This window comes from Siniperca chuatsi, linkage group LG3 (assembly GCF_020085105.1).
Source record: "Siniperca chuatsi isolate FFG_IHB_CAS linkage group LG3, ASM2008510v1, whole genome shotgun sequence".
Taxonomy (NCBI): Eukaryota; Metazoa; Chordata; class Actinopteri; order Centrarchiformes; family Sinipercidae; genus Siniperca; species Siniperca chuatsi.
Window position 1 is genome coordinate 6,651,723 of NC_058044.1, and position 211,583 is coordinate 6,863,305.

The following is a 211,583-nucleotide window of genomic DNA, read 5'->3' on the forward strand; positions in this document are numbered from 1 at the left end:
GTCGATAAATTCCTTTTAGTATCTTGAAGTGCCACTTCTCACTGGTAATGTATAGAAAGGTCATATTCATGTAGTTTTGCCATAATATTCCAGTATGCTACTACCTCATCACAACATACAAACTAACCTTGGGCATCAATTATTCACCCACCACTGTCAAAATCATATAAACCCGCCTGAATAACGTCGCTGCTCGCACTGTCACTAGCACTCTTCAGCGCCACTGTCATTGGCTGTTCTTCCTCTCGTCAGCCGACAGGGGGGCGGATACCAAGCGCTCAGGTTGGCAGAAGCAGCATACCAAAGAGCTCCAGCCGCTCCTTTGTGAAACGGAGCAGCAGCACAGCAGCAGCGGAGGGTCGTGCCGCACCCTTACTTGACTGCTCTTCCTGGGCCTCACAGCGCGGATCACTGCGCACAGGTAACAACCGCTCAAACTACCGGAAGCAAGGGAAAAGTCCCAACACAGGTGACGGAGACTGGCTTCCAAGTTTGAGTTTGTGGGACGAAAAAGAAAAGGCTGGAATGGAGCCTTGATAGAAACATAGACAAAAAAACCCCCCAACAATTGCTTTTTTATTGCATTTATTTTCACCTTGTGCTCAGATGGTGTTGTACGTGCGCACGACGTGACCTCAGGTACGACAGCACATTGTTTCTCAACTCGACGAGGACTCTGATCTGGATTTACTTGATAAACGAGTTCATAGACACAAGAAAAGGTGAGTTCAGATTATTTTTTTCTTCCCTGAACTTTTTTTTTTTTAAATCTTTGTGCGTAAAATGCCTCTGCTGTGAGTTTCGAATATGTGCTGTTGAAGAAGTGTTTGTGTGCTTTATTGTTCCTCTGCCGGGTGGTTGGGGCTCTCAACATGCTGAGGCATCTGCATTGTCTCAAAGCGTGTGGAAGGAGTCTGGAATTCATTACAGCCTGAACATCCTCAACACCGTCAGTTTGGCCAGGCCGTTTATGAGAGATGATCCCATCTTGTAAGGCAGGACTTTTGTCCCATCTTCTGCAAAAGCAGTGTTATCTCTTCCTTCCATGCAAGATATGACATGTTTTGTTTTGTTTGTTTTTTTTTTTTTGTATCTCCCATTTGAATCTGGCTGGGTGTAACCACAGCACACATCTTAGGTGGCACACAGAAAGTTAAAGTAAAATGGTTCACCTATGCGTCCTGGTTTCGAGCAAGATAGAGAATAACATGATGAGCTTCTGTGGTTCACATTTTACAGTGCAGGTGATACCAGTTTTTTTTTATTACCTGCACAATCTAATGGAATCCACTGCAACAGCCCTGCTATAAATCCTTTCATTGTGAAGGTTGTAGAGTTCAGGTTCTGTTGACACTGTGTCACAGAGTGTTGACTCAACACCGTTTTTGAGGCTGTAAATGGTGGTAGTGTTGTGTTGGACTGCAATACGTTCAACTGTGTTTCTATTTTTCCCCACATTGCATTTACATTCGTGAGGGGCTTTCTCGTTGCAACTATAAAATGGTGAAACATAGCTCACCACAATTTCCTAGAGTCCAAATAAATTTCTTCAAAAGGATTTTTTTTTTGTCAGACCAACAGTCTAAAATACAAAGAGATTTAATTTACTGTCAAACAGTGAATAGTTGCAAATCCTCACATTTGAGAATCTGAAACCAGCAAATTCTTGGCATTTGTGCGTAATAAATTAAACAATTAATTGATTATTAGAATGCTGGCAAATCATTTTTTTTTGTCGATTGATTAGTCGACATTGTTTCAGCCCTACGTCTTTTTATATTTCTTATATAATACTTTCCAATACGACCTCACCACTAGAGCTGACTATCAAACCTCAATACTTTTTGCTTCTGACCCAAATGTGTCTGTAGCACCTTTATTAAAAACTACACAAAGTTGGCATTGACTGTTTGGTCATTTTTTAAGATTTGTAATCTTGCTGACTTATTCTTTGATCATATAGTTTCTGATTTTTAAATCACAATTTGTCCAATTGTAGCCTTTTTTTTCAGGCATAGTTCTGGTATGAATGCTTGTATTTAGAAAACATTCAACATTGAGAGCTTTTGCTTCTTTTGTTTAATGGAAGAGGTTTTTTGTAGAAAATGTTCATATTCCTCAAAGTTGGTATAGAAACAGTATTGTTTTGGTGTTGTACTGAATCTCAGGTATTTTATTGGCACTCATCGGCAACCTAATCACTGCTACCTATGGCCTCAAAGAAAACCATAGAATGCCTATCACAAGTTCCCAGAGCCCCAGGTGACGTCTTTTAAAATCCTTGTTTTGTTCAACCAACACTCCAAAACCCAAAGATATTCAATTTACAGTGATATAAAATGAAAGTAAAGCAGTAAATCTTCACATTTGAGAGGCTGGAACTGGAGAATGTTTTGGATTTTTCCTCGATAAAAGACTTCAACGACGATCTGATTGTTGAAGTTGAAGTTGTTGTCGATTTTAATTTTCTGTTGATTGGCTTATATGCATGTAGAGGATCTGGAACACTTGTCTGTGAGTCAAGGGGAATTACAGACGTTATTAACATAGTGAAACCTGTTCGTAATCCTGTCTTATTTAAAACACTTCCGTTAAACCATCTGCAGTAAATGAAGATGTCTCATTCTGACAAATAGGATTGTCACTGTAATATAGTTTACTCCAAAGTTGCAGTTAGACTACTGTAGCCTAGTAAGATTGTGAGTCTTTCATACACAACCTTGAAATTCACACGGCAGCTTCAGGGCTCCTTTTTAGGTGATATTTGGCTCTCTTTTTCATTCGTGACAGCGTCTCCAAAGGATTTGAAGCGGTCCATAGTTCAGTAGTTCAGATGCATAGCAACAAAACACATGTGTATACATGTGTAGTTTGCTCTGCAGCTGTTGGTGCAATCAGGTCTCTCGTTAAGAGAAAAGACCTCTCCGGTAGATCGACCACATTGCCGAAGTTGATGTGCTAAGGCTCTGCTTTCAGAGAGGGGGGGGTGAAGGAGGGAAGAAGGGAGAAGAAGAGATTCGGGTGTGGCTCCTCTGGTAATGACCGGGTTGAATTCAAACTGGTGTTTACTGATTCAGCCCCGTCCATTCACACACAAACACAGACATATAATGCATGAAAACACACAGTCATGCAAATTCAGTCCCATAGAGCCACACAGAGTGAAAGCACCAACAGTGAACTTGGTGTCCAGAGTCATTGAAGTAAATACTTTCAGTTTCTTTGGGAAAGGATACACTGTTCAGACACAATGAAGTCTAGTTTAGTGATGCACCCAAAGTTTTAATGAGCTACGCTGAAAATGCTATAATTAGACATTAATTTCCATACCACTGTCATGTGTGTAAGCTAAATTTAAGGCTAAACAGCCAGCAGCCAGATATCTTAGCTTAGCACAAAGACTTGGAACAGGGGAAACAACTAACCTGGCTGTGTCAGATGTGAGCAAACTTGTGTATGGTTTCGGGTATACAGTATGTGCTGGGCATGTTCTTGGCCACAACCAGTAACTTCCTGGAGTCTCCACTGGTTATCAGGCAGTGGCTCAGAGCCAATGTCGTTTTTACACTTTGGTTTTTGTACGGGTTAAACAACTTAGATATAACATGTTAAATAGTGAGCTTTAGAGTTGCTGGTAGGCAGAGAGTTCTTATTGCACCTAACCAAATATCAAAAATAGGTTACACACAGTATATTCAGCCTCATTGACATGAAGTTGGTGTTTGTCCCCCTATGCATCTGTCCACGTTTTGAGCAGCATAAACTCGGAAAAATGGCTTCAGTCCTGATCGTTACGCTCTAAAGTGGGGCAATTAGAAGTTTGTTGCACTTGCACGAGCTTTGTTGTTTTGTGACCTTGGTTACAGTTACACAGCCTCAGTTCCACTTGACTGCTTTGCAGCTGCTTTTTGTAAAGTGCACCGGAAAAGACGATCAAAGGCTGCGTTTCAGCCTTCAGGTTCCTACTGACAGTCAACATTTGACTGGTGGCTGAACACCCACCTATGATGTAAGAAAATATGTGGGATGTTTTCTGAGTACTGATGAACTAACAAACCTGTTCCTACACAAAGAGCTTTCAAATGTCAAATGTTGTCTAAAGACAAGCAGCTGTACAATAACTTTAATGACTTTTTAAAAAATTGTATAAATGTTTTTATTTAAAGGGACAGTTCACCCCCAAATCAAAAATACATATTTTTCCTCTTACCTGTAGTGCTATTTATCTAGCTTGTTTTGGTTGACCTAGAGCCAGTTTCTGTGTCCGGAGATCTGGTCGCCGAAGCCCCTGCCTTCGACTGCCGCCCAGATCTCTCTGCACCGGCCCCTTACGGATCCTCCTGCGGGTGGTGGGTCCACGGGAGGACGGCCCCACGTCGCTCCTTCGGGCTGTGCCCGGCCGGGCCCCGTGGGGAAAGGCCCGGCCACCAGGCGCTCGCCGTCGGGCACCCACCCCAGGCCTGGCTCCAGGGTGGGGCCCCGGTAGCGCCAATCCGGGCGACGTAACTGGCCTTGATTTTAAATAATCCATAAGGGTCTTCTGAACCGCTCTTGGTCTGACCCGTCACCCTGGACCTGTTTGCCATGGGTGACCCTACCAGGGGCATACAGCCCCAGGCAACATAGCTCCCAGGGTCATTCGGGTACTCAAACCCCTCCACCACGTTAAGGTGGACGCTGGACGCTCCATTTCTCTGGCGTTGCCGGCGGGGAGAGGCGGCGGGCTGGTGTGGGCCTGCTCATAGCCCCACAGCTCAGCCGTCACGTGTTGGAGTTTACCCCAGTGAACGAGAGGGTCGCGTCCCTCCGCCTCCGGGTGGGGACAGGTCTCTCACTGTTGTGGCGGCCTACGGGCCGAACAGCAGTGCAGAGTACCAGGCCTTCTTGGAGTCCCTGGGAGGGTACTAGACAGTGCACCACCCGGGGACTCCGTTGTTCTACTGGGGACTTCAACGCCCACGTGGGCAGCGACAGTGACACCTGGAGAGGGGTAATCGGAAGGAACGGCCCCTGATCTGAACCCGAGCGGTGTTCAGTTGTTGGACTTCTGTGCTAGTTACAGTTTGTCCATAACTAACACCATGTTCAAGCACAAGGGTGTCCATCAGTGCGCACGTGGCACCAGGACACCCTAGGCCGGAGGTCGATGATCGACTTTGTTGTCGTATCATCTGACCTCCTCCGCCGCGCGGTCTTGGACACTCGGGTGAAGAGAGGGGCGGAGCTGTCAACCGATCACCACCTGGTGGTGAGTTGGATCCGCTGGCGGGGAGGAAGCCGGACAGACTTGGCAGGCCCAAGCGTATCGTGAGGGTCTGCTGGGAGCGTCTGGCGGAGCCCTCTGTCAGCAGGGTCTACAACTCACACTTCCGGGAGAGCTTCTCCCAGATCCCGGGAGGTTGGGGACATTGAGTCCGAGTGGACCATGTTTTCCACCTCCATTGTCGATGCGGCGGCTCGTAGCTGTGGTCGCAAGGTTTCTGGTGCCTGTCGCGCGGCAATCCCGAACACGGTGGTGGACGCCGGAAGTAAGGGATGCCGTCAGGCTGAAGAAGGAGTCCTATCGGGCCTTGTTGGCTCGTGGGACTCCCGAGGCAGCTGACAGGTACCGGCAGGCTAAGCGTGCTGCAGCCCCGTGCGGTCACAGAGGCAAAAACTCAGGACTGGGAGAGGTTCGGAGAGGCCATGGAGGAGGACTATCGGTCGGCCTCAAAGAAATTCTGGCAAACCGTCCGACGGCTCAGGAGGGGGAAGCAGTTCTTCACCAACACCTTATACGGTGCGGGTGGAGAGCTGTTGACCTCGACTGGGGATGTTGTCGGACGGTGGAAGGAATACTTTGAGGATCTCCTCAATCCCGCTGTCACGTCTTCCGAAGAGGAAGCGGAGGCTGGGGACCGGAGGCGGACTCATCCATCACCCTGGCCGAAGTCACTGAGGTTGTTGGCAAGCTCCTTGGTGGCAAGGCTTGGGGGTGGATGAGATCCGTCCTGAGTATCTTAAGTCTCTGGATGTTGTGGGACTGTCTTGGCTGACACGTCTCTGCAACATCGCGTGGCGGTCTGGGACAGTGCCTCTGGACTGGCAGACCGGGGTGGTGGTCCTCTGTATAAGAAGGGGACCGGAGGGTGTGTTCCAATCACAGAGGGATCACACTTCTCAGCCTCCCCGGTAAGGTCTATTCCAGGGTACTGGAGAGGAGAATTCGTCCGATAGTCGAACCTTGGATTCAGGAGGAGCAGAGTGGTTTTCGTCCCGGTCGTGGAACACTGGACCAGCTCTATACTCTCCATCGGGTGCTCGAGGGTTCATGGGAGTTTGCCCAACCAGTCCACATGTGCTTTGTGGATCTGGAGAAGGCATTCGACCGTGTGCCCCGGGGCGCTTTGTGGGGAGTGCTCTGGGAGTATGGGGTCCGGGGCCCTTTGCTAAGGGCTGTCCGGTCCCTGTATAACCGGAGCAGGAGCTGTGTTCGCATTGCCGGCAGTAAGTCAGACCTGTTCCCGGTGCATGTTGGACTCCGCCAGGGCTGCCCTTTGTCACCGGTTCTGTTCATAATTTATATGGACAGAATTTCTAGGCGCAGTCAGGGGCCGGTGGGTGTCCGGTTTGGGAACCACAGGATCTCATCTCTGCTGTTTGCAGATGATGTCGTTCTGATGGCTTCTTCAAACCAGGACCTGCAGCATGCACTGGGACGGTTTGCAGCCGAGTGTGAAGCAGCTGGGATGAGAATCAGCTCTTCCAAATCTGAGGCCATGGTTCTTGACCGGAAAAAGGTGGTTTGCTCTCTTCGCGTGGGTGGGGAGTCCTTGCCCCAAGTGGAGGAGTTTAAGTATCTCGGGGTCTTGTTCACGAGTGAGGGACGGATGGAGCGTGAGATTGACAGGCGGATCGGTGCAGCGTCTGCAGTGATGCGGGCGCTGTATCGGACCGTTGTGGTAAAGAAGGAGCTGAGTCGAAAGACAAAGCTCTCGATTTACGGTCAATCCACGCTCCTGCCCTCACCTATGGTCATGAGCTTTGGGTAGTGACCGAAAGGACAAGATCGCGGATACAAGCGGCCGAAATGGGCTTCCTCCGCCGAGTGGCTGGGCGCTCCCTTAGAGATAGGGTGAGGAGCTCAGTCACACGGGGGGAGCTCGGAGTAGAGCCGCTGCTCCTCCACGTCGAGAGGAGCCAGCTGAGGTGGCTAGGGCATCTGATCCGGATGCCTCCTGGACGCCTCCCTCGGGAGGTGTTCTGGGCATGTCCCACCGGGAGGCGGCCCCGGGGAAGACCCAGGACACGCTGGAGGGACTATGTCTCTCGGCTGGCCTGGGAACGCCTCGGGATCCCCCCGGAGGAGCTGGAGGAAGTGTCTGGGGCGAAGGAAGTCTGGGAGTCCCTGCTTAGACTGCTGCCCCCGCGACCCGGCCCCGGATAAGCGGAAGAAGATGGATGGATGGATGGATGGATGGATGGATGGATGGATGTTTTGGTTGAGTTGCTGAGTTTTGGAGATAACGGCTGTAGAAATGTCTGCATCTTTTTTTTATTTTTATCAGAATCAGAAAGAAAGAGAGAAAAAAAACTCTTTCGATACAGCTGCTCACTATCACGTCAATGCACACTTGAGAATAGAAGGAATAGAAGTACTAGGCAAATCAAAATATAATACAGGTAAGATAAATTAAGTACAAGTGGATATAAGTATAAAAGCTAAAATAAGTGTAAGTACCAAAGTGGATTTAGAGGTTAAGTATGTACGGTATAATACAATGTAAGTAATAGTGCAATAATGCGTACTGTCAAATTAAGTATAGCTTATTAAGATGGTTATGAGACGGTGGATATTGCACAGCGGTAATAGAAGTATGAATAAATATCAATAAATTAAACTGAAAACAGAGTATATTGCACAGGAGTATTAAATTATATAATGGAACTATACGGCACTCAGCTTGTGGTGCTCAAAGTGCCAAAAAAAACATTTGAAAAACTCAGTCTTGGGCTTGTCTCGGTCTCGATACACTCCAGCCACCAGGGGGTGATCGAGATGTTTTGGCTTCACTTTTGGGGAGCTGTCATGTCGTCCATCTTTTTATACAGTCTATGGTCAAGATACAGTAGCTGAGGTGAATGTGATTAGCTCACTTCTTCCTAACCCCACACCCCCAGATTTATTTTCATTTTCAAACTTGTAGTCTTCAGACCCAACTGACACCGACTCAAGTGACATTATACATTGAAAACATCATACACTTCCTGTGTGCGTACTCCTTGAGATGATCCTGCATGTTTGCCGCATGAAAAAAATGCAATGCTGAGGCACAAGACAGTGAAAGTAACAGCGATACGAAGACAATTGGAAAGGTAAACTAAACTGTAAAGCAGCGAGAAGAGTTCATGGGTTTGTCCTGATATAGGCAGGAAATGGAGCGACTGTGTGCACATGACTTTGACCTGAAGGGTCTGGAGTCAAAGATCAACTGTAGTACTAGTAGTTGATTGACAGCTCGTGTCTACAACAGGGACAGAGGCGTGCAAGAGAAATGGGAAAAAACCTTTCAGTACTTTCTGTCTGCACATGACACAGATGAGAGCTTGTGGGTATTGTTCAAACAGTCACAAACACACATTTGCTTGCACTCAGCCTATAGTCCTTTCACAGTCTCTCACTACACTTTTCCTCAACTGTTTTACATTGTTTCCTTGATCAAACCCTTTTCTTGCAGTTGTGTCTCATCCATCATTTCACTCTCAAGCCTCTAAAGTTCTCACTCCACATTTTTCTGTTTTTGATTTGGCATCTCTCTCCACACACCATTGGTAGAGTGGAGAGTGGGTCACTCAGGCTCCCTCCCTGTGTGTGTGTGTGTGTTGTGCATGTTTGGATTGAGATTGAGTTACATAGCTGGATTGTGTAATTGTGAGGTGTGTCTCTGCTGTAGGGAGCTGCTCTGCTGTTTCCATTGTTGAGAGAGAGTTGAACTCGGAGTTGACGGTACAGTGCTTGTTGTCGTGCTGCGCTGGCTTTCACAGGACAATGGCGTGTTGTTGACTTAAAATGCACCATGCAGCCCCTGCAAGTTTACCGTAAATAGAGGATTAAAGCACATTGTTGTTAACCACACTTTGAATGTGTGTCTTGAACTGGAGGCTGAGTTCTTCCATGAGCTGTAATTACAGCATCACAGTCATAAAGCCTCCCATGTTCCTGTCGTGACTTGTCAGCCTGCATTGAGCTCAGTAGTAATGTGATAGTAACTGCTGTTGCTGCTTATCAAGAATTTCTGGTTCATGGAGATAAAAATTCTTTAACACATCAGCTCTTTGAGTAAGATGTTTTTTTTTTTTGTTTGTTTTTTTTGGCAGGCTACATTTATTATATTTATTTATAGAAGCCTAGTTGGTCCTTGTGTGTATCTAGGCGCATGATATACTGTAGTGGGATTAGCAAAATTCACAATTTAATCTTGAAACAGATGATGCATCTTTTTCAGCAACTTATTTTAAAATTCTCTACAGATGCAAGTCAGCATAGCACATTGAAGGCCTCAGTGATTTAACCTAAAATCTATTTCATGATATGTTGTCACATTTACTACGATGTTTCCACATCACACTTATGTAATGTTGCATATACGAGAGAGAAACTTGCCCTCCTCATGTGAAAACAACTTCTTGTGTCAAACTGTACTTAGGTTATTCTGCACAGTGAAGGTCAAACACCCAAGTGAAGTGACAATAAGCAAAACACATTTTTGAGTGGAGAGGGACTTTGCAAAAAGCATCAGTGCTTTTGATATTTTCTATATTGTGTTGGCTCACTAACACTGGGTGATAATCCTCTATTATTGTTATCAACCTCAGGGCGGCAACTAACAATTATCATTATCAGTTCATCTGCCAGTTATTTTCTGGATTAATCGTTTCATCTAGGCTATAGTACATAAGAAAACAATGAAAACTGCCGGTCACAATTTCCTAGAGTCCAAGATTATGTCATTAAATGTCTTGTATTGTCTGACCATTGAGTCTAAAACCCAAAGACATTCAATTTGCTGTAGTGTGAGACAATGAAAAGCTGCAAGTTCTACCATCATAAAAAGTGACAGCTCTAATCATTAATAATATTGTAATAATGATTTCAGGCATATGGTCCATGTATGGTATGTTTGTCCTGGTTAATTAACTTGTATGATTGATGTGCTGGACCTCTGAACTTGAGGGCTGGTTAGTCTTCTGGTTAGATATTGCTGAATGTTTTTAGCTATTATCAATTTAAATAATTAAGATTCACACAATTTATTTATTGAACATTTTTTATATGCATAGATTTAGGTTGGTAAGACAATGTTGGTAGTACAATAAATGTGTTTAATTGTTCAGTACTAGTGGTTTGGTTGTATTTGTTGTCTTAACTAATATACAATTTTTCCACAGATTGAAGACCAGTGAATCCAGAGTCCCAAACCTCCATACAGTGAAGGCCTCCGACTTCAAACTGGATCCCTCCAGTCCTCACCTGTCCAGCTGATGGCATGCCGATCTCCAGCTCACCAGAGAGGGCGAGTCTGAATGGCGCCCTAGACCTTCCCCTCTGCTTCCTGTCTGCAACGCCGCTCTCCTCCCCATCCTCTTCAGCTCATCTCTGATCCCACATCCACCGGATAGCTCAACATGGATATACAGACCGATGACAAAGACGGATGCTACTACAACCGTACTGTCAAATTTTTCTATGAGATGAGTGGCAAGAACATCAGCGACCACTGGCGCACACGTGACTATGTGATTGTCACTCTGGGCATGGGGGTCTGCTTCATTGTCATCTTTTCCAACCTTTTGGTCATATGCGCCATTTTAAAAAACCGACGCTTTCACTTTCCCATCTACTACCTGTTGGGTAACTTGGCTCTGGCAGACCTCTTCTCAGGTAACACTGTTTTACTTCATGTGCTTCTCTTATTGTAACTACTAGTACTACGCATTATGTTAATAACAAATGCTGCTCTCTTCACCGCTATAAACTATGTTCACATTAGGATGTTTAATAATGTTAAAAAGATGGTTTTGTTTTGAGGGAATTGGTCGATTTTGGCCATTTAACCACAGTAATGCAAAAATGGATGTTTTTATGTCCCTTCGTGGACCTTGGGAGTTTAACCCTATCTTAGCTTAGATATTTGATGTCTGAAGTGCAACACACGCAAGCATGTAGTCTCACATCTGGTGAACAAATGTAACAAAATGGTTGCTTTTGTGCGAGTTGATGAGCGTAGATGCTGGGAAATAGCACAGTGGTGTATCCGGACATATTGATGCTAGTAAATCTGCAACGACGCATGTCAAAATGCGTCATTGTCCGGGCTTATATAGAAAACAGTGATGTTTTGACTCATCATATGGTTGTGGTCAGGACCTGCTTCTTGTCTCATAAGTAGGGTAATGCACCTTTTAATGCTGTAATTGAACTGTCACTTTCCTCTTCCCAGGTGTCTCCTACCTCCACTTGATGTTTCATACTGGTCCCTGGACCATTAAGCTGTCTAAGCACCAGTGGTTTGTGCGACAGGGACTGATCGACACCAGCCTGACAGCTTCTGTCCTCAACCTCCTGGCTGTGGCCGTGGAGCGTCACCAAACCATCTTCACAATGCAGCTGCACAGTAAGATGAGCAACCGACGTGTTTTCATCATCATGCTGTTCATCTGGCTGGTGGCCTTAGTCATGGGCCTGGTTCCCACCATGGGCTGGCACTGTCTGTGCGACCTGAGCAACTGCTCCACCATGGCACCGATGTACAGCCGCAGCTACTTGGTGTTCTGGGCCGTTCTCAATCTGCTGACCTTCTCCATCATGTTGGCCGTCTACACCCGGATCTTTGTCTACGTGAGGCACAAGAGCAAGCAAATGTCTCAGCACACCAACCAGATGAGACACAGAGAGACGGTGTTCAACCTGATGAAGACCGTCTCCATGATTCTGGGTGAGGAAGCACACACACTAGTTATACACATTTACTGACTTACTGAATCTCTCACCAACCTAATTTAGGTCATGTTGGTATGTTTGGTAAAGTAATTTCTTCTCTGTCGTTTGGAGCCTGACACTGTAATCTACAACAAGTGCAAACATCTGAGCATGTGCTTGTGTCCTTTTATGTGGATTCTTTCACAACAGAGAAAATCGAGTCAGCGTCGCTCCACTTTGCAGTTCTAAGCAGTCATTGACTGTGAGTGCCCAGTGTAACTTGGAGAAGGAAAATGACTCAAAGGTTGGATAGTCTGTGGGAATAGCTGGTTTCTGGGCATCAGAAAACTCACACAGAACAAAATAGTTAAAGCTTTAAGAGAAAACAGGAGCAATGACAGAAAAGTGCACACTTGACAAGGGTTAAGATGCAGCCATCTAATTCAAAAGTGTTTGCTAATATCACAATACATACACAAAAATGTCATGCAGATGGGATGAAAAGTACATGTATTTACATTATTGAGCATTAGATTTCATAATTGACTTTGGAAACAGTAGTTTGACTGAAGTAACTCAGTGCCAGCTTTTTCTGGAGCTTTCAACCGCATCTCACAGTCATCATCAGTGGATGGATATACTGTATCATATCACTTATTTTGATTTGACTTGATTTGACTTGTTGAAAAAACTGCCTGAAAAGAAATGCCGAATATGTAACATTTTATTTAGTCATAATTTATGATTTCTTGTTTAGTACTCACTACAAATAATTAATAAATATTAGAAATGTTCTGGTCTTTAAGTGGGAATTTATTTGTGTTTAGTTTAGCATTTCCTTACTAACTTTGAGGAAATCTGTCGTGTCGTTCTTACTATATATTATGTAGGACCTCGTTGCTTATAGTAAGTAGCTGATTGATTGATTTTTAGGACCTTTAATTGTACAGACCTTATACCAGGTGTACATATTACTCATTGTGCTCATTGTACCAGAGATACATGCACTTTTCAGGGAAATGCTCGCCTGAATCTTTACAGAAGAAGCACCAACAGCCTCTTAAACGTATGACTGCTCACACAGGCTGGCATGCAGGCTCCAATCTTAGCTTGTCTGTACTTGTTAAACCAGACTTTATTCCCCCCACACATTCACTCCTTCCCTCCTTCTCCCGCCGATTCCTCTTGTTTTCTGCTGACCTGGCCGTGCTCTCTCGCTCCTCTGCTCTCTTTCCCAGCCTCCCCTGCGCCTGCTCTCGCATTTTGAACTTGCGATTAAATTCCTCTAAGTTTTAAAAATGTAACACGTCTTTCTCCCGTCACTCAGCAGCCAGGATTCAGCACCTCTGGCATGTGAGGAGGGCGAGGAAAACTCTGAGCATGCCCTAACAGGGAGCTGCATAGTTATGTTACTGTGACAGAAAACGGCTTACCTCTTGCCCATATGACACCACTGAGTGTGTGTGTGTGTGTGTGTGTGTGTGTGTGTGTCTGAGTGGGGTGTATAATCTTGTACTTCTATGTTTGTGAGGACTAGGAAAGTTTGACCTTGAGAGTGATGACATTTTTGTAAAGTGGGGACATTTTGGCTCTGCCTCATGTCTTTTTAAATGACTATTTGAGGGTTAACACTTGATTTTAATCACATTTGAGGTTAAGCATGTAGTTGTGACAGTTAAGGTTATGGGTAGGGGCTGTGGAATGCATTGCACATTGTGGATGTGAGCGCGTATTATCACTTTCACATTTCCGCCTGTACGTGTGCATATATTAATGCGCTGTGAATGTGCTGTGAATGTGTGCACATAATGAATTCCTGAGCTGCCTAATCGAGTATTATGATAATGAAATCTGATCATACAGACTAAACCCAGTCCACATGCTGACATGTTATGTATCTGTGTGTGTGTGTATGTGCATTGTCGACAGAGGAATTTACAGTACATTCCCTTTCTCCCTTAGCTAGCCCCCTACTTCTTCACATTCTTTATAATGCTGTCTGTTCATTTTCTTTCCTCTGAGTAACTCCTTTTTTTTTATCTGTGACTTCTTGTTGATTTTCAATGTTATTACAAGTTTTCTAATGACCTTGTGTACTCTTTATCTCCCTCTCCCTCCCCCCACTGCCCTCTCGATCCTCCCCCGACAGGCTGTTTTGTGATCTGCTGGACGCCCGGCCTGGTGGTGCTGCTGCTCGACGGTCTGGGCTGTGAAAAGTGTATGGTGCTGCGCTATGAGAAGTACTGCCTGGTGCTGGCCGAGTGCAACTCCTTCGTCAATCCCATCATCTACTCCTTCAGGGACAAAGACATGAGGAGGACCTTCAAGGACATATTGTGCTGCCTGTGCCGGCGGGGCGGCAAAGACAAGAGCATCTCTGGAGTTCAGTTTAACACCCTGGAGCACGAGGTACTGTCCGAGAGCAATGGAGCCGACGACAACAAACAAAACAACCACTCGCGCAAAGGACTGTTAAAAATAAACCACTGAGACCTATCACACACAGTACGACCATGACCACCACCACTAAAACAGTTTCACAGCTATGCAATGAGAAACTGACAGCTTGGCCGACTTGATAACTTAAGGTTACATTTAAATGTGGCTCGTTATATTCATGGTTGTATGATAAAAAATTAAGCGTGAAATCCAAAAAACTAAAGTAAAAACACCCGGGTTCCAAACAGATATTTTTTTTTTTTAATTTAACAAAACCACTCTGTATCTTTAACAGGTCTTTTTTCTTTTAAACTCAGTTACAGCGGCTATAACTGATATTTATACAACAACAACGTATCAGATGAAAGTGTAAAAAAATAATGTGACATGTAAAAGGGGGTTGCGCATGTTGATGAACCTACAGAGAATTATCACCTGAATCTGCAGCTCCCCTCAGCTTAACGGGGCTTCATAGTGAGTTTCAGCTCATTGTTTAGCTGTCCGGACTTTACTGTTTTGTTTCACTCTCACCGCTCTCATAGAGTCGTTTTTGGCAGCATCAGGCAGCTGTATTTAGCGAAAAAACGCAATGTACACTACCTGCTCAGCACCAAACAGCAGACAGACACAGTTAGCAACTAACTGGTGAACATACTGGAGCATTTAGCAGCTAAAGAGACCAAACAGGGCTAAAAGAGAGTGAATACTGGACTTACATTCATCAGGTGGCCAGAAACACAACTCCAAATGAATGATAATGTTACCCCGTAACTGCTGAATGTGTAAATAAGCAACTGTGTGCTATCAAGTTCGCCATAAGGTGATGATATGTCAATGGTGGGTTCACAACTTGTTTCAGCTGAAAGTAGCCAAAAGAATCTGTTATTGCAGGTTTAAAGATAGTACATAATCAGAAGCTCATTTCCATTTTCTCTCTGTATTTCTTTATTTAGATATTGAGCTGAAGTTTTCATGCTCAGAGGAGTTCCTCATTTATTGTAAATTGCAGTGGTCAGCGTCTTTTTTGCAGCAGGAAACGCAAAAAATGTTGGATGCATGGGGACATAAAATCCAATTAAAGGTCCAGTGTGTAACATTTAGGAGGAGCTATTGGCAGAAATTGAATATAATATTTACAAGTATGTTTTCATTAGTGTATAATCACCTGAAAATAAGAGTGGTTGTGTTTTCATTACCTTTTTAAAAAAGCCCAGAACGGACAAACCAAACACTGGCCCTAGATTGGTCCGTTTGCGTTTTTCGGGAGTTTCGCTGTCACCGTAGGTTCTGTTACACGCTTGGAACGGGAGGGTGAGTCGAGCGGTATTCAAGTGGTACACACTGGACCTTTTTTAAAAATAGGTTTAGATTGCACGCTTTTTCCCCCCCTGAAAATCGTTAAAAAACAAAAATGATGAGACTTTCAGATCAAAACGGATTGCACCTGATAGTTATTACTGTAATCTATTGCATGGAGAGCCACTGATGGCAGCCTTGACAAAACAGTAAATGTGATGATTTATTGTTTGAAAGTGACTGGTTTGTGTACTATAGTCATATGTAGCAAAACTGTAAAGTCATTACAGTTAAACCTTTTGTCTGTTCTACTTTAATTTGCTGCTTTGACCAAATAGAAACAGACGCGCTTCTGCTTTTAAGATGCTCTGTGGGTGTAACACTTTGTTGAATATAAAACTTCCAACTATTAACTCTATTGTCCTGCAGTATCACTGTGTTGAGTGGTGGAAGAGCATATGTAACTGTTAATTAATGTTGCATGCTTTTTGACTTATTTGGGCAGCACTGCGTAGTTTATGAACACACATTGTTGAGCTTTGTGCTGCCTAAGAAGTGCCAAATAGAATTTCTGCAAGCACTGTCCGTTGCAAAAAGCGACATACTGTACGTGAATTAGTGTACAGACAACAAACAAAAGCTGAGAACATAGAGTTCTTACAGAGTGCACAGTGACAGCAGATCTTGTTATCGCTGCTCTGTTGCATCACATGCATCACATATATCATCTGATACAGTATACTAGAATTTCTTATCTGTGTTTTCTTCTTTAAGTTCTTGTTTCACACTAAACCAAGCAAAAATATATTTAAATAAATCTCGTGAGGACAGTGTCATTTGATCAATAGGAACGACTGCTTAGTATCACAGTTGCACATGAACTTTTTCATATGAAAAGGCATCATTTGTATGTACATTCGTCCAGCAAGAAGAAAAGGTGTCTGCACAGGCAAATGAACCAGAATGCTCTTTCAGTTTCAATGTTCAGTGAAGAGTCACCTACATAGCTCCAGACCTGTCACCTTTTGGCAAAATTTGCCGTTTTTAAATGGAAAAATATGGCTCACTTGTGATTGAAGTATATCCAGAGGGTTTTTTTTTTTTTTTAATTTAGTTGCGGTTGGTGGAGTTTGGCTGCCAGCAGTTCTCAAGTGTGGAAGAGAAGAGGAGAGAAGTGGCCAAGGAAGACAAAGTGGCAAGAGTCTAAACCCCAAAGATATTTAATTTACAAAAATATAATATAAAGAAAAGAAGCAAATCCTCACTTGACATTTTTACTGAATAAATAACTGTAAAGATTAGCAGATTATCAAAATTGTAAGCGATTAATTTTTTTGTCATTAACTATTGGATTAATTGGGGTGTGGATTGGGGGAGGGGGCAGTTTCAGAACTATCACCCTTTTTCCTCCAACTCGAGGCTTGAACTTTGCTCCAGGGTTTCATCTTTTTAACCTGTCACTGACAACATCAGTCAGTGTATTAACAGCAGATGTATCAAGTGGCTACGTCTGGTAAAATAGGTGTCCTTCCACACTGTAGAACGCACAGCCAAAACATCTGTGCCTTTTACTCCCCTGAGCTGAACATAGAAACTGAAGGAATGGAAGTAAAAATTAGTATTCTGATTAATTTTGGTGTGAAAACTCTTTTTGTGTTTGCTGGACCTTGACTTTAGTTACAGGCACCCTGACAAACTCTGTTTTTGGACGACCGTCATATTTGTGTCTCGATTCTGGGCACAGAATGGGACATTTTGAGAACATTCGCACACACAAAAGTTAGATTTTTGTAGTGAAATTATTATAGCAAAAGAGTCATTTATTATGAGCAAACTAAAATCACTTTTATGCTCAATACATTTTTTATTGTGTGTTTGCTGTCATCCACATAGGTGCACAATAATAACCTCTCTCACACAGTTTTGCTTATTTGCCTTCTCTCACTTCCTTGCTCACAGTGTCTCTCCTGCTCTTAGCATCTCGAGTTTGGCTGCACGCTTGCTCAACCCGACGGCGGGTCAGCTCCGTTTCAGTGCGCCGGTGCAACACTTAACACATAATGCTGAGGGCTGGGAAAACTGTTGGTTGTAAAATGGAGTGTAATCTGTCAGCCAGCAGCAGCAAACATGTAATTGTCAGCTGACAAAACAAACAACAATGTCGGCCTACAGGGTAAAGGCCATGGTAGCTTTCCTAGTTGACAAATAATTGCCAAAATGGGCAGTAATGTTCACAATAAGATTTTATGCAAGCCTGAATAACATTCATCAGTTCTGTCTTATCAATCTCCCTTGACCTGTTTATGTTTGTATGGGCCATGTGGTCTAGGTAGGCGTACACGCCGCTTGAATTGAGCGGGGCATCTGGCGTATGCGCCGGCTGAGACGCCTTTTTAAATGGTGCGTAGACTCCGCCTACTCGGCGAACCACAGGCGTACGCCGGCGTAGTAATGGTGCAGACCCAGTGTTGCAGTGTGCCAATGTCAGCCAATCGGAGAATTGGAGTAGGTCATTTCTGTTTAGTCTCCAAGCCGATCCCTAGTATGAGTATCAATCACTATTGGTCTTTGTTTGATAATAATTTCTTTACAAAATATAATTTGTGTGCGTGCAAATAATCTTGGTGCTCAATATGTGTCCCATCATGCACTGAGAATTGAGACACACATAATTCTATACATATGTACATTCATCCAGGCAAGATGTCAAACTTTCCATGAGGCAGACTTTAGCCTCATACATCAAGGAGGCACCTTTTTATCAAACTCCTCAAATCTCATAAAACCAGGTCTTAATGGTCACACTGCCTCGTACTATAAATAGGTTTCTTTTTTGGAATTACCCAAATCCCGGGAATAACCCTGTCGCTTTATGCAATCGTTACTTACTAGTTTATAGGGAGCACAGCATTTCTATGTTCTCTGTGCTGTTTGCTAATGTGTGTGTGTTGGATTGTGTGCACATGTTGTACAGTCTTAAACCAGTCCAGATGTGTGCTTGTGGTTGGAGTGGGTCATGCTTCTTGCCACATTTCCTCTGACTTGTTGCTCTGGCATGTGTGTATGTCAGAGGCATGCACTCTCACACACACACATGCAGCCTGTTTGCTGCTGGCAGGAAGTGCAGTTGTGTGTGTGTGTGTGTGTGTCACAGAAACATTGTTTTACATATGTTTTACATATTTTTTGTGAGTGACATTAAGATTAGAAAGTTGGAGGAGGGGAGGCAGGAGCGAGCTGGTTAGAACAAATTTGCCTTTGCCCTCTGTGTGTTGATAGTAGACTCATGCAATTAAAAGGAAGTTGTACATTTATGGGTGATAGTAAATCATTAACTATAAGTATTCTTAAAGGGAATACCATTACAAGAAGCTATTAAAGGGATTACAGTATATGCAAACTATATTCTTTGTCTTCAGATTTCAGATAAATCATCTTGTTGATACTTTTTCATATTATTACAGGCTAACTGTTGGTATTGTTTTGACAGTTCAGAAACATTTTCATATTATTTAGGGTCTATTTTTGTACAAACATTGTCACACCTAATATGAATAAATGCGTAAATCTGTCTACATCTGTGATCTGTTTGGTCATGTCTGTCTGCCTGCTTTGCAGCATGATTGGTTCTCTGTGACAACCAGTGAAATTTGCATTTGGAATCAGGTCAAAACGTGTGGAAACACTGTCTCAGGGATAAAAACATGTTTTTCGTATGCTTTTCTCTCAGCTTGTTTAGCTCTTTTTGCTAGTTTGGATATGACTAACCCGTTTTCTCTTCTTTTCTTTCACTTTCTGTTACTCTGCTGCACCTAATTCTTTACCCCCAAAATCTCCTGATTCCTTACCTCATTTCAACTCTCGCCTCATATTCTTATCTGTCTCTCCACCTCTGTAGCACTATAAGTCTCGTACTGCTGAGCCGATGGAGAGGAGCAACGGGATGCCTCTCATCCGTGAAGGCTCGTAAGACACGCCTGTTTCTTCAGAAAAGTGGAATTAACCAAAACAACGATAAACTTGCAGACACACACTTGAGACTGAAATCTGCCGATCTGTCTATGCTCATAAAAAAAGCCTTAAGGCCTGTTTTTCCTCAGCCAGCAGACTGTTTTGTCTTTTTTTTATTTTTACCTTTGCTGCCAGCAGACAGTGGTTATTATGTTTGTGTCTGTTAAAGCTAAGTTGGTCATGGGGCAAAGAAGAACTGATTAACTTCTAATATCATTTGGCCAACATGGCGGTGGACTGCTAATTTAAACGGGAGCAAGTGGCTCATTTGCGCTCCATCACTGACCTTCAGCAGACATGAGGAGGCAAACCCTCCATTTCTGTGAGTTTATTAGGTACACTGAGCTAAAAGTAATGCAGCCTAATACAACAGTCCTGCAATAAATCCAACTTTTATGAAGGTTATAATGTTCAGTTTTTGTTTAAGCTGTTTTAGAGAGGTGTTGATTCTTAACTTAATGATCATTTTGGAAGATAAGGTTTGTGGTGCTGTTGAACTGTTTTGCATTATACAGAGCAGGGTGTCAGTAATTTTGACTACCCTGGGGATGGGGTGGACAAAAACTGTATAAACACCTGTCAGTATAACACAATACAACAACAACAACAACAACTACAGCTGCCAAAATGATCATCTAAAGCAGTTTCAACAAAAACTGAACATTATAACCTTCATGAATAGGGTTTATTGTGGGATTGTTGTATTAGACGGCATTAGTTTTAGCTCGGTGTACCTAATAATAAACTGTCAACTGAGTGCATATGGTATCACTGGAAATCTGATGTTACCAGGATTAATTTACGCCTAAGACACTGAAGCTCATGGAGGAAACCAGTATCACTCTACACTGGACTTAATAAAGGGTTATACGTTGTAACTAATGATTTGTTTGTTAATAAACAACTTACCAGGGTTTTATTGACCAGTCACATGCTATCATTAACAACAACATTTGGGTTGCCAGGTTGTGAAAAAAGTGTAATTTGCTGTGTGTTTTAACAAGCTCTTTAATTCATGCAGGAATACCCCTCGTGTGGACGGCTTGGCCACTCGCAAAGCATCCAGACCAAAGTTAATTTCTTAAAAACTTAATATTTACTACTGCTGCTTTTTACTCAAAGGTATGATCCAACCACCTGTTTAAGCCATTTTTTAGTTATAAACTTGTGACCCTTTATTGGCTCACTTTTTAAATAACCGTCAAGATGAATTAAAGAGCTGACTAAACGCCAACCAAATGATTTTTCCCAACGTGGCAGCTCGGTTATTCTTATTAATGGCTTGTTACTGATCTAACCGCATAATTAAATGATTTATTAGCATTAATAAAGCCTTATTTAGAATGTATAACCCTGTTTTAAAGTATTCCTGTAGAAGGTGGTACCCAAAATCCTCATTCCATTTGTTCAATAACAAATCAGAATCATCGTCTTCGGTTTATGATTCTGGTTAGATTGTTACAAAATGTTAGACATAGGATATTTATAGATTTTACCCAAATATTTTAAGTGTCAGATGACCCTTGAAGTGGAAGAGACACAAATCTCCTGATGTGCGTGTTACGATGCACATTTTTTCTATTTTTAATTGTACTATTTCTCATGAATGTCCAAGTGAACACGCTGACTTGTTTTGTGCCTTAATGCAGTTAGGAACCTCTGCTGTGGTTATAACTCAGCATAAACAGTTTATATACAGTTCATAAACAGTGTGCTATAAGCTGTTCCTTCCTCAAGGTTTTATTTTTTATTCAGAAGTATTTTTTTGGGCACTGTATGCTGCTAACACTGTGCTTTTTGCATCATGTAAATTGTCTTGTCATTGTTGGAATGACACAATACTCCTTTGTAAATTGTTGTGATATAAAACTTACTTATGATCATGTTATAATTGCAGCTATTATGTACGGTATTTAGTGTACTTAAGCAGATTTACCATCAGAGGCAACTCAAAAAAAACAAAGGGAAAGCAAGCTTGTCATTTTTTATTAGGATAATATCCAGAAATGTTTTAATTTTTAAATGAACCTTTTTGTCAAGCAGGACAAGTGTGAGATGAGAGATATGAATCTTTTGGGTACATATGTTGCAGCTGATTTATGGTAATGAGTGAAACTGACTGCATGATATTAATAGGAAAGAACCTTTATGACTGTAACTTTGTGTTTTGGTTTGCTGTGTCTTGGTTTCTGCCCTCAGTAACTGACCGTGAGGCCATTAAAAACTTTGAATACATGTTATCTCTCTGACGACTCTCCTGTGGCCTGTTTACTGACATCCTTTCTTTTGTCTTCCTGCCATATTCAAGGTTCTTTCTCTCTAAATAGTCCATTTGCTTTGGATCCTGTTGGAGAGTCATGGACAAACTGATCTCATTGAGTCTCTTTTTAGATGCTCCATTTTTTCAGTCCATTTGTCGCTTTCTTCCTTTCTGTCCTTCAGGTTCACAGAGGGAGGGACAACCTCTTGTTAAGTCCCAAGCCTGTCCTTAGGGTCTTGAGAAAATTTCCTCTTTATCTGCTCTCCTACTTTTCCCAGCCCTCCTCTGTCCTTCTCCTTCATTCCCGGTGAAGCAGTCTGTACCGAATCCTTCCTTGTGTTACCAAGAGAGAATCTTTTCAGCAATATCGGCTCTTTCTTGTCTGTCGACAGTGAGAATCTCTTCTGAGAATGCTTCTCCCTCTTTGGGTTAACCAGGTTTAGTTTATTCAGTGACAGGACACTCTTCTTCTTGTGTTTCTTATTGGGTAGCGCCCCCCTCAGCTGACTCCAGGCTTTGTCCAGAGGTGACTTCTTCTTCTTTTGCCAGACAAAGCTTCTTTTGGAGGAGGAGCCACCCATCGCCAGTTGACCTGCAGGAGGAAGAAAAAAAAAGTGACCAACGTGAACACAAAGATTTTTCACAACAGAGGTTTGGAAGCATGGACAGACCGCAAGGATTTCTAATCTATTTTATCATTTATGTGGTTTGAATTTCCACATTTATCACTGGTAATTTCAAAAGCTTTTTAAGGGTTCACAAATTCACATTTTTGTCCAATATTGAAAATAAAATGTATTCAAGTTTTTGAAAAAGCAAAACTGTAAATAACCCACTAAAAATGCCAAAGGGAAATTCAAACTACATTAAATCACTATGATGGTTTTCAAAGTAAATTATTTCAGTGCTATAAATAAATTCAGTGTAATTTAAATTTCAATATTAAGTGTTCAGTAGTGGTTACATTTGAAATTAGGGATTCAACTGCTTATAACATTTAAATTATTGTGGCTTTTCTTTGCTCCCAAACAAATGCTGATTTCTAGATTCTGTTCTAAATGAATATGTAAACAAAACAAGTAGGATTTCACTTACACTGCTGCTAGCAAAGGTGTGCTTTAAGCTATTTAATCTTAACTGATGAAAACGTTTTACCACAAAACTGCATAGCAATGGTGCCAAAGTTCATGTCCATTTTATAATAGCTAACAGGAGACATTAGCATCAGGATAAAACATTGTTCATTATATACAAACAGATGCAGTGCAATTACACAAAAGATTATAAGCAAGAAAGTAAGAGACTTAGGTTTGTGTAAGTTCCAAAGTTCTTATTTAATCCAATATTAAACCTCAGATGGAAATGGTAGTTTGAGTTAAGTTCTAAAGTCTACATCTGCACTAGTTTACACATCAAGTGCACACACAAACCTACATACACACCAAATTTCTTCTCGGCAGTCAGTCAGAACAGAAGGTAGTGTTGCTCGTGTGTTCTCCTTCCTGAGCTTAAAACTAAGTCTAAAAATAAGGTGCCTATTCTTACCTTCATCATCAGATGACACCGCTGTCTACACCTACACTAACTCTGATAGAAAGATCAACTAGGAGTGTTTCCTTGTTTTTTTTTTTTAATATGCAGCCACCAAACAGGAAAAGAACAAACTGGTTCTGTGTCATTTTTAGTGCCTGACGTTGCTTCTATTTCTGCTGTTTCAGACACACCAGAAATGTTCTCTTAAAATGTCCATGGTCACATGTCATGTATGTGTCATGTATATGGCAATTTATTTTTCAGACTCTTTCAGACCCTTGTTGACCTGATAAAAGCTTCATTTGTGTGTTTAACACTTTAATGTAACAAATTTAATGGACCTCTTACACAGCCAGTTGACTTGTCATAGTAGGAAAAGCACAGGCGTTTCTAATAATGTTAGCAATTGTGACAGTGAAGGCAGCATGCATGATACCAGGAACCTGAAACTGAAGCAGCTAAATGGAATTCAGCCATCATTAATTTGTATTATTCACACCTGTGTTTTTCCTGCTGTGACATGTCAAAATGTCTCTGTACAGTCTCATAGCTGTACCACTAGAGAGCTCCAAAAGTAATTTGATATGTGCACCGGCATTGTTTAGAAGATCTGCCAAAAAAAAAAAAGGAATATTATAATAGAAACAAATGCAAGGGGCTGGTTGTCCAAGTGCTGATTTCAGCCAAACTAGAGGGCACTGTTGGCACTCGTCCACTGTGAGTGCTGAAAACACCCTAGTTATTATACAGGACTATCACATAGTTGACAAAGTTACACATTAACATATATGGACAATTTATATTCTTGGATTCCACTTGTCTTGCACGTCTTTAAACAAGAGGAGCAGTTTAATCTCTATTTTCTTCTGTTGTTTTGTTTGTTTTTTGCACTTTGGCAGATTTGACTCTGTGTTATCTTCTCTCACAGCGACTGGGCCCATTATCAAGTATCTCACTAGAAGTTCACTTTAACTGTCCGTTAAAGGCTGAATGAATGTGGACCTCATTGATCCAGAAGTAAACTCCCTCACACATTCGCTCACTCACGCTTGGTAAGACTATCTGCCCACTGCACCTCTTCTCTCCATCTTATTTAATCTGTGGTAATATTATTCAGAGATACAAGCACTTTCTTTAGATACTGCACAGCAACCAAAACCGCTTTATGGACACAAAAACCACCCTGCTCAGTCTTTCAGATTTTGTTTTTGCTCAAATGAGAATTTCTTCTTGATTGCAAGTTGTGATTTTCTTGCATGAGAGTTGCACTCACCACCGGCAGTTTCCTGTTTCGTGCGTGCCACAAAACCTCGAAAAAAGAATATAGGTTAAAATGTTTCTTTTAGGTCAAAGGTTGGTTTTCTCTTGTTAGGGTTGCAAATGACTCTTTAATAAAAGGAGGAGACGGTTAGGATTCCTTCTGAGTTGATGAGTTTTGCATCTGGTCATTAGATTCAATTAAATAGATAGATCTGGGTTTGTTTGCTGAACTTTGACTCTCAGTAGCATCTGTAGAATCTTCGATGTGATTGTCATGGTTTTCCTGTTTCAGAGATGTTTGTGGCATGCACACACAGAACATGCAGACACAAACTAGATGTTATATCTGTTTGTGTGTCCCTTTAAAAATGCAACAAGTGGAATTTAAATGTGTTAACTCCTGTGTTGCTGTCTACAAGTATTTATTGCTCCACTTAAATTATTGCATAATTTAAGACTGATTTGAGTAATAGGCTTTGTCAGCCCCTTTGAAAATGTTTGTCAGAATATAAACAGTTAAACTTCAGATATTAAATTCTGTTTGGTGACCTGCTCTGACAGAAAAACACACATGCATGAAAAAAAATAGCTTAAACAATCAAACATCCCACCATGTGTTGGGTGTAGTTTGCTTTTATGGTCAACAATATTATCAGTTTTGAAGAGGTCACTGTAAATGTGATTAATCCTGTCCTGCTGGGAACACTTTGTAGTGGATCAAATACACTGAAATGAACCAGGATTTAGACAGACAAGAACACTTCACCTGGCGTGTGTTAGTTAATGTAGGCTTTGAGCTTTAGCTGCACTTCGCAATACAACCACAGCCCTGCTTTGTTTCCGCTGACTGGGTCACCGGTCGGTATCTGGGTGCAAGTCGGTGCCTTGCTCGAGGGCACCTCCATGTGGCAGAAGGGGACACTGTTACTGACATGTATGCACCCAGTGCCGTATGGAAACTCTAATCTGCTCTCACAGGCGGAAACGGTGAGGTTGTTATTGTCCAGAACATTTATCCGGCCTGTTTCTGCTGCTGCTGCTTTCACGTGTGTCGAAAATCTGAAACATCAGAAGAGTAGGCTTTTCCCCCCGGTTTCATCCCCATTGGCCGACATGTGACGTTGTCGGGGGCGTGGAGCCGGGTCGACAGCTTAATTTGAGGTATTTTATTCTCCATATAATAGATTTTTGATTCAGCTACAGGCTGATATTAAGCCCCATATTTATATTTTCACCCTGTCTGTTTAGTTTTTCATCGTCTTGTTATCATTCATCATTTCGTTTCAAACTGCATCACAGGGTCCTCCTCCTTCTCTCCTCCTACGTCTCTCCTCTTCCTCCTCCATCCCTCCTCCTCACATTTTCCCGGTGCGGTGCTGCTGCCTCCTCCGTGTCCTCCGTGCGGCGCAGCGCGGCCATGGTGGACTCTCCCAGCGCGATGAAGAAGACCTTCTCGGTGCCGGAGATCAAACCGCTGGACCAGTACGACTTCAACCGGGCCAAGATCTGCGCCAGCGTCCGGTGGCTGCTGTCGAAATCGTACGGCTCTGCAGGTAGACTCCAGTCCAGTCTGTCCACATCACTGAGGCGCTGCTTGGGTGGGGCGCTTAATAATTAATCCTGCAATATATGGAGCTCTGAGTTATCCGTTTTTTTTCAAGGGAATCTCCAGCATCCTTCTGCCCAGCATCCGTCCTTATCAGCCGCTGCACTGATGCTTATAGTTAACCAGCTCGTCCTTCCCAGGCTGTGCAGCTTTAACTCTGCATGCAGGTTACATGTTAGTGCAGAGGAGGGCAATTATTGACATGAATAGGATGCTTGTCAGAAGGAATCTCCTCAGTGGTCCGTGATGCATGAAGGCACTGGAGGCTGTCATCGCTGCAGTGCAACAAAGCCTTTTGTCAGAGCCCAGCATCAGGCCTGTAACATATAATAATCAGCCGTAATATAACCTGGAGAGAAAAACGCCTTAATAGCCTTTAATTGAATAAAACCACTGCAAAAAGATGTATAGATATGTGTGGGCCCGCTGTAAATGGGTCAGGACCGCATAATATTTGTGTCAGTGTTACGCACGCACGCTGAGCTATAGCGCGTGGCAGTATAGTGAAGGTGACATAGTAGGTCTTATAAGACAATGGAGTGTTTTTGGTGTTAACTGCTGCAAACATATCTACCGATTTAAGCATTTAAGTTTACAAATATATTTAGAGAAAAATGCTAGAAATGTGAAAGCATGGTGCACTAACGTATAGAGGGACACAAGAGCAGAAACACCTGCACTAATGCAGGTGCATGTCTAATGCAATCCAATGTAATGCCATTACTATAAATAACACCTTTTATAAGTCTTATAATGTTTAGATTTTGTTTACGCTGTGTCAGTGATGTTGTCTTTCATTTGGGGGTTGTATTGGATCACATCATACTGTAGGGTGCTCCTTTTAAGAGGTGCAACTAATGACTATTTTCACTAGTTATCATGACCTTCTTTAATCTATAGCATGTTAAAAAAAAAGATTTAAATACATATTGAAAGTGCCCATCATCACTTCAGTCCGACCAACCCTCCAAAAGATATATTGAATTTACAATGATATAAAACAGGAAAGCAGTAAACTCTCACATAAGAGATTCTGCAAACAGAGAATATTTGGCAATTTTGTTTGATGATTGACCTAAACGATTATCAGAAGTGTTGCCGATAAATTGCAATAGATCAACTAATTGTTTCAGCGCTGTTTCTGTTATTTCACACCAGTGTGGGTACTTCAGTCATAGATCAGCCCCGTCTGTGGATTCAGGCTCTGCTCACTAACAGTGATGTCACACCATAGGCTAATACTGCAGTAGTAAAGTTGCATAGTTACTCTTAATGTAATAATCCATGTTTTCTCTTGTTGCTGTAGTAAGCCTTAGACAGAATTTCATGTTGTATTTGTATCCGGTGTGCCAGTCAGTGTGAGAGGAGGAGAGATGAGCTGAAAACCTCTCAGCAGGGAGGCTTCATTGTTGTCTGTCAACTGGAAAATGCCCAATGGGTGCCTCATTGAATTTTAATGGCAGCCCAGAAGAAAATAGCACTAATAAAGCCACACATTGGATTCAACACACACTTCTGATTCAGCTGAGATTTATTCTACCTGACATGACCAGAGGATGACTTCTCTTAAAAAAAAAAGAGAGATAGAAAAAAGCTTTGTCAGAGACATTTTTTCCTGGTTTCTTGCTGTTATTTTTGGGAACATGTTGGATTTTAATAAGTCACTTAGAAACATACAGAGAATGAATGAAGCCTGTGTCTTTTTATGGTATCAATAATAGGCATTTACACAGTCAAGCAGAGTATGATTGATGATCACTGAGATTAAAAATCTCTCCTACAGGAGTGTCCTGGTCAAGATACTGTAGAAGAACAGATATAACATAAGATAAAACATATAAAAAAGACTTAAAATTAATTGAAATAAAATATGAAGAGAATAATCAAAGATCACACAAGCGATGTGATCAGAAGGTTAATGTACGACTGACAATAACATACTGCATTTGTTATTTTTGTTAAGAGTTTTCATAGTGTATTTCTTTTGTAGAAAGTAATTCCTATGACACCTGCTCACAGTGATATCTGGGGATTATCCAGAGTAAAGGGGACACTGTTTCTAGAAAGTTACTGTTGAATTTTATTTTAGTGTAGAATTTTCAATGCTGTGAGCACTACAAATTAAATTCACCTCAATTATGTTGGGGCGAAGGCAAAATCTGGGGAAATAAAACTAAAACTATCTGCATGGCTGGAAACCACTTGAAGTAAGTGAGAAAATATGTTTATTGTAATTTGGGTGAAAGGACTCTTTAAAGCAGCTATAATCAATATTTTAATATTAACAAAAGATCACATGACTACTTTTATTTGAAAATGGTAGCTCGTAGTGACAAACTCACATAGAATTATCACTCAATTCTACAGTTCCCTCCAACTAAAGGGCACTATAACGACTTGTAGCTCATGTTCATGTTTTCTAGCCCAAAACTTTATTGTTTTCTTCACTTGCACTGCTCTCATATTAAACATTGTTTTCGGCCGCAGCAGGCAGATGTTTTCAGCGATGAAACTAAAATCTCACTGTTCGCTGCCTGCTCAGAAACAAACAGCAGACAGACAAAATTAGCACCTAGCTGGTGAACGTAGTGGAGCATTTAGCAGCTAAAGAGCCAGATATTTCCCTCAGTAGTTGGCAGAGACCAAAAACAGAGCTAAAGAGAGTGACTTGCATTTGTCAGGTGGCCAGAAACACGACTCCAAATAAATGCTAATGTTGCTCTGTATCTGCTGGATGTGTAAATAGTCGACTGTTTGCTAACATGTTCACCATAATAACTTAAAAGGTGAAGATACTGTAACAATGACGTGTTCATACCTTGTTTCTGCTGCCCTCAAGTGGCTAAAAACATCAGTTATTGCAGGTTTAAGTTGCCAAAAACTGTTTTCAATATGTGTATAGCTTAAACGATTACAAAACTAGAAAACTAATCAGCAACTATTTTGATAATCGATTAATTGATACATTTTTTTCAAGCAAAACTACAAAACTTTTCCTGATTTCAGCTTCTCAAATGTTATGATTTGCTGCTTTTCTTCACTATATATGAGAGTAAATTCAATATCTTTGAATTTTGGTCTGATAAAACAAGGACTCTGAAGACTCCAACTTGGGCTTTGTTATAGTTATAATGGGCATTTTATAGACGAAACAATCAATTAATTTATAAAATTATTGGCAGATTAATCAATGATAAAAGTAGTTAGTTGCAGCCCCAAATGTGTTTGTATATGTGTGAGGACATTGTGGAAGGGAGATTTGAATGATATTATCTTGTAAGTAACGTATTGTATATGTAATGTATATTTTTGGTGATTTCTAGGACCTGATCATCTCAAATCCATAAAATGTGACACTGTTGTGCTGTTTTAGCTGCATAAGACCTGTTTCTGTTTTTCCCCTGACTGAATTAGTATTATGTTAAATGGGTTAGCTGGGTCCTACTCTGCAGTCCAGTCTCATTGCCTCTGCTGTGATCGGGACATAATGGCTGCTTTCCATTTCCACCATTCCCATGGCGACGTCAGTCCTATTTCCTCCCAGCACTGCAGAGTGTGAAAGGCGAGGGTTTAACCCCAAACAGTGTGTGTCACACTGCAGTGGAGTGTGTGCTTATATAGTGACACAGATTTTATATTTAAATTCATTGTGGTTATGCAGTAATTTCTCTTCTCCTCTCTCATTTGAGCAGTACAGAGAAAGGGAGGAGAGGATGGGAAGGAGTTACAGTTACATAAACAACAGTAGGTTACAGAGAGAACGAAAAGAAGAGGAGCTGTAGCCCTTATTATGAGTCATAGTTAGATGTGTAAGGACAGATGAAGGAGTAAAGGAGTAGAAAAGATTTGGCAAAGGCTTAGAGGGAATGAGGATTGACTGTAGTAGTAAATGGAAGAGATGTAGACTCTGATATTCCCTTTAAGAAGTCCACTCCAATCTTCAGGATTATCCCGACTCCTTGTACAGCCTTCCAGAGGCTGCAGAGTTGGAATATGGGTCAGTCAGGAAAGTGTGTGTTTTTGTGTCCACAGTGTGTATGTGTCTATGAAATGGCCCACTCATAGTGGTCTGAGCTTCTTGCACATCATAGATTTCTTGACACGCACATACACCCACACTTGTCTGGGGAACATAGCTGATCTGTTCATGCAGATAATATTATCTTCTTCTGCAGGCTCCCTGCAATCAGACAATGTCACTTACTGTCACCTAATTTCCATAGTGGGAAAACTTCTTCACTTTTATCCAGTAGTTATTCCATTTTCTCTTCCAGAACAGGTAATATAGTGGAGCTGCATTCGTTTGGCAGCAAGCCTGTGGGACCTTTGTAATGTTTTCCACATGGGACAATGTGTTGACAAAGCAATTCTCTGCATTCAGTAGGCGTCCCTCTCTTTCTCAGAGAACAAAGCAGGGAAGCTGACTCATTTTCCCCATCTCTGAAATCTGCAGGAAGGCAGCACATATCTTACATCTGCACCATAAACTTCATGGTTCTGATTCTCCTCACATGTAGCTCAGAGAACGTCCTTTAGTAGATCAATGAGTATCACCATTCAGTAATTATCTCCGCTTGTAGCGAATGATTGAGTGGACTCTTTCAGCTTACGTCATCCACTGAAATATTAATTCTGAGCTTGTCTGAATTCATAAGCACGGTTGTTTCTTTCCTTCCATACGTTAACAAGACTAAGAGTCTACAGCCATGCTAGCAGCTCTGTGAGGCTGCACAGCGGTGCTTTGAGCTAAATGTTAACTGCAGCATGTAAATCCATGAGGCTAACATGCTGATGATAGGCAGGTATAATGTTCCCCATGCTCGCCATCTTAGTTGAGCATCTTAGCATGCTAACATTTGCTAATTAGCACTAAACACAAAGTACAGCTGAGGCTGATGGAAATGTCATTAGTTTAGCAGGTATTTGGTCATAAACTAAAGTGTTGGACAAAGTCAGTAGGATTCATCCTCTGGGAAGCATGAATGTCTGGACAAAATTCTGTGCAAATCCATCAAGAAGATGTTGAGCTATTTCACAAAATAAGGGAAAACCTTGCCCTGCAGATGGCACTAGAGGAAAAGTCAGACGATCACAAAAGTTATTAAGATTCATCCTCTTCTCCTTCCAGCCATGCATATCTGTCTAATATTTCATGGCAATCAACCCACAAGTTGTCATGGTTTCACTAAAATCCAAAAATGTCAACCTGTTGGTGGCGCTAGAAGAAAAGTCAAGGGATCAGCAAAGTCAGTACGAGTCATCCTTCACCATGAATGTCTGTTCAGTTTTCATGGCAATCCAGCTAATAGTTGTTTAAATATTTCAGTCTGGACCAAAGTGGTGAACCAACCATCCTTAGAGCCATGCAACTAGCGTGGCTAAAAAACTCAACGAGACTGTCCTCTTTCCTGATTCAGAAAATGTTCCTGTGGAGTTGCGGGAGCCACTTTACAAGGACCAGTATGAACAAGAGCACCTCAAGCCGTCCGTCTCCAAGCTACTTCTCTCCCCGGAGATCTACTGCCGAGCCCAGGCCCTGCTGGCCCAGGCACACGGGGTCTCTCTGCCAGCGTCGCAGGGGTCCCCGGCCGACAACTCCGCCCTGCTGCAGTTCCTCATTAAGAAAGGTTTCGCTCCAAAGGTCCAGGATGCAGACGTCAGAGAGGAGGACCTCAGCTACGTCCCCATCAAGACGGTGGGTGTAGTCCTTAATTTTTTATTTTTGCTGTTCATTTTGTCCTATTTGATTTCCAATTGTTATGGTTCCTTTATTTAGGTATATAAGTAAGTAAATGCAAATACAAAATGTTATATAGTGAGTAGGTAAACAAGAATTAGCAGTAAAATGAACTCCAAAGCAAAGTGAAGAAAAGTTTGTCGGTGAAAACATTTAGTCTCTTAATGCTTTTCTGTCAGTTTAAGTAGAGGAGGAGGAGCAGTAAGGACAGGAAGAACAGATAGAAGGAAGGAAGAAAAGTAGGAAGGGAACAAAGGCAGAAGAAAAGACAGAAGGATAAAGAAAGGGAGAAAAAGTAGTAGGAAAGAAGGAGAGACAGACCGAAATAATGTTATACTTGATTAAATATGTCATTGTGTGTTTAGAGACAGTCAGGTGAGCTCAGATGGTTAAATTGTCCCTCTTGTGATTGGTGCAGAAAGCCCACCTCGCCCTGATTGACTCTCTGATGACTCTGGCTGCTAAAGAGGTGGTGGGCAGGGTGAAGATCGCGATGGAGGCGGAGCAGATGGGTGTCGGGGCTCCGTGGGAGAACGCTCTGCTCTTCTGGGTCAACAGGGTGAGACCACAATATCACGGCAACAGTGCTGATGCCATTTTCAACCATTGCCACCATCTTTATACAGCTATTTGAGTGAAGGACAGGTTCACTGTTTTTCACTCAGGACCTAATTAAAATGTGGTTTTCCATCTTGTATACTCATGCAAAACACAACATCACTGGCAGCTGCAGCCTTGAGAACCTTACAGCTCTGTTGCAGCTTCTCGCTTGGATTGTTTGGGCCTTCAAAAACCAGGATGAATCTTATTTTAGCAAACCGGAAATCCTCAGTAAACCCAGAGATGTATTTAAATTCTACCAAAAAAATGTCAGAAAACAGTTTTTTTTCTGACTATATTATGCAAAGCTTTCTGTTTCTGGTGTGGAAGTAGCCAAGAGAAATAGTCATTTAAACCTGATAGAAAACTCTGTTTGTGACCTCCCTTTTTATCATTAGACCATACAGACAGTACAGGTGTCTGACTCTACTGTTAGCTTTTTTTAAAGGCCACATTGGACTGTTAAAAAAGCCTAATGAAGAAATGCCGAAGTATAGTGAGTTTCACAAAAAATATTGGTTCTATTCATGATTATTAAAGATGAAAAACATTTTAACAAGAAAAACAATGGGGTATTGACCTGAACATAATGAAACACAATTATCTATAATTAATTTTAGTTTTTGTATTATTTCTTCTGCCCATTGTGGCCCTTTACTTGCCATATTGCTTATACGTTTTAATATATATTCATATTTACTGTATATACTGTGTGTGCTCATCAGTTTTATCTTTGATACTGTTAATTTATTTAGTTGTTTCAGGTGCAACAAGAGTGGAGCCAGACCTTGTCGAACAAGTTCTTATGTTTTTGATTATTGATAGAATTCACTTGCCTGTGTATTATTATTTGACTCTGATGGTTTCTTAAGTCGATACGCGTTGGTCTTGTTTTTCATGAAGCTTATCATCTCTGTAAAGGCTGCTTAATATTTTTTTATACTTTAACAAAGCAGTGTGCCTTAGATAGTTGGGTTGAAAAACAGCGAACTCATCCTTTTAACTTCCTGTAGCTGAACCAGAAGTTAAGAGAAAGCACAGAAGAAGAAGAGCCCCCCAAGTCGCAGACATGTACAGACCTGCAGCCTGCTCAGGATGCGGTAAAAATACCCCCGACACACTTACATACACACATGCATGATGTTTTGCTATTAAGCAGCTGTATATCATACTGTAGCTTTTATGCTGAAGCTTCTAACACCGACCTTGCTCTGCTTTTCTGTTTTCTCCCCCTGGTTTGTCCCTGTCATGCCTTGCTCTCTGGCAGTGTCAATCCACCCGTTGGTACTGGAAACTAGTCCCTGTAAGTGTACTCTTCTCCTGCCTTTCTTTCTCTCTGAGTCTGTCCATCTGCTATGGCTGACATTATTGTGCCTGCTGGAAATGCCACATGTAATTTATCTGTCCTGGTATGAAAAGTGCCTTTTTAAATGAAGGTTATGTCATTTAAATATCTGCTGACCTTTTCAATTGACCAATTAGATGCCACTGAAAATGTCCTGGAACTGATTATTATTATTAGCTGATGATGTTGTGGACACTGGGGTGTTTATGACTTTGTTACATTCAGTCATCAGTTTCATCTCAAACTGGCCAGATTATCAAAGCCGGGGGGGGGGGTGAAATTACTTCCCTGCTGATTATTAAACTACCTTTGCGCCCACCTTTGTCTGTCCCCTTCCTCTCCTCCTCCTCCCCTGTCGCTCTCCTCTCCCTGAGCAGTGCCATGTGACTTTGTGGTGTGGCGGTTCCCATGATGACCGGCCCCCTTGTCATTTATGCTTGTTTCCCTCTCTCTGCCATCCCCCATCCAGCATGCTATCGCTTTTTGTTTGAAGGAGTCGGGGAATAAGCCGCCAGTGGTAACGTATAACACCTCGCTCTTTTCTCACCCTCATCCTCCACGTCTCCCGTAGCAACGCACTCAACTGACTGACAGACTGACCAATCGCCACACCTCTCCCACACTGTCGACTAATGACTGACTGACTGACTGACAGACTACAAACTAATCACTATTCCAACCCCGAGGTTGGATGGATCAATTAAAACTCATTTGCTTTTAACAGTATTTATCCATATTTATTTATGTTTTACTGGTTTTCTTCAAATTGTGTGTTACAAAGCCATGTTATAGGAAGCATAATAAGACTGTATGTTACTCTTTGATGTTGATCTTTTCATCTTTGTCCTCCTCCAACAAGGCTACGTAACATCATTCAGCACAAGTTACAGTTGATGCACATGCAGCGTTTGTTTTGTTTTGGATTCTTTTGGGTATATTTTATCTCTTGTGCACATTAAAAGAGTGATACAGTGCTTTTCATTTTGATAAAATTCACTTTTTCTTATCTGATTATGTATTTTTTACCTGATCAGAATTGAAGACTCACAGTGTCGTCAGTGCCTGTTTCTGCTGCATGGACACCAGAGGACAACCGTCCTCATTTTCACTTATAGTCACTGACTACCCATAATTTTCTTTTCATTGTATATTTTTTCTTTTTTCAATGTCTTTTTTAACCTTTGCACTGCACCTTCTGGTGTGTGTGTGTGTGTGTGTGTATGTGTGCAAAAGTTTTTTTGTTTTTTATTGAGGCATCACTGGTCTTGCGCTTTGTGTCTGTGGGTTTTCTTCTCTGCAATTTTCCTGGAGTTTGGCTGGCTTCATAGTTTGAGTCAATGGTTTTATTTATTTTCTGAAAGAAGGACAATCCTGGCTGGTTTTATATTTATTTTCTCACTGTTCTAACTCCCTTAAACACAACTAAATCTTTATCTGTAATTTTCTCTGTATCTGCCTTATGATCCCGCCTCTCTTCCTCTCACTTGCCCATTTGCTGTTTCTGTTTCCTACATGTCTTTGCACAACTCTTCCTCTTTTCTTACCCTCTTCTCTCTCATTATTCTTTTCCTTCCCTCTCTTTTCTTAGATTCGCTATAGGAAGGACAAAGTGCAGTCTAAGCTGACTCCTACTTTCCCTTTGGTTTCTGCGGTCAAAGATTTGTCTAATGGCTGCGCTATAGCTGCTGTGTTGCACTACTACTGCTCCAGCTTGCTGCCTCTAGAGGGTACACACATGTACACGGATGCAAACACACATACATACACGTACACATTTGATGATTAAATATTTATATTTGGCTGACGTATGTTTCCAGAAAATAAACAGCTTAAATGGTCCCATCATTTTAAAAAAAGGTTTCCAATAAATGTGGTATCTTGAATAGAAGTTATGTTCACTGAGAGAGAATTTCTCAGAACTTTTCTTATTACTATATTCAATAATTTATACTCTAAGTAGTGATACATAGTATTATACATGATATTTTGGAATATACATGTTTCATATTTATATTTTGCAGCTGAAATTCAGTGAACTTTATTTGTCAAAGCATTCAAATGTTTAAATAGCATGTTATAAATGATCTACAATGAATCAAAAAGTATTTGACAGCTACCTCCGACACATACGTACAGTACATACACAAACATTACATACTACATATTAATATGTTTATAATTTCTCTGCTCCTTCCAGATGTGTGTCTCAAGGACACCATGTCAGTGGCTGACAGTCTCTACAACCTGCAGCTGATCAAAGAGTTTTGTGAGAGCAGTTTACAGAGCTGCTGCCCCCTCGCTGTGGAGGACCTGCTCTACGCACCACCGGTTCTGCATGTAAACATTATGATCTTTCACATTTATGTTGTAATTAACATTCAGTAATATACTGTTGTCTACAGTTAAAGAGAGGAGCAAGAGAGGTGTATGGATGGAAAAGAAGGCATGCACACAAGTGGCAACTCCACACTATGGAGGAAATGTATTGCTGCACTGGCTTCAAAGGCTCGAGTTTATGGCTGCAACCAGGGTGGAAAGAGTGTGCAGCAATCGCTAGATGGCAGTGCAAGCAGGATTTTCAGCCTGGGTGTAGTTACTCTTTAAGATGTGGACAGTCCACTTTCCATGCAGCATCCCTTTGCTTTTGGGATAATGTCATTCTGCCATATTTTTATCTTTACTGAAATTCTGAGTTGTTGCTGTCTCTGTGAAACGAAAGTCAACAAGACTTTGCTTCTTCTGCCCTATATAATCTCTCCACATGTGAGTCACCTCCATGGTAAACTAATATGCTCTTTTCTTCAGCTGAACATCATGAGCTTCATAGCTGAGCTGCTGGAGTGGTTTGAGGTTAAGAAGCCTGATTTTGTCCAGCCCATACAACCCATCGACCTCACAGGTCTGTGACTTCCAGTATGTTAATGAGAACATCTCTGTAACATTGTTATATTGGCCATTGGCTGTTTGATGAATAAATATCACACTGATCAGCCTCTGAAACTGCAGTTTTTCTATGTCTTTTAGATGTCTCGGGGTTACTAGACTGTACAAGTCCTGTCAGCGGGAACAGCAACAGGTACCAGAATCCCACTAATACCACCCGCATGAAAATGGTCAGGGTACAAAAATTAGGCGTGATCCTTCTCAGTCTAATGTGGAATCTGTCCTAAACCAATCTGAACTGCTACAGCATTTATTGAGCCAAAACCTGATTAAATAGGACCTGGCTGAGCCAAGGAGACATTTTAGAGAAAATTTGGAACTAGACCCCAGCCAAATGGTCCAGGCTTAGAATCAAAGCTGTAACACACACACTATTGTGTTTTACATTTGCTTTGATAAAAGAGTTGTGAATGTATTTACTGTATTTTTATATTTCAGTGGTTCTCCTTCCTTCATCTTCAAACAACCCTTTGTGCCCATCTCCTCCCCAGTGTCACCAGGTAAGAAACAGAGAAATACACAGAATGTTTTATTTGAATGGATATAACCAAAATAGACTTTAATAGACTTGTTTATCTATCTTTCCAGAAAACAAAAGTTGGACAAAGAAACAAATCAGGTAGTTATAAGCTTCATGTGATTTCTAGAGTAAATGTTGTGTTGCATTCATATTTTATCATAATTTTTTTAATCTTCTTACTTTGGCTTCTGTGGTCTCTGCTTTTCCATTCTTGTCCGGCACAACCCATCCATTTGTCCATCCTTCCACTGTCATCCACCTATCTGCAGTCGTCCTCTGTCAGCAGTGACTTTCAGCATCCCATTTGGGCTGGACAGTGATGTTGACATTGTCATGGGAAACCCAATAGATTCTGTCTTTCGCTCTGTCAGCACTGACAGCCTCACCACCGGCATCCCTGCAATGACATCACCAGTGACATCAGCGGGGATGACTCATGTCCCGTACAGCCCTCCAGAGGACTTCAGCCACCTTGTCAGCGCTTCTGCACCATCACAGCGCTCGTCCTGGGGCCCTCACGCACACACAACGCCACTGGGAGAGCTGCCGACCATCGAGGAGGCGCTACAGGTGGTTCATACTCCTGGCAGCAAAGATTGGAGGAAGGGAAGGACAGCAGAGAAAAGTGGAAAAGGAGTACTGGGAGGAAGGCCAGAACCCAGGTTACGCCCCGAAGGAGCCCCTGCTGGTTTCTTCCTACACTCCCCTAAGGAGGATAATCCACAGCTCAGTAGCTCTGCTCCCTGTCGCTCTGGAGTCCTCTACCGGCCTGTTGGAGGAGAAGTGGGGGATACTAAAAGGCAAAGAAGGGGAGAGGGGAGTGAGAGATCAGGGCACACCTCTGATATGTCACGTGATGATGACTCTGTTCTACGAGATGGCAGCATTGACTCCTCTGAAGCATCGGATGATACCTCTAGAAACGCCCCTGGTAATATTCGACCCAGCAACGGTCGCCAGGGAAACCACAGCACCAGCAACAGTCCACGCATGACAAGCTTTGCTGAGCGACGTGACACCAGACGAAGACATCCTGCTGCTCCCGGGGAGGAATCAGCCTCTGCTACGACCCCAACAACCACAGGCACTCCACATACACCTTCCACCCCAGCAGGGGCACCTGGCTGCCAGGACAGCCCAGGTCCCGGAGGCCCTGAACCAGGCTCTGAGGCCTGGGAGTTGGGGGCTCGTCTGGAGGAAAAACGCAAAAGCATTGAAGCCCAAAAAAGACGAATTGAAGCCATCTTTGCCAAGCACAGACAGAGGCTTGGAAAAACTGCTTTCCTTCAACTGAAACGAGAGCAAGGAGAGGGAGGAGGGGAGGGCGCAGAGCAGGATAATCTCACCCTGGAGGAGCACCTCACTCACGTGGAGGAGCAACTGAAACAGGAGGAGGAGAAGGAAGAAAAGGAAAAGAAGCAGAAAGAAAAAGATGGAGAAAAGGAGAAAGAGAAGCCATCTGTTTCCAATCTTCCTCGGTTAGAGAAGCAGGTCACATTCTCTATTGAAAGTAAGAAAGGGGCAGAGAAAGAGAAAGGAGGTGAAGCTGCCCTGGTGGAGTGCAATGAAGTGGTGCAGAAACTGAGTGAAGCTCTGCAGTCATTACAGAAGGACATGCAGAAACTTACAGAACAGCAACAGCAGCTCATGAGCAACCAAAGACCCAGAAATACGCCCAAAACCACTCCAAAATCAACACCCAGAAGTAACACCAAAACACAACCCCAAACTCCTCCTCACACCCCAACAAAGACACCACCAAGAACCCCGACAAAGACTCCTACAAGGAGTACCAGTAAAGCTTGGGTGATTCCTGCTGGTCCCAGTCCCCCCTCTGCCTCCTCCCCGTCACGGCGTTCTCACGTTCTTACCTCCCCAATCATCTCTTCCTCCTGTCCAGCTCCTCGCACTAAGATCCATTCCTCCTCCACTCCCCGCAGTCCCAAGCACCACCCACGTCCCCAACATCAGCCTCACACACGGCCTTCTGAACTCAAGTTTCCCCCGCTAAGTCGTGTCTTGACACCAGCCCAGAATGTGGACACCCTCCCCCACTTGCGCCGTGTGTCCCCCAGCAAGTGTCAGGTTCAGACCTCCTCTTCCTTCCGTATCGGTGGGCCTCAGACTCCTCAAGAGTCTCCTCAGCCTACCCAGCATCCACAGCCTGACGAAAGCACCTCAGACACAGGCTCTAGTGAGACACCAACTCAGTTCAGCCTGGAGCTGGAGCAGGAGGAGGTGGAGGCTGTAGCAGGGCTGCCGGTCTTGCCACAGCCCAGACAAGATCGTCCAAGGGCTGCTGGTGGAAGCAGCTCTGGCGCTCCTTCTGAGTGCTCATTTGAGAGCGAGACTTTCTCCCTTTCTGCTGCGTACAGCACAGGAGGTGAAGGTGGGAGAGGTGGAGGTGCAGGGAAGCGCTGCAGCCTGATTGAGGTCTCGCTGTCATCTCTGGGAGGGCCAGAGGGGGGCAGTGATGAACCAACTGATGAAGGGCAGGAGTTTTTCTCTGATTCTATGAGTGACCACACAGAATCTGCTGTGGAACTTGCTAGAGGACTTGCTGCAGAACCCCTAGACCCCATAGAGCAGCTGGATCTGGCCACAGGAGCTTGCAATATACCAGAGCAACAAACTGAATCCAAAGAAGAACAGACAAGACAGACTGAAATTTTGGAACCAAGTGGAGAACAGAATGAGCTGGGGACAAGAGGAGGAATTCAATTCTTCTTTAAGGTGAGTGCTTGCAAAACAGGATGGAAGGGAAAGAAGAGGTGTCATGATAGTTGGGTATATGATCTTGTGCTTGTGTGGTTGTAGGAGGAAGTACATAGTGAGGGGGAGATGGCTCAGCGTAGAGCTTTGCTGTTGGAAAAACAGCAGAAGAGAACTGAGGAGCTGAGGAAGAGGAGACAGTGGCATGAGCAAGAAACGGAAAACAGGTAACACACAAAAACACATTTATGAATGCACCTGCACAAAGTGGATGCTTACAGAGTTCTCTGCATTTACTTGAATTCGTACATTTGTCAACTAATAAGCCCAAAGCTAAGTAATCTAATTCCTCTTGGTTTCAGACCAGCATCGTTAGACAAAAGAGGGGCATCTCCCTCCAATACGCCTCCTGCAGGCACAACCTCACCTTCCCCAACACCTCCTGCCACACCAGTCCGCCGGGGAGATTTTACGCGAGGGGAGTATGCACGACGGCAGCAACTCAGGATCATGGATGACTTGGACAAAGTGCTTCGGCAGAAATCAACCAGTCAAGGACGATCTTCTGCTAAGAAAACCCGCTCCCGGCCTCGCAGCATGACCAGGGAGGAAACACAGCTATCTCTGAGTCCAGCCAAGGGAACAACTGGTAAAGTCAAAAGTGGGGGAAAAAAAGTTTGCAGATGATTTCAATGACTAAACTGTTTTAATATCTTAATATTTATGTTTCTCCAGGTTCTAAGTTGACCAGAGTCTACTCTCACTCCTCCCTCAACCTGGCAGCCACGGATGAGCCAGGAAACAAATGTGGTGACCCTGCTAAGAAACCCCACAGGTACACTGCTGCATATGTCATATATATGCCTCTTTACTCTCATTTATACAGTTTTTAGCCACAGTGGTAGCATGGCTTGAGAGATGACAGTGCTGGTTGGTCAGATTTGGTTGGTCTTTTTAGCCCAATCTTTTCATCCAGAGTCATATATCTCGCCAACTATTGGATGAATTGCCATGAAATTTGGTACCGAAATTCATGGTCCCCCAAGGAAGCATCAAAATGCCTTGAGCGATCCCTAGACTTTTTGTTAGTGTAACATGTCAAAATGTCCACTTATGCAGCTGTGGAGTAGAAATTTCATGGCAGGGTACCTCTAAAATGTATGACCAAATTACTCTGAAATAAATGCTAACATGCTAAATGTTATCATGTTACAACAACATCCTAAATGTTAGTATGATGTGTAGTATAGATTTTAGCAATACTAAATGTAAGCATGTTACCAGTAAATCTACACATGTTAACATGCTAACATTAGCTGAACTTTGAGGAATAAATAAAGGTAATGTGCTAATACAGTAATGTGCTAAAATGAACATGATAGTATTACAGGTTAAACTTTAGATTGTTAACACCCAAAGTTGTAAACATGCATGTTAATATGCTAATTAGTTCTACTGCTAGTTCTGGAAGATACTTTGTGTCACAACAATGGGTGTTAAGAGAACTAGAATATCCCAGTCATGTGTAAGTACTGTTCCTTGACTTATTACTCAAGTAGAAGTAAATTACTTGTGGTGACAGCCAAACAACTTGATTTGTGATGGCATGTTGAATACATTTTTTTCAGGACTGAGAGTTGTATTATACACCCAAATTTGTTTAGACTGACAGGTTCTTCTAGTTTTTGTAACTACACAACTCACTACACCTTTTTTGCTTCAGCGTCACAAACATTTGCAGACAACACTGCCCTGCTTGCTACACTATAACCATAACCTGTCTTCCTGGATGGATGTCAGATCATTATCCATCCAGCTTGATGCTTGTCATGTGACAACAGCTCAAGTTCTCCTTATTAACATGGGCACTTGTACAGTGCTTAGGTGCTTTAAACCCCTAATCACTACTAAACCTCTCCAAGTTGGGCAGAAAAGAGTAGTGGAGGGTGGGTTGAGAGATTCTAGTTACTCGCTGCTCTCTTATTGATGATCCAGCTGTAAATCCAGTCTGTTCTCAAGTATAATACAGATATGAGGTGATGGCCTATTGGTTCATTGTTTGACATTTCTCCAAAAGCCGTCCTGATTCACCTGCAGGATGTGTGACACCAAGTAGACTGGCAAATCAGAACGGCGATAAAGACTGGGAGACTGGTTCCAGTGGAACCTCGCCTGCTCCAGAATACACAGGTACAGTACTACACAGTACAGTATCTCTCAATTCTTGAGTACTCATATGCATTGCCAAAATGCTTACAATTGTACACATGGGTTAGCATAAACAACTGTGCCTGTGTTTGTATTTGCAGGTCCAAAGCTCTTCAAAGAACCAAGTTTCAAGTCCAACAAATTCATCATTCACAACGCTCTGTCTCGCTGCTGCCTTGCTGGAAAGGTCAACGAGACACAAAAAAACAAGATAGTTGAGGTAGACGATTCATTTTACTTTACTATGAGCCACTTTGCTACCTCTTCAGTAAAATTCATGACATTAATCATTTAAATCTTGTTGTGAATTCTGTTACTTGTGCATTTTTAGGCACCAAACTAGGTTACTTGCATGTTTAAAGACAAGCAGATGAAGACTAAAACACACAGCCAGTATGATTTTTTTGCACTCTTCTTTCTCTTACTTCCACCTCAGGAGATGGAGAAGAGTCCTGCCAACCACTTCCTTATCCTCTTTCGTGATTCCAGCTGCCAGTTCAGGGGCGTTTACACCATGAACCCCGACTCCCAAGAGCTTGTTCGATTGGCTGGCGTAGGCCCTCGGACAATTGGCTCCACTCAGGTGGAGTCCATCTACAAATACAGTTCAGACAGGAAGCAGTTTAGTGCCATCCCCTCTAAAACCATGGGCATGAGTGTGGACGCCTTCACCATCTCCAGCCATCTTTGGCAAGGAGGAGCAGGAGGAGGAGGAAGCAGGAGAGCAAGCATTACTAAGAAGGCAGTAATTTCCAAGTGAGGATTATAACACATCACAGTGACAGATCATTAAAGAAAACACTGTAATCACACTGTAATTATAGTGAAAACTGTTGTCAAATATGAAAAACAGTAGGAGCAGGAGAGCAAGCATTACTGAAAAGGCAGTCATTTCAAGTGCGGATTATAATACAGTGACAGATCATTAAAGAAAACACTATAATTATAGTGAAAACTGTAGAAAAACAGTTGTATGCACACAGATGAGCCTTTAGCCATGTGTGTGCATACATACACCTTACATCTCTTGCCCCTGGATTTTACTACAAATACAAAATATAAAAAAATGATTTGTACGCCCCCTTAACGTGAATGAAAATGTTAACAGCACAACTTTCTTTTCCTAAACAGAGACACACTCATATCCAGAGTGTACAGAGGAAGGTTTTGTAAAATGTTAGGTTAATTGCACAAGGGAAGAGTTACTTTTAAAAAGTCTCATAACTTATACTTTCATTGTTTGAAGTACAAACTCAAAAATGACTTTTTTCTTCAGAGGAAAAGGAAACTTTATTAAGTTGTTTTTTGAAAAACATTGACTTTCATAAGACACACGATTGCCGTCTGTTCCCGCTCTGGTTCTGTGGACTGAAGTCAAGTAGAACACCAGTTTTATATATTAAGCCAAAAAAAAATGCCTTCTTGTGTCAGAGTGACTGGCAGGACTTTTATCTTGTACGACTTTCAAGTTTAATTCTACCAACAACTGTCAGTAGGTGGATCAATGCACATTTGTTTTGCAAAATGAAAGATAGCCATAACCATGTGATGCAGAGAGCAGAAGTGAATGTCAAAGATCTGTTAATGTGTCAGTGGTTTTCAGAGATGATTACCACAGCATGAATGGTTATTTACTGTATGTGTTATAAGCTTATTTCAGAATAATATCACAGTGAAAACTTGTGGTTTGATGAAACTATGTTGATAATGGGTATATGTATGAGCAACAACACCGAACTAATAGTATATTGAGGATGACTTTTCATGCCAAGCTTACATTTATAAGTAACTGGATTGTTGCGCTCTCGGTCAGGGATGGGTTCCAATAGCTAGTTACATTTTGGATCCGGTTCCAAGTTGGTAAAATACCCGGATTTGTTGAGCTCTAACAAATCCCTTATTGAGTATTTCATTCACAATCTCTCCCAGACGGCCGACACTACAGGCATTTGCAAAGAAAAAAAAACTGGTGACGTATACAAACATGCACTGACACAGTTGTAAACAAGACTGACTGACTGAACATGGTGGACCGTCTTAACTTAAACATTTCGAAGTCAACGAAACAGCTGCGAAATGTGTATTTGCAGAGGGTATTTACGACAAAGAGGGGAACAAATAATCCCTTAAATGTTTATCTACCATCCATCATGTTAAAATAAGAACTTGGCATTTTTGATAACTTGAAAAGGACGAGTGCACCACCTATAAGTCTACTGCAGAAGTTACACTGTATTCTGTGACCTGTAGCAGAGCAACAATGAATAATTAAATAATTAAGATTAATTTCCCACCAAACAAACAACCTAACAAGATTCGATAAGTGGATTCAGAATTGATAAAATGCTATTGAACCCCATCACTACCCTTGGTAGAGTGCACACAATTAAATTGTTGTGTTTCAGACCAGCATTCATGTATGAAATAACAGACTGGATTAAACTCCACTGATCAAGTTGTTTCTCTTTCATTCTTTCTTTGATATCCTGCTTCAACCACATGGCCTGTTGTTTCTCTCACATTGACAAATGAGATTTTGTTGAGCAGTCAGTGTAACCAACCCTGAATGTGTGTCTTGAAATGATGTGGCACTTAAAAACAGCATTCAGACACTTGTGGTAAAATGGAAGTTCTCAGCCAGCTTCTTTTTGCATTTTTGGCCGCCACATGTCTGCTACTGCTGAGGTCCATTAAGCAGCTTCTGGAGCTCAGTTTCAGCAGTGGAATCATGGTTGGAGGTGGGAGAGGTGGTATTTTGAGTTCAGGGAATATCACTGCAGAGGTTTGAGCACCAAAACTGGCAGTGATGCATCTCTTTGATTGTAGAAAGCAATTAAACTTTAAATTCTTATTAATACATTTTTGGCTACTCAGCGCAACAATTTTAGTGCAAAGACGTACTCAACGAGCAGGTGAAGGTGTGTGCTGCTGTCTACCACAGTGTGGTCCTGATACTACCACCTGATGGCAACAAAGTAAGACATTTTCAAATCCTAAACATAAGGGCAAAACATTTAAGGACCTGCTCAAACAATCAGAATTATTAGTAAATGATTCTCTTGGTTAATCAGGTCCAAAGATGCCAATAATATGAGTCCAACAAGAGTTTATGGGGTTTTTTTTTATTGCACCTTCCTCAGAACATACAGTATGTAGCTCAGATGCACATAGATAGAGAATGTCATTTATTAATTGATGTAACTTGTATTGCATTGGTTGATCAGGCGTGACTCTTTGGGATCTTTGGGGCAGTCCTACCACTTTTAAGTTAGATTCTGGGTAGCTTTTACATGATCATTTACCAAGGCTAAGAATTAAGATATGGGCTTGTTGTTGGCTGATTTTCTAGGTACAGATACACAGAAAAGTGTCCAGGATTTAACATCCGGGCAGAACAGAACAGAAATCTAATCACAGTACTCAAGGGGACCAGAGCTGCGCTTATGTGTATGAATCTCGCCGTTTTGTATCATTAGGTCATCTTATCTCCTGAAACATTTTGGTCTAAGTTAGCGTAAAGAAAAATCAATTTTGGAAATAATTAATTTTTACACTTATATCTGGAATTGCTTTTGTGGATTCAAAGATGCTAAAATATTTATTGCTGTTTTTTTGCTGAGCTTTTAACAGGGAAAGTAAGGGAAAATCAAACAAGTCATTTTCGAGTACACAGCATACTGTATGTTATAATATCAAATTGTAAGTGTAACTGAAAATTGATTTAAAATGCTGAGACAATAGGTTTTGCAAAACATAAGGCCAATGTTTTTACAGGCACTTTATAATACTGGGAAAAAAGGTTTGATCCAAATTTTGGAAATTTCATCAACTATTATATAGAGCCATACAGTATTAGTAATCAGGTTTAAGGCTGCATCAAAGATCCCAATGAATGTGCCCACTTAATTTATAATGATTCACCACGTATCATTAAATTAACTAACTAAAGCTAAACGGAGAGTAGAAGCTTATAGGATGTTATGGCTGGAAACTATAGACAGAAACTTTGAAGAATCACTAATTACAGCATCAAACTCCATTTACAACAGTGGATAGAACACATTATGACTGTTAAGCTTCCTCTGATATATTGGCCTACTGTGGTTAGTCCCAGCATACACTTTACTTACCAATTACAGAGAGATTTCCATTGAAGTTCTATTAGTTGATAAGTTAGTTTTAGGGTTAAACTGATGTTATAAACAGCATCTATCCCTGCCTTCAGCTTTAGCTGGTGAATAAACACAATAACCTCGAATTCTAACTTTCTTACTAATACATACATCTTACTTCATTCTATAAACGCAGCTGTATGATAACCTCAGAACGACAAAGTGGACACGCATGTATTTGATGATACAGGAAGCTGCAGGTGCAAAGCTGTGATAGAACATATAGTTAAACACTAAGTGCCATAAGGAAGAGTTGGTGTAATATGTAGCAATAGAGAGATAAGGACAAAGAGAACAGCTTCTACAGCTAACACACACAATCACTCATTTTTCTGCAACATCTCCACTGCTTCTTTTCTATTTAGATTCCATCTTAATGTACCTAGAATTGCTGCTTAAATCAAATTTGACTGTTGCTAATGAGCGTCATTTGGTTCGATCACAGGGCTACTGTCAGCTTGTTTATCCAAAGAGCTGTGGACTGTGCTGTTCCACAGGGCAGCGTCAGACTGGGGCTCCAGGGATGGGCTCACAGAGATGGGATCGGAAGAGTTGGTCGTTGGGTCCAGCAGAATCTGGGCAGAGGTAGGGGTATGGCTGAACGCGGCATCAGCGGGCAGGTTGGATGAAGCACTAGGTGGAGCATTAGATGGGGGGAGAGCGGGTGTGTCAGAGGAGTTAGATGTTGTATTTGAGGATAGGTTTGAGGGAGTGAGTGAGGGCGAATCAGAGAGTGTGTGTGGGAGAGGGTCAGAAGCAGAGTCTGTGGGTGAGTTGGTCAGAGTCGGCCTGGGTGTGTGTGCAGGGGTCGGTTCCTGTGGATCTGTGCAAACTAGCTCCCCCTCGGCCACATACCACACCTCATTGTGCCTGTTCAACAGCTTCAAGGGACTACATGCACGCACGCACGCACGCACGCACGCACGCACGCACGCACGCACGCACGCACGCACACACGCACACACGCACACACGCACACACACACACAGGGAAAGAGCAAGAGAGATGAACACAACAGTTAGAAGTGAGTGTGTGTACATGCAATCTGTCAAGAGAGATTTTCTCAGGCTACACAATCTTCTAAATTGGTTACTTTAATTATAGAAATTTGCTTTTAATCTGCATATGGATCCAGATTTGCATCAAAATACACAATAGTACAAGTCATGCTGTTTGGCTGTTGGCAACTGTTAAAATAAATACACCCTGCCCTGAAATATGTACAAGAATGACATGCAAAATTACAAGTAAGTCAGAATCATGACCACTCAGTTGTGGCTATTTAAGTTTATGAAACTTAAGTTTATGTGAAATGCTGTTAAATTTTACAGAAACTCTCAGAGTTTGTTTATACACCTGTCATCTAAATTTGATTGCAACTCTGCAATGCGTTTAAGAGTTTTGGCTATTCAACGTCAGCCAGGCAACATCTAAAAGAATTTGGCAGCTAATTATAGGAAAATGATACAGAATATAAAAAAATATCCAATTCCAATATATGTGCAAAACATGGAGGACAATACTAAAGAACAACAACATGAAATAGTCCGAAGTGATTCCAGAGAAACAAGAAGAAAGTTAGAAATTATTAAGAAAGTATTTGTGGACGTGTGTAATACCTATCATAGCCGACTCCATAGTGGTAACTGTGGTTGTAGGAAGCTCGAACTCTCGCCAGTTCTTTAGTCAGCAGGTGAGCGTGAAGCCTGGAGGTGACTGACAGCATCCAGCCTCCGTAACTCCTCACATAGACGTCCATTTCAGGCATCTCAGTGAAATACAGCTGTGCAGGAGACACAGACGCAACATTAGCAGTCATACATTAACACATCATACATCACATTAGATAGATACGGCAGAGAGTAGGCAAGGCAGCACAAAATACTATTCCAAATAGATGAAAAGAACACATATGCAGAGTTTAAAGTAAAGACATGTCAAAAAAAGTGAAATTGATTATTACCTTAGTTAGAACTTCATTTCTGGATATGATCAATCTGTCTTTATTAACAGGCTATGTACCACAATCCTTTAAACTAGCTGTGATTAAACGGCTTCTTAAAAAGCCCTCTCTTGATCCAGGGGTTTTAGCCAACTATAGACCTATATCTAACCTTCCCTTTCTCTCTAAGATCCTTGAGAAAGCAGTTGCCAATCAGTTGTGTGACTTAATAACAATAGTTTATTTATTTATTTAGTTTTAGTTCTGTGCTTAGACCGATTCTATTCACCTTATATATGCTACCTCTAGGCAATATTATTAGGAAACACTCCATAAACTTTCATTGTTATGCGGATGATACCCAATTATTGATCAAACCAGATGAAACTAACCAGTTAGCTAAACTTGCCTTAAAGACATTAAAACCTGGATGACCTGCAATTTTCTGATGTTAAACTCTGACAAAACTGAAGTTATTGTACTTGGCCCCAAACACCTCCGAGACACATTCCCTGGCCTCCAGCACCACCATAAGGAACCTCGGAGTTATCTTTAATTAGGATTTATCTTTTAACTCCTACATGATACAAACTTCAAGGACTGCCTTCTTTCACCTACACAACATTGCTAAAATCAGGCACATCCTGTCTCAAAATGATGCTGAAAAACTAGTGCATGCATTTGTTATATCTAGGTTGGACTATTGCAATTCCTTATTATCAGGCTGTCCAAATAAGTTCCTTAAGACTCTCCAGTTGATCCAAAATACTGCAACACGTGTACTGACAAGAACAGGGAAAAGAGATCATATTTCTCCAATATTAGCTTCTCCGCACTGGCTCCCTGTAAAATCCAGAATAGTATTTAAAATCCTTCTCACCTACAAAGCTCTTAATGGTAAGGCACTATTATATCTTAAAGATCTCATAATACCTTATTACCCGACTAGAACACTGCGCTCCCAGAATGCAGGGTTATTTGTGGTTCCTAGAGTCTCCAAAAGTATATTGGGAGCCAGAGCCTTCAGTTATCAAGCTCCTCGCCTGTGGAATCAGATCCCAATTTGGGTTCGGGAGGCAGACACCATCTCCACATTTAAGAGTAGGCTTTAGACTTTCCTCTTTGATAAAGCTTATAGTTAGGGCTGGCTTGGGTGAGCCCTTAGTTATGCTGCTATAGGCCTAGACTGCCGGGAGACTTTGCATGATGCACCTCTTTCCTCTCTCCTCCTCTCCCTCTCCTTCTGTATGCATTTTTATCCTATTACTGCATGTTACTTAGTCGACATCTTCTCTCTCCCGTAGTTCTGTCCTTTCTCGTTTCTCTCCTCTCTCCTTCTGTCGCTTTCAGCAGGTATTTCTGCCTCCAGAGCTGCAGAGACTGGATCTGTGGTTGTGGACCACTTGCCGCCCCGTGTTCCTGCACAACAACTGCTACTACAGTTGTTGTTATTGGCTCTGTTACTAATACTGTCATTATTATTCCTATAGCGGTCATTCCTATTATTGTTATTAATTTATTAATATTAATGTTACCACTACCATTACATTATTACTATTTTAAAAATTCTAGGTGGTATTTGCATTGTGTCGCAGAATGCTTGCTCAGGGTGAGATTTGCTGGGTCTCTGTAAATAATATTCTAAAGAGTACGGTCTAGACCTGCTCTATAGGAAAAGTGCAATGAGATAACTTCTGTTTTGAATTGGCGCTATGTAAATAAAATTCAAATGAATTACTGAGATCCTGAATTCTGAAGTTATTGTCTTTGTAATTCAAAGGCGGAGTTGACACTTTTTAAACACATCAATAGTGTGAGAATTGCAGCTTAAGACACTTTTCTACAATACATTAACACATAACTGACAACCATTGAATAACCTGAATTCTAAATGGGCTGAATGAAGAAATGGATTTTTAATGTTGTTTGTGATAATTGTATAGAGAAAAGGGGATAAGAGTCTTTTATCATGAGTTTTGTAAATTTTTCAGGTGGAAAAATAAATCTGTAAAGATTAATGTGAAACCAAAGTATTATACATTTATAGATGTTTTCAATAAGGTATAATTTCTTTTTACATTGTTATTGATTTATTTATTTCTCAGTTTATTTGAGCATTTTATTTACTCATTTATTTATTTCCTAATTCAGAGTTGATCCTCCATATTGTAAGACCACCAAATTGAATGACCATGAACGTAAGCAAATATACTGAACAAAACCTTTGGATGAGAAAACAATTTCCTTAAACCTTGTAAAAGTATATGATGACAAATTATGATTAATGATTATTTGAAAAAATTAAATATGATATGATCAATTAAATTAATGTCAGTCGTTGAGCTGAAAGATAATATATAATGTGCTATATACTATTAGCTTAATTATTAGGTATAGTCTATAGTTATGGCTAATCAAGACAATGGATACGTTCTGTTCTGTAAAGGTTAGTCAGTCACAGCCAGTGAAGGAGCAACAAAACAGAAACATGACTAGAAAGGAAGTAAGAATGAACTGAAAATAAAAATATAAGTTACAGAGTGCATACTTTGATGGATGTGGGTGACTATAAATGTGTAATAAATTGGTAGAAATCATTAAACCATTAAAACTCCAATCTACCTACCGCTAACACTGGACTAGTATATTTAGGTTATTAATTATTTTAATATTTGTGGATATCTACAGCCCATTTCAGATGAATCAAACAGATCAAGAATGTACATATGCACAGACATAAAACAGATACAGAACAGCAGCACTGATACCATCACACCAGCACCATCTATTTCTATTCTGCTGAGTGGGTGAAAGCAGCACTGTACATGCATCAATGCACTATTGATCTTGGAGTAAAAGTCAACGACCACATTACACACAGACACTGGGAGGACAAAAAGCATTTGACCTCATGACTGGCAAGGGAAAGCTCTGGAAAAACTGCCTCACCCTGCACCTAAAGGTTCTTTCTCCCACATCCCTCACCACCTGTCAGCTCACCTTGTCATTTGTGGGTGCGGGCGGCTTCTCCTGATAGGCTGCCGGCAGCGGGAAGTTGAGTGTGTAGACAGCTGGCTCCCACATCTTGGTCTCCTCTGGGATCTTGACCAGGACAGGGGCAGTCATCTCCATCTGGATGCCTGCCCACGACACACACACACAAAATGAACACACTCTTGAGTGGTGATTTTCTGCTTCTGTACTGTCCTGTCCTGTCCTTACCTCCTTCATTGGTTCCAGTGATGTACTGGAAAAGTCTCCGGAAGGCCATGGCAGCACCCACGCCCATGAAATAGGCTTCGGCATCTGTCGACACCCAGCGAGTGGGGCTGTAGTGTCGCACCTGAACACACACACACACACACACAAACACACATGGGGAAATTAAAGAACAAAACTGTCTGAGACGTAACAGCTTGATGGGAAGGTATATGTGCTGTTTGTCCACCCACCTCATATTCATCTGTTATGCAGACCAGCTCATATTCCAGACATTCCTTTGACTCTGTGCAAAAGCTAGTGTTGGTACTCGGCCTATAACAGAGTGACAATAGAATTAATATGATTATCTATCCACGCTATATGGCCAAAAGTATATGGACAGGGTTGTTTACGTTCATGTTTACTTTGGTCTAGGGCTGTTTTTAATGGTTTGGGGAAGGCCCTTCCCTGTTTCATCCATCCATCGACTTTGGGATGAACTGGAGCCAGGCCTTATCACACAACATCAATGGTGAACAAGCAAGCAAACTTTATTCACATTACACTTCTCAACAACAGCAACAACAACACTTTGTAACAGAAGTTACAAAGTGCTTTATGTGAAGAAGAAATGGGACAGAGGGAGACAGAAAAGACACTATATTAAAACAAGGAAAATTAATTGTCTAACCCATAAAGCTATAAAATCAAGAAAACCCAAAGAAAATTAATTGGGTTTTAAGATGCTTTTTAAGAATGAGCACTGATTTGGCTTCTCTGAGACTTTGCTGGAGGCTGTTCCATAGTCACAGAGCAAAAATAAAAGCAAAAGTGCGATCACCTGCTGTGGAAATCCCTGCTCCTCCCAGTGGTCAGAAGGCACAACCACTCATTTAAGTAGAGAGGGGCATGACAATGCAATGCCTTGTTTGTTGAAAGTAACATTTGGCTGCTGTATTAGTGCCAGACACCATTAATGTACTTGTTGCTAAATGAGAACAAATAAAAGCCTTCCTAGAAGAGTGCAGGCGTTATAGCAGGAGATTAATGCCCAATGTTTTGGAATGAGGTGTCACATGAGGTGGCTGTAACAGTCATGGATTGAATCACCAATCCTACGATTAATGGCCAACCCACTCTGTCTACATGTCCAACTGTTCTTAAGCAAGACACTGAACTACAAATTCCTCCTAATGTGACAAGGGTACAAAACTGTAGGTCACGTTGGACTAAAGTGTGATAATAGTAGTAACAGTAGATAGTAATAGTTGAATTTACATATGGGTGAAATGTTCAGGTGTCCACACACTTTTGGTAATGTAGTACATCTATCCATCTATCTGAAGCGAGCGACTTACCCAACACTTCCTTCAGCAGAGACCACTAGGGCCAACATCGCCAAGACTGAGATGAAAGCCCTGAGGAAGGACGCAAATACAAATCATACATCTTTAAAATTCTTTTCAGATGCACTTGGGCTGTAGTATAAAAGCGCAGGGACCAATAACAGAACAGTAGGCTGATACTGTACGATGAAAACAAGAATACAAATCTTTTAAAAATTCTAGTCTAAAACATTTTTAAGATGTCAGAGATTTCGATTAACAGATTTTAAAAAGCTTTGACAGTGTGTCGTCACTCTGCTGCATTCCGGAGTTTGCACTGCAGAGATGAAATGGGACACGCGAAGAGGGGGGGGAAGAGAGATGTGCTGCATCATCAGGCTCTGCCTTTCCAAAATCAAAGGCGTTTTGAGGTCATGGAAGAACAGCGTTCATTAGCTCATTACATCCTCTTTATCAAAACCTTTTTGACAGTTTAATTTAACCAAACATGTGATTTGATAACCGTTTTATAAAAATGAAGGTTTGCCTATTTAAGGACGGGACGGGATTGATTCTCTCAAAATACAATCACCAGTTCAGCTTCATTTCTATCTGCTGCTGTATTTATGTTTTTTCACAAGTGTAGCAGCAACCTGTAAAATATTGAATAAAAATATTGCACGCACAACCGATCAACAATGACGCAAAAAAAAAAAAAAATCTACTTTACCTGTCCGTGACGCTGCAGAAAAGTCAGAGCGGTCAAACATTTCTAAAATAATCTACCTGTGAGGTTTATTTAAACTATAATATATAAGAGCTGATACTCACATTTTTCCGGCCCCGTGTGTGTCCTTTCCACCTGCCAGGGGAGCGCAGGGAGGCAGAGTGTGATGGAGACTGCAGTCTGCTGCACTCTGACGGGCGCCGGTGGATTTACTGCGGACTGCAGTGAGGACCGTACCGGCGTCCGCCTGAAGCTCGCAGGAGGGAGGGGCTGAGCTGGCACCAGGCTGCAAACTACTGGACCGACGCTGGACAGATGACATGTGGCTGTTGTTACCGCGAGTTCACCTCCAGCGCTGCAGTAGTGAGATTAGGACGTCAGGTCAAGAATCCGCTGTCTGTTCAGACCTGAGAGGATGGAGACGAGGTAGTCCCAAATGCATACTGCTCTTCTGATGTGGGCTGTTTATGGTCTACAGTATGTTTGCATATCAATATAGTAAAATAGAGCTGTATTTAGAGTTATTTAGATATGCTATGAAAATTAATTAGTAGACACTGGAGTAGGGCTGAAACTAATGTTATTTTCGTTATTAAATAATTATTTTCTCGATAAGTGGATTCACTGTTAGGTCTATAAAATATCAGCCAAACTGACGTCATCAAGTGTTTTGTTTTGGCCAGGCAACAAATCACAACCCAAAGATGTTCAGTTAGAAAATATTCGCTATGAGAAGCTGGAACTATTGAATTTCTGCCATTTTTTGCTTAAAAAAATTGACTGAAACAGTTAACCAATTATAAACATTGTTGCCTCCTTGATCGACTAATCAATTAATTGACTAATCCAGCACTACTCTTGAAACTTGCTTAAATTGTGTAATCCAGCACTGTGCACATAAAGTCGGAATTAATTCTTGCCCATGTTACATTATTAAGGGGTACTGCAGTTTAAAGCCCCTGAAAACTTAATTTCAAATCTTAAGTATTTATCTATAATATTAAATATGACTAAATCAGCAACAAATCAATGTTATTAGTTTAAAGCACAAAACATCTGGCATCACTTTTTTTTTTCCAACTGAGCCCTGCTAACTTCAAATCAGTGAGAAAGACACAGACAAAATACAAATACAGAAATCTCTCATGTGAAATAATCACAACCGTTTTTGCTTTGGCAGAAAAAAAAAACCTAGGACCTCTCCCTCATATGAAGAAGCTGACTGAGAAAAGATGTTTTCAGGGTCTTGAAGTGCAGATTGATTTGAAGAGTCTGCCCTGCATCAGTCATGATGGAAATGCAACTTTTACGCAAACTTGATATTTGCTGTGCTGGTTTAATAGATTTCCATACTGTTTGAAAATAAATGGCTGCCTGGAACAGCAGGGACAATATTTTCGACTCAGCAGCATGGTTTACAAAATGGTTAGTTGTTGCTGTTTAGTGCATCATCACATGAAATGCATAGCAGTACAGTGACTGCTAAAGGGCCAAATAGATTTAAAGAATTCTTTGTGTCTTGAATGACTAATGACACAAGGTGTCAGGTGAGCTCTGAGCAAAAAATGTAAGTATAGCTGTGGAATAGGATAGGAGACTAGAGGGGAAGGGGAGGTTTGGTAACCGTGGGTTACTCAGTAATCAACATGATATAAATATATAAATGAACACATTTCAACTATGGGGCAGCTGTGAAATTAGACGTACTGCCTCTTAAAGGGGTACACATCAAAATCAGTTGACTCTTTATGGACGGGACTCTGCCTGTGAAGACAGATGTATAAAGTCTTTGTGGCTCTGAGGTCTGAGAAAATAATTGGTATTAGACTTTGAGAGTGATTTTTTTAATGGAAGGCCTGTTACAAAGTGAGGGTGTTGAGTTTGACAGACAAGGGCATTTACCAGGCAGGGAGGGTCAAACAAAAAGATGCTATTGAGTTGCATTATGAGATGTGTATGATTCTGCATTTTTGGAGTTTGAGCTGTATTAGTGACTAAAAGCCAGGAGATATTGGCCTCTATTGCATCGATTTTGACCGCTCTTCCGTTCCCCTTCTTTATGGAAATGCAATATTAAATTCCTACAGTTTTCTGTAAACACTGCTTAAAAAACAAAAATTGCTTCAAGGCTTTTCCAGAACACCAGCTTTATTGTGACAGTTCACAGACATCAAACAGCCCTCTGTAACAAGCACAAAACCTTTTCTGCTCAACTGGGTGCATGAAACCAGCAGAGAATGGAGAAACATTAACAGTCTGAAAACAATGTGTAGCTCTGTCAGACACTCCTGTCCAGGTCTGTGGTTAAATCTCAGTAGTCTTTCCTTGATTCCTCACATTTACTCTTCCCCTCTATTAAAAGGAATCAAAAAATCTCATTGAAACGGAACCTATGTCATTACTGTCTGAAGCACTGTCTATAAAGCCTCTATGCAATTCTTATGAAAGTGTTATGTGCCTCGTTTTGTATCAGCTGTCTTCCTCTGTAAATTATTTACAAATGGCCACCTACCACGCCCGGCTGCACATGTTTCTGATCTTTCACCAATAAGTCATCAATAATTAATAAAATAAGCTTCACATCAAGAACAAGAAGGTAAAACCAAAAGCAGAAAAATTCAATAATGATCAGTTAGGCCACTTCTCTGCCCAGATTGGCACAGCATGGCCAAAAAGGAAAAAAAAAAAAAAAAACAAGGCCATCGTTGAACACATGTAGGGCCACTGCTCCGGTTATTTCAGAGACTGATCAAAAAACCTCTTTATTCATTAAGAGGTCCACATGTCACCATCTGGGCTGAATTCGCAGACGTGAGCTGACCTCAACCACTAAAGCACTAAATTACAGTAGCAGCCCATGTGACGGACTGGGAGGAGCTCTTACCTCTCCAACACAAACAATAATACTGAAATATAACATTTCAATATGCAATAGGTAAATATATTGAAATATACAGCCTCTTACATCCATATATTTCAATATACAAACCAAATATATGAGAAAAAGTAACATATACTGTACTTTGTGGTGATGAAGTTGTATCATGAGCGATGGGACATTACTGACCCCTGAATAGTGGGACAGAGAAATAACACGTTAAGATTGTTTCCTAAATTTTAAATATATACTGATTAGCCTTTTACCTGAGTATGGGCCATTGTCTCCAAAGGGAAGGGGAAAAAACTGTTTTGTCCAAATCTTGTGTTGTCTCATCACATTCACACACACGTGTACACACATCACACCAAAAAGTACAGCTAAGAGGCTCGCAGAAGTACCATATTAAATAGCCGATATAAACACAACAGAAAGCAAGTCTTTCTCTAAAATGGTAATTATCTTTGGGGAGAGAGACAGAGAGAGAGAGAGAGAGAGAGAGAGAGAGAGAGAGAGAGAGAGAGAGAAATTAAAACTAGAGAACATCAGAGCTCCTTTCTGTATCTCCACCCAACTATGTGGCAGTAGCCAATCTCCTTCTGAAACCATTCCGAGTTTCTGGGTGGAGGTGTTCTGAGGAAATGGAGTGCGTCCAACAAAGTTAGTCTTTTTTTTTGCATAGCCAGACAGTGGGCACGACCACTGCAACCACTTAAAGAGTTTCAAAAGGAAAGCTGTAACTGGGGGGTTGGGAGCCTTGGTCCATGTGCATCCCTTTCTACCAGCTGGCCTGGGGATGATTAGTGCCCCCCCCACCAAAAGATGCAGCTTCCTGCTCACAAGGTGGACTCTTTCTGGCGCTCGCGTCCGTTACACGTTTTCTTGACTTTGGAAATACCCTCCAGTGCACCTGACTCAGTCACTCTGGACAATGGGAGAAACACAGAGGAGCACTTTATTTAAACACAGTCTTTTTATCAAACCCTTGTATTTTGTTTGTATTGATGCAAAAAAAAAAGCCTGCCTTATTCTCAGAATGATAACTCTGGTGGAACACATGGGCATCAAATCCATGTTTTTTACACTATCAATACATTTTGATATAATTAAGACTAATCTATGGCTATCTATTTCAGCCTTGTTTTTCAGTCGTCAGTCTCACGCACGTCTGCCACCCGTGACCCGAAGTGTATTTTTACGCTTCAAGTCATTTTTCTTCTGTTTTACCCACGTAACAACACTGATTGTCTGTGTTGGTTTCTGAGTGCTGCCAAAATGTGGGTGACCTACACTCAATACTGTGCCTGAAGGCATCCTATGTAGACACTGACGGAGGACTGAAGCTGCTGCTGCACTGCTAACGTGCTGCTTCCATAACTCTGAAAGCAGTTAGCTGCTGTGGCTCAGGAGGCAGAGTGGGTCATACACAAATAATCGGTTTTGTGGTTCGATTCCCAGTTCCTCCTACATGTTGAAGTGTCCTCTGTCTATATAAATGAAGCCATTTACCGTTTTACTTTCACTATGCAGCCAGTGTAGACAATGAAAAAGACATGTAGTGCCATAAGACTGTAAATAAAGGGAATAAAAGCACAAGGTTCAAAGGGTTAAATGGAAGTTATGACAGTATATGCTTACACTTCATCCATCTCTACGTCCTCCTCGTCCTGGGGAAGCTGAAGGTAGGGGTTATTGGACGCTGGTCGGAACTTGTAGCCCGTCAACACAAAAAAGATCAGAGTAGACACCTCGACCAGAAACTGAAGAAACATGAGAATGTGTGTGTTTAATGACAGAAGCTACAAAATAAAAAAAAGCTAATAAATTATGATGTGTCCGCCAATAATATAGATGAATATTGCTCACAGTTGACCTGTAGCTCAACAGCTGCCAATAGCTTCTAGCTAACAGCTTCTAGCTGTTGTATGATTTAAATCAGTGCAGCCTGACACATTTCCTCCTTCCAAAAATGGTAATATCCTATCAAACCTCTGACGGGAAGAATGGTCACTATTTGCTAAATAAAAAAGGGCTTTAAATATGTAATGTGTTTGCCAACATCATACTGGCATACATCCAAGTAAAACTTCCAGCCATTATGCCCAGTCACTGTTAAGTCAGAGTAAGTAACAGGATGTCTTTGACCTTTTACAAACAAGTGCTCTTCAAAGTAATAAAGTCAGATTGTTATTGTACATCGCTGTCTTACCTCATAGCACCACTGCCACTGGAAAGGCATAGTGACCTTGAGCAGAATGGCTATGATCCTTGTAAAGTAGATGTAACACACAATCTAAAAAGAAGAAAAGAGAATTTCAAAAATTACACAAAGTTGGCAGTTTTATGCTTGAACTAATTTTCAAACTTTAAACTTCAAATATAATGAATTAGAAATAATATTCCTATATCAAATAGGTCAAACAGTGCGTGGGATTGTTTGCAAAGCTTTTGTTCTGGCTCTGCAGCAGTGACTGCTGAATGAGAAGCCTGGAGTGGCCTTGCCAAATGCTGTGACTCAGTATAATTAAGAATAAAGCTTGATACCAGATAATAAAAAAACATGTCCAATTAAAAAAACATTCAAGCAATATTATCAACAACTTCAGCATTAAATGTTTGCAATCTGAGGGGATTATGTTATAAAGCTATCAACACTGTGGCTGGCAATTTCAATCTCATTGGCAAATCTAATAATGGTCAGATCTTGCGAATGGATGGACGGAGGGTCGAGGACACAGGAAACAAACTGCTCCTTCTTACCATCACATAATAATGCCGGAAGAGCTTGAGCTTCTCCAAATTCATGGCCGCTGAAAGAGACATGGACCAAATTTAATTTAAAGAACTATAATCTCTACAACTCATAAAACCTTTTGGCTGTAACTGATCTGGATTTTCACCTTTGCCATCGGTGCTAGAAGCCTCTTGTAGATGACGGATAGACCTATAAAGACAGGTATGTTTGAGAACTACAAATACATGTGCACACAGACTGAAAATGTTATTTACCATAATGGGTTAACCTGCATGCATGGTCCATGTAAGACTTATTAGGTTAATTTTTCATTACAAAAAAATAAAAATCCATCACTGACTTGTTTTGTCATTTTATACCTGGAGAAATAGAAAATGTGAGTAGTTTTCATTACTGTCCATAATGTGGGTTGGCTGAGAAGAGGGGAGCCTATGCCATGGCTCGACTTACCTCTGATTGGCTTGTGGTGCCGCTCATCTAGCTCATTCTCACGCCTGCTTTTGAGCATTACTTTTGGTCCCCTGGCAATATCAACTCTTTCCTTATTTTTGTTTGTACAAAAGAGAAAATGGGGCGCTGGATGCTGTACGGTACCCAAAGTGCCCCATTTTGCCATAAAGATCCTTTTATGTCAGCTAGCCTCTGTGGAAACGGCCAACTGCTTATAGTCTCAAAACTAGTCTTAACTCAATTTTCTATGGATTTTTTAAAATGGAAAATGTAAATGATACACATTAGACAGCCCACACACACACACACACACTGACCAGACAACAGGGAAAAGGATGGCTCCGCAGCAGATGAGGTCGACCAGAAAGAGGATCTCCTTCCACAGATAGTATTCACTGGAACCTTCCTCTGTAGACTCAATGATGATGTAGGCGACATTAGCCAGGACCTGGAGGATGAGAGGTGAGTGGATCACTACAACAAATTCACTGGGTGTAAATAATCACACACACCTACTGTTTCTCATGCACACACACCTGCAGAGGGATGACAATCATGAAGATCTTCTTTTCCTTGTCAGACAGGATGTATTTAACGAAAGCCCAGCCGGTGCCAATCAGTGCCAGTGTGATGAACAGAAGAGCCCCCTTGAGCCTGAAAAGTACATTACAAACTGTAAAAATTAAGAAACGCTAAATAGAGTCTTGAATAACTTTAAACTTCATATCCTGGAGAAATTGTACTTACAGGTGTGTGATATAATACATGACAGCCCAGCCTTCTATAGGATGCCCCTCCGTGCTGATGAAGTGATAGTTAATCTGAGAGAGACAGAGAGAGAGGTTCCATTAAAAGAGAAAGAATCCAGGTGTACTGTGAGCACAGTACAAACACGAGATATACATATACATACAGATAGGGCGGTACCGAATGTCATTTTATTTTTACATTCGAAGCTTCTATTGAGGTTTTCGAATGAGGCATTGAATGTCGTCACATTTTATGATGTCATCACTCCAAAAAAAAAAGAAAAAAAAGAAGTATATTCTCAAACAGAATCCTTAATTTGAATAAAGTGATATGATCATTTTTTGGTAACAAGGCAGAATCAGTAGGATTTGTAGGTTGCTGTTTGTGGACACGCCATTCGAAGTTGCCCTGAGGGCAGCGGTGGTTGAGCGAGCTTGAGATGAAATAGAGTGGCATTGGCGGGAGCAAAGCAGTTAATCAGAGAAATAGAGCGTTGTTTTCTGATTGTTTCACGACGGTTGTGTTCTGGGGCGAAACTGAACTGTCACACCTGCAGGAGGGATTTTGTGTCGGCTGTCAAACAGACACCCTGACCTGCCGCTATGGAACATGACACAGACGAAAAGTAGAGGAGAGAGATGGAGGAAGCATAACCTAGTGCGTTTTTATAGTATGTGCAGCATACGAATGTTGATTTAGAATTTGAATGTCAATGTTATGAACGAAGCTTCGAACTATTCGGTTCAGCCCTAATTACAGAAGAGACAATAGTCTGCTCTGTGGTGATGTTGTACTTACACTATGGAAAACCAATGACGTGGACTTGGTGAAGGCCAGTGCTGCCATCAGCCAGTGGATCTTGAACACGCTGTACCTGTAAACAAGCACACAGGGGAAGATGTTTGAATATCTTATATAGTACTGAATTGGTACCACTGTGATGACTGATGTAATCATTCACACTGCTCAAGTTTCAGTATGGTCCTTGGTTTTGAGGTCCATGTATGTTGTGTTTCACACTCACAGCAGAGACAGAGTAGAGAGTTTTTTCCCCCTGTGGCATTTTTGGCACGCTACAGTAATTTCTGAGAGCATTTTTAGATTTTTTTTTTTTTATTTTGATGATGGAAAACAAAAACATTAACTGAAAAAAAAGTCACAAAAAGAGTCACTTTGTTCTAAAAGCTCTGTTGATGTACAGCACATGTTTTGGTCCAACAAGCGTTTAAAAAGCCTTTGACAATCCTTAATTCAAAGAGGAATTTCAATACACGACATTCAGGAAATGATCAGTCATACAGACAAATGTTAGTCGTGTAACTTAAATAATTTGGCAAATGTTTTGGGCTTACACCTAAAATTGTCCACTTGTTTATACTTATTTAAATGCAAAACATAGATAGCAGAAACACTGTTAGATTAGCTTTAAAGTGGTTACTAATTTGTTGCTTAGTGGAAAGTTACTAAACACAAAATTGAGTCAAAAATTGTTCTAAATAATTTTTATTTGTTGCTTCCCCACCAGTGGCATACAGTTCTCTCTCTCTCTGGGTAGCCCTACACAGGATTTCTTCCATTGTTTCTCCTAATGAGTTTTTTTTTTTTTAAACCAGATTTTTCTCTTACCTCCAGTTAAGACTAAGTTTGGGGAAAGTGTCATTTCATTTGTTATTAGCCACACTAGTGGTGTGGCTCTAAGGATGGAAATTCTGGTCTGCTGGTCTGTTTGTTCATCACTTTGGTCCAGACTGAAATATCTCAGCAACAATAGATATTTTTCACAGCAGAAATTTTGGCATGTCACAGCAGGAAAAACACAGGTGTAATTGATAACATTAAAAACAACAGCATTCCATTTAGGTGAGCCAGTTCCAGGATTCTGGTGTTGTGCATGCTGGCTCACTGGCATGGCCTACTGGGACACTTAATGTAACTGAGCCATTGTTAACTACATTTTTTTGACAAATCAAAATGTCGGTTGCGAAAAAGGTCTGTTGGATGGAAATGGATGGAATGGAAATTTTTATACAGACATTTATGTTCCTGTCAGGGTGAATTGTAATAATTTTGGTGATCCCTTAACTTTTCATCTAGGTGAAAATTAATTTAGTCTGATGCTTTGATTTATGACAAAATATGTGAAAAACTAATGACATTCCCATCAGCTTCAGCTAGACAAATGAACAAATATTAGCATGCCAATATACTAAACTGAGATGGTGAACATAAACATTTGTTAGTATGCTGCCTTTAGCATTTAGCTCAAAGCAACATTGTGCCTAAGTTCAGCTTCACACAGCTGCTAGAATGGCTATAGATTCTTAATCTTGTTATAATGTGGATATTGTAACAACTTCACAGGATATGCAAAAAACATGACTCTGCAAATAGTCCTACCACGCACTCTTCAAAGTGATTTGTCATCTTTAAATAAGGAAGCTGAAAGATTCTGCTACACAATACTGTCCTGTCAGTGTGTGTGTGTGTGTGTGTATGCATGTGTACCTGTGCTTCATGAGTGTGTACACCCAGATCATGGCAGCAGTGAAGAAGACTCCAGCCATACCAATGTAAAGGCGAGAGAGAGGAATTTCTGCTGCAGACAGGTAGCTGTCTGGATTCCTCTCCGTCACTTCCACCTGCAGAGGATACATTCAGGTTAACACATGCACACTCCTGGGCATGCATGCAGTAACACAAACACACTCAACTTACAGTGAATGAATAGGGCAATTTGATTCCAGGCAACCTGTTTTGACAGTAGTGGAACTTGAGGCTGTACAGGCCCTCTGCCAGCAAGCCGACCACCACGTGGAACTGTGGAAGAGGAACAAAGAAAAAATTTCATGCAACAGTAAACCACATCAAAGATATTTCATGTCACATATAATGATTAAGAAAGGTGTACTTACACTGAAGTTGTAGGAGCCATTAACTTTGTCCAAAGCTAAAGTCAGTTGATTGTTCTTCCCCAGCTAGAAGCAAATACAGATTAGAAATTGGTTTTATGAATAGATCACACAAACACTAACAGACATACAAACACCGCTTACATGGAATTCATTTTTCTCCACTTCCCCAGCTTCTACTGCAGGCAGTGACTTTTCTTCTGTCTGATCTTCTTTCTTCTGATCCACAGACTTATTGTCCTTTTCCTTCTTATTCGATTTATCATCTGTGGCGTTAGCATTTTTGTTCCCATTGTCTGATGTTGTTTTCCCATTTGGTTCAACGTTAGGATTAGCAGGACTCTCCCTGGTTTTCCTCTGACCTACAGGAAACAAATACAGGTACAGGACACACCAATGTCATATTCCTTTGTTTTCACAAAATGGTGGACCTGAGCTATTTTTAAATTATCACAGGATATTTCAAAGTTGTTTAAAGTGATTCCATCATTCATTCTGGTGCTTAAATCTGACTACACAGGAAAATTAAATGCTGAATGATTTTGTGACAGTTGTAAAGTGTGAGCAACACTGACCTTTAGGCGCTTCAGGCTTTGGCTTTGCTATCAAGAGGTTGTCTTGGTCACCCATAACTCTCACATTGACACTACACAAACACACATTATACAGTCAACCTTCACATTAGTCTGTCAGGGCACAGTAATACACACTTAAAATCCAAAAGGACGCAGTAAACTCACTATCGATGCATCCAGGGGACACACCCTATTTTTTCCCTGACAATGCTACATTGTTAACAACAAATACATGTTGAAATCATATAAATAAACTAAAGAAACCTCGCTGTCAAAAAAATTGGTGTCATTTATTATCAAGCTGCAGCCTCTCACCTGCTCTGTGTCGGGGCTGAGCACACAAACACATACAAGGAACGCAGTCAGAACAGCAGATGAGATTACCCAAGTTGACGACAACTACGCTTGTTACTGTAAGTGCGTGCTATAAAACCTTCGTTATAAAGCCAATACTTTATCAATACACCTGTTTACCAAGCATAAACATATTTTAATTTAATCTGCTGTGTCCGCAGTCTGATCCACCGGCGCTATGTTTCACGCAAGAACAGTGCGCTAGCTTGGCTAATGGTGAATTGTTAAAGCTAAAACGAAAGCTGTCTTTACGTATTCTAACTGTTTAGCTTAGTTTGTCACGCATCTTACAATTTGGCAAATTCTTGTAAACTTACTGCTGGCTGAGACAAACCAGCCCCTCCCCTCTCTACCAGCGGTAACTTACCTGCAGGTGAATCACAGCAGCAGCAGAGGGAGGAGGACAGAGGACAGACAGGAGGAGGGACTGATACTGACCGATGTCTGAGTTCTTCATTCTTTCTAAACTTCACTCAGTATTTTGATGTCAGGAATATGTTTTATTTTATTGACATTTTAGATTTCTTTTCTGAATTTATTATTTTTTTAAAGAATATATTAGCAATTATTTAGTAATGAAAAAGAACTGATAAAAGTATAGATAAGAGTAATAGTATCGATAAAATCCTAATGATACCCATCCCTAAACACAAGTTAAACACTACAATTCGTCAAAAAAAACAAAAAAACAACACATTTTATTGGGACCCACTCAATTTTCCTGGGACCCACTCAAATAACCACCTGTGGGTCCCAGGACTCACTACATTGAAAACCTATCAACATCACTGCTTCTGAACACTGGTGCTGAAACATACACACCTGAGAGTGTTGATATCAATAAGAAAAAGAATGAGAGGCTCATTGTTGGTCAACTTTGTGAGAGTAAGCGGGCATATCTCTGTCTCCTCTGCCTGGAAAACAATCACAACAAAACAGTCAAATAATAACATTTGAACAGTCCACCGCACATCTCATCACTATACCTACCCTGTAATATCAATAATCTGATGTATCAGTATCTTAAAATAGTTCCATTCATAACATAGGACATAACACAAACGTTTTCTTTGAAACCATAATAGCGTGACTAATTAAAACAAGTCTGAAAATAATGTAAAAATGTGTAATGTTATACATAAATATTTATGATTGGATGTACTCACTGTGTAGGACAAGACTCCATTCACACGAGATCTGGAGAGGCTGAAACCAACCTGAAGAGAGTGATATAAATCTGGTCAGTCAATGGGTCAAAAGCACATGATTTCCACTATAAATACAATATTTCACTCTTCGTGGCCCATTTATAATTTAGTGTCCTCATTCAACACTCCATATATTTTAACTCCGGCTCCATTTAAGAGCTCCCAATGTTTCCCACCAGCTTCCAATGGCCAAAGTAAAATAAGCAGTCAAAACACTACAGGTGAAACCACTCATCCCACAAGCTAGAATGCAATTTAATTAATAAATAGTTTGTTTTGTGATTCTTGCGTTTAGTTGGCCATATATATATATATATTTTTTTTTTTTTTTTTTTTTTTACTGCTGCTGGAAACACTTACTCACTCCACTAAATGCCTCAGGGGTACTTTGAATACTTGAGACAAAAACTGTCTAAATATAAAATGGAGGTTATCGCAATTCTCCATCTTACAAACGGCTCATTTAAGTGGTTTGCTTTTATTATATAGCCCATTATCACTGCCATCGTACAGTAAGTCTTAGCTCCATATTTAGGCAAAAATAAAAATAAAAATTTAATTATATGAAGTATTTTTTTTATTAATTTGACTGATAAAGATTAATCCATTGATTCATATCTAATAGTCATTAATATCTTTACTCGATAAAAAAAACACTGTGTTCCAATGTTGCTACATTGTTCTAATACTTTGTCAACAATTCAGATCTCTCCATTCACGCCATACTCCACCATGTTGGGAGAAACCATCCATAAATGATGTGATGAGGCTGAACATTGAGCTCTTGACATCTGAAGACATAATGTACGTATCAAACTGCAGACTACTTTACTGTCACATTTTACCTATTTATCTATTTATGATCTACATGTGACAATGATAAAGTTGTTGCAAAATGTTTTCCTATTTTTTAAAAAAAACAACAAAAAAAATCAAAACATTTGGCTTGATTGCAGAAAGATGAAATCTGCCCAAACTATTATTTCAATCTATTAAACAACATGTGCACTGTATAAAACAAAGTACCAAAGATAATCAGGTGAAACTATGGGATTACTTAAAAGGATATATCTGGCCTTATTGTATATTTTTCACAAATACCATTAAAAGACCTAATTCATTAGTCTCTCAATACTCTCTGACTTCCTGACCTTTCTGTGGCACTAAGCCCAAAGTCCATTTGTTTCTACTGAAGACATAAAGCTTTACAAAACTGGTCACACATATATATAGTAGGGCTGGGACGATTCATCCACGTAATAGTCGATTTGCATATCATGCGTCGACGCGTTGCAATGAAGTATGGCTGCACCCGGTCAAAGCTTGGATTCCCCCAGAGAAGGGGGCGACTTTCTAAAACCCAGTGCTGACGAAGAAAGTCAAGAGTGCAGACACATACTGGGAGAGAGAAACAGAAAGAGGGAGGCGGGGCAAGCCGGTGTGTGTGTGTGCAGAGACCAGAGGTGTAGGTGTGTCAGTGTGTGTGGGGAAAAACTGAAGGGAAAAGCAACGTGAGCAGTTGGTGAGTAAACACTAAAATAAGATGGAGAATTAAGTAGAATTAAAATGGTAACATAAGAAATAACCTGGAAATAGGGTAATATATAAATGTATTTTTTCAAATATTATAATATTTTAAATAGACAAATATTTTTGTTGCAGAATAATGCCCTGTGGTACATACTTTGTTTCTTGTTACATTTGTTTGTGTTTAACAGAAAATGATTGAATAAAATATTGAAATATTAATGAGACACGTTTTTGATATTTATTTGGGGTAAATTAATTGTTATATTAATCAAGTAATAAAAAAAAAACTTTGGAATGGTGTGGCTTATTTATGTGTTTTAATAGTATTGGGACAACAATGAAGCTCTATGGCACATAAAGGAATAAATATTATCTGGCTTTGGCAACACAAGAAATACTTGCAAGTAGAATCAATTCATTGTTGATCTTTTCAAGAGATTAATTGACAGTAAGAAAATTAGAGAATATCACCAGCCTTATCCTTTAACACTAATATAAATACATCTCAGCTTGCATCTCTTTCAATAATAACCATTTTGAAGAACACGATTCCACCTGTTGAAAACTTCAGTGGAAGCTACAGCTCACAAAACCAACTCTCACAAATACACACACAAAAACAAACACTTCTTACAGGGTGCGTGCTGTAGTTCACCAGCTGTTCTGGGAGGCGCAGAGAAATCAGGTTGACATCCAGAGTCCCATTAGCATAAAAACCAAAGTTGTTGAGGTCGACGGCAAACCGTGTTTCATTCTGGGAAGAAGAACAAATGAAAAATGGGAGACCTGAGCTGTTGTAGCAAACTAATCAGTCATTTAACTACAGCTCAAGTTCACAAGCAGATAAGCTCCTATAACGTTACCTGTCATCATCCTCATAAGTTACGTTTTATAACTTTTCTTCAAACCAAGGATTACATTGTCACAACACGACACCATGTTTGGATCATTGTCTGTCAAAGCTAATTAAAACATAACGTTACTAGCTAGCAAATAAAATGCCGTCTGAAGGACTCCAACCTGCGTAATAACGTTACGTTAGCTTCTTAGCTAACATAAATTTAATTTTAAATAGGCGCCTTACCTTCAGAGTGAGCTTGTGTATCCTTGCTTTGCACCCAGCCAACAGTAATATGAGTAAATATCCAGCCACGAAACAACCTCTACGTACCACAGCCATCACCAGGCAGTCACCAACTTGCTAACAGTAGCTAGCTAACTGCTAATGTTTGCGAGCGACAATCTTGCCAGATGGTTAAATAGCAAGCTAGCTAACAGTCTCAGTATCCGAAGTAAGTTACAATGATGCTAATCCTTAAATTCAGTGTGTTGTTAATCATCAAATTATAACCATTTATGTTATGTTTTCCGATTCTTTTGTGCCTTCATCGCATAAAGATACAGTTAGCCTGTAGATACCAAACTCTCGCTTCCTGGTCTTGAATCAAGACAAAACATGGAGCGAGGTGTGGACAAACACGCAAGCCCCTGTAGGTTTACATCCGGTACTCTGTCATAGATATAATTCAGAAGGCGATACCGCGCAGCAAAATCTACGATAGCAAGAGAAATGTGAGTTATAAAAGCTCTCTACATGAGCAGTCCTTAATCGTGAGTTATGTTTCTGTCAAACAATCGAGTTTTTGATTTTTACGGTCCTGACTATACCTTGTACTAATTGTCCTAGATTTTGTCACGTGGTTTAGCTTTTGACAGAACGCTTCCGGCTGAAAGTGTTCACGGGAATGACCCTCCACGTCGGAAGAAATCTCCGTGTTGCCATGTATGCAGAGATATGATGTTTAACATGTTTGACACGTGGAACTACAGTTATTATGCATTAAATTAATGTTTTATTTTTGAAGAAAAAAAGATTCTGACAAAAGCTGTATTTTATTTACTGTAAATAGTCTTATTTGTATACAAAACCTCACATCCATACATGCTAAAACGAGATTTAGTTGTATGGCCCAATAAATAAAACCAGCCAAAGCAAAACATGTTTTGTTTTATCTTTTTTATGAGTTACACCTGCATTAACTGATTCAGTGCTTAAACAAGGTCTTTTTTAGCTTCAGCAAAGTTTTTTAACAAGCGCTTGATTATTTTCACATGGGGCTATAGTATTTATTTGGAGTCGTGTTTCTGGCCAACTAATGCATTTACATTTACTCTCTTTTAGCTCTGTTTTGGTCTCCACCAATTCCTGAGGAAAATATCTGACTCCTACACAGAATCAGAACAGCACAATCAATGTATAAAAATATTGATTAAAGACTATGTACATTTTGCGGAGCAGCGCCAACTGAGGCCACAAACAGCAATTACAGGATTGTGACTTTCCAAATGGAAAGTGTGAAAGTAATATTGAAAAGACATTTTTCACACTGGACATTTGACTTGTCAAACACAAATGCAGGGGCGGAAAAAATAAAAAGGGCACCAGCTGTATGTGGTGCAGTATATGGCACTGTACTGCATTTTCTCCCCTGTAAGGGCACCCATTAGTGCACTGGATCATGTTTTCTCCACTGCAAGGATACCCTAGAGGGCACTTTATCACTGGAAGGGCATCCTAGAGGGCACTTCAGCACATTTTCTCCACTAGAAGGACACTTTATCACATTTTATCTACCATAGGGGCATCCAAGAGGGCACTTTTTTCAAACATGGGGGCACCGGGGTGCCATTAATTTGTTCATTACATAGTTGGAAGGGAGCCAGCGTTAATGTTATTAGTCTCACCTGTGCTTTCCCTGCTTTCACAAAAAAGTGCTGGTGCTGCTGTGAAAAAAAGTCTTTGAATCTGATTGGTTGCGAAACAATGAGGAAAGTGATCTGATGTTAACAAGGCTATCGTAATTCACATTACCATAACAACATGTGTAAGGTTTGTGTTTACTTTGTGTTTTACTTTTGTGATAAAATGATTGAAATATTTATCTGTGACAAGCAAAAACATAGTGTAACAGTAGCACAAGTAGAAATGAGCAATAAAGTCAGTGAACTGACTGCTGTTGTCTGTTACACAGCAATATTTATCGGTTTGTTAACATTAGCTAATATTAGCCAAGCTACTGGTCATACCATACCAAGGCTGTAGCAGCAAAAACAGTGTGTTTTATTGCTTAATTCAGCTTTTTAATTGTAAGAGAAAGATTATGTTATTTCTTCTTTGAAATGTTTGAAATGTTTAAATACTGTTTTTTATGTCTGCAGAAATCAATAAACTTTATGTCAAGAAACCCACCTGGTATAGGTGTAATACACTTTCAAGTTAAGTAACATGAACAATTTGTTTAAAATTTCAATGTGTAAAACCATTCAACATCGACAGAATCAATTACTGTGTATTTATATTCCTATTAATTGATACAACAGAGGAGCCTTGGATGTTGGGTGCGACGATAACACTTTTACCCTGGGTACAAACTGTGGCACCAGCAGCAGGAGTCAAACCAGAAGAGGAGGAGGAGAAGGAAGGTGTAGGAAGGGGGTTTTGTGCAGCTGTTGATCGACCCTGGTGAGGAAAGACAGAAACAAACAGAATGATTTCCCATTGAAAACCAGTGTTTTGCAGAATTATGCTGAAGATGGAAGCTTTGACCCATAGATCAGCCTGAACTGCAAAATAAGGTTAAGCATTTTCTAACATTATCTAGAAACTCTAGATCTACCCCACCTGCATATGTTTTCTGTAATTTCTCAGCAGCTTTGTTGTGATTGATCCTCTTCAGGATTGCATTGTCATGTTCACAGCCGATTCTTCACCATAGCTGTCCATCATCTTACTAACAATGTCCTGCCGGTCTGCGTTCTCTAGATGGCCCTTACAAATGGGCTGACATCCGTCAAGCACTGGCTCCAGTGAGGCTCCACCGAAACCTCTTGACGTCATCGGCACCAAGCTCCTCCAGAGTGTCTAAGTTCAGAAGTGGAACCTGCATTTCTGATCACTGAAAAGAGGGGGAAAAGCTTTCATTTTGGCAGATTAGCCTGCAATTTGTTGAATGTTGAGCCACTTTTTATGTTTAGTTGAAGGTGCACTCCAATCCAGCATGAAAGTTATGAGTCTTTTCTTCCACATTCTTGTGGAGGAAGTAGAAAGAAAGTCTTTTGGGGCTGGCCAAATTTAAAACATCTTCTGTTTTTGATTGTTAGATGCACATGCACAAGTTCATGTTACAGAGAATGAACTGATTGAAGGACTGAGTTCAATAGTTCTCCTATGAAAACTCACGTGTGAAAGCAAGACAAAGCACGTATGCTAACCATAATGAGAAAGAAAATGACATTTTCATCTGACTGTGTTGACCAGCTGCTCAAGTTGGTTAACCCTCTGATAAGTCCATATCAAAGTTTTTGTTTGTTAAAGTATATATATATATATATATATATATATATATATATATATATATATATATATATATATATATATATATATATATATAAGTGACAGCTAAGAGCTAAGGGTCATGCAGAGTTGTTAGATATTCAGTATTAGAAATTTGACATTGCTACAAGGTTCTATAACACACAGGAGAAATAAAGAATCAAAGATAATAAGTATGCAGATGACTCGATTTTGTTACAGAAAAATAAAGTCCGATAGAAAGTAATAACTTGAAGATTCCTTGTCCCACTGGGTTAGTGGGCATAACAGCAATATGGGATGAGATAACAATGGCTACACTAAAGCTTAGAGAGGACAGCCATCAAAACGCCATTTAGCCATCCAAAATGTCAGATGTAGCAGGTTCACATTCTCACCTTTCCCGGTTATTATTAACTGGACTTATTTGATATCAACAGTTTTTAAAGAATCGTATGATGTCTCACATAAGTCCCACTAAAAGAAAGAAAACAAACACACACACACACACACACACACACACAAAACACCAAACAATTCCCATCCGGAAGTCATTCCTACTTGAGAATGACTTCCGGATGGGAGCTGAAACGTCTTGAAACGTCTTGATTCTGAAAACAGTGTCCAGATGACTACGACTGAAACCTTTTCTACGATATCAGTTTTCATTGTTATTGGCAGAGTTCGCCTTTCCCACACTCAACTCTTATGGATTAAAACTATACACATTTTTTATTCTGCGCCCTCCTAGTGAGCTCTGTGAGAGCAAAGGGTACAATGAGTATACAAATATTTAACAACGATCTACAGTGTTAAAAAAGTACAGGCTACACTGCTTGTTTTGCTGTTGTTTATTTAGAATAGAGTATTTTTTAGTACATTTAAAAATAAAAATTCTATTAAAATGTACTGAGTGTACTTGGCCTGAAAACAGCATTGAAAGGAAAATGTATATTCTGCCAGACCTGGTGTCATATCATTATAATGGTCATGGTCATCATTGGTTTCTTTCAAAGATATGATATAAAAAATCATGAAGTTCATAAATGCACACAATTATCATATACAATAATTATTTAACACTTTACTTTAAGTCCCTGTATTTATAAACATCATGTAAACATTTAATACATGGTTTATAACACACTAGTTGTAAGAAGATATAAGTGTTTATTAATGTATTTATCAACATCTATAACTCCTGGGGGCACCCATAAGTAGCAGCTGGTGTATTAACAGATAATTAATGACAATATACTGGAACAGTTTTAATTATATAAAATATGTCTTCATGAGTGAAGTTGTAGCAAATACTGTACATTAATGAACACTTACAATGTCCTTGTATCTGCTTACAATGACATTATAGTGTGTTATATACCATTTATTAAGTGCTTGTATGCTACTTATAAATGCTAAATAGGGGGACTTACATTAAAGTGTTACCCAAAAAGTCTTATTCCAAGGCTATGTGAAAATAGTTGCTTCTGATTGGCTGGAAGATGTTCTGCTGATGTTCTTTCCACGTGTTGTGTTACGATGTACAAAGGCTTCCATTTTACTGGGAACATGTAATTGTACATGGTGAACTACAGCAAATGTTAATCACACCAATAATTAAAAAAAATATAATGAGTATTCTCAGTTATCCCAGTCTGGTTGTGTTTCATGAGGTTATTTATTGATGGTTATATTCCATGATCCTGAGGTACCACCGGCGACTGTCGGGGCGATGATCACACTTCCTTGCTGAGCCGACATTGTGGCAGGAGCAGCAGCAGCAGCAGGAGGTGCCACAGCAGAGGAGGACGTGGAATGTGTAGCTGATTTTCCCTCTGCAGATGAAAAGATATACATGCAGAGAATCAGTATAGACACATGTTAAAAAAATTAAAATATAAAAAGGACAGTCAGTAATTGTGGTTACTTTGACTCATAAGTGATTTTGAGAAACTCATCATCCACTGCACCTGCGTATTTGTTCTGTAACATCACTGCAGCGTTGTTGGCGTTCATCCTCTTCAGAATCTCAACAGTGATGTTCACAGCCGACTCTTCACCGTAGCTCTCTACCATCTTACTCACAGTATCCCTCCGGGATGCCATCTCCAGGTGGGACTTGGGAATTGGTCTGCAGCTGTCCACAACTGTCATTGAGAGGTACCACTTAAGCTGTTTGAAGTCATCTTCCAGCAGCTCTTCCAGCGTCTCCAGGAGAAGCTGTGGAACCAGCATGTCTGCTCACTGAACAGGTAGGAGAGGGGAAATGAGTTTTGAAGTTTCCAGATTAGCTTTCAATGTTAAAGGAATAATTTGACAATACTCTTATTAAGGTTCAATGCTAAATTGGATTGCAACCAAATTTGGGAATGTTGTACATACAGCCACATTGCACAAGTGTATAACATGTCATAGAATTCTACACACAGGGGGCGCTACAGTAACATTAAAACATGATATTTCTACACTTCTGTTGACTTCAATACAATAAAACTTGGTACTCCATGAGCAAGTGCATGACATATAAGCATGGCACCAATAGGCCCACCTTGTGGCCATTAGTTAAACACCACCATACTATTTATTAACGGCCGTATCTCTTTAATGTAATATTCCATGGTGACCAAATTCAGCAAAGTTGTACAGATGGGGATGCTGAACAAGTCTGTAGCATTTGATATAATTTCACCTGTAGGTGGCGCTAAAAGATTTGAAAAACTCGGCCACACTTGACAAGGTCCAGATCAAAAGCTTTAAACTTCTAACGAACCCTGGAATTGCTGCTTGCGGCTATATTTTGCTTTGTTGCCAAAAGTCAGATGAAACTACACAATTAGCTTTAAAGTCCAAGTTCGTCTTTAATTCTGACAATAAACAATAAATATAAAAAACAAATAAACACATAATTAATGTTAAAGATTTGAAAAATCTGCATCTGAATCACATTTTACATAAAAATATCAAGTGATATACTGCATATTATATATTGTTCCAACTGCAGTGTTAAGAAATCTGGTCCTACTTTCTATAAAGGGTTTATAAGCTGTGGCTTCATTACTGGTTAATAAATCATTTAATAATGCTGATGCAGATCAATTATAAGCATTAATAAGAACAACCTTCGGGTTGCCAGGATGTAGAAAATCCTGCAGTGGTATCACACTTGCTGCGTCTTTTTAGCTCTTTAGTTCACCAGGAAGACCCTGAAATGGACTATTTGACCACTTATACCTGATAGAGAAGGGCTGCAAAGTCTCAAAGAGTTCCTCACTCTCTAATGAGCCTTCCAGACAGCAGTTATAAACGTTAGTAAATCATTAAGAAAGGGTCACGAGTTCTGTGCTTTCTAATGTCGTCATGTTTGCAGTAACAAATGTTAGTATATCATTCATGAGTTTAACGCTTTCAAATGGGCCATCCAGTCTGCAGTTATAAGTTCTAATATACAATTATAAATGGTAATGAGTCATAAATAAAGGGTTGTTACAGTCATTCTTTAAATGTTAGTAAGTTGTTGTTAAAGACTAAAAAAAAAGAAAGCGGTCAAAATCAAAGCAGCAGGGCCCGAGACATCCTGACTTTTAGCCTAGCTCCAAAACCACTGGATCTTACATTTCCCATAATGCAAGTTGATAGCATCTTTAATTAAGCAATCACCTGATAACATCATCAGTTATTTTTACAAACTTTGGACCACAGAAGACTTTATAAAACTGTTCTCACAGTACCCATGATGATGATGAGTACACTGAACCCTTTAAAAAGCTAGTTGAAAAAGACACAGTGGAATGCTGAGGGAGGATTTTCCACAACCTGGCAACTCACAGCTTGTTCTTATTAATTAGCCTACTCATCCAGTAACAAATCTATAAATCATTAGTAGATGATTTATCAACATTAATAAAGCCATTAACTACAGTTTTATAAACTCTTTATGAAGGCTGCCTAGTTAGAAAGTGGTTACCAGAAATCCTTTGAAACATATAAACAAATTAACACACGGGACTGAAAACATCACTCTTTTGGTGGTACAATCAAGAAATGGGTTATGTAAAGGATTTAGATAAATAAATCTGAAAACAAACGCCATTTATATCAATGAAGAAAGTACGACAGACCTACAGTAAACGACACAGTCGGTGTTAAAACACTGTGTCACCAGGCTTCGTCAGGTTTTACACACTTCTGCTGTAACTTGAATTTAATTTGACCAAGTGCGGAGCCACACCAACACCAAAGAGCCTTTTAACGAGCACTATAATCCAAAAGGACTTACCGGCAGCCTACAGATATAGCCTACCACCGAGAGATAATGTACAGAAAATGGCGCAAATTATTACTTTCGGTTTGAACTTAACAGGAAGTCTGCCGACGCTTAGAGCTCAGCAGCAGAGATGAGTGAGAATTTGAAAAGAAAGAACAAGTGTTGAGTATTAAAGTTCAACTAGTGAAAGAGACTGACAGTGACATCAGTTTGATTCTCTTCATGAAAGACCACACAATGCCACCCCAAATAAACACATGTTTTAACTGTCTTCTCAGATGATGTTTGGTCCAGTTATAAAATCTGTTGAAGACATGAAGACCAGCAGTTAAAAGCAGGCTTTTGGGAAGTGATTTAAAAAACACTCCATTACACTTCAAATTCTACTTAAGTAGAAGTATGAAAGTATTATAAAAAATTGTACTTGGTAGTATCAAAAGTAAAAGTATTAAATGCAGAAAAATGGCCCCTGTGACTGTTATACTATTATATATTTTTGTTTATTGCTGATGATTTCATTTGTAAGTAGCATTTTACTGTTGTAGTCAGTCGACGTGGAACTAATTTTAACTATGTTATAAATTGTAGTTTAATAAATAACAGTGCATCATATTTTATAAGCCTGTCATGTTTTTTATGTAAAATCCAAACGTGTAAAGTAACTAGTAATATTAACTGTCAGATAAATGTGATGGAGTAAAAAGTGCAATATTCTTAAAGTATAAAGTAGCATGAAATGGGAATACTAAAGTAAAAGTACTTCAAACACATCACACAATATTTTTAAACGATTCAAACACATTTCTAGTTTGTAAATCAAACAAAGTATGAAACTTTTCTTGTATTTCGTTAGCTTGGTCAGAGTGACCCCCGAAGCAGCTGTTTGCAGTTCAGTGCCTTGCTCAAGGGCACGTAGAGAGATGACAGATTCTTTAGTGGTACCTTCAAGTGAATGATTTTGAATCATTTCATATCATGATTCATATAATATCTCACTTAATTTGTACTGAAACAACACTAAATGCATCAAGTCCTCCTGTCTTCTGCTTAGTTTTTGTAGTAATAGGTGTGATGGTAAACTGTTGGGGCTGTTATAAATGATTCAGTAATACTACCATTGATGATCACACTATGATTGGTGGTAATTAGGACCCTAGGAGCGATGACACCACTTGCACCGTCAGCAGAGATTTTCTGAGCAGTTGGAAGACCCAAAACAGATGAGGAGGTTACGAGTGGACGAGAGACTTTTTCCTCAGTTGCTGCTTCCTCTGGGAAACAAAGATCAAGACACAGAGAATCAGTAAGATTTGTTGTGAGGAGTTTCATGTAGGAACTATTTTCTTTCTACCGATAGTTCCTACATGAAACTGCTCACAGCAAGGTCTGTGGATTATTTTGAGTAACCGGTCATGATTTCTGGAAAGAGACATTGCTGTTGAGTTTTTCAAATATATATATATATATATTTTTGGCACTTTGAGGACCACAAGCCGAGTGCCATATAGTCTCATAATATTCATAAAAGGCAGACATCTCTACGGCCGACATCTCCAAAACCCGGTAACTCACACAAAAACAATCTAGACGGATAAACAGCACTACAGGTAAGAGGATGAACTATCCCTTTAAGTCTGACAGGAAGAATACTGACAACACAGCAATGGCAGTCAACATGGATGTGAACTGATTACACACTGCACAAGTTCAAGGTTGAAATTTAACAGAATATAGATATATTAACATATATAGATATAGATATGTATACATTTTGTATATATATATATATATACATACAATATGTATATAACAATAACACACTAAAAAACACAATACTGACATCACCTTATAAAGTTGATATGGCAAATGTGTCGGCAAAAGCTTGTTTACACATTCACACAGCCACCTGATGAAAGTCCAATATTCACTTTTAGCTCTGTTTTTTTTATCTCCAGAGCCAAATATCTGGCTCTCTAGTTGCTAAATGCTCCACTATGTTCATGAGCTATAGTCCTAGTCTGTCTGCTGTTTATTGCTGGACACGTAACCATAAAACCAAAACAGTAAAGTCGCGGGCCAGAAAACCAAAACAATGAGCTAAAAAATCACTACTACTGACATCCTTCACATACACATAGTCGTTTTTTCCATTGTTAATATAAAAATATTGATTATTGCAGCTTTAAGGAGATATATGAAATGAAAAAATATGGACATGTGTAGTTTTAACTGGACAGCAATGATACATAGATTTTTTTAGCAATATAGTGAAAGTGAAAACATTGAAGTTTCAACAACATTTATCATATTTATCATGCTACATTTTCTGTGATAACACATCTTTGACTCTACTGTTTTGTTTACTCAACAGCTCTACAGCAGCCAATCTGTGTGTAACTGCTCACACACACAATGCACACTCATTCTTGCCCTCTGTGCTGCAGCTCTACACTTCATTAGTCTTGACCCTCCCTTCCTTCCTCTCTTGGTACACCAACAGAGAACGCCCATGGTGGGTTTCAGAGGCCAAAGAAAAGGAATCGCGTGATCCTCAGCTTCAGACACACAAAAGCCGAACTGGCACAAAAAAAAAGGCACATACATTCACATCCACACCCCCATAAAAACCTGAAGTACCCTGTGTTTTCTCAGAAGTCTCAGGCTGTATAACTGCCAGCATCACACAGCCAGTAACTGGTGTTTGAGAGAGACGTCATATCAGCAGCCAATATTTTGAGCCAGGGAACCTGATGAAGGATGTGCGCATCTAGATGGCCAATCACGCTTCTGCTGTTTTGCCTGATGGACTCAGGTGAGTGAAATGACAGTTAGATGAATGGTAGGCAGGTGCAATAAGGTGAAATGCGACAAGCAAACCTGCTCGACGTGGAAACAGTCAGGGTAGAGCAGATGATACAGACTGGTAATAAAAATAGCATAGATTAAAGCAGAGAGATTAGCAAGGATCTAGGGTCTATGGGCAGAGTATGTTGTAGAGGTTGTAAAGCCCTCTCAGGCTAATTTGTGATTTGTGTTTTGGGGCTTTGTAAATAAAACTGAAGCAGTAATATGTTTTTTTCACTGTCTGAAATCATCTTAAAGTCCCTAACATTTATTTTAAACCTTGTGGGGTTTTGACCCCCAGGTTGGGGACCACAGGTAGAAAAGATCACTATGAGCGCATTTAATCAATAGTACATGTAAAGTATATGTGTGTGTCATAACTGATGAATGACAATACTAGCAATGGTGCAAAGTAAGTACATTTACTGTACTCATGTACAATTTTGAGGTATTTGTACTGTACCTGAGTATTTCCATTTTATACCACTTTAAACTTCAAATCCACTACTTTTCAGAGAGAAATATTGTACTTTTTACTCCATTTATCTGACAGCTGTAGTTACTAGTCACTTTGTAGCAGACTCTCCTCACCGGAAAAATGTCCATATAGGTCGTTTATGCAAGCAGCTTATTACGACCCATGTTTATGTCTATTGTAGGATGTGACCTCTAGTGGTCGTGGTAATTATGACAAGCGCAAACCAGGAAGTCAGGTGACGTAGTATAAAGAGTTAAAGTTTTAGGTTAGTTACGTGACTTACGTTAGTTGTGTAACTTACGTAACATACTTATTTGAACCCAAACCATGATCTTTTCCTAAGCCTAACCAAGTAGTTTTTTTTGCCTAAACCGCGACAATTTCACAACGTTAACCATATGTTTAACGTCAGGTGACTTATGTCACGTGATTCACGTAACGTATGCTTGCAGCCCATCCTCACCTTACAGCCCGTCCTCAACTGCCACCGGTAGAGGTGCTAATTTAGGAAATGGGTCGTATTAGAGGGTAAGACCTAAGTGATCGTATGGGATGGAGGACTTGCTGCAGACTATAGATTTAAAGAAATTCAAACTAAATATATCATCTAATGAAATTCAATGCATTGTTAATAGATGGAATTTCCCAGCACTACATAAAGTAGGTAAAAAGTTGCTCCAGCTCAACCGGCTACAGGATTAAAATGCTGGTTGTATGTTAATGCATCAAAAATAATAATCCAAAAACATAATACATAATAAACCTCTGAAAAGGTCCATTCTGCATAATGAACTCTAATTTTGCTGCTAACGTATATTTTGCTACTAATACTCCCATGTTTTTGCTAACATTTTGAATGCAGGTTTTTAAATTGTAATATTGTTACTTTTACCTAAGTAAAGGATCTGAGTACTTCTTCACTGAATACTAGTGAATCAGGAAAAAACATTCAATCATAACAGTTTGATTTTGATTTTTGACAATATTTAGCTCTATGGATGAGACTGTCGGTATAGACATAACCTGGCAATTGTCTTATTTCACTAATTTTGCTGAGTGGCAAATTTTGACAGCCAGTATGCCGACACACACACCAGTGAGCTACTGTGAGTGAGATCATTTGATACGCAAGAGAACAACCACAGTATTCAGCAGAACAATGGTCATAGAAAAGAGGAGCGAGTTTTTTGACTTGGGCAGGGTGTCCTTCCTTCCTCAGAGGAACAAACTGGGTGTATTCCCTGCCCTACGAAACAATGGTTCACAATAGATAAAGCTAAAGAGTATTATTTCACGAGATGGCAACATTTAATTGACCCTTGCCTGTATTATGTAAAGACAGGGGAAAATGACTCATAAGTTCACACTACTTACAGCACAAATGTAAACAAATGAAGAGATACATAATTTCTTTTCTGTATTGGATTTAACAGTTCAGATATTTTAAGACATACTACTACTACATATACCTTTGCGGATTCAGGTCAGTCCTTAAATTATATTGTATTTTAGGTTCTATTATATTATATATATTTTATATTATATTCAGTATTTATATTTTATAAGGTTAAAGAGAAGACAATGTTTTATTGTGAAATGTTATGTATTATTTAAGAAAAATAACCTTTACCTGTAGTTAGCATGTATTATGAGCATTACTGTAGTGAAACTCCTGTAATCTACAATGATTTGGAGGGAGCCTTTAAGATATACTTAGGCATATTTATTTAAGTGTTTACATATTTAAGTGACTTATTGTGTCTTTCTTATTCTCCCACTCCCTGACCAATCCTGTGACCTCAGCTACCTCATCCCCTGTTTCCATTTACACACCTGCTTCATCTCTTCCATCGCAAATTTCACCTCCCTTTCCAACAATCCTCCCATCTCTACCTTCTCGTTCTCTCAGCATCCCACCCCCCATCACTCCCCTCATCAGCAACTCCCCTCAAGAGTCAACAGAAAAAGTCAGCTGCCCTCTGACGGTGTCACCCTCCACTCTGGTGGCCAGGTATGGCAAGAATAGCTGATGATTATTTCAGGGTGGTGTGGTCGCACAGTGATTAAAGGGCCTGCTCAATCAACTTCCAAATAACATTTTCTCATGTGTCTTCCTTCCCTTCCTTTCAAAAGAACAGAGAAACTGACTTCTCATTAGTGAAGGAGATTTACACTCCTGTAGAAACATGAGATGCAGTGTATGCACCAAAGTAATGAGGCATATTATAAAAGTGCTCTGGTGCATTGTGTAGCATTGGGTAAAGGGTGTTTTGAGAGTACTGGACTCCCTACATTGATAAGCTTGGGCATAAATATCTGGTTCACCTTTTCCCCAGTCCCTTTTTACCAACCACCATCTACTCTGACAATGATTTATGTTTGTTTAGCAGCTGATGCAGTTTAAACTAGAGATGAAGAAAAAGGAGGGAAGCCATGCAATGCAGAAAAAGGAATACATTTTGACTTTGTCCAGTTTGTGCACAAATGCAGGCACTAAAAGTCAAGCAAACGCAAAAAAAGATCTTTGGCAGATCCCCTCCTTTTTTCTTTGTTTTACCACTGACCTGTTTTGTTAAGCATACTTTTTGCCTGTTTCTGTGTAAATTAGTGACAACTAATTGTGTGTAAACTCTCCTGTCACAGGTTTGGAGATCCAGTCACAGCTAACTGCTCTATACACAGGAGGGGTTTTCCTCTTATTGGTTGGGAAGTCTCACTGGTAGGGGAATCATTGCTCTCTAATATATGACATGAAAACCCTAGCGTTAGCTTAAAGAGTAACTTAACACCCACTGATTTTGTCCGCCTATCAACGCTCCATCCTACCCTCACTTCTGAACAAGTACTTTTTTTTTCTCCATATCTCTTTTTTGGTTATTGCACAGAGATGAATACCATACAGAATTGGCAGTAGAGTTAACAGTGATCTGTGCTTATCAATCACAAACCCCACACCGGCCCACTCCCACCCTTTCTCGTAATTGAGATTGTGTCCATGAAAATCACCAACATAATCAGTGACAAGGCACAGCACTAGCGAACCCCACAGAGAATGTGCTGGACTTCTTGGCCAGAACAGAGACACAGCTTTCATCCTGGTTATACAAGGACAGGATGGCACATAGCAACAGCCCCAGCACCCCATACTTCTGCGGCAGCCTACATAAGACAACCAGAGGAACACGGTTGTAAGCCTTCTCCACAAAGCACATGAAGACTGGATGGGCAAACTCCTATGAGCCCTCCAGGATACCTGCAAGAGTAAAGAGCTTGTCCACTGTTCCACAACCAGAATGGTATCTGCATTATTCCTCCTGAATCTGAGGCTCGACAATTGTCCAGATCCTCCTCTCAGCACACTGGCATAGGCTTACCCTAGGGTGACCAGTGTGATAGTCCAATAATTGCATCACACCCTTTGATCCCCTTTTATAAAAATAGGAACCACTACCTCAATATGCATGTCCACAAGCACTGTCCCCGAACTCCACACAGCATTGAAAAGGCATGTCAACAAAGACAGCCCGACAATATCCAGAGCCCCAGCATCTCAGGGTGAATCTCAGTCAACCCTAGACCTTGCTGCTTCTGAGCTTTTTGAATAATTCACTAACCTCCACCAAGGAAAAGGCTAAGGCTTCCCCCAGGTCTTTCAACTCTGCCTCCAGGTCAGGTTCAGCAGTTACTAAAAACGTTCATTCCACTGTCCAACAATATCCCCAGTCAAGGTCAGCAGTTCTCCTGCCCTGCTGAAAACAGAACCTCTTTCAGGCTTTTCATGATCACAGAAGCTGCAGTCCTTCTGGCCTGCTGATACCTCTCTGTTGCTTCAGGAGTCCCCCGCTTGCCAAGCCCAAAATGATTCTTCTTCCACTGGAAGGGCTCCTTCACCCACCAGCGGGTTCTTAGATTGACGAAGGGTCAAATGATCTTCAGGCCACAAGTTGATGCAGCCACCTAAAAAATGGTGGCTTCACATATGTCCCACTTGGGTTCCATATTCCCAGGCTCCTCCAGGATATAGAAAAAAATCCTCTGGAGGCAGGAGTTGTGGACAGGGGCCTCAGTCAGACATCTCTAGTTCACCCTGACTACATGTTTGGGTTTATGGGGTTTTTGCGGCGACCTTCCTCGCCACTTGATCTAACTCACCACTGCATAGTGATCAGTTGATCTAAAGATACAGCTACAAAGTTGATCATATATCTTTAGCCAAAGGTCCAAATGACCTTTTCTGTTGTTGACAATTAATAACTATTACAGAAGTCCAATATAAAAGCACCATTCAAGTTCAGATCAGGTAGGCTGTTTCACCCAGTCTTGCCCTTCAGATTTTTCCATCATAGTCCCAAGGTAGTGTGCTCTACAGGGCCACTCACAGGGACTCCAAGAAGAATGGATATTCTGAACAGCCAACATTTTGAACACCCACTCAGCACATAGGCACAGACATGACCATAGACAATGCCTGAACATTACTTACATTATTTACAAAGTTAAGATTTATTGCAGGGCTACTGTACTGGATTACATTGTACAGGTGTACCTAATAAACCATAACATTCTATTGTAGTTACCTTTTAGACAGAATCTTAGCTTTGTGATTTGTGACCTTTTGCAACTCTAGGCATCTCCAAAAGCCACTACAGATTGTTTTCTGGTCTGGAGAGTGGACAGCATGACTATGTGGAGCATGAAGCCTATGTGTTATGCACTGTCTGAACAGGGAGGGCAGTGCCACATTCATCTCCCTCTAATAGTCTACAGTGAGTTAATAATTTTGTCTTTCTGACATGTTAGAAAATGCAATTAGCCTTTTCTGTGTGGTTTATCTATTGATCTGTCTCCACAGAGCCTCCAGGAAATGTGTCCATCAGCTTTGTTAATCACACTGGTCCGATGTTGGAGGGTCACCAGTACACTCTGCAGTGTGCAGTACAGGATGTTGCTCCTGTTGAAAACCTCATTGTGACCTTCTACAGAGGACAGACAGCTCTGGGTCAGCTGCAGTCCAGCAACACAATGAAGGAACCAGTGAATGAGAGCTTCACTTTAAACATCACCCCCAGTAAAGAAGATGATGGAGTCCAGTACTGGTGTGAAGCAGCGCTAATACTGGGACCTGAAGGACCACAGCATCCTCCAGTTGTGATGTCACAAAAACTCCCTGCTAAGGTCCACTGTGAGTAAAACTGCTAACGTTTGTTATTAAATGTTTAAAAGGTGTATAATTTTTACCTATAAGAATTTTTATTGTCAACCTCCCTCCTTTTCCCCTTTCTACCTCTCTTGGGCCTCTACATTTTTAAGATCTCTCTTTCCTCTTTTCAACATCCCACTTCATCTCACACATTAGTTATGTAAAACATATCAACCTTGCTTTTTGATCAACTTTTCTTCCTCTCCATCACTCTGACTTATCTTTCCTCTCAGTTGGTCCACAGCTTGTTTGTCCTACAAAACTAAAGGTGAGAGAGGGAGAGAGCCTCAGTTGTGAGGTGAGAGGAAACCCTCAACCATTAGTCACTTGGCTCAGAGATGGGCAGGTGGTTGACCTGCCCACTCACTCAAGCAGACAGCATGCTGGGAAATACACAGTCTTGGCAAAAGGACTTCTTGGACAGAAAAACTTTACAGTGGAGGTGGAGGTCCTTGCTGGCAGTGGTAGGTTTCTGTTATCTGCATTATAAAATTATTGTTGCATTTCCACACTGAATTCCAAACAAAAAGAAATCAGTGCAAGTATGAAACCTGCAAACTAGATTTCAAACCCCCATTGTTTTTTATATTGAATCGTTCTAATTACTAATGTTTAAACTAATTGTAAAGAGTCTTCCTTCCTGAAATTCTGAGGAATGTTGCTTTGTCCTGTTATGATACGATCTTGCATGATCAAAAGGGGATTGGAGTCCAAAATTAAACTGAAAAAAAAAGTTTAAAGTCATCCTCTATTGGTGGAATTAATTTGTCTCTTCCTCTTTCTAGGAACCGCAAACAGCTGTAATAGACAATTTCTCTTGGCTGTCTTGCTTATTGAGATGATTAACTGGCTGTAAAACCTCCTGAAAGAACCCAACATGATCTGATTCTTCTTTCCATGCTGTCTGGATGAACTGTTCCTGCTGTGAGAAATGTTTGTCAGGGAAGACTCGTTGATTTGTGTCTCTCCTTGTTTGTTCAAATGGATCAGTTTTGCATTAGTGTTTTTTTTTCCAAACAAACAATGGGGTCTCACTGGAAGCAAATAAAGTTCTCTTTTTGAGATCTTCTGTCCTGGTACATTATCTTATGTTATTAAACTGAAGTATCTGCACAAAAGGTAAATTTCATATCTTCCAGACTGAAAGTTGTTCTAGAAAGAAATTCACATTCTAGTTTTGTACAAATTAATAATCAACAATCACTGTCATAGGTCTGTGACAGTGGTATGCTTTCTCCCTTGCCTGTTTCTTTTAGGAGGATGTTTATGAACTGTCTGAACTCTTTACCAAACAATGGTACAGCATCTTTCCTGTGTACATGTATTGCATTTTCTGTAGTATGAAGAGCTACCTAAGTGTGGTGTCTACACTTAACATTGCAAAACACCAGGTCTTCGTTCATTAAGGTTATGTGCTGTCTGCTGTACATTAGGCAAGGCAATTAGAATTAAAATGCTGAACTATCAGTACTTTCTTGCTTTACACTTGAACTTCCTTGTTCATACAATTACAAAATAGAAAGAGTGAAATTCCAGGTCAGTCCCTGATATAATGTCAAACATATAAAAGTGGCCACCAATTCGATTATGAAAAGCAGAAAGCGTATTACTAAAACTTCAATTCTGCTGGCTGGAGTTCAAACCGAAACCAAAACATCCTTGATTTACAGTAGCAAGTAATGCTTCAGTAATTCAGTGATTAATTCAAATCTCAGTGACCAAGTCTTTAAACATTTTGTTGAAAATACAATCAGGCCACTTTGACTGTATATCACTTTCAATAAATGTGAGAAAAACATTTGGAAATAATAAAAATCATTTTGGGTGTTGTGAATCAATGCCAAAACTTTTATTAAGCTAATTAATTAAGCTAAAAACAAATGGCTACACAACATGTAAGTTCTTTATTATTTATTAATTCAAAGTAAATCATTTACATTTCAAACAAAGCCTTTCAAATACAGGTCAGTTAAAGGGTCATTATCACAGGTGATTCTTTGAGTAGATGTCAACTTTCTCACAAGGTTTTATCAGAAATGGATAAGGGGTGGGATGTCAGTTTACGTCTCTGCTCAGTGGTAAAAGTGACACTTCTTTCATATGTCCAAACCACTAGTGTTACTCCCTTTAGTTTCAGAACACACATGACAAAACATCTTCAGCTGAGAACCACATCTTGTGGCTGTAGACAAAGTCAGATTGCTATTAGTTTAACTTTTGTTGGATAGCTCATTTCCACTGCTGATTTTGGTCTCCTAACTCCTCTGCGTTTGTTAGAATCCCATCATGTGTCCAGTCTATCTCCAAGGAAACTGCTCCCATCTAGAAAGAAAAGAAATGCATACAAGACTTATCATTTCCTATCCACTTGACAAAATGTCTGGGCAATGTCACTGAACAACATACAGCTGTGTTATGTGGCATTGAAGGAAATTATTAGAATCTGCTAGGTATCTTGCAGCACTTATTGTATATTAGGAAGACATAAGGTCACCAAATGTGGATGATTATATTTATTTGACAGATAATGTAAAAACTACAAAAACATCCCAAGTCTATAAAACTGAGTGCAACTGAACAAAATCTTTGGGTTGTACTTGGCAAAAAAAATTGTATTGCTTGCTTTGGTTGTTGCATTGTGTCATCTTAAAAAAGGACTATTGATGGCAATTTAATTGTTCGGCAGATGTATGGTTTTATTACAAAAATGTTGTATAATTTGTTACATATACATAAAATAGTTGTTTGACAAAAAATATTAATTCAAGATCCACTGACATGCTTTTTCCAGATATTTTAACCACATCTCATGGTCTTCATCAGCAGATGTAGTTTGCTCAGGTGTCATGAAAGCTAGTAAGTGAACCTTGAGTTTAAGGTAATTTTGTGACCATAATACGTGGCCATTTAACAGGCAGGGAGGGTCATGCTATTTATTGACTAAAAGTCAAGATATCTGCTGCTTTGAATGATTAATTTTTTAATTCCAACTTTATAGAAGTGCAACACTAAAATCACTGGGGTACCCTTTTAAACATTCTGCCAAACTCAGAAAATAACTGTAAGGTCACCCAAAGTTTTAACAAAAATAAATAAAACTTACCATGTTGTTGTTATTGTATAGTAATGTCAGCATCATCAGCGAGGATCTGCACCTGGCCAGCATCCATGTGCCTGGCGAAGCCTCCGACCTGCAGCAGCTGAGGAAAAACAACCTGACACACCCCACTCACTGGGAAACCGACTGGGCTGGACTGAGGAGGTGGAGGAGGAAGAGGAGGACTTTTGGTGTCAAACCCAAAGCTCCAGTGCTTAACTGAACGTTGGTATTTTGCAACAGCTGCTGTTAGGAGCTCCTGGGAAACTGAGAGAGGTGGTTCCTGAGCCAGCGCTTGATCAGCAAGGAGATTCAGAAGCGAATGAGTCGGAGCAGGTGTGGCGTTGACCAGGGGGTTGCTTGACTCCGCATGTGTAGAGGAACCAGCATCCACTGCCACCCCTCCTCCTGTTTTACCCTCCACCTTTTTCAAGGCAGCAATTTCCTTGTTCACAGCACCAAGGGACAGAGAATTGGAAATATTTGAGCCCGCGATAAAGACATCGTCTGCTTCTTGGGAGAGTCCTTTCAGTGGTGGCGATTGGAGAATGCTGCAGCCATCTGATGTAGTGGGAGGACCACTGATAGATGTCTGCTTCTTCTTCTCAGGCTTGGACCTCTTTACTCTGAGTGCACATGTGAGACATCAAGCGAATTTGTAATTGGACATCTTTTTACAAAAAAAAAGAAATAAAAAAAATACACACTACTCAAGCTCAATCCTATTGTACTCACGGTAATGACATAAAGAGGCTTAAAATTTTCCTGCTCTCCCTTATCAGCACCCTGAAACAACAAATGTTGAGATAGGGCATGTGTAATATGGTGAAGAAGTCCTTTTAAAAGTATTAAAATCTGATTTTTATGACTGAAGGTGTGAATTTGCACTAGTGTTACATACCTAGATTGCATCCACCCTTTTGGCCAAAGCGATTTGACCTCATTGTCTAACAAGGTCTTAAGGTACTCCTCCATCTCCTGGCTCCCTTTCCTTTCCTTTTCATATCTCTCCATTTTCACCCTCAACACATGACTCAAGCACTCCCTGTATGAGAGAAAATATGATTGTTGTTATTGTGCGAGTGAAGTATGAGACCATTTTCAAATTATCTAGTGATCTTTATTATATCTGACCTGATCTCTTCGTTCCATTTGAACAACTTTTTAGGACCTCCTCTTTTCCCACCTTTCTCCTCCACATTGTCCTCTGGGCCAACATTTACCTTCTGTTTGTCTTCTTTCTCCTCCTCTGTTGCCCTGACATGGACATAAGCAGAGTTCAAGATGGGAAAAGAGAAAAATCTTTTACCAGTGAATCCAAACCTACTCGAAAAAGGCATATATTTGTTCTGCATCTAAATATGTGTACAGCCATCTTTGGATATTATGTATGTATGCTGTATAGAAATGTTTGTTTATACAACTTTTATGTCTTGCATGATAAAAAAGGTAAACAAATAACATGTTTGATACCATCACTGACACTGTATGAATAAGGTAATAAGTATTAGATTTTAAAGATTAAGTTTTCCTTTAAGAAAAACACCTACTTCAGGATTAGACAGTCACATCACATTCAGAGCCAAATGCCACCTTTTGCTGATCCTCTGTTGGTATACTTTCCCATTATGTATCTAACAGTACAAGTTAAAACAAGTAAAAGAAAAACTCATTACTATCAAACATACACTGATGAACTCACTTTGAAGTCTTGACTTGTTCATATGCTTGGCAGTTTCCATGGAAACTTGCAATCTGCTCAGGCATAGCTTTGCTGATGGCCTCCTTAAGTTTGTGCATGGGATCCTCCACATCAGGGGGTTCCTCCTGGTCAGTGTCAAATTCAAGAAGCAAGTCACATGCAAATATAAAAACTTGAACTACCTGTAATAATATAATTCAAACATTAAAACACACTCACCGTGTGAGAGAGTAACAGTTTCTTTACACGTTTGACGAGTGTGTCTCTGCTGCAGGGCAGGAAAGATGACAGGTGTGTGTACACCTTGGAGCGCAACGCACCACCTTGTTCCCGACACTGCAACTCAATACTGGATAAAGACACAGTGAGAGAGCTGAACTGTGCACGTACACACTATGTTCAATATCACTATGGACAGCTAAAGCCAGGGACACAAATTTGACATATGGAACAAATTTGGTTGGTATTTGTGTAGCTCTGAAAAGGTTGTCCAGTAATCACAAGACTGGTAGTTTCATCCACCTACCTCCTAACTGGTCGTCAAGGTGAACTTAAGAAAGGCATTGTACGCCAAAACTGCTGCTAATGAGCAGGTCACCACCTTGCATGGCAGTTTCTCAACCATTAGTCTATCAAAGTACAATATGTGTAGAATCATGAATGTAGAGTGCTTTACACTGTTCTCATGTTGAAGGAGCTATACATGCAGTCCATTTACCGTGATGATTCATTTTCATGGAGAATCCGCATTCGTCTGTAACATATATGGCAGGCTACCATGGACAGTCAGCACACATCATCTGCAAGCGTGCAGCAATTTAGGATTTTAATTTCTTGTCTATCAACTGAACCTCAGAGCAGTCTGAGCAGTCACTGTGTTTGATATTTATGAACTCAATCTAGGGAAATGTGATCTGAAGGTGCCCTGTGGAATTTTTGATACCCTGTTTTGTTTGTATTTCATGCACAAGGATGCTGCAATACACATTACTGCCAAAGGTTTTAACCCAATTCCACTACCAATTGACAGTTGGCATGTGTGCAATGAAACCTATAAAATGTGCTAGAAATGTAGGGAAGAAGAAGTCTGCAAGCTAGCAAATGTGGATGTAAACAATGCAGGATTATAACAACAAACAAAATTTGGGGGAAGGAAATATACGCAACAAAGGGTTTAAATAAAAAATAATAATTCCAGTGTGCACCTGGCTTGAGACAGTAGTTGCCAAAATGCAGCACAACTTGCTTTGTCTGTGTTGCTGGATAACTCACTCAAGCAGGGTCGAGTTGATTTCTGGAGTGAAGAACTTGAGTTTTGACTCCCCCTCTGAGGTCTTGGCAGCCTGAAAAACAAGTGTCATCTGTGCGTCCATGATGCACTTGTTCATTTACAAGTGATGCTATTTAAGTGTTAAATCTGTCAACACATGCACACAGAGACATCTTCACTTTAGCATACACAAACAACAAAATTTTACCTTACCATCATGAGTTTTCGAATGCTGTCTTCCAGTCCTGGGGGAAATCCCTCAGGCAGCGGGACACACTGATGAGGTGACGTGGAACTGGTTTTTGACAGGAGCTGGATTTGTTCTGAATGAGGCTTCAGCTGCAAGTTTGTAATTGGAGGTTGGGCTTGAGTCTGATCATCTGTTTTGGGTTGCAAAACAGTGGCAGGTTGAGGAACCAATTTTGGTGATGAAGTCTCTTCACTGACATCTAATAGAGAGTCCAAATCTATATCAAAATCCACTGTGTTGGCTGCTTGGATGAGAGCGTGGTCATTGGTTGACCCAATTAAACTGAGGAGAGGGTCGGTCAATCCTGAGCCTCCGCCCCCGGCTGCATCTGCAGGGCACAGAGTGATTTTGGGTGCAGCCATGATTGCAGCTGCTTTCTTCATCTTCTGTCGTTCCTTCTCCTTTTCTCTTTGAAACTTTTTCAGCATGCTAGTGACACTTAATGTGCCAACAGCCTTTTTCTTCTTTTTCTTCTTCATCTCACCATCAGGTCCAATTTCAGACAAAGTGCTACAAGATGACCACATTACGCTTGTGAGATAATTATTTTGATAAATCATTAAATCAAATGTTCTAGCATCAGTGTGAAACTTGCTCTAAACAAGAGGTAAAATTGCTCTGGTCAGCCTACCTTGATTTGGGATCCACATTGCTTTTCATCTCTCCATCCTTTCGGCACAGCTTCTTCTTTGGCTTATCCTGTCCGCCATTGAGTTTACGTTTCTAAAAATGTTTGAAGGCGTTATGTCCTATCAGATGTGGTTCAGATGTTATCATCAATCATACTGAAAACCTTTTAGAGATACAACACTGGTGCAAAGAACAGTTTTGGCACTAAATCACTTCTGAAACAGCATTGAAAAATGTCTTCTTAAATTGAAATCTGTTCCCCGAGATTGACAAAACATTGACATGCTTCTTAGATGCACTGCTTACTTTTGAGGGTTCAAGTGTTTTCTCTTCTGTTGTGAGGTCCTCAGTGTCAGAAGCCTGGCGGAACTGCAGCACGCCCGAATTTACATAGAATCCACCAAATTTGGTGGTGATGGAGGCCGGCACAAATTCGTCATACTACAGAGACCAGCCAGAAGCATTATTATAATAATTTGATTAAAATAGAATGTATCAATTAGAAAATATTTAAATAAGCCAAAGAAAAGGTTGAGACAGATTAACTAAATTGGGAACAGATTTGGGGAAATAGAGTGATTTCTGAGCAGAATTTTCAGACCCTTTTTTTCCCCCCAGAACATCGTGTGTTTTGATTTTGAGACTTGTTGGCCATAGTGAACTGCCTGAGCAATGAGTCACTGCTCGAGCAGAGAAAATATCTGGTCAGTGGGGAAGACAAGTGCTAAAAAGCCAACCCCAAAAAAAAAATCCTAAATTTCTTAATAACTATAGTAAAAACCAAGGCCTAGATACAGTATGTCACACAGGTCTTCAAAAGGTGCTGATATAAGGAATAAACAGAAATATGAATTGCTAACAATTCTGAGGAAATTCAAATGTGTGGCTTAACACTGACTCACAGCCTCAGAGTTGTCAATGAAAGAATCCTCTTCATCATAGCCATATCCGATATCAATCAAGTCCTGAATGCGGTCCTTCTTTTTCTTATGTTTGCCACCCTGCAACGAGAGCAAATATTGTTGTTCCATTTGCATATGACTATTTTGTTTGATTTACTCAAAGAGATATTGTCAATTTCAAATGGAGGGGGACACCAGTCTTTATTTAACTAAAGGGTCCCTGGCATAATCTGGTATATCTATCAATAATTCAGGTTTGCAAAAAAAAAAAAAAAAAAAAAAAAAAAAAAAAAAAGCTACTCACATATTTTTCCTCCAACCTCCTTGCAATAGCAGCGGCTTCATCGTTTGCTCTTTTTTCTTCCTCTTCAAATCTACTCAGTGCGACTTCATCTTTTGTGTGGTTGATCTAAAAAAAATAATAATTAAGTCATATCAACCATACATTTTACACAAAAATAAAAAAAAACAATTCTGTGTCCTGTAGTCACACATTTAGCTTAGTTTTAACCTAAGACTAATTGGGATCACTGGGGCTGGAGAGCACACAGCATGCACGGTCTCCAGTCATTCAATATTTGTTGGAGGGAAAAGGCATCTGCTGGAAACCAACAGAAAAAGACTAATGATCTGGAGCGAGTTGAAAGAAAGCCAACCATTTGGGTATTCGTATTTTCTGATGCAAAAGTAGGCTATTAATGGCAAAGGGTTTCTCCACGTTTTAATCAATTTAAATAAAACCGGTGATGTGAAAAAACAAAAAAATTTACTTGGATAGATTTTGAAGTTGTGCAATACTTGAAAGGATGGTCTCTATTATAGTAAAATGATTTGTGTTGGTAAACTGCAATCAGATATTTAAAAAAATAGAATATGGCATAAACAAAAGTACTAAATGGTAGGAAAGCTTCATCTTTTTAAAGTGAATCACTTAAAAAGTCAAATAATGACAAACAGCAACCACAACTTACAAAATGACAGAAAAAAAAGAATTGATAAAAGTCAAGTCATGACCCTTTAAACAACATTTTATATTAACTTGTTACAGGTTGTTTGTTTTCTTTTTAAGCCCTATACAATAGCTGCAGGATATTAAGTCTTGAAGGTAGTCTTGGCTTATCGGTGACCTCAGTTTTCTCAGCAGAAGTCAGCATAAAATCCCACCTTGTTGTCAACGAGCTGACTGAAACTGAACTCTGGGAAGCTCCAGTCATCAGGCTCAAACAACGAGAGCAGCAGCCGGACTGTGTCGGTGTCAGCGGCTCGGTCTGCGCGGTTTTCTTTCCCCTGCACAACACCTGACGGAGACTTGTGGGGCGAAGCCGGCGCGTCAGAGGTTGACGGTACATCACAGGATAAAGTGGTCAGCTGAACTCTCCGAGATTCAGCCATCACAAGCAGACTATGTGGTCTGGCGTGAAGTCATGAAGGCTTTAATTATGTAGAAATACATTCAGGTGCGATCACGTGCTCAGCTGTGTCACCTCTGCACTGACTGGCAGCCAATCCCCGTTAAAACACTGAATATTTGTTGAAGCTTTTAAAAAAAAAAATCAACGTTTATACAAGTGTTTATTCCTTTTTCTTTGTGCTTGTGCTATCACATTAACGAAACCTATTTGAATAAGTTTTAGGCTGCTTAAATTAAATCTTAACCTGACTATATCACTCCCACTTGATAATGACAATTAAAATAACTTAAAAAAAAAAGATTTTTAACTTAAGGAATAGTTCGACATTTTGGGAAATAGTCTATGCTATTTGCTCTCTGGCAGAGAGTTGAGAAGTAACTAGGCTACAGCAGCAGCTGGTTAACTTAGCTTAGCTTAGCTTAGCTTAGCACAAAGACTGGAAAGGAGAAACAGCTGGCCTGTCAAATGGTAACAAAATCTGCCTACCTGCACCTCCAAAACTCACAATAATAATAATAATAATAATAATAATAATAATAATAAAACTTTATTTATAGAGCACTTATCAAAACAAAGTAGAAAGTGCTTCACAACAAGAGAAATAAAATACCACAGTGAATGACAAAATATAAAGAAATAAAATACACAAAAGCAATAAAATAAACAGCCAGTTCAGGTAAAATCAGGATATGCTTTCAGATAAAAATGTGTTTTGAGACGAGACTTAAACGAAGACACTGACTCAGACAACCTAATTTCTACGGGCAAGTTGTTCCAGAGCCTCAGGGCCCTGATAGCAAAAGCTCTGTCCCCCTTAGTTTTCATCCTGGACTCAGGAACAGACAGGAGACCCCTGCCCGAAGATCTCAAACTACGTGAAGGTTCATAAGGGATTAAAAGGTCTCAAATATAGTCTAGAGCCAGGCTATGAAGAGCCTTAAAAGTAATCAACAAGATCTTAAAATCAATCCTAAAACCAACAGGGAGCCAGTGTAAAGAGGCTAAAACAGGTGTGATGTGGTCATACTTGAATCGTACAATGAATTTACCTCTCGTTTGTTTCATCTTTACAAAAAACATTTAAAGGGGAGTTATATGACTTTTTCTTGGTGCAGTAACTTTGCATACAGAAGTGAGAGTGGTATGGATCTTCTTATAAAGCTAATTCTCTTAGTTACCCCGCCCATTCAGAGTCTCCGGTCTGCAGAGATTTAAACTGTAGGCTATCTGCGCTGTGCAGTGTCATTCTAATTCAGAAACATTTGATATTAGCTTTAGGTAGGCCACACTTCCTGATTTTGTTATAGCTCCTCGAAATCCAAAACTTGAAAGCGCCCCCTCAACACACATCTTGTGTACTGCCCCCTCAAAAAGTTTGTCATAATCCCAGTGCTTTACATTGTAACCCCAAAATTTAGGAGTGATGTCATGTCGGTGTTCGGGGAAGGCGAAGGGGGCACTTTAACAAAATTAGTAGGCCTATTTTTAAATAAGGAAGTTATGCATACAAATAAACAGAATTCGCATTTTCTCTTTGTTTTGGGCTCCATGGTGGCTGTGGGGCCCTAAGCAGAAGCTTGTTTTGCTTTATGCACTGGGACTACTTATATTTAGCCTACTTTTTCATAGATTTTTTTTTATATTTTGGGATGCATCAACAATGTGTCTAAGATTGCCACCCTTGGAATCTACACCCCCAAATGGCTAATGCACATTTTTTTAACTGTTAAGCCACTGCCCATCAGGGTAGTGAAGTGTCTGTTGCTCACTGAAGGAGAACCAGCAGATGCTCAACATCAGCACAGAGATACAGCTGTAGCAGATTTGTGACAAAGCCAGAGGCTGCTGCCACCTGTCAATATACAGGCTGAGGAGATGGAAATGATCCTGCAACTCCTTGGATTTGTCAGAAACACAGTTTTGTCAACTGGATTTTAGCTTTGAAGTTAGCTGTACCCACTGTAGTCAAGGCTGGATCAGGGTCCCCCAAATCCCTGCAGGTTTACTGTATGTAACTTGCTTTTTGGTCATTTGATTTCTTGCAGATTTGTTTGCAAATAATAACCGGGTCCTGCATTAGTTTTATACGTAATCTTGTGACCCTGGGCCTTGTGTCAAAATCTAGTTCTAATATGTTTTGTTTATTATTTTTGTTTTATATTATGCTCACACGGTGCATTTTCCTAAATAAAGTTGTGTTTAATTAAACTACTACAAACTAAGTGACACACATAAAACCTAAGACCAGGTAGTATTCAGGTACTGGTGAGTTTCTTGATATCTGTGCATAATATTAGGAAGTTGCCATTTATAGTGTGCTGTACTGAGGAAAGGTTCAGTTACTAAGCATTTCTTTCTTTGTGTCAGTCAGTAGATATCTTTTTTTATTTTACATTTAATAATAGTGATAATTCGAATATGAATAAAATAGTGTAGGCAACATAATTTGCACAGCGTATTACACCAGTGCACACCTTCATGTGCTACTGAGGTAAGCCAGTTGATGTCATTGATCCCCTTCCCTCTCTTGCTACTCAGTCAAATGAAATGTTGTGGTGTTTGGAATGAAATTGTCTTTTGCTTCTGGTTCATAATTGAGAATTGTCGATCACTAGATGGCTGCAATGCGCCCTGTTCACCACACGGGGCCCCTGGAGATCCATGAGGATGAGCAGAGTATACTGTAAGTGAAAAGGCTGAGATATTTTAGGGGAGTAGTACCTTGGATTCACAATGAACTCCTCATCACACACTTACAGGATACTCGGTAGGCCCATGTTTTGTTTGACAATGAAATGGAGATATCCTCTCAGAAAACTGTTATGATGTCACCATCACTGACAGCAGCTTTATCAGAATCAGAAATACTTTATTGATCCCCGGAAACTCTTTATCATAGATTTTCTTCGACGTGATGAAACATTTCCAGCCAGATAATGTTATGAAATCACTACAGGTCTAGTAGTATTTCCTTTAACTGTTTAGCAGAATCTTACCTTAGTTGGACTAAAAAACCTTGACTTTTATCAGATGCTACAATAATTGGTCAACATACAGTATGTTCATTTCATAACGGATACAATTCAAACTTAATACACAATTGATAAATAAACAACCCTCAAGTAAAGGCCTTCAGTTCCAGCTCTAATTTGGGAGCGACTTGCAGAGTGTCATGGTGCCATCTGAGGTGATGGCCTGACAGCAGTGTGTTTGTTAAAGCCGAGACTGTTTTAAAAACTAGATTGGAAAGGAGGGTCAAAAAGACATCCAAATGTAAGTCGTGTGTAAATCCCGGTCTCTTTTCATGCAGCCTGCAGTGAATTGACTTTGACATATACAATAACGGGATAATTGCAATCTGTCATCATACATTCCGTGTTAGCATATCACAAAATAACCAATCGGAGCCATTCGCTCCACACACATGTCCCTGATCTGCATAACACACACAGCACCCCGCTTTGTAATTATAAATGAATTTCACGGTGCGAGGCTTTTAATGCAAATAATATGGATCTTTTTCTCTCTCTGACCAACAGGACTGAGTGTGTGTGTAAGTGTGTGTGTGTGTGTGTGTGTGAGAGAGCGAGAGAGGATCAGTTTGCGGCCAAGCTTTGTTTGACTAGCCTCCCCTCTCAAACGAGTTAATGGGATGGAAGTTATTTGCCACCCTGAGCTGACGATGAAAAAAAGAGGCGTCAATAAATGTGCTGGAGACAAAGAACTAAAATACACTCGAGCAGGACAAAGACAGACAGATGGAGACGGTAGGGGTAGCCTCGGTCTGTGTGTGTGTGTGTGTGTGTGTGTGTGCGTGTCGTGGTCTGGTTGCTGACAGGGACCCCATCGGTGCAGGATCAGAGTGGGGAAATTGGAGGACAATGTTGGAAGAGGGGTGCGGGGGATAATTTAAACCGATTGGGGAGGCGGTGTCTCAGAGGTGCATAATTCACTCATTCATTAACTAGACCAAACAAGAGCCAATATTAATTAACTCGTTCCTCGTGCCGAGGCGGCCCGAGGAGCGCGTGCTTTGTTGTCAATTGGCCACAACAGTTCTTGGAAGTGAAGGCTTTAAAAACCAGAGCTGACAGGCCAGAGGGTGAAGGAGTGTCAGACCTCCAGCCATTGTGTGCACGAGTGTAGATTTTTATAACTGTAAAATAATACATTACATAATAATAACTGGTAGAAAGTAACTTTTTACCAAAGGGCTGTACGCCTACTTAAGTACAATTTTGAGGTACTTTACGTCAGAGGCAAATATCGCACGTTTTACTCCACTCTTTATTTGACAGCTAAATGTACAAGTAACTTTGGAGAGTGAGATTTTACATAGCCTACAAAACAAGTGATTAGTTCATAAGATATGATGCGTTTGTACATTAAACTACCCAACAGTATCTAAATCAGTTTAAAAAAAATAGCTCCACCTTGCTGATTACACTAGCCTACATCATCATCATCATCAGCAACAACAAAAATAATAATATAATACTCGGAAAGGGGCCAATCTGCATAATGAGTACTTTGGATACATTATGGTATTACTACTTTTACTTCAGTGATGGATCTGAGTACTTCTTAAACTATTACTACTACTAATGATAATTATAATAATGATCATCATCATTGGTGGAAAGTAACTCAGTATTTGCTCAAGTACTGTACTTCAGTACAATTTTTAAGGTACTTGTCCCTTTTGTCCGGTTGGTAATTCAGCCTTGAGTACAACTGGCCCATGGCCCCAGACCCCAAGGAGCCCATAAAAGCCCCTGGTTCACTGTGTGGCAATTGTTTTTTGGGAATTTTATTAGAGTATAGTTACTTCAAAAAACGACAGAGTCAGTTTCAAGCTTTTGTATCAACATATGAACACCCAGAGCTTTGGGTCTGTGACATCATCAGCCTAACTGACACAACTGAGCAATCAGCTGGCACAGCTGGTGTTTATTAGAATCATGTGAGCCCTACTTTATCACCTGACCTTTAGGCCCTGTCTGGAAGAGGAGCACTATATCAAAATCTAGTCTCCAGAACTTCATTATTTCAGCTGATATTGCGCTTACGTGGTGGTGCATTTTCCTAAATTAGTTTATGTTTATGTTTGGTCAAAGTGACATACAGCAAACCATGGGCCACGTACTGTTCCAAGATAGAAATACTGTACACATTGCTCAGAGAGTGGGAGGACTGGGGGGTTAATGCAGGCTGAGCATCAAACTTTTGCCCCAGGGTCCCCGAAAAGGTTAATCTGGCCATGCTATACTTTAGTATTTACATTTGATGCTACATTATAGTTCAACTCCAAGTATTAATATTTTACTTGGAAAGTCCCAATCTGCATAATGACTACTTGTAACAGCTTATTTTTACATTGTGGAATTACTACTTTTACGTCAGTAATGGATCTTAGTACTTCTTTTGCCACTGCTACTACTACTACTACTAATAATAATGATAATAATTGATGATAGTGCAAAATATAAAAAATAAAAAGCCAATCATTCTCACCCCTTCTTAGAGCAATACAAAATAAAATACAACATAAAAAATAAAACTGTCTCACACACACACACACACACACACACACCCTGAGGGACTCTTCCTTCCCCTCTCCTCCACTGGGGGGCGCTCCTCCACTGAGCCTCGCTCTGCTGTCAGGCCCTGCTAACTTTGATTAAGGTTTAAATTGGCTGAATTTAATGAACGTTGCCTAATTAGGCAGGATAACAGCTTTAATTAATAAGTAATTATCTGCCACAAATTGTTATTAATTCTCCAGCTCTGTCTTATAGTGTACTGACTCTCTTCTACTCCCCCCTCGCTCCCCCCTCCCCTGCAACATTTTGTATTTATGTAAACAAGCAGTAGTAAACAATTAGGCATATGTTAGGATGGGATATTCCAGAGGGTATCATCAGGCTGTGCTTGGTGGACTGGCAGTTTATCTGGAATTATTTCACTCACTGACTGATATCTTTGAGCATTAATTACTTAAACTGTCCTGTCATTTTGGCTGCATGCCATCGACTGCATGCTGTCATGACATGTACAAAAACGGCTGCAAGAAAAATGGCTCTAAAAGTGGTTGTTTGTCTAATAAAGGGAACTGAACTTTAATTTTAGAGTAAAAGAGAAAGGGCTTGAGTGCTTTAATGCCAGGATAATTAACCAGGATAATCTTGCAACCACATATTGATGAAAAAGTTTTAGCTTCAGTGATCATCCACAGTTATGTCGCTCATCGTTTCATTATGTAATTTTAGTCTGTGTCTTTAATTCTAACTCATATTGTATAGTGACAATGTAACTGAATGCATGTGAGTACAGGCAGGTGCATATAAGTACTGACCGCATTTTTAAGAATACCAATCAATTCCTAAAGGAAATGTGAACAATTATATCAATCAGGTTTCTTCTTGGATGAAAAATATCATAGCATCGTAGTTCCCAGAAGAGAAGCTTTAAGAATACCCTTCTGACTTTGAATTGCCTGAGCATCTAAATAGAACATTTAAAGTTGGGAGAGTCATAGAAATGTAGGCTACAAGTTCCTGTAAAATAATGCAGGGGTGCAGAAGCCCATGTGTTTGGAAACTCATTGAACCTCAAAATGATGTGGTTGCGGTAGGGTTACTGAAACACTGACTATAAATAGTAAAGGTATTTTTTGGGGGAAACGTAGGCCTATACCACCACATTTCAATGTGGAGCAGATCATCATGAGGCACTGTGAATACCACATGAATATGTAACCAAAGTAGCTTATTTTGTCTTATTCTGGTGTAGCCCATCTGACTGAGCTATAGATACATGTATACTTGCGCAGATTTAGCTCAAAAAACATACAATACAAAGCATCGATGCTAATCTTGTCAGGTTGGGCCTAAAGATTACAATATTGGCAAACCCATGAAAATGTGTGAACTGGACGGCTGAATATGTCTTTGGCTCAAACAACCTCCATAAAGCATCAAAAGTCCCATGACCAAAGTCAGTGCTACACTTATTTAATCTCCCATACAAGTAATTATATCATATATAATATCACGTCTTTCCCTCGAGCAGCACAGCACTGAAAACTCTCCGTAAATTGACGTTTCATTTGGACTGGAATTTTATACTTGCTTGGAGAACATTTACAGAGTAAATATTACATGTAAGCAATTGATGAGGATTAGCGATTGATGTTAGATTGTTATATTTACACACTAACTTTTTGGCATATGGACTTCCATCAGCTCAGCTTTGCAGACATTTACATTTCTTTAACCAGTGTGATCGCTCACTATGTGCAATGCCTTAACTTATGAATTAGGCATATGTGTCAGAATAAAGAGCATATAGAAGTCTTGAGGATGCATTTACACATCTTTTTCAGGAATAATTATGCTTGAATTAACAGATCGCCTCAAAGGAAATCAACAATAAATGGAATAAAGTGCAGCCTGCAAATACTGTGCTGTATTGGGTGTTCCAGCCTAATACTCAGGGTTCTTGTCTAATCCAAATGTTACATGGACAAACTTGGAACCCTAATAGAAGCAGTATTTGCATTAGGTTAATAGCCTATATTTCAATACTAAGTAAACTGAAATGGTGCTTATACTGTAAATTAAAATGATAAGGGTTAGGAGACATAAGGACCCTGGTGAGTTGAGAGAACAAAACATGAACCAACAACACCTTTGTTTCAAACAGCATCAGTCCTTTCATTTCAGTGCACACAGGCCAATGTGACTGAGCTATTCATTAAAGTGATTTAAATGAGATCCGCATGAACTTGCTTCCTAATTAAAACATCTTTCCTCGTTTACAGAGTGGCTTTAAGCTGTGCTCTTTGGGGGGGAGGGAGGGAAGAAGGGAGGTGACTTTCTCCTCCTTCCTTCCACCCCTCCATCGTTTCACTCCCGGCAGATGGTTTTGTTGGGCTCCAGTAGCCAGCCAGTGGCCGAATAGGCTGATCCATTCTTCCTCTGTGCCCATCAGATCTGAGCATTTGTTTTGAGCTCCCCCCTCCCCTCCACACATACGCGCTCTCTCTCTCTCTCGCTCTCTCACACACACACACACACGCGCGCGCACGTACATACGCGCACGCTCCAGATGATCACAAGATGAGAAGTATTGATTGGGCAGCTAAAATGTATATGCAAATACTTGGAGCTAGTGCGTGAAAAATTGGCGTCACCATTCTCAAATTATATCATTACTATATTTTGAAAATGTTAATTTGCATAGCGGATTTCCCTGTGGGGTAGGGGGGTTAATTAGGTCTATTTCCGTGCGGGTTGTGCCAAGACAGCCAAGGAAGGGTGGGGGGGATCTGACTCGCTGATAACAATTAAAATGGCATTTTGGACTCTTTCAAGCATTGAACATTTTTGGTATATTAAGCACGTTTTAGGAAAAGGTGATAAGTCACTTTTAATTGAAATGGAATTATTGCTCCAGAGGAAGTTTGGCTTTTGTTACACTCATTTTAAATAGACTTTAAGACTTTGACTGACTCAGTTTTTTAAAGGCATCACGTTTAATCCATCAAACAAGAGGTGAATTAAAGAAAAGAACTTTAAATCAATCACAATTTGCATTTGCTCCCAATATTCTCTCAGACGCGCATTTACGCTCATAATTAGATGGAGGAAAAGTTTCTAATTGCATGGAGAGAAGGAGCTAAAATGCACTCGCCTGGAAATTGGTGCTTTTCCCCCCCTAAATTATCAAAGCGTCCATTATGTGTCAGGAAAAAGATTTGTTAAAAAAAAACAAAACATCAATATATTAAATCCCGTCACTTTTAATTGGAATCGCATCCTTTTCTGGTTTGAGGCTGCACAACGCATTGCAGGATCAAAAGCCGCCTCCCAACAATTAATTTAGATTAGACTCTTAATTATCAACCAATCACCTAAATAATGACTGACTTCATTTCAGATAGTTAAAAATTAACTTGTTCACAGTAATTGAGTAATTAACTCTCCACTACTTCACCTTAGTTTGTTAATTAAAAAATAAATATGACTTGATTCCTCCTCTCAAGAGGCATATTGAGGGTTTTGTGGCTCAAAAGAGATTCTCGTTCTTCTGTGTCATATATGGTCAGAGTTTTATTTTTTCCCAGTGAACCATGTTTGAAAAAAAAGAAAAAAAAACCCTGAGGTTTCTTGGGCACCAGGGGAGTTTTATCTGAATGTTCAGCCATGGTGTTTATATGTCCTTATGGCAAAGTGAATGTAACTGAGAAACCTACATTTGATTGTTGAGGGCATGTCGGGCTATCCCTACAGGGCAGGTGACCTCAGACGAAGTACAGTTTGTTCCTTTCAAACCTTTTCTGGACACATACAAACAGTTTTGCTAAAGAACACACCTGAATTAAAGTAAAAACCTAAAGCTTAAATACTCCCAAACCATGTCTCAAATTAACCCTGGTTAGAAATTGGATGAATAGCATGAATTTAAAATTGGCATATTTTGGGCTCTTATTTGCTAATGGGTGGTCACAGGTGTAGCTTTGATTCTTTCATTCTTTATACACACACACACACACACGCACACACATACACACATACACACACACACACATACATGTCACATACACATACACATACAGTATACACACACATATACATACACATACAGTATACACACACATACATACACATACAGTATACACACACATATACATACACATACTGTATACACACATATACATACATATACATGCACATTTATATACACACACACACACACACACATATATATACATATACACATATACATACACACACATACACGCACATATATTCACACATACATGCACATATATTCACATATACATACATATATTCACATATACATACATACATTTTCGAGCATGAAATGCCTTTTTAAGGTCATGCCACAGCATCTCAATAGGATTCAGGTCAGGACTTTGACTAGGCCACTCCAAAGTCTTCATTTTGTTCTTCTTCAGCCATTCAGAGACCCCACAACAACCTCCAAAGAACTACAGGCCTCACTTGCCTCAGTTAAGGTCAGTGTTCATGACGCCACCATAAGAAAGAGACAGGGCCTGCATGGCAGAGTTCCAAGACGAAAACCACTGCTGAGCAAAAAGAACATTAAGGCTTGTCTCATTTTTACCAGAAAACATCTTGAAGATCCCCAAGACTTTTGGGAAAATACTCTGGACTCACGAGACAAAAGTTGAACTTTTTGGAAGGTGTGTGTCCCATTACATCTGGCGTAAAAGTAACACCGCATTTCAGAAAAAGAACATCATACCAACAGTCAAATATTGTGGTGGTGGTGTGATGGTCTAGGGCTGTTTTGCTGCTTCAGGACCTGGAAGACTTGCTGTGATATATGGAACCATGAATTCTGCTGTCTACCAAAAACTCCTGAAGGAGAATGTCCGGCCATCTGTTTGTGACCTCAAGCTGAAGCGAACCTGGGTTCTGCAGCAGGACAATGATCCAGAACACACCAGCAAGGTCACCTCTGAATGGCTGAAGAAGAACAAAATGAAGACTTTGGAGTGGCCTAGTCAAAGTCCTGACCTGAATCCTATTGAGATTCTGTGGCATGACCTTAAAAAGGCAGTTCATGCTCGAAAACCCTCCAATGTGGCTGAATTACAATTCTGCAAAGATGAGTGGGCCAAAATTCCCCCACAGCGCTGTAAAAGACTCATTGCAAGTTATTGCAAAGTGTAACAAACATGCAAAAAAATAAGAAATCAGGAAGGGGGCAAACACTTTTTCACACCACTGTACATACACATAGATAAATACATACACACACACACATACACACATATAAACACACACTTACATACACACACACACATATTTACATACACATACTTAGATACACACACACACACACACACACACACACACACACTTACATACACATTCTTACATACACACACAAATACTTACATACACACACACACTTACATACACATACTTACACACACACACACACACACACACACTTATTTACACATTCTTACATACACACACATACTTACATACACACACACACTTACATACACATACTTACACACACACACATATATTTATATATACACATACTTACACACACATATATTTATATATACACATACTTACACACACATACACACACACACACACATACTTACATACACACTCACACAAATATTTATATATACACATACTTACACACACACACACTTACATACACATACTTATATATACACATACTTACATACACACACACATACTTACATACACATATGTATACATACACATACTTACATATACATATATACATATACACACACATACATATAACAGTGTGAGACTTTGGTTGTACTGCTCAGCCCCTGTGTTTTTACTCAGGGCAAACTGCGTCTGTGGCCTGTCCTGATGTGGGCCATAACTGCTAAATGACTGATAGCTGGCACTACAGATAATCTAACAAAGAGTCTACAGCCGTGCTAAACAACAACACCAACAACAGTTTGGTGGCTGTTGGAGACAGAAGTTACTTTTCTAATTAGGCAGTCAGGAAGTTCTCACTGTCAATGCTGTACATATATTGGCTATTAAAATTGAAAGTCTCAGAAGACATCTGCCAAGTTCAGTGAGTGTTTTAGTGGCTAAAATCAAAGACTTCTGAGGGGCGTGTGCGTGGGACAGACATTAGAACATGCTTACAGACACACACATTTCCAAAGAATATAATACACTCTGCACATGTTAGGATAAATATGTTCCTTTTGGATTTCTGTCTTAAGTTGATGTACACAGGTCTCTGCTGAAAGCACATTACAAGTATAACTGTGTGAATGTGCCAGCATTTTAGTCCGGAACAAAACAAACATTTGACTTAGTTAATTATAGATATCTCATGTAATGAGACACAAATACATATAAGAGGGGTACTGAGGAGGTATCAGCTGGACGTTCTATGTTCTGTTTTGTACAGTAACGACATAAACATTGGTCTAATTTTAGACCCAGAAAATACTTGATTCCATTCAGACATCAGCTCAAAAAAGTGAAAGTGGCCTGCTGCTCTTTATTTGGGGACTCCCTGTAACTCCACAGTGCTTCTGACATCTATTTTGACCAAATTATTATTAAAAATGTTTTTAAGTGTCAACATAGGCTACCTCAGATCTTAGAATGACAACAGAAGAAGCTATAAGCTATCACCTCAGTGGGGACCAATGTTTTGTCTTGTTTTGTTGTTGTTTTTTTTTTGTCTTTTTTCCCTTAAGTGCAGGATTGGTTGTGTTGCCTGCACAGTTGAGAGAGGGGAGGAAGGCTGGAGGGGAGGCAAGCCAAACCCTGGCCTGTATGTGAGTCGCCCATCTTATTATCAAATTAATTAAAGCTAGCATCTGACAATGTCACTCGTGCCCAGCAAAAAAGGAGGAGGATGGAAGAAAAGCAAATTTAAATGCTGCGGTCTCTTAGGACCTCATGTCAAGGGCTGCTTTTCATCGAGCACTGAATGTGTTTGGCTTGCACAGCCACTGGGAAAGTGGAGGGAGGGGGCTTTAAAAAAAAAGAGCTTTTATAAGCAAATGACAAGAAGGCGTTGGGTTTTGATGTTCAAAAATGGCAGCAGGAAAATAAATACACATCAGAAAGAGCAGCAAAGAAATAAAAAGGGGATAGAGAGAGCAGGAGAGAGAGATAGAGTCAGGGTGACATCAAAAACGCCTCTCAAGCCGTTCAAAGTTGCACTAAGATTGGAAAAAGGGGGTTTATAACAGCCCAACAACCAGCCAACATTAAAGAGTCCATTTAAAAACTAGACATTGAAATGCAGAAAGCCTGCTCGTGTGTGGACTTGGGGTCAAGTAACTGAGGGATTATATGGTTCTTCATAATAATATTAATTAAACAATTTACATGCTAATAAGGTAACAATTATCGGAGCTTCTGGTGAAAGATTCAGGTTATTACAACACGCCAATCCCAGGGCTACGGGTCACAGGCAGAACAGCAGAGAGAAATCTCAACTCAAATTAACATTCTGTCAGCTCCAGAAATTGGATAAATAAAGTCGAATTAATTCACAGTAATGGAAGAGGGAGGGGGAGGCACTTATTCAACCAGCTCTGATTACCATTCAGTATTCACCAGCACGCGGGTGGCTTTCTGTCAAGAAATTTAACACAAAATGAAGCAGTCACCGCCTCGGGCAAGATTTGGCCCCTGCGACACCATTTACAATTTATATGTATAATCTTTCTCTCTCTCTCCCCCCATCGCTTCCCCAAAGATGTCCACCTGGACACCCAGTTGCTCCTGGCCTGTGCCATGATTGTAAATTTCAAAACATTTCATTTTCCAATGCACACTTCAATTCGAGCACCATTTCCCCTGCATTAGACAAGACCCTTAACTCGATAGGATAACTTGAAATTTTAATTGCAGTTATCTTCTCTTTTTTTAATCTCCACCAGACAGACACCACATATTGCTCAAAATTTCTACATGTTGTATTCAGTTTTGCTAAAATGGCTTTGTGGGTCATTGGAAAAGGCAGTGTCCATTGTTAAAAAAAAAAAAAACAGTGGTAAGTTTTATAACTTATTTTTTGGAAGAGAACCAAATTTCACTTTGTCATTTTATGGTATTGTGAATTCTTCAGTTCGATTTTTAGCCACGCCAACGCCACGTGTAGCTCTAGAGATGGCAATGTCAGCCGGTAGGTCCACCACTTTAGTCTAGACTGAAATATCTCAACATCAATCAGATGGACTGTCACAAAATTTTATACAGACATTGATGGTCTCCAAAGAATAAATTCTAATGACTTTGGTGATTCCCTGCTTTTCCATGAGCACCACCATGAGGTTGACATTTGTGGTTTTGAACTACTGGATGGATTGCTATGAAATTCATGTCCCCCACAGGATGAACTATATTAACTCTGATCCCCTAACTTTTCATCTAGCACCATTATCAGGTGAAAATTTTAATCTACCCAATATTTTTGGTTTATCACCAAATACTGCAAAAATAATGATATTCTGCAGCTGTATAGTGCTAATTAGCAAACCCACTAAACTAAGATGGTGAACATGGTAAACATTATGCCTGCTAAACATCAGCATAATAGCATAGTCATTCTAAGCATGTTAGCATGAATCGTTAGCATTCAGCTCAGCAGTATAACGTCACAGAGCTGCCAGTGTCTCCGCCGACCTACACAGAGAGGGGTGTTATGGGTAACCGTAGGTTGCAGAGGCTCACAGATGAGCCGACTTGCAAATCTCCAAAATCCTGTCGCGTGGTGGCTTTGAAAAGGAGACGTACAAACAAATGTATACTACATACAAGTATAAAAGAAACCACCACACAAACATATCTGAGTGACCACTGTGCACGTGCAGCCTAGAGAAGTATAATTCCAGCTTAAGTCTTGTTTAAGTCAGTACCACTTTAATTAAAAAATGCATGGCTACTAATGACATTTTCTGTCACTGTATAGGCCTATTGATAAAAAATGGTAACCAATGTTCTATCCAGTGACATCTTTATTAACATGTGCGTACACTTCAATTTGAGGAGGAGCAGTAAGCAGAAAAAGAGTAAAAGTAAAAAAGGATTACCACTGAAATTGTTGTACAGTCTATCTTTAGTATCTCTAGTATCTTTGAGTTGTCCCATCCCGAGAGCCCATAGATGCCAGTGCCCTTGTCTGTTACTGTGAATGCCATTTCATCACTTTTTAAAATCCAAATACTTTGACCCAACAATCCAATGTATTAAACGCTATTGAGTAATTATTATTATTATGGAGAATACTTGTGTCTATTTTAGAAGTCTGGGCAGGAAAAGATGTTCAGTTTCATGCTTGTTCTGTTTGGTGTTCTGACCAACGAGCTACACACAATAATTGGTTGTTGCAAGGTTTCTTAAACTGTACATGGTGGAGCAATAAGAGTGGTTGACTTAATACCACCAGGGCCCACTAACTCCATTTTGCTTGTGTTTTTCTATTGCTATTCTTTAGTCACTGAGACGCTATGCCATTTAAGGCTTTGTTTCCATTAAGTGGTTGATTTTATTCAAAGGAGATCATCATTCAGATAAGAGGCACAACTCTTAGAGGAACAGAAACATGAGTTGAAATGTCGTTAACCTTAAGTGCCACTGATAAAGGTGGAGCAAACTGAGAAAAGGCTCGGCTAAACACATAGCATTCAAAAGCTACACCAGATACACGACAGAAAAGACCTTGTGGAACCTGTTTCTACTGTAATATCTGTCCTATACTTCCACTCAAATGCATTCTGTTTATTGTATGACATCCATGTTTGACGTAAGCATTAGTGAGCCCACTGCCGAATTAAAACTTTACTTGTACCAAAAAGTATTTTCAATCAAGTACAATTGGACCTCATGACTAAAACAAATACGTTTTCTTGTTTGCAAACCCAACCTTAACCAAACTGTTGTGTGGCAAAACCGTAAGTTGTTTCAGATGCAAAGCTTCAACTGCAGCCCAAATTGTTGTTTTTATGCAGTGATTGTGGTTCAGTGCAGTAAATGAAAGACTGGCCATACGTAGGTGTAGAAAGAATCAGTTCTTCCAGGTAGTAAGCATGTAATTATGGTGTGAATTTATATGTAAATATAGAAAGTGTTAATATAATGTACTTATCAATCATGGCATAATTATAGCAAATGTAAAACAGTCATCATCTGTGTGTTTATGGAGATAGACTGAAGCCAGTATTGTACATGCAGGTTTTATTCATTTGGTTTTGTTGTTCTTTTACTTGTTTTTTTAATTTGTTCCTTCATTTCTCATAAAAGACCACAATCACCTGATTTAGTGTAAAAAATAGCGTAAAACTATTATTGAAGCAGGTGTAGGCTGAATCAGTTTTGTTTATTATTTTAAATTAATTTGCACTGGGTGGACTCTGTCCATTTGTTTTGTGGTCTCTGTTAGTTAATATCTGAGTCTTGTAGTTAATTCTTGACCTTCGAAACAGTACATGACAAAACAGTCTCACCTCAAGATCCATGGTAACTGTTGTGGAGCTTTCCATCATATCACATGATCTTCATCAGCAGGTGGAGTTCTTCCAGTTGTCATGTGATATGAATGACAGCTCCAGAAGAGAATTGGACCTTGAGGTGAGGTTGTTTTGTCAGTTAATAACAAGTGAATACGTTTACTTTATCATGGTTGATATTGTATATCCTGCTGTACATTTAATCGCTTATAAATGTTAAACACGTTTACACATTGTTAAGTTTATTGTCCTCTTTCTTTTGTTTTAAAAAGTGCTATATTATCAATATTGGGCTAATTAAAACTTGAAAAGCAAACGCCCAATATTGTCCTGTAACGTAAATTGAGGCTGAATGGAGCCTGCATGTGCGAGTATTGCATTCTTGGAAACGTCCCACCATGTAGGCTACAACCCACTTTGTTTACAACTAAACATCGGTGTAAGCTGTTCAGGTGAAAAATCGAGATAATGATGCGGAATTTGGCTTTGATAAGACGAGTCACACATTGGATGGTGTGTGTGTGTGAAGGTGGTGGTGGAGCGGGGGACTGTGAAATGGAGAGAGGCTTGTAGTTTAAAATGCGATGTGACAGCTCAGGAAAAGGGGGATGATAAAGGCGCTGTTATTGGATCAATCTGGCCCTGAATGCCCCTGTAAAACACTTACACACGCATGATGCGGTAGCGCGCGCACACGCACGAGTGACTAAACACGGAGAAAGGAAATAGTCATTGCTTCTTAAAGTTAGAAGAAAACGTGTTTTCCCATAGAAAAATATATATAAAACATGCAGGTTATATTCCTGAGAGTTTAATGGAGTCGGCCTATCAATCATTTGGCTATTTCCACGCGCCGGTTTAGCCTCGTCCTCATTGTTTTGACAGGGCTGAATTAAAAGGACCGCGCCAGGTGTAATTAGCGATCGATCCGGAAAGAAAAAAAAAAACGTTCTCTCTCTTTCTCTTTTTTTTTCCTCGCGCGCTGCCTTCCGTTACTCCATTAACCGCGTCTCTGACGTCACAGGGCGATTAACGTTTCTTATTGGTCCCGCGAGCAGATGGAGGAGTCCTAATGAGCTGGCTCGCGAAGAGAAAGAGCAGGGTTGACATCTCGGCTGGACCGTGAACGTGAAATACCTCGTATAGCCGGGTCTCCGCCGCTTCACTACAGACCGTACCGTGGCCGCGGGAGACGGCTGTCTGCCTGGGTTCCCTTCTCTCCTCCTCCTCCTCCTCTTCTTCCTCGCAGCTTCTTCCTCCTCTCCCTGACTTTTTTTGACTGCATGTTCAGCCACACTGCCTCCCTCTGCATCTTCACTTCGGCCCCGCCGCAGCCCGGGCGAGCATGGACAGTCGGGTACTCGAGCATCCTCACGCCCAGTTCGGAGGCTCCTTGGGCGGGCTGGTGGGCTTCCCGTACGCGCTCGGCCCCCATCACCACCACCACCATCACCAGCACGTCTACGAGCTCGCCAGCGGGCACCAGCTGCAGTCCGCGGCCGCCGTCCCCTTCTCTATAGACGGATTACTTAACGGCTCCTGCTCGGCCTCGGTGGTCAGCTCCAACTCGCTGCTCTCGCCCGACAGCCAGCAGTTCAAACTCTCAGGTAGGCATGGCTCTTTTTGTCTATTGTCTCATTAATAAACCTGTGTGGAAACAATGCATTGTAATAGGAAGTGTAATAAATCTAAGTAGCTTGTTTTATGGACCAATAAGGCCATTTTTAGTGGACTTTGAGGCTAAATTAAACACTTTTTTAGGCTTTGATGACAGATTTTAAGTCTGCAGAGAAAACCACGTAGTTCAAAAGTTTTGGAGCTTGGTGAATTTAAAAAGAAATGAAAAAAAAAGTTTATGTGCAGGCTAATCCATTTGAATCATTTTACTGTACTGGAGGTTAAAATAGGCAACAACTTTGCATTAATCTTGTTGACATTGATATTGGCTGCTGATTATTGGGTATTAGGCTACATGGTCAAAACTGAATTTTGCAATTATTGGGAATGTTTTTAAATATCAAATATAGCATCAACTATCTTTATTTTATGCCTAAATTATGTGACATGATTTATCATAGTTCACGAGCAGCACAATATGTAAAAAGAAAGGTGTGACAGCGGTCAGTTTTACACTAAACTGGTGCTTTGCAAGCAAATTCAGTCTCTTTCCTCTCTCATACACTCACACTCTCTCACACACAAACACACACACACACACACACACACACACACACACACACACACACACACACGTCGACCACTGCAGATTCTGGGGACCCGGATAAGGACAGTCCCGGTTGTAAACGGAGACGCACGAGGACGAATTTCACCGGGTGGCAGCTGGAGGAGCTCGAGAAGGCTTTCAATGAGAGTCACTATCCGGATGTGTTCATGCGGGAGGCGCTCGCGCTCAGGCTTGACCTCGTGGAGTCCAGGGTTCAGGTAAAGACACGAACATATGATTCAAATATTTTGAGAAGCATTAATTTCATTTGTTTAGCTGTTGGAGGAGAGACAGACAGTTTGAGTTATTGTTCAGATTTTTCATATAGGCTACATTTCTATCTTACTTCCATGTGTCATGTGTCAGAGGGGCGTTTGTTTTGTGATGGCCCATGAAGGCCTATGTCATACTGAGATAGCTATTTGTCAATTATCAAAGCATCAATAAGGGTCCCTTTTGAATTATGCATGGGGGTAACCTATTGATTTATGGGTTAATAAAAACAAAGCTATTTACTGAGCAAACCAGTGGGTGAAAATGGTAACTAGAGTTCTTCCTTTCCATTCAGTTATTTAATATCTAATTATTCGACAGTTTATTCACAGTTTGTATTATCTATTTCTATAGCCTACTTTTAGGTGATTCAGTCTAAGGTTTAAGATAATTTAAGACAAATCTATTGTTATCCTATTGTTATTCATTTTAGGCTATTATTATTATTATTATTATTATTATTATTAACATCATTATTATTATATTGATAAAGACAAAATACAAGTGATAGTAAAAGTACGATCTTTTAAGATTATGCTATTTTGTAGTGGTAAAATATTAACACTATTTACATAATTTAACAGATAATAATAATAATAATACTAAGAAGCAGGATATTAATTACTATTTAACAATATGCAAGAGCTTAAGAGCAAAAATAGGACATTATTTATATTTTGGTTTGTAAAATGACATTTCACGATTAGAGATTTATTTAATTGGATAATAATAGCCTAGTAACATAATAACAACAACAATAATAATAATAATAATAATAATAATAATAATAATAATAATAATAATAGAAAGACATATAGGTTTAGTACGTATGATTTTGCTCAGTATGTGAAAGCTGTGTATCCATTTATGATATACTATGTAATTTAACGTATATTCATGTATTTCTAAATGAGCCTGCATGCATGGTTGGATCGAGTAAAAGCGGGACAGAGGCAGAGCTCGCCGTTGCTGTATGTTGTTTGGGGATTTCGCTCCTAAACCTCAGATTATTGTTCCCTCAAGCTGCTTAACGCTCCTTTATCACCAGGTTTGCGGGGGAAAGATATAACCAACATTAACAATTCATAAGAAGCGCCATTGTCGCATATGATTTTGGTGCCCCGTCCTTATTATGCAATGTTCGCGGATCATACTCCTGCATGCTAAACTCCTGGCGTTATCAGCGCCGAACATACGGCCCTGAGCGCGCCCAGAGGCCGGGCAGTGAGAGCTTTCAGGCGGGGGACGCTGCCTCTCTTGGCTCGGCGCGGAGGGAGGAGAGCCCGGGATTGCCGTGCAAGTGTTAAGCCCCATATGAGCGGAGGTCTGGGTGTGAAAGTGTATAAAGAGACGGGATATGGCTGATTTAGCTACGGTACAATTAAATGTAATTGGCGGAGTTGCCCATTACACAGACTCATTGGTGGTAATTAATACCGGCACATGTGTGCATCTGCTGGTCCACCTCTGTGACCTATTAACCTATATGTACTCTTTAGATGTTTAAAGCTGCAGTTAACAAAGACACAGATAGGCAGAAAGGCTGATGACAAAGGTTTCACTTGTTTCAGGGCTTTGTGGAATTTGTTTGGATTTGTAGGCAGTATGGTTTTGTCCTTACCATCTGATAGCCACTGTGACACTGATTTATTGTCATGGCAGGTGTGAGGTCTGTTGTTGTCTGAGGTTGTCTAAACACACACGCCATAAGGGACATTTTGTCTAATATAGCCTTATTCAGTGTATTCATTTTCTTGAGGGGGATAAATTGTTGCACCTTAATCCAAGAAAATGACCCAAAATACACGAAATCTTCAAAAAAGACCACAGATTTTAATCAAATCATCGCTGATACATACAGTTGTCAAACAGTGAGCATTATATCTCCATAAAGGAAGTATTTATTGCAGGGATATTGTAGGCTACTGGATTGCACCAGATTGTGGAGGTGTTCATGTTAATGGCGGACAAGATTTAGTCTTACAAGTCCCGCCTAAAATGAACAAAGGCCCTGTTTTATATTACTTGTTGTCCCAACTAATGCTGCAACTAACAATTATGTCCATTGCCGATAAATTGATCCATTGTTTTTATGATTATTTAGTCTGTAAAATGTCAGAAAACAGTGAAAAATGCCCATCACAATTCCCCAGAGCCCAAGGGGATGTCTTGAATTTGCTTTTTTTAGTCCAACCAACAGTCTAAAACACAAAGATATTTAATTTAAAATTATAAAAAGCAAAAAAAAGGAGAAAACCATATTAGAGAAGTTAAAACAAGACAATCTCTGGCATTTTTCCTTGATAAATGACTTAAATGATTAATTATCAAAATTGTTGATGATTAATTATATGGTAACTGTCTAATCCATGAATCAATTAATTTCCATACTAACCCCATTAAAACTGCCCAATTAATTTGAACCAACAAATGGATGGTGTTTGACAGATATTGACATGGAAGGAAATAACTTCAAACAAAAATCATCCCATGTGTCAATTTTCCACCTGTGTATGTGCGTATTTAATGTGTGTGTGTTTGTGTGTGTACGTGTGCATAGGTTTGGTTCCAAAACCGACGTGCTAAATGGAGAAAAAAGGAGAACACAAAGAAAGGGCCGGGGCGGCCTGCTCACAACTCCCACCCGACCACCTGCAGCGGCGAGCCCATGGACCCCGAGGAGATCGCACGCCGGGAGCAAGAGCGGGCCGAGAAGAAGAAACGGAAACAGGAGAGGAAGCTGCTGAAGTCACAGAACAAACTTCTCGCAGGTGACAGCTTCCACACACCTGGAGGTTCAGAGAGTGACAGCGGGGTCTCCCAGTTCACTGACAGCGAGCAGCAGTCTTCAAGTGTTAATGGGACTATTCACATTGAACTGCCAGCAACAAAGGGTGCAGGAGGACACCAAACTGAATCCAGCTGTGACCAAACACGACACGACTTCAGCCAACTACAAAACCACCAAAACCAAAGAACCGCAGGAGAACCGGAGCAGGTTTCTCCAGGCAGCATGCACAGCTCCAGTCCTGAAGGCCCGAGGTCCTCTGCCCTACAGAAACGCAACCCTTTCAGTGTGGAAAGCCTCCTCTCTGACACCACGCCTCGACGGAAATCTCAGCTGGACTTCCCCTCTTTGCCCAGTCAGAGGACACTGGTGGGTAAAGGCCACTTCTTGCTTTACCCCATTACCCATCAGCCCTTGGGCTTTCTAGTGCCCCAAACCGCCCTGAAGGCCTCACCGTGTCAGGACAGCAACATTAACAGGCTCAGCCTGGGACAGCGGTGTGTGCCAAGTGAAGGGAGCCCTGCTCCCTCTGACCTCTCCAGCTTTGTCACTAAGCCTCTAAACTCGGATCATATGGAGCATAACACACAGCATCACCACAATCACATTAGCAATAGAGTGGATGGAACGGACATGGAGGAGTGTGGTGGGGACTGCAGTACTGGAAGATTCCCCGTTTCTCCTCCGCCAGACAGTGTGGCTCAGGCGGCTCTGGCCAGGCTGAGCTCCACACAGTCCAGTGACAGTAGCGAGGAGAGGAGTTTGAAAGTTCGAATGGAGGCAGCGTCCAATGGCTGTCAAGCTGCCGAGCTGCTTGCAAAAGAGAAGGGTGCAAGAGAGGAGCGAGCGTCTCCAGACCTCTCCGAGCATCTCAAGACAAACACAGACTGTCAAGAAACACCCGGAACAGATGGAGAGGATGTCGATATGGACTAACACTTGCAAGGAGCAAACATAAACAAAGGACCAGGAACACCGCTCAGACTATTCAAACATTCCCAAAGCTCTGCTGAGACACTCTAAAACATATCAGGAATCAGGAGACTTAATTCTCATCTATTTTTTAATCATAATGTGTGATCAATCCAGATGGCCCCCAAAAAGCTGTGGCCATCCTCATATTCAGACTTTAGACCTAAACACCTTTAGAAGCAGGTTCTTTATCTCTTTTTTGGTGACCAACTTGTAACAAAAACTAGTACAATAAACATCTTACACACAACAAAAATCCTCAGATATTGTAAAAACCAGAAAATGATATTTATATGTAAACATTTTGATAAATAAAGTTATTGTTTAAATTGAATCACTGTCTTTCTAGGACCATGTTGAGGGGGAAATTAAAAAAAAAAAAAGGGGGATGTTGATGTGTGGCAGAACCTTGGATCATGGCGGCTGGAGTTTTGTCATGTTACAGCAGATAAATCCCCCTTTTTCTCTGTGTACTGAGCCGGAGCTGGGGCTCAAGTCCGTCTGGCTGTTTGTATTTATTGCTTTAACAAATTTATTCATTTGAAAGGCCGAGCTGGAATGAGGTTAGTGGCCGCGGGCTATAGGACCCTGCGCCTCCTGCTGAGTTTTGATATGAAAGTAATTATTTTCCCACTGGCTGCCTCGGGTCTCGAGGCAGTTTTTTTCCCCTCCTTTCAGCCCAAAGGGTTATTAGACATTACCGATTTCTAGTGATATGGAATCACATAAACTTCCTACAATAATAGAATTAGCATGAAAGGCAGGGGTGTCAAATTGAAATGGGAAAATAATAGCCGCGCCAGCTGCATCGTGTATGTGTGCGTGTTTGCAAGCGTGAGTGCGCAAAGTCTATTGAGCGCGAGGAGGAGGAGGATGAGATGGTGGCAGATTCGTGGGGCGGAATTTTCATGAGCTGCCGCGGTTGTCAGACGGCCCTTGTAGTCGGCTATATTAAGATAGATGTTCGATGATATCCCTCATTGTTCTGTCGCTTATATTGATGTTGCTGCGTTATCGCCCTATTGATCATGTGTCGCACATAATAGGACAGGCGCGCGCCCGCCTGCCTGAGCCTTTTTACAAAAGCGCCTGGGCCCCTCGTCATTTGTTCTAATAGGGCTGTGAGTCCCTCGGGGGAGACAGATAAAGATAGGCCTATAGGACAGGAAGAGGGAGAGAGGAGGCGGCTGATGTGCCAGAGTTGATTAATATTTTTTTGACCAATTGTTGGCTGAGCTCTAAAATGTAAGGTGGAAGAAAGTGAAGAATGGCTGATGTTTAGGGACTGGAGAGGAGGCAGATTCTCCTGAATGTGCAGGTGTGTGCACACGTGCACTGGCTGGACGCAGGCTTACGCGCGCGCGCGCGCGCGCGCGCCAGTTTAGGAAAGAGTGTGTTTAGCTTATGAAGTGTAAACGCCACCAATTCCCTGGAAACTGAAATCCCAATTATTAAAACCATTAATTCTGGTGAGCCAGCACGCGGAGGAGCCGTGTTGACAGCCCGGCTAAATATCCCTGATCCCTCCCGGTCACCTCGCCTTTATTTGCAAATAAATTGAGGGGGATCCGAGGGACAGAGCTTAACTTTGCTGGGCCGACCTAAAATGAATTTCCGTGCCTGAGTCCCTTTAATAATATTTACATAATTTTTGCTCAGTGACTCTGCTATTTGCACTGTAGGAAGCGGGGGGCTTATAGGAAAATAATTAGACAAGAGGACGAGAAGGGAGTGAGAGTGAAAAACAGCAGGAGGAGGACGGGTTAAGACCGAAGCTGAACACTAAATTCCCAGACAGCTAAAATCAATGAAAGTAATAACCCTATTATTTAATTCATAAGGACATTATTTTCCCATAAGGCCTCAGGAAACGTACCCTTCGACCGAAACAATCACATTAAATCGTTCATTCCGCGTTCGCTGTGTGAAATTTCTACTTTTATTCTCTTTTTTTTTTGAGGGGGAAACGCTTTATTATAATCGGTTAGTTTCAAAGAGTGCGATTAATTAGAAAATATAGGTTTGAGCTTCCTTCAGCAAGGCCTTTATAGTATGTGTGTGCAGTGTGAGGGCATGTGTGGAGAGAGACAACCAGCCTGCGTCTTTGTTATAGATTATGGACCATGTTTTCAAATAATTAAAGAAATAAGCTGAAAAACTAGGGTTACCACTTTACTGTCAAAACACTTTGGACATAGAATAGGCCTCCATGCAGAGGCAACATATCTGATCCATCACAAGCACTTTAAACCGTTTTAAGATCCAAGTGAAGAACCAGAATGTGAATGTAAATGATGTTAATATTTACTTATAGCCTGTATCTCCAAGTATCTCACGGTATGTTTATTTGGACCTGCCGCTTTATTAAAGGCGTTATAATCAGGGAAGTGTAGCATATTATGTCTGTAGCTTTAATTCATTTGGAAATAATGAACTGCATTTAAAAAAAAATCTAACAGATTATAGCTGTATAGTGTAAACCAGCTCTAGAAACAGGCTTTTAATGAGGCCAGTATGATGTTAGTTACTTTGGGACATTGATTTGGTGTTATCGTTTTCAAAATGATAAAAGAAAATGTCATTGAGCCGCAGTCTACATGTTAAAACAAGAAAAAAAAACCACTACTTTTTCTGTAACTAATGGGAAGAAAATACAAAAATATGATCGATCTATTAAACTCACTGTAGTTTAGGGGCTACAACGTGAACTCTGAGTGAATGAGGGTGAGGCAGTGGGTGGTGGTGGTGGGGAGGTGGGGGGTGGGGGGGCACAAACGACCAATCGATCAAGCCGAGGCTGGACCGGGCAGGCCCTCCCGCTGTGTCCGTGCCGCTCATGCATCACACTTTATGAATTCAATTTCAACCGGGAGAAATTTTCAATTTGAACGCGCGATCATTACGGCGTGGGGGGATAGCGTAAATTGTTTTTGCTCTATTATGCATTCGGACGCCATCATTTTTCTTTCTAATTACCGAGGTGTCAGTGCGGCCTGTCACCCGGGCGCTGATTTTCAATTTAACTGATCATCATACATTCATTTTCCCATTTGATAAATCTGCTATCTAGACGCGCCCGCCATGCCCGGAATATTAAGCGGCGCTGGGGCGCAGTAATAGGGGGATGTGTATGCGGCAATGAGCGCGGATCAGCCAGCTAATTTAGCACCTTCCACATTCCCCGTCTCCATCCCCCATTACCAATTCTCAAGAGGAGGCAAGAAAGAAAAAAAAAGGCGAGGAGAGGAGAGAGCCCAATGGCTGCCTAACCTCCAAGATCGAGGGGGAAAACCCTGAGGTTAGAAAGAATCAGAGAAATAATGTCAGAGAAGAAGAGAAAGTCCTCCAATCCGCTTCGGGTTTTTTTTTCTCTGACGCAGTTTAGAAGCAGGATTAATTAACGCTAATTGAGTTCTTCAATACGTGTTATTCTTATTTAATAGAAACAAATTTGCACAATTAATTATCAACGTAATTTCAAGAACCTATTAAACCCCCCTCCACCTCCACCCTTCTCTGACTCTCCATCACCTCCCTTCCTCCGTCACGGAGTAAATTAGCAGCTTTTGTCATTAAGTTTAGGCGACTTTGATCCGGACTGGATGGGCCGACAGCCAACACCAGACACCAGTGATCCTCTGGTAAACCTGCTAGATTTAGAAACCGGTGATATACTGATACACATTGGGCCTAAACCCCATCAGACAACACTGGGCCCTTTGACAAAATAGGCTATAAGGTGATTTCATTAAAATTCATAGTAGTATGGGGATTTTTAACAAAGATCTATGGTGCAAATATCCATAGGCCTAATAGTATATTTCATCTTATTCAGTGTCAAACATATCAGCTATAGACCAAATACATTCATGAGGTGGTTTGACAAAAAAAACTCAAGGTCCACTTACTAGCATGGTTTTCATCACTACTGTAAAACACTTTGTTTTTGAAAGGTGCTAAAGAATTAAAGTTGTTGTTCTTATTATTCATAAGCAGTTCATTGATAGACACTGGTGAAGACTGTGAGATGGGGATGAAAGCTCCGGAAAAGCGGACCTAAAGTTAAGATTTTTTTTGTCAAACATCTATTTCCGAGGTCAAGTGTGAACTTTCACACTTTTTTTTAAAGCTATAACCCATGTAACAGATTTAACAAAAAATGAAATCATGCATTTATTTTAAATCACTCAGGCCTCAATCAAATGTATTTCATAGACCAGAAGCACCTGATCACTAAACTTTCTCAAATCAATTTACTACAAGGCAAGGACAAGGCAAACGCACTGCAACTTAAAGCAAATGTAAATAGACAAAAAACAAGCAAATTAAGAGTAACATCTTCATTAATTTGACAACACATGTGCAGCATTTAGAAAACACGCTGCAAATACACACAGCACAACCAAATACACAAACGCTCTGCAACCACAAAACGACAACGGAAGTGTTTCCAGGGGACACTAAAAAGGTTTGTGTCTCATGAAGTCGGGTCCGTTCATTGTTCTTCTCTTATTTTGTTTTGTACTTTCTCCACTTTGCGCAGTCTGATCTGCAGCTTACCTCGCAGGAGCATGCAGATTCAGAGAAAAAGTTTGTAAAGCATTTTTGAAACTGAAAATCACGGTGAATTTGCAGTTGGAAAACTACTGTTAATCAGAGATAATACCAGGTTCATCAGTGATGACAGATGGACTGTCTAATGTGTGTAATGCCTATATAATTATCATGCAGGCTACAGGTCGTCTGTCAACACTGGTGGTAGGATAGTAAAGGTTAATATCTGTCATCTCACTAAATCTCCTTACAAATCATTAAGATTACTGATAGAATTCCACTTTTTAGCCCTGCAAGATCTTGCAAGGCAGATGCAGCGGCCAATTTCAGCGCATGCTCAGAGTAGAAGTAGCAGAAGTCAGAAACCCACAACATGAACTGATGATACACGGACCCGACTTCAGTAACTCCATGAGTCACAAACCGTGCCAACAACAAGTCGTGTCCATCACTTTTTAGTGTCCTCTGGAAACACTTCTGTTGTCCACTCCAAACACACACAACACATGTGGTTGTGCTGTGTGTATTTGCAGCGTGTTTTCTAAATGCTGCGCATGTGCTGTCAAATTAATGAAGATGTTTTCTTAATTTGCTTGTGTTTGTCTATTTGCACGTGTTTTCTTAAGCTGCAGTGCGTTTACTCTTGTTGGCCACCGTAATTTACACTTCCTCCACACTGAAGTGAATCTTAATTATGTCAAAACTAATTAGAGGTAAAGCAAATTTAAAGTATTAGTGAAATTATAAGTGAAATACTGGTTTATTTTTAATCCAGATTTTCTGTGTGGGCTCTTGAAAACTCTAACAGTTTAAAAACATACTAAACAATGTTTTATCACCTTTATACTTCATGGCTTTTCCCCCTTTTTCTGAGAATTGCTTATAGACATGATTTAACCCATATGTTTTAGAAGTCAGATGGAGAAAATGTCACATTACTTCTGTTTGGCTCTCAGAGACTCCAGCTGTAAAACACGGTTAAATACAATGAATCTTCATAAACTCTATATGGGATTGGTGTTGACAGTATTTATAAGCAGCACTTCCTCTCTCTAATCCCAAATAAGTCTATTTGGATTTCTGTTACTGGAGTTTTACAACAGTTTAACAGGGAGTTACATCTCTCTGGGGTCTAACTGACCCCCAAATAAGTAATGTCACTATGTAGGAAAACACACTGTACGTTTCATTGTCTGTGATTGAAAGAGTTTTTAGCGAACAAAAAGAATATATACTGTGTTTGTTCATGTACAGTCCATATAACATATAAAACATGAAATATGTGCTTGTTTTGTGTAATAATGATGCTTTATAGTCATTTTTGCATGTTGTCCCCCTTTAATCAAATGCGGAAGCTCAGTTTGTGGCGAAGGGAAGGGTTACCACTTCAATACTTTTCTACATATTGGGTTTTAATAAGTTCAGAAGAAAAGAAAAAAAAACATCTAAAGAAAGAAAAAAAAACGTTTGATTTTGCAATTATTATTGTTCATTTTACACATAAAGCTTTGGAACACCAAACAATGAGGAGGTAAAACCAATGACAACAAACAAGAGGGTTCATTTGTTTTTGTTTTTCAAAATCTCAAAACCCTCTTTGGTGTTTCTAGATGCTGACTGAGACACACACACACACACACACACACACACACATCACAATAAGCCCACCTTGTTTAAATGCCAATAAGTACAGTCAGAAGCTGTGTGTGTGTGTGTGTGTGCGCGTGCGTGTGTTGTAGTGTAATGAACGTTTATGGGCACAAAGCAGCTTTGGTTGTGTCGTGTTCTTTGTTTCATTAGCCCAGTGGTTGTAATAAATGCCAACGAGCCAACGGGATAGATTTTAATTAAGTCAGTGAGAGATGAGTGGAGTGACACAGAAACCAGGGCAAGGCGGGGAGATGCAAGTGGAGGGGGACAGCTTTTCAATAAATCGGTTCGCTCAGGGGTTAGACGGTGATTTCCTCGGCAAAGTGTTGGGGCCGAGCAGGACTCACAGTAATTTGGTTGATAAATCTGCGGCGTTAGGGGCATGGAGCTTGCAGCTCGACCGGTTGGTTCTGCGTGTGATTTATGTGTTACCCGGGGGTCGTACACAAGCCCATGACAGTCCAGGATGAATTAACCAGGAGCCGGCGTGCTCCTAATGAGCGGGTATTATTTCTCACACACCTCTCCTTTAAAAAAAAAAAAGTGTGAAGAACGGGCCTGGCACACGACCCTCCCCTTCTCCTTCCGCACGCCATCCCACCCCCCTCCACTGTGCCATCCCTGAGGTGTCGCATTGATTCAGCATCAGAGAGTTAAACACACACACACACTATCTCTAAATGTGTGTGTGTGTGTGTGTGTGTGTGTGTTATTTATCTACAGTGTATGACACAAACTGTTCAATAGAGGTCTGGCACCAACTGATTGGGGTTAACTGAAGCATAGAGGCGACAGACACATGTCCTGACAAAAGATTCAAACATACAAAACTATTTCATCAGATATTGATCGCCAATACTGACCCTATGTTTTTCTTGGCTGTTTGATTGTTCAGCTAGAGTGCCCTTTAAAAATGCTCTATTGGACCTACAGTACAGTGATGGAGGAAGTGTTTAAATCCTTTACTTGATGAAAGTAGCAATACTATACCGTAGAAATACTATAATAAACTCCTGCATTGATGACTTAAGTAGAAAAACGTAAATCTTTAGCAATATCAAAATAGTCAGTGCAGAAAAATGGCCCGGACTGTTATATATTCAGTGGTGGAGGGCTCTCAGATCCTTTACTTTAGTGTTAAGTATAAAGTATCACAGCTCCTGTGATTGTTGTATTATTATACATTCGATTATTGGATTATTATTGGTGATGCATGAATGTGTTAGTAGCATTTTATTGTTGTAGCTGTTCGATGTGGAGCTAGTTGTAACTGCTGTTTGGTAGTTTATGTTATTATGATGATCACATGTGATGTACATGAAATCTGAATCTGCAAAGTAACTAGTAACAAAAGCTGTCAGATAAATGTAGTGGAGTGAAACAGTATAAAGTAGCATAAAATGGAAATACTCAAGAACAAGTATATGGTACCTGTACTTAATTTCAGTACAGTACTTGAGTAAATGTAGGCTACTTAGTTACTTTCCACCACTGAATATATTATCTTATAGGATTACAGATCCAATAATGTGTAAGATGCATGTTACTGCTGGTCGACGTGGTGCTAATCTTTAACACTTTATATTGTTTAATCTATTACAGTGCATCACATTTTATTAGCTTATCATATATTAAGTATGAATGGATGCATTTTTAAAGTAAAGTAGCTGTCAAAAAATGCAGTGGAGTAAAATGTAGGCCATAGTATTTTCCTCTGAATTGTTGTGATGTAGAAGTACAGATTAGGATGAAATGGAGCTACTCAAGTAAAGTACAAGTACGTCAAAATTATACTTAGGCACAGCACTTGAGTAAATGTATGCACCTATGACTCTGAGGTGAATATTTCAAATGAAAATTGGTCAATACAAATTACTTATTTCCTCCACCCTAACTTGCTTGACTCAGCATTGGGACAACACAGAAGTCATATTTGACATAAAGGGTGATTTATTGAACCCCACTAAAAAGTTTTCAAATGCATAATTGGTTAGCAATATGTCCTCAGTTGCCAAAAAAAGAAACATCAAGTAAGTCAAAACCCAGCATTCACTGCTGACTCTGTTTTTAGCACGTATGCTTATTAACCTGTAGCTGAATGGCCACCTAACCTGGATTAATAGTGATTGGATTTCAAAATTAATGATCACTTTCAAATACTTTTAACTTTTTTTAACACATGAAAAATTTCACTCTGTATAATCACCCTCCTTTAGTTGAGATGAATGTATGGTGGAAGCAGCAGGCATACAGTGTCTTATATTTTTAGGTTGTACAGCAGTTATGGAAGTCTTTTACTGCTAATGGCTTTAGGATGTGAACCTGGAATAGCACAGAAGAAAAATAACTGTTTAAATGTCTCAACTGCTCATTTTCAGAGTAGTGTTCAGAATGCTGCATGTAGGCAACTGCTGGGGTCATGAAGACATTTATCAAGATAGACAGGTTTATTTGCAATGGCACAAATTGTGTGCATGGACCTCGGGTGAGAGATTCAATGTCAATGTCAAAGAGAACAACCAAATATGGTGTTTTTTCTGCAGCCTGTGATAAAACGACTAAGTATTTTATTAATGTTCCAATCACTGCCTTTGTGCTTAAAAATGTCTATTTCAGTCCTGATTATTGATGCTTCCTCATAGGACACTTTGCTTGCTATGTTAAAATTAGATCATAAACTACACATTATCAATACATTAAATAAAGACCTAATGAATGCATAAAATGACAAAGGGCATTTAACTGTGGTAGGAAAGGAAATGTTTGTATGTTTTATTGATGATTGCAGTGTAGAAGGTTGCATTTTATGCTAGTAAGCTGCTCCAGCACCTCTTAAAACTAACAAGACCTGATAATGACAAAATTGAACTGGAAAGTATTTAGCTAAATTTAACCAATCTGCCAATGTACATAGTCAGGTTGGTTAGCAGATTAGATGCTAATTATAAGAGTATGACAGTCATAAATAAGCACCTATGTGTTCTATTCCTTCACGTCAGAGAGGTTTCAAGTGTGCCCCCCTCAACGACAACACTGTGGGCCCCCCCAAGACAAAACTGAAACAACTGCAACCCCCTAACACTTCTATTTGGGGGATAATCATGCTCTAAGTTTCAGAACTACAGTTCCTATAATTTTGGGGCTTTGGGAGATGTAAACGGGAAGTACAATGTTGCCATGGAGTCAGCTGTGGGCTACAACTTGTTTTTTTGGCCTATATTTCTTTACATTTTGTCAACATGTCACCCTTGAAAGTATGCTGAATTAGCTATTAGTAGTTCCTGGTTGCAATGTACCCATGGATGTAGAGACTATCACTGGATTACTTTAAGACTGACGAGTTTGAGTCAAGTTGTTATCTGGACGTTAAAAGGAGAGTCTTTATGATTTCTTAGCAGACTTTTGGACGTTTTGCAATGGGCATGGGGGTGAATATCGAATTATCGGAAAGTAGAAGTCACACTGAATCTAAAAATCTGTGTATCATGTCTGTGTGTTCAGGAGTATGATTTTGGATGGAAATTGCAGCTCACGTCTCTCCCCCCACAATTTGAAGACCTCTGCTTCACGTTAGTCAAAGCAACAAGAATTTTTTATGTGTCTTTATGTGGTTTTGAAATTCAACTCAGTCTGCTAAACACAAGAGAAGACTAATGTTTCCGTTAAAGGATGGGTTCACATGTCTTCAAGTCTGTCTTAAAACAAAATAAAACATTACGTACATTGAAATCTCTTTAGAGAGGGATCTCTTTACAACCAGTGTGGACATGAGGAATAACTACAGCCTCCAATAACTCTTTCAATGTAGAAATGGGCATTTGACAGACTTGAAAAAAATGTGAACCTATCCTTTAACTGTAAGATGGCTGGTAGTTCACACTTCTAAAAGTGTCAAATCAGCAAGCACAGTTGAAATGTCAAACATTTGTACCTGTCTATGTGAATATATGGAAAAAACAAACAAAAAAGATACATGTATGGTAAGACTAAAATAAGCAGTGACTTGATAGGCCCTCCCCTATACTTGAGAAATTGATCTTATAGCATGTCACACCTTCTGCTCACTGCTCACAAAGAAAAAGTCTCTCCTGTGGAGCATGACATTCCCTCTGGAATTGTGAAACAGCAGCATAAAGGCTTAGAAGATGTGAATTTGTGGGTCCATGTTGTTATATACTGCATTTTCACTAAAGGACTGCAACTACTCCTTTTTGTGTGTTACCTGTACTTGTTTTGCAGGTGGCAGAATGTGTATGATGCCTTTGTGTGACCTTCTGCTGATGCTGTAGACCCTTACAGGCAGTTCCACAAATTGTTTGCTTTCAATCATTAATGGCAGAAGTTCATGACTCCTCAAAGTCCCAGAGCACAGCTTTTTTTTGTTCTGTCAATAAACGTATGTGGTAACAGCCTAACTATGATCTGCACACAACAATGCTCCCAGCTCCAACCCTAAATGAATACTTTGATTGTGGATAAAATGTATATCTCTGCCATCTTCAGTTCCCACTTTTTCATTCCTGACTAAGCACACAACTCCCAGACCACTTATCCCTGTGAAATTTGAGCAAGTTTGTTCAGTGCCCTGCTGCACTTGAAAATGGAGGAAGAGGAAGCCCATCCCAGAATACAACAGATCTACACTGGAGCAAAAATTAATACTGAATTTGTGCTTTTTATCAAAAGATTCTTGCCTATGGTTATTTGGACCAAGAAAATAGGTATATACATGCAACATGTTGCTATTGTCAGCATGTTGACACCTGAAATAGCACAACCTTCGCATGACTGGATGAATCATCAGCAACATGTGTTGAAAAAATATGATTCGGCTATAAAAAGTAAAAAAAAGGTACAAGAGTGGGTACATAAAAACTTTAGGAAGTCACTGCAAGTGCAAATGCCATTAAATCACAAAACCTAAACTTCTGTTGCCCACGCCACTAATTGTGGGCTGAGAACTCAATAATTCAGCAATTTAAGTCAGTTTACTTTAACCTGCAGCTGAACTCCACACTGCAGTGAGAGAGGCTTCTTTGCTGTGGGTTGAGGCTGGAAAACTAAGATATATGGTCTTGTTTGAGCTTTAAAATGTACCAATGCTACATTTAAATAAGCTATTTAAATGAGTACATTAGGACTATATTCATTTTGGAATGTACAAAGAAAAAAATTATAATGAACAGCAAAGCCCCTTACCATCTAACAATAACTTATGATCCGAGTGGCACAGATGAAATTAAACTGTGGCAGTCAGAGGAATTACTTTGACTTGTTTCATTGTGTGCAATGCAAAACCATTACTGTTGACTTCACTGAGGGCACAATAGTGAGGCCTGATGAAGAGCCCAAAGCTATAAGTAAGATGACAGTAAGGCATGGGGAATCTTTCCCATTTCAAAAATATGCTTACTTGGTTGTTTTACAGGCTTTTAACTTCATGATATTCTACTTGAATCTATGATGCATTGCCATAACAGTTATAACAGGTTAAATCACTAATTGTCATGGCTTTGGGTTTGTGTTCAACTATTTCCTGTTTTATTTTGTAATGTGTTCAGCCTCATGTGTCTTGTGTACTTTTACTTCCTGTCGTTGTTTGCTTTTCCCTCCAGTGTTGATTGTTTGTTTCACCTGTGTCTAGTTATCCTGCCCTCACCTGTGTATTTAAGTCTGTGTGCTTCCTTTGTTCTGTGTCAGATCTTCTTCATGACGTGTCAAGCGGTCCAGCCTTTCCCAGTGTTTTCTAATCTGTTTTTGGACTTTGTTTGGGTTATCTGGATTTTGGATTATTTGCTTATTCCCTACTGGATTACATTTGCCTGTTTGGACTACTCTTCTGGTTTTTTAGCTCTGCCTGCCTGACTACCCATGTAAGCCTTTTGTTTGCTATTAAATCACCAAAATCTCCTGTCTGCCTCGGCTGTCTGCATTTTGGGTCCTGCTGCTTCCTTGCTCGACACTAACAATAACACAAATATTGATAAGTATAGGCATACAGCCCTTGGTACTATCCTTGCCAGAGTGATTGAGAGAAATCTAATGGAAAGGTTAGAGCTGTTTATATCTACAAACAATTAGCTTTTATGCTTTAAAAGCAAGCATGGCACAGAAATGTCCATATTTGCTCATAGTTACAATTTCACTATTTTAATCTGTATCAGTTATGCAGGGTTCTTATTTAACCTGTACATAGATGACTTGTCCAGGCACAGATTCTACATGTACGTTTTCGTATGATTATTCATTTAACGTTTTTTCTCCCTGCAGTGTTGGTCTTCAACAGTTGTTGAGCATAAACTCTCAATATGGAGCTGATTTTGACATCAGATTTAATCCCAAAAAGAGAACTGCAATGATATAAAAAGGTGTAAAAGAGTATTTCCTGAGGTCTGCTTAAGTGGAGGTGTAAGCAGTCTGGTCAAATATCTTATTTTAAAGATTATGTTATGGATGACTGGGATCGCCAATGTTATAAATTACATGAGTAACACACTGGACAAGTGATGTTAAGGTCTCTCTATTGAGGGCTCACTATATGTCCCTGTATCCAGTGGTGGAAGAAGTTAAGATATTTTACTTAAGTAAAAGTAGCAATATCGCAGTGTAGAAATACTTTGTTATACATGAATGCAGAGCTTTAAAGTAAAAGTACAAAAGTATGAGCATCAAAATATACTTAAACCAAAAGTATTGGTATAGCTAATCATCCATTTCAGAATAATGTATATTCTATTATTGGATTCTAATTATTGATGCATTAATGTGTAAGCATCACTACTGTTGCAGGTGGTAATGGTGGGGCTAATTTTAACTACTTTATGCACTGCTGGGTAGTTTAATCCATAAAAATACATCATCATTTATTAGTTATATTTAGTATTAAAAATCTGACTCTGCAAAGTAACTAGTAACTAAAGCTGTCAAAATAAATGTAGTGGAGTGAAAAGCACAATATTTGCCTCCAAGTGAAGTGGCGTAGAAGTATAAAGTAACATAAAATTTAAATACTCAAGTAAAGTATAGGGACCTCAAAATTGTACTTAAGTACAGTACTTGAGTAAATGTTCGTAGTTACAGCGTTTGTCGTATGGTTGTTGGCATAAATGTACTTACATATCAGGGAGTGATGACAAATGTTTTGTTTATATGTATGTGTATATTCCACAGGGTAGGGAATAACACAATAAATATATGAATCCCACTGATATCTGCATGTACATCACAGTTGTACAGTAATAGTAATAATTCTTACATATACACATGCATACACAAATATATATCCTATCCACTAGTACCCTGTACTCTCTCTAAGATGTTGCATCTGTAATGTAAGCCATAAACATTTGCCATATTTGGCTAGTTTTTCTTGGGGCATTATTTACCTTGGCAATCATATTTTCAAAGGCAGCAGTCTCTGTCATGAGTTTAAGCCACTCTGTAAACTCTGGCCTATGTGGGCTCTTCCAGTTGTGCAGAATCAGCCTGGCCACCACAATAGAACCTGTTAGCGTCAGTCCAAGCTCTGCTTTAGTGAGGTCTGGTGGAATAAGAGATTTGTCCCCTGTTCTTTAAGCCACCCTTGGAGGTTTTTCAGTACCACCTTCCAAAAAGGCAGTACCATGGGACAATCCCATGTGCCTGCTTTTTGTTACATTTCCAACATTTATTGTCCTGGGTTAAGCCCATTTTAAACTGTTTCAGGGTGTAAAATAATATCTATGTACAATTTTACAATGGATAAACTTACTTCTCGCATCCCTTGTAGCCCAACCTACATTTGAGATCACCTCCTTTTGCCTTACTAGTCTCAAGTTTCACACACATTCTAGTTACATACTATATTTCATATTTTATGGGTCCAAAATAAAAGTAAATAGATTATTTGAACAGTCATAACATAGTATTATTCATCCAATGGACTTACATGTTTTTGTGTTCAGTCACAAAGATATTACAAGTCAACAGTTAAATGCAAATACAATAGGAGAAATACCTTTCACCCAAATTATTGAAAAACACATTTTCTCAACTATCCCTAATGCTCTCCTATGAACCCAGAGTCCTGCTGTTTTCCATTGCCATTACCTGAGTTCACTATTCATTATTCAGCATAAAAGAAATGTCACACTATGTTCATCACATGTTTGTAAGCACTTAAATAGCACATTGACTATAAAGCTTTGAGGTAGTGTGTTCCTATCTGATTTATTCAGGAGACTTAAAGCGTCTCTTTTCATTTAGCGGCTGCTGCAGTCTAACCTGCACTCCACAACGGTGGATAGGCTAATTTCAGCTGAAAGCCATCATGCAACTAATTGGCAAGATGATAAGTGGCCTTTCATTCGCCCAGCTCGTGGATTAAAAAAAAACAACATGAACACCATCCCACCGTTTACCACTAAACTGTATTTACACTTTTCTTTAAAAGTGCTGCCACTTATTTTTATATTTGTTTGGTGTTGGTGACAATTTTTACATTGATGTAGTAACTTCTTGCATTTTCTATGTAGAACTAACCAGTTATTTTGTGGAAACAATCCAGATAATACAAAATATTTGATGTAGCAGCCTTCCTGAGTACTGTGGAACAATTATTGGTCAAATATTCTTGAAATATGAATAATCTATAAAGGCTTATGTTTTTATGATTGAGATTTTACTTTTTGTTCTTTAATGGATGAATCCAGTTAAGTCACCTTGCCTTGTTTCTGGCCTTTTGTTGGGTGTGGTGGTATAAAAGTGTAGTGAACTTCAAATGGCACTGAACTCCAACCATTGAATCCTCTCAAAGATCACACACTTTTTTTCTCACACATTTATTGATAACAGTGTACATACATTTCCACTCACATCTGACCTACATTAGTGTAAATGCCATCCACAATAAACACAGGACCAGGTGAGCTGATAATGACATGTGACATGTCATTTGACTAGGTGAACAAAAGAATGTGTGAATTTATCACATGTGAAACACATTTCTCATGTCTGTCACATGCCGAACACCATATGATGAACAAAAATATATACGCATATACCTGTAGGCACTGTGGTTGGGGGACGTGATGTAAGCACATGTAATTGTGAAATGTGAGGCATCTGCGTTGGTTTAACTTTAAATTGTGATGTTTTTTAACTTGTCTGTACAGCACCTTGAATCTACCTCTGTGTATGAATGTTTTATAAATAAGAGTGCCTTGCCTTGGAGCTCCTCGTTCAAACTACCTGCAACGATAAGTGCTAAGATAGTAAACCCTTACTGAAACATGGTGGGGTAATGATAACAGCAAAATCAGGGAAACCATAGTCTGAGGGTGAATGCAACCATAAATGACATACACTGTTGATGTAAACAGAAAATTATAAATTCAGTGTGAAGATTTGATTTATTTTCTAAGTGGCATCATAAATTTGCTCTTTAGCTCAGTGTCTCTGATGTGTTCATGTGTTTTCCTTGTGGAACAGGAGAACAGTGGCTAGAAAGCTGCTGATATAGTGTTGGTACATCAGACACTTTGTTTAATTTTTCCTTTTTGTATTACACACAAAATTATTTCTGTAGAGAAACATTATTTCTGTCAATGTGGTGTGAAACCAGTAAGGCACAAGGTATGGGTAGTCATGTACCAAATCCCAGAGGGTGGTAATCCTTGAATTTTAAAACAGTTTTGAACAGGCAGCTAAAGCCACGCTTAAGTAGAGTCTCCAGATGCTACTGTTTGTAAATCTGCCAGTTGGAAAACATTATGGATGTATATAGAAATTACAGAAGACTCAAAATCTCATCAACAGAGAGAGCAGGACAAACAGAGAGATTTGCTTACACTATGTGGAAAAGTCTGCACATGCTAAAGGAGCAAGGGCATTTCCATATTTCCAAAAGGGTGGAAAAATCTATTAAACCAAAGAATTAAATACTTCATCTGCCAGATCCCAGCACGCACATGCCAGGAGTTTGTATTATAAACGCACCGGTAGTTGAAACTTTTGTTTTACTCATGTGCGCTAATCTCCACCCTATCCTGCTCCTACTATAATTTTGTTAGACTTTTTCATATTTATTTAATAAACGCCCACAGTGCAAATTGTAACTTTGTGTGTCGAGAATTAATGGGAAAAGCCCCAACTGTTAAATCGTAAAATTTGAATGAGAAAGTTCCCATGTAATGCATATCAAACATTTATTAAAGCCACCCAGAATAATTGAATTGTTCTGCTGGTCTAGGTCTGATTTGTTTAACTAAATTCTTTGGCTATTGAAGTGTGATACAAGATTTCCTGCAAATTCCATTAAAGACACAGGTATCTTTTGTGTATTTGGGCATCTCCAATACTTATAAAAAATGTTTTCATCTTTTTCCCTATCAGAGCCCCTGCTCTGTCACTGCTTATCCACATCTTCACTGCTTATCTGCATTGAGCCCCTCAGTGAGATTTCAACCACTGTGACATGCAGTGAAAGCAGAGGCTGTCAGTCAGCTGTGCCAAAGAGATTGAAATCAGAGGAGGAAAAGGGAAGAACAAACCAAAGGGACAGGGGGAAAAGCAAACTTAATATAATTTCATTTTGACCCCCTCAGACAGAAAGCAGCCTTGATATACAGTAAGTGTATAGAAACTGAATGCATTAAATCATCATTCTCAGCTTGTATAAATGTCAGCTTGTGTATCCCTGGAAAAGAAAAACACAAACACATCTGGGAGAAGGTCTGCTCTAACTTATTGAGCTGATTATACCATGTCCATACCATGGACATTTACAAGTGTTGTCAACAGAGACTTACAGCCACCTGTAAACTAAATCACCTGTCTGTCCAACCCCATCTTCTTCTTCTTCTCCTGTACCGTAGCATTGTGGAACCAAGAATAAACTCTTCAAGATAACTCATTTAGCCAGCAAACTCATTAGTGTTCCCACCCCCAACTTATCCGATTGTGTCACCTCATCCTTGATCCGCAAAACACTCACAATCACACATGAGCCAGACCATCCACTCTACCAGCACTTTACTCCCCTTCCTTCTGGACGCAGGTATAGACTACCCATGTGCAGAAAGGCTCGTTTCAGCAAGAGCTTTGTTCCTGCAGCCATACGAGCTTTAAATAAGTAACTTCCTCTTAAGTTACTAGAAATCCAGTCTGTGGTGTGTAGAGAGTCAATCCATGTTTGTGTCTCTGTTGTGTGACCCCCTGTAATTAAGTTAAATCCTGTATTTTGTATAATTCTGTATGTCTTACTTGTTTGTGCTATGTATGCACCGACTGTGGAAAAGAATGTCCTCCTTGGGCTGATTATTAAGCAAAGCTTATAATGCCAGCCTCCCATATACACACTATGAAAGCATGTCTCTAAAACACAAACACACACACGCACGCACGCACACGCACGCACACGCACATACACACAGTAGCCTGCAAGGAACTTTGTGTTTTAGTAAGCTAAGTTTCACACATTGACTGGAGGTGTCCTTGCTTTCGACTGGTGTAATTATCACTCTGGGAAAAGTGTTTCATTAGGAAAGCTCCTCTTTCAGACACATTACTCACAGAGGGCTGGACACAGACACCCTGTACAACACGCACACATGCACACAATCCAGTCTTTAATTCATCACCACTCATTCTTGTCCTCAGTCCGATCTCTTTTTCTGGACTTTTTCACACCTCTTCCTGTTCGCCTTCCATTCGTTCTTTGATGTTAACTCCTCTAACTCAAAATCCTTTATTTTTTCAGCTATTAAAACTGCCAGTGTTTTAAACTGCCACCAACCAATTAAATTGAAGATATTTTATACTGGTCTGGTGAATCAAGCACATTTTGGTGTCCAAATGTGCTAATTCAACTTTCACTTTAGCTGAGCTTGAGTGCTCAATTTGCGTTGGTTTTAAACTATCCTTCAAGCCCTCCTCCATCATCTCCCTTTCCTTCCTGTATCCAACCCATCATCCCCCTATCGGTCCTTCCTCCTCCACCACCACCGTTCACTTCCCCCGCTGCCCTCTCTCTTGCTTGGGAGGCCTGCAGGTCTGCAGGTTAATGAGTCGTGAAGTGTGAAAACTTCCTGAGACTCAACCAGAGCTAAATGCTGTTTCCAGATGTGAGTCTACAAATGTCTGGACGTCTTCTTGAAATGAGTTAGAGAGGTATGGGTGGGGCAGTTTGAGGGGAAAGGGGGTGAAAACAAAACTAGAGTGGCACAGAGAGGCAGTGCGTTAGAAAGCAGGGAGGATTTAAAAAATGATCTGAAAATGTGAGACAGGAAAGAAAAAGTAGAGAAAAGAGGGCTTGTGAAAGAAACAAAGAGATAGGATTATTAAACTATTTCACACACAGTGCTGGTCATTAAACTAATGTTGAACATCATATCATATACTTGTCACTACCTCTGCAAGTGAATAATAAAAGGAAGCGTGTGCATTCAGTGTGATGGTGCTCTTGAGGATTTTATTTCTTTAACAATTATTAAAGTGTCAGTTTTCCTTTGTCAGATTTAGAGCATATGACACACCTCATAACCTTTCAAAAACTAAATATTGTTTTGACCAAAGTGAGAGGAACACACGAGAGGAGCTGCCCTGTCTTTGAGTCTGTACAAAATGTCATTGCAATCCATCCAATAGTTGTTTAGTAAACATTTTACTAAAAACCAAAAATCAACCTCATGATGGCGTTAGAAGAAAAGTCAGGATCACCAAAGTCAATTGCTGGATTCACCTTCTGGGAACCATGAATGTACACAATGTCATGGTAATCCATCCAATAATTGTTGAGATATTTTAGTCTGGGCCAAAGTGGTGAAAGACAGACCGACATTGCCATCCCCAGTGCCACGCTGCTAATGCGGCTAAAAAACTTCAAGAACAAATGTTTTGGGGTATGGACACTACTCTGTAAATCTATAACTGATGCATCTAAAGGCACCTGCCAAATCAAATGCTGATCATCACCCACTACACATCTGCAAGCACGTGTGTGTGAATATGTATGTGCATGGATGTGTGAGTGAATGTGTGCATGTGTCCATAATCTGGCGTAAATAATGACATCTCTGTCCCCCGTCTTCTCTGGTGCCAACTCCACTAATTATTTATTCTTGGATGCTGCAAGGGTGTCAAAGCTCACACTCCTGCCTCTAAAAAAAAAAATACACAAAAAAAAAAACAGCGTTCCCCTCTGCCTTATTGGCAGTGAGTAGTATCGTTTGTGTAACGCTGTCATACTTAAACTATCATTATTCATCTTTGATTTTCATGCCAAATCCTTACATACAGTGGTGTGAAAAAGGGTTTGCCCCCTTCCTGATTTCTTTTTTTTTTTTGCATGTTTGTTACACTTAAATGTTTCAGATCATCAAACAAATTTAAGTATTAGTCAAAGATAACACAAGTAAACACAAAATGCAGTTTTTAAATGAAGGTTGTTATTATTAAGGGAAAACAAAATCCAAACCTAAACGGCCCTGTGTGAAATGGTGATTGCCCCCTAAACCTAATAACTGTTTGGGCCATCCTTAGCAGCAACAACTGCAATCAAGCGTTTGCGATAACTTGCAATGAGTATTTCAGCGCTATGGAGGAATTTTGGCCCACTCATCTTTGCAGAATTGTTGTAATTCAGCCACATTGGAGGGTTTTCGAGCATGAACTGCCTTTAAGGTCATGCCACAGCATCTCAATAGGATTCAGGTCAGGACTTTGAGTAGGCCACTCCAAAATCTTCATTTTGTTCTTCAGCCATTCAGAGACCCCACAACAACATCCAACGAACTGCAGGCCTCACTTGCCTTAAGGTCAGTGTTCATGACTCCATAAGAAACTGGGCAAAAAACAGCCCCAGACCATTACACCACCACCACCATATTTTACTGTTGGTATGATGTTCTTTTTCTGAAATGCAGTGTTACTTTTACACCAGATGTAATGGGACACACACCTTCCAAAAAGTTCAATTTTTGTCTTGTCAGTCCACAGAGTATTTTCCCAAAAGTCCCAGTGCTGCTAAGGGTGGCCCAACCAGTTATTAGGTTTAGGGGGCAAACACTTTTTCACACCACTGTATATTCCCACTTACTTCAAGTGGTATTCATCCAGGCAGATTGTTTTGTCATCTGCTGAGATTTTGAGATCTCCATCCCTGAGATTTCTGTCTCAATACAGTGGAGATGGTACTCAGAGCATCAAAAACTACATTTCAAACTTCAACATTAATGTGTTCCAATGAAAATTTAACATAGCGGGCATGAATTGAAATTTAATTTATCTCCATTGTATTGGGGTGAAGGCAGAAATCTCAGAGACATATCTCAAAATCTCAGCAGATAAAGCCAAAACTGCATCACTAGATTCCACTTTTGTAATTTGGTTGAACCTCTCTCTTGAACTCTTTCGCTTTCTGTCTTTAAGAATGGTACTTTTGGACATACAGCCTCCTGCATGACTTGTCCTGTGTGTATCTCTGCCTCTCAGAGTGCAGTTAATTATTTTAATATGCCAGATTTACGTTCATATACATTTCCCTCTGTGGAAATAAATAAAAAATAAAGTGACACTAAGATTGATTTTCTTCTTGATTTACTGGCCGAGTTCAAATATAAACACTGAATAGGAGCAAACTGCAATGACCATACATTGAACATCAGTCGTACCTTTCCACTGATACAAACATCACTGGAGTGGGTGGAATTCAAGCAGCTCAAACTTAAACCAATTAAATCCAGTTGACACCAACACTGATTAACTGGAAGCAAAGACAATACATCACCTCAGTAAGAGTGGCTTTAAAAGAAAAAAATTCAAGTCATCAGTGGAAATTTTCCATCATCTATTTTTCATTTGGGTCAACAAATGGCATTTACAACAGTCCTTTGTCTCTCCGTTGGTGTGTTAGCACTTATGAATAAATGTTTGTGTTTGCATGTGGGTGTGATTTAAGAGACTCTCCATGCTCATCAGTGAGTGTGATTGAGCTCTGAGGGGTTATGAGGGAAAATAAGTTGAAAAACAGGACAGAATCAATACCATTTACCCAATAGCCTCATAGTGCGTGTGTGTGCGCGTGTGTTGTGTGTGTATTTGCGAGCGTGCCTGTGTGTTTACCTGAAGTGTGACTGCATTTAACGTGTCAAGTTGAGGAAAAACAACAAATTGCCTCTCAGCACACGCTTTATTGACCAGTGACACACACACACACACACACAGGAGGTATATTGACTGGTTGAAGGGAGAAACAGGTTTAAGGCAATTAGAGTAGTGTACTTTCCACCAGAAACCCACTATGATCCGTTTCAGTGCAGTTAGCCAACTACCCCTAAAGTGTGACCAATGGAAGAAAGTAAAACAAGCCACTTTGTTGAACACAGCTGCTGTATTATTGTCACTCTCAAAATTTCAACACACCAGAAAATTTAAGGTTTACAACCTCCTCTTAGAGATTATGTGAAGTACAAAATGAGCACATGTACCTGTGCAAACACACTAATTCCATCTAAAATTGTTTTTCTACACTTGGTAAGTGTACAGTAGGTGTTAAGTGTGTACTACTCCAGTGTGAATTGCTTGGTGGTTATGAGGGCACAAGGTTGTTCCTTTGGGAAGGCATCTGTTTTTCAAAGCCAAACACTGTAAATTCACTGGCGAGTTAAGCCAGTTTAATGTAGTACAGTGAAACCTATTAGAACAAACATAATTTCTAGGAGACAAGGCTGCATCGCATCAAATTACATCTGAACAGTGATTCACCCAACAGTTTTTCACCCAGTTCTGCTACTTTTTATTTAATTGGGCAGGTAAAAGTTGTTTTGGGCAGCTTGTAAAATTTGTGCTACTCTCATCTGAGTAGTGTGATACAGTTTGACAGGTCACTTAGTTCCGTAAGCTTGGCTCGACACACAATGACTAATAACTAATGACCGACAAAACCAAATGTCATTTCAGTTTATTACAAGTAGATTGAAAGTTTTTTCCTATTAAAGTTATTCTTCAGTCATAGCTCTGTGATAAAATACTGTTACATTTTTCATATATGTAAAGACTTTTAATGTTTAATGTAATGTTATATAAAAGCAAAAGGAGATACGTTTTCATTATTGTAACCATAGCTTTGGGTAATTATACTAATGAAAAAGAAAATGGGAGGAGCATTCTAGGACCTAACATATTATATATTTTATATATATATATATATATATATATATATATATATATATATATATATATATATATATATAATATAAAAATTACGAAATTACGATTGGCTGAGTTCAAAGCTCTGATTGGGCTATTTGGTGTCAATCAAATTTGGCAGCACTGCATCAGAATCAGTTCAACTTAATCACAATTAAAGGGGTTGTTTTTGACATGTATTGCAGTGTATTAGCTTTCGATTTCTATGGCATTAAAGATGTTGTGTGACCCAACAGACATTAATGTTAATTTGCCTTCAAAATTGTATCATTTTCTATAGGGGGGGAAAGCTAATTAAATTGTTTATGAAGAGAATGAATAGTTGGGTATTAATTCAAGTTTCACCAAGAACAGAGAATGTATCACAAAGCAAAAGGTTAATCCAAGTAATATACTGAGCAAATAAGAAGTAAATAAAGAAAACAACTTAAGATAGTGATGTGGCCTTTGCCATACAGTAACCCAAACTGTATGACATTTAAATAGCAAACTGGACAACAAGGATGTTGCGTTCTCACATCCAGCATAGTGGATTATCCACTGTGAGTGATTAGTCATTACAGCTGAGGCTCTTTAATGAGATTTCAATTTATTGCAGCTGTACTCAATCAATGGTCTACAGGGTTGACAGGAAGTCCCCTTAGAAAATAAAGAATGTTTGAACAACACTGCTTTAGGATGCCACTTTATTTCTTATCCTTTCTTCTGTAATAGCAGTGTATAATTATATAATTCTGTGTCAAGTCAACAACAAAAGTCTTCTGATTCGATTCCTAACCTCATGTTAACATGGCAAACAACACGATCAAGTTCAAGATCAACACTACGAGTCAATTAATTTCTGATTGATTTGAACAACAGATGCATGGAAGGTCAGAAGGTTAACAAGCTTGTCGGCTGAGAAAAGTTCGCCGACAAGTTGGCTGAACATTTTGTAGTTGCTGGGCATCAACAACCAATCAGACTTTTATGCTTCCTTTTTTCTGTGATTTAATATTATGATAAGTTATACATTAAAATCATTTATTTCACTAATTTGAAAAAAGTCTAGAGAAATGCATGCATACATGCAATTTTATTACATTTTGTCTAATTACAGCTTGATAAAGAAGACTATTACTGCTGTAAAAACACTGAACCGCACTCGACCACTACACTGTTAAAATCAGAGCCTCTCACGCTGGCTACGACTGGTCAGAACAGAGTAACCAATCAACCAGGTTGCTGACATTATGAATGTGGGGTAAGGACACAAACTTATCAAAAGGGGGTCCGTGATCAAATCAAATACAGAACTATTTGGGGTGCTTGACATAAAACGGTCTGGGGGCTCTTCATGTGGAGTGCTGCGCGTGGTACACAATCATTTCTGTTCCTCTTTCATTTTCATCTCTCCATCTGACAGCATGTTGAAGTAGCTAACTCAACGATGTTCACTACTAAGTCAGAAACACACACACACACACACAAAAAGAGGGGGAGGGAGAGGGAGCGAGGGACAGAAAAACAGCCATAGACAGCTACATCCAAATACAAGCGCTTACTGCTGTAATCCTATCAGAAAGGGCTTGCTGGCTTCATGCGGCCTGTGAAAGGGTCAACATGAAATGGGGAGAGGAGAGACACAGATGACTAAGAATTCAAAATTTTCACTGGAAAAACCTGCACAATATGTGTGCTTTGTATATGAAAACCAACCCTGTGTGCTAGAAATTCATTAAATTGTTTTCCCAGTTATGTTGTGGTGACAAACATAACAGCTGCCTAAATTATGCTCAGGGGAAATGTTTTGGGGTTTTTTTAGTGAATGAAGTGCTATATTTATGTACCACCCCTAGGTTGCAGGGAGGTTGTCAGGATGGATGGTGGGCATGTAGCACAGGACACTGGAGTCCGGGGTTCACATCCTGAGTCCCGTCTGTAGTTCGGTTTAGTTTATATATGTTCTCAATAAACATTTTACTGATACGTTCAGTAAATTAACATTTAGTAGACTTGTCACAAATTATTTAATAACATTTCCTCATTATGTAAATAGAAAATGTAATCCAGTCGGCATTACGTTTCCTTCTAAATCTATTTACTGTTGGAAATTAGCCTTCAGACACATTTGTTTTGGTACTCAAAAGATATTTAAGTCTGATATGCAGCCCTACATATGCACAAAACATGTTTATTTTGTTTACAAAATACTAAGAATAATATGTTGCACTGAGAATGTATAAAGCATACATGTATTTTACGCATATTATCTGGAATATGTTAATACACAAACCATTGAAATTATAGCTCCATTTTCACAGTCCTATGGAGTTTTTAAATAAGTATAACAACTAGAAGAGTGCACTCAGAGTGCAGATCTCCGCCAGGCCTGGTATCACCAAATGGCGTGTGAATGACATACCAATGTCTTAAGTCATTTTGCATGTTATCACAATGCCTTTTTGCTTTTTGAGTGTCATTTCACGCCATTTAGTCTCTACTGACTTATATTGTGCAGAGACAGCAGGAGACATTTTACGTGTGAATGTCATAGAGAAAAAAAATGTCAGGTGACGTAGTATAAAGAGCGACAAAGTGTAGGGAAGTCAACGTTACTTATCTTAACTTACGTACATAAGTTAACTTACGCAACGTATTTAACTTGCATCACATATGTAATGTAATTTAACTTACATACGTAACTTAAGTGAAGTAACTAACGTACTTATTTTAACCCAAACAAAGATCTTAACCAAACCAAGTAGTTATGGTGCCTAAACCTAACCAAACTGCGACCATTTCACAACAATAACCACATGTTTATTATTGTTCAATGATGATGAAGGTCACCTGACTTTGCCCTTTCCTGCATGTCCCAAACTCATAAAATGCGCCATCTCTAACAGCGTTAAATGACACGCAAAAAGCTTTAAATGCATTGAAATGATACTCGAAATGTCCTTAAAAGTGCCGTGCAATTTATACATCATCCCATGATCATAGTGGAATGAAAGGGAGACAACATGCAGGTTACATTATCAAGGTGTAACCAGAGTAGAGTAGACAGCCTATATGGAGACAATTCCAAAACACCAGCGATGTAAAAATAACTAATTAAGTTTTAAAAACAAGTAAAATAGCATCCCTCAGAATGAAAGTAATTTCTCTTCACTCTGTCTTTTCTTTCCTCTCTGCTCGTCTCCTTCTGTGTATAACGTGTGTTCCAGTGAGAGTACTTGGTTCAGTTTGTGTTTTCTAAACATTTGAGAATGCCCACAGCTCCCATGTGTAGGCAGATCCCTGTGCCCTCACCGTGACTCTGTAGACGTCTCTATATCAACACAGTGCAAACAACTCCAGAGCGCGTGCACACACACACACACACACACACACACCAGGGTGCATGCCTGTCAGCTCCATTGGAAACTGTGCATGCATGCTAGCATAAACATGTTATTGTCACACATACGCACACACACACACACACACCTGTCAGTCGTCAGCCAACTGAGACATGGAAGTGCAGGAAAACATTTCATCCTTATTACCCTGTTATTCTCTCTCTCTCTCACACACACACTCTGTATTTAGGCATTATCATTCTCACCTTTTCTCATATTTCTTTCTCACGAGGGGCCTCTCTCTGCCTTGCCTCCCCCTCCCTCCCTCCCTCAACTTAATCTCTCTCTCGGTCTCTCTCCCTTTTCTCTTCCTCAGTCTTTTCCCCCCTCAAGGTGTCTAAGCTGTGAGACATTTAATCGTCGCGGTAACGGTTTCATATCTGGAACAGAAATCAAATAATGCCAGATGATTTACTCCCCCTAGCAACCAGGGAGCACAGCCCTAGCAACCGACCCAGCCAGCAGGCCAGACCTAATCAGGTTGAAAATATTTCAATTATTGTGTTGATTCTAGGAGGTGTGAGTTTGTGTACGTGTGGGCAAGTAGTGTGCGTGTGTGCGAGCGTGTGTGTGTGTAAAGATCGGCCTGCTGCATTTTAATGATGTCAGCTGCTATTGATCTGAATACCAGAGGAGAATAGGGAGGACATAAAAAGAAAAGAAACCGTGTTGTGTCATACAAGTGCTATTAGAAGCGCTGCTGTTATGATGGAGACATTAGAAGGATACAACAACACATGGTCATTCTGGCTTGGATAGTGTAACAGTTGGCATGCTCTGTGTGTGTGTTTGTGTGTTTGTGTGTGTGTGTGTGCGTGTGCGTGTGCGTGTGTGTGTAAGAAAGAACGACAGAGTTGGCAAGGCAGAAATGACAGAGGATAGCCAAAGAGCAGGGACAGGATCCAAACTCCAGGGTGCCAAAGGACCAAATCGAGCTTTACTCCTCACTCTATCAAACACAGTCGCACTACACTTGTTTGTGGTTGTGTTGGAGCTTTAGAGGAAGTGTAAGTGTGTGTGTATGTGTTGCCGTTTCTGCAGTTTACGTGTCTGTGTTTGTTGGAGGAGGGTAGACGGCTGCAGAGTGGGGAGCTTTATTGAAGGTTTGCCCAGTCAATCGATAACTGTGCGTGGCTGTAAGCATGTGCACGCGAGTGTCTATACTTAGACTATATATCCTCATTTGCCAATTTATTAGGTACACCTTGCTAAAACTAATGCAGTCTAATACAACAGTCCTGCAATAAATCCTCCGTTCATGAAAATTCTAAGGTTCAGTTTTTGTTGAAACTGTTTTAGAGAGGTCTTGATTCAACTTCATGATCATTTTGGAGGATGTAGTTTGCTGTTGAATTGTATTGTGTTATACAGAGAGATATATTTGTTACCCACCCTCATTGTCAGTTAAAAAGCCATTCATCAAGCAAAAATGCAGAACATTCTATGTTTCTTGCTTCTCAAATGTGAGAATTTGCTGCTTTCGTTCTAAATTAAATGTCTTGATTTGTCGGACTAACAAGCTCAAACCAATAAATATTCAAAGAAGTCATCTACGGCTCTGAGAAAGTGTTAAGAGGCATTTTTCACTATATTATGATATTTTTTACACTAAACAATTAACAGTAAGAATAATGGACAAATGAATCGATTATAAAAGTAATCGTTAGTTGCAGCCCAACTGCAAACTATTATTTTTCTCTTCTAATAATAATAATGAGAAAAATAAAGAGTGCAGAGGAACAATGCCAAAAGAAGAGGGGGGAAAATGAAACACACACTCTAATCTAATCTGCTTTTTCAACCTCTAATTCTCTGATGGTAATTATGCCTGACAATTGGCCTTTAGGGACGAGACAATTCTCCTTCATTGGCATTTGCTGTTTGGATGGAGGCAGAGGGGAGAGGGTGACAGAGCAGAAAGACAGACATACAAACCATGAGACAGAAGCAGAAAAACGGGAAAATGCTTGACAGAAGGCGAGAATGAAGACTATTTGAATGACAGACAAAAATGGATGTAAAAATTGACTTTTGAGAGATTATGAATTTACATATCTTAATAGAGAAATGCATGCTATGGCTCTCCACCAAAAAAAAAAAGCTGCACAACTCATCTTCAGAATTACAGAATGTACTATGTGACCTGATTGTGTGTCTCTCTTTGTGTGTGTATATGTGTGTTCGAGAGAGACATTTTGGGTGGTTTGAGTGAACAAGCCTGTATTTTAAGGGTTGTTCTCCTTTCAAGTTGTCATCAATGATCAAAATTTTTTGAGTGATTTCATACAAATGTCATTTCTTTTTTTACCATTTTGAAGAGCTTTTCACTCGAAAATCACAGAGGCCTCAGTGCAGGTGGGAGACCAGTTCAGCACCGACCCAGCTTGTTTTCACCAAACTGAAGAGTTTTGTTCTGAAATATTCACAATTAACATTTAAAAAGGTGAAACACAGTTTTTAAAAAAAATCAAAATGCTTTTGAAGAGAATTGTAGGTACCTGGTTACAGATCTTTAAAATCACTCACGTCTCAAATTTTGAGTGATTCAAAAAGGTTTGTTTTTGCTCTGGTGAATGGCTGTTTCCCTGCTTGGAGAAAGAAGCAGCATGACTTTCGCTGACTAAATTTGGTGACGTTACGTCAAAGTCAGAACTCCGGATTTCTGTATTGCTACACACATCTACAAATTTCTTCAGCGGGTCATATAGGATGCTTTATTCATTAACAGATGTTTCCCCTGTTGTAACAATCAAGCCAATTAGAGCTTTGTAGGGCAGACTATGAGCAAGGATGTACCTCGTCATCGCCTGTGCCAAAATTGTGACACAAAAATGCCACAAAATGGCCACAAGCATGGATGAGATTGATGGAGTGGTTCAGGCTGTGGTAACTCAACTTGAAGAAATGAAGCATGTTTCTTCCATTGACATGACAAACGTTAACTACTCATAGTAACCGCTACCTCAACTTCTGTGTTGACAGAAAATTACCCAACATAAACACAAATGAGAGACTCAATAATGAAACTAAATGACAATTCAGGCTGATTAACTGGACATTTTTAATACATATTAAAAGAGGAGAGGTGCGTTTATTATCCAGTATTAACCCTCTAGACCCCAGTACAATTCTAGACTGTTGCTGCAGTTACCTGAGAACCCTCACTTAAATATTTTTCTACTCAATCCAAACTAACAGCTCTATTTCAAAAACAAAAAGAAATTGCTCGGCAATACCGGTTATGGTTGCTGGTCCTGAGGAGTGCTGCTGCTGTTTTGTGCTGTATGCCATGATCACATGTACATAGCTGTAAATAAATGCCCACATGTGGGATTTGCTTTCTCTCAAGTCTCTGCCTCCCCACTTATGGTCTTGGCCGCTGGGAAGGTCAGTCTAACAAGTGGTGTCAGAAGTGGGATTTTGACCATAGCGAGGAGGTGAAAATGACCAGGAGGAGGAACGAAAAACGACCGACGGCAATGTGTCTGCGGCTGACCAGGGCACTGTGGCAGGCGACACAGGGGAGAAGCTGGAGGAGCTGAGTGGCATGATGAAATAATTCCTGCAAACTCAAGCAGCTAGAGATAAGCAGCAGGAAAAGGAATCATCTCGCCAGGAGTTGAGATGGCGAAATATGGAGCACCAGTTTTGGCTGATCCAGGCCCAAGTAACCATGATGGGAGAGGAGCAGCATGCGGAGCAAGAGAGCAACAAGGGGTGACGCAGACAAGGAAGTGACTATGATGATTATCAGTAGGAAATGTCCAGGTCTAGGCACAGATCACCTACACTTCAGCGAGACCCACCTGTACCTCGAGACTCGAAACTATTGCCACTGTCTCCTGAAGATGGCATAGAACAATTTTTAACCACGTTTGAAAGAATGCCGCATGTCTGCCATTGGTCACAAGGTGAGTGGGCTGTCCGATTGGTTCCCCTCTTAATGGGAAAGGCACGTAAAGCATATGTACTCATGGATATTAATGATTCAGAAGACTATGATAAAGTGAACTCACCAAGTATGAAATCACTGACACTTACCGGTGAAGGTTTCATGTCCTGGACATTCATCTGGAGACACTCCGTGAGCTGTACGTCCACCTGAAGGACTTGTTCTGCAAGTGGGTCAGAATAGAAACAGCAACCATCAAAGACATTTCTGAACTTTTGAATCTTTAACAGTTCCTAAGAATGGTGAATTCAGAGATGGAAGTTTGGATTTGGGAGCATGATGCAAAGACTGCTGAGGAGACTGCCCGCATGGCTGAGGTGTTCCAGTCAGGTCCAAGGGAGAAGCTCCAGCAGCAGGCAGTACCACACTCAGGCCACACTCCCGCGCACTGAAATGAAATATAGAACGGGCACTATTGGGCACTATGAGGTCTAGAGGGTTAATAGACAAAGGCAAGCAAAGCCCAGCTATGTTGGCTCGCTACCTTGCTAGCATGCTATGTTAGCTAACATGTTAGATATTATAACAATCTTGATCCTGTTCAATTTCATGTATTTTTCCCTCATGTTATTACAGTAAATCTCCAGTAAAATGCCTGTTCCTGGTAAGGAAACAGTAGGAACATTTGTTGACTTAAGGTGGGAGCCAATCTAACAGCAACTACCGTAAGCTATTACGTTAACAAACCTAGCCAGAAAGCTTAAAAATGTCTGCTAAAAGACACACTAGGTCGGTTGAAATAATTAAAACACAGGTTTACCCTTTTTTCTTTGTTAAGTTTCCATGTTAAATCAGTAAAAATGGCATTTGAGGTGTCCTTGTACAGAAAATCCTTGGACTTGAAGGAAAGTCTTATTTTTCAGTGTAAAAACCTTTAACACTGCCTTGCCTATTATGTTCCCCTCAGGACATCTCATCATGAAGTATTAGCTATGTTTCTTTGTAGAAACAACATTGACTGCAATTCCCTATGCTAAAAGCTAAAAGCTAGCTAACGGCTTCAGTGACAGCTGAAAATGACAACAGCTGGATATGATATATTCTTTAGGGCAAAACAAAATATTGTCCCCAAAAATACCTACAGTATCAAAAATGCAGAGTCTAAATAAGTTGTGACAAAATGGCTATTTACTCTGAATATCAGGCTAACTGCCCTGCAAAACATTAACATGGACAAGATCCTGTGCATTTTGTAAATATATAAACCGACTTCCTTTTATTCCTCCACTGCACTTTTCTTCACTCTATTAATTTGGCAAATGGCGCGATCAGTAGAGAAAAAAAAAGTTGGACCAAGGTGTAGAAGAAAGAGATAAAGGGCCATGAAGACAAAGAGTTGTATGTCAGGAGGTTTTAGTTGGATAATGGAGAGGTCAAAAGGAGAATGAAGTGTTGATGTGAAGACAGAAAAGTCTGAGAAAAGACTCTTCTGCCAATCAGTGCCATAATCACACTTTTCCAATTTACTCTTTACATTACAAAGACTACCAACCAGCGATAGGTAAGACTGCCTCAGTATTTGTGTGTGTGTGTGTGTGTGCGTGTGCGTGTGCGAGAGAGAGAGAGAGAGAGAGAGGGAGGGAGAGTGTGTGTATGCATGTCAGTTGGAAGGGCAGCTAGGCGTAAAATTGAGTCCAGATTCATTAGGTTCTGTGAGCTGAGCTGCAGTTGGTTTAAGTGATACATTTCCTCTGGAAGTGGAGGTGTGGAGGTGTGTGGGTGGATGGGTGTTGTGAGGGGGGTCAGTCGTACGTTACGGGTCTCTTTCTCTGTCTCACACCTGTGCACAGACACACACACGCACGAGTATCAGATAATTTAGAGGCCTTTATTCTATTTTCTCCCTCCTCTGTCTCAGTGCTGAGTGACACTGTAAATCTGAGCCAATTTCCTCCTCTAATCATCATTAAAAAGCGCAAATTACTCCACTCTCCATTAAACACTCCCACATGCCTGCTGCTATTACTTGCTCTGCAGCTTTTTCCATACACACCAGACTGAGGCCAGCCTTCTGCGTAGCTTTATTCTAACCTCGCTTTATTCATGAGATAAGCATAGACACCAGCATATGCCATCAAACAGAAAACAACACGCAGTACTGTGTTTCACCGAACAGCAGGACTGAACATTTCAATCTCTCACACTTCCAAGCAAAAGTATTTCTGAATGAGGACTGGTGTGCCTCTTTTAATGCAAAACAGTCACTCACAGCAGATGTAGTATTCACCTGAGAGGGTGATTTCATAGAAAAAGATGAATAAATTTGTTCTAGCAACTAGACATGCATCTGAGATGAGGCTGAGGAGAAGCCAATCACTAGACCTAACGTAACGCACAATGACCTTTCGTTCATCAGAAGTGGAGATTTAAAGCTCCACCGAGTATTGTGGTTTATGTGTAGTGGCAAAAAGTCTTTAGGTTCATATAATTCAATTTTATTTATATAGCGCCAATTCATAACAGAAGTTATTTCATTGCACTTTTCCTATAGAGCAGGTCTAGACCGTACTCTTTATAATATTAAAGACTTATATTATAGACTCCACCAATCCAAGATATGCTGTACAGACAGTCTGACAACAGTAAAACATGTTTTTCCGATGTACAAAACAGTGAAATCTGTGCTGCCCAAATTTTGTTTCTTTTGTTTTATTTTAATTTTCCCAAACCAACAATCCTAACCTGAGTTATTCAGCAATTCAAATAGGTCTAGTGTTGTTCCCACTGAAGTCTATTTCCCCTGGTTAGAGAAACAATTGACTATTCAAAGCTTTGTAGGTGTGATAAAGAATGGGCACATCATCATCCTACATAGCTAGCCAGCCATCGTCATGAAATATAGCGACAAAATGGCAACAAGCATGGATGAGACTGACGTAGCGCTACAAGATATTGCAAGTTGACTTGGAGAAACAACAACTCTTAAAATCGACACATCTCTTTGATCAATGTGAGAAATGTTGAGTTAACAGCTCCGAGCAACTAGCTGCCTCAACTTCCATGACAACTTAAAATGATGTTGACGGGGCAGATACTTCACTCACTACTGATTGGTTAGGGCAAAACCAAATAACAGCCCCTGCCAACAAGAACGTGGCTAACATGAACACTGTCAGGCTGAATTAATGAATTAAAACGACTACTTTCTAAATCAGTTGGAGGGGTGGTGTTTTCAAAAAGCACAAATGAAATTTGGATGAACTTCTGATTAACATCCGGGGCAGACGTTCCACTCTACGTTTTTGAATTAGGCTTGTATTCAGCACATACCAGAAAATATGAATACCTGTGTGCTAATTGTAAAATGCAGCAACTACTGCAGCTATATATTACCGCCTCACTATGATGACCACTTGCTCACACCACCTTAAAAATGGTAGCCATGGCACAAAAGTACATAGAGCTTGCCTTTTCAAATGTGATGAAGCATCTCACACACAAACACAAATGAATAAATGCTACTTCAGCATCATACTCTCAGACATGTGAAATGCATATAAACAGGGTACAGTCTGACCTCACCAAATAAAAATTGAAAGACTTCACCTCTGCAAATAATTTCTTCAACTTCAGGAAGTGTCAATAGCTGACTGGCATAGTTTTAGGGCTGGCTTGTAGCAGAGGATGATGGGATTTCGTTATTGAATATTGTACTTGTGACAGTGTCATTTCTTGCCTATGGCCTGAGTACAGCGAAGCAATATTCTTATCCACAAAATTCATTTCAGACTGACGTTTTAGCCCCAAATATAGCCCCAGTATTTTGTTGGTGATCCCAGACTGAAATATTAACGTCCTAAAGGGTGGAGTGTTTTTCGGCCATTAACAGAGAAAAAGCTGCCCCAGTGTATCAGTTCTGTTTTACACTCTTGCACAACTTTCTCCTAATCAACCTCCCTCTCGTGCTCCTGAACAGAGATGAGGGTTCAGTGTGAAGCTGCAAATGGTTTCTTTGGTCATGCTCTTGTGCAACTGGTAGTCTGAATATTTACAGTTTTCAGTTAATCGTTCGCTGCAGAGCTCTGTAGAAATAACTTTTCTGTATGCCTCAATGATTAAAAATAGGAAGTGGAAAACATAACAGGCAGAAAAAGCGAAAGATACAAATGGATTTATAAATAAATTATATTCCGTTCTGCAACAAATTTAAAGTATTCTTCAAGCAGGTGATAACTGCGCACTTTGCTTGGTTTTCCTTCTGTTAGTGCAGGTTTAAGTGTGTATATCCATGGCTTTCTTCAAAACAGATGGAGAATTGACTCAGACTTGTGCCATATTGAATGCTGAGGTGTTAGCTCTCTTTTACTCTCGCTCCCTGACACATTAACTCCTTAAGGGAAAGTCATAAAGAAGCATTTAACTAATGGAGAGAACCCTGGTGAGCGGAGCACAGCTGTCCCGTCATTAGTCTGCGTTTGTTTTCACAGTTTGTTTGTTTGTTTATCGGCGTGTTTTTACACCTGCAGCGCAGACATGTAGGGTCGTGAGAAAGGCTCAGGGTGAGGATATGGTCATGTTAAGAAACTCTCAAGGGGACAGAGACTCTGGAGGGCCCGCGAAGACCTTCAAGGCTAGGGTCACATGATCAACGGGGGTAGCAAGCTAGCACTACCACTACTGCTAGCATGTTCACAGTTGGCTGTCCACTACTGCCTTTGCAATCTATTATTACAATGTTTTCTTGTAGACCTGTCTTTTGCTATTGATGGATTTGTTATTAAAAGCTAATTTCTTCAAGCATCAGTGTGCTAACATGCTCAGAGAGTTACAATGTTAACATGTTGATGTTTAATTGTTTAATCCGGTGTAATGTTTACCACGCTCACCCTCTTAGTTTAGCGTATGCTACCATTTGCCAATTTAACACAACACAAAATACAGCTGAGGCTGAAGGGAATGTCACGTTTTGCAGATTTTTGGTCATAAACTAAAGTATTGGACACATTTACATATTGACCTGATGGTGGTGCTACATGAAAAGTCAGGGTTTCACCAAAGTTATTACAATTCACACTGAGGGGGACATGAATGTTCATGGCAATCCATCCAATAGCTGTCGAGACATTTCATTCAAAATCACAAACATCAACCTCATGGTGCCACCAGAGGAGAAGTCAGGGGATCAACATAGACATTAGGATTCATCCTTTCAATGAAGATGAATATAATGTACAAATTTTCAGGGCAATCCATCCAATAGTTGAGATTTTAGTCTGGACCAAAGTGGCTAAAATGGTGTACAGAAGGCAGTGCTTTGTCAAAACTAAATTCAGGTGAAACAAAGAAACGCTGCAGGTTGATTAAACTAATGCATTTCCCCCCGTGCTGTAGAGAGTTTTACTCATTGTGTTATGCGCTTCTTCACTTGTTATCTTCTTACAGTACAAGTAGACAAGCTAGCAAGGCTACTCCAAAGTAGCCAACTGACACCTTCTTTCTGTCACGTGACACCATGCGTTAGAGGTCGTAGCTGTCCCTCAAGAGTCTCCTGTTAGGAAACAGCAGAGTGTGTTTGAGTGTGCGTTTGTGAATGTTTGTGTAACACAAGTAGGGACGAGAGAAGATTAAGAAGTTCTAATCTCCTCTGGGTTGGTGGCAAGGCCCAGTGTGTGTGTGTGTGTGTGTGTGTTCTCAGTGCAATGATAACAGCTACTACTAGATAAGCTGTACCTGGTCCCTACGGTATGTCTAGATGGGCTGTGTTGAAACACTGTTGTGGCTCACTTCAGCGTGTGTGTGTGCATGCATGAGTAGCAAACAGGAGTCACAACAGCCAGAGTTTGACATCTGAAGCTCTGAACCGCAGGTTGACGATGTGACAGAGAAGCAACATGACACACACACACACAATAAGTGATGGGAGATGAATTACTTGTTTCTCCCCCCTCCTCCCTGTCTCTCGCTCTGTCTTACTCTTCATATCCCCTCCCTCTTCATCCTGTAATGACTCCCGTCTGAATCTTCTGTATATAATTCAGTAGCAATTCTGTTCCTCTCTTTCCTCTGCCCCCTCCTCTCGGGTAGACACAATGAGATATGACATTTCATTTGAGGTACTCGCCACCCAGCGCCCGCGCTCCCAGAAATAAATAAATATTTCATTAGCAGGCTGAGAGGGAGACGAAATAAAGATGCACATGCACACACATGCGCTACACAGGAACACACAAACATGCATGCTTCAAAGGCAGTGGGAAAAGCAATATAAATGCATTTATACATTCATGCTCACATACAGGCCTAAGTCATTAAACAAGCAGCCCTCGACACCTATACCACACACACACACATATACACATGGGTTTTGGTACATGCAGGACCAGTACAAACATACTTACGTAGAACGTGATAATGCAATCTCTTGCCTGGAAATAGACAAGATAGATAAGTAATGAAGATAATGTATCTCCCTCTGTACCTCCTATCATCCCGCCTCTCTCGTTAGACTTCTTTATCATCTCCCTCTCTCTCTCTTTCAGGTCTTACCTAGAGACTCTCAGCTTTATTGTCTTAATTAAAACAGAGCCTGTTTAATTATTTTAATCCACACTACTGCACAACAGGGACTCCTGAGGAGAGGGAGTGCGGCAGGGAAGAGGGAGGAGGTGGGAGGATGATGGGGGCAGGGGGGGTTAGCCCTGACATTTCAAATTAAGCTCTTTAAGTTCAAAAGCAAGAGTTCTTATCACTTTTCTTCTCATTCATTTCCCCATTTTTGCCCTTCTCTCCCTCCATCTCTGCACAAGTCTGGCCTCCTTCTCACTGATCTCCTCGTCCACCACCACTCTCCATCCTCCTCTTCCTCTCTTTCTCCATTTCCTTCCTCATTACTCGTTTTTTTCTTCCTCCTGCCTCCCCTCCTCTTCACTACCTTTGAGAGATTAGCAGTTTGGAGAACAGCCCTGTTGAGAGCCTTTTTCAAGTCCAGGACATCAAAAGAATCTGTGATTATTACAATACCGCGTAGAGTCATGTGTGCATAAGAAAAAAGCTTTATCTTAATACACACCCACATGCATACAGATACCTTCACATACCAAACCATAATTCATACTTGAGGGCGCAATCACACCAAGCTTGTTTTGAGCCGTTTATTTGAGTGTTTATGTGTCTAGTTTGGTTAGAATAATGCTGCTTGAACCCAGGGTCAAAAAGTGTTATTGTTGTGCATATAACAATAAAGAACTTGAAAAAGTGACTGCACTGAGGTCATGATCACAGTAATGCGGACACATTTTGAAATTGCACCTGTTTCTCTCTATTTTGGCTTTCAGTCTGCTCTAAACTGACATTTTCCTCTACCAAAAAATGGTGCTCATTTAAAAACGAAAAGTTTTGCTTTTCCAAACTCAGGCATATGTTAGGTTGAGGAATATGTTGTAGGAACAATTTTAAAAATAATTATATTGCAAACTGTCATAATACAGTTGTGGTTATTTTATCTTTGTTTAAAATGTCAAATTAAATCACAATTTTATACCCATGCAGTCATCTGAGAAGAAACACACCAACACGGCCAATAAAAATGTCTATATTGTGTGTTTGGCTATAGTGAAACAGTGATCCCAAGAAGAGATACAAAGAAGAAGTACAGTAGACTATTAACCTGCTGAGACCAAGCAGAGAGCATTCTTGTATATGTAAAAGGTCAATCCTTTCAACCCCAACATTTACCAGATGTTGAGGTGATGTAGTTGTGTTGTTTGCTACCCAAAAAAGAGGGCAGAAGAAGAGATTTAGCTATAATTCCATTGGTGTTTCAGTTTTCATGTGCATTTATCCACATTAGTGTAAGCATGGCCTAAGACAGTCAGAAAATTCAGGATGCTCTTACTTACGTAATGTACAACATGATTCCAAACACTGCAAAAAAAAAGTGCAGTTATTCATGTGCTATCATAAGCTTATTTGCTAACACACAGTAATTCCTAGTAGTGACCGTTTAGAATTTATTTATTTCACAGTTTGAAACTAACCAGAAGAAGCAAAGCTGCAGCCAAATGTGTTCTAATCTTATTTTAGAAATCAAACTGACTTCATGTATCAATGCTTAGATTCACATTTTAAAGTAATATACTTGCCACAAACTTCCCACGGTCCCATGGGAGTTAGGGTAGAAGCCACGTGACTGGCTGGGAGGTTGGGTTTATAGGCCTAAGATTAAGCCTGTATAGCTGGGTTAGGATGTAGGTTAAGATAAGAGATGATTGGATTTAGGAGTCAGTCTATGGTGAACTTTGGTTTCTGCCCATAACTGCAGTGGAATCCATTAGAACAAATGCTTGACCCATACTGTTTTCAAGAAACTCATTCTGGCAGAGCACTGAAGTTGCGCTTGCATTAGCAGACTGGCATCCCCTGCTTCATTCATGCTTAATGCATCACTGGCTCATTCATCAGCTGTTGGCTGCCACTTGTATCATCCAATCATATTCGTACAGGAGTAGAGCACGGCCTTTATAATTCTCCACGACTCCAACATCCTCCTTCCTTGAAGTTAGTGTTAGGGTTAAGAGTCTCTAAATGAATTATAGTTGTTATTCCTGAAATTTTTAATTTGTTAACTAACAAGTTTCATGAAGTAACACTTGAAGTAGTTTCTCACTTCAAGTGAGAAAATTTTTAACCTATAATCAACCTTAACGCAAACAACAATGCAAACTGTTTCCTTAAGGCTCTGAACCATGAAAACAAGTGGATATATGCAACTAAGTAGGTTTTGCAGAATACTGGCCAATGCGTCAAACAAATTGATGATATACGTACACAGACACACAAACAAGTGTCATTCTACAAAGCAGACTTTGTCAGTCTCCATCAGAGAAAGTGGGAGACGAAGGGTGAGCAGGCTGAGAGAGGAGGGGAGGGAAGGAAGAAGGGGTGAGGAGTGCCAGAGACAGATAGGAAATGGTAAGGATGGGGGGGCAAGAGCAGCAGAGAGGATATATTACATCATTTGTGTTCCCTCTTCTGTCTTTCTTCCTATTCACTGTCTGATTAGTCTGACCTTGATGCAGCCGCAGCTCAGCCTGCTCCTGTTGAACTCTGGGTAATGAAGCCAGCGTTTACAAATAGAGAAATAAACACCTGGCTCCCTGGGAATGGTAATACACTCTCTCTCTGTATCTTTATCTCTGCTCCATGCCCATTCACATTTCCTCTGTCCTCCTCCCTTTGTCATTCTCTATCCCGCTCACTCACTTACTTTTCTTCCCCCTTTTCTCTCCCCCCTCCTCTCTGTTTCAGCAGGGAGTCTAAACACCCCAGATTTCCAGTTTACCTTCTGATTAAGGAGTGAGTTGAGCGTTTCTATTCCCTCTGTCTCCCTCCTCCGTTCCATCCCTCATTCATGTGCTGCCACGGTAACTAGCCTATTATCTGACAGTTCCACTCCACTGACCTGCCCAATAACAGCTTTCACATCCCTATAAATGCCCCGGAGAGGGCGAGAGAGAAAGACACAGGAAAAAAAAAAAAAGGAAGTGTGTGTGTGTGTATGACTGGACGTGCACATCAACGTATAAACCCTGGAGATTGCCCCGTGTTATAAACATTTACGCCAGGCTAACAGATCACCTCCGAGATCCAGGATTGGTCTGACTCCCCTGTCCCCCTGGCGAATTGAAAGCCCAAGATTAGCGAGATGATAGCTTTTCAGATTGGCGAGGAAACACAGAAATGAGTTTCACCGGGTGAGTTTACGGAGGTTAGATTGGAGCAGTTAAACGGCGGATAAATTGATGGTTCTCTCATTGTCTCTCCACCAGTATAGCGGCTAAATCTATTACCCGTCAACGACCCGTTTCGGCTTCGATAGAAAGGAGAGATAACGGGTGAGGATGAGGAGAGCAGGGGACGACAGGAAGAAAGAGGTTTGAATAAGGTAAAAATATTTGAGGAGAGCTGAGGAAGGTGAAAAGAGGAGGACAAGAGAAGATACTCCGACTACGTTATATACCGACAGCCATTTCATAATGCATTTTAAAAAATCACTTAAATTGAAGTTATGGCATGCTAACAAGGATATGCTAACATGCCGATGTTAAGCAGGTATAATGTTGACAATGGTCACCATCTTAGTTGCGCATGTTAGCATGCTAACATTTGCTAATTAGCACAAAACAAAACTTATGGGAATGGAATTGGAATGTCATTTGTTTTGCAGACATTTGGTCATAAACAAAAATATTTATATAGTGGTGCTAAATGGAAAGTTAAGGGATCACCCTACAATTCATGCTGAAGGGGACATGAATGTGTGTAGCAAATTTCATGGCAATCCACCCAACAGTTAAGATATTTAATTTAAAAACACAAGTGTCGACATCATGGAAAAAATATGAGGGTCGTCAAAGTCTTTATAATTTTTATCCTCTGGGGAACGTTTCCTGACAATAGTGGTTGAGATATTTCAGTCTGGACCAAAGCAGTGGATTGATCGACCAACTGACAATTGCACAGACACTGCAATTCCTAGAGCCACTAGCTAAATCACAACTGTTTTGATATAACAAATAAATTTGAAGAACTTCATTCAAAATGTCACAAACTGACATTAGTAGCTATGCCATCCAAAAATACAACTGTGGCACATACTTGTGCTCTATGGTGTGTAACATTCAATTTATTAAAGGTTTAGGCAAAAAAATAAATAAAAAAAATGCACAGCAAAGGGACATGCCATTTTCTCTACAGTACACAACAGCACTCCAGTACAACACACACACACACACACACACACACTGTATACCCAGAGAGACACACGACTAATCCTTCTTGAAGAATTAACTGCATCACAAGTCCTGGTCGCATTAGAAAGTTGATAAATTACATTTGATAAAAGTCTCTTCAATAGACTGGGTCAGTGCAGTGTGTCTGTGTATTTGAATGTGTGTTAGCATGTGTGTCTGTGCAAGCGCATCAAAGCCTCAGAGTTTGAAGGGAAACACTTTAGAGGAGGAATTTAATGAGTCCATTTAGTAATGATTAAATAGAATGACAGTCAAATGATGAGGACTCAGTTTTAATAAGAGCCATCTTCCTAATCCCTCAATCTGTAAATATCTGCTCCAGAGGCTTTGAAAGTCCACACAGGGTTGGATTTAAAGTTTCACAATGATTTTGCAGTGACATGAAAGGAGGGAAAGGCCCTCATTACTGCCAACCGCCCAAACTTATAAAGAAGTACCAGGGAAATACCCGGCCTGGTCAGTCACATGGTACAGTACCATGGTAGCCCAGTAGGCATCAATTTGTAGGTCGAAGAAGATGAGCGTGTATGTTATAAACAAGCTAAATTTGGTTGAAAAGCTATTGTTTTTATACACATTTTTAGACAGCTGTGACAATATCAGTCATCAGATGCAAAAACATTACATATCAGACTTATCACTGTCACTAAGTGGGGAACTACGCAGCTGTTGTAATCAACGTTTAAAGATAACACCACCTTTAAATGGCATGATTACAGTTAACTTTAATACTGAGCAATATTAAGCATGCCAGTAATGTAATATCTTAATAAATGTTGGCTGAATAGCTCAGTTTTCATATAGAAAACCAGGCAACAGACTGGATATTTTAGTCATGTCTTAGTCAAAGAGAACCATAGACACTTTAGTCTTGTTTTACTCAGAAAAAAATAACATTTTATTTGATTGTTTCAGTCCTCAGGGTAGTCGATACAAACTTCAAGAACATTTTCAGTCTAGTTTTAATAAAGACTAAGACACTCTAAACATACATGTGCCGTGGTAAAACTGAAAATTCCACCCATTACCATTAACAGCACCATGGCACTTTCCTCTGTGGCTACTGTTGTTTCAGAGCTGGGAAAAAAAGAAAGGTTTGACTTGAAAGTTTGTGTGTGAGTGTGTGTGTGCATGAAGAGAAGAGCAGAGAGCACGATGTCTGGGATGTTTTTGAGACGCTCTGAGATGAAAAAGGTGAGAAGGGCCACAGGAATGGTTTCCCATGATCCCGCTTGACCTGACCTGGGCCGGGCTAGACTCGGGTGGTGGCGGTGTGTGCATGTGTTGGGGGTGTTTTTGGTCGGGTTCGCTGCTGTAAACAGTGTTTCTTGTGAGCAGAGGTTAGAATCCACCTTAGAAATCTGGTGTCATACATTATATTAGCTGTGACAAATTATTGGAATAAATCATGTTGGTAATGCCAGATCCACAACACCACAGTATCATGTGCCAAACAAAAAACATCACCAGTTTAAGATTACCAAATCTAATCTCTGACTGTGTGTGTGTATCTGAGTGTATTAAAGAGGAAATGATAGCTCAGTGAGGATAATAAACCCTGAACCAATCACATATCAGTTTCATCAGGGGAGTTTCCAACATCCTTTGCTCTAATTGGTTATCATGTAATCCGGTGTCCCCACAGACTTCAGTCTTTCTATCCATTCATTCCCCATCTCTTCTTCTGCCTTGCTATTGGTATAGGGCTCCTTCTCCACCTCCTATTTCCTCCTCTTTCATTTCAACTTGTTTTGTTCATTTATCTGACTCTCTTCATCTTCTCTCTTCACCATCCACCCCCATTTTTAAATATACACATTTTCCTTTGCAAATGAAAGACTTGACACCCTCCACATTTTCCTCTTTTCTCCTCAGATGTCCCACACTTTTCATGCATTGATCCGCTCCCACCCTCTTTACCCTTCTTTCTCCCCTATCTCTTCCCTCTATCCCTCTTCCCCACTTCTATTTCTCTCCATCTTCTCCCCCTTGTCCCCCTTTCTCTCTTCAGGGGGAGTCATTGAGTGTGTAATCGCTTGGTTATGGTGTGTCAGTCTGCGTCTGAACCCACCATCTGTCCTCTGGGCTTCCGTCTGGGACTGCAGACACACACGCAGACACACACGCGCACACACACCAACACACGGTCGAGCCAAGCTCATTCACACCACAATATGATGACAGCTGTATCACCCACCTATTGACATGAGCTGTCAGAGGGGCAGTGACTAACATAACACATTATGACATATCACACACACACCCAGGTGGTGAATACAGTGCACATACATTGTTATGGGTCATAATTGTTCTTCCATTATGGCCCAACCTCACTTTGATAAATGGCAACGCTTGATCAAAAGCTTAAGACTCGTAAAACTAAGAGTAGGATTTGGAATTAAGACCTGGTTTAATATTGGAGCAGATTCCAAATTTATAAGAACAGTGGATTCATAAAGAAACATGCTTTACAATTTCGCTTACCAGTTCATAAGTTCATCAGTTTAGACTTCCACTGCTCTCACCAGAAAAAAAAACAGCATTATTGTTGGTTCGTTCAATCATTTAAAATGACCTATGCTTTTGTTTTCCTGAAAATCCCTTGCAAATAATGACCGTTATATCTCTTCCACAAAAGGTATAAGTAGCATATTATACTGCTGCAAAACCTAAAGGATAGGATCACATTGTCCAAGTCTAACTTAAAATAATAGTCATGAGCCCATTTGAACATTGAAACAGTTTTTGCTCGGCGTTATTGTTTCTCCAGTTCAACATTCAAAGATCTCTTCCTTACATGCTTCGATTAGCTGTCTGAGTCAAAACAAGTTACTTAATGTAACTTTGGAAGTTACTCACTTATTTGTCTAACTCAGACTGCTGAAGCCTCATTAACTTCAGATAAACTTTGGACTGTGTTTTTGCACAGAATGAGGCCTGTAGATTCTGTCCCACATCACTTACATTTTAGGGAAGGATCTCTTAACAGAAGGAATGACTACAGCAAGCAAACCTATTTCAATGTACATATATGGTCATCATACTATTGTTTTAAGACAGATTTGACAAATGGTGAACCTATCCTTTAAGTCTTGTGAAATAGGTGTCTCTAGAAGCTTAGTGACAGTGACTACTCGTAGGGATAGTTGACAAACTAGCTGTAACTGCTGAGTAACAGCTAACTCGCCAGCCAGCCGGGAACAAGATAGTCAGTCACAATAGCGCTCCAAGCTAGCTGGCTTGTCAGCTGACAGTTAGCAAGCCAGCTAACTTGGTCACTAACTGGACATTGAGTTAACAGTTAATTCAAGAGATACACTTGTATTATCGACTCCTGTCTCATAACTGTCTTCAAGATATTCCTATTTTGTGGAGCTGTTTATAGAGCAGGGCGATATAAAAGTGGATGGTACAAATCAGCTAATAATCAGCTTCTTCTGTTTTGGACTTTCTTGCTCTTTGTTCCCTCGAAGGTCAACGCTATCAAGGCAGTTTGCTATTGGTCAGTGGCGCAAAAGGTTTGCGTGGATTGACTTGACAAGTAATTTTAGTTGCTGAGATACTCATGTAACTCATTAAGTGAACATCATATGTGTAATTTCTGAAAAGATAAATTAGCTACGTTACTGTTTATGTAGGAGGACTTGAGTTCAGCTACTCATGTGTCAGCACACATGTATGGTGTTCACAATGTAGTGGGGGCTGTAAGTGTGTGTAAACTTCACTAATGATGGAGCAAAATGTAATAATGCTCTGTGTGTTAATGCTTGTGCAACATAGGAGAATTTGTTGGTAGTCAGTCCTACACAAAGCAGAGTACTACTCATTTAGTTGGCACAGTACCACAAGCAGGTACACCCACTGTCTTATGTTTGATGGTATGATAAGTACTGCTAACAGAATTTTAAATATGTGTATACTGACTTACCTTTACTCCTCACCTGCCTCCAGGTCTTCAGGCAAAAGGGTTTACAGCAACTCTCATGTCTATTTATACTTCCTGGTTCTACCATGTTTGAGGAGCAGAGGGGGAGTGTGTGTCTGTTGTGACAAAAGGTATTTTCCTGAAGCTGATAGTTACATACATATTTGATCTGTAATTGCTTATTAAGCAAAATTGTACAAAATTAGATGTTTTTTTGGCCAAAATATGTGTTTGAATGTACTGTATGTATATAGTGAAATCCCCTACTAGTGGTTTAGGCCCCTATAATTAGTTACCTGTAGGGTATGTAAGGAGTGGTTATGTGACTTGTTGGTTTTTCCTGCTGCTCATGTTGCACATGGTGTAATATATGTCTGGCTCTGTGTGACATGTGTCAGATTTTCTTAGTTTGCATTAAAAAAAAATGTTGTATTATATGATGTTTTATTCATTCATTTTTTCTGAAATAAATAAATAATTCACCACAAACATTTCTCTTAACTTACTGTGTGTGGCCTGGCAAGCCCCATTAGTTTGTTTAGGGCATTGTCAGTGTAGACCAAAACTAGAGTCAGTCATTTGCTTTCCTTACCTCTACTACTGCTGTGCAATATCCTCCGTCTCATTATAACCTTAATAAGCTACACTTAACTTGACAGTTCATGCACTATTACCTTATACCGTATTATTATCATCAACCGGTAAACCCACTTGGTACTTCACACTTATTTTATTTTATACTTATACCCACTTGGTACTTAATTTATTTTCTGACCTGTATTATAGTGTATTATATTTTTTGCTTAGTACTTTTATTCCTGTGTGCACTGACGTAAAGGTGAGCTGCTGTAACAAAAGAGTTTCCCCTCGGGATCAATAAAGTATTTCTGATTCTGATTCTGATTCAAAATACAACACACATGACCCTTTCTACATTTGATGGGACAAATGCTGCTGCTGTCCTTGGGTTTTGCTTCAAACGGGATCAACATGATTGCTGGTCTGGAGGTGTTTCTCCTAAGCTTTCCACAAAATAAAAATGTTCACACAAGGTTTCTAAATAAAACTTAGGTGAGAAATAGTCCATTAAATTGCTGCATCTTAATCTACAGCGCAGAGCTGTTTTGGGGCAAGTCCAAGTCAGCCACTGTCTCTCTGGGAAAGACTTGAACGGTTTTGCTTTCAAATCAAGTCTCCAGTCTTCTTTTTCCAGACTTTTCCAGTTTCCAGACTCAAGTGGGAAGCTTGTTTAAGGTTGTTTAAGAAGTTCAGGAGGTGAGAGCCGTCAATACGGCACTTGTGGTCTCAACCACTTCACATACTTCTCAATGGATGTTTTCCAGATTAATATCCCTACAGAATACAATTGGGGGTTGTTCAGGGTTAAATTGTACATGGAAAATTAAGGTGATGAGGAAGAAGAAAAGTTGAAGTAGCAGAGAAGTAAAAGGGCACTGCAACTCGACTCCAACCGCTTGTTGAGGCTTAACAGGGCAGCTAAACATCGCTGAGGATCACCCTCACACAGACAAGCTGAGAGGTGTGAGAGCAGCTGAAGAAGTGAAAAACAGGGGCAAACATCGGGCCAGAACATGGTCGCTACACTTCTTACTCTATCCTGACCTTTGAAGCTGTGTTTAATACGTACTAACTAAATACTAAGTATTTTCATCCAGCCTCTTTCTACCTTGTAACTAAGTGAGAAATTACCGGCTGACAGAAAACCCAAAGACATCATGTCATTGCACGTGCTGACTGTGTTTTTCAGATTAGAAGAGACAGCAGTCGTGCTTCAGTGGATAATCATCAGTGATCGACCCCACTGCAACAACTATTAACCTTTGGTGTGTGTGCATGCGTCTATCTGTGTGCGTCTGCATGTACAAGTGTGTTTAAAGATATAGTAAGAAAGAAGTAGGCCAACGCTGCTGTTTCAACAACAGTGAAAGTACAAAAGAGAAGAAAAGGCAACAAGAGAAAACACAATGAAATTCTGTCCGCTGCACGGTGAGGCAGACTGAGAATATGTGCATAACAAACCAATTATACCTCATCACAAATGCACCGGAGTAAAAAGGCATCAGTGCATGAAATAGTCTATTATGATAAGAATTAAAATAGTCTATCACGATCAAATCTAGAATATTGTGTTGTGATAAGAACTAAACAGTCAGAATGCGAATGTGGTACACGATCACATCCTCTGATATGTCCCCCAGGTTTCACATCAGTGGAAACGCCTGCCAGCGAGGCCCATTTAAAACAGTTAAAACACAGCTTTGATCACATTAATGGAAAAGAAAGGCATAACTTTTATTGCTTAGTTAGCTTGTGCTATTTTCACTACACCAAAAAGAGAGACAGAAACAGGAAAAAGTGAACAAGTCCTCATAACTAAACTAAGTTGACCCACAAAAATGACCCACATGGTCATTCCAAATACTTATATGAGCGTTTCCTGATCAGCTGCCCCGATGATTAAACGGATACTTCACAGAAATCTAGCCTTTGAGTATCAAATACTCAAATACAATAGGCTCAAAAGGTGTCTATGGAAGGTTCGTAGCTTGCTCCATCACCAAGAAAGGTAGCTATACACAGACTGGATTCACAGCAGGTCCAAAACCTCATACTCCTGCAACATAATCCACTTCTCTGCTGTTGATCTCTATGTTCAGCATGTATTCACCAAAAAATCCTTGAGTACGATACCGCTAGTTAAGCTCCAAAGCTATGGGGAAGCAATAGTAATACAGAAGTATTCAGGTATGTTGCGGAGATACTATTGAGTATACTGAACATAGATTGGCTGCAGGGATTATTTAAGAAGCTCCCATCATTTTGGCACGTTTTTTGGCGTCACTCTGGTTCATGTTTGGAATCCATTGTAACTGCTGTTAATGCAATCTGACCACAGCTGCCATTCACTTTGAAGGTAGAAGCTACAACAAGGAACAACTGTCTAGCTAGCTAGACATATTTGATACAATTTGAGCAACAGAGAAAGACTTTTGCATCTGGATTTCGTCAACATGATCTTCGCAAGCATCTTCATTAAATGTAAACCCACTGAAAAAGATGACAGGATCCCCCCAGAGTCTAAATGCTGTTGGTGGTGGAGTCGAGTGAATAGGTGGAAAATGGAAAGAATCACGACGAGCAACAAACAGTTTGTTCAAGGGGACGAACTGACTGACCAGATAAGAAGAAGCAAGAATTTTTGGTTATGTTCTGACAGCGTGGGAAAGTGGAAGTGACGTAGAAGGTTTGATGGCAAGAAACTGAAATTCACCCTTATAGGAATTAAAACGTTAGAGAAGCATAACTTCCCTGAAGCTTCGTTGAGTATCAGGACAAGATGTTGACAGCTTGTTAATCAGACTGAATTGCCTTTGTGTTTCCACATCATTCTTCAGTCATGTTAGCTGTTTACTGTTTGTTAGGAGGGATTAGTTTACCCTAATCAGTGAGTAGTGAGTGAGGTATCCATCCTGTCAACATAATTTTCAGTCGACATACTGAAGAAGCTGCAGTAGCTGTTAACTATCTTAACATTTGCCATGTTGATCAAAGAAATATGCCAATTTAAAAGGTGTTATTTCTGTAAGTCAACTTACAACAACCTGTATAGCTTTGTCTATCTCATTTACGCTTGTCACCATTTTTGTGACAATTTTTCCTGTGATTGACTTAGTTGCTCTTGCAACCAGGGAAACAGCCCAGATGGAGTAAACACAGCACCAGACCTATTTGAATTGCTGAAAAAAAATCAGATGCTTTGTATACCCAACCCTCCACTTCAACCTCTTCCTTTTGCTGCACTACAAGAACTACTTCCTACATTGGCATCATACATGAACATACATTGTTTTAAGCTGTTTGAACAAACAACCAATGATGACATTTTTCTATGGAGGACAGTCTCAAACTGAAGGTAAGAAAAAGAGAGAGGTGCGTAATTCATGCTGACATCGTATCCATGTTATACTGAAAATTTGTGGGAGAGACAAATTAGATATGTCTGTGTGAGTGCTAATGTGTGTGTGTGTGTGTGTGTGTGTGTGTGTGTGTGTGTGTGTGTGTGTGTGTGTGTGCGTGTGATAGATGGCCTCTCTAGCTCTGGCAGATGCTGTAGAATCACTCAGCCACGCCAGCTCGGCTGGTTACCGGGGGCAACCCTGTAAATCTGACATTATGGGCTGTTGACAGGAGAAACGGTTGTTATCATAACCCACAGTGAGTTACAGGAAACACACACACATCTCTCAAGTTTTCAGTATGACGGGAATATAGCATTACACACACGCAGATAGACTGAAAGTGAGAGTATGAATGAGGTATTTGGAGATAATTTAGATTTACAGGTCAACAGCATATAAAGGTATGGGAAGTGTGTGATGTAACCAGGTGTGTGTGTGTGTGTGTGTGTGTGTGTGCGTCTTTTTGTGTGTGTTAGGGGTCAAAGGGAACAATGTCTATATGTTTTATATCTCAGCAAGAGGGATGTGATAGAGTGAAGTGATGAGTGTGGGAAACCTCACGATGAGCAGGTCACAGGAAACAAGATATCTTACCTGGCCCTCGCTAATCCTTACCATGAAATGATCTATACACACACACACACACACACACACACACACACACACACACACATCCATGCACCATACACACATGCTGCTACGCTTCCAGTTTCATGTCACGATTATACTTTTTTTGAACCAAAATATTCCCACTTTCTGTCTGTCCGTCTTCTTTCTTTCTGTTGGTCTTTTTCCCTCTTTCCTTTTTTGTCTGTCGCTCTCCGTCTGGGTGTTCCAGTAGTAATGGGGTGTGCTGTGGGAGCAGCAGGAATGGCCATTACCCTCCATGGATCACTGGCAGAGGCCTGCACACAGTGGACTCAGATGAGAGAGGGAGAGGGAGAAGGAAGGAGCAAGGGGGAGGTAAAAAAAGGTACCAGAGGAAAAAAAAAACAAATGGGAGAAAGGAGCAGGGCATGAAGAGAAAAGATGGCAGAAGGAGCAGATATTATTTCATGCAGTTATTATAATGAAGTCATTCCACAACATTTGTGATGATGGAGAATTTCTAAGTAGGAGCTACATTAAACCGCTTGATGGATTCGATGCAAATATAATCACACACACATACTCATACTACACAAAAAATGTTCTAGTTGTGACAGAATTTGGATGGAAACGTGTCCAAACATGCATCAAACCCACAGAATATACATTTTTTTAAATCAACTTAACGTGGACACATTTATACTAAACAACATATTTCATTTGTTTTTTTTTTCAATAATATCCACTCCTGGCTACTAAAGCATGATTAAGAGTTTTAAGGTTTTGTTTAGGCAACTCAAAGCACTTGAGTAAGGTTAGGGAAAGATCATGGTTATGGGTAAATAATTTGTGAAAAACTCAACGCTGACTTGAAGAACCAGGTAGGACGAGTTGATTTGTCAATATTTATCTTCCGATCTTTCCCTAACCTTCGGCGAGCGTTCAGACCAATATCAGCCCTGCATTTGAAAACAACACAAGGCACTCTGTTGGCCAAATATGTTCTTTGTCTTTCTTTCAGAGAAGAAAGACAAAGTAAGTTATGCTGGAGGAAGATATGCACCATCCAAGTGGATTTAAATCAAAAGTTATTCTTATTATTTGGTTACTACTAATCTATAAAGTATAATAAATTATTTATTAACCCTTAATGATGCCATTAGTTACAGCTTATAAACCCCATAACGTATGCCTTTTAAGAAAGTGATACGGAAAGAAAGAAAGAAAATATATGCACAAAACAAAGGAAGTGATGGTGAACCATGTGTTAAGCATACCACACCTCCTCCCAAAACCAGAGCTGTAATGAGAGGACTATGCAATTGTCGTCATTCAGGGTCTCGTGCGGGCCGCAGCGGTGTGTCAGGTTATACCGGCACTGACCTTTCTGTTGTAACACCCCCAGTATAAAGGGAAGTGCCACACAAAGAGCTCTATTAACAGAGAAACCAGATATAATGGGGAAACAAGATGGGCCTTTAATGGGGACAGGCAGGGCTGTCAGCATGCATAATGTAACAGTTGTGTTAAAACAACACTGGGCTCTATGTGCTCCCCCTTAAAACACACACACACACACACACACAGAAACAACCTTATATGAGAGACCCAAGTTATTAATTCACACATTGGTCTTCATCTATGAAATATTCTCCATGCACAGCGCACATTTCTCTTGCAAGGATTGGAATCATTGTTGTGTGTAATTATGAAGACAATGTTCGGAGGGATTATCAAAGAAGTAAGGGGGAAGATAAGAAAGCGGCAGATGAAGAGGGTGCGGGGACGAGAAGAAAGGGAAGTAGAGGGGGATAGAGAGAACGGAGGAGGTGGTGAGAATGAAGAGACGAGGACGGAGAGAGGAGGGGAAAGATTACTCCTTCTCTCTGTTTGTCGAGCCATCGTTCCCTCTCCCGTCTCCCTCCTCCCCTCTCCCTTCTCCCTCGTTCCTTCTTTCTCTGTATTAGCATGATAAAGACGTGGTGGAATAGGGCAGCCGGCAGGTCTTTGGACATGGAGACAATGCTATCGCCAGAACAGGCGTCTACAGCGGGGGAACAGCCACCAAGGGACTATACACCAACAACACACATACATGAACACACACAGACACATGTACCCACTGATACAAACCCATGTAGACAGACAAACATGTAAACACTATACACAGAACTGTGGATTATAATCCCCAGGAGGACTTAAACAATAAGAGGTAACATACAATCAAAGACAGCAGAGTCTCTAAACTGCAAGACACAGAGAGATGTAAACATAGTAAAGGAATACACAGGAATATCCCTTTAGTTGTTTCCTCATTCATTTGGTAAAGCTGTGCTATCTTGTTGAAAAATTAGTTGTCCTTAACTCAACCGGATTGAGCAATCTCTGGCACTTGGATGAAGTATGATAGGCCCAATATAAAATAAGAAATCTACTATCTGACAGCTGTAGTTACTAGTTACTTTTCAGATTAAGATTTTACATATAAAGTCTATAATAATCTTGTAAAATATGCTGCATTTTTGTAGTTCAAACTACCCTTCAGTAAATAAGGCAGTAAGAATTAGCTACACCTCAACCACCTACAAGTGCTGCTTACTTACAACTGCTTGCTAACCTGCATGAGTACTTTTACTTTTGATAGCCTACTTTAAGTGCATTTTGCTAATACGTCTGTACTTTTACTTAAGTATAATTTTGTATGCAGGACTTACACTCCGTAATGGAGTCTTTTTGCACTATGGTATTGCTAATTTCACTTAAGTAAAGGATCTGAGAACTTATTCCACTACTGCCAATCAGTTGAATGAGTTTGAATGTTTTCCGATTATAAAATGCTGTCAGTATAGTAAATGAAATGTTATTTGAATTGTATATTTGGTGAAATTATTATATCAGTATGAATTTTTTTTTAAACATTGTAGTTGTTTCAATGAAAATGCAGTGACTAATTAAGGAAATAAAGGGGTATTAATAACAATACTAATAACAACAGAACTTCTTCACAGGAGACATTTTGACTTGTCAATAAAAGCACAGGTGTTACTAATGAAACTAACAGTGGCTCGGTTCCTTTTAAGTGCTCCAATAAGCCATGGTGAGACAGCATGGCAAATCTAAATGCAAGGCAACCTTTATTAATGGTATTGATTACACATGTGCTTGTTCTACTATGAGATGTCAAAATATCTGCTTTGAAAAGGCCTATAATTAAACAAAGCCAAAATTAAGCATAACAGTTGAGGACATTGACCACTTCACTCTGATCACTGGGGGCACTACAACTTCAGCCAAAAAGGGTGTGTCCAGATTGAAATGAATAGGAAATACTAATTTTTCTTGTATTTGAACATTAGTCAGCAATGGTTGGTCAAATACCACAAAAATCAATTGTGTCCCCAGAACTGTAAACAACACACAGATGAGCAAGTCTGATTTAGTTCTGCAAAGACTTTACCACATATTGTAGGATTTCTGGTTGTTTTTACATGACCTGTAGGGTTTTTTTTCATCTAAAAATGTTGATGTTTATTCTATATGTTAAATGTTATATTTATTTATTGGGCATTACACAGTTCTTTTTTTTATAATGGAAAAGTGTATTTTTTCACTTCAATCAAGACAAATCTATGCAGTGTTGAAAATACACTTTCACTCTTGTTTAGTGTCTCAATATGCACCCACCATCGTCAAGAATTTGGTGGAAGTTCATAATTAAGAAACCATGTGGTCAGTTAAAAACACAATCATTGTTTGTTGTTGTTATTGCCCAAAGACACTAGGAAATGCAAATGAAAGAAAATGTCCTTTGTTTTTGGGTGAGCCAATTAAAGGGATGTCTGTGCTCTTTTTCTCACCCTCTATTGTAGATTATTACTGTCATGAACCTTCCTCCAACTTCTCCTCCTCTTCCTCCTCTTTCTCATCTGTTTATCTGTCGGTGTCGTTCTGGGAACATCATTAAACATTACATCAATAAGCAGCTAGTCATGCTAATCTGTGAGACACACACACATACACAAACCCATCCTCTACGGATTGTGTATCTTCACAGATCTGGAATGTTCTCCAGGTCAGACACGGAGCCACAGGCCCTGTGGGACGCCTGGCCACCCCACCAGTGGAGCTCCGAACTGGGGCACAACGTGAAGGGTTCACGTCCCCTCTTTTTCTGGAGAAAAGAAAACATTATGGGCCATGGCAAATATACACACATTTACACTAACACACATACAGGCACACTCAAATGCAGACACATACTGTACCATGTGTAAACATACTGTACGCACCAGCATGGATCACGGCCAGTTCATGAGCCTGTGACGGTCGTCCAACCATAACACACACAGGCCACACGCGACACTCACACGCACTTTCTGTAAAAACATACAGAACTGTACAAACACTGCAAGCTCATGAGCGGGAACGAACACACACACGAGAAACTTCCATTTTATGGTTTCAAAGGCCCCATTCAGTGACAGTCATCAGTGATTTTCAATCTGTAGCTTGACTGATGCAACGTTTGTAGAATCAGTTACTAACAAAATGGCAAAAGGATGTTATAAAGTATTTTGATGGCAAAATACTTGATGCTGGAGAAACAGAAAAACACCAAACACTTCATATTAAAACCGCCACTGACACTGATGTTACTAAAACTACTATAAAAACTGCTGCAGTATAAAGAATTTTAAGATTTCAGAAAATATTTTAGAAAACACCTTAATAAAAACAGATGACGCAAGCCACCAGGTTGGTGCCAAACCTGCAGAATATTAACATTTCTTCATAATAATACATTCATTGTCAGCAGACTATAATAATCAAAAAGATAAGGCTTGTCATACCTGTCCAAAAACCATCCACAAATAATCTGCTGGATTTGTTATCCTGATCACTTCTGCATATGCACAAATATCATATTTAAGCAGCTAATCAACTGGCAGAAAATAATCCTGCGATCGAACCAAAGCTGGAGCGAAATTGTGAAATTAGGGCAGCAGAGCAGCTAATAGTGAATAATACGCTCTCATTTTCCAAATTCAGTGTTGAGAGAGATGAATGACTCGTCTCTAGTTACACTGTATGTCTGCCTGGTTTTCTAACAGATGGTAACAAAGAAGGGTGAACCAGCATAAGTTAAAATGAGTTGTTAAAAAACTACATTAAAATGATAATTACAGAGAACAAATCCCATCAGCAAACAATCTGTTATTATTAAAATCTAATCTAAAAACCCGCTGGCATGTTCGACTGTCCATGGTAATTTATTATTTATTTAATTTTTCTTTCCAGAATTTTACAGCTTATACATAACTTTTTGGTTTATAGCCAGTTGTTTTTGCTTAGTGATTAACAGCAATTTCCCTCTTATTTATTGTGTATTTTGTTGTATTGAACTGTGATATTGTTAAATTATTGTTAATGTTCATTTTTCCAGGAAAAGAAGAACAAACAAACAACAAAGTACAGCAATTAATTGCATATTTTAAATAAGTGTTGGCGAAGCAAAGAAACTTAAAGGGGCTTATTTGGCAGATGCTCTTTATTTTATTCTTATTGAACAGATACTGTGGTATTGAGTGCAAAAAGTAAAAACATTGGTAGGCCATTCGATCCCTTGTTCCTACTATCCACATGTCAAAGTGTCCTTGGCAAACACTCTACCTAAAGGTACTCCTAATTTATGTATATGGGAAAATATAAGTCACTTTAGAAAAAACATCTGCCAAATGAATCAGATTTAATTTCTTGTATTGTTAAACACAGAAAATGGAAGAATAACTGAAAATTATAATCAACTACTGTACAAGTGTATGAACTAAGAAAATGTTTAATGAGCCAAGCATGTAAACAAACAAAGGTAACCTTAATCTTAACCTTAATCTGGTTATGCAATGACATATTTTAATAAAATCATTTCTCCTTAATGTGTTTTAAGTATGAAATTATTAAATAATCCATAAAAACAAGATTTTCAGCTGGTGTGAAATTGCTCGTTACAGTGTAACAAATTTGGCATTAGCTAAGTTCTCATCACAGAAACAAAATGTGCTGCTCACAACTGGGCATAAACTGCATTTTAGATTATTCTCTATCCAGTAATAGAGAACAAATTAATCACAATAATTTCATTCAGAATGAAGAAATTTGCTCCATATAACTGTTTAAACCAGCTCCTTTTCAGCGCAAATGTTACAATGGGCTAGTTAGATATGGGTAGAATCTTTTTTAAAGAACTTCAGTTTCCACTGAAGCCTTTACCCAGTCATGCAAAGATGCCCCCTGTGTATGGTTTGACAGGGTTTGCATACTTTGGCACATCCTCTCTTGGAAAAAAATAGAAACTGATGGAAACTGGAAAAAACATCACTTCATGTCAGGACTTTTACATGGCAAGAAAAGTCCAAAGAAATACCATGTAAAACCTCAAAGCACCAGCTCAATTTCAACCCTGACTTTGTGTTATTTTAGGGTTATAGGTTGAAGGATTTTAGTTTAAAGCTGTAATCTGTAATGTTTGGGCAAAACACTGAAAACACCTGATTTATTTTGTCTGAAGATGCTCTCCATACTCTCTCTATGTCGAACCTAATGTCATCGCACTTAATCACTTTAGTAAATGACATATTGATGAATATATTAACTCTCACATTACCTGGTCAGTTGATGACATTTTCACAGCATAGCACCAACAACAAAGCTCCATCATCCCTCCTGCAGTTTGAATGTGCTGGAAGTTAGTGTGAAGAAAATCTGTGGGTTAAGATTCATGAATATTATTTACAATGGAGTCAGGTTAACAATAAATAGCTGGTCCTCACAAACATAGAGGAGTAATCAAACCTGTGTGTGATGGCATGCATTGGACGGGGCACACGCACCTGTCCCTCAGTCAGTCACAGCTGCAGATAAACACAGCTTTCCTAGAGGGCGGTGATGATGATTGAAGGGCAGATGATAGTGTCAGTCATCCCACACTGTCTCCCTTAGATGATGTCATTGTGCTGCCTGGCACCTTGCTGATGCAGCAGATACAGAACGATCAAAGAAGGGAGAGCGAGAGAGTGAAAGGCAGCTCCATTGATTCATAAGAGAGAGGGAATAAAGATGACAGGAACACAGGGAGGGAGACTGAATGTTGATGAAACTGTATGCATGTGTTTAGAAGCACAGGTTCATGTGTTCATCTGTGCAAATGTCTACATGAAAGATTTGATACATACATATACAGAGATACCTCTCCTTTGGGCTGACATCTGATAATACAGACAAAGTAAACTGTAGATTCTCAAATGGAGGTCAGGGCTTTTATTTTTCTCAACTGAAGTGAGGTCCTTATTTGAGACCAGCCATTATTAGACATAGCACTATTTTTAATTTCCACTGTTTTCTACTTACCTACGTCAACTATTTTATTAATATATTTGATCATATTTTCGTAATAAGTCTCTGTTTTTTGTTCTGTTCGGTTTGTGTTGCAACTGCTTGCTGCAAACTCAACACCTCCATGTTTTACTTTAAAGGAGTACTCCAGTAATTCAGTATTGTGCTTCCATAAAGTTGGGGCCCTCACAAGAGACAGATTTCAAAAGGAATGGTCAAAATGGACGCTGCAGAGGCTAAGATATCCATCCATCCATCCATCCATTTTCTACCGCTTGGTCCCCGTTAGGGGGGTGACTGGAGCCTATCCCAGTGACTTCGGGCCTTAGGCAGGGCACACCCTGGACAGTGGCCAACTCGTCGCAGGGCGAACACAGACACAGACAAGGACAGACAACCATTCACTCACACATTCATTCAATACGGGCAATTTTAGAGTTATCAATTAACCTACACATGCATGTCTTTGGACGGTGGGAGGAAGCCGGAGAACCCGGAGAGAACCCACGGTAACACGGGGAGGACATGCAGACTCCACCCAGAGAGATTGTGTGATGTTGGTCCGGTCCGGGAATCGAACCCACGAACCCACGATCTCCTTATTGGGAGGCAGGAGCTGTAGCCGCTCTGCCACCGTGCACCCCAGGCTAAGATATCCCCACTTTTTAACCTCTAGTATGGGTACAGCTCCAAAAACGGTAGATCCCAGATGTCCCATAATGCAACCCAATAGCAACTTTCTTTACCCCTACCCCTACCTCCCAACCAGTTTGTCTCAAGCCCGAACCAAGATGACATCATCAGGGTTATCTCTGCTTGAGAGCATAATCTCTCCCCTTCCCTGGAAGTCTTTTATTGTAAGTCTTGGTCTTTAAGTGTTAAAAGGGAATTAAACTGTATTTAAAAAAAGAGAAACTCAGAGGAACAGTGAGTGGTGAGTATGGCCTAACTTTGTTGTCATACTGATGAAAATTGACCTGTGTAAATGCAAACTGTAATACTCTCCAGAAATTTTAAAAAATCATAGAGGAGGAGAAAATGCCAAAATCCAAAGCAGAAAAGTGTTTCTTCCTTGTTAACTGAAACTATTATTTTCATGGTATCAAGTAAAACCTGTTACTATGGTTGCCCACATTAATATCATTGACTGTATAAAATATGGACATAGTCTCCGTGACGTCACCCAAAAGTTTCTGAAAAGCCAGTTTGAAGCTCAGTGTGGTAGCTCCGGCCGATGCAGTCTTGGTAGTGCTAGACTCCGATCCCGACCATGGATGTATTATTAGAACTCCACATGGTGCCACCACTCAGCCTTGCTTCCAGTTTTTTTTCCAGTGGCCACTCGCAGTATTGCAACAAAAATTTCTGCGGGCCGCATAACCCGGAAGTAGACCCAGAAGCTAGAAACTTTTTTTGGAGTATGCGCCAGGCGAGCAATTCTCATTGGACTGAATAGGCGCCATCTTGGCGTCCAGTATCCAGTTCTAATAATAAATCCATGCTTCCGGCTAATCCAAAAATGGCCAAAGACGTGGAGCGTGGGTGGGCCAAATAAAGCCTGATTGCTGAAACCAGCCACCTGTGATGGCAGCCACCTTCTTTTTAATGTATTTGGGACCAACCTTTATTTGTTTAACAAGACTATATATTTTTTGAGTTCTAGCTTTTAATTTGGAATTTGCAATAGTCCATTTATTGGAGTTCAGTACTGATAAAAAAAAAAACTCCCTGGTCTTTGCTTTCTTTCTATTTTGGAGCCTCTCACTACATTTTCGCTTCTTCCTGAATTGTCCCTCCACTCCACACTGAGGTGTGTATTTATGTCTGAACAGGAAAAAGGTATTAAAGTGTGATAATTGGAGATCTCATCCCCAGCACCTGTCATAGACTATTCATCACACAGTATTCCCCTCTGTACACACACACACACACACACACACACACACACACACACACACACGTTAAAGATTATCCCTCTCTGATACATTCCTGTGTTCACACAAAGAGCATTTAAAGCATGTCTATCCCAAGTGCATGTTTCAGGTACATGTACACAAACACACACACACACACACACACATTCACACACAAACAGATAAAAACATGCAACTGAAGTCCCAGAGCTGAGTAGATATCAGACAGGCATTACAGCTGTCATTATCACATGTAAGGAGGTTTGCACACACACACACACACACACACGCAGACACAGAGATAAGTATGTTGGGTAAGAAGGCTTTTTCCTTCTGAGACATGGGGAATGGCAGGCTGCAGGAAAAACACTGTAACAAATAAAGTCACACATCTCCCAGCTTACTGTTCGCATTAAACAAATACACATTAAATACACACATGCAGCACATACAAACCCCTCCTGCCAATCTGAAACACATCCTTAATCCATCTTTTATCCTTCCACCCATCTCCCCCTTTTCCTCTAACCCCCATCTCTCCCTCTCTCTGTCTCCCTGTTCGTTTTGTGTTGACGTATCTATTTCACATGGCTTTTGGAAATGGGATTGGAGGCCATCTATTTCATCTGCAGCAGAAGCTTGTTAATGCAAAATCTTCAGCAGCGTTCAGGATAATGAATCATACTGAAATGCACTGAAATCCATGACTGAAGCTCATTAGTATAAAATAAATGTGTTTTCAGATGATGTGCAAAGTCTAATTTCCAGTTTAAATGATATTATTCTTACATGTTTCAAAGAAATTCCAATATGCATACAGCAATATATATTATAAGGCAACATTTTTCATTTATTGTACATTTTTCATTCTCAGAAATGTCTGCCCTAATTAAACTACATTTAGCTGAAGCTTTATCTATAGTAGAGCATACCTACCTCTGAATTCTCAGTGAGTCTCATGTAAAAAATATAATTCTGCATTAAACCTAGAGAATGATAACCTGCTTTTGAGAGAAGACAAAGAGGGGGAAAGGTACAAGGACTTTACTCTCTAGCTAAGATGCTAGTTTCACATCCAGTTTCAAGTTTCTCATCTAATAACAATCCTCTCTCTCTCTCTCTCTCTCTCTCTCTCTCTCTCTCTCTCTCTCTCTCTCTCTCTCTCCTGGGATGAGGCCCTCCTGACAACTATTTATCTGACCTTTGAACTTTGGGTTCCTGATCGCATGACCACGTGCAATGCTCCTGCAGCAGATGTACACGCACGTTGAAGAAAGAGTTATACGGTATAAAAATGATGGGGATATATATATATATATATATATATATATATATATATATATATATATATATAGCTGAAACAGGAAGGATATGGATGAGGTGAAGACAGAAAGAAAAGAAGAGAAAGGACAGAGGTAGTGAGGGTGAAAGACGGATTGGTTGGTGGCGGAAGTGAACGGAGAAAGAAAGAAACAGCTGTTCTTTAGTGTCCCTGTGAGGACATAATCAATTATTTTCACCTGGGGAGCAATAAGGCAGAGTCTCTCAGTAAATCGCTGCTGAACACATGAATGATACGTGGGTTTCCTCCAAAAACGATGCAATATCCTATTATTGCATACAATATAGGCAAATACAATACAGAAACAATACAATACAATACATACAATTTGATGCAGTAAAATGTGAAACAATATGTTACAGTGTGATACTGTGCTGACATGTGACATGACGGTATGATGTACCTGTATACTGTATGTGAGCAAAAATACATGACGAGGCACAGGTGCTGATTTATGGGTGCCCAAATTAAATGAATACCCACAAGGTGATGATTGTCACAAAATCACTGCGTTACCCGTGGTTTAATATACCATACACACTGATTTAGAAAGGTGGTTGAACTCTTGTGAGGAGTATTTGGGACATCTGCCAGCCAATCAGAATCTAGTATATTAAGAAAAGAGGATATGACAATATACAGTAGGATATGATATGACATGTCACGTTATGTTACCTTGCATTACTTTGCATTATGCTGTGTTGTGTTATGTTATTTTAGGAAAACATACCACAGGATAAGGTGGAATATGATGGGATAAGATACAACAGCTTACATTACATTACACTGCGTTATTTCACATTATGTTACATTATGTTTTGTTTATAAATATAATTTTTTAAAACTACCATATTGTTTACATTTGGAAATATTCTTTTCTGGAAATACACACAGTTATTAAACAAGGCTGGTGGGGGGCATATCTCACTGGAACAGTTTACCGTACTTTTTATCTCAAGAATCAACAACAAAAGGTTTTAAGAAGCTGATAAAGAGATTCTTGAAGGCAGACCTGAAAAATAAATGAGTAAAATAGGCTTCCTTTGATTTTTTTTATGCAGTAAGATTGTTTAGATGAACTGAGATTATTATTGGTCATTTGTTTGAACTGTCAATCAATTTAAATAGTTCTAATTGTTGTAATGTTTTGTTTATGTATGGTTTTGATGTAATTTTAGTGTTGTATGAAGTGTAAGTGCAACATTGTTGACTATATGTATTTTATTTAAATATGGAGCCCAGGAAGACAAGGCCAAGGCAACAACTAATGATGATGCTAATAAACAATAATAAAAAATATTACGTTGCATCAGGAAAAAAACCCGATAAGATGCAATAGGATTTTATTATGTATAGTGTCATTAGTTTAGGTTAGAAAAGATACAATAGCATAAGACAGAGCACATAACATTTCTTTATGGTACATTACATTACGAAAAAATACGATAGGATAAAGTATGATTTAATTGGACAACACGCTACAATACATTACGAGAGATCCATTAGCTTACAACACGGCATGTTACGTTACTTTATGTTAGGTTATGATACATTAGGTAAAGATACTAAAGGATATGATAGAATACAATAGAATAAAATGATGGGATATCAATACAACTTAATTTTAATACTTTTGCACATAATCCAAATAACATTCACTTACACCAGCAGGTAGCAGCTGGATGCCACCTGAACCACTTTGAAACTTAAACACCTACTATACTAACTGGGCCCAAAAGTGCTTTCCTAGATCCTGCACTAAGCTGCCATGGCAGGGCAGCCGGGTCTTCCTAGTGCCCCCCCCACCCCCCTCTCCTCTGCTTCCCCTCGTCTCTCATCCCCACCGCTGGAGGTGAAAGGTCACCAAGTCTTCGGAAGCATCCTGTGTGGTGATGTTAGAGGGCAATGTTATGCTCCCCAGCGGGACAACACCACACAAACACACATATCCGCACACATACACACAGAAGACACACTCTCTAACCTGACTGGTTGGTCAGTTTGCTTGGGGGAACTAATTGTTTTTAGATGAGGCTACTTGAGGAGAGGCTCCGGAAGGGAGGACAGGAGCAAAGAACTGAGGGAGAAGAGGAGGAAAGCAGAGGGCTATAAATTAACGATGTGCCGGATATTCAGTTTCCACATGGGTTTTGGTGAGAAAACTGCAGACACTTTATCTCTTTTTTTCTGTTTCTGGATGCCCCTCAAATGGGCCACACACACACTTCAGCCCAAAATGTATTGTGATGCATTTTATAAAGTGTCCAGTTGTCCATCTAGTGAAATTTCAATGATACCCACCTCTAAGAGCCACTCTGCAAAACAAACCACTCAATAAGCTGGAGGTAATGGAGACTGCAGGTCAGGCTTTACAGCAATATCATTACCATACACACACTCACACACACGCACACACAGTCCCATTGTCTGGGCAGTACTTATTAGTGCCCATGCTAACAGAGTTTGTCCATAAGTGACCTTAATTAAGTGGCTAGCACCATTAGCTGCAGAGCTAAGAGGCTAAGAGCTATCCATCTGCATGTGAATGTGTGTGTTTTTATGATAATGGCTTTGTTGAGGTGTGTACTGGAATACTAATGACAGGCTGCACGCAACCCAAAATGGATAAATAGGCAGCTGAAGTTGAGCATTGAGGAGGGGATGGTTTAGATAAGTTACTCATTGTGAGAAAGACAAAACAGGGAGCAATGCCGAGGGCTGCTTTAAATGCAGGTTAGCCCCATTTACAAGCACAAATGCATTCGCACACACACACAGCACTCAGCATTTTAAGCGCCTTTCAGTTTGCCCTATCATTTTTCATTAGTTATGAAAACAAGGAATATAATCTCATCAGGTTTTCAGGTACAAAGTAATTATGTCATTGAAACATTCAAAATGACAAAAAAAGAAGAGTTATTAAAGATACTGTATGTAATCATTGTTACTGATGGAAAAAATCACTGTCATTGTCAAATTTGGTATAATAATTTGTATTTGTTTGCTTCTATCCTTCTTTCACGTTAATAGACTTGCTTTTACATGATGTCGTCCTCTTATTCGTCTCTTTATTGCTTTTATTGTTTCCATTTGTTTATATTTCCATTGTCATGTTTTTCATTGTTCTTAAGTTGTCTCTTGTTTTAATTTTACCTTAATTTTGTCTTGCTTTGTTTGTCATTTCATTTATTTGCCTCGTCTGTCAAAGCACTTTGTAAACTGTTTTTAAAGATGGTATATAAATAAAGTTATTATCATCATTATTATTATTATAACATGTGCTGTGTCACAATTTAATGTAATTATTAAATGTTTCATTATTTTTCATTACCTGTCCTTAAATGGAGTTATTATGAAGTTAATATTGTAGCTTTTACAGTTTATTTTAGTTTACAGTCGATTTTCAAATCTTCTGCCGGTTTCATCGTCGTTGTTTTTGTTGATGATGTTGCTGTAGCTAATGGATTCTCACCCTGCTCGCTCATAAAGCTGCTAAACTGGGGTCACGGGGTCAAAGGTCGCTGCTTTTCCTTTGATGTGACCCTGACATCCTGGGAGGAAGAGGAAATGGAGGAGGAAGAGGATTCTTCATGGATTAGTGGTAAAACACCACACACGTGCACACACACATTCGTATTTGTGGACGGACGTTTGAGCTGTTCACACACAGAGCTGGTAAGGCTCTCAACATGTCTAAATAATCAGTCACAACATTTTCCCTCAACACACACACTTGCAAGAATTATGACATGCACACACACAGACAGATACCCTCAAATTTAATTATGGACTCTTAGGTTAGGTGTAGACTAAATATTTGTAAAATCTGCTACTGTGTCATTTTGATGATTACGTTTTTTATTATTGTGTCATTCATACCAATATGTCCAGCATGTATATGTACTGACATGATACCACAAATTAATATAAACCAGATCACACACAGTATGTAGCGCATACATATTTAAATAAAACTGCAAAATGTCCAAAAATGAAGAAAACTAATTCACATAATTGTCATAATCAGATTTTTACACCCTAATTCATAACATTCATAAATGACTGATAAAACATATACTGCATAATTACAACGTACTTTAGGAATCAAATAAAGATTAATCACATAGCCCACATTTCCTGTTTTCCAGGCGTTCCAGACAAAGTCAGCTGACATCAAAATGAATCATTAACAACCATTTCAATTTTTGTCTTCTACAGCACTGCTAACACAGCTCTGTGAGGCTGTACTTAAGCACAGTTGTACTTTGAGTTAACTGCTAACTTAAGCATGCTAACATACTCACATTGGCAATGCTAACATGCTGACATTAAAAGATTAGTTATGAAATACAACGTCTTATTTATTGAGCTTTAGAGGTGCTGGTATGCAGATGTTGTCAGCTTTGGACAGAGTCAGGCTAGCTGCTAAGCTAAGTTATCCCGCTGCTGGCTGGAGCTTCGTGTACAGATGACAGTGGTATGAATCTTCTCATTTAACTCTCGGCAAGAAAGCAAATAAAGGTTTTTTCCAAAACATTTCCTTTAAGCATGTATAATGTTTACTATGTTCACCATCTTAGTTTAGTGTGTTAGCATGCTAACATTTGCTAATTAGCGCTAAACACAAAGCATAGCTAAAAAGTTACATTTTGTTGGATTATTTTTTGTATTTTATATGAAAATGCAACTGTGTACTGTAACAAAAGTTAAGTGGATAACCAGTTACATTGTTAGAGGTCTACTGCAGTTAGTTAATAATAAGGCCGACATCATAGCCAGAAATTTGATAAACTTCTATATATAATAAAACAGTTATTACAAAATAACTGTTCATAAAATAATGTTATATAATGTTTAATGTTTTTGTGTAATGTGTACAATCTCAGTTTAGCGTGTTAGCATGCTAACACAAAGCATGGCTACAAAGTGGATTTGTTTTTTTTGGATTTTACATGGAAATACAACTGTGTAATTAATGTAATGAGAATAAAGTGACTATTGCAAGGTCTACTGTAGTAAGTTATTGATAAGGCCGAGAAGAACAGATAAAAACGTTTATATAGAAACAAGCTTCCAAACCTCTCTATAAGTCTATACACTTACAGGAAAAAATAAAGAGAGTGTGAACTTTCTCTCAGTGAAGGGTGAGGGGAGCGAGGTTGAAAGGTGTGCAATATGTTTTTCTCATCGCTAGTCTCAGCTGGAGCTTCTAAACATAGAAACACTGTTGCTTCAACTGCTTAAACAACCTCTATGCAGCACTTCACACACGTTCTCACCTCTCACCTCCTTCTGAAAAGTAATTCAACATATTTAAATTCATTAGGGGAGCAACAGAGAAAAAAACTCAAAGTGCTTTACATTACACAGATTCGTGGGCTCACACACACAAACCCTAAAACACACACACACATTAAGTGGGGCACATTACATTCTCCCCAGGACTTGACTTGCATTAAAGTTTAAATGTGTTCAATTTGGACGGTCCCAATATTAGAGTGGAGTATCATTACCCACCTTATTGGATGAGTCTGAGCAGAATAGATTTCTACTGATGAGATGAAGAGGCCTCAGGCACACACACACACACACACACACACATTCATCCCCTTCCTCACTATCTATCTTTCACACACATACAGACACATGGACACATGCGGACAGATGAGCTAAATTGTGTTCTTTGTAGTGCTTTTTTTTTGTTCTGTACATTGGAGCGATTTTCACAACATTTTTCCATTTAGACTTTGAATCCTGATATATGCTACATGATTGAAAACAATGATTTAGTTAACCATTTGATAAAAACCAACAGTTTAGAGAATGAGTAAACATTCAAATACATAAAGGTACATTTTAATAGCAACAATTTTGTGAATATTAAGCATAGTGTAGTTGTTTTATGTCACTTTGTGAATGTGTCAGCGCTTTATGAACATTAATACAGCAGGGCCGCTCACCACCCAAAAACACATCGCAATGTCCCACCCATCCATTATCAATTAACAATTTAATCAAAACATCCCTCACAAGTGTATCTGACCTCTATTACAACCGTTGACATTGAAATCAATAATTAAGCCGGACACAGATCCAAAACATGCACATTCACATCACATCCAAACCATTTTTGTAGATGCTGGCCTTTAATGTACTCACTGACATACTGATCAATCAGTCAGGTAAATTACTTTGTTGTCTACATCAACTACTTTCTACTACCTGTTCGATCTGTCATTGAGTCAAAGCGTCTTCATAATTCCCTCTTTTACTTTCACTCTCCTACCTGAAGCTTTGTTTTCTCCTTTATCCCAGTAAATAAGATGTCCTCGGCCCTAAACCTCCAGCTAACCATTTATTTTGTGAGTACAGAAAGACTTTGCTTCTTTTATCAGGGACTCATATCTGCACTAATTTTTAGCTCTTCACAGCAGTGAACAATAGAATCTGCGTTTCCTAAAATCGTTGTTTTGCCTCTCCAGATCCTGTTCTTTCATTTTCACAGACTCAGTATTTGTGGGTTTAATGAGATGAAGTTTAGAGTTATGTTTACATCAAGCATAGGACTAGGGTTGAGATGAGGGTCACGAGTGCAGGATTAATTATTATTTATTATGCGTCATCACAAGTATAGAAATATAAAAATTGTCCAGGCCAGAAAAACATAAGTGAGAAACAGTCCAGATTTATGTTAGTTTGTTTGTTTCTAGACACAGAAATAACAATGTAGCCCATGACTGAGATCATATTAATTTATACATCAATTAATAGTAATCTTCTGGTCATCTTATTCTGAAGCTATTTACAGAAAATGCAGGTGCCATTTATCCAAGGACACGACTCTGGTAGGTGTGAAAGTAGTGACAATTTCACAGCTACTCCAATGGTCATAAAAATAAAAACACAAGCTTTTCTTCAAAGTCATTTGCACCAAAAAGCATTGGTGGTAAGGTAACACAACAATATGAAGCTTTCACGTGAAGAAACAAACACAGGCCCTTGGGATGGTCAACAGCTCGTCATTAAAGCCCCCGGACACAAAGCAGTAAAAGCACAACTGTTTTTAGTGAACAACACTGTAAAACCTGAGTGCAAAGTCAATACAGTGTGTTATGCATGCATGTTATGTGCACATCTGTGTGTTTACACCATCTTGCAATTTCAGTGTTTTAACTGTTCAGTTAGAAACACTTGTCAAGGAGCTGAGCAGTAATAAAAAAAAAATGGTTATACAGTTAGATTTGGAGGAAAAGCATCTGGTCTTCGAGGGAGCTCTCAAAACCGGTTTTGTCTACATCCATAAAATTCCCCAACACTCATCTTAAGTCTTTTTCACAAACTTTTTAGCAGTAATCTCTGCTGTATAAAACTTTTCACTCCTCTCTGTCCTGCTGTTTGCAAACATGTCAGAACTAGCTGCGGCTCCTCAACTCCAATGTCAAAACAACACAAAAAATGGGTGACAACAATGAAAACCATTACGTTTTATTACTACAATGATTTCCATCATATTTTCACCAATGCATATTTTAAATTAATGTCTTTTATATTGCTATATCTGATTAATTTGTACTATTATATGACATATATGTGATATATTTACATGTCTACAGATTTATTTCAGATAGGACCATAGCTTAGGAGTCAGTGTTACAAGAAGAGATCACAGTAAAAGAAACACACATGCGGAGACACACTGTGACTGATCAGTATGGACTGGATAATACAGGGAGGAAGTCTTCACTAGGACAGAAAAATTAACTGTTCTCAGCCGTCTCTTTTGCTTTTTATCCACTTAGGACGGCAGTGAAGCCTCCTCACCCTCCACTGCCGGTTTTGTCTTTCCCTCACCTCCACTGCCTCCTCCACTGTCTCACACTCCACCCCCCACCCCCCTCACCATTATCTTTTTGTCACCTGTCCCCCCTCCTCCTCCGTCTGTCTTCCCTCTTTCATTTGTTCTCCACTCTTTCATTCCCTCTCCTCACTTTGAGCGAAATAGATTTTCAATTATGTGCTGAGTGCCTGGAAGCTTCTATATTTCCCAACCTGACCCCAATACAACCGAAGTGACATCATACGCACCAGAAAGACACACACACACACATATCGCCACAACACACACACACACACACACACACACACACACAAAAGCACACATTTGATACACTTCCGCCTCCACTTACAGCCTAATGGAGTGGAGGAGAGGCTGGAGAATGTCTTCAGTGTCCCGGACAAACCCAGTTAACTACCTGACACATACAACTCTCCAAGAAACACACAAAAATGAAACAACGCAGAAGTGAAGTCCTTAGTGACATTATAAGATAAAGATAAAGCTAAAATAAGAGAAGGTAAAATAGAACTTTATTCATCCTAAAGGAGGGAAGTGTCACAACAAAGCAGTCGTGCACACTAAAGGTTGAAGTAGCTTGAAACAAACTAGCTCTAAGTGTTGTCCAACCAGTTAGAAAATTTGTCAGATGCAGCCCCCCGATTGTGAAGTCCAATAAGCACTTCAGTTGAAGCACATTGACACCTTAAGCGCTGACGTGAAGAAAACTATTCTCTCTTTGCACCAGGTACAACATAACAAGACAGTGGCCTGTTTCACAAAAGCATTTTGTGAGCAGTACTTCCACACAGATCAAAATGATTCTCTTTCACTGATTGCAGATACAGTTTCGGGGCCTACAAAGCTCTCGCATGCTCATGTATGGGACACAAATATAAAGTTTGTTTTGATCAGTGAAACTTGGATATGGTCTCATCTTGTAAATCGTAGCTTGCATGTTGCAAACTGTCTTTTTGCAGACATTACACATAACTTCATTTGTTGCCTATCTTGTGTGCCAAATATTACAGCTCTATCTGCAACGGTCTTGTAATGTTTGTACAGAGTCATTGTCAATAAGGATCTTTTTCTGTGAAATCCAAAAAGCCATAAATACTTAAATCAATTTAAAATGTAAATTAACCAACACATATCACAGTTTCTATGTCTAAGAGGGGTCTTATAATAGAGCCACAGATCTGGAGTAACAACAAACAACAAATGCTGCTCTGTGTTGAGCACAACTGCTGTCAAGTAACAGTAACAGCTGACATTTTGCCTTTGTTAAAAAACTATTAAAGCGAATTCAGAATGCAAGACAATACTTTAAATACAGCTGCTTTATAATGCTGGCTCAGTTACCACACACACACACACACACACACACACACACACACACACATCATTTTCATTAAGCAGTTTGCGCCTCTTAAACATGGTCTCTCCTGGGTGTTAGTGACCGGTTTTCTGTATTCAACAGAGGTAGAGGTCAGAGGTCAATAGCCTAATGCCTTATCTCTGATGCACCATGGCCAACCTTATTACTGAAGGCTTAGAGAACAAATACACACACAGGCATAAATGCATATATTGTCCACACACACACACACACAGCAAGGTGAGATGATGGCCTCAGGGCATGTTCAGCGTGTGGAGCGGCACACGCCAGCCATGTATGTCTCACACACACACACACACAGCAAGTTTCCGCTGTGCTTCATACTACCTGTATGGTTCACTGTAAAAGAAGACATGATACTGCGTGGTTACCACATAAAAAGCTTCTGTTACGGGGGTAAGTGTCTATAAAAACAGTTTTTTCCCTTAACAGATCTCTGACATGACCTTTACAACCAAAGTGAGAAAAAAACCACGTGAAAAGGTGTTCTCTATTTCGGAATTTGTTTTTTTGAATGATGGGAATCAGCAAAAAACTACAAAAATGCATTAGTGAAATCTTTATTGACATGAAATGGAATGAAAAACCACAGCAATAATGGCAAAAACTGTTAACTGTTATCCATAAAAGCTCTGACAGTTTTACTGTTGGCATCATCTTTAAAAAGTCAATTTTCTGAAAAACTCACTTTGGCAGTCTGTTTACTCAAAACTGGATAACATTTCTGTAACGATTTCTACATTTTCATTCACGATTCCTAAGCATGAATAAAAGCAGTTACATTTCTTGTAAATGCAAAGGACTTTCATGCTCATGATTCATCAACATTTATACAAGTGACGTATTTGTGTAAGGCGTGAGAATACAATGACAAAGGACAACAAAGTGACACCAAAAAAACTAATAACCAGATCAGAGCCACAGATTACATCGAAATGTTCCCCTAATTTTTGAAATAGTTTTCAAATTATTCTCGTGTACGGATTAATCAACAAAGTCAACATCGACTGGGCTGCACAGTTGTAAAATGTGTGTGTGTGTGTTAAGTGTGTGTGGGTAGGCGTGGTGCTGCTTTGTTAAGGCCTGAATGAGTTGTTGATGGGTACAGCAGCTTGGGTCTCTCAGGGGATGAAGGGGGTGGAAGGGGGATGGGTAAGTTGATAATTGCAGGGGAACTTGGACTCAGTCTGTCCATGTGCAACCCACCAAACCTCCCCCCAACCTCCCCTGCCGAAACACACACACACACCAACGCTCCCTTTGAAGGGGTGGTCCCTTGATTAGGCCACTTAAACACAGTGCCCCCCCTCTCTTTGTGTGTCTGGCTCTCAGTGCGTCTGTCACCCACAACTCTCCCTCTCCATGTCCAGCTCTTTGACTTCCCCTCTGTCCCCTTTAATTCTTTACACTTTCTCTCTTTTCCACCTCTTATTTCCTCCTATTCTTCAGACTTCTTTATCTGTGTGTGTGTGTGTGTGTGTGTGTGTGTGTGTGTGTGTGTGTTGGGGGTTGGGGCTCCTCTCAGGTCTCAGCTGCCGTTGTGTGTGAGGGTGAATTACACGCTGTAGCGGAGTGTTGACAGGAGCAGCTGGACATCAGTGGGCCGTAGCGCCCAGCTTTGTACATGTATGTGTATGTGTGTGTGTGTGTGTGTGTGTGTGCACGTGTATTGTGTGAGTAGCTGCGGACCGCTACCCAACACAGAGCTGACACCTTCTGGCCAGCGAGGGCAAAAACAGCCTGCAAATACAAGAGGACAAGTCTTGTTTTGTTACCTTGGTGCAATATTGTCGGTCAAAATGGCAACAAATTAAGTCTTAAAGTAATATTAACAACTTTATTGGCTTCTTCTTAAAGTCACAGTTATAGTTAGTTAATTGACTTAAATATCAAAATACAAATATATAAAATAATCTTACATGATCAACTAAAAACAATATGTCCAAACAATATTACAATACTATTCTGTCAACACATTATTGAATACTTATGTTACAGGCATTTTCGCATAAGTCTGTATTTGAAGTGAAAATCAGTGCTTCTCATGTGATCATAGCTAACATTTTTGGCCTGTTTTACTCCTGCATAGCCACTGAAAAATATGAATACATTTGGGAGTGATTTAATATTTACATTTTTTTAAATGTTGGATTATCGTTCTTACCTTTTAAGATTCCAAAATTAATGATTACTACTTTCAAACATAATTTTAAAAAATGGAACGTAATGTAAGTACAAACTACTTGAAATATTTTAAATCAGAGTCTGAACTGATGTATGATGAAATAAAAATAATATGTTGAAATGGAAAAAGAGGATGTGATGAAAATAAAATTTGAGGAGGAGAGGAGAGGAGGTACAAAGTAATGAGTGTGGAGAGGCGTGCTGGTCTCTGGCTGGTCGTGAGGCCAGAGACAGAGTTTTGTCACTGCAATCTCACACTCTGCTTCTGTAATGACTCGCCTGGAGGCACAAATGATTTCCTCCACTGGTGTTGCTATTGCTGGAGTCACCACAAATTCAAGTGAAAGGTTTCGGCGGGGTGGGCATGGCGGGACAGGAGGGGGAGGTGGTAGAGGAGAAATATGTATATGTATATGTATATGTATTACAACTGAAACAAAATAATGACCTGTCTCATCATTTATTTTTTGTATGAATCTCAAAAATTATCCTAGTTTTCTTTTTCTCGTTCAGCAAATTAGAATTGAGTTTTCAGTTCACGTTCTGTTTGTCCAGCTGGTCTTGCCATAGCCGTGGTCCAACTGTGGTCGATGTGCCACAATTTTCCATCCACAAACCTTAAAAATAACACCTCTTTCCACCTCCCTCTCTTTCCACCAACCTCTCCTTGGCTCCCTCTCTTCCTCCTTCCCTCCTCTTGCCCAGGGACGTGTCATAAAGACATCATCATCACTGTTTGAGGGCAGAGGAAGAAAAGCAGGAGTGACATGATGATCTATCTGCCAGTCACTTCTCTGTGGATCTGGTTGGAGGTGAATCGACACAACAGACAAAGCTATAGAGGATGATGAAGCAAAAACCGAACAGTGACCTCAAATCTTAGATGTTTATGTTTACTTGCTTTGTACTAATAGAAAATAAAGATAAAAGACATTTTCACAAACATTTAATGCTTTTTTTCCCCCTTATATCTTCCAGGAACTGTCTCACCACTTTCATTGTTTTCTTGTTGCGTTGCATTGAAGGACAGTTGTGTCCAGCACACTCAAAAAGTGTGAATTATGTATGCATACTGACATGTTTGTGTGCATATGTATATACAGTATGTAAGTATGGAATAGTATAGTATTATAGCTAGATCAATAAATCTGTCAATTTGTCTTATTTCAGATATATCAGTATCGCTGTTTATGTTGCCTGATAAAAAATTTCAGTACATATATTCAGTATATATGATTATCTGATTGTTATATCAATATTGGTATCATCCTCTAACAATCCGGTATCACTCAAGCCATATATATAGTATCCCATAGGGTCCCAATAAATCAACCAGCATTCTTCTTCTTCCCCACCTTTTGCTGGTGAATTGCTATGTTTTGGCTTGGAGCCACAGACAGGATAGGGAAGTCAGAAAGTATTGAGAGCCGGACTAATGGATTGTTGGCTTTGGTCTTTTCATGGGATTTGTTGACAAGAAAAATATGGAATAACGCCAGCCTTATCCTTTAAAACACCCCAATATTTCACCTCACAGCCCCCACTTTCCGTGAAGTAGTTTGAACTCACCCAAAAAATAATCCTCCATATCTAGGATAAGTACCACACTGCTGAAAGATCACTGAAGCATTTGGTAAACACAATGTGCCTACATTTATTCTGGATATTTACTGTCTATAGCTCCAGCATATGATTTGGCAGGTGGGCAGGGAGGGAGAGAGACAGAGAGGAAGGAGGGGGGAGAGAAACAGACAGAGGGGGAGAGAGCATATACATCACTTCATCCTTAATTAGCTGTCATCAGCTTCTCTCCTCAGAGGAACCAGAGACTAATAATTAATGATAAAACTCTAAAGTAGAGTCACTCGCATCCTCTCCCTCTCTCTCTTCCTCTAACACAGGAAGAGGAATTAACGAAGGAAAAAGATAACAGTTGATTTGGTTTGAGAGTAATAAAAAATGAGTAGAGGAAAAGCAGTGTTGGTTTCGCAGTAAACCAACAAGGGATCTCGTAGATTAAATAAATGACTCATCGAAAACCAACAGAAATGAGGTAAGGCATTTCTCCACCCTCAGGTTACCAAGGTAACCTGCAGATTATTATTGCTTGTTTGGTGTAAAAAGAGCCATGAGCATCCTCTTTATTAGTCCAGTCTGCAACGCACAAGGCCAGGATTAATGAACCCGCCTTATCGTGTGATGATGTGAGGAGGATTCATTTTTACAAGACGGGAACATGCCAGGAAAGGCATAGCAATGTTTTAACAAAGCCTGTGCGCCTGTGTAGACAAGAGCAGCTAATTAGAGAGGAACACAGTGTAAGTGGGCATATGTGCACTAGGGGACCAGTCAGCCAACACACGACAGGAAAGCGCTGCGGGAGGACGCAGGCAGGCAGGCGACTGACCAGCTCCGGAGCCAACACGGAGCCGCCATGGAGGCATGTTATGGTCTCAGCGCCCCAAGCCCCTGGCACGCTTTCCTGAAGCCCTGTTTGTAGTGGCAGGGAGGGGTGGAAACTGCAGGCTTTACAGACCCCACCACAACCTGTCCTCTCTCCAAGACTAGACCCAGTCTGAGATGTGTTTGTTGTGTATGCTTCTTCTTAAGTTGCTCTTAAGTGCTTTAATTGGATTATCCTTAATGAGTAAACAAACAACTACAGCAGCAAAATAATAAGCAAATGAATAAACATGTCAGGAAGCATTTTGCTGTCTTCCCTCCCCGTTCCTTTTTTCACTATCAGCTCTCACTGTCCTGCCTCCTTTTTACTCAACCCTTCGCTCATTTAGTTCCTCTCATGTGTAATTATCCCGATTAAGAATGATTCAAAAACACTGCTGCTGGAGAGGCGTGTGTGTGTGTCACACTCGAATGAGACAGGCGTTCTTAAGTGGCTGCTTTGAAGTCCATGATGAGCCTGTGATTAGTCCTGTGATTCACTGGCAAGAGAAAGAAAAAAAAGGCGAAAACGACAGAGAGAAGGCAAGCTTTGGGGGAGACGGAGAGCAAAAATAAACAAATGGAGAATTTTGAAATGACATCTGTGAATATTATTAGAACATTAATCTGCACTGATGACACAGATGCTTAAGCCATCTCCTTCTGTTATTGCAGGAAAAAGAGGAGAGGAGAGGAAAGGAGAGTAAAGAGTAGATGAGAGGAGGAGACAAGAGGAAAGGATAGTAGGAAGGAGGAGAGGGGAGGAAAGAGGACAACAAAGTGAAGGAGAGAGGGGAGAGGAGAGAGGAAGGAAGAAGGGAAGTGGCAGAGTAGAGGAACAGAGAGGAGAGGAAATGGGGTAAAGCTAGGTTTATGCTCAACACAGTGTCCCCAGCACGAGGGTGTGCATTCTGAAAATGACATCATCGCGTTTTCTGCGTCAAGCGTGAAGGCCCCTGCAAGTTGTCCCGACGCTTGGTCGTGCACCTCTGAATTTTTGTAACTAGGCGTGCAATGTTTTTCATTTCAACATGGACGTGTTCGAAGGTGCTGGCCGAGGATACACAACACCTCTACAAACACCTCTACGACCCTTCCTTGAGAGACCACAGGGCCAGCCAAATGACTCTCAATTCGTGGAGAGAGATCGCCACCACACTGGCAAAAGATGAGGCATTTTGTAGGAAAGTGAGACAAATGGAGGAAGCGCAGAGAAAGAGGAGAGGAAATTAGGACAGAGTAAAGGAGGGAGGAGAGGAGAGAGAAGACGAGACAAGAAAAAGGAGGAATGGTAGAGGGGAGAGTATAAGGACAGCAAAGGAGGAGACAAGAAGAAAGGAGGAGAAGAAGGGAGGGGAAATAGCAGACGAGGAAAAGAGGAGAGGAAAGGAGGCAAGCAAAAAAGAGGAGAGGAGAGAAAAAGAAGAGGGGAGAGAAAAGGATAGGAAAGGAGAAGGGAGAGTAAAGGAGGAGAGGAGATAAGAGGAGACGACAGGTGAGGAGAGAAAACGGGGATAGGAGGAAAGAAGAGGAGCAAAAAGGAGAGGAAATGAGGGAAGAGTGAAGGAAAGGCGATACGACCAGTGAGGAGAGGAGAGACTAAAACACTTTACTCTTTTAATTCCAATTTATGGTGCTATAAAAAGGGCCATTTCCTAAAAAATCTATACAGAAAAATCTAAGCCAAATCATTTCATCACTTTCTCTGCCCTAATTGCAGCCATATGCAATTTTAAAGGCTATTCTACCTTCTAATGGTTCCCCAGAGGAACAAGGGGTTAATTGCTGCAGCTGGTGATGTATCTCCTCAGTACTAAAGAGGTGAGGTTTCTCTCTCTGTCGATCACTCTCTCTTTCTCTTCCTTCTCCTCTAGGAATAGCTGTCTAACACAGTGTTAAGGAGACAGGCTCAGAATTTTATGGATAATTTCAGGTTTATTACAACTTGGGTCTTATTTTCGTAATTTTGGTAATGACAGTCCTTAAACAAACTCCCAGGTTACCCAAATTTGGAAAAGAAAACAAAGGCACGCAATAAAATTATTACCCAAACTGTCAGTTGTAAACATCAAATACAGTTTACAGACCAACTTCCTGGTTTAACTTACCATACTTCCTGTAGTTGTGTGCACACAGTTTTCCGGTGCACTGAGTGGATTATTGCCAATATTTTGGGTGAGCTCACAATGTAACCTGATGATCAGACTGAGCTGCCATTTTGTTTCCACTTCATCAGAGTTGGACAGTAATGAGTAGTGTTAAGGATTACAATTTGTAAGTGATAACATTACGGTTATCAATCCTATGCTATCACTTTGATATTGCAATGAGTTTAGTGGGGTAGTATTCTTGGTTCAGGGTTGGTTTTCAGGGGGAGAGCTGCACCTCTCGCACAAGGTTATTTATAAAGGTAGTACAACCTCCATTTTAGTTGTTCTGCTGTTACAGACGGCTCCAACTCCGAGCACTACTGCGCAGACTCTGGCTCCAAATGACAAGATGGCAGCACCCGCATCCGGGATATTTTGGTTTCATTTTTGTACAGTGAGAGGAAGTGGAGACGTGTCGTCCATCTATATATACAGTCTATGGTACATACCATCTAACTGACTAGTCAGAGTTGCTTTATAATACTTTTGCAGGTCAGCTGTTTGTCTTACCAGCAGATGGATGGAGGGTTGATGTCAGTTTTGTCTCTGTGTGTTTAGCGAAGAGATGATTGAGGTGATGGGTGTAGCATCTGACAAAAGACCAGGAATACACCTCCCAGTAAAGTTGTCTGATTTACATGTGATATCTTCTTGGCTGCCTGTGACTATTCTCACCCGGGGGCAAAATCCCTGCAGGTTTTAACCCTCATGAGGGTAGTGCTCCTCTACAAGTGGAGAATAAAAGAATGACATGTTGTCATCTTCACCGGTGTATGTGCACCCAGGGACAGCACAAAGCATGCATATATGTGGGAAAACTAATGTGGATTTTTTGATTGGTTCGCAGAATTAATTACGTAATTTTCGTAATAAATATCAGAGCATAACCACACCCAATTCAAACCCAATATCAGGAAAGTTCACAAAAACTTAAATGACAATATGATAATGAAAGTGATTTCTAATACTTATTAGATGCTTACTAATATGTACTATTTTGCTGCCTCACATGAGAAGATGACCTGCAGATGCAGAGTAGGGATTTCTGGCACAACTTCACCAATCATATACATGATATACATATCAGCCAATTCGGCACCCACACATAGATGAGCTGGGTATATGCTCATGTGGCTTCAAGCCCTGAGAAGATGACCTTCAAGCTACATTATTTTTCCAATCGGGAAAACAACCGTGAATAAGCGCAACACCAGACCTATTTGAATGAAAATCTGAGATGTGGGCGGTGATTCAGAGGTCTGGAACCAAGCTAATCACTTTCAGTTTAACTACAAATAAAGTGGTATTGACAAGGTGTTATAATGTGACCGCTCCTGTTTCTTGCCTTGTCAGACTTTGTTGTAGTTTTGTCAAATGTTTCCAAATCTTAGCAATTACTTGAGTAGAAAGTAAGAAATAAATAGAAATATTGGGGGGGAGGGCCAAAGTTGTAAAAAACAAAATTAACCTTTAAATTGATGGGTGATGAGGCATAAAGTGCAGCAGATATCACAACTTACACCAAATTAAAACTAATATCACTACAATGTGCATAATAAAGGAGAGTATTTTTGGACAGGGTTTGATCTGGATCAAACCCTGTTTGGCTGGATTGATCCAGACAGGTGGGTAGTATTGGGGGGGGGGGGGTGAAAACATAGGAAGCAGGGATAAAGTGAACAGAAGGGGGGAGAAGGCTTGTGAGGTTTGTGAAGGTCAGTGAAAGTCACGCAGCAGAAAAGACAAGCAGAGGATGGAGAATGGTTTCAAGGTGGAGGTCCCGCGTTCTACGAGGCCTCCATTCCCACAACTGATTACAAGACAAACAGAGACAGATGAAGCAGAGGGTCAGCGGTGGCGAGGAGAGACAGCGGTGAAAATAGAGAGAGATTACATGGATAGACGGAGTGAGAAACAAAGAGCAGGAAGTACAACGTGAGAGAGAGGGAGAGCGAGACCAAGGGTTGAACTCGACTCAGCTGTGAGGGGCACCTGTTCACGGTTGGACCACCTCCTCCCGCCAGCCTTAATCAAATTTACCACAGAGACAGACTGTGACGACGCCCCCCTCTAACAAGAAACCCACTGTGTGTTACATCCAAATAATCCCTACCTCTAGCCAGGCTCACACTGCGTGCCACTTCCAAAGGTGTCCCACCTCTAACTACACACCCACGCCAGGTTGCGCTGAAATAATCTTCTATCCAAACTCTAATTAACTGGCCAATATACTCAGGTGTTCTTACCTGGGGAGATTTGAACTGTGTGAACATATTTAAATCATTTGATTACATTTCACATCATTATGGTGAGTATAATGAGTTCTGGATAAAACGTCTCTACAACTACATTACAAAAGTCAAATGTCTAAGTATTAGAGTTTGCTGTTAGAATATGATGAGAATGAAACTGCTGCAGCCCTTAAATGTGTTTGGGAGCCAATACCTGCCAGAAGTCTGGTAATGATACCAAAACAATATTTTCTTCAATAATTTACTTACATAAACATGCAAGTAAATAAGCAGCCATACAAGACTTATGATTGAAATTGGGATCTGATCAAAGAAGAAGTAAAATCATGAATCTGCCTTGACATTTGATTCCAGCTTTCAGTGTTTGATAGTTTTTAGTATTCTGTACCAAAGACACATTTCAATACCCAACCCTAAATATGAATGGAATAAAATTTGTTTTTCCTAAATCACTCACGGCATGATTATGCCCACTTTACAGATTGCAGGAATGTTCTTGCCACATTGTGGTAGTACAGTATCAAAGGGTTGTCATGTCAAAACAAATAATAGTTTTATATAGTTATATATATAGTTTAACTACATACTGTATATAGTTTATAATTTTATTTCATAGTTCTCAGCTCCTTGCAAAGTAAGGAGGGCCCCAAAAGAAAATCTTTCCAAGGGCCCCCTGTTGTCTAGAGCCGGGCCTGACTGACAGTCTCAGCCAAGACACCAATAACGATTGATCATCAAATTATTCTCAGGTCAGGAGTGCCTCCCTTACAGAAATGAGTGACACAGTTAGGAAAGTTTTCTGGGTATGAAAGACTGTAATGTAGGATGTTTAAAAGAGCAGAATTTGTCATGCTCAAGCAGGCTTTGTTTATTTCTTTCATACCTGCACTAGTAAAGGATGACGCTTTTGTAGTATTTCCCAGAATTACGAAATATTTTTCATTTCTCTTTCTTTCTAAACTATATATTTTGGTTGATGAGATTATGTGGGGTGGGGGGAGTGCACCGGACGTATTTTCTTTCATATGATTTACATTGTTGATGTTTTGGGAGAAAAAATTAACTCACACGGACCTCTTCTGGCCGGGTGAATTATGACTTTTGTCTGTCAGGAGCAAAGGCGGAAGTAGGGTGACATTGTTAATTCAATTCAGTTCAGTTCAGTTCAGTTTTATTTATATAGCGCCAAATCATAACAGAAGTTATCTCAGGGCATACTCACTTGCCATATAGAGCAGTTCTAGACCATACTCTATAATATTACAATATAATCATTTATGTTACAGGGTTATACAAAATCTCTTGGATGTCACGGATGGTTGGGTCACTGGAGACCGCTGTTTGTTTCCCATTCCCTACCGACAGTAACTGTTTGTTTCTTTAAATCATGGGATGCAAACTTTCCCTTATCCTTAGTCAAAGTGGAAAACAATTAAACGGTTGGATCAATCAATTTTGTAATAATCATATACGCTGACAGACTATGTCGTTGATAGGGGTGACCACATTTGGAAGCCAATGACAAACTATTAATTTTTGTCATTTGTGTGTTTTGGTTGTCTTGAAAATGAAAAAAGTTTGTCAAATACTTTCCCACAAAGGTCATAGCCTTTGCAATCTTTTCATTTTTCCTCCATAAATTCTGTAGTGATTAATCACAGAAGTGGCTGTCCTCTTCAATAAGGCCTTACCTCTCAGATGACTGCAATAAAACACTATATAATCAACTATCTATCTTGTTTCTCTTTTCTTTAACAATTATTATCTGCACCACAGTGTTCCCTCGTACCCTTCACTGCGCTTCCTTATTTCCTATATAACAGATTGACTCCACTCTCCACACACAGCTAACAACATTTATTAATAGTATTTTTCTTCATTCAATCCATCATCCCTCTCCCCCCTCCATCTCCTCTCCTATCTCTGTTTCTCATTCAATCTGTCGCTCCCTCTCCTCCCACTCTCTCTTATAAGAGAGAGAGGTGTCAATTTCAGTGAAACAACTTAATTCTGATGTCAATGAATTAATTAGATGTGTTAATGAGCTAGCGACAGCTAACCCAAATTAAATTAATACCGTAATGGCCTCAGACAGAGAGAATTAGCTCCCATTTCAGTAAACGCTTTCTGGAGTGTACACAGCCGCCAAGGATAGACACACACACACACAGACACAGCTCAAACAACATCCATCCCCCGGAGCAGATCATCATCCAGATGTAATTAACTGACTAATTACAGGAGCTCTCACTCGCTCCCCCTCCCCTCGCTGTATCTCTTTTCTCTTTCTAACACTTTGACTGCCTCTCTCTGTCGACTTTCTCATGCTCTGTAATTTGACCTTTCTGAGACACAAGTTTGTCATATTTCCTTATATTTTAGTTATTACTTCTCTTTTTTTTTGCTCATTCATCACCTACATAAAGCTCTAAAGAAGAATTAAGTGGTTGTTTAACGTCTAGTTCTCAGTTTAGCTGTGTTCTTCCTTCCTCTCGCTCCTCTTGTCATCACACTTAAAGTATCATTACACACAACAGGCCTGACTTAAAGGCTGTTTAGTCTGCCATTAGCTCTAATAGTGACGCCTCCACAGTTGCCACGCTCCAGTGGACCTGCTGATGGGAAGCGGTGCCACCAGACTACTAATCTGATCTCAGAGGCACAAAATGGCTGCTGTGTGAGGTTGGCCGGCAGAGGAGTAAAATGGTGTCAAAAGTTGAAGGATTACAGTTTTTGGTGTTAATGTAACTTTCTCTTCCATTCTTTGTTTGTTTCTTTATTTCTTTCCTTTGGTACCACTTTCTGATAATGGACACACAATAAGCAGTTTACAAGTTGTAACTAATCATTCAATCTGATGACTTTTTATGACTTATTACAAAATAACTCATAACCCTTCATTAATGATGTATTTTTTAATTAATCAAGTCTGCAGTGGTTACAATAAGTTGTTTAAACAACATTCAACATTCAAGAAATGGTTTAACTTTTTAAAACTGAAAAGGTCTTACTGGTGAAGTAAATAGCTAAAGAGACAAAGAAAGTAATGCTGGAGAAGAATACACACCAGCCAGTGGATTTTACAAAAGGTTGTCCCTAATAGGCTCATGATATGCATGCTTTTTACACATGAGTAGACAATCAGCTGCAACATGAGCAGTATTGTTCCCATATTTGCCTGCATACTTTGCATGTACATGTACAAGTATTTTTGTGCCCCTTGGTAGCCAAATGGTTCCAGTGCATGCTGGCGACCTTTGTTGCATGTTATGCCCCTCTCATTTCCTGTCTGCCTCTTCACTCTCACTCTGCCCAATAAAGGCAAAAAAATTGCCCAAAATATATCTTTAAAAAGTAGGTTTGCTAGCTGAATCCTGTCTGGCTGACACAAGAATATCTTCCTTGGGAACTTCAGATTTTACAAAACACAATCACTACTAAACATGGTGACAGTCGAGAAGATCACTATTATTAGGTGTAATACACACCGGCGCATCGTTTGACGCAACTCAATTTGTGTTGAAATATATATATATAACATATCAATATGCTACTGTCAAGCCGTTATATTTTAGCATTTGATAATGTTGTAAACTACAACTTACAAAGCCCTTATAAAGTAGGCCTTGTTGGAAAATGGTACATTTCTTTCTTTCCCAACACAAGGGGCAGTGACTGTAGTTTCTGTATTTTATTACTCATTTACACAAGATGGTGGTAGTAAATGCACCCACTCAGTTATCCTTTCCTCTCTTCACTATTTGTATCTCTTTTTTCCTTTGTGGTCTGTCTCACCTGGTTGTGCTGTGAACTGGCTGCGAATAACACAAACTGAACAGGTTATAATCCACTCAGAGACCTTGTGACGGTGTGTTACTGCTCTATGTATGTACAAGTACAGTATGTGTGTGTGTGTGTGTGCGTGTGTACAGTGGGCCTGTCTGCGTTAGCATGAGCGTTTTCCTGGGGTGAGACTCTGCAGGGAGCGAGCTTCTCTCACAAACACCATCTGTCAACAACAGGCTCACCTGCTAGCAAACATTTAGCTCAGGAACCATCTCGCCTGCTCGCTCACTCTCTCTCTTTCACACACACACACACACACACACACACACACATACACATACACAAACACACACTCACACACACACACACACATCAATACAATTCAGCAATGTCAGAGCAGAAGATAATGTAATTTCCCACTTAGTCGACTTGACAATCTCACCTGCTTTGCAGACTCTCCGATCTCTGAAGAATACACGTGGATGTGTGTTTGTTGAAAGACACAGGGGTAGAGACATACTGAAGGCATAAAAAAAGCACAAAACATAACATTTGACACCTTGTCTTAACATGAAAATTGTTGAGCTGGAGAGCAAAAAGCAATATGCAAAGTGGGGGACGATTGAGGGAGAGGGAAGGTGAGAAAGAGGGAGATGAAGACAGGAGGGGGAGACTATTACCTGAGGTGTCTGACTAAATTAACTTCTCATCATCACTAATTAGCCCCTTGTTCCTCTGTTCCCTCCAGGTGAGTGCTACTTATATTATTGTCTTTGCCAGTGCAGTGTGTGAATGTGTGTGTGTGTGTCTCATGTTCATTGTTTGACTTGGGAATGCCGGTCCCTTCTGAGAAAAGACACTCATGCTCACACATTCATTGTCTGTCCTTTTGTGTGTGTTTCGCCCAGCTAATCAGCACAAAATCAATATTTAGAATTTGTTTCATACTTAAACGTGCAAGTTATCATCATAAAATATAGTGTATATACTAACATGAAAGCACTTCAGGGTTGTAATGGCAATTTTACCATATTCCATGTTCGAAAGCCACACAGTCTGCTAAGCTTGTCTTCGTGTTTAATTTAATTAAAGACAACTTTCTCGTGAATTAATCCAGTTTACTCTCAAGGCAAGGAGACAGAGAAAATGTTGAATGAGGTTTTTTTATTTTTTTTATTTGATGTCCTGTTCCATACTGATATAATACAGTAAAAATATGCAGACTTTTCTACACCTTTACCAGCACCACATTTTTCCTAAAATTTCCTACACATGCACACTAGACCAACTTATAGTACTATGGCATGTCGTAAATAATAAAAAATATATGTACCTGTATTCTAAGGAAAGGATAAAACCAAATATAAAGATAACTTTAATCCTCCTAAAATTCACTATTTAAAATATACATAAAGCTATTGCGTGAGTTTCAATGATGTTAGAACCATTAGAAAACTAGTAGTTAATATATTTCACTCAAAACCATTAAGGTATTGCTAAAGGAAAGGTCGGGATCATCAAAGTCAGTAGGATTAATCCTCTGGGTACCATGGATACCTACCTACATGGAATTTTATGGCAATCCATCCAATAGTTAATGTGATATTTCTATCTGGATCAAAGCGACAGACCGACATTTCCTTCCATAGAGTCAAGCAGAAAGTTTAATTAGTCCAAGAATAATGAAAATATGATATGCATCAATAAAATCTGAATGCAGATGGGAAGACAAGATCTGAAATGTGCATCAGCCGAGTCCTCAAATGAAATTATTGTGTAGAAAACCCGTCCAGCAATAAACCCCTTAATTAGTTTGCTACATCTTTCTGTAAAAAAGAGGTTTAAACGTTAAGTATTCCTCATATTACCTTTGGTGTATTAGTGCTCGATGACAAAAGACATATTCATGGTATATATTCCTGCATTCTCACCAGCACATTTTAAGAATGTAGAATAATCTGATTATTCACATAGATGTTAATTAGAGCTGTTTCTTCAAAAGATGGCATTATTTGGTTGAATAAAAGCGAGTCATCTCTGAAGACTGCTCTAATGCTACAAAAGAACCTGCATGGACATAAAAAGAACAGCTCTGTCGTTTTTTGTTTTTGTTACATTTTTATTCGCCCAATTTTCTTTTGTCTTCCCTCAGTGTTCCTCTGGTGGGACATAATTTGAAGTGGAACAATGGCGCCGGATGAATAACCTGATATAATACATATTCATGGCATTTGAGAAACAGTTGAGTTGATCCACTTGTTTGAGACACAACAAAGGTAGCTTCCGCTCCTCTGTTATCCTCTCTGCTCCCAATCCCTCCTCCGTGCCTCCTTCAATAGTTTGCCTGTTCGTTCCTCCTTAATTATCTTTTGAAATCCCCCCTCTGTTTAAACCTTTGTCATTTTCCCATGTGGAACCTATAAACAGACAGCAGCAGCTTTCTGGGGGGAAATAAAATGAGGAGAGGAGGGAGAAAGAAGACGACATGTCTCAGGTTAATCTTCTTCCTGCTAAAGTAGAGGAAGAATCTGTAGCTGTTTTGCTCTGTAGCGATACTGTTGGTGGTTTTGTACACTACCTGTAACATGCAAACAATGTTAGCTTCGCAAATTTAACACAGCAAGGTCTTCTGGACATGTAAAACACGCAAAACGCTGGCCACTGTATTAGCCACGCAGTGTAAAATAACAACAGACAAGAATAGCTTCAACAGTCTCATTGGTAGAACAATTGTAATTACAATAACATTGTCTGGTAATCCTTCTAAATAGGAGCCAGGAACTAAATCGGTTTGATGACGGTGGTGATCAGCTTAGTTGCCTCTCACCGGTTTGTACGGTAATCCTCATTAACAAAACACTAATCCCCCTCCGTGTTGCCATGTTAGGCCCGATCCCCCCCCCCCCTGACATATAAAACTTCACCAAACTTCTCGCCCCACTTTGACAGACACACTCTAATCAACCCATTCGAATCAAAATCCTGTAACAAAGTTTCCGAACATTTGCTCAGTCGTTTACAACAGGCTCACATGTCAAAATCCTATCAGCTTCTCACACAAACGGTTCTTTATTTGTTTGTACATTCATGGTAAATTATGAATCATGTCTATTATGTTCCTACATTCAGTCTATGAAACATGAATATTTGTGTTGAACAAAGGATTGAGAACGCTCTCCGCTTGTCACTTGGCTTCCAGCAGTTGATGCAGTTGAGAAATGAGTTGAATTTGAATGTACTTTACAGTGACTGGTCGACCCAGAACCAATTTTTCTTTTTGTACAAAGAAATAAAAAGTGTGTGCCCTGGTCATAGTTCAGTAATAAAATCTTAACACACCACGAAGCGTCTCTCCTGCTGACAGCGCTGACAGCCCAAGAGACAACCACACTGGACGGCAGTAGATGAGGTAGCACCAGCCTCTGGTTCAAAAGTAGTTTAGCCGACTTCGCAAACATTCAGCACCGGAGCTGAGAGCATCGGAGCAGCCAACAGAAACGAGTCGCGCTGTGCTCCGTTTCCATCACCCCTTTATGTTTCCATTAAAGTTAGTTTTGTAGTTTGGTAATTTTGAGACAAGACTCAGTTTGAAAGTTGACAGCCTGCCGTGCTGCTCTGTGTAAACTAACATAGCTAAAGCGACTCAGGGGCTTTTCGACTATGATTCGAATCATCGACGTTTAGTGTGCAGCCCTAAAATATACCTGCACAACTACTAGCAGATACTACTACTAGATTCTAGCTACTCGTGCTGTGTTATTACTGTTACTGTTGCAACTAGCTAGCTAACATGAGTAAAAAAAACACTGAGTTTGATATCAAGATAGTGTCATGCTGTAACATGAGCCTTTGGTCGTCTGGTTGCATTGTTAAAACAGCATCATTACAAAGTACTTTAGTTACAACACTGTAAACAAGAAAATACAAAAAGTACCTTCTGTACTTACAGCACACCTGTTAGGCCACCATGATAAGCAGAAAGCATTAATATCATTAAGACTTCTATAACAAAATCTTTTACTGTAAAATCTTTTCACCAAACCTGTCAGTGACTTCTTAAATCCACACAATGTGGAATAATCTAAGACATTTCTAATTTTGAGGTAAATTTTTCTATCTTTATCATTATGTTAATCATCTGAAGTAGACAAAATTAAAAGTGTACAGTATTTAAAGGTAATTCAACATGAAACTTCTAATACTTCCTGCCTTGTTTTCCCTCATAACACTTACCACAAACACCTCCATAACACAGCTATTTTTTAGGCAACAAAAATCTCCTCTAATAAATTTCCAGGCTACACAAACTGCCTTTGACCCACCTACAGCTGGAGGCTCCTCGCCCACAATCCTTTGCTTTCTAATTATTCAAATAACAGACAGGACAGAGAGCTGTGATTCGCCAGCCCTCTTCAATTAGCTTTGTGTTAATTAAAGAGCATCATCAGGTTCTCGTTAGTGATTAAACACCTGAGTGTGATTACTTAACTCAGCAGGACTCCTGACGAATCATCTGCCCCCTGATCCCTCCGATGAGTGTACGTGAGTGTGTGTGTGTGTCTGAACATGTTTGTGTATGTGCATTTTTAAATTTAGCAATGCTAAGGCGCTAGCAAGGGGAACAGATTCTCCCGCTCACGCTGCATATCAATGCTTCAATGAACACTGCATATGCAGAGCTGCATGGACATGTGTGTGTGTGTGTGTGTTTGTGTGTCCGATTAAGGGGGGATTTTTGTTCACTTGCTGATGAGGTGTCTGAAGTAAGTTAATTGCCTATCAAGAGAGCAAGCCAGCTCTGCCTCTTGTGTGTGCGTGTGTGTGTGTATGTGTGTCCTTGTATTTGTGTATTTGTCAGCGGCTCTGCGTGCATGTCTATGTCACTTCACCAGCTAATTGCCTATCAGAGGACTGCTCAGGTCCCTGTCCTTTGCTTGGATCTGTGTTTAAGTGCGTGTGTTGGCATATTTATAAGCCCATGTGCATAAATATGAATATATATTTATTCAGTAATGGAAAGTAACGAACGTACATTTACTCAAATACTGCTCCTAAATGATAACACTGGTGTTATTATAACTTTTTATTAGAATCAAAAAAATTCCCTGTGACTAAAACCAATAATGAATTTATCCTGCAAACAAGTATAGTTTCTGTAGCCACGGTCAGATATAGCTCATGTCTCTGTACCATAGAAACTACTAAAAAAGCATAAAGAAGACATACTGTTGCATTGGTTGACATGTTCATTGCGATCAGCGCAGTGAATGTTGTTCTGAAACAACTTCCCATCGTGCTCAGGTAGATGTCCGTTTACATGCTTGTTCGAATTGCTGTATTGATCGCAATGAAGGCACATCCTGGAGACTGTCTTCACCAGACAAAACGAAAGCATTGGTCATTTGTTCACTTGAAAAATATTTATGTTTACTCTTTCCTGACAAGCAGCCTCTTGTGGTAGTGACATTAATTAATGTCCTTTATGAGTAGCAAGGGCAGACGTAGTGTGACATTGTTATACCGTCACAGGATGTCTTAAACTGGAATTGTGCTTCTGCAAAGATACATTTAGGACAAGGGTGTTATGGGTAACCGTAGGTTGCAGAGGAGCTGACGCACACACTTGCCAAATGTCAACGTGTCATGCGGACCTGCGCTTCAAGAAAGCAGATTGGTTGATCCAACTCCTGTCAGGAAGCAGGTTCAAAACAGAAAAGAAAAAAAACTTAAATGTTGTACAAAGTTTAAAAGAAACGGTGCACCCTGAAGGCTTAGGGGTGCATCGCTCCCTCTCTCATGTCCTGTCATCTCTCCTCTGCCTAACTGTAGTAAAGGCATTAAAATACCCCATAAGAAGTATAAAAGAAACAGCAACACAAATGTCTCAGAATGACCCCTGTGGATGTTTGCCTACGTGCAGCCCACAGAAGAGTGTTTCAGCCTGGATGAGGAGGTCGGGTTGGATGGTTGGATCAACAAACTGTGTGACTTGTGAGACTGTGGGATGCAGTTTAAATCACCAGAAAAGCTAGTAAGTGGACTTTTGAGTTGAGACTGCTGTTTGTCTAAACCAGATCTTAACCATAGAAATGGCAGATCAGAAAACGTTCATATGACTTGTTTGGAAACCACTAACACTGAGGACTTTTTGAAAAGATTTGTAGTTTTTGGATGACAATGGCGTTCCACAGCATGAAAGCATAACCTCTATCAGGCTGTGGCCACACAGACAATACTTGTTAGTAGGAATAGTGGTTGCTTTTAGTCTAAAAATAATTCTGAGATACCGTACAGTTTTTTCCACTTTATGCTACTTTATACTTTTAATTTTGCAGTAAATATTGTACTTTTCACTCTACTACATTTATTTGACAGCTATAGTTTCCAGTGACTTTAGAGATTAATGTTTGACATACAAAAGACATCTTCTTAGAATCGCTTATAAAATATGATGCATTATTACATCACCCAACAGTATGAAGTAGGTAAAATTAGTCGGACCTTAACGAGCTACAAAAGTACATTAATGCAACAATAATATATAATAAAATATGACTATGAAAGAGGCCATTCTGCATATTTTTAATACTTGTGTTAATAATTCTCCTGTACTTTGCTTAAGTACAATTTTGAATGCAGTCCTTGTAATGGAGTATTTTTAAAGTATGGCATCACTACTTTTACTTAAGTAAACAATCCGAGTACATCTTCCACCTCTGCCTGTGTGCGTATGTGTGTGCGTATGTGTGTGTTCCCAGCAGAGTAGTTTACCTCCAGAGGACCGAGATGCTAATTAAGATGAATCCACCTCCAGTCCCTCCTGGCCCCGCCCCCCTCCCTCACATTCATCAGTGTTATGCAAATATGTGTGTGCGTGTGTAAAATCACATCTCATGCCACACAGATCACAGCTACCACTGTCCCATCTGACTCATAGTAATATATAGCATTTAATAACACTGTGTACATACACACAAAAAATCAATAGCCATGATTGAATAATGTAATGTACTGATCCAACTGGTTCCACAGGCCTTATTCCTGGCCACAAGAGCATCGCCACAACAACAGGCACCAGAATAACAGACCTACTGCAAGTGTGCTAATTGAATGCATGTACTTTACGTGTGTGTGGGTGTTTTGTGTGTGTGTGTGTGTGTGTGTGTGTGTGTGTGTGTGTGTGTGCGCGCGCGCATGCAATGAAGAAACGGGCCGGATATTCTTCATCTCTGGAATGACGAAGTAGAATTTAATAAACTAGCAAAAACACACACATAAACTCACACACACGCAGATACCCTCAGCAGGTGAGCGCAGCTGAGTTGACACTTTGTCAGCACAGTGTAATTTGACATAATGAATGCAAGCATCGTTACTGCTGTTAATTGGCCAGACTAATTATACTCCGAGGACGTCATTAGAGAGAACCTGCCGCTCCAACTGTGTGTCTGTGTGTGTGTGTAGGTGTGTGTATGAGTGTGTTTACGAGTCAGGTTGGGGCAGACGGTGGGAAAGGTGCAGGCGACTGGAGGTGGGCTGAGCTCAGGAAGGGAGCTTGGATGAGGAGGAGCAGTGCAGGTGGTCAGGACTGTTGGAGGGGGAGGAGACAGGGGTGGAGGGGTGAGGATGGGTCTAGTTTAGGCACAGTGGGAGGGGTGAGTTTAGATTTCAGGCCAAAAAGGGGTGATGGAGGAAGACAGGAGGTTTGAGGCGTAAGAGCAGGACGTGGATAAGGGAGCTTGAGAGGTTTGCGCTGTCAGGTTAAAATAGTCAGGAAAAGTTTGTTAATGTCTTCTGTCAAAGTCAGGGTTGCAAATAAACTACACAGCCACAAGATTTTAAATTAATTAGTTTTTTTGTTGTGGAGGTCTAGAAATAAAGGTTGAGTGAGCATGAGCACTATTAGTTATAATTACTTTATTCTAGGGATGCTAAATATTTTACCAACAAACATAATTTTCATGTGTGTTTTGATCCATAAAAAGCCAACCACTTCATTCACTGTACTACCTCTCTGTGTCTGGTTTCCATCAGAGTTTACCCATTATACTGTAACAGTGATGCTTGGTTCAGACGCAGATGTTTTAACTGCTTCATTAGAGGCTATTTAGTGCTAAACACTATTTTTCCTAATGTCTGCACTCACTGAAGCAGATGAGCACAAATGACTTAAATGTAGAAAAACATGTAACAAACAAACATTTTCAAACATGTTTGTCCATGCATTTTTTTTCTACAGCAGGTTGATGTTTTTCTCAATTGAAAACAAGTTTGGGGTAAATATAAAAAGGAAAAGGAAAATCAGTTCCACTCAAAAATAAAGTTATTAACTTTATCAATTGATATGAAAGATTAAACCATACACTCGTAGCCAGTAACTTGTTTTAAGTAATTATTGCTCAATATAATAAACTAAAACTGTATAGTATGTTGCACTCTCCTGTACATACAAGGTGAAACCTCACCTGTTAGTGTGTTTGGTTTAGATTTTGTGTAAAGTTTGAGTTAAGCAGGTGAAACTTTCACTTCCTTGAAGAATTTGTTTCCACAAACAAGCAGTCAACGCACCTGATCAGGAAACATGCATAAGTCGTAATTGAATCTTTGAACAGATATTAGCATGCATGATAGCAGCATGCATTCCTGCCACAGTGACTTCTCAGTACAACTACACATAGTGACTTAAAAGAATAGATTCTTAGTCCATCTTCATACATTTCTCACATGTCAATATGTTACTTGTTGCTGTAATTACTCGTCTCCATACTGGCCATGAAGAGATCCCTTCATAGTGCGACTACACAGTAAAAGACAAAATCCACAGTCCTCAATGCTTTCCAAAATTCAACTAAAGCTGATATGAGGCTTTGACAGACTGAATTCAAAATCAAGTGGGAATCTTTATGTCAGTGCTGTGTACTACTATTGTGTACAAGTCGCACATCAATATGTGTTTCCCTTTGCCTAAACCTGGCCCCGACCTTAGCCCTTATCTGCAACCAGTTACCTCTGCGATGCCTAAAAATAACCATAATGTTGACCTAAATTAAGCTTTAACCTACTACAAAACAACACGTGACGTATCCCTCCACCGCGGCTCAGCAAGGTAACACTGTGCGTAAAAATAAAAGAGGGAATTTCATCCTAAAAAGACGATAACTTTAGAAGTTACCTTGATTTGGCAAACTCAGCCCAGCTGAATTTGCACAGAAATAGGACTGTGGATTTTGTCAGCAATCACTTATAGTGTAGCCGCTCTAAGAGTGTAGTCTCTTCATGGCCAGTATGGACAGGAGGAATGATTACAGCAACCAATAGCTTTTTCAATGTACTGTACTTATGTGAGTTCTGAATTAAGACAGATTTATTAATCTGTATTTAAATACCTATCCTATCCTCAAAAAAATAATTCCTCAGTGAGATGAGTAAAGAAAAATAAAGTCATTACAATCAGAAGGAGGTAAGAAGTAATTAGTAATGGATTCTTTTTCTTAAGGTGGACAATTTACTATATTTTATATAGTTTCCATTCAAATAAAACCCTCACTGGTAAAAGATTTGGTACTTTTCATGAATTAAATTTAAAAAGAAAAAACTACAATGACCAAACAACAACATGCTGATGCCTCTTGGCTGAAACGGCATCAGTGGAGTATTTACTTAGTCAGCCATTACAGCCGAGCAATTTGAGCAAATTCTGAGAAACAATATCAGCTCGCAGTCTGCCGACAGAGGGGGGGTTGGTAAGGCTGCGACGGGTAAAGCATGTAATTTCCTAAGTCTGATCTTGCAAGACAATCCGTCCTTATCAGTGTCTGATTCCCACATTGGAGGAAAAGTAGACAGAGAAGCTGCAGGCCATCATACACACACACACAGAGACTACACAGAAGACAGAGGCATGAAATTACATAAAGGAAAGGGATACAGATAGAAAGACTGAGAGACTAGTGAGAGAACAAACAGGCCTATCAAACGACCACAGACCCAGATAACAAGATAAGGCCTAATCAATCAATCCTTGCACACGGTGAGAGATTGCGCTAAGTGGCTCATGAGTCCTGCTGTAAATTAAATCTGCACACTCCTTCAAGTAAGACAGAATGGAGGGAGTGAGAGTTGGAGAGAAAAAGAGAAAGAGAGAGGGGGGATAATAGAGGGTAATTTCATCAGCGTGGCGCATGATGAAGCTTTTACACGGTGGTTTGAGAGGCCAAACTAAAAGGCTGGAGGTTTGGTGATATTGAATATGAGTGGTGTGTCATGATTCGATTTGTAAAACGATAGCCAGGAATTAGATTATAGGGTCTAATGCGGATATCTGAAAGGGTGTCAGACCTTAAGGGTTCGGTGTGTTTGAGTGTGTGCATGTGTCTTGAAATTTTCTTGCTGTGCAGGGGAAGCCTAACACACCGTGATTCACTTTAATTCACTCACTCCAGCATCATCCATCCTCATCACCACCGTGCGTCTTCTCTGTGTATGTGTGTGTGTGCGTGCGTGCGTGTGTGTTGTTTTAGCTTATGTAGACTAACCATCACCAGGCTGCTAAAACAAAAAAATACTTGTGAGTGAGCAGCAGAACCATAAATAAAATTTTTAAAAGATGGAAGCCAAAAAAAGAAATAACTGCAAATCTGCGTTTTGGTGAAACAGAGGTGCCAGTGTGCTCCGGATGATAAATCATTTTCTTGGTTTTCTGTCTTCAAGCCACAGTGCCAAAGTGTGTGTTTCATTTGGCATAGCTTAATTTTTCAGTTATTGGAAAAATGTCTTCACAAGGCAATAATTAAGACTATTCAAATGTTTACTCTAACATCTACTCTATTTGTGTGAGCAGCCAACTCCGGCTCTCAGTATTTATCCAGAGAAAATGGTGAGTCAGCGTAACACAGTACCAAACATTAGCAGAGACAGATCGTCCTGATGATGGACACATGGAGTGTTAGTTGACTCGGTCTCGTCTTGTCCAGGTGGCTCACATTAGGAGTGGTGATAGAAAGTCAGCTCTACAGAGCTTTTAAGCATCTCTCAGCTCATTGTTTTGGTTTTATAACCTGCAACTTTACTGTTTTGCTTCAGTCTCACTGCTCTCATCGTTGTTTTCTAGCCTCGGCAGTCAGATGTTTTCAGTGACAAAGCTCTGATAAACCCACTGTACACTCAGCACCAAACGGGCAGACAAAGTTAGCAACTAACTGGTGAACATAGTGAAGCATTTAGCAGCTAAAGAGCTAGATATTTTTCTCGCAGAGACCAAAACACAGCTGACAGACCTGTGGCCATAAACACAACTCCAAATGAGTGCTAACGTTGCTCTGTCTGGTAGATGTGTATTTTTATTTATGTGCTGACAGAATTTTATTATACATGGAATATCGTTTGGACCTATTGTTTTTATTTGATCATGTAAAGTTATTTTATATATTTATATTGTGATATTCTAACAATAAACTAACTTTAAATAGGCAACTGTTTGCTAACACAACATTTTACCTGTTTAATCGAGTGTTTCAAAGTCTGGCAGCTAAAAAAATATTCCTTTACATGTAAAAGTCAAGTCACTGTTTGCATTAAAATGTATTCAAATATCCAAAGTAAAACAACTTCATTATCAGATAAAAAACTGCAGCAAACTCACCAGTGTTCGATGTTTTAATGCTTTCCCTTTCCAACCTCAAGTAGTACCATGCAAGTATTTATATAAGGATATGAGGATTTGAGTTATTATCTCTGAATACACACTGTCCATTGTATCATGTTGCGTCATTTGACATGCAAATGTGATAAAATGTATGCTTTTCTGGAGCACTGACATGCAACGACACTAGGAAATAGGACAGTGGCATATCCTGACAGGTTGATGTGCATCCACTTGGTGTGACTCGTCTCAAGATGCCATTAGCTGCCACCCCAGTACAATGGAGGTGAATGGCATTTTATTTGTGGCATTAAGAACTTACTGTAGCGAGTTTAGTCAGGTAGTATTCTTGATTCCAGGTGGGCTTGGTTTTCAGTGGGAGAGCTGCACCTCTAGCGTATGGTTATATATAAGAGTAATACAACTTCCATTTTTAGTTGTTCCTGGCATGTTCCACCATTACAAACTGTCCCGCAGCACCCCCAGCTGAGTTGATGCGAGGCTAGTTATCCTGTTTGTTATTTTGTGTGCAAGCGCTCACTGCCCCAGTTAAGTGTAAGTCCATATTTTACTGTAATAAAACATTGGCTTTGGCAGCAGCAGAGAATTACTCTCCAGTCATTATTTACATACCAGCTGAGCTGAGCTAACCACTAGCCGAAGTTGCTACAGTACATTACAAAAAGTCTACATTTACTGAAAAGCCAAAAAACACTTGGACACTGACACCTCTATTTCACCAATTCCATTCAAAATTACAGTTAAAAAACAATCTCTTTACACAACCAATGTCCCTGGTACTCTGGATAACACAGAGAACACGCTGTTAACAGTTTTCACCTCAGGAGACAGTCAAACAAAAACAGTCCACAAGGTCTGTGGATTATCCAGAGTAATAGAACCTTGGACCATTTCTATAAAGACAAGTTGTTTGTTGTTGTTTTAGATGTATTTTTTCATTGTTTAAGCTCCACAATGAAATTCCTTTCACCTCCACTGTATTGAAGTCAAGGCAGGAATCTCAGACACAAATAGAAAAGCCTGGGCAACGAAACCAAAAGCATCAAGATACCACCAGAGGTGAGTGAGAAAACTGTTTGTTTGTTTTTCTTTCAGTTGGATAAAGGAAAGAAGAGAAAAAAGGACACAAAGAAAGAAAGTAGTAAACAAAAATGATGAATCTGCTAAACAAACAAACTACAGGCATCAGATGAAACTAATCAAATAAAAAGTACAATATTTTGCTCAGAAATGTAGCAGAAGTATAAAGAGTCCCAGAATGAAAAAAGTCAAGTACAGTACAAGTACCTAAAAAATGTCTTTCTGCCCAACGTGACATCACACACACCCACACACAACACACACAAACACAACATGAACACATCCAGTGTATGTACAACCAACAAATCTGAATTATAAAAAGGGAACAGTGACGCAAAGCGCAGACCTCATAACCAAAAATGGATGGGTACACACACACACCAATAAAGTTGTCTGAGTGTTGTTTGGCAGGAGGGCAGGAGAGAGATTCATGATTTTTAATATGCAGAGCAACTGCAAAGTGGAAAACCAGACACTCACACACACACACACACACTCACACACACACAAACATACACTAACACATCTACAGTGAGACATCAGTTTCAGAGCTCCACTCACACACACACACGAACTATAAAGATGTTTTTCTATTCGTATGGTGACAGACAGCAGCTAACACACAACAGATCGCTCCCAGCAGAGAACACAGAGCCCTCACATCATTAACACCTCCTGCTGTGTACCGCTGGGCTTCAACTGTCTGGGGACACAAAGCCAAGAGAGGGAAGGAACGAGAGACGAACACTTAGGACACGGACAAAAAGGTGCTATAAATGTGTATTTATGTCTCTGTCCGTGTGTGTGTGTGTGTGTGTGTGTGTGTGTGTGTGTGTGTGTGTGCTCTCTATCTCCCAAATGCCTCAACTCATCTGCTAATTAGTCAGGAGCAATTAAGTACGCTTAAACTAACCACAGGGGCGGCCTGAACACACATCCAGGTAAACAAATAATCACAAACAGAGCAAACAACTCACTTTTACTGTATCAGTTAATAAAAGCAAAAAGGAGTCCTCAAATAGAAATAGAAGAAAGGAATAATTGGCTTTGGAGAGAGTGGAGAGAGAGAGACAGACAGAGTGGAAGAAAAGAGTAATAAGGAGTGAAGATAAAAAGGAGAAAGAGATAATCATAAGTCCCAATGGACAGATTGAAGAGTGGATTCTATCACATGCTATCTCTCATTTATATGCTAATTCACACTATTAACAGAGAGAGAGCGAGAGAGAGTCTAATGAATACCTACTGATTGCT

At 40.0% G+C, this 211,583-nt stretch overlaps 9 protein-coding genes and 2 long non-coding RNA genes across 26 annotated transcripts; 4 read left to right on the plus strand and 7 right to left on the minus strand.

The window, feature by feature from the left end:
• The first annotated feature begins 241 nt into the window (after nt 1-241).
• LOC122871991 (lysophosphatidic acid receptor 2-like) lies at nt 242-21,940 on the plus strand. Of its 6 annotated transcripts, none has more exons than XM_044187670.1 (6): nt 242-469; nt 607-722; nt 10,429-10,921; nt 11,481-11,975; nt 14,109-14,368; nt 19,593-21,940. In XM_044187670.1, the coding sequence occupies exons 3-6, from the start codon at nt 10,666-10,668 to the stop codon at nt 19,662-19,664; spliced, it is 1,083 nt and encodes a 360-aa protein (XP_044043605.1). In that variant the 5' UTR covers nt 242-469; nt 607-722; nt 10,429-10,665; the 3' UTR covers nt 19,665-21,940. The 6 variants fall into 6 exon arrangements, with proteins under 6 accessions (XP_044043605.1, XP_044043604.1, XP_044043603.1 ...); XM_044187669.1 differs by having other exon boundaries at nt 242-421; XM_044187668.1 differs by lacking the exon at nt 19,593-21,940 and having other exon boundaries at nt 14,109-19,269.
• LOC122872034 lies at nt 21,676-24,764 on the minus strand. The gene is made up of 2 exons (XR_006376997.1): nt 23,408-24,764; nt 21,676-22,557 (listed from the first exon to the last, which is right to left on the minus strand). It is a non-coding gene; the product is annotated as an uncharacterized LOC122872034 (long non-coding RNA).
• A 780-nt stretch (nt 24,765-25,544) lies between these two features.
• LOC122871943 (calmodulin-regulated spectrin-associated protein 3-like) lies at nt 25,545-44,888 on the plus strand. 6 transcript variants are annotated; one of them, XM_044187586.1, is made up of 20 exons: nt 25,545-25,919; nt 26,058-26,311; nt 31,782-32,059; nt 32,520-32,660; nt 33,715-33,801; nt 33,969-34,004; nt 34,516-34,563; nt 35,635-35,773; nt 36,244-36,383; nt 36,852-36,945; nt 37,071-37,122; nt 37,428-37,489; nt 37,578-37,608; nt 37,779-40,242; nt 40,327-40,448; nt 40,584-40,870; nt 40,957-41,056; nt 42,299-42,411; nt 42,531-42,649; nt 42,866-44,888. In XM_044187586.1, the coding sequence occupies exons 2-20, from the start codon at nt 26,176-26,178 to the stop codon at nt 43,187-43,189; spliced, it is 4,773 nt and encodes a 1,590-aa protein (XP_044043521.1). In that variant the 5' UTR covers nt 25,545-25,919; nt 26,058-26,175; the 3' UTR covers nt 43,190-44,888. The 6 variants fall into 6 exon arrangements, with proteins under 6 accessions (XP_044043521.1, XP_044043512.1, XP_044043547.1 ...); XM_044187577.1 differs by having other exon boundaries at nt 25,545-26,311; XM_044187612.1 differs by having other exon boundaries at nt 25,545-26,311; nt 37,881-40,242.
• A 642-nt stretch (nt 44,889-45,530) lies between these two features.
• LOC122871983 lies at nt 45,531-54,248 on the minus strand. 2 transcript variants are annotated; one of them, XM_044187644.1, is made up of 8 exons: nt 53,901-54,248; nt 53,103-53,162; nt 52,170-52,256; nt 51,996-52,077; nt 51,766-51,886; nt 51,544-51,683; nt 48,221-48,384; nt 45,531-47,492 (listed from the first exon to the last, which is right to left on the minus strand). In XM_044187644.1, exons 1-8 carry the CDS (start codon nt 54,116-54,118, stop codon nt 47,018-47,020), a joined length of 1,347 nt encoding a protein of 448 aa, XP_044043579.1. In that variant the 5' UTR covers nt 54,119-54,248; the 3' UTR covers nt 45,531-47,017. The 2 variants fall into 2 exon arrangements, with proteins under 2 accessions (XP_044043579.1, XP_044043587.1); XM_044187652.1 differs by lacking the exon at nt 52,170-52,256 and having other exon boundaries at nt 53,901-54,244.
• Nucleotides 54,249-55,926: 1,678 nt separating this feature from the next.
• On the minus strand, nt 55,927-68,941 carry LOC122871974 (protein GPR108-like). Its single transcript, XM_044187632.1, has 18 exons — nt 68,290-68,941; nt 67,840-67,959; nt 65,634-65,684; nt 65,290-65,381; nt 64,114-64,184; nt 63,683-63,900; nt 63,542-63,604; nt 63,345-63,446; nt 63,135-63,268; nt 61,428-61,503; nt 60,627-60,700; nt 60,416-60,533; nt 60,197-60,327; nt 59,575-59,618; nt 59,435-59,484; nt 58,884-58,967; nt 58,313-58,434; nt 55,927-57,598 (listed from the first exon to the last, which is right to left on the minus strand). The coding sequence occupies exons 1-18, from the start codon at nt 68,383-68,385 to the stop codon at nt 57,511-57,513; spliced, it is 1,734 nt and encodes a 577-aa protein (XP_044043567.1). The 5' UTR covers nt 68,386-68,941; the 3' UTR covers nt 55,927-57,510.
• Nucleotides 68,942-70,548: 1,607 nt separating this feature from the next.
• On the minus strand, nt 70,549-71,155 carry LOC122872040 (caspase b-like). Its single transcript, XM_044187681.1, is given in 4 exon segments — nt 70,549-70,725; nt 70,883-70,947; nt 70,950-71,070; nt 71,072-71,155. Coding segments are annotated over 4 exon segments (444 nt in total). The 5' UTR covers nt 71,153-71,155.
• Nucleotides 71,156-72,413: 1,258 nt separating this feature from the next.
• On the minus strand, nt 72,414-76,003 carry LOC122872074 (pyrin-like). Its single transcript, XM_044187774.1, has 3 exons — nt 75,854-76,003; nt 73,548-73,821; nt 72,414-73,412 (listed from the first exon to the last, which is right to left on the minus strand). The coding sequence occupies exons 2-3, from the start codon at nt 73,810-73,812 to the stop codon at nt 73,252-73,254; spliced, it is 426 nt and encodes a 141-aa protein (XP_044043709.1). The 5' UTR covers nt 73,813-73,821; nt 75,854-76,003; the 3' UTR covers nt 72,414-73,251.
• A 2,516-nt stretch (nt 76,004-78,519) lies between these two features.
• LOC122872059 (hemicentin-1-like) lies at nt 78,520-85,425 on the plus strand. Of its 2 annotated transcripts, XM_044187755.1 has the most exons (7): nt 78,520-78,653; nt 80,967-81,174; nt 81,807-81,882; nt 83,791-83,929; nt 84,016-84,345; nt 84,597-84,827; nt 85,149-85,425. In XM_044187755.1, the coding sequence occupies exons 1-7, from the start codon at nt 78,599-78,601 to the stop codon at nt 85,217-85,219; spliced, it is 1,110 nt and encodes a 369-aa protein (XP_044043690.1). In that variant the 5' UTR covers nt 78,520-78,598; the 3' UTR covers nt 85,220-85,425. The 2 variants fall into 2 exon arrangements, with proteins under 2 accessions (XP_044043690.1, XP_044043698.1); XM_044187763.1 differs by lacking the exon at nt 85,149-85,425 and having other exon boundaries at nt 84,520-84,636.
• An 824-nt stretch (nt 85,426-86,249) lies between these two features.
• Nucleotides 86,250-160,803, minus strand: LOC122872047 (ubinuclein-1-like). Of its 4 annotated transcripts, none has more exons than XM_044187716.1 (15): nt 160,332-160,803; nt 145,742-145,815; nt 92,519-92,623; nt 92,215-92,313; nt 91,619-91,753; nt 91,314-91,405; nt 90,646-91,192; nt 90,435-90,523; nt 89,382-89,511; nt 89,163-89,287; nt 88,595-88,717; nt 88,362-88,505; nt 88,196-88,246; nt 87,467-88,086; nt 86,250-86,685 (listed from the first exon to the last, which is right to left on the minus strand). In XM_044187716.1, exons 1-14 carry the CDS (start codon nt 160,414-160,416, stop codon nt 87,477-87,479), a joined length of 2,409 nt encoding a protein of 802 aa, XP_044043651.1. In that variant the 5' UTR covers nt 160,417-160,803; the 3' UTR covers nt 86,250-86,685; nt 87,467-87,476. The 4 variants fall into 4 exon arrangements, with proteins under 4 accessions (XP_044043651.1, XP_044043662.1, XP_044043630.1 ...); XM_044187727.1 differs by lacking the exon at nt 160,332-160,803 and adding an exon at nt 153,491-153,557; XM_044187695.1 differs by lacking the exons at nt 145,742-145,815; nt 160,332-160,803 and adding an exon at nt 93,379-93,668.
• LOC122872056 (homeobox protein unc-4 homolog) lies at nt 110,738-116,262 on the plus strand. Its single transcript, XM_044187740.1, has 3 exons — nt 110,738-111,278; nt 111,938-112,113; nt 114,729-116,262. The coding sequence occupies exons 1-3, from the start codon at nt 111,017-111,019 to the stop codon at nt 115,890-115,892; spliced, it is 1,602 nt and encodes a 533-aa protein (XP_044043675.1). The 5' UTR covers nt 110,738-111,016; the 3' UTR covers nt 115,893-116,262.
• Nucleotides 160,804-162,616: 1,813 nt separating the features above from the next.
• Nucleotides 162,617-170,795, minus strand: LOC122872080. Its single transcript, XR_006377008.1, has 2 exons — nt 168,754-170,795; nt 162,617-165,213 (listed from the first exon to the last, which is right to left on the minus strand). It is a non-coding gene; the product is annotated as an uncharacterized LOC122872080 (long non-coding RNA).
• Between the last annotated feature and the right edge of the window lie 40,788 nt (nt 170,796-211,583).

Coding starts and splice junctions, on each gene's coding strand:
- LOC122871974 (XM_044187632.1), bottom strand. CDS start 68,385: ATGGCTGTGGTACGTAGAGGTTGTTTCGTGGCTGGATATTTACTCATA. Junction 59,619..60,196: donor ATCCTTTTCCCTGTTGTCTG/GTCAGTGTGTGT, acceptor CTGTCTTTATAG/GTCTATCCGTCATCTACAAG. Junction 57,599..58,312: donor GACGTAGAGATGGATGAAGT/GTAAGCATATAC, acceptor CCCATTGTCCAG/AGTGACTGAGTCAGGTGCAC.
- LOC122872059 (XM_044187755.1), top strand. CDS start 78,599: ATGTGCGCATCTAGATGGCCAATCACGCTTCTGCTGTTTTGCCTGATG. Junction 81,175..81,806: donor CCCTCCACTCTGGTGGCCAG/GTATGGCAAGAA, acceptor CTCCTGTCACAG/GTTTGGAGATCCAGTCACAG. Junction 84,828..85,148: donor GGAGGTCCTTGCTGGCAGTG/GTAGGTTTCTGT, acceptor TCCTCTTTCTAG/GAACCGCAAACAGCTGTAAT.
- LOC122871943 (XM_044187577.1), top strand. CDS start 26,176: ATGGTGGACTCTCCCAGCGCGATGAAGAAGACCTTCTCGGTGCCGGAG. Junction 26,312..31,781: donor GAAATCGTACGGCTCTGCAG/GTAGACTCCAGT, acceptor TTCCTGATTCAG/AAAATGTTCCTGTGGAGTTG. Junction 37,490..37,577: donor CTCCTCCCCAGTGTCACCAG/GTAAGAAACAGA, acceptor CTATCTTTCCAG/AAAACAAAAGTTGGACAAAG.
- LOC122872047 (XM_044187695.1), bottom strand. CDS start 93,606: ATGGCTGAATCTCGGAGAGTTCAGCTGACCACTTTATCCTGTGATGTA. Junction 92,314..92,518: donor GGAGGTTGGAGGAAAAATAT/GTGAGTAGCTTT, acceptor CTCTCGTTGCAG/GGTGGCAAACATAAGAAAAA. Junction 89,288..89,381: donor AACTGTTACTCTCTCACACG/GTGAGTGTGTTT, acceptor GACACTGACCAG/GAGGAACCCCCTGATGTGGA.
- LOC122872056 (XM_044187740.1), top strand. CDS start 111,017: ATGGACAGTCGGGTACTCGAGCATCCTCACGCCCAGTTCGGAGGCTCC. Junction 111,279..111,937: donor CCAGCAGTTCAAACTCTCAG/GTAGGCATGGCT, acceptor CGACCACTGCAG/ATTCTGGGGACCCGGATAAG. Junction 112,114..114,728: donor TCGTGGAGTCCAGGGTTCAG/GTAAAGACACGA, acceptor ACGTGTGCATAG/GTTTGGTTCCAAAACCGACG.
- LOC122871991 (XM_044187654.1), top strand. CDS start 10,666: ATGGATATACAGACCGATGACAAAGACGGATGCTACTACAACCGTACT. Junction 10,922..11,480: donor TCTGGCAGACCTCTTCTCAG/GTAACACTGTTT, acceptor TCCTCTTCCCAG/GTGTCTCCTACCTCCACTTG. Junction 11,976..14,108: donor GACCGTCTCCATGATTCTGG/GTGAGGAAGCAC, acceptor CTCCCCCGACAG/GCTGTTTTGTGATCTGCTGG.
- LOC122871983 (XM_044187644.1), bottom strand. CDS start 54,118: ATGTCATCTGTCCAGCGTCGGTCCAGTAGTTTGCAGCCTGGTGCCAGC. Junction 52,257..53,102: donor TCTGCTGAAGGAAGTGTTGG/GTAAGTCGCTCG, acceptor TTGTGTGATAAG/GCCTGGCTCCAGTTCATCCC. Junction 51,887..51,995: donor GCATAACAGATGAATATGAG/GTGGGTGGACAA, acceptor GTGTGTGTTCAG/GTGCGACACTACAGCCCCAC.
- LOC122872074 (XM_044187774.1), bottom strand. CDS start 73,812: ATGCTGGTTCCACAGCTTCTCCTGGAGACGCTGGAAGAGCTGCTGGAA. Junction 73,413..73,547: donor GTTACAGAACAAATACGCAG/GTGCAGTGGATG, acceptor TTTCATCTGCAG/AGGGAAAATCAGCTACACAT.